At 50.4% G+C, this 255,403-nt stretch overlaps 90 protein-coding genes and 2 non-coding genes across 92 annotated transcripts; 43 read left to right on the forward strand and 49 right to left on the reverse strand.

The window, feature by feature from the left end:
- Window positions 1–126: 126 nt before the first annotated feature.
- VTN77DRAFT_5762 (uncharacterized protein) lies at window positions 127–533 on the reverse strand (the record flags this gene model as incomplete). The annotated part of the gene is made up of 2 exons (XM_069421965.1): window positions 127–435; window positions 492–533. The coding sequence occupies 2 exons, from the start codon at window positions 531–533 to the stop codon at window positions 127–129; spliced, it is 351 nt and encodes a 116-aa protein (XP_069276640.1).
- A 968-nt stretch (window positions 534–1,501) lies between these two features.
- On the forward strand, window positions 1,502–3,266 carry VTN77DRAFT_5763 (uncharacterized protein; the record flags this gene model as incomplete). Its single annotated transcript, XM_069421966.1, has 5 exons — window positions 1,502–1,586; window positions 1,652–1,702; window positions 1,752–1,899; window positions 1,946–2,725; window positions 2,786–3,266. The coding sequence occupies 5 exons, from the start codon at window positions 1,502–1,504 to the stop codon at window positions 3,264–3,266; spliced, it is 1,545 nt and encodes a 514-aa protein (XP_069276641.1).
- An 825-nt stretch (window positions 3,267–4,091) lies between these two features.
- On the reverse strand, window positions 4,092–4,838 carry VTN77DRAFT_5764 (uncharacterized protein; the record flags this gene model as incomplete). The annotated part of the gene is made up of 4 exons (XM_069421967.1): window positions 4,092–4,325; window positions 4,397–4,637; window positions 4,732–4,759; window positions 4,829–4,838. 4 exons carry the CDS (start codon window positions 4,836–4,838, stop codon window positions 4,092–4,094), a joined length of 513 nt encoding a protein of 170 aa, XP_069276642.1.
- Window positions 4,839–6,206: 1,368 nt separating this feature from the next.
- VTN77DRAFT_5765 (uncharacterized protein) lies at window positions 6,207–8,037 on the forward strand (the record flags this gene model as incomplete). The annotated part of the gene is made up of 2 exons (XM_069421968.1): window positions 6,207–6,379; window positions 6,438–8,037. The coding sequence occupies 2 exons, from the start codon at window positions 6,207–6,209 to the stop codon at window positions 8,035–8,037; spliced, it is 1,773 nt and encodes a 590-aa protein (XP_069276643.1).
- A 536-nt stretch (window positions 8,038–8,573) lies between these two features.
- Window positions 8,574–8,928, reverse strand: VTN77DRAFT_5766 (uncharacterized protein; the record flags this gene model as incomplete). The annotated part of the gene is made up of 3 exons (XM_069421969.1): window positions 8,574–8,668; window positions 8,741–8,830; window positions 8,907–8,928. The coding sequence occupies 3 exons, from the start codon at window positions 8,926–8,928 to the stop codon at window positions 8,574–8,576; spliced, it is 207 nt and encodes a 68-aa protein (XP_069276644.1).
- A 557-nt stretch (window positions 8,929–9,485) lies between these two features.
- VTN77DRAFT_5767 (uncharacterized protein) lies at window positions 9,486–12,029 on the forward strand (the record flags this gene model as incomplete). Its single annotated transcript, XM_069421970.1, has 3 exons — window positions 9,486–10,195; window positions 10,249–10,484; window positions 10,534–12,029. 3 exons carry the CDS (start codon window positions 9,486–9,488, stop codon window positions 12,027–12,029), a joined length of 2,442 nt encoding a protein of 813 aa, XP_069276645.1.
- Window positions 12,030–13,851: 1,822 nt separating this feature from the next.
- On the reverse strand, window positions 13,852–14,409 carry VTN77DRAFT_5768 (uncharacterized protein; the record flags this gene model as incomplete). The annotated part of the gene is made up of 1 exon (XM_069421971.1): window positions 13,852–14,409. The coding sequence occupies one exon, from the start codon at window positions 14,407–14,409 to the stop codon at window positions 13,852–13,854; it is 558 nt and encodes a 185-aa protein (XP_069276646.1).
- A 4,788-nt stretch (window positions 14,410–19,197) lies between these two features.
- VTN77DRAFT_5769 (uncharacterized protein) lies at window positions 19,198–19,998 on the forward strand (the record flags this gene model as incomplete). Its single annotated transcript, XM_069421972.1, has 3 exons — window positions 19,198–19,261; window positions 19,470–19,840; window positions 19,963–19,998. The coding sequence occupies 3 exons, from the start codon at window positions 19,198–19,200 to the stop codon at window positions 19,996–19,998; spliced, it is 471 nt and encodes a 156-aa protein (XP_069276647.1).
- Window positions 19,999–20,687: 689 nt separating this feature from the next.
- On the forward strand, window positions 20,688–21,956 carry VTN77DRAFT_5770 (uncharacterized protein; the record flags this gene model as incomplete). Its single annotated transcript, XM_069421974.1, has 2 exons — window positions 20,688–21,273; window positions 21,334–21,956. The coding sequence occupies 2 exons, from the start codon at window positions 20,688–20,690 to the stop codon at window positions 21,954–21,956; spliced, it is 1,209 nt and encodes a 402-aa protein (XP_069276648.1).
- Window positions 21,957–22,617: 661 nt separating this feature from the next.
- On the forward strand, window positions 22,618–23,076 carry VTN77DRAFT_5771 (uncharacterized protein; the record flags this gene model as incomplete). Its single annotated transcript, XM_069421975.1, has 1 exon — window positions 22,618–23,076. The coding sequence occupies one exon, from the start codon at window positions 22,618–22,620 to the stop codon at window positions 23,074–23,076; it is 459 nt and encodes a 152-aa protein (XP_069276649.1).
- A 982-nt stretch (window positions 23,077–24,058) lies between these two features.
- Window positions 24,059–25,078, forward strand: VTN77DRAFT_5772 (uncharacterized protein; the record flags this gene model as incomplete). The annotated part of the gene is made up of 2 exons (XM_069421976.1): window positions 24,059–24,353; window positions 24,426–25,078. 2 exons carry the CDS (start codon window positions 24,059–24,061, stop codon window positions 25,076–25,078), a joined length of 948 nt encoding a protein of 315 aa, XP_069276650.1.
- A 673-nt stretch (window positions 25,079–25,751) lies between these two features.
- VTN77DRAFT_5773 (uncharacterized protein) lies at window positions 25,752–26,929 on the reverse strand (the record flags this gene model as incomplete). Its single annotated transcript, XM_069421977.1, has 4 exons — window positions 25,752–26,127; window positions 26,206–26,357; window positions 26,434–26,621; window positions 26,758–26,929. 4 exons carry the CDS (start codon window positions 26,927–26,929, stop codon window positions 25,752–25,754), a joined length of 888 nt encoding a protein of 295 aa, XP_069276651.1.
- A 4,574-nt stretch (window positions 26,930–31,503) lies between these two features.
- On the reverse strand, window positions 31,504–33,235 carry VTN77DRAFT_5774 (uncharacterized protein; the record flags this gene model as incomplete). Its single annotated transcript, XM_069421978.1, has 2 exons — window positions 31,504–32,538; window positions 32,591–33,235. 2 exons carry the CDS (start codon window positions 33,233–33,235, stop codon window positions 31,504–31,506), a joined length of 1,680 nt encoding a protein of 559 aa, XP_069276652.1.
- A 671-nt stretch (window positions 33,236–33,906) lies between these two features.
- VTN77DRAFT_5775 (uncharacterized protein) lies at window positions 33,907–34,869 on the reverse strand (the record flags this gene model as incomplete). The annotated part of the gene is made up of 1 exon (XM_069421979.1): window positions 33,907–34,869. One exon carries the CDS (start codon window positions 34,867–34,869, stop codon window positions 33,907–33,909), a length of 963 nt encoding a protein of 320 aa, XP_069276653.1.
- A 407-nt stretch (window positions 34,870–35,276) lies between these two features.
- Window positions 35,277–36,387, forward strand: VTN77DRAFT_5776 (uncharacterized protein; the record flags this gene model as incomplete). The annotated part of the gene is made up of 2 exons (XM_069421980.1): window positions 35,277–35,392; window positions 35,463–36,387. The coding sequence occupies 2 exons, from the start codon at window positions 35,277–35,279 to the stop codon at window positions 36,385–36,387; spliced, it is 1,041 nt and encodes a 346-aa protein (XP_069276654.1).
- Window positions 36,388–37,134: 747 nt separating this feature from the next.
- On the reverse strand, window positions 37,135–38,773 carry VTN77DRAFT_5777 (uncharacterized protein; the record flags this gene model as incomplete). Its single annotated transcript, XM_069421981.1, has 4 exons — window positions 37,135–37,329; window positions 37,403–38,504; window positions 38,576–38,624; window positions 38,725–38,773. 4 exons carry the CDS (start codon window positions 38,771–38,773, stop codon window positions 37,135–37,137), a joined length of 1,395 nt encoding a protein of 464 aa, XP_069276655.1.
- A 370-nt stretch (window positions 38,774–39,143) lies between these two features.
- On the forward strand, window positions 39,144–39,962 carry VTN77DRAFT_5778 (uncharacterized protein; the record flags this gene model as incomplete). Its single annotated transcript, XM_069421982.1, has 2 exons — window positions 39,144–39,247; window positions 39,329–39,962. The coding sequence occupies 2 exons, from the start codon at window positions 39,144–39,146 to the stop codon at window positions 39,960–39,962; spliced, it is 738 nt and encodes a 245-aa protein (XP_069276656.1).
- Window positions 39,963–40,332: 370 nt separating this feature from the next.
- Window positions 40,333–41,482, reverse strand: VTN77DRAFT_5779 (uncharacterized protein; the record flags this gene model as incomplete). Its single annotated transcript, XM_069421983.1, has 2 exons — window positions 40,333–41,355; window positions 41,432–41,482. 2 exons carry the CDS (start codon window positions 41,480–41,482, stop codon window positions 40,333–40,335), a joined length of 1,074 nt encoding a protein of 357 aa, XP_069276657.1.
- A 1,262-nt stretch (window positions 41,483–42,744) lies between these two features.
- On the forward strand, window positions 42,745–45,062 carry VTN77DRAFT_5780 (uncharacterized protein; the record flags this gene model as incomplete). Its single annotated transcript, XM_069421985.1, has 2 exons — window positions 42,745–44,146; window positions 44,206–45,062. The coding sequence occupies 2 exons, from the start codon at window positions 42,745–42,747 to the stop codon at window positions 45,060–45,062; spliced, it is 2,259 nt and encodes a 752-aa protein (XP_069276658.1).
- Window positions 45,063–45,738: 676 nt separating this feature from the next.
- VTN77DRAFT_5781 (uncharacterized protein) lies at window positions 45,739–46,380 on the forward strand (the record flags this gene model as incomplete). Its single annotated transcript, XM_069421986.1, has 1 exon — window positions 45,739–46,380. The coding sequence occupies one exon, from the start codon at window positions 45,739–45,741 to the stop codon at window positions 46,378–46,380; it is 642 nt and encodes a 213-aa protein (XP_069276659.1).
- Window positions 46,381–47,232: 852 nt separating this feature from the next.
- On the reverse strand, window positions 47,233–49,354 carry VTN77DRAFT_5782 (uncharacterized protein; the record flags this gene model as incomplete). The annotated part of the gene is made up of 2 exons (XM_069421987.1): window positions 47,233–47,445; window positions 47,585–49,354. The coding sequence occupies 2 exons, from the start codon at window positions 49,352–49,354 to the stop codon at window positions 47,233–47,235; spliced, it is 1,983 nt and encodes a 660-aa protein (XP_069276660.1).
- A 5,286-nt stretch (window positions 49,355–54,640) lies between these two features.
- On the forward strand, window positions 54,641–57,754 carry VTN77DRAFT_5783 (uncharacterized protein; the record flags this gene model as incomplete). The annotated part of the gene is made up of 3 exons (XM_069421988.1): window positions 54,641–55,550; window positions 55,610–55,707; window positions 55,766–57,754. The coding sequence occupies 3 exons, from the start codon at window positions 54,641–54,643 to the stop codon at window positions 57,752–57,754; spliced, it is 2,997 nt and encodes a 998-aa protein (XP_069276661.1).
- A 2,686-nt stretch (window positions 57,755–60,440) lies between these two features.
- VTN77DRAFT_5784 (uncharacterized protein) lies at window positions 60,441–61,979 on the forward strand (the record flags this gene model as incomplete). The annotated part of the gene is made up of 1 exon (XM_069421989.1): window positions 60,441–61,979. The coding sequence occupies one exon, from the start codon at window positions 60,441–60,443 to the stop codon at window positions 61,977–61,979; it is 1,539 nt and encodes a 512-aa protein (XP_069276662.1).
- A 1,621-nt stretch (window positions 61,980–63,600) lies between these two features.
- On the forward strand, window positions 63,601–64,244 carry VTN77DRAFT_5785 (uncharacterized protein; the record flags this gene model as incomplete). Its single annotated transcript, XM_069421990.1, has 3 exons — window positions 63,601–63,631; window positions 63,696–63,792; window positions 63,869–64,244. 3 exons carry the CDS (start codon window positions 63,601–63,603, stop codon window positions 64,242–64,244), a joined length of 504 nt encoding a protein of 167 aa, XP_069276663.1.
- An 818-nt stretch (window positions 64,245–65,062) lies between these two features.
- VTN77DRAFT_5786 (uncharacterized protein) lies at window positions 65,063–65,878 on the forward strand (the record flags this gene model as incomplete). The annotated part of the gene is made up of 1 exon (XM_069421991.1): window positions 65,063–65,878. The coding sequence occupies one exon, from the start codon at window positions 65,063–65,065 to the stop codon at window positions 65,876–65,878; it is 816 nt and encodes a 271-aa protein (XP_069276664.1).
- A 1,377-nt stretch (window positions 65,879–67,255) lies between these two features.
- VTN77DRAFT_5787 (uncharacterized protein) lies at window positions 67,256–69,962 on the forward strand (the record flags this gene model as incomplete). Its single annotated transcript, XM_069421992.1, has 7 exons — window positions 67,256–68,256; window positions 68,323–68,392; window positions 68,459–68,547; window positions 68,618–68,802; window positions 68,873–69,048; window positions 69,123–69,801; window positions 69,895–69,962. The coding sequence occupies 7 exons, from the start codon at window positions 67,256–67,258 to the stop codon at window positions 69,960–69,962; spliced, it is 2,268 nt and encodes a 755-aa protein (XP_069276665.1).
- Window positions 69,963–70,486: 524 nt separating this feature from the next.
- On the reverse strand, window positions 70,487–73,384 carry VTN77DRAFT_5788 (uncharacterized protein; the record flags this gene model as incomplete). The annotated part of the gene is made up of 1 exon (XM_069421993.1): window positions 70,487–73,384. One exon carries the CDS (start codon window positions 73,382–73,384, stop codon window positions 70,487–70,489), a length of 2,898 nt encoding a protein of 965 aa, XP_069276666.1.
- Window positions 73,385–74,408: 1,024 nt separating this feature from the next.
- On the reverse strand, window positions 74,409–76,321 carry VTN77DRAFT_5789 (uncharacterized protein; the record flags this gene model as incomplete). The annotated part of the gene is made up of 3 exons (XM_069421994.1): window positions 74,409–74,771; window positions 74,841–75,527; window positions 75,590–76,321. 3 exons carry the CDS (start codon window positions 76,319–76,321, stop codon window positions 74,409–74,411), a joined length of 1,782 nt encoding a protein of 593 aa, XP_069276667.1.
- Window positions 76,322–77,603: 1,282 nt separating this feature from the next.
- On the reverse strand, window positions 77,604–79,631 carry VTN77DRAFT_5790 (uncharacterized protein; the record flags this gene model as incomplete). Its single annotated transcript, XM_069421996.1, has 5 exons — window positions 77,604–77,920; window positions 77,993–78,622; window positions 78,683–79,129; window positions 79,195–79,390; window positions 79,452–79,631. The coding sequence occupies 5 exons, from the start codon at window positions 79,629–79,631 to the stop codon at window positions 77,604–77,606; spliced, it is 1,770 nt and encodes a 589-aa protein (XP_069276668.1).
- A 971-nt stretch (window positions 79,632–80,602) lies between these two features.
- On the reverse strand, window positions 80,603–81,596 carry VTN77DRAFT_5791 (60S ribosomal protein uL13; the record flags this gene model as incomplete). Its single annotated transcript, XM_069421997.1, has 5 exons — window positions 80,603–80,741; window positions 80,799–81,057; window positions 81,138–81,191; window positions 81,343–81,478; window positions 81,576–81,596. 5 exons carry the CDS (start codon window positions 81,594–81,596, stop codon window positions 80,603–80,605), a joined length of 609 nt encoding a protein of 202 aa, XP_069276669.1.
- A 442-nt stretch (window positions 81,597–82,038) lies between these two features.
- Window positions 82,039–83,083, forward strand: VTN77DRAFT_5792 (uncharacterized protein; the record flags this gene model as incomplete). The annotated part of the gene is made up of 2 exons (XM_069421998.1): window positions 82,039–82,237; window positions 82,326–83,083. 2 exons carry the CDS (start codon window positions 82,039–82,041, stop codon window positions 83,081–83,083), a joined length of 957 nt encoding a protein of 318 aa, XP_069276670.1.
- A 2,792-nt stretch (window positions 83,084–85,875) lies between these two features.
- VTN77DRAFT_5793 (uncharacterized protein) lies at window positions 85,876–86,651 on the forward strand (the record flags this gene model as incomplete). The annotated part of the gene is made up of 3 exons (XM_069421999.1): window positions 85,876–85,900; window positions 85,966–86,193; window positions 86,485–86,651. The coding sequence occupies 3 exons, from the start codon at window positions 85,876–85,878 to the stop codon at window positions 86,649–86,651; spliced, it is 420 nt and encodes a 139-aa protein (XP_069276671.1).
- Window positions 86,652–87,956: 1,305 nt separating this feature from the next.
- VTN77DRAFT_5794 (uncharacterized protein) lies at window positions 87,957–89,720 on the forward strand (the record flags this gene model as incomplete). Its single annotated transcript, XM_069422000.1, has 1 exon — window positions 87,957–89,720. One exon carries the CDS (start codon window positions 87,957–87,959, stop codon window positions 89,718–89,720), a length of 1,764 nt encoding a protein of 587 aa, XP_069276672.1.
- A 285-nt stretch (window positions 89,721–90,005) lies between these two features.
- VTN77DRAFT_5795 (uncharacterized protein) lies at window positions 90,006–90,467 on the forward strand (the record flags this gene model as incomplete). The annotated part of the gene is made up of 1 exon (XM_069422001.1): window positions 90,006–90,467. The coding sequence occupies one exon, from the start codon at window positions 90,006–90,008 to the stop codon at window positions 90,465–90,467; it is 462 nt and encodes a 153-aa protein (XP_069276673.1).
- Window positions 90,468–93,057: 2,590 nt separating this feature from the next.
- VTN77DRAFT_5796 (uncharacterized protein) lies at window positions 93,058–94,152 on the reverse strand (the record flags this gene model as incomplete). Its single annotated transcript, XM_069422002.1, has 1 exon — window positions 93,058–94,152. One exon carries the CDS (start codon window positions 94,150–94,152, stop codon window positions 93,058–93,060), a length of 1,095 nt encoding a protein of 364 aa, XP_069276674.1.
- A 1,606-nt stretch (window positions 94,153–95,758) lies between these two features.
- Window positions 95,759–98,538, reverse strand: VTN77DRAFT_5797 (uncharacterized protein; the record flags this gene model as incomplete). The annotated part of the gene is made up of 5 exons (XM_069422003.1): window positions 95,759–95,854; window positions 95,916–98,046; window positions 98,094–98,282; window positions 98,340–98,463; window positions 98,529–98,538. 5 exons carry the CDS (start codon window positions 98,536–98,538, stop codon window positions 95,759–95,761), a joined length of 2,550 nt encoding a protein of 849 aa, XP_069276675.1.
- Window positions 98,539–98,583: 45 nt separating this feature from the next.
- Window positions 98,584–98,873, reverse strand: VTN77DRAFT_5798 (uncharacterized protein; the record flags this gene model as incomplete). The annotated part of the gene is made up of 2 exons (XM_069422004.1): window positions 98,584–98,685; window positions 98,757–98,873. The coding sequence occupies 2 exons, from the start codon at window positions 98,871–98,873 to the stop codon at window positions 98,584–98,586; spliced, it is 219 nt and encodes a 72-aa protein (XP_069276676.1).
- Window positions 98,874–99,326: 453 nt separating this feature from the next.
- VTN77DRAFT_5799 (uncharacterized protein) lies at window positions 99,327–101,242 on the forward strand (the record flags this gene model as incomplete). Its single annotated transcript, XM_069422005.1, has 6 exons — window positions 99,327–99,439; window positions 99,516–99,959; window positions 100,019–100,720; window positions 100,778–101,033; window positions 101,090–101,131; window positions 101,216–101,242. 6 exons carry the CDS (start codon window positions 99,327–99,329, stop codon window positions 101,240–101,242), a joined length of 1,584 nt encoding a protein of 527 aa, XP_069276677.1.
- A 1,666-nt stretch (window positions 101,243–102,908) lies between these two features.
- VTN77DRAFT_5800 (uncharacterized protein) lies at window positions 102,909–104,463 on the reverse strand (the record flags this gene model as incomplete). The annotated part of the gene is made up of 4 exons (XM_069422008.1): window positions 102,909–103,182; window positions 103,301–104,179; window positions 104,253–104,329; window positions 104,380–104,463. The coding sequence occupies 4 exons, from the start codon at window positions 104,461–104,463 to the stop codon at window positions 102,909–102,911; spliced, it is 1,314 nt and encodes a 437-aa protein (XP_069276678.1).
- A 1,035-nt stretch (window positions 104,464–105,498) lies between these two features.
- Window positions 105,499–110,344, reverse strand: VTN77DRAFT_5801 (uncharacterized protein; the record flags this gene model as incomplete). Its single annotated transcript, XM_069422009.1, has 4 exons — window positions 105,499–106,947; window positions 107,024–109,888; window positions 109,962–110,064; window positions 110,133–110,344. 4 exons carry the CDS (start codon window positions 110,342–110,344, stop codon window positions 105,499–105,501), a joined length of 4,629 nt encoding a protein of 1,542 aa, XP_069276679.1.
- A 2,326-nt stretch (window positions 110,345–112,670) lies between these two features.
- On the forward strand, window positions 112,671–114,815 carry VTN77DRAFT_5802 (uncharacterized protein; the record flags this gene model as incomplete). The annotated part of the gene is made up of 2 exons (XM_069422010.1): window positions 112,671–112,975; window positions 113,048–114,815. 2 exons carry the CDS (start codon window positions 112,671–112,673, stop codon window positions 114,813–114,815), a joined length of 2,073 nt encoding a protein of 690 aa, XP_069276680.1.
- Window positions 114,816–115,444: 629 nt separating this feature from the next.
- VTN77DRAFT_5803 (uncharacterized protein) lies at window positions 115,445–116,659 on the forward strand (the record flags this gene model as incomplete). The annotated part of the gene is made up of 1 exon (XM_069422011.1): window positions 115,445–116,659. The coding sequence occupies one exon, from the start codon at window positions 115,445–115,447 to the stop codon at window positions 116,657–116,659; it is 1,215 nt and encodes a 404-aa protein (XP_069276681.1).
- A 2,902-nt stretch (window positions 116,660–119,561) lies between these two features.
- On the forward strand, window positions 119,562–121,330 carry VTN77DRAFT_5804 (uncharacterized protein; the record flags this gene model as incomplete). Its single annotated transcript, XM_069422012.1, has 3 exons — window positions 119,562–119,654; window positions 119,780–120,446; window positions 120,552–121,330. 3 exons carry the CDS (start codon window positions 119,562–119,564, stop codon window positions 121,328–121,330), a joined length of 1,539 nt encoding a protein of 512 aa, XP_069276682.1.
- A 1,345-nt stretch (window positions 121,331–122,675) lies between these two features.
- On the forward strand, window positions 122,676–123,168 carry VTN77DRAFT_5805 (uncharacterized protein; the record flags this gene model as incomplete). The annotated part of the gene is made up of 3 exons (XM_069422013.1): window positions 122,676–122,727; window positions 122,802–122,900; window positions 123,011–123,168. The coding sequence occupies 3 exons, from the start codon at window positions 122,676–122,678 to the stop codon at window positions 123,166–123,168; spliced, it is 309 nt and encodes a 102-aa protein (XP_069276683.1).
- Window positions 123,169–123,611: 443 nt separating this feature from the next.
- Window positions 123,612–124,922, reverse strand: VTN77DRAFT_5806 (uncharacterized protein; the record flags this gene model as incomplete). Its single annotated transcript, XM_069422014.1, has 1 exon — window positions 123,612–124,922. The coding sequence occupies one exon, from the start codon at window positions 124,920–124,922 to the stop codon at window positions 123,612–123,614; it is 1,311 nt and encodes a 436-aa protein (XP_069276684.1).
- Window positions 124,923–125,516: 594 nt separating this feature from the next.
- VTN77DRAFT_5807 (uncharacterized protein) lies at window positions 125,517–127,091 on the reverse strand (the record flags this gene model as incomplete). The annotated part of the gene is made up of 1 exon (XM_069422015.1): window positions 125,517–127,091. The coding sequence occupies one exon, from the start codon at window positions 127,089–127,091 to the stop codon at window positions 125,517–125,519; it is 1,575 nt and encodes a 524-aa protein (XP_069276685.1).
- A 5,123-nt stretch (window positions 127,092–132,214) lies between these two features.
- VTN77DRAFT_5808 (uncharacterized protein) lies at window positions 132,215–132,973 on the reverse strand (the record flags this gene model as incomplete). The annotated part of the gene is made up of 4 exons (XM_069422016.1): window positions 132,215–132,248; window positions 132,338–132,428; window positions 132,485–132,676; window positions 132,922–132,973. The coding sequence occupies 4 exons, from the start codon at window positions 132,971–132,973 to the stop codon at window positions 132,215–132,217; spliced, it is 369 nt and encodes a 122-aa protein (XP_069276686.1).
- A 1,916-nt stretch (window positions 132,974–134,889) lies between these two features.
- On the reverse strand, window positions 134,890–135,453 carry VTN77DRAFT_5809 (uncharacterized protein; the record flags this gene model as incomplete). Its single annotated transcript, XM_069422017.1, has 1 exon — window positions 134,890–135,453. One exon carries the CDS (start codon window positions 135,451–135,453, stop codon window positions 134,890–134,892), a length of 564 nt encoding a protein of 187 aa, XP_069276687.1.
- Window positions 135,454–136,932: 1,479 nt separating this feature from the next.
- On the reverse strand, window positions 136,933–137,565 carry VTN77DRAFT_5810 (uncharacterized protein; the record flags this gene model as incomplete). The annotated part of the gene is made up of 3 exons (XM_069422019.1): window positions 136,933–137,004; window positions 137,079–137,336; window positions 137,506–137,565. The coding sequence occupies 3 exons, from the start codon at window positions 137,563–137,565 to the stop codon at window positions 136,933–136,935; spliced, it is 390 nt and encodes a 129-aa protein (XP_069276688.1).
- A 540-nt stretch (window positions 137,566–138,105) lies between these two features.
- Window positions 138,106–138,650, reverse strand: VTN77DRAFT_5811 (uncharacterized protein; the record flags this gene model as incomplete). The annotated part of the gene is made up of 4 exons (XM_069422020.1): window positions 138,106–138,141; window positions 138,211–138,305; window positions 138,365–138,574; window positions 138,638–138,650. The coding sequence occupies 4 exons, from the start codon at window positions 138,648–138,650 to the stop codon at window positions 138,106–138,108; spliced, it is 354 nt and encodes a 117-aa protein (XP_069276689.1).
- A 714-nt stretch (window positions 138,651–139,364) lies between these two features.
- Window positions 139,365–140,059, forward strand: VTN77DRAFT_5812 (uncharacterized protein; the record flags this gene model as incomplete). Its single annotated transcript, XM_069422021.1, has 3 exons — window positions 139,365–139,379; window positions 139,442–139,619; window positions 139,731–140,059. 3 exons carry the CDS (start codon window positions 139,365–139,367, stop codon window positions 140,057–140,059), a joined length of 522 nt encoding a protein of 173 aa, XP_069276690.1.
- A 466-nt stretch (window positions 140,060–140,525) lies between these two features.
- On the reverse strand, window positions 140,526–141,931 carry VTN77DRAFT_5813 (uncharacterized protein; the record flags this gene model as incomplete). The annotated part of the gene is made up of 3 exons (XM_069422022.1): window positions 140,526–141,561; window positions 141,696–141,749; window positions 141,825–141,931. The coding sequence occupies 3 exons, from the start codon at window positions 141,929–141,931 to the stop codon at window positions 140,526–140,528; spliced, it is 1,197 nt and encodes a 398-aa protein (XP_069276691.1).
- A 486-nt stretch (window positions 141,932–142,417) lies between these two features.
- Window positions 142,418–144,620, reverse strand: VTN77DRAFT_5814 (uncharacterized protein; the record flags this gene model as incomplete). Its single annotated transcript, XM_069422023.1, has 3 exons — window positions 142,418–143,321; window positions 143,379–143,650; window positions 143,700–144,620. 3 exons carry the CDS (start codon window positions 144,618–144,620, stop codon window positions 142,418–142,420), a joined length of 2,097 nt encoding a protein of 698 aa, XP_069276692.1.
- Window positions 144,621–145,342: 722 nt separating this feature from the next.
- VTN77DRAFT_5815 (uncharacterized protein) lies at window positions 145,343–146,824 on the forward strand (the record flags this gene model as incomplete). Its single annotated transcript, XM_069422024.1, has 4 exons — window positions 145,343–145,621; window positions 145,695–146,061; window positions 146,123–146,322; window positions 146,381–146,824. The coding sequence occupies 4 exons, from the start codon at window positions 145,343–145,345 to the stop codon at window positions 146,822–146,824; spliced, it is 1,290 nt and encodes a 429-aa protein (XP_069276693.1).
- Window positions 146,825–147,146: 322 nt separating this feature from the next.
- Window positions 147,147–147,217, reverse strand: VTN77DRAFT_t95. The gene has a single exon. It is a non-coding gene; the product is annotated as a tRNA-Gly (tRNA).
- A 395-nt stretch (window positions 147,218–147,612) lies between these two features.
- On the forward strand, window positions 147,613–148,796 carry VTN77DRAFT_5816 (uncharacterized protein; the record flags this gene model as incomplete). Its single annotated transcript, XM_069422025.1, has 3 exons — window positions 147,613–147,639; window positions 147,706–148,099; window positions 148,159–148,796. 3 exons carry the CDS (start codon window positions 147,613–147,615, stop codon window positions 148,794–148,796), a joined length of 1,059 nt encoding a protein of 352 aa, XP_069276694.1.
- A 3,551-nt stretch (window positions 148,797–152,347) lies between these two features.
- On the reverse strand, window positions 152,348–152,687 carry VTN77DRAFT_5817 (uncharacterized protein; the record flags this gene model as incomplete). Its single annotated transcript, XM_069422026.1, has 2 exons — window positions 152,348–152,532; window positions 152,585–152,687. The coding sequence occupies 2 exons, from the start codon at window positions 152,685–152,687 to the stop codon at window positions 152,348–152,350; spliced, it is 288 nt and encodes a 95-aa protein (XP_069276695.1).
- A 2,138-nt stretch (window positions 152,688–154,825) lies between these two features.
- On the reverse strand, window positions 154,826–158,537 carry VTN77DRAFT_5818 (uncharacterized protein; the record flags this gene model as incomplete). The annotated part of the gene is made up of 2 exons (XM_069422027.1): window positions 154,826–158,246; window positions 158,323–158,537. The coding sequence occupies 2 exons, from the start codon at window positions 158,535–158,537 to the stop codon at window positions 154,826–154,828; spliced, it is 3,636 nt and encodes a 1,211-aa protein (XP_069276696.1).
- Window positions 158,538–162,917: 4,380 nt separating this feature from the next.
- VTN77DRAFT_5819 (uncharacterized protein) lies at window positions 162,918–164,561 on the forward strand (the record flags this gene model as incomplete). The annotated part of the gene is made up of 4 exons (XM_069422028.1): window positions 162,918–162,945; window positions 163,104–163,336; window positions 163,395–163,773; window positions 163,825–164,561. The coding sequence occupies 4 exons, from the start codon at window positions 162,918–162,920 to the stop codon at window positions 164,559–164,561; spliced, it is 1,377 nt and encodes a 458-aa protein (XP_069276697.1).
- Window positions 164,562–166,564: 2,003 nt separating this feature from the next.
- Window positions 166,565–168,038, forward strand: VTN77DRAFT_5820 (uncharacterized protein; the record flags this gene model as incomplete). Its single annotated transcript, XM_069422030.1, has 2 exons — window positions 166,565–166,954; window positions 167,127–168,038. 2 exons carry the CDS (start codon window positions 166,565–166,567, stop codon window positions 168,036–168,038), a joined length of 1,302 nt encoding a protein of 433 aa, XP_069276698.1.
- A 591-nt stretch (window positions 168,039–168,629) lies between these two features.
- VTN77DRAFT_5821 (uncharacterized protein) lies at window positions 168,630–171,349 on the reverse strand (the record flags this gene model as incomplete). Its single annotated transcript, XM_069422031.1, has 2 exons — window positions 168,630–169,747; window positions 169,798–171,349. The coding sequence occupies 2 exons, from the start codon at window positions 171,347–171,349 to the stop codon at window positions 168,630–168,632; spliced, it is 2,670 nt and encodes an 889-aa protein (XP_069276699.1).
- A 2,649-nt stretch (window positions 171,350–173,998) lies between these two features.
- Window positions 173,999–174,276, reverse strand: VTN77DRAFT_5822 (uncharacterized protein; the record flags this gene model as incomplete). Its single annotated transcript, XM_069422032.1, has 2 exons — window positions 173,999–174,068; window positions 174,131–174,276. The coding sequence occupies 2 exons, from the start codon at window positions 174,274–174,276 to the stop codon at window positions 173,999–174,001; spliced, it is 216 nt and encodes a 71-aa protein (XP_069276700.1).
- A 1,266-nt stretch (window positions 174,277–175,542) lies between these two features.
- VTN77DRAFT_5823 (uncharacterized protein) lies at window positions 175,543–177,294 on the forward strand (the record flags this gene model as incomplete). Its single annotated transcript, XM_069422033.1, has 1 exon — window positions 175,543–177,294. The coding sequence occupies one exon, from the start codon at window positions 175,543–175,545 to the stop codon at window positions 177,292–177,294; it is 1,752 nt and encodes a 583-aa protein (XP_069276701.1).
- A 705-nt stretch (window positions 177,295–177,999) lies between these two features.
- VTN77DRAFT_5824 (uncharacterized protein) lies at window positions 178,000–179,741 on the reverse strand (the record flags this gene model as incomplete). Its single annotated transcript, XM_069422034.1, has 4 exons — window positions 178,000–179,097; window positions 179,170–179,250; window positions 179,304–179,506; window positions 179,570–179,741. The coding sequence occupies 4 exons, from the start codon at window positions 179,739–179,741 to the stop codon at window positions 178,000–178,002; spliced, it is 1,554 nt and encodes a 517-aa protein (XP_069276702.1).
- A 1,128-nt stretch (window positions 179,742–180,869) lies between these two features.
- Window positions 180,870–181,451, reverse strand: VTN77DRAFT_5825 (uncharacterized protein; the record flags this gene model as incomplete). Its single annotated transcript, XM_069422035.1, has 1 exon — window positions 180,870–181,451. The coding sequence occupies one exon, from the start codon at window positions 181,449–181,451 to the stop codon at window positions 180,870–180,872; it is 582 nt and encodes a 193-aa protein (XP_069276703.1).
- Window positions 181,452–181,547: 96 nt separating this feature from the next.
- Window positions 181,548–182,546, reverse strand: VTN77DRAFT_5826 (uncharacterized protein; the record flags this gene model as incomplete). The annotated part of the gene is made up of 3 exons (XM_069422036.1): window positions 181,548–182,102; window positions 182,158–182,234; window positions 182,336–182,546. 3 exons carry the CDS (start codon window positions 182,544–182,546, stop codon window positions 181,548–181,550), a joined length of 843 nt encoding a protein of 280 aa, XP_069276704.1.
- Window positions 182,547–183,394: 848 nt separating this feature from the next.
- VTN77DRAFT_5827 (uncharacterized protein) lies at window positions 183,395–184,077 on the forward strand (the record flags this gene model as incomplete). Its single annotated transcript, XM_069422037.1, has 3 exons — window positions 183,395–183,574; window positions 183,644–183,754; window positions 183,919–184,077. The coding sequence occupies 3 exons, from the start codon at window positions 183,395–183,397 to the stop codon at window positions 184,075–184,077; spliced, it is 450 nt and encodes a 149-aa protein (XP_069276705.1).
- A 2,993-nt stretch (window positions 184,078–187,070) lies between these two features.
- Window positions 187,071–190,404, forward strand: VTN77DRAFT_5828 (uncharacterized protein; the record flags this gene model as incomplete). The annotated part of the gene is made up of 5 exons (XM_069422038.1): window positions 187,071–187,344; window positions 187,405–188,182; window positions 188,257–188,868; window positions 188,943–189,327; window positions 189,379–190,404. The coding sequence occupies 5 exons, from the start codon at window positions 187,071–187,073 to the stop codon at window positions 190,402–190,404; spliced, it is 3,075 nt and encodes a 1,024-aa protein (XP_069276706.1).
- A 798-nt stretch (window positions 190,405–191,202) lies between these two features.
- On the forward strand, window positions 191,203–192,237 carry VTN77DRAFT_5829 (uncharacterized protein; the record flags this gene model as incomplete). The annotated part of the gene is made up of 2 exons (XM_069422039.1): window positions 191,203–191,528; window positions 191,655–192,237. 2 exons carry the CDS (start codon window positions 191,203–191,205, stop codon window positions 192,235–192,237), a joined length of 909 nt encoding a protein of 302 aa, XP_069276707.1.
- A 523-nt stretch (window positions 192,238–192,760) lies between these two features.
- Window positions 192,761–194,304, reverse strand: VTN77DRAFT_5830 (uncharacterized protein; the record flags this gene model as incomplete). Its single annotated transcript, XM_069422041.1, has 2 exons — window positions 192,761–193,108; window positions 193,789–194,304. The coding sequence occupies 2 exons, from the start codon at window positions 194,302–194,304 to the stop codon at window positions 192,761–192,763; spliced, it is 864 nt and encodes a 287-aa protein (XP_069276708.1).
- A 494-nt stretch (window positions 194,305–194,798) lies between these two features.
- On the forward strand, window positions 194,799–197,317 carry VTN77DRAFT_5831 (uncharacterized protein; the record flags this gene model as incomplete). Its single annotated transcript, XM_069422042.1, has 3 exons — window positions 194,799–195,125; window positions 195,421–195,715; window positions 195,810–197,317. The coding sequence occupies 3 exons, from the start codon at window positions 194,799–194,801 to the stop codon at window positions 197,315–197,317; spliced, it is 2,130 nt and encodes a 709-aa protein (XP_069276709.1).
- Window positions 197,318–199,858: 2,541 nt separating this feature from the next.
- On the forward strand, window positions 199,859–202,261 carry VTN77DRAFT_5832 (uncharacterized protein; the record flags this gene model as incomplete). The annotated part of the gene is made up of 4 exons (XM_069422043.1): window positions 199,859–199,972; window positions 200,093–201,133; window positions 201,184–202,106; window positions 202,189–202,261. The coding sequence occupies 4 exons, from the start codon at window positions 199,859–199,861 to the stop codon at window positions 202,259–202,261; spliced, it is 2,151 nt and encodes a 716-aa protein (XP_069276710.1).
- Window positions 202,262–203,837: 1,576 nt separating this feature from the next.
- Window positions 203,838–205,190, reverse strand: VTN77DRAFT_5833 (uncharacterized protein; the record flags this gene model as incomplete). The annotated part of the gene is made up of 5 exons (XM_069422044.1): window positions 203,838–204,718; window positions 204,777–204,818; window positions 204,875–204,934; window positions 205,000–205,027; window positions 205,116–205,190. The coding sequence occupies 5 exons, from the start codon at window positions 205,188–205,190 to the stop codon at window positions 203,838–203,840; spliced, it is 1,086 nt and encodes a 361-aa protein (XP_069276711.1).
- A 962-nt stretch (window positions 205,191–206,152) lies between these two features.
- On the reverse strand, window positions 206,153–207,169 carry VTN77DRAFT_5834 (uncharacterized protein; the record flags this gene model as incomplete). The annotated part of the gene is made up of 1 exon (XM_069422045.1): window positions 206,153–207,169. One exon carries the CDS (start codon window positions 207,167–207,169, stop codon window positions 206,153–206,155), a length of 1,017 nt encoding a protein of 338 aa, XP_069276712.1.
- Window positions 207,170–208,257: 1,088 nt separating this feature from the next.
- On the forward strand, window positions 208,258–209,743 carry VTN77DRAFT_5835 (uncharacterized protein; the record flags this gene model as incomplete). The annotated part of the gene is made up of 5 exons (XM_069422046.1): window positions 208,258–208,281; window positions 208,336–208,498; window positions 208,552–209,250; window positions 209,307–209,400; window positions 209,473–209,743. The coding sequence occupies 5 exons, from the start codon at window positions 208,258–208,260 to the stop codon at window positions 209,741–209,743; spliced, it is 1,251 nt and encodes a 416-aa protein (XP_069276713.1).
- A 1,009-nt stretch (window positions 209,744–210,752) lies between these two features.
- VTN77DRAFT_5836 (uncharacterized protein) lies at window positions 210,753–211,057 on the forward strand (the record flags this gene model as incomplete). Its single annotated transcript, XM_069422047.1, has 2 exons — window positions 210,753–210,942; window positions 211,029–211,057. The coding sequence occupies 2 exons, from the start codon at window positions 210,753–210,755 to the stop codon at window positions 211,055–211,057; spliced, it is 219 nt and encodes a 72-aa protein (XP_069276714.1).
- Window positions 211,058–212,226: 1,169 nt separating this feature from the next.
- VTN77DRAFT_5837 (uncharacterized protein) lies at window positions 212,227–213,832 on the reverse strand (the record flags this gene model as incomplete). The annotated part of the gene is made up of 2 exons (XM_069422048.1): window positions 212,227–213,213; window positions 213,269–213,832. The coding sequence occupies 2 exons, from the start codon at window positions 213,830–213,832 to the stop codon at window positions 212,227–212,229; spliced, it is 1,551 nt and encodes a 516-aa protein (XP_069276715.1).
- Window positions 213,833–214,392: 560 nt separating this feature from the next.
- VTN77DRAFT_5838 (uncharacterized protein) lies at window positions 214,393–216,463 on the reverse strand (the record flags this gene model as incomplete). Its single annotated transcript, XM_069422049.1, has 6 exons — window positions 214,393–214,424; window positions 214,476–215,354; window positions 215,421–215,917; window positions 215,967–216,054; window positions 216,116–216,264; window positions 216,360–216,463. The coding sequence occupies 6 exons, from the start codon at window positions 216,461–216,463 to the stop codon at window positions 214,393–214,395; spliced, it is 1,749 nt and encodes a 582-aa protein (XP_069276716.1).
- A 1,041-nt stretch (window positions 216,464–217,504) lies between these two features.
- VTN77DRAFT_5839 (uncharacterized protein) lies at window positions 217,505–219,763 on the reverse strand (the record flags this gene model as incomplete). The annotated part of the gene is made up of 8 exons (XM_069422050.1): window positions 217,505–217,546; window positions 217,596–218,108; window positions 218,173–218,381; window positions 218,435–218,543; window positions 218,604–218,827; window positions 219,045–219,262; window positions 219,327–219,540; window positions 219,607–219,763. The coding sequence occupies 8 exons, from the start codon at window positions 219,761–219,763 to the stop codon at window positions 217,505–217,507; spliced, it is 1,686 nt and encodes a 561-aa protein (XP_069276717.1).
- Window positions 219,764–220,614: 851 nt separating this feature from the next.
- VTN77DRAFT_5840 (uncharacterized protein) lies at window positions 220,615–221,523 on the reverse strand (the record flags this gene model as incomplete). The annotated part of the gene is made up of 3 exons (XM_069422052.1): window positions 220,615–221,233; window positions 221,295–221,348; window positions 221,435–221,523. The coding sequence occupies 3 exons, from the start codon at window positions 221,521–221,523 to the stop codon at window positions 220,615–220,617; spliced, it is 762 nt and encodes a 253-aa protein (XP_069276718.1).
- Window positions 221,524–222,540: 1,017 nt separating this feature from the next.
- VTN77DRAFT_5841 (uncharacterized protein) lies at window positions 222,541–224,567 on the reverse strand (the record flags this gene model as incomplete). Its single annotated transcript, XM_069422053.1, has 4 exons — window positions 222,541–223,413; window positions 223,469–223,654; window positions 223,706–223,770; window positions 223,841–224,567. The coding sequence occupies 4 exons, from the start codon at window positions 224,565–224,567 to the stop codon at window positions 222,541–222,543; spliced, it is 1,851 nt and encodes a 616-aa protein (XP_069276719.1).
- A 2,092-nt stretch (window positions 224,568–226,659) lies between these two features.
- VTN77DRAFT_5842 (uncharacterized protein) lies at window positions 226,660–229,428 on the reverse strand (the record flags this gene model as incomplete). Its single annotated transcript, XM_069422054.1, has 1 exon — window positions 226,660–229,428. One exon carries the CDS (start codon window positions 229,426–229,428, stop codon window positions 226,660–226,662), a length of 2,769 nt encoding a protein of 922 aa, XP_069276720.1.
- A 965-nt stretch (window positions 229,429–230,393) lies between these two features.
- VTN77DRAFT_5843 (uncharacterized protein) lies at window positions 230,394–234,399 on the reverse strand (the record flags this gene model as incomplete). Its single annotated transcript, XM_069422055.1, has 4 exons — window positions 230,394–233,984; window positions 234,048–234,103; window positions 234,175–234,258; window positions 234,363–234,399. 4 exons carry the CDS (start codon window positions 234,397–234,399, stop codon window positions 230,394–230,396), a joined length of 3,768 nt encoding a protein of 1,255 aa, XP_069276721.1.
- A 1,527-nt stretch (window positions 234,400–235,926) lies between these two features.
- Window positions 235,927–237,609, forward strand: VTN77DRAFT_5844 (uncharacterized protein; the record flags this gene model as incomplete). The annotated part of the gene is made up of 5 exons (XM_069422056.1): window positions 235,927–235,973; window positions 236,039–236,404; window positions 236,466–236,707; window positions 236,764–237,104; window positions 237,166–237,609. 5 exons carry the CDS (start codon window positions 235,927–235,929, stop codon window positions 237,607–237,609), a joined length of 1,440 nt encoding a protein of 479 aa, XP_069276722.1.
- A 340-nt stretch (window positions 237,610–237,949) lies between these two features.
- VTN77DRAFT_5845 (uncharacterized protein) lies at window positions 237,950–239,032 on the forward strand (the record flags this gene model as incomplete). Its single annotated transcript, XM_069422057.1, has 2 exons — window positions 237,950–238,253; window positions 238,311–239,032. The coding sequence occupies 2 exons, from the start codon at window positions 237,950–237,952 to the stop codon at window positions 239,030–239,032; spliced, it is 1,026 nt and encodes a 341-aa protein (XP_069276723.1).
- An 845-nt stretch (window positions 239,033–239,877) lies between these two features.
- Window positions 239,878–240,966, reverse strand: VTN77DRAFT_5846 (uncharacterized protein; the record flags this gene model as incomplete). The annotated part of the gene is made up of 3 exons (XM_069422058.1): window positions 239,878–240,455; window positions 240,517–240,609; window positions 240,711–240,966. 3 exons carry the CDS (start codon window positions 240,964–240,966, stop codon window positions 239,878–239,880), a joined length of 927 nt encoding a protein of 308 aa, XP_069276724.1.
- Window positions 240,967–242,804: 1,838 nt separating this feature from the next.
- VTN77DRAFT_5847 (uncharacterized protein) lies at window positions 242,805–243,897 on the forward strand (the record flags this gene model as incomplete). Its single annotated transcript, XM_069422059.1, has 4 exons — window positions 242,805–242,892; window positions 242,980–243,090; window positions 243,178–243,503; window positions 243,574–243,897. The coding sequence occupies 4 exons, from the start codon at window positions 242,805–242,807 to the stop codon at window positions 243,895–243,897; spliced, it is 849 nt and encodes a 282-aa protein (XP_069276725.1).
- Window positions 243,898–244,794: 897 nt separating this feature from the next.
- On the forward strand, window positions 244,795–246,060 carry VTN77DRAFT_5848 (uncharacterized protein; the record flags this gene model as incomplete). Its single annotated transcript, XM_069422060.1, has 1 exon — window positions 244,795–246,060. One exon carries the CDS (start codon window positions 244,795–244,797, stop codon window positions 246,058–246,060), a length of 1,266 nt encoding a protein of 421 aa, XP_069276726.1.
- Window positions 246,061–249,471: 3,411 nt separating this feature from the next.
- VTN77DRAFT_5849 (uncharacterized protein) lies at window positions 249,472–249,850 on the reverse strand (the record flags this gene model as incomplete). Its single annotated transcript, XM_069422061.1, has 2 exons — window positions 249,472–249,646; window positions 249,693–249,850. The coding sequence occupies 2 exons, from the start codon at window positions 249,848–249,850 to the stop codon at window positions 249,472–249,474; spliced, it is 333 nt and encodes a 110-aa protein (XP_069276727.1).
- Window positions 249,851–249,937: 87 nt separating this feature from the next.
- On the reverse strand, window positions 249,938–250,302 carry VTN77DRAFT_5850 (uncharacterized protein; the record flags this gene model as incomplete). The annotated part of the gene is made up of 2 exons (XM_069422063.1): window positions 249,938–250,068; window positions 250,140–250,302. The coding sequence occupies 2 exons, from the start codon at window positions 250,300–250,302 to the stop codon at window positions 249,938–249,940; spliced, it is 294 nt and encodes a 97-aa protein (XP_069276728.1).
- Window positions 250,303–250,664: 362 nt separating this feature from the next.
- VTN77DRAFT_5851 (uncharacterized protein) lies at window positions 250,665–252,198 on the forward strand (the record flags this gene model as incomplete). The annotated part of the gene is made up of 6 exons (XM_069422064.1): window positions 250,665–251,041; window positions 251,089–251,403; window positions 251,454–251,516; window positions 251,573–251,645; window positions 251,702–252,085; window positions 252,142–252,198. 6 exons carry the CDS (start codon window positions 250,665–250,667, stop codon window positions 252,196–252,198), a joined length of 1,269 nt encoding a protein of 422 aa, XP_069276729.1.
- A 2,566-nt stretch (window positions 252,199–254,764) lies between these two features.
- Window positions 254,765–254,854, reverse strand: VTN77DRAFT_t94. Its single transcript has one exon. It is a non-coding gene; the product is annotated as a tRNA-Arg (tRNA).
- Between the last annotated feature and the right edge of the window lie 549 nt (window positions 254,855–255,403).

Raw genomic sequence — 255,403 nt, forward strand, 5'->3', positions numbered from 1 at the left:
GGTGGGGGGGTTGGGTTTACGCAAGAGGTAGACAAAAAAACAAAAACAAAAAAATTAAAAAAAAATGAAAAATGAAAAGAAAAAAAGAAAAAACAATACAAGTATGAATGATTCTGAACGAATGCTTCACGAGTACAACCGTCGAAGCTGGGCAATGTCGCCGTCCGATGGGACCTTGTTCCCCTTCCACGTATCGCCATCCATCTTCGTCATGACATTCTTTCTGGGTCCAACTTCCAAAAGCCTTTTCCCTCCAAAGTTGCTTCCATACAGCATGATAGAGTCCCAGTCAATGGCGTTCCCATCCGAATCTGTGGGGTAGTCACTGCTCATGGGCAAGAGATCATACGCACTGAGGCCGACGCGACTTGCTTCGGATTTGTCGCTGCACAGTTCGTTCATGTCGTAGACTGGTTCAATGTTGTCATTGTTTTCCTTGGCAAATTTGTCGTAATGGGCGAGATTTTGGCAATTGACTAGGATTTCATCACCCGCGCTCTGCTTCCGATGTTCATGGTAGAGTCCGAGAGCATGGCCGATCTCATCCACAGTCCTGGCTCATTCATTCTCTCGTAGAGATACCGAACGAGACGAGATGTCCGTTGTTTCTTGTTCGTCATTTAAATAATAGACAATATAACATTTTATGAATAAAAAGCTTTACATAAAATTTTACCAACCTTATAGGACTAAAGCTAGTTAAAAATCAATTTAAAAAAAAAGGCCTATAGAAAAAAAGAAAATGTAGTCAATTTTTAAGATAACATTATTTTTCATCGTACCATTACGAAATATATTTTTATCAAGAAATGAAATAATGAACTATGCAGGTTTCGCGGGAAATGGGCTGTAGTTTCAGACTTGCTGACGCTACATATGTCGATCTCCATTACCTATTTAGGTAACTGTCGGTTGTCTAGCGCGACGATCACCCGGCGTGGCTGGCCTGCTAAACCGAGAAGGGCAGTCGAGTCGTCAACGAGATGACTACGGATTTCTGATCAGGACGTAGAAGTACTCCGTACTGTAAATAATTGACTATATAGTCCACATAGTGAGACTGATATACGGTATGGAGTAGGTCCTCTCCTCTCAGCCTGTGTGGGACTCTGGGGAAGTGCCGACGCCAATGATGCCTGCTCATCTCCCCCACTTCTTCAAGATCGCTTTTAGGCTTGGTGCCCTTAGATGATGCCAGCTGAGGATGCATTGCAATGTGATGAGATACTGCAGGAATCAATCAATCTGTCTGTCTGCGTGCTGCAAGGCTGCTTGCTTGGCAGAATGGAGGTCGCTGTTTGCGGTGCAGCAACCTAACTGGCAGAGCGCATCCGTCAATACGTCACTCATCATCATCCCCTTCACCTCTTGCCATTGCATGCCAAAGAATACCTTTTCCACCGCCTCTCCCATCTCATTCCTGCCACTAACCTCTTGACGTCAGTTGCATGATCGATTTTATGAGATCGCTAATCTCTTCGAATAACAAACATCGCCCAGCATGAGATTCCGCTGGGCCACCGGCCTGCTGGTTGCGCTGGCAGCCTCGGAGGCGGTTGGGGCGAGCAACTGGTTCAGTAAAGCAGGTATTTCCACCTGCGATGTGCTGTTTTGACGATGCTACAACCCTAGCAATGCTGATACGAGTTAGTGTACAACAAATGGCATGAGACGGAGTTGGAGCGATGGCTCTCCGATCACGGTAACCAGCTACCTATTCTGCTGAAGTACTTGCTCTGAACGGCCAACAGACATCCCATACCCCACGCCCGCCGACCGTAAAGAACTTGAGAACATCGTCAAGGCCAACTGGGAGTCAAAGGTCCAGATTCCTCTCGCCCATGCTTCCGAGCAAGCTTCGGAGCAACTCAGTAATGTGAAGGACTGGATTTTTGACAGGTAGGCGCGCTTCTGCGCTTGCCTGCTCATTGCTAACTGAGTCTAGCTGGTCGGACTCCCAGCTCAAGGCGTTCCTCGACCGACATGGCATCCCGAATCCCAGCCCACGGAAGCGCGAAACTCTGCTGCGGGCCGCTCGTGACAACTACGAGGCCATCGCGAAGAAACTCGGCGAGACGGCTGCATACCCCGGCAACTGGCTCTACGAACAGTGGTCGGACTCGGATCTGAAGGAGTGGCTCGACGAGCGAGGATGGCCGGTCCCCCAGCCGTCGACCCGCGACAGACTCATTGCGGCCGTGCGACGTCAATCCCGTCTCGCCAGTTTGGCTGCGAGAAACGCTGCCTCATCGGCATCTGCCTCGGCCGCTAGGGCTCAGACGACACTGAGCGACGCCCTCTTCAACGCGTGGTCGGAGTCGGATCTGAAGAAGTTCCTGGACGAGCACGGGATCAAGGTACCCCAGGGCTCCAGACGGAACGAGCTCATCGCGCTGGCACGCAAACATCGCGCTTCACTGCTCAGCGACGCGAAGACGAAGTCCGCCTCGGCCGCGAGCATCATTGGCGCCGCTACCTCGAAGGCCGGTAATGAATGGGCTCGCGCGACGGATGACGCCAAGCTGAGAGCCGAGGAGGCATTCGACACTGCCGTCCAGGCGTGGTCGGATTCCCGCCTCAAGGCATACCTGGATGCGCGGGGGATTCCTGTCCCTCAAGGATCGAAGCGCGATGAGCTGCTTGCCAAGGTCAGACTGTACAAGCACAAGGCTGCAACGGGGAACACGGCCTGGACGTTTGACACCTGGACTACGGAGAACCTGAAGTAAGCAGCAATCCCTGGAGTTTCTGACTCAAGAGCGCCAACACTGACGTCTATCTCTAGGAAATATCTGTCTTCCCTGAATCACAAAGCCGCAGATCGCGTAGGCGCCACCCGCGATGAGCTAGTCAAGCAAGCGCAGGACGCATACACCCGGGCATCCAAAGCCGGCGGCGCAAGCTACGCGTCCGTGACATCGTACCTAGCAAAAGCGACCGAGGCAGCGAAAGACACAACCTTCGAGAGCTGGTCCGAGTCCGATCTGAAGAAGTACCTCGACTCATACGGCCTCCCGACGTACCAGGGCTCCAACATCAACCAGCTTCGCGCAGCGGCGCGGCGCAACGCGCAGTACTTCTACTACGGCACGACGACGCCGCAGGGCACGATCCTGGCGTGGCTCAAGGACAGCGCGGGGTGGCTCCTCGAGCAGTTGCGGATCGGGGCGTCGAGTGGGCGCGCCCGGAAATATGGCCCTGCTGCTGCGGAGAAGGTCAAGGGGAAGGCGGCGCAGATGACGGCGAAGATTCGTGAGGAGCTGTAAAAAGAATCCTCCTCATCATATCTCCTTCTTCAGGCACAGAGTTCATATCAACGGTAATAAGTCATAGTACTTATTACCAACTACAGTATGGTAAATTGTATGATATGGTATGACAGATGGACAGCAAAGATCAATTGAACAAAACGAACAGAACAATATTGATGAAAGAATGGAGGACAGGATGGTATGGATGGATGGATGAGTGTCACGACCTGGTTTGTAGCATTCCTATTGTTTTTTTTTTCTTTTTTTTTCCGGCTTTCTGTAAAGCTTTGTGTCAATATCCACTCTTACTTACGTGTGAGAAAAAGTGAACAGAGAACAGTGTGTGTGTCTAGATATGTGTGTATGTATACTGTACCTATTCCAGCCTTTTTTTATATTATCCCGTCTTGTCGAGCCCTGTCTTGTAACATCGTGAAAGACAAGAGAATTCAATTTTGTAGATTTCATTGCGCTGCATAATGATGACCTAGCTAGCTAGCTGCCCAGATTCCTATCCACCCATTTCAATCATTTCAAGTTCGTCAAGATAAACAAGTTAAGCACGTATGTATGTACAGTACATACACATCAACGCAATAGGTCAATCAATTTTTATATTCATCCATCCATGTGTCTTGTGAGATCGTAAGAAGAATAAAAAAAAATGCTTGGCATGGAAGATAGATGCATGCATTCATTGCATGCTGGACGCCTTTTCGACCTGCAGTCATAGAGTCATGGTCCAGTCCAGTCTCCAATATATCCACGAAAAATATATCACGCACTATATAGCCGAAAATCGCAGTTCCCGTACTGCTTCGTTGTTCAGGGAAAACCTCCTTAAGAAGATTTTGGCGCCTCCGGATCACCCTCCGCAACCAACTTCCCCACCACAAGGTACTTCTCCAGGAATCGCTCTTCCCATCCCTTCAGGTTCTCCCACTGTTCTGGAGTCAGATCCGAGAGGTCATCCAGCGGTCCATGCAGGTCCTTAGTGAGCATCTCCTCGTCGAAGCTCTGGCAGGCCAGACCACGGGAGGCGTCGCGGCCGGCGAAGTTCTCGTATGGTCCGCCCTGTCGTTCGTTAGGTTGTGGTTAGCCAACGACTGGCATTATGACAGCTGACGGAGATTCGTTCAGCATACCGGCCCGTAAAAGTTCTTCCCAGGCGTCACGTCGAATACTTTCCCCCTCACGGCGAGATAGACCGGCGCTCCGCCCGCGCCATTGAAAGGAAGCAAGGTGGAGGGAGTGAAGGTGCGGAAAACGACGGGAGCCGGTCTCTCAGGTAAAGTCACAGGGCGCTTGGGTCGGAGGAACTGGTAGTAGACCAGTACGAGGAACAGGGAGAGCAGGATCAGGTTGATAGGCGATGCGATGGACATCCTAGAGGGAGGCGACGAGAGGTTAGTCAAGGAGAGGCCGACGGTGTTGATATTGCTGAGATCGCATAGTGACTAAATAGTCATGAACTACTCACACCTCGGCAGGTTGTGGAACGGCGTTCTCTGCGGATGAAGACAATCAACCGTCAGCAAAGGACGGATAGCATCAAGTCGACAAAAACGCTGCCATACCTTTCTCCATGGTGAGTTCCAGTGACAGACGAACTGGTAATTATTCCTCTTCCTGGTCTGAGAAGCGGTGTTCGGAAAATGGTATCTAGTATCCTTTTATCCATGCGGAGCTGTCGGAGTGTCTCCACCACGTCGGATGACAATGACGGGATATCCGCACGTGATTCTGCGATCTGGGGGCGGAATTTGCACCGGCGTCGAATCAGGATCATCCTTACATTTCGGAGTACTAGATAGATGGTCCATTCCACACTTGGAATATTCCTCAGCAGGACTGGATATACGGATGTCTTCGTGGTACCTGTTACTCATCTGTGTTGTACGGAGTACAAGGGACAGGAGTTTAATGAGTTCGTTGGATGAATTTCTCTCCTTTATCTCGGAAGCGGAAGGCGATTGGTGTGACGTCCCGATGGTAAATGTTACAGCAGATCAATTCTCGCTTCTACAGTAAAAACGCCGAAAAAAAAAAGCAACTTGATTGTCAAAAATTGATGAATATAATGATATATCCACCAGTACTTGTACTCACATAATAAGATAAGGATAATCTTCAAGCTGTGGAGACCATGACGTTAGTACCTACAGTAGAAATGTGGTAAAGAGCATGCACTATACGCATCCTGTACAGTACATCACAGGCATCCTTATTAAATACTTTTCTATGAAAAGAGGCAACTTCAAAGGCTGAAGGATCTTCTACGTGTGAAGAACAGCTAATAAGTTAAGGACACGTAGGTGAATGAAGATATGCATACAGAATATTAATTTATACTGCTGATCTGACATAATAATTGCTACTGTGTCCAACCAACATCTACCACAGAGTACTCCGTACTCCGTACTCTGTACTGTCAGTAAGCACTGCCGCACAGTTCTCTGCCGATCGGACCAGGGTCCCAGCATATTCTTGGAACAAGGTGAATGAACCTGAAACGTTCATTTAAGATTAATTTCCGCCCAGCCCCATGGTCCCCGATGTGATTGTAATTAAATCTAATTTCACTGAGGGTACGACAAAAGATTCCGCTTTTCCCCGACCCCCCTGTTTGGTTTATGACCTTGTCTCTTGCAGGGTAGTCGTTCTTCAAGTTGCAGATCACTTTTTTCGCTCTCCTGATATCAGTCTTAGTTTTCCTTGGTGTTGGCTCCAGCCCAACCACAGCTGCAACGCGTTGCGTCCGTGGAACCATCCCCCACTCTTCTCGAGGCTCAAATCTGGAGAACCTCTGAGACTCTTGTTTCTCTTCTCTTTTCCCTTATCTTTTGAGATAGGTAGAGGGCCAGTGATGTTTAACCCGCCACTACATGTCCAGCCTACCCCGCATACTGACACGACTCTACAACAGTGAGAGACATAAGATATCCAGCAGACAAGATGTGGAAGAAGGTGCAGATGAGCCGCCTGCGAGAGCCAAAGACCGGGGCCCCTATTCTTGTCGACACGACTCTGGACCGTGCTGTTTTTCAGCCCATTTCAGGCAATCCTGTCGCAAGGGACCAGAATGCAGGTCATGAAGACCTTTCAAAGGATCTGCCAGCTCTGCCAGTGTGAGGATCCTCCACATGATTCAGGGAAATATGACTCATTTCTATTGTCTATATTTAGTGAGGCGGAAGATCCAAACGCACCGCACCCTGGGCGTCGGGTCCCATCTTCCATATACTCCAGCGATCACCCTGATTCAAGCGCCTTTATCCCGCAGCAAACCCCTTCAGTTCGCATAAACGCAGGTTATTCCGAGTATGCAGCACCCGACATTTCTCCTCCAGACTCACCTATTGAGTTCGACGGGACCCATCGTCAGGACAGTCCAGATATATCTCCCATCAGCGATACTCACAAGCAGACGTTCCCTCTGACTCAAAAGAAGACCAGATTCGACAGTCAATTGCCCGTGTTGCGTAAGGACACTCAACTTAGCACTCCGTCCAGGCAAAAGGCAGCTGGCTCCTCATCAGCTCTACAATCGTCGCCAGGCCAGGGAAAGACGAAATGGGATAATGTGTCAGAACCAACTACTACCGACTCTGAGAAGACAAGCCGGGTGATTCCCATTGACTCCCCTTATCAGCGGCAAGTTGAGTCCAGAACATCGGCAAAGCAAGGCTCTGGCCTCCTAGGCGTCGGGAAGGAAAAATTCCAAGCTGGAAGGATATTTTTGAAAGGCCGTGATCAGGACAGCAAAGACAAGAAGGATTCAAAGCAACCTCGTGAGCCGTGGAAAGGCGCCAGTGGCCGTTCTCCCCTTGTCAATCCCATCGAAAGCAAACCAGGAGCCCGGAAATTTACCCAGCGGGCAAGAAGGGATGCCGCGCAGCAGCCATCACCCTCCGACTTGAGCTTTTCAAGGGGCTATACGATAACTACGATTACGACGGGTAATGACAGTGACAGGCAGCCAGCCAAAAAGCGAACGGAAGATAAAAAGAACACAAGGACTCCGCAGTCCTCTGCAGCCCAAATGTCTTCACAGGAAGCTATTGTCAACCCAAGTTCAGTCGGAACGTCAGGAGGAATATTCGGAAACCTGAACAATGCGCGGACTAATCCAGCTCCAGAGTCTCGTTCCAACGAGAGCACGTTGCCGCGACTTGATCCCGTGGAAACTGATCTGGCCTCCGATTTTCAGGACTTGGGTATCTCCAACGAGCCTGGAAGCCGGTTCAGTGCCACGACTTATGCAACTACAGAAGCTGGTCCCTCTCCGCCTGGGAGCTCTGGAGCTGATGCCGACGCCGACGCTCCTCCCGTGCCCACCGTTCCGACATCGATCATGGACAGAAAACGTCCGATTCCCAGTGCGAATGCCTGGGCAAAGAGCACCACTCGAAAGCCGACCCCCTCTGCCACCGCTACTCCCGACGGCGACACATCCAAGGCGTTGCCTCAGAGCCCTCCGGAGGTGCAGGCCCAGAATCGTATCGAGACATTAGAAGCGAGGCAGAAGGAGCTTGCTGTTCGCAAAGCAAACATCAATACCATCATCTATGAGCTAACGCAGGTCATCCAGCCAAGCTCGATTGCTTACGACATGGCCACCAGAGACGAAGTCAAGAGAACGGTCACCAGTCTGAACAATGAGCTGGCCGACATCAAAAAGGAAGAGCATGAAATTGGCTTGAAATTACTCCGCGCCTGGAAGAAACGCGACCAACTGGACGATTATGAAGCGACTACCTTATGGGTCAAGCGAGTTACTAGCTGAATGGCATACTACGAATAAGTTTGGACTTTTTTCAACATCTGCAGTTGGTTTGATGCTATCTAGATGTGTTTCTTGTACATTTTTTTTTCTCTCTTTGGATTTGTATGATTCATAATGACTCCGTCAAGTTTCTTCTTTGGCACTTAATTACCCTGAACGGCTTTTATGCATGAATCCATTTCCGAAAGCGGTCACTGCATTGCGTTTTTGAAACAGTGACGATACCCTTTTCTGGCCCTTCATCATGTGAAATTGACCATATTGCATTGTATGTACTCTGTACTTTGACTGCTTTCCCAATACCAAAATATGCACATTTATCCATCCATCCATACATCCATGAGGTATCGCACGCTAAGTAAAATCAAAAACCCAATCCACCAAGACTCTCAACACGCTCCAGCACGTGTTGGTTCTCATGGCCCATAACTCGTTGAATCGTAAGTCCCCGAACGCCAATGTCTCCAGCCGTCGGAGAATGCAAACCGAATCGCTTTGTTGCAATATCCACCAAAGCCGAACTGGCGCGGAGGAAATCATTTCTTTCCCGACTTCTTGATGCCCTGCTGGCCCGTGTTCAATGGTCCCTTGGCCTTCGCTTTCTCAGCCAGCTCCTTTCTGGCCTTGGCCTCTGACAACCACGCATGTTAGTCGATAGAACTCTGTGCAAATCAACTCGCAGATCTTCAGGTGCAACACTAACCGGCCTTCATCTTCTCCTTGAAGGCAAGATCCTCCTCATCCAGCTCCTTCTTCTCCTTCTTGGGGGCCTTGAGGGGCTTGGCTTTGCCGCCTGCACAGGAACAAAAAAGAATGTGAGCGAAGGTGCTCATGAAAAGACTTTTAAAAGGGTAGCAGAAAAGACTGACCTTCTCTGGAGATACCACCCATTTTGAAGATGTGCGTGCAGAACCCTTGGGTTGCGATCAGCAGAACTGCTTCAGATTCGCTGCAGAGCAAAAAAAAACTGGAGCGGGCTGAATTTAATTAATAACCAAAAATGTTAATTAACTGGGCGCTTATCAGGCATGGAGGAGGCCTCCGCACGTGTTGCTAGGCCCAACAAGGCTTGGCGCTAAATCTTTAATCCGACACCGACACGACGTGACAGCAGTGGGACCTCACTCTCTCTCTTGACCATCGTCACCGTGGAGGATTGCCGTCTGCCAGCGTGGTTGCTGCTTGCTCCCACACGCCTGTTGTCAATTGCATTGTGTTTCTTTGAGTGAGAGACATTCACACATCTCTTCTCACATGAATAGGTGACGTCAAAGACGAGGAGCAGAGGCAGACTTATCTAGCCGGTTGGATTTTCTCAATCTCACCCAGCTCTTGTCTCGTGCAATACATTGCTAACCAGCATATTTTTGACCTTTTAAGCTCCTTCGAAGGATCTTGGATAGGTTCTGCCTGTCAAGGTGATATCATTCAAGCGATAAGCCATCACCATGGCTTCTCGCAGGTCGGGATCTCCATCGACCCCCTCGGAGGGTGAGATCATCGAATCAGGTTCAGAGACGAAGGCAACTACGTCGCAGACTTCTGTTAATGGCACCAATATTGACCGTCGCACCAGAACTAGCCCATCGTTTTCTCCCAGATCTCCCGCCTCGGTGACGAGATCGCCACGCCCACGGAGGTCCAGGTCGAGATCCAGGTCTAGGTCGCGGTCTCGCTCTCCCTACCGAGACTCTCGAGGAGAGAAGCGACGACGCGACGATGACTACGACGACAGACACTTTCGGCACGGCTCGCGGCGCTATGGGTCGAGATACGATGACAGACGTTACGATCGCGGCTATCCGCCGCGGCGGCACAGAGGCTATCATGACTACGATCGAGACGTTGGGTACGGTGGTGGGCTTCGATACAATGACGACTACGATGGACGCCGTGACAAGCGTCCGAGGACGCGCAGCCGTTCTCCTCCGTACCGGGACGTCAGAAAGCCCAAACAGTATAACGTCGACGAATTGGATACGACGAGGCGCAAAGAGTCGGTTGCAGACGACCGAGACAGGAGGGCTTCTACTGAACAGTCAGTGAGCGAACGGGGCAAGACCCCAGTCGTCGCTCAAGATGTGAGACAAGAGGCTGAAACTCGAGAGCATCAGGTGCAGCAGGATTCTAGCAAAAGCGATTCTCGTCCAGTAGTTGAGTAAGTTGGCATTCCCTGAACTTGAAATTGTTGCTAATAGTATCTGTATCCAGGCCGGAAGTCGCAGCGGAAGTTGCAGCCGGCAAGAACGCTGCTCCCGAAGAACAGGAGCCCGCCGAACCTATGGATGAGGCTGCCCGACTCGAAGCGCGACGAAAACGACGCGAGGCTATCAAAGCTAAGTATCGAGGCCAGGCAACACCTCTACGCTTGCAGGCTTTACACCTCGGAGCTGAGAGAGAATCTTCCACTCCTAGTGCTGACACTTCTCACGGAGATGGCGCATCTGGTTAGTACTGTTTCACCTACTGTCGTATCTCGCTGGCTAACTTTGTCAGATTCTGTGTCTCCTCAAGCCCAAGCCCAAGCATCGCCAAACGAAACCCTAGACACCACTGATTTCCAAGTCACAAAGGATGCTGATCTTGCTAATACTGGTGTTGAGCCCATGGAGGGTATCGAGAAAGATGAGCCTTCCGCAGCAGACTACGATCCCACTCAGGACATGAGAGAAGACAGGGCGAGGCATGATAAGAGACGTTTCGGTGATGAGGTATCTGCCACGGCCTATGATGAAACGAAGACGACAAAGCAAGATGTTCTCATACCTGAGTCTGTCGAGCAACCACAACAACAACAACAACCGCCTGCAAAGGCCCCCGCGAAGGATCCTTATGACATGTTTGCCGAAGACGACGACGACATGTTCGCTGAGGAGCCTCCGGAGCCGGCTCAGCGGGCACCTGCGAACGCGAAGGGAGCGATTCCCCAGCCGCAGGAACTCGACATGAGCATGATGGACAATTGGGATGACCCAGAGGGTTATTACAATGTGATGCTGGGTGAGTTGATCAATGGGCGGTATCACGTACAGCAGAATCTGGGCAAGGGGATGTTCTCGTCCGTCGTGCGGGCGACGGATTCCAAGACCGGGAAACTCGTTGCCATCAAGATCATCCGTCGTAATGATACGATGAGAAAGGCAGGCATGAAGGAGATTGAGATTCTGCAGCAGCTCGCGGCCGCCGACCCGGATGATAAGAAGCACGTCATCCGATTCGAACGGTACTTTGATCACAAGGGACACCTCTGCATGGTCTTTGAGAATCTCAGCATGAACCTCCGCGAGGTGTTGAAGAAGTTTGGGCGCGACATCGGCCTCAATTTGCGAGCGATCCGCGCCTATGCGCAGCAGATGTTTCTCGGATTGGCCCTCCTTCGGAAATGTAATATCCTGCACGCGGACCTGAAGCCAGACAACCTGCTGGTGAACGAACAGCGCAACATGCTAAAAATCTGCGATCTCGGATCCGCGTCGCCGGCTTCAGAGAATGAAATCACGCCGTACCTCGTCAGTCGCTTCTACCGGGCTCCCGAGATCATCCTGGGCATCCCGTACGACTACGCGATCGATGTCTGGTCGATCGGCTGCACGCTATACGAGCTGTACACGGGGAAGATCCTGTTCACAGGACGCAACAACAACCAGATGCTGAAATCCATCATGGAATGCCGGGGCAAATTCCCGCCCAAGCTTCTCCGGCGCGGGACGCTGACGCATCTACATTTCGACGAAATGCTCAACTTCCAGAGCACAGAGGAGGACAAGATCACGGGCCGGGTAGTCACGCGCGTTCTGGACTTCAAGAAGCCGACGCGGGATCTGAAGACGCGGCTGATGGGGAAGGGAACGAAGGGTCTCAGCGATGGGGAGGCGAAGGACCTGGCGTTGTTTGTGGATCTGTTAGACCGGTGTCTCAGCTTGAACCCTGAGAAGCGATGCACGCCGATGGAGGCGCTGAAGCATCCGTTTATTGCGAGACCGAAGGCATAAATCATACATAGATGGATACGCATAGCATACACTTGGTACGGTGCAGGATAGGACAGGAGTTCAATTTAATTCAACTTTAGCTTTTTTTTCTTCCAAGTCTCGAGTCTTTTTTCTTCCTTGATCAGCGTGATGGAGTTCAGTTAACCTTACTTATATATCTGTCTCTGTCTGGCGGAAATGAATAAATGAGATAAATAAGGTGTTGATGGCGTTTGTCTTTCTCTTCCTTCATCAGCTTGCTCACTTGATTGATAACTTGGTTGCATGCATGCTTCTTGCTTGCTTCTTATCTTCGCATCGTATCAATCGTGTCATGTCAGTCATATCAGTCAATCATGTCATGTCATAGATGTGGAAATCAATATGAATACAGATACATATATGGAAATAGATGGGCGTCTATCCATCCATCTATCCTCGCAAGGCTTTGAGTCTTAATTCTAATTCTCAATACTCTATTCTTAATGCTCTATTCTTAGTCTCAGTTCTCTCTTATTTCTCTCTTAATTCTCTCTTAATTTTTTTTAAATTCTTCTTAAATTCTTTTTGAATTCTCTCTTAATGCTCTCTCAATTCTCTTGCACTGCTCTGCATGTCCATACATACATTACATAGATAGATAGACAGATAGGAAAAAAAATCATTTCATCAATTATCAATTATCAATGTCTTAGAGTATGACTTCTTCACGACGGACAGACAAAGAGACAGGATGGGTAAAGTCGATTGATCACTTGCATACATATGTATGTACATATATACCAGCTTCGACAATGTCCTCATGTACTGTACATACGTATGTACAGCTCGAGACTATTTTTCTGTACCGTACCCAACGTTGGAACCGGGGGTTGACTCGACTGTGTTTTTGTCTTTGCGACTTTCCCCTCTTCATTCATCGACTTCATCCAGAAGGAAGTCCATAGAATAAATAATATGAAAGGAATCTGTGTCACGTTGACCGCCTACCTACCTACCTACGTTTTTTACCCGTCGTGCAGAACCTAGATAATTTCTCGTATGTTATATAATTTATTATATATACACAAGTAGAAAGGCAGAAATATTCCGTTCAAGTCGTGTCATCCAGAACCAGCCTGGATAGATAGATACCTACCTACGTAGATAAATAGACAGACCCACAGAGTAGACAAAGCATAGTTAGGAAAATCGTCAATCGTCAATCATCACCTATTCCAGCATTCCTTTCTTACTGACCATTTTTTACGTCTTCTCCTTCTTCTTCTCAACAGGATGCTTCTGCAAACTCTCATACCACTGGATCGTCGAGCCGGTCAGGAAAGCCCATGACCCCCAGAAGGTGGCCAGTGTGGACTGGTACTTGACGCCGGGGGTGCTGTTGGTGCCGGGGCCGAGGGCGCCGCAAAGCTGGTGGAAAGTCCAATTTTCAACATTTCGATTAATTAATCAAGATCAAATCAAGGATTTGCTATGTATCAAGCAGGAAATACTGACTGGGTGGGGTGGCAAGCAAGATTTTGGCTTCTGTTGCAACTTGCCCGCAAGGAAGAAAAGAAAAAAGGATAGAAGGGGACAAACCGTAAAGCCGACGCCACCCATCGTATTCCAGAATCCCACATGCCAACCCAAGATATGAGGCGCAGGAATGTACCATTTCGGTTGCGTTTCGATGGTGAACAGCAGTCTGTGATGAAGTATATTCGTGTTGATATTATTGGTTAGTAAAACTCGTGTTGTGTCAGTGGAGTCAGTGGCAAATTTGATCTGTGGGCACTGGGCTGTGCAAACAATGATAACGAACAAGATAACTTAAACTGCGAATCCGAATCCACAAGATAACTTAATTAATGCTGCAACTGCAACTTACCCACTGATGATGAAGCAGGACCATCTGCGGAACCCAATACACCCCATCCGTGAGTCCTTGGCTCATGTGGTTGAGGATGCCTGGCAGGCCCGTAAATCCGCATGTCCAAAACACCGTGGCACCGATCAGCTGGGTCAATGACGCCAGAAACCCCAGTTCGTGGATGTAGTGCGATCGCAGCTCTGCCAACGAGGGGAGCCACTCGAAGGATCTGCCAGCTGCTGGAGAGGTAGCGGCAGCAGGTCTAGAATCTTTCTTCTCATCTTGCCCGACAAACGAACGCGGATCCGCGTGGTGATGGAGGCAGTCAGCCTTGTCGCCCGGCTTCACCTCAACGTTTTTCAGCACCGTTTCCAGGGCCCATCCGAAGCAGCCAATCTGGTTCTCGTTGACGGCCTCCAGCATCAACAGCACGCTGCCGATTTCGAAGAGCGTAGTACCGTCACGCCTCCGCCGGTCGACGTCTCGCCAGGGAATTCCGACTGCGGGTTCTCGAGCGGAAGCCAGACGAAGAAGCCATTGGTCACCCATACGGCCGATCCCAGCGTGAAGACGACCGCCACCAGTAAGACACGTCCCAGTAAGGGCAGGAGGCCCTTGAGCGTGGCCCGCACGGTGGCCGTCTTCTGCGGGAGAACATATCCGGTCTGTTCAGGAGGCGGCGGGCGGTGATATCGAACCTGGAGAGCGTGCCGTCCTTTCCTGTTGTCTCTTGCTCGCCAGAGGTGCTCAATCTGGGCGGCAGGAGCGGATTCATGAAGGAGATGGGGCCCGAGACATGGCTGGGCAGGAGCTGCAGGCCGGGATGATATCGAAGAGGCTGTCTTTCCGGCCGGAATGCCTGTTTTCGAGGCATCTCGTCTTGATGTGTTGACGAAAGCAGATATGAATTCAGATGTTGTATTACTGACAGGCGATCATGTGGAGATAGAGATCGCCAATCATGTGATAAGATAAGCTCACTGCAAAATAATCTGTATGGAGTACACAAAAACATATCAGGTGGAGACAATTTCCATGAGCAAGACATTTCAACTGGTCTTGTTTATTCCCCTCAGCATGATAGTACGCAGGTACGTAAATAAAAAAAAATAAATAAAAAAATAAATAAAAAAATAAATAAAAAATAAATAAAAAATAAATAAAAAATAAATAAAAAATAAATAAAAAATAAATAAAAAATAAATAAAAAATAAATAAAAAATAAATAAAAAATAAATAAAAAATAAATAAAAATAAATAAAAATAAATAAAAATAATAAAATAAAAATAAAAAGAAAGTTCCGATATTTAAAAAGAATTTGTATGGCAAATATGTACACACATACATCTGCGCACTAAATATATAAAACTACACATCCGACGGATTTCATATTTTGGATCAACAGAATACACTCAACTCACCATCACAATCCTAATCTCGACTTATACCAAGCAGGAATAAATACACGTTCAAACCAAGTGAACAAAAAAAAAAGAGAGAGAGAGAGGGAGGGAGGGAGGGAGGGAGATAGAGAGAGAGAACACCGCTGGAACTACGCAATACGTCATACCATGCTCTTCATTTCGACTCCTTGTCTACGGAAATTAAAAAACGAGAAAAAAAAAGATCTACGTAGCTCTCCAGTGACAATAGACCTCATCTCTCATCTCGTCTCATCTCGTCTCATTTTTTTCTTTCCATTTACACTCTACCCACCTATATACACTTACCCAAGCGTCCTCTCTTCGTATACTGTAGACAGAGTCTGGAATCCACGCTCCATGATCCATCCCATGAATGATTACGCTACACGTTCTACTGTCACTAACTAGTCTTGGATGGAGGAAACTTTATGGAGAGAACATTGTTATCTTATAATAATTGCAATTTGCAAAGTTATTCACAGAATCCATATACGGATGGATGGATCGTTTATTTATCTCCTGTAGGTAGATAGGTAATAATTATTTCAACCAGCCAGGCGGGCAGCGAGTCAGTCTTCTGGATATTTTTCTTTTTGTTTTTGTTCCTGGTCCCTACTGTATTTATTCAGTGAATTTATCATAACTCGCAGTGTCGTGACCTGCTTCCTACTGATAATTATCGATGAATGAGGATAATAATTAGATTAGATGATAATTACCTCGGTACCCAACCAAGGCAATCATAACCTTAATCTATTATTATATTATATTTGCTTTCGTTACTAGACAAGTTCAGGAAAGGCCTTATACAGAGTATTATAATTTTATTAATTAATTAATTAATTAAAGTTATGGACATGTTTCACATATTAATACGGACCCAGCTGCGCACAGACGTGATGAGATGAGATGGGATGCCGGAACTGGAGCCGGAACCGGAACCTCGGAGGGGCTGAGACTGAACCTGGTTAGAATTAGATAGATAGTTTAGCTAATAGCTAGCTTTTAAAAGTTAGAGAAGCAAGCGAGTATTATTAATTGTCAACTCTGTACTCCGTACGGGGTACTCTGTAATTAACTTGAGTTATGACTCAAACAAAGCTTGACTTCATGATTTCATGATTTCACTTTCACTACGGAGTAGAGAAAAAAAAAGATAGTCTGGACATGGATGGTGTGCACTCGCATCTGCTGGTTTACTGATCAGGCCGCCCACGCTGCAGCCTGCCGGTCAGCTTACGATCTGACTACAGGGTATTACTCCGTAGCGGGATAGATATCATGATTCCTGAGCAATCAACTTCGCCAGGGAGAATTAGTAAGGATGCATGTGCAAAACTTTTTTGTCCTGGTCAGTTTGGCTGCTGGCAAGGGTGTAAGACTACTCGAGATATCTTGGACTCTTGGCCATCGTGATGAAATCACTCTCCCTTGCAGGAGAAACAGGCTAATTAAGTTCTGGAACAGTGCCGAACTGGAACATTCAATCCAGCCATAATACTGGACAAGGAGTAGTTGGTAGAATTAGATATGTGGCGTCGTAGGAAGACAAGGAATAGGAGGTGATTATCGTAGAAGGGGAAAAATGAATATCCACAACCACACGGAACGTTCATCCCTGTAATCGACAGAAAATAGAAAAGATCGAGCTGAATAATAATAGCGACGGCATATGACATCGGAGTATATCCCTGCTAGGTTGATCCCTTCATGGTTTCGACTTTCGAGTGTCGACTTCCAGTCCGATCGATCAATCTTCCATGCGATTGCGATCAGCGTTGATCAGCGCTCGAACAGGACTGGACGGTTGGACTCCGACGGTGGACCAGAAGCCGACAGGTTCGTGATCACGGTTCAGGAGGTGGACGAAGCGTGAGTTCGACCGGTCATGATGCTATTTTCGACTCCAAGGTTGAAGGTTCTGGTGCGGTACAGAGTAGTTCATTAGAATTCTCACCACCACTGCACCATACTTACTACTCCGTACTCCGTACTCCTACTACTGTATATGTTGTAACCAGCATCATGATCCTGGACTTCAAGTTCATGCTCACCTCAGCATCGGCCCCCGCTGTACTCCATACCTTTCCTGGAGATGTGCAGGTCGAAGGGCGACGCTAAGGAAGCAGCGGCGGGCCTAGGCTCGGTTCGTAACGTCGTCTGTTTCAGACCGCCCAATCAGACTCTTGTTATATGCCTGCTGGTGCTAGGTTCTCGAAGCACAGGCTGTCCCCGTTGATGGTCTTCGCCTCACTTTGATCATAATCAATCAGTCGATAATTCGATATCATTGCTCTTGGTAAGCTTCTCCAGAATCTCTGCCAAACATGGTGCTGACAGCATCTTCGACAAGCTGTACTCCGCACTCCATATCATTGGCAGGCAATCCCCTTCATTGTTCATAGATTAGCAAACTGCACTTATGCAGCAGCAGTTGCCAGACAGGAGACCCTGAGTGGACAAGAGCCATCGACAGATTCGACACTCGTATAATGCGATCAGCGGTGGGACAAGTTTAGACCTTAAAGCCAATAAGATCCGACTCATTATGGAGATCTCTGGCACCAAACCCACACATGAATCATTATGAACAGGATCCTGGACACAATGCACGGCTGAACTACCCTGTCCTAACCATGGCATTCTTCGACTTCATCATTGGCCTGCAGTGGTCAACAATAGACTTGTGTCTTCTGTACAGAGTAGATAGTTCTTGCATAATGAGTCAGCCTTGCCTGCTATAAAAAGACATGAGTCTTAAAAACTGAGTCTAGATGCGCTGATGAGAGAACAGCTCATCCTATCGATGATCAGTCGACGCCCTAGAGCTTGGTTGGCCGTTGGTTCCTCTGGCGGCTGCAAAGTGACAGGTCATGTGGAGGACGGCTTCTGATAGGTGGCTGCCTCAGGCGTCCGAGTCTGCCCACCGCCTTTTCCCCTGCTTGGAGGTTACTCCGTTAGGTACGAAGTATGGAGTACTTTGGTACCTTGTACCTGCTTGGGTACCTATCTGGTACCTGATGGAAGTTGATCCTAGACATTTCTGGCCTAGCTGGGACAATCAGGGTCTGAGTTGTTAGTCCTTCTGATCCCAAGTTGTACTCTGTACGGGGAGTACTCCATACGAAGTACCCCGTACTCGGTACTGGAAGGCTGGAACTGGAAGCTAATAATCTTGAATTCATACTGTACCAGCGCAGTAGAAGTATCAGCAAGCGCTGCCAACCTTGCTGATTCTTATGCAACCCCGTGACCTGCATGTTGATTATCGTGGACAAATCGATTATGGGCAGGGGTGCATACAAGCGTTTGCCTGCCTAACGTTCAGTCACCCGCCACGAGACATTTAGCGGAGGGGCGGCGTGCTTGTAACTCGAATTGCAGCAAATCATGCAACGAGCAGGGGACCGTTCTCCAAATGCAGGGCTGTAGGGTCTCCAGAGCGCACGGTCGACAACCCCTTCCAGCCGCTTGCATGGAGTCATGGAGTCATCGACTCTCGAAAGGTCGTTGTCATTGGCTGGGCATTCTTGCGCGATCGCCAAGTGGCGGAGACTGCAGGAGACGTGAACGGTGAATCGTGGATGGCGCTGGGCCAATGGTTACGACTCCACGCCCTGTCGACTGCCAGACACACTTCCTGGGTCTCTCCACGAGGCTGTACTTGGCCTAAAAAAGCCTGGCGAGGGAAATTAAGAGGATTCTTACGAGGGCCATCAGACGACCATCAAGATTTTCTGTGTAGCACAGGCGGCCAGAAAGTGAGCAGTGAAGTATCGATAGATACCAAGGGTTCATTCAGACCTGTCAAAATTGCCGATAAATGCTCATATTCAGAGATACTGCCCAGCGCTACACCTGGTTACACAATATTTCGTTTGTAGTCTGTACCCCGTACATCCTGTAGTCAAGATGGCAACGGGCATCAGATCTGACTCCCTACTCCATGGGACGGAGACCCCGTCATCTTGGAAAGGTGTGTGTGGATTAAATCACTAAAAATGGATGCACCGTACCATGGACGAGGAGTCTGTCTGCTGGGATGGATGCCTGGAAAACAAGCAGATGAGTAAGGCGCCACTGGTCGGATGATTCGATCAATGAATCATCATCCTAGATTATCGCCAGGTTGTGCTGTGGACGGAGTGGGACGGAATCCCAGCTGCGTGGCTGAATTATCTCAGTCACAGCGTCATCGGTGAGGCGGAGTAGCCAGGAGCCCGATCTTGTGACTGGGTGGCAGCTGCCGTTCGCGGACTGCTGCGACTCGCCACACCGGGAAGGAGCAGGAAGGAGCAGGAAAGAGCAACGGCCTCTGTCCTCCCTCCACGCACCGCACTTGCAACTTGCCTTGCTCCAGGCTGTGTTGGCAGCTTCCTCCCTCTTGGCCTCCACTCGCCGCGCAGCATGGCAGGTACGAATCAAGCCTTGCCTGCCACCCCCGACCCAGCCGTACCAGCATTCCATCTCCTCTTGTCCTCCTGTCTCTCTGAATCCTTATTGTCTGGTCGGTCACTATCTTTGGAGGCTGGGCGATGGCGGAGCCTGCTATCGAGTTAGTGAGGAAACTGGCCAATGCTCACTGACTTCTTCAATGCTCCAATGCTCCCCCCTATTCATCGCTGGTGCTGGCCCTGGTCTAGTCCCCATTCTGTGACTGACTGACTGACTGTTGAGCACTTCCGGTGGAGGCCGCCTGCTCGCCCCCGCTAACGCCCACCTTTCCTAAGTTTCCTCCTATTTGCAGCTTCGCCCTGGCCAGGTGAAGTTAATCGTGCTAATAATGATCAAGAGCTCGGACTCCAGTCTAAACCAGCACGCTTGCCCCGTTCGCGCCGCCTCCATGGCCCGCTGAATCCTGATTCCCGACTCCTCCGCCTCTTTCTCCCATCCCATATCTATCCACCACCGCGGTCCTGCCACCCGATCGCTCTATCTATCTAAATCTCCTCCATCCCTCCCCTTTCCCTTCTCATCCGCCATTCCTCCCCTTCTTTCTTAGCCTTCTCCCTCCTCTCCCATTTCTTTTCGTCCTACCTTTTACCTTATTTTCTCTTCCCGCCATACTGGGTGCGCTTTGTTTAGACTTTGTTTCGGGGAATTCGGGAGGCCATATCCGCAATATCGGAAACAATACCAACAAAACAAAACAACATTTAATATCAACAAACCACGGTCCGCTCCTTTTGACCGTCCTGAAGGAACATTCCTTGGATTTTTGAAGACTTCTGTTTTTTTTTTTGGATCTGCTTGACCCGTCCGTGTGCCATCCAAGGATCGGATTTTGCCAATTCCAAAGAGGCCGCCATTTCGGAAACTTTTTCCAGGATCGCCATTGTGATTTGGGACCAGCTTAACAGCGATCTCGACAACTCCATCCCCATCCCATCATGTATCCCAACATGCTTCCTACTCCCCCTCCATCCCCCTTATCACGTTGCTATGCCCCAGAGGACCGATTAGGACTGCTGCTGGCCAACCGTCTGGAACTCACCAGTATTCTGGGTGTCGGCGCCTATGGAGTTGTATACGCCGCCATCGATATCCACACCAATGTGCCCTACGCGGTCAAGGCGTTGAACAAGACCGGTCTCGACCCCAGGCAGCGGAAATTCCAGCAACGGGAGATCAAACTTCACCATATGGCCAGCCAACATCCCAACGTGGTTTCCCTGGTTCGCATCATGGACTCTGTTGATTGTACTTATGTTGTCATCGAATTTTGCCCCGAGGGAGATCTGTTTACCAGTATTACGGAACGAGGCCACTTCGTGGGCAACGACCCCTTGGCAAAGCGCGCTTTCCTGCAGATCTTGGATGCTGTCCAGTATTGCCATTCCATTGGGATCTATCATCGCGACCTCAAGCCCGAGAATATCCTCGTCACGGACGGAGGAATGACCGTCAAGCTGGCAGACTTTGGCCTTGCGACAACCGACTACTACACGTCGGATTTTGGCTGCGGATCGACCTTTTACATGTCGCCCGGTAAGATTCCAACCCGTCTATCTAGTTCGGTTCAGGGCTGACTGGCTCGCACCACAAAAGAGTGCCAGCAAACGGATCCGAGGCCGTTCTCGTGCTACGCGTCTGGTCCCAATGATGTCTGGAGTCTGGGCGTGATCCTGGTCAACCTGACCTGTGGCCGCAATCCGTGGAAGCGGGCTTCAACCGAGGACACAACCTTCCGTGCCTACCTCAAGGACCCGGAGTTTCTCAGAACGATCCTGCCTGTGTCCCCGGAGCTGAATGCCATCTTGAGGCGCATCTTTGAATGCGACCCTGTCAAGCGCATCACCATTCCGGAGTTGCGCAGATTGATCCTGGATTGCCCAAGGTTTACCACTTCTGGTCCCAGGAAGCCCGGATATGTCGAGGAGGTTATGCCGTACATGAACTACTGCCCATTCCCACCAGCACCTCCGGCTGAGCTTCTCAATGCTCAGTACTCCGACTCGGCTGTGTCGGATACATCCCTTACCACGGACGAGACGATCTCTTCGATCTCGACTGAGTCGGATTACTCCGGAGACAACCAGGCTGACAGCTTCACTTATGTCGACGCTCAAGCGGGCCCCGATTTTTGGGGATCCCCTGTCCATCTCACCGATATCACAGAGAAATCCCTAGTTCCCTCTCAGCCAGAGGACTCATACGTTACTGCGTACTGAAACGCATCGCCACCGATGTCTATTCTTGCGTCGGTTGACATCACGAAAAAAAACTTTTTCGCCCCATTCACATGCGTTACGATAATCACGACCCTTTTTGTTCTTTCGCGATTTACAACATAACTTTTTTTAATCTCGACCTGGAGTACCACTGGACGGGAATTTTTCTTCGCTTGATTCCCTTTTGGATTTCCATGGATACCGGTCTGGAACTTTTCATTCTTTTGGACAAAAGCCCGCTGGAATTTTTTTTCTTGACGACAATACCCCGGATTTTTTTTCCCCGTTGGACATCCTTGGCCGGATCTTTTCCCAATACTTCGGCGGACCATAATACCCCAGCATCCAGGACTTCGCCCGAGGATCTATGAACATATTGTTTAATGCCTTTCTCCTGGCGCGTGCGTGTCTTTCTCGAGCGGACGCTTTTGAGGGCTGCACGTCATCTTTATTGTGTTACTATACATTTTGTTTTTCTTGTCCAGTGGGCTTCTGTGTCTAAAACGTGCTCCTCGGGTGGTTTTGCTTGTTTTGATTAAAAGAAAGAAAAAAAAACGTTAACGGGGAGACGGAGACGGCGTTTGGGTTGTGAAACAGGATTGATTGGAGTTTGACGTTTTGCAGAACCCGACATTTCAAAATACCCTTTCAAAATACCCCCATGCGAAGGAAAGGCTGTTGTCGCATTTGTTTTGGAGTTTGGAGGATTTTTCCAGTGGCAGCGATGGTTGTTGCCTCTTTCTGTTCAACACATATACAACCAGACACTGGCTTGTTGAGAGTCCCTGGAGGCGGTTCTTTTGGAGAATTTCTTTGTTTGTGTACATCTTGGAAGGGAAAAATACACTTACCGGCTCCGTTTTTAAGCAGGGCTGAGACAGTGTCTCGGGTTCTCTCGTCAGATAGATTGCCAAGTTTCCAGGCCATTTATCACGGAGTCCCGGCATACTGTCCGCCCGCCCTCTGGAGCGCAGGATTACCATTCGTGAGATTTCTGCCATTCTTTTTGAAAATCTCCTTGAACTTGCTGGATTGTTCATCAGGCAGATGCAGATGCAGATGTGCAGTGCTGGAAAGTTCGCATGTACATAGGGCGATTTACCACGTCTGCCGAAAATAGAAATCCATCCCCGGGAGGGAATTCATGATTGAAGTCTTGGAGACAGTTTTGTCGTTTTTTCAGTTTATCGTCGATTTAGTCCTGAGAAGGTCAGGATTATCTAGAGATACGTGCAGTGTCGGGCACCTGCGCTGCCTCTAGCGCCATGTCAGACTGACAACTAGTAAGATCCAACTTGGGCACTGATGTAACTCCGCTAGGGTTAGAACGTCGATGTCGGCGCTTAACCTGCCAACGCAATTGCTCAAACCTTTACCTAGGTACGGAGTAGTTTCCTGAGAACGCCTGCATGCGCTACGTTTCACTTAGCGGATATAATTAGCACATCTTGCTGTCCTGCTAATACTAATAATAATTACTACAGAGGTAGAATCTAGTATCGTGCAGGAAACAGGAATTAGGCTACTGCTACATCTGTAGCCTTTTAGGTGTAGGGTATACTCTGTACTGTAGGATTAAGCGCCGATCTCTGTCCCTCCTGCAGGTCCAGCACCCAATCGTCCACTTGCATTGATCAGAGTTTCTTTCCGAGGCGCAAAGAGATTGGATTTGGAAAGACATGGGCGCGTAACCCACATCTCTCAATTCTCCTGGGTTGCGGATTGTTCATGTGCTGTCATGCTATGCTTCCTTCGTCCAGTCGAAGGATTGATGTTATTTCCATTCTTCTCTCCCCCTACCTCTCCCCCTCGCTCACCCTTCCCTCTCCTTTCTAACATTTACGTCTGCGATACTTCTCTTTTTCTCTTGTCTCTTTTTTTTTTTTCGTGAGCTTGATGTGTACATTACATACATATGTACAGCACATGCGTGTTGATTGAAACCCTTTCTCTAATTCCATGAATATGTCTAGTTTCTCGGAAAAGTCTGGAAGAACCGCTTACCTTGATTTCTGACACTGCGAGGCGAAAGTCGAATTCAAAAGGATATCATATCTATCATCTGGATGATGAGCTGCTGAAACACAGTTGACCAAAGTGCCATGAATGAAATGGTCCAATTCTCTACTCGCTTCTTGCTGTTGCTGATTCTGCTACTTTCCCTCTTCCTCTTCTCTCCGACGACACTGGCGCAGACAGCAAACTGCACGTTCCCCAACGGCCAAGTAGCGGAGAACTACGAGCCTTGCAATCCCGACCAGGCGGAGACATCGTGCTGTCTGCGCGGGGAGGCGTGTCTTTCCAGCGGACTGTGTTACGGGGCGCTGGGGCTGGTGTATCGCGGAGGGTGCAGTGGGGGGTGGTTGTCGGCGGCTTGTCCGCGGTATTGTCTCGATAGTACGTGACGACTTTTTCTTTGCACTTTTCTTGGCTATCTTCTTGCTGACTGCGTGTTTTGTTGGCATACAGGCATAGAAGGACATGCCAACTTCTTGACCTGTGGCAGCGACACCAGCTGGTGGTGCGGCAATGGCAACTCGTGTACGACCGACGACGGCACGCTGGTGTCAAACCTCCTGCCGGGCAATGTGATCCGCATCGCTGGAAGCGATACCCTCACGACAGCGGTGACGACGACGAGTACGACGACGGTGATCGCGTCGGTGACGGGGTCCGCTGCATCAGCTACGAAGCAGCAACCTGCGTCTACGCCAACCTTCGAAGCGAATGGCGGCAACTGTTCCGACCAAACAGGCAGTACCAATAACGATAATCATAATAATACAACGGTTGTAGGCGCCGCCGTAGGAGGCTCCCTCGGCGGAGCAGCCTGCATCTGCGGGACGCTAGGCGTATTCTTCTTCCGGGAGAGGAAGAAGCGAAAGGAGATGGAGAGGCAGTTGCAGCAGCAGCAACAGCAGCTACAGCAACAGGCACAGGCGCAGATCTGGGCGTACAACCAACTGCACAACCAACCACCGGGATACCCAGCAGAAGCGGGCGGTCAGCCGCATACCGTGGAGCTCGACACGCAGCGAACGCTGTACGAGCTGGGGAATCGAAAGTCGTCGTATACGTATATGACGGGACAGCGGAATACTACTGCTGGGTCGTTTATATAGAGCTCTACAGCGGTCGAGCTTTAGTTAGCATGGTTCTTTCTTCGAGCGATACAGAAAGGAAAGAGCGACGATGATGACCAGTGTCGATGACGGCTGGGCTGGCGCACAATACAGAGGACATTATCATATCGCTACCTATCCATAACGAATGAGGTGGCTAGTCATTTGTCCATCTCTTCTGTTCTTCGTAGACTAGATTAGATGTTGTTTCTAGCGAGTTGTGTTGATTGGAGAGGAAGGAGTTTGTAGTCTTAAATTTAAGCCAGTACATAGACAAGAACCAATTCCTTTTCACTTGTTTTTTTGTCAGCGCTTAGGAGCTCTACATAGGTGGTAGTGATCTCACGCGCGAACGAAGTAATTACATACCCGAAACAGAGGAAGGAGATGGAAGCTAATGGGCCACCATTGGTTTCTGGGTATAAAAACCAGCATGTCTTTCTCATCTTCTTGATATTTTTCTAATTATTACCTTTTTTTTTTCATGTAATTCTAGGAGTTCTAGTTCTAGTTCTAGTCAAAATTCAATCGTTCTATTTTCTTCGTCGACAGATTTCTTTTTTTTTTGTCCTTGAAATATTCCAATTCGTAGCTATCAAAGATATCAAATACACAGATGCCGGTATCTACAACAAATGAACAGAAAGAGAAAAGGCAGTCAGATTGGGGCTATTTACATATTCCTCCCCCCAGTTACGCGAATCGTCTCCCCATTCACATACGAGAAATAAGGACTCGCCACGCCGACAATCGCTCGAGCTGCTTCCTCAGCACTGCCCGGTCGTCTTAGCGGGATATCCGCGTAGGGCTCCGCAGCGTTCTGGTAGCTGTTGTCCGTTTTGCCCTTCCGGGGAATCCCCAGGGGGACTTTCGTCCCGTCGGGAGTTGTGAAGAAGGCGCCGTCTTCCTTGGCGGCGGTCAGGCGAGTGGTGATGTATCCGAAGGCGATGGTGTTGGCGCGCACGCCGAAGGCTGGACCCCATTCTTTGGCGATGGTTTTGGTGAGGCCGACGACGCCGGCTTTGGCGACGGAGTAGTTGACTTGGCCGCTGTACACAGAAAGTCAGAATAATGGACCCTTCTTCAACTGAGGAGATAGATGGAAAGAAAGTGGGTATACGACGTACGCATTGCCGTGAATTCCACTGGTGCTGCTGATGTTGATGATCACTCGGGGCTCCTTGTCCTTGACTCGGAAGTAGGGAGCCGCAGCTCTGACGAGCCTGAAGGGCGCGGTGTTGTGAACCGCCAGCATGGTCTCCCATTGCTTATCAGTCATCTAGACAGGCAGTCGGTTAGCGGACACGATCTCCAGATCACATTGAAAAAATAAAAAGCGGAAGCAAAATACATACCTTGTGGATGACTCCATCCCACGTAAAACCCGCATTGTTCACAATGATATGGATCTTGCCGTTGCCAAACTCTGCGGCCTTTTTGACCAGCTCCTCGATGTAGTTGGCATCGGTGACATCGCCCACCACGGCAATGGCGCGACCTGGACCAGCGTCGTTGATGGCCTTGACGACGTCGTTGGCTTTCTCTGTCGAGTATATCAGTATACAACTATTGCAGTAAACAGCGCATCATGTGGCGCCAGGCAAGGATCACAAGAAATCGTCAAGCTGAAACCCGGAAATCACAATTCTCTCAGATGAATATAGAGCTATATCACTCACTTTCATCAACATCCGCCACCACCACCTTCGCTCCCTCATTGGCAAATAAACGCGCAGCTTCAGCGCCAATGCCCTGGCCAGCACCGGTGATGATAGCCGTCTGACCCGCAAACAGGCCCTGCGGGTAGTTGAGATGGGCGTTGACCTGCGCCAGACGATCTTGGGGAGCCATATTTAAATAATCTATCTAAAAATGAGAGATAGCTTCTTGCTACTGTCGAAGAAAAGAGAGAGATGATGTGAAATCCTTGGTTGCATGCTATATTCTAGACGGAATGAGACTATCGGCTAAGGTTGTACAGAGTACTTAAGCTTTGCGGGGAATTCGGGGAAGTTTGCGGATATCCATGGATGATGGTAGATGCCGAGGCATGCCGGCAGACCAATTTAGACCCAATATTCTCCGTACGGAGTACTAGACCAACGATCAATGCGGCTACTGGTAGAACTGTTGAGATATCGATTTGTTCTTTTTTTATATGGTCAGGGAAAGTAGAAGCTCTCACATGAGATGGTTTATCAATAAACAATTAATTAATTAAGTTTGTATTCGAGAGACAGCTGCTCAGCTAAATTCAGGGCTTAGGGCACAGGGTTAGGGCTGGCAAACGGGCTCACTTGGCGCGTGGATCTCAGGATCTTTTTTCCTTCCTTCCACAATCCATCCCTATCCTTCTAAATCTTTTATGGTTGATCTCTTTACTAGCATGCTGTGTTGAATGCTAGTGACTGACGTTTGTTTCGAAACATGTCCTTGAAAGACACGACAGTAGGAGAGGCATGGCGCTTGAAAACATCTCACGCTTTATCCTACAGTACACAAGGAAACTGACATGATGTCTCTGGATTATCTAGATACAAATCGATCAAAGACCCATGAGATGTTGACCCCCTCGGGCGAGAAATAGCCCACTAGATCCCGAGTCACCTCCCTCATGAAGGATCTCCACTTCTGATAGTATTGTGCAGTCGTCTCATCTCATCGCCTTCCAGGGACCCAAAATATCCTGGAACCAGCCATTCTCAGGCAAGCTGTCCAAGGTTTGCGCGCATGGTGCCGCTGTGGCTGAGAACTTGGTCGTTGAGATCCAATTTTGGCAGACAGGATCAGATCTATGAGAATGAATTGTGAGAATGAATTGAGACTGGATCAGGTGCATTTCAGTTAATCTAGCTAGGTGTTTAGTATGCACATTAGGATAATTCTGCGCGAATCGACATTAGCATTGTTATCCATCTAAGCTACCTTTTTACTATGTTGCTTCCTGCTAGCTAACTGAGAAATGCCCTATCTCGCATCTTGCAATATATTACTAAGGGATATACAAAGAATAATATGTAGTAAGGAATATAGACAGGGAGCCTGCCTAAAAAGTAGATAATAAAAAAACTACTTATGTAGTAGGTATATATAGTACCTAGGCCTGGGGGCCAAGAGAGTCCCAGGCATATACTCCATAGAACAGGCATTTTTTCTCTTCAAAGTCCAAAACCAGTCGAGTGAAGCGAGACCCGTAAGGCTTGTAGTTTAGATAGAAATCAGACGCTCAGTTTGTTTGACAACTGCTGAGTTACTGTGGATAGATTGATCCGTCGAGAGACATCGGATACACATACGTCGAATGACTCCAGTTGATCGAAGAGCTCTTTCTCATTTCTATCCTCACATTCTCACTTTCATTCTCGTCTCCATCCACTTTCTACCTAGAATGCAGAACATCCGACTGGACTGGCTGGTCAGCGTCTTGACAGGGCTTAGGGCTCAGGGCCAGGGCTGCCTCCAGACCTCGCCTACTTCCTGACTTCCCAACGCACTGCCCTTTCAATCGTTATCAATGTTGTCAACTTCATCATCTTCGTCTTTGTCTAGCTCCATACTCAAATCCAGAACAAGTTGCTGTGGAAAGGGTCTGAAACTTTGCGAACGCATACTACTCTCTCCTTGAACCTCCTAGTTCACATTCACCTTCACCTTGACATTGACCTCCAACTTCACCTCCACACCTGCAAGTCGACTTCACCTGCTTCTCGACTTTACCTACTTCTTGACTTCACCTGCTTGCTGCACCTGCTCTCAACTTCACCAGAGAAGTACCTGACATCAATCAGTTATCTCCGACACGAATCTCACGCATCTCATCCCTGCTTTTTACCTTCTGAACTTCATCCCACCGAGCCTCTACAATGGCACTCCCGACAAACATCCAAACCTTTGACCACCCTCACACCGAAGTTGAAATCACCAAAGACCCTAACCTCACCATACGCGTCTGGTAATACCGGAATGTCTCCACCTCAACCGGCCAGGAACGCCCCGTAAAGAGAACAACAGACTTCCTCGTCAGGAAGGAGATTCTCCGCTCACACTCCACAATCTTCGAGACCATGTTCTTCGAGCCATGGGCAGACTCGAAACGTTCGCTGATCGACCTCAAAGAGGACACACACATCAAAGCGAAAGCGCTGGAGATCTGGTTCCGGCGCATCCATGACACGCTGATGAGTGAATGCTACGATGTCCCGCGCTCCCTGCTCTGGAGCGTCATCGCCGCGGGGGACAAGTACAGCTTCAAGTTCGACTTGCTGACGGCTTGGTTCGATCAGTGGTACGACAGGAACGAGCGCGATCAGGACCTGGCTCGTGACAAAGGTCAACCCGCGCAGGAGCTCCTCTTCCCATGCTGGGGTTTGAACATATCAAGGGCTTCCTCCGGGTGACGAGGTGGCTCGTCTACAATCGCACCACGCACATCGTCGAGAAGAATCCGACTGAGCTGAAGCATATTCATCTCCCGCCTCGAGTCATACGTAAGTCATCCAACCAAGAAAGAAAGAAGGGAAGAAAAAAAAAGAGTTTAGTTCTGACTGACAATGACGTGAAAGAACAGCTAAACAGCGCCCGAGGACGACTAAAAGCCGTTCTCCACGATCAACTCTGGACGCCAATCGAACGACCCCTTCAAAGCGGCACATGCCCCTGCAAAGAGAAAACGCTCTTTGAGTACCAAAAGGCCATGCTCCGCGCCGACGCGTGGCCTCTCGAGCGGACCTTCACGCAGACCAGCGCGGCCAACCTCCTCAACCGGCTTTCGCGGGTGACGTACGCAGGCCAACAAGGGAGCTGTACGGGTTGCCGCATCGACTGCGCCGAGGTCGTCAAGCGCACAATTTGCGAGACAGATCAGTACTTCGACGGGCTCTGTTTGCGGTGCATGTACAAAACAGACCCGTGCCGATCCGCGGACAACTATTGGACTCACCATCAGACGAAGGACTGGGACAAGACCTGTCGCCGGTACGGCATCAGTCATGGCGAGCCGACGTGGTACTACTTGTACATGGGGAGCGAGCCGCACAAGGATGCGCGGGAACGGTGGTATGAGAAGCGCCGACTTGACTCCTGGAACTACTTCTACTAGTAGTCAAAACTCCGAAGAAGGAACATACTGTATGTACAGACATGGACTGTGCTGTGCCTAATTACCTCTGCCTGCTACTAAGATCTCAAATACTGTATGAAAATCAAATCAATTCCGTGATCCTTAGTCTCGGTACTTAATCAAGGCTGGTGTCACTGTCACCTACAGGCCGCAGACAAGACTCCGCAGACCCAGTAAATACTGTGCTGTATGTACACACGTCTGACATCTGTTACTTGACGGCAGACGGGATTACGCGGCAAGTTGAACACAAAGACTTACTCAGACAGAATCAGATCAAGCAAGCCAAGTCAGCTGCTTGCTTGCTTTGTTTCGAGCAGCACAGCACGGAAAACAACCGGAATCAGTTCTATTGGTTGAGAAGGAAAATCATACCCCCCTCCCCCTCTTTGCTTTTTCTTTTTTCCTTTTCTTTGTTCCTCGTTGGTTGTTGGTTAGCTTCGCCAATCCTTGACTATTTTTTTCTTACCTTTCCCCAGCCCAACAGATCATCCATCCATCCATACAGATCCATGCCGGGGTTCCGGGGTTAAGTTCGAAGCTTCAATGAAGTTGAATTCAATGTGATACAAAAACCTAAAACTAAACCCAACCTTCGAAAGCGAGCAAGCGGACAAGCAAGCAAGCATAATTAGATCCTTTTTCGTTTTCTTTTCGTACCACAACGGTATTTGTCAGAGATTTCATACAGATGACCTCTTTTGTGTGACATTGAACTTATGATGTACGTATATACATACGTAATTAACTACTACTATATGTACGTAACTAAGCGAGAGAGCCACTGGGACGATAGAGGGCATTTTCCCGATCAGATCGGATGGGAGAAAGCAAGGGAAGGAAGGAAAAGGCGGTCTACATACGGAGTAAGTACACTGTCTGGGGACGGGCAGATCGGCATAGTTGTGTAGGTAGGTAGGTATATGTACCTGCACAAGATATGGTTTTCTGGGTTTATTTTATTTCATTGCAAGGGACATGTTTGCTCAAAAAGAATATTCTTTCCCCCTCCCCCCCTCAAAAAAATAAAGTTAGCCCAGGGAACTGCAAGGCAGCAAGCCTCGTAAGCACTAATAAATTTAATATTTTCAACAAAACTCACTTCATGTATATCTTCCTAGGTATACCTTAGTTTATCGTGTCGCCTGCGATTGGTGTGTTTTTGATTGATTCATTCATTGACGCCATTCTACCTAATACCCTACCTTACTCCGTACAAAAAGTGCATGCACTAATAACACCCCCCTGCCCATGTCCATGTCCACATCCATGTCACGTTCATGTCATTCATTACATACAAACTCGTTCAACTTCCTGGCGTCGCATAGCGGAATGTAAATGTTCGCAAACCCTCCAGAATCGTCTCACACCGCGCAATGACTTGTCGCAGAAAATTGACGTCCGACGCGCTCAGCCGGTTGTTGATGATAGGTTCGAAAGAAGAAGATAAAGAAGACGTGGTTGTGGTGGAGGAGGACTCGTGAATGCCGTAGTTGTACTGTGTCCAGAGAAATAGTGTCGTCGTCGTCAGATCACCCGCCGTCTCGTCTTCCAGAAGAAAATCATAATTGCTAGCACGTTCTCCTTCCCAAGACTCAATCTGCTGCTGCTGCTGTTGCCCGTCCGGGTTGGCATAATAAGTCTCGACAACTTCCCTCATGGCAGCAAGCATCTCCTTCGATCGATTCAGCATTCTGTGGATGAGAAAGCTGCGCACTAGTGCTCCTTCCTCGCGAGGGACACTATACTGCCCGCAGCGGATGCTGCAACTATCGTCCAAAAAGGGGTCGTCCTGGGAGACATCGCGCGATAATAACTGTCGAAACACGCGGAAGAGCAGATCCAGCGTCGAGATCGAGACCAGCAGATTGGCGCATTCCTTCCGGCAGAGCTGGCAATGGAGAAACTTCTGACAGGCGGCCAGTGACGCGTTCACGGCTTGGATGGACAGGTCGAATCGCCACATGGCCATGTCCCGGTCGAGATTGTATAGCTGGTTCAGACTCGCTGCTTGACTTTCGAAACAATCGCATGACTCTCGCGAGGTCGATGATTCTGTCAGAGAGTTCAAGGAGCTGGCCATATCCTGGGTGGGTGAACACGCATAAAGAGACAGCGACGGAGACGGATGAGGGAGCTCTGTCAATCTGATGAGGGGTTCCGGATCAGTCCTTGTGGCGTCCGACAAGAAAAACTCGTCCGGTCCGGTAGGAAGAGGCGAGCTGTATGGAGAACCTCTGCTGGAGATAATGGGCGTTTGGATAGGCTGAGCTTGGAAATCCAGAGAACCTTGGGAACCCCATTCAACGTCAGAACTTGGAACGAGTCCGTCATAGCTTGTCTGGAAAACTTTCAGCACTCTTGCTTCTTGATAATGCAAAATGATGGGTTACCTGATAGTAGTTGTCCTCCTCTCCGTAGTTCACATAGCTGGAGGTCGAAGCCGAAGGTTTGAAGGAGTGCCAAAACTGCGAGGTCGCTTCTATTGTCGTATTCCTATTCGAATGCATCTTTTGTTGAATCTTTTCCTGGAGCTCTTCTAACTTCTTCAGCGTCGCCTTATTCCTGCTGCCTTTCGGCTTTCCGGCTCGGCTTGCCAGGCTGTATTTACAGGGAACGCCCTGTTTGTTGCAGCGTAAACAGGTCGAGCCTCCCGAGCATTTTACTTTCGATTGTCGGCAGGAGTCGCAAGCTGACCGAAGTCGTGGTTTGTCATGGGCATTTGTCGGTAAGATTGGCGCGCCAGTCATGTTTGCTCCAACGCAGCGTCTAGCTGATGTTGATAGGGATAAGATGTAAGCTGGGAATAGGATTGAATATGGGATAAGATTGAATCTGGAAGAATGTACTGTCCCTGCAGAATGATCACCGCCAAATAAAAAAGAAAAGATAGCCAGACGAAAAAGCAAAACACTGTACGGTAAGTAACTAACGAGCAAATATAAATCGTCGATCCTCGGCGCTTGTGTATATAAATCCCGTTCGGCTTTGACTGCAATCTGATTTACCCAATTGTCGCTGTATTTCAGGCCAGCCATTGTGACACCTTTGTGTTTCAACCAAAAGGTAAGGCGATCGTATCTGCCTGGGTCGTTGGTGAGAGACTCTATCCTGGTTGCCGATGATTTTATGCCTGTCAAGCGGTCAGGACATCAAGACAGTCGAAATAGGAAATTGCCAGAGTGAAGCTCTTTGGGTAGTTGAGAATCGCTTGGTACTATGCGGGTGCTATTCATTGCAAGGTAACACAAGGCACGCGGGTATCCTGTCACGAACATTCAGAAAACCGCAGCAATGGCGATTGACAGGGACCACACACCTTAATCGATATTTGTCATCGAATGTCATTGATCGAACTGTATAAGCGAGGAGGGAAACCCCGAGGTCGATCCCAGCCTGTCTTTGTTCTCCTCTCATCCACTAGACTTTGCCAGATGGAATAGGCAGACCTGGAGTCCCCATGATTCGTTTGTTCATGGAATACTCCTATTACACATAACACAAATCCCGACAACAGACCACATGGGGAAAAACTAAGCGGGAAATTCATGAATATGCAGCAATTGTACTGTACACTGGTCATTTATCGTCTATAAGTACGCCGAATTGTAACGGTTGACAAATTAAACAATGTCTAATTCATAGCAATTCCCGAATGTATATGACGGGTGTATGCACGCAGATTCTAGTTCCGTTCACCAATCAAACGTCAGGTGGGTGAACATAATTCCGCAAGGCCGCTATGCCGATAGTCAAACGCCCTCAACAGACCAGTTAGATGTGCCACCGCGGCGCAGACGACTAGTACGTGGAAGATCTGATGGGAGCTCCCAAGCAGGTCGAATTTGCCCGGCCACAGTCGTTCCGGCACGCGAGCTGCGTAGATGGCAGCCCCTAGGATGTAAAGGAAGCCTTGGAGCAGCAGCCAGTCAAGACCGATCTGGCGCGTCATCTGCTCGACCCCGTACAACGACAGCCCATGCGCGATAGGAAACACCGCCGACAGACCCATGGAGACAAACAGCGCGGCTCGAAATGGCCGCCATTCTGGAGTCCTGAATGGCGGGATCAAACAGACGCAGGTACAACCGATCCCAAGCGTACAGATCATGGTCCAGTAAAGGCGCTGCAAAGAGGGCGCACAGAAAAAGCCATAATAGAGACTAGGTACGAAGCTGCCTGTGATGAGCCCAACAATTCCGACATAATCGAGTGCATTGCCCACCCGGGCGACTAGCGGGGAGTGGTTAGAGATGGTATGGTAAGTTGCCGACATGCCCAGACAAAAGGCAGCTCCAGCGAAGAAGCACGAAAAGGCAACAATATCAGACCTCGAGGCGGTCTCATAGCGGGGAGCAAGAACCTGATAAAGGCGGAGCCCGGCGGGGAGGATAGCTAGTGATGGTAAGAGATGGGTGTAGATATTGACCGTCTCGTTATGGAGATAGGTCAAAGACTGGAAGGAGACGCGGAAGGAAGCGGATACGGGTCGGTAGCCTGTGTGAATATGCTGGTTATCTCGCCGCCATGATGGCAGTTCGTCCCAATGGAGGAGTTTTCTGATGGCCTTCTCAGGTTGCTCGAAAACCATTGCAGGGGTGACTTTGTCATCGTCCTTGCACGGTTCATTCCGCGAGCCCTGCCCGGGCCGGCGTTGGCGAGCGGCGACCATGGTTGAGGTACCTCGGGTAGTAGTACTGTACAGAAGTACGGCTCAATGGATGATGAATAGTATGGTACAAACAGAAAAAAGAGAACAAAAAGAAGAAATTTGTTATCTACATAATGGGACGAAAAAAATTCAAATGAAGGAAAATATACAACAGAGGAAACCCAAGAAAACCGAAAAAAATGTTGGGACTTCAGAGTACAGTCAAACTTACCGTTTTAGTCGGTCGTTTTGAAATCGCCGGAGCAAACAAGGCAAACACTGCTCCACTGTCACCTGTCACGCACGTGCATCGGGCGGAGTGCCGTTGCAAACAGGACAAACACGCGAGACGTTTCTCTCCGCGCGGAGGTTACATGTACGATAACGTTGCAGAAGATACATCTACCATGACACTGCAATAACACCGAATGGAAAATCCAACTCGTCCAAGGCCATTCAAGAAGGCCGAGAGCGGTCCGGGCCGATTGCGGCCGGTTTCCGACCCTCTGGAAAGCGTGGGCTTCCCCTCCAAGGGCGACAAGACGTAGTGTTATCCCGCCACGGACCTTTCTTTGTCTGTCTGGGGCCCTCTGCAGCAACTGACTCTGCTACAGGTTGCTGGACTACAAGGCGCAAGAGGACTATTACAACAAGATCGTCGAACGGTATATGCGGTTTTGTGCTCAGCATTCGCACGACCTCGATGCGGCATGGGCGTCGCTTCCTACAAGCGCTTCGGCCGATGCCACCAGGAATCCGCCCGCAGCTCCCCCTATCAGGCCTGCGCCTGCTTCTACCCCGCCTCCTCCTCATCGTTCTTCGACAGAATCTCAAGGCGCGAAGTCAGTGATCCAGACGCCATCTCCACAAAAGGGGCAGGTTGATGAGGAACAGCGGCCGGTGCGATCGGCGGCAGCAGAACTGTCTACACTTCTTCTCTCGCTTCGCAAACTCCGCGAAGCAATTCTAGCCACGTCCTCCACGACTCCTATCCCCTTTGCACAGCGGGTGCACATATTTTCAATTCGACTCTCCATCCTGGCGCGACATCCCCCGTCATACTTCCCCTCTCTGCGTTATCTGCTCGATAACTTGCACTCCGCTGCCCATCCACTCACAGCCTCCGAGCTCACGGAGTTTACCTCCTATCTGATCCTGGACTATGCTTGCCGGCAGAGCGACATGGCCGCTGCGTATGCGCTGTGGGTCCATGCCAGAACTAAACATGGCTTCCAGTCCGTGTTCGTGGATCGAGCTCTCGCGGCGCTCATGCACGATAACTGGGTCTTATTTTGGCGAACTCGCAAAGCGGTGGACGGGTACATGCGCGCAATCATGAACTGGGCTGCAGACCACGTTAGGAGACGGGCTCTCAAGGCCATCGGAAAGACTTACATGAGCGTGAACGTCCACTGGCTGGTGGAGAACTGCACCGGAGAGGACGATTGGACATGGGAGAAGCTCGTGGAGAAGGAAAAACTTGGATGGCACAAAGAAGGCGATTCCATTCAGATCCGGAAGCCCAAGTGCAAGACTTGAAGAAACCAAATTAAACCTTGGAGGCTAATATCATTGTTTGGAGTCTGGTTGAGGTGCATATATATACAGGCGTTGTCATCTGGATCGGTCGGTATCGGGCGTTTTTGGGGCCATTATTAAAAGGGGCGCGAGGGTTGGTTTTCGAGACTGTTCGTCCAAAAAGTTTCATCACATTCCTTTTGGCATGTTTTTTTCTGGTTTAAGAGAATACAGGTTTGCATTGTTTTCATCCTTAGTCCCCATTGGAAAGAAACCCTGGGAATTGTTCGTTTCACGTTTCATGTTTTCATCACTCATACAATCATATCGGTACGCGAGGCTCGATATCAAGATATCAACATTCCGAGAAAAGGGAAATGACAACAACATCATCACCCCTTCCCCACCCCAAAAGTAAAAAGAATAAAAATAAAATAAATCAATAAATAAAACGCATCTGATAAGGGGTGTCCTCCCTCCCTGAACACCCCCACAAATTCGTTGTTAGGCAGAAACTGGGTTCTCTTTGTGTTGGAACCAGAGGGATTCAACTGGGCTGCTCCCACTTGGGACTTGTGGGGTGCAGTCCTAACCACTGCACCGCAGCCCAGGTTCTGATTGACAGGTAGAAAGACAAAGAAATTATATGTCGCCGGCGTGAAGGTGGGAGGGGGTTGGTCAGGTGACTGAGAGCTGCATTGTCTTAGATCCGGTTTGTGGGAAAACCGTCAACAAAGGCGTCATCAAGTGAGCTCGTTTCTTTTTTCTTCAGAGCTTAAAGTCTGCATTCGACCGATCCAAGTTGGTTTCCCCCGAGTGCGTTTGTTTCGCAACCTCATCGGCAAGGCGCATCTTCAAGTTTCGCGACTTGTCCGAACAGAGCTCGTAGATGGTTGATAGGTTGAAGGTCAGGCTTTGGAAGGAGTGGTTCGCAGAGATGAGGGATTCAAGAAGGGCGCGAGACTGCGTGACGAAGAATTAGCATTTTGAAACCAAGCTGGAAAATAATAGACAGTGATAGGGAGCCTGGAAATACCTCATTCAATTGACCGGTGTATAGTAAACACACGGCCAGATTCTGCGCAATCATGGGTTCGCTCGACTTGTTAGAATTCTTTTCCAATAAAGCCCTCCACTCTACGACGGCGTCATCATAGCGACCCTCCGCCATATTTATCAAAGCCTTCAGGACGCCTTCCTCTAGATGACTGGATTCGTGCAAGATCTCCTTCGCCGCTCCCACATCCCCAATTCGCAAGTATAATAGGATCTTCCTGATCCTCATACTATCGTTGTCAGCACTGTTCCCCTTTAAGGTGTCCAACGATCGTCTCGCAGCGTCCAAATCCCCCATTTCAATCAGCGCGTTGACACTCCGTATCCCCAGATCTGCCAATCTTTCCTTCCAGATCTGCTTTTGGGTACTGTCAATATCAGGCCGCATCAACTCTCTTCGCGCCTCGAGCCCAAGCTCATATAACCCAGCCACACTTCGACGTGCATCTCCAAATCCGATGCTTTGTAACCTGACAGCGAGAACGCGTAGTGGCCACGGTACAATGTGATACGGTTGTCTTCCATTGCTGCGGTTTTGTCCATCTCCAGCAGTCTCCAAATCAGCATCCACATAGTAAAAAGCGGAGCTTAGATCTTCCAAGGCCTTCGACTCCTGTGCGGCGAAGACGGTGTTCCCGGTTAGCTCGAGACATGCCAATCGGGTGTAGAACAGCGTAAAAATCGTCTTGTTATCCGTCGGGGAAATAGCGGGAGACGTCAACAGCGTCCCACACAGATGTGCTGCCAGGAGGAAATGGCCTTGGGCTAACAAACTATTAATGGTGCTTAAGGACGAAGACAGAGGCTCTCCCGGAGGAGGCTGATAAAAAGACGAACGGAAGGCGGGCGGAATATCGAGTTGTGAGAGCGGATGGTACATGTCCGGACGAAGAAGGTATGATAGGTCTTTGGTGAGCGGAGGCAGGTCATGCGTCGCCAGGATGCTATCCAACTCGACGCGGATAGAGTCAAAGTTGTCCAATGGACTGAAGGAGGGTGCAAGGGAAGCATTGCTCGCGTTGACTGGAGATTGAGCTTGTGACGTCTTCGGCGACAAAGGATTCTCTGAAGCAACAGGAAGACTAGCCACATCAGCCACGTTATAAGTTGAGACCCAGCATCGGAGATGCCATTATTCAAGACTTGGACTTACTCCTCAGGCATATCTAACGGCCCTTTTGTTGATGAGCGAGGTCGAGAAGCTGGAATCACGTTAACAATTTCGAATTTAGAGAATAAACAATAATCGCCTCGGGAGCTGATAGATCGCAATTAACAGTGGGTCGCTGGAGGGGAGCTTACATCTGGAAGAAAGATTGCGCCGATGTCTGGGACCTGGAGGGGTGGCCATGATGGTATATGCACAGTCTCAGATACGAGTCGAAGCATTCAGGTTGGTCCGTTAAAGATTCACCTGTCCGATTCCATATGATTTGGAATGGCTGCAGATCAGGGCATGACATGCATGCCGATTATTATCAGTAGTACGGTACTCCGTCGATGTCCCGCGATAGATAACAATCCCGGACTAGGATAGCTTGATTCTGCCAAAGGCGGTGAGGGCGCCTCCTACAACGATCTTGCGACCTGGCCTCCATGCGCCAGACTCACCAGCAACGCGCTCCAGTTCAGTTCTGACCTACCCATTATTCTGATTCAATAGCCCCTCAATTCTAGACCCGTCGATTGCGCTGGGGCTGTCATACAATTGGAGAGCCAACATGGCCACGTCAGAGAACAAGTACTCGGTCATTCTGCCCACGTACAATGAGCGGAGGAACCTGCCAATTATCTGCTGGTTGATTGAGAAGACCTTTAGAGAAAAGTGACCATCCCCCGGCTCATTTTTACCTTTATTTTCTTGTTCCTGGAAAGAATGCTGCTAACACTCGACTTGCAACATTAGTAACCTCGACTGGGAGATTATCATCGTGGACGATGGATCCCCTGACGGCACGCTAGAGGTCGCGAAACAGCTCCAGAAGCTCTGGAGCTCAGAGCACATCGTCCTGAAGCCGCGGTCGGGGAAACTGGGTCTTGGAACCGCCTACGTTCACGGCCTGCAGTTCGCGAAAGGGAACTTTGTCATCATCATGGACGCCGACTTCAGTCACCACCCCAAGTTCATCCCCGAAATGATCAAGATCCAGAAGGAGACCGGCGCCGACATCGTGACGGGAACGCGCTATGCGAAACGTGGGAATTTGAGGGGCGGCGTGTATGGCTGGGACCTGTTCCGCAAGTTCACGTCGCGAACGGCCAATCTCATCGCAGACGTCATGTTGATGCCCGGGGTCAGCGATCTGACGGGGAGCTTCCGTTTGTACAAGAAGAACGTGTTGGAGAAGGTCATTACCAGCACTCAGAGCAAGGGCTATTCGTTCCAGATGGAGATGATGGTCCGCGCTAAGGCGCTCGGTTACAAGGTCGAGGAATGCCCGATCACGTTTGTGGATCGTCTCTACGGAGAGAGCAAGCTCGGCGGTGACGAGATCGTTGAGTACCTCAAGGGCGTTTTCCTTCTCTGGCTGAAGGTCTGAAAGAAATTCTTACAGATTCCGTGGTATATGATAGAGCTGGGGCGGTTTTGTTGCTCTGCAGCGAAAGGGCTGGCCGAGAGCTGGTCACTTGCCAGCTGCCTAATTATCTCCATTTTGCTGAAGGCTTGCTGCTATACCCTTATAATTTCTCTCCTTCAAAACATTTCTTTATAAAGGTTGATGTGAGGTTTGTCAATTCGGGAATTTTTTTTTCTTTTTCCTTTGCTATGTATGTATATTAGGTCGTGATCCTGTTTGGAAACCGTTTGAAGTCTACCCCAGATGGAACATCATCTTCAGGATAGCGGATTCCAGGACAAGCTTCACCAAGCAGCAACAGGCTTTAACTTCCTGTCATGATGAATTGCTTTCAAGATAGCTTCTCAACGTCATTCAGATATCCCATCACTCTGGAGACGAGGTCGCGTCTAGCCTCTGCCTCGCCCTCACCCTCGAGATTGTGGGTGGCCCCTGGAATGACGCCACTATGCTCATCATCCCAGACTTCTCGGATCGTCTTATTAGTCGCCGCTTTCCACCTCCGCAATAACTCCTCCTTGTCGACCTTTTCCGGACAGTATTGGTCATTGCCAGAATATAGCACCAGGAGTTTGGACCTGAGCAGGTCTCGCGTTGCGATCATCCCGAAAGTCTCCTGCAACCGCTTGTCGGGCAAGTCTGAGCTGAACAGGTCGTCCTCCCGCGGGTTCTCTGGACTGTCTGGGCTCGTGAGACTCAGGAATCGCCTTGCGCTGATTGGCACATCTGGCGGATATCCTAATTTCGCGGTCATGTTGAGTGGAAGCAACACATCCATCTTGTTACCATCTGCATACGTCACCCGTCTTGCCATGTCGACAAGTTGTAAGAATGACGTCGCGAATTCGTTACCGCTTAATTTCTCAGTCCCATTTATTTGTCCCTCGGCGACCGCTTCTCGATCCGAGACAGGCGCTTGGAGAATCGCTCCATCCACTGCCGGTCGCGTAATATGGCGCAGGCCATCTTCAAACTCCGGATTGAACGGCAGTGGATTGGGGGAATAAAGATAGTGCAGGACATCCTGGCTTCCTGTTGAGTGACCCATAATAACGATCTTCTTGGGGCCGGATTGTTCTCCCAGCTGCGACTCCTTGTACTTCTGTACGTATTGCACACACTGCGCAATCTCTTCAACGTCTCTGCCCAGACTACCCAATCCCCACGCCGTGTAGGAAGAGGAGAGAAGAACGGAGAAGAGAGACCAGTCGGTGGGCTCTAGCGCTGCGGCCAAGTCCGCAACAAATGGAACGGTGAAAAAGCCATCTCCCAAGCCTCCGATAAACAGAAGACTATGGGGCTTCTTTCTCGTATTCGTCGAAGACGTGTACTCAAAGGCGGCCAGTTTGTTTGTCTACATGCAAAATCGATAACCATTCCATCAGCAAACAGCCGCGATGGTGAGATCATTGGGATGGTAGAGCCCGCACATATTGGTGGAGTATTCCTGGTTGGCCTCCGCCAACGCCAGCTGAACTCATGTTGATATACGAGTGGATTTGTAGAGAGCTGAATTTGACGTGAATAGCGAGGTAGTTAGATGGAAATTTAAAAGCAATTGCCGGAAGACGATCAAGATACGAGTCTGCTATTGACGCAAGCAGATTACTGATTAATGATAACGACCAGGTGGGGGAGCTAAACCGCAAACAGTAATCGATAAGCTCCCGGTCGGGTGGCATGAGAGCTGCTCTACTCCGTACCAAAGTTTCTTCCAGCAACCACCCAGTCGCAATCACCACACAAGAGTGTGCAAGAGAATGCTCTTCAACGCCCTCATCCGCACGCACCACATCACCTCGCGCAAAAAGATCGCAGTCCTGAAGAAAGCGGCAGATGCCCACAACTGCTTCGTCCTACTTCGCACAGGCGGCTCCCCCGGAGTGATGTATGTCGAGGGGCGACGGGAGGAAGACGTAGGGGCGTGGGTGAGCACAGTTCAGCGATTGAGGTATAAGGACTATCAACTAGTCACAAGGCCAGGTCCGCGGGAGGACGAGGGAGATGACGCGCTGGAGCCAGGATTGAGGGAAGTGGACACGGTTAAAGAATTTGGATCGGTGATGAAGGAGCGGGGATGCTGGGAATGGTGGAGGAAGGGCATGGGATATGTGCCACGAGACTGACTGGCTTTCCTTATGCATAGTACATACTTTTCTAACTGTTGAACCTGCCACCTTGATTCTGTTTGCCATGCGATATCATCTGTCAAGCTCTACAAAATCGAGTGAGCTTGAATTGTTCCTGAGTTACGTTGTTTGTTGTATAATAATGACCCGGTTTTGATATCCCAAATATTAAATTCGATCTGTTGAGACAGTTGCACTCCTCTTGATCGCATATACCTGGGTTTTCAGTAAATTACGTTGGGATACGCCGTATCTCACTAATTTGTTACGCAATTTGCTGTAATTTATGTATTGACATGACGCCAAGATATTCTACCGTGACGTGAATGCATCCAATCCAGTATTTCACTGACCTCCAACAAGTCGAAATGCCTACAACATAAAATGATGATTGCGCTATTGCAGGAACACATGTTTGACACTGGTGCTATTATTTCTTTTTCCTTTGAGACGAGGTTTCCACGTTGCTTCTTGTCTTGTTGCCAATGGTACATAACCTGATCTCGAAATTTTGATACCTCTAAGCACTACCCATTCATATACGTACTAATTTCATCGACTCGTTCTCTGCTTGTTGCCTATTTTTAACACTCACCATTCTCTTGTGATCTACAATGGCTCCAGCCCGCAGATCAGGCCGCCTAGATGGCGCCAGACCAAAGTACACAAACGACCCCTTCGAAGCAGCCGGACTCAGTGCAGATTCGGCCTCTGAAGACAACATCTCAGATCGGCCGCGTAAGAGGAAAGGAAAAGGCAGAAAAAGACAAGAGGATTCATCAGACGAAGACTTCGCTGAAGCGGGACTTGAGAACCTGGAGGAAATTCCAGACGATGACGAGGATGCAGCAGGGATTGATGACGAAAGTGAAGTGTTTGAAGACGATGAAGAATCTCTCAATGAGGAGACGGCTTCTGTTATGAAAACACGATACAGTAAGAAGAGACGACCAGATGGCACGGTCGCTTTTCACCGGGAAGAAACCCACAACCGTGGGATCTGGAACCCCATGGAGCATGTCAGCAAGTCTATGCATTTGAAACTGACCTTTGGAACGGACGACCGTGATCTCCTCGCAACGATTTATGGGAGGGATCGGTGGTTCCGGGGCATTGACGCGGCACTCCCAAGCAGGACATCTTTGGACGAGATTGAGTCCATGGCTGACTACGGGCCAGGGAAAACATTTGGAGTGGCAGGGGAAGATATGGAAATGGAAGCGACAACAGGCTGGGATTGGTATTATGACGACAATTCTGGAGGCAGATTTAGGAAGCGACAGCGAATAGAGAGGATCGACGAAGACGAAGCTCGCCAGAGATATCTACCACAGCCGCATAAAACGGAACACACGGTCATTATCGGCCCAGTTGATAATCAGAAAGTCTTCCATTTGCACCAAAATGAGTGCCTGGATTTTGGCGAAGCATGGAGTGAGACCAAACCCCGCAAGAAGAAAGGGAGGAAGCGGCGTGACGAGGATCCTGAGGAAGCTCTCCCTTCCGCTGAAGCAAAAGATGAACCGAGCGAAGAACACCCGGTAGACCAGAAAAGGCCTCGAGAAGGGTGGATCCTGAACATGGGAAACAAAGTCCAGTGTCTGGCTTGGGCTCCCAACCAGGATGGCGTCACTCAGTACTTGGCCATCGCAGTCCCGATCACTGAGCAGCAAAAGAGCGAGCAACCGTTTGAAGGGAAACCCAGCGGTACTCCAGCATTCACGCCGTCTGAACCGTACCCGTCCGCTCTGCAGATCTGGTCGTTTGAGGCCAGCAAAGATGAGGGATTGACGAGGACTCTCGACATGTCGTGCAAGCCAAAACTACGAATGGTCATCTGTACGGATTGGGGTGATATCAGACGGATCGCCTGGTGTCCGATGGCTCGAAGCAGACGGGATGAGGACGATGAGGATGGTTCCCACAGCCTAGGCCTGTTGGCCGGCGTATGGGGAGATGGTGCCGTCAGAGTCATTGATATCAAGCTGGGCAGTGCTTCAGACACACCGGAATTTTGTAAGGATCAGATAAGACGGTCAAAGCATAACAATTACTGACCAAGTGGATTACTACAGATCGACTACAATCTCCGGCATTTTCCTGCAAGCCTCCTTCGACTGTTTCCTCGTGCGTCACCTGGCTCTCCCCAAGTGATATCGCTGTTGGCTGCGCCAATGGCTTCGTTGCGATTTGGAACCTCGCATCGTCTTGCCAAACCGAGCCCGTGCCGGATGCTCCGTCCCCCTACCTGTATTTCCCAGTGCACTCGACATATATCACCGGCATTGCTTCTGCGTATCCGCAGCATCCTCATTTACTAGGTACTACGTCCATGGACGGCCAGACGCGACTCACCTCGATCCTAGACCCGCAGAAGGACGTGGTGGATACAAGTCGGATGCGATTGGGCTCGATGCACATTTGCTATTCCCCTTTCCTCCAGGCTTTTTTGTCTAATGATGAGAACGATTTTATTCGGTCGCTGGCTGTTCGACGCTTCTACACGACTACCACTGTGGGGAGAATGCCAAGCACCGTGACGGCGTTGGCGCCGAGCAGCGTCTGGCATCCCTCTGGCCTGATCGGGTGCACTGGCGGGTCTGTCATCGCCCTCAACCCGCTGCGCCGACTTCTGCATACGAAAGAGAGGCATTGGCACCTAACGTGGTTTACTCATGAATGGACTCGAGGCGCGCAGGCCGGGAGCCCCAATGTGAGCCGGTTCTTGGATGGGTTCCGTGCGGAGAGTGTCAGTCTGCTGCGGACCATGATGGGCGATCGTCGGATCGTCAACGGCGTGATGGCGATCACGATTTTCGACGACGAGAACCACATCACGGCGTTGTCGTGGAATCCCAACCAACGGTGCGCTGGGTGGGCGAGCGCGGGTATGGGAAGTGGACTGGTTAGAGTGGAGGATTTGGCGATCTGATAGGAGACAGAACAAGCCACGCGATTATTTACTCCAGCTGACATATTGTGCTCTCCGCAGGAGCCTAGAACGTGTCTCTGAGATTGCAGCAGGCTTTGTATCATATCCAAATCCTGCCCAATTGTCGATCTGCGATGTGCGTCGTTGCATTGCACCAGGTGTCATTGTTGTTGCTGGGTGTTGACGGTTTCGCACGTCCAATCGGAGCGTGTTGGTAGCCGGTTTCCCAGCCTCCTGAGGTCGTACTCCACCACAACTGCAGCTGGCCGGGATGCCGACCGGGATAAACAATTGGACTAATTAGGTACCACCGTACGGGAGTATACCTGGGCAGTTGTCAGGTGTCTTCGAGCGCCACCCAGCCTTCTTTTTTTTTTATAACAATGGATTTGAGTGCTCTTGCATGGTGGCTTTTTTTTCTCCATGACCATTTCTCTCCTTCCTCGTGTCGTGGACTGTTGACTTGATCCTGACTTGTCCTGACTTCTCTTCCTCATCATCCACATTTCTATCTGTATATCATTTCCTGTCTTATAGGAGTACATAATTTTTCTTCCCTGTATACATCATCTTCTATTGCGAGGAATTTTAGGGAAAAAAAAAGCGAGAAAAAAAATTCAAGTCCGTCAGAATAATATTTCCTCAACTGCTACCTACTTGTTCTCCTGTTGCCAACATGCATTTGAACACTGCTGCTGCTGCTGTCCTCCTTACCTTCTCATTGCTCAGCGCAAGCTGTGCGTTTCCAGTGACGCACCCGCAGAGCAATGCAACAACAATAACAACAATTGGGCACCTCCAACAACAGCAGCACCACCACCGAAGAAAGGCACCTTATTCAGTCGTACCTGTAAATGGAGATGGAAGCTCGCAAAGCAGCACCTTGACGAGCGAAGTGACAACGACTACGACTGAGGTCGAGGTCGAGACCAAAACCAAGATCGAAACCGAAATCAGCACTGAAATCTCAACGCTCCTCGAGTCTACGACTACGACTGTCCCTGCGCCTGCGCCAGTGGTGACGGTGACTGTCACGCCTTCCATGCCTTCAACAACTTCGACGCCTTCTCCCTCCGTGGCGGCCTTGGCGTCCCCATCATCCTCCTCCTCTTCTTCGCATGCCTCGTCGAAGCCTGCATTGACGACACCGACGACTCCGACGACGCCGCCTCCAGCCGTCACGCCATCTGCATCTGCGTCTGCATCTGCAAGATCCATCCCAATTGCTCCATCAGCGAGCATTGTCTCTCCACACAGCTGGACGAACGCGACGAGAATCATCGTCCCCCGGCAGCAGCCATGGCAGCCTGGTCGGTGATGTGACGTGAAAATGAAAGCGAAGTGCCAATAGCACGCACATGCACAACGCTCTTCGAAGTCAAAAGAAAATGGTTTCGAACTTTCGAGATGTCTGTCTGTTATGACCTGTTACGAGAGATAATGATGATGATGCACATGGTGATGTCAATTTCATGAACAAAAGGGTCTTTTTTTAGAATATGTTTATTTTCTTTCTCATTTTTTGTCTTATTACTAGTCAGGAAAGTTGATGAATGTCCATTTTTGAAAAATGACCATATATATTCATTGACGAATATTGCGGTAATTCTGTTATTCAAGTAAAATAGACCGAAGTAAGCTGTAATTACAAAAAAAAAGCAATTGGAAATCCTCCATCTCTACCTCTATGTAGAGTAGGTGAGCCTGGTCCGAGGGAACAGTATGAAACAACAGAAAGGAACAAAACAAACATGACAACATGCAAGCGTGAGGTGGTATCAACCATTAAAGATCGTACAATCATAAAGCAAAGGGGAATCAAATCTGCTATCAACCCTGATAACAGGGTTTAGGGACTTGGGTCATGAACAATCATGCCAGTGTTGTGGATATCAATGCAAAAAGGTGCCCGTTAGACATGCAAGCATACGTAAACTTCATCGCTAATGATTGATATGGGGGATGAAAACATGACACACAGAAGCATATCGTGTATATGACCATGCAAAGTGACAAGTGACAACCAAAAAAGCTGCGCCTATCATGTGCTTTTGAAGAACATCTCGGACGTCGTGAATGGTTCGTAAACATGCAGAGGAAAATGACAACGTTGTTGGTTGATCAGCACACCTTCGGGTTTCGTCTAGTCGGTCGAAAAATTCGATAAGGATCAAATGTAACCGAGATTGCTGAGAAGGGCCTTGCACTCGTTGGCAGGCATACCGGCCACATTCAACTGTCGCACTTGAGACGAGCGTCGGAGGCGCTGTATCCCGTGACCTACCTTCCACCCCTCGCTCTCTTGCAGCACGAAGACATATTTCTTGCCCTCTGGGTCTCGGATGCTGGCCCGGACAACATACAGGCCTCGCTGTTCAGCCGTCTGGATTGAGAAACGGTCTCCATCAATACAACTGCCATTCTGGCCAAGCAAGCAGATGAGGAAGCAAACCGGGACGTGAAGATCCTCGAGAAATGCATCCAGCAAAAGCAACTCGGTTTGAGGGAACGGAACAGCATACCTCAATTAGTTTCATTGTCCACGCTTTCACATCCCATTCACGTTGTGCTACTCCCCGCACGTCATCATCAATAAACAATCCCTCAGTCGTGATACGCAGGACTAGACCATCAGTGACAGAGCCCTGCCCCGACACAAGTTGCGCAATTGGTGTCTTCGTGAAGGCATTATTGAAGGCGTACACGCCATTGATAATAACTTTATCAGGGTCCTTTGTGAAGTATGGGCCCCGAGTGGATGGCGGGGGCGTCGTTCGTGCAGTTGATTGCGAAGATGCGTATGAGGATTCAGAGTAGATGGAAGAGACTGATGTACCAGTACCACTATATGGACGACGTGGTCTGTCATATGGACAAAATGAATAGGTATTGTCCTCGGTGGCAGGGCTTGCGGCAGGCTGTGTAGGTTTCTTGGGAGACGGTGTGGGCGGTGCTTCCGATGGAGTCGAGCTGGTAGGGTTGGGAGATTTTGCAGCAGCTTCTCTGGCGGCAGCTTCTTTTGCAGCAGCCTCTTTGGCAGCAGCCTCTTTAGCCGCAGCAAATCTAGCCAGAGCTTCCTGCCTCGCTGCTTCTCTGGCGGCAGCCGCTTTTTCAGCAGCTTCTTTCTCGGCCTTCTCCTTCGCCTCTCTCTCCCTTTCGGCAGCCTCTTTCGCAGCAGCAAACTTCTTCGCAGCAGCCTCTTTAGCCGCAGCAAATCTGGCGGCAGCTTCCTTCTTTGCTGCTTCTTTAGCGGCAGCCTCCCTTTCAGCAGCTTCTCTCTCGGCTCTCTCCTTTTCCTCTCTTGCTCTTTCAGCAGCCTCCCTTTCGGCCGCTTCCCTCTCAGCCTTCTCCCTTGCCTGTCTTTCTCTTTCAGCTGCTTCTCTTTCTCTTTCGGCGGCCTCCCTGGCGGCTGCTGCTTCCTTCTCGAGTTTCTCCTTCTGTTCTCTGAACTCTCTCTCCAGTTCTTCCCTCTCCCGTTGTCTTTGCCTTTCCATCTCTTCTCTCTCGCGTTGTCTTTGCCTTTCCATCTCTTCCCTCTCACGTTGTCTTTGCCTTTCCATTTCCTCTCTCTCACGTTGTCTTTTCCTTTCCATCTCTTCCGCCTCTCTCTTCTTCTTGTACTCCTCCATCTTCCGTCGAATCTCTTCCTTGCGCTTTGCCTCTTCACGTGCTTTGTCCCCTTCGCTTTCAGCTTTGCTTTCAGCTTTGCTTTCACCTTTGTTTGTTCCCTGATTGTGATTATGTGGTGGTGGAGGTGGTGGAGGTGATTGAGGAGGGGGGTTCCCAGCGTTGTGCTGATTACCAGAATGCTGAGCGCCCGCGGTCGATCCGCCCTGCGCAAAAGGGCCACCGGAATTCTGTCCTGCATTATACTGAGACCCGGACCCAAATCCGCCAGGACGTCTACCACCTCGCCATCCCCAACTCGCGCCTCCTTTAGCTTGTAAAGCGCCAAAAAACCATCCTGCAGCACCCACCACGATGACGAGAACAATCATACCCACTCCGCCTCTAGCCACAGCCGGCGCAAACAAGCTCTTGACAGTGGGAAGTATAGTCATCCATACCACGACCGCAAGCAGTGTGGATAATGAGCCAGCGATGAAACTGTTTCGATGACATTGCAAGGACGGTAGGTAGATGAAGCCGGAGCCAGCAGAGTGGGGAGGAATGATGAAGATGTCATAGTTTCCATCGGGCAGATCTGTCGCTCTCCGATACCTTGTGCTCCCCTGAGTTGTATGTGGATTGGCGCCATGAGGCGGAGGTGGCGGGGGAGGTCCCTCCTTCATTGTAGCAACTTTCGAGCTGTTTGCGCCTTACGGGATTCCACAGAGCGGGTCCCTTGGATGTTTTGGAATGGTTATGGAACTATCCAATTCTGAATTCCACAGAGCCTTCGCCTTGCAAATATTTACGAGTCCTGGCCGTCTCACAGAATCTGAGCATAAAAGGGAAGTGATATTGACTTCATGTTCACAGCGACATGGTTGGCACGGAGGCCGTAACCTCCAGTGCTTGTCCTAGCGTCACTGGGAAGGATACTGTAATCCGGTAACGACGATCGTAGCAGCAAAAAATGCCGAGCGAGTCTGCGGGGACAAGCAACAGGGGAAATATGCAGATGCAGATTGCCGGTTCGGATACGCGTACACACCAATGGGGCAGCCAGCGAGCCTAAAAATGATTGTCACTATCGATTAGAATCAGGTCAAATAATAGTCTGGCGCGAGAATAGGAGCTCTACCTCAGTGGTACATATGCATACGGAGAACAGTGGAATCTCGAGAGGGATGATGCTGGAGGAGAGGTTGAGAGGGTTCGAGTTGACACGTCCGGCTTTGCTTGATTATTGACACCCCTCTAAAATTTTCGCTACACCGCACCTGTCACAGGTCCAGGACGAACAAACGTCAGGATTCAGCACCGCCCAGTTCACTTACTGTACCGGGTTAGGCTCAGCGCTTCCAACCTTAGTTCAATTGCTCAGAAACTCAATGTTCTACTAGATATCACCGTTCTTCCTGTACGACCACTCTCTGGCCTGTGTTCGAACTGAAGCAAACATCCAGGTACTCCGTAATTGTCTGGAGTTCAACGTCCGGAAATATTGTCTACGCGATATATCTCCGCACTTTCTTTTATGTACTCACTACAGCAATACGGGTGGGTTGGGAGTTGAGGCAGCATCTTGCGAGGAGCGGCGTCGTGTTTGTTTTGATTTTCCTCTTTGCGACACCCATCCAGCGAGGCCAACCACTCAGACTTCACCGCGCCTTCCGGACGGCCGTAGCTTGCAACCCAACGGCGTCACCAGACGCGCCATCGCCTTGTGTCATTCGCAAATAAACGTGTTTCACATCGCCGGTTGCTCAGGATCCCGCCCATTGCAGCCTATCGAGAGATGCGAACGTCTTCGAGAGAGGGGTACCGTCGTGAGTGGAGTGGGCAATACAGGACAGTATTAACCTCTCTCTCGCGCGCGCAAATGAGAGCATTCGAATAATACCATGAGTCGTTGACGGAGTACAAGAGTGTACGGAGCACAACATCCAAGACTCGACCAGAGACTGAGGTGCACATCGAACCCGCAGGCAACAATAATGACTCTAGTTGACTAATTGCAACCGAAGACTTGTGGAGTGATTTCCTCTCTTTGGCCCTCCCCAGCAAGGAACTGATCAGATCTGTTGGAACAGAAGCTCACCTCAAACTTCGAAGAATCACGCCAAACCTTAGTCCCGCTGTATTGTTCGAGCCAGCAATAATAGACTTCCCCAGCCTCATTATGGCTATCTCACCAAAGCTACATAATTCAGGCTCTGGAGTCATCATTCGCTGAATACGGAGGAGACATCTACCTGCCACCGTGCCACGTATGTGGAAGTTTGAAGCCAGTAATTAGACCGTGCCTATGGTCAGGTTGCTTCGAGTAGGCGTTCAGCGGCAACGATCCCCCGGACAACATATTTTGCTGGCGGCCCGTTCCCGCCTACGCCATCCCGCCATGCTACAATCTGACCCTGAACTATCAGCAACCAGTGTGGCTGGGAAATTACTCCGTAATGAGTCATTCTGTGGCATGCGAATTGAGTGGCAGGATGAATCAATTCATCGATCAGGTTGGTGCATGAGGGCATGTTGCTTTTTGACTTGCAAGAGTCCATGATGTGCTGTCGTCATTCTACCAGATTTTTATCGCCGTTATCGTAGCTTATCTCGCTGATAAGCATGTGTTGCTGACAACAATGCCATTTATTAGCAACTTACTAATCGTGAGATCATCATCATCACTATATTATAAAAACCTTGACTTCCGTTTTGCACTGTGTCACATCGCTGTAAAAAGCAACATACGATAAGCATATCACACCAAATTGACGAAATCTGCCTAGCTCCTATTAGAAGAGATATAAATTGGCAAAGGGTTTACCTCCATTAGTTGTATATTAGCAAGGGAATGATATGCACCAGTGAGAGAGACAAATTTACTATGAGTAGATAGCCCGCCTGGAAAGTGATAATAAGAGTAATACCTGCTATGGGCATTCCCCAGAGGGGCCCCCGACAGAGACCAAGCATGATTGTCTCAATCGAGCGAAGCGAGACCCTGTAAGGCTTTTTTTCTACTATGAAAATGAAGTTGATTTGATCCAATTAGTTACTTTATATAGTCTTTAAGCTTGACGCTTAATTATCTGAATCCTTTAGTTGGCGGAATATTGGATTCGCTTCAAGCCTTACAGGTCTCGCTCGCTTCGCTTGACTGATTGGAACTTTGAAGAGAAAGTAACTACCTGTTCTATGCCTGGGACTGATTGCCCCCAGGCCTAGATACCTACTATATAAGTTTTTTTTTATCGTCTACTTCGTAGGCGGGCTCCCTGCTCAGATTCCTTACAGTATTCTCTTCACCATATATATTTCCTGTATTAGGTAGTTTATTATCTACTTTCCAGGAGGGCTCCCTACCTATATTCCTTTCTATAGTTCCCGCTATATCCCTTATGATGGCCTAAGATATAATTTCTTACCAACAATAGATGTAATCCTTTGCCAATTTCTATATCTCTTGCTAATAGGAGCTAAGAAGATTTTATGAATGGGGCGTGCTTTGCTTAAAACATCGGCAGATAGTTGTTTTTGATTATTTTACAAGGGTAGATATGGGAGCCCCTCTATGATAGACACCGATTCAGTACATCCAGCCGAGGCCCAGAGCCTTCTTCATCCAGTCTACCATAGCGCCCTTAGGGTAATCATCATAAACCCTTCTCTTTAGGAAAGGAGTTGCCTTTTAGTAGTACTACTCCTACCCTCTTATTGCTCCTCCTTCTCATGTTTTAGGTAAGAGATATTACTTATAGATTTGGTACAACAAAAGGGATGAAAGGTACCTCCTGCGAGCTGGACCGGTTCCATCTTGCCCGAGACGGAGGTCGCTGACCCTTGACCAGATGGTCAGGGCTTGTTGGGGGACGTTCATCACGACGAGGATTGTCAAATATTCAAACGATCTTAGCAAATTCCTGCTCAAGCTTAATAAAAGAATTGACCAATGTGGCAGGTAAGCTGTCTGTAGGATGTATCTTCTATAACTACAGGCATTTAGTTATACATGCATGTAAACGTCTATTCTTTGTTATGTTTGTTTTTATTCACTTGTAAGCTGGGTTGCAAGCCAATTTGCAATTGATATCTTTGTTTGACATGAAATTGTAGTGAATATATACAGCCCTACATTCGACATGATTGGCCACTGGGTTTAGTATTCACCTACCCACCTAGGTAGGTAGGTATGATATACCTAAGCAGGTCCATACAGGATACCCGGGGGTTTAAAAAAGACTGTTGATCAACAGTTGTGAATGTTTTATGACCGTCTTAACTATGTCAACCCTATAAAATGGTCATCTAATGGTTATTTAACAGATCTATACCAATAAACTATCAGATTTAGGAAACAGTATTAGATTTTCCAAAATATAGCCTTTACATTATCTCTCCACCACGGCCTCAAATGATAGATAGTTTAGATAGTGTGTAGTGGTCGAATTAGATAAAAAACCGCCATTTTCTTCCTAAAATATAATATGATCTCACAGCAGAGCATAGTAGATCCAAGCCTCAAGTGGGGGGAAAAAAAGGTAGGTAGTTAGTAAAATGAAGTGGCTAGTTTCTATTTCTTTTCTTCTTTTTTCTGTTACTGTTTCTATTATTTTTTTCTATTACTTTTTCTATTATTTTTTTCTGATACTTTTTCTGTTTTTAAAGCAGTTGCTTTTTTATAGATATTGAAATTTCTATTAGGGAGGAGAGACTATTTTTAATTTGCGGAATATTGGATTTGCTTCTATGATTTATTATTGATGTCAAGATCTCTATAAAAAGTGATGTGTCATCATCGCGGCCTGTGAAAGGTTGTTTTCTTGCTTATGTAGCAAATCTTCTTAAATCCCAACATTCATTATTCCTCAGCCGCTTTCGTCTCTCTGTCTTCACTTCTCAGTTCTGCAGGCAGCCATCTTGTCTCTCCCACACCCTTTTCGCCGCGCAGCCCTTTTCTTATTTAGCACTGCTCTCCTTCAGACTTTTTTTTTCCCCTCTATCTCAGATAGTTTCTCTCTTGGACCTCAACTCGCATCACTTCTCTCTCATCTCTTTTCTTGCCGACTTCAAGTCATTTCCCACAATGGGTTCTACGTCCGAAGGAGTCCTCAGAGTACAAGATCAGAACTTCTGACTCTCGGAGCAGATTGCATGTTGGTGATAGTAAAGGGGACAAATATTAGTCAGCGATATGTGAGAATTATGGCAAAGGATATGACTAGGAAGCCCGCCTGCAAAGTAGATAACAAAAACTATATATAGTAGATAGTCCTGGGGGCCAAACTCCCTGGCATGGACCAGGGAGTCGAGCAAAGCAGGGCCCGTGAGGCTCATATAACGTAACATAAGGCGTACAGTAAGGGGTCAGGAATAGAGCCTCAGCCTCGGGTACCTGCCTAAAATGGCTGTCACGGGTAAAGACAGGCGGTGAGTCGTGACACACCTCTGGTCACATGATCTCCTCCGCTCATTTCCCCCATTTACTTTGGGAAGACTGCCCGATAATATTGTACTTTCCAGTTCTGATGTAGTAGTAGTAAGACTGTACTCTGTACAGTCCTGTAAACCATTTTGGCCCGTATTTGTTGGAAAGACAGCTGTTGGGGTCACAACACAAATGCAGGCGCAGGCGCAGCAGCCGCAACGATTGGGCGGTGTGACAGCCGCCAGTCAGACCAAAGGGAACATCGGCCTTCGACATCACAGACCTCGATCATTTGAGACTGTAATCACAAGCTGCACACGCATTGTTGTCGCCTTTGCGGCGACCCTGTCTCTCTTCTGGCCCTCTTCCTCCCTGCCAGGCTGTAAATTACATTGTCGTCCATTGTTGACAGCTGTTCTTTCCCTTCTTTTCCTTGGAGATACTCCCTCTCGCCGTTGAAGCGAATCCCCCCCTCTATGCTGTCACGATAACCTCCGAGCCCGCTATCTCACGGTACCCTGTGAGGGCGTTCAGCAACAACACTATGTCCTCCTACCATGCTCAAGCACATGCCCAGCCGTCCTATCCTCCCCGCCATGCTGCCCCGTACAATCCCGCAGCGCCAATGGGCTCCGCTCCGCCGCCAGCTGGCACGTTCATGCCGGGCACCAAGGTACAGGTCGGCAACCATCGCGTCGTCGTAGAGAGGTACCTTTCCGAAGGCGGATTTGCCCATGTCTATGTCGTCCGGCTCCCCACGATTGTCGATGGCTCAGATATAGCCGTCCTGAAGCGGGTGGCGGTCCCCGACAAGGCCGCGCTGGCCAACATGCGGACGGAGGTGGAAACAATGAAGAAGCTGAAGGGCCATCGGCACATCGTCACCTACATCGACTCTCATGCGTCCCAGCTTAAAGGAGGGGGCTATGAGGTCTTCCTCCTCATGGAATACTGCGCGGGAGGTGGTCTCATCGACTTCATGAACACGCGGCTGCAGAACCGGTTGACGGAGCCGGAGATCGTGAAGATCTTCTCGGATGTCGCCGAAGGTGTGGCTTGCATGCACTATCTGAAGCCGCCACTGTTGCATCGAGACCTCAAGGTCGAAAATGTCTTGATCTCTTTGTCCGGGAGTTCACCCGTCTACAAACTGTGCGATTTTGGATCCGCGGCGCCCCCACGGCCGCCAGCCACGTCGGCTGCTGAGGGCCGGCTCATCGAGGATGACATCCAAAGGCATACGACTCTGCAGTATCGAAGTCCCGAGATGATCGACGTCTATCGAAAGCAGCCGATCGATGAGAAAAGTGATATTTGGGCATTAGGGGTGTTGCTCTACAAGCTATGCTACTACACAACCCCGTTCGAAGAAGTCGGCCAGATGGCGATCCTCAATGCGAGCTACAAATTTCCTGCCTACCCACCGTTTTCTGATCGGTTAAAGAGGCTGATCGGTGCGGACAATCCTTATCTTTGCGGCTGTTTTCCTTGACTGACTGATATCTATCGGCAGCGTCCATGTTGCGAGAACATCCACAGAAGCGACCCACGATTTATGAAGTCTTACAGGAAGCTTGCAGCATGCAGGGCAAGGAGTGCCCAATCCACGATGTATGTGACACCGTCTGGTCTGTGGCATGTTGCGGATGCACAAACTAACGCGTTTCAGATTTACTCCCAACGCACTCAATCGGAAACTCGTTACCAGGAACTTCCTCCGGCCACCACAGAACCGCCAAAGGTGGGCGCGATCTTCTCACCTCCGATGCAAGAGACTCAGATCATCCCCGATATCGCTCCGATGCGACGGGGTCGTCCGTCGAAGCCAACGTCGCAGCACAATTCTGCAAAGCCCAGCCCGTCACCATTCCGGGGAGGAGGAACTTCCAACGATCCTTTCGCAGCTCTTGATGGCGCAAAGCCCAAACTCGAAGGTGGTGACGAGCTGTCAGCCCGGTTTCCGACGCTTGACCAGTTCTCGCTGCTGCATGAGAAGAGCGGTAAATTCGATTTCGAGCCTACAGTCACCGAAATGAAGGCCGAGGCCGAGGACCTTTCGCAAAGGATCGCGAACGCGTTGGCTGACGACGCCTTTGTAAAACCTTCCTCTCCGGCAATGATACCGAGCAAGGAGACACCCGCTGAGAATCACCGGTCTGAGTCGTCGTCCGCCGAGAAGAGGCATAGCGGTTCTCCCAATCTCCACGGAGAGTCGGCGAGAAATCAGACACCGCTGTATCAGCCCGTGCCACAGAAGCCCAAGATGGTTTCCACTGGTACCATGACGGACCCCCCTCCGGGACCGGAGACTAATCCCTATGCAAACCGCCCTATCTATCGATTTCCACCATCTGGACATGAACGGCGACCTTCGAGTCAACCGTGGTCTGTTGAATTGGAGAGATCACACTCTGGTCTAGGCAGCAGCGTCCCTTCACAGACGACGACTATCCCCAAAGTGGAACCAAAGCCAAAATCATCATCCGAGAAGATTACGAACTTACCAACCTCTTCGCGACCGTCGCTGGAAGTCACAAGACCTGCACTCCGCGATCTGGACGATGCAGTGGCTCGACCCAAGTCTGCCAATTCCCGGTCTCGTCCTGCAAGTGTTTACGCGGGTTCGAAAGTCGATCATACGAAAGAGCCCGACGTTCGACTCCAGTACGAGGATGGCGAGCCGCTCCGGCACATGCGGACCGATGGTGATCGGGACCTGGACCGTACGAACATCACGTCGGACGTCGACTTCCTGCGCGCACGAGAGGAGGAAGAGATGAATCGGAAGAGGGAAAAACGGCACAGCAGCGGTTCCAAGCATGTCAAACGGTCCAGCCTGTCCTTTCTGTCTGGCCGGTTTGGGGAAGCGTTCCGCCGTTTCGAGCAGAATGCTCAAGACACCAACAGCCGGACACCATCCCCGGATGACGCGAATAAGCCTCTGACTCCAATTGCTGGCGGCTCTGAACTGACGGACACCAGTGACGACAGCTCTGGCGAGAACGATCGCACCGACATTTCGCCGGAGACGCGACGCGAGCTGGAGAGAAGGCGACTATCTCAGGAAGAGAAACGCGTGGCGAACGCAGCTGCTGAGTATCGACTTCGTGTGGCTGGACAAGGGGTAGGGGCAGGCGCTCGGATTCGTGATGGCACGAAATCACCTGCCATCCAAAGCAAAGTGCAGTCACTTCTCCAGAACAGCAACAACAACCAGCCTCCCCCCAAGACGGCCTCTGGTTATGGCCGGTATACCGATATGAACCCTCCCTTGTCAGCAAGGCCGTCGGATTCACAAGCGGAAAAGGAGTACGTTCCACCGCTGCCTGTGCGGCCGAAACCACCACCGAAGGAATCAATCAAGGGTTCTTCTTCCTCGGCGGCCTCCGACGCGGGGAATAATCCGTCGCAGCAGCGTACAGTTCAACGGCCCGCGGCGCCTCCGAAACCGAAGAACCTGCGAACGGACGGGACGAACGAGGCACCCATGAATATGAATAATACCGCGTCGCCGTCGCAAGGGGCGCCAATCAGTCCGACGTCCGACGACTGGGAGGCCAATTTCAGCCGACGCTATCCGAGTCTGTCTGGCCTGGAGCTGGTAGAAACGGAGATTGATGTGCCGAAGCTGTCGACGATTCGGACGCGGGAGGTGTAGGTGTAGATCAGCTGGCAAGATGGTATTGACTTACCATGTTTGTGTCATTGTTTGTTTTCGCTGCTACATACATGGATATGTAGTATTTTCTACGGCGCATTCGATTCGATTCGATTCGATGATCGGTTCCATTCAATGCCATGCAATGCGATGCAATTCGATGCATATATCCATCCAATTCCGATTCTCTGCTGGACGGGCTTTGCCGTTGTCGTTGCCGTTGCTGCTGTTGTTGTTGTTGTGGAATGATGATGATGTACAAGCCATTTTCAAAACTAACACCACTATATTATATTACATTAAGCTTTGCTTTGTTACCTACCTACTCATCAAAGATGCAGACAGAGTCAGACACGGTGGGTGCACCAGTGCACCAGTGCTTGAAAACGAAGGATTGATTGATTAATTCTTGGGATAATAATTTTTATTTATAGACAGAAAGAAAGAGAAAGAGAAACAGAAAGAGATATTTTATTGAGCCTGCATAACAATAACAATAACAATAATAATAATAATTCTTACGTCTGGAGTAGTCACTGTAAAGAATCCAGCAGCTTCCAACTGGGGGAGTTGACTGACGTATGGAGCCTACCTAGGTACCTAGGTATGTAATGTACTGTACCTAATTGAAGTATTAGGGGTCACCTGGTCCAGACGCCCCCGCTGATTCTTTCATTAGTACCTAATTTTCGGTGGTAATATGACAATCTTGTTTGTGTTGTACTCTGCACAGTAGTCATCAAGTGCATTCACTCGCACCAACTGCTGCAGCATGGTACCTGTACCTAGGACACCAAAGACTCCAGTAGACATTCCCCGCGGACGTGAACTGCGTGGCCTCGACCAGCGTCTTCAAATCAGGCGAGATGTCCGTCCTCTTCTCGACCTCTCGCAGGGTGCGGATGTAGTCGGCCTCGTATTCGCGGATCAGCGTCTTGCAGCGCTGCCGGGCCTCGTCGACGCCGATGTGGTGCTGCCGCATTAACACGTCGATGGCGTTGGGGATGGACTCGTGCCCGTAGCGTCGAGCGGCTTCGCACTCTTTCTCCCACGAGAACGTCGTTATGCAGCCCGAAGATGATATAGGCGCTACGACAGAGTGAGTGGCACTCTTCCCTTTCTTCGTCGGGGATTGTGAGGCCCATTCCAAAGGTCATTAACCCGAACCAGAACCTGAAGTGAAGCAAGACTTATTGTTAATCATGTACATACGTAGCTTAGTTTGTTCGTGAAGGTATGAATAAGACTCACATTTCACCAACGTCCAGAATCCGGTACGGAATGTACTCTTCCAAGGTCGAGAATCCTTCAAAGGCCCGCCTGCCGGACGCGCGCTGGAGGAATTGTGCCCAGGCTTTGGCTGTCACGACTGCGCGTGGGGCGTCGATCGCCATCATCTCTTGGAACATTTTCTTCTGCATATACCTTTTCCCAGAGTCACCGGGCTGGATGGTGCCGGTTTGCGCGCCCTCTAAGAACGCTTCTAACATCTGGTCATTCTCGAAGTCGATCTTTGCAATCGTCGTTAATAGGTAAACAGCTGCTTGAGGAAAAGCAATCAGGGTAAGTAAATAGGAAAGCTGGCAAACCTCTTCTTTACTAGAGATATCCGTCACATCTGTAGGATGGGGTCTATCAGCACACAATAACATATATAGATGTGTTCACAGGTTGAGCTTTACCATCGTGGAGAAACGCAAACTCATTCGCATAAGACACAATCTCCAGCCTCTCGGGGATGCATTCCGGAATGGTGATAGCCATGAAGCCGCCACGAGGACTCAGCCCGCCTCGATAGGGCTCTTCATTCAATGGCCCGACATACTTCTTCCAGTCCTGTTGAGCCGGGAGGGAGCCAATCTCCTCAAAGTGAGGATAGTTGTGTCGTCGCATGCTCAGGCATGGATCGGAGAAGCCCTCGAGGTCGTACTCGGTTGGATCGACCAGGGTAGAATACTTGAACTTCATCGGGAAGAAATGAGCAGAAGCTGGTGTACAGTACAGTACAGGGTCGAAGAGGCAAGAACGACGGGATCACTTTGCAGCTCGCATCCTTATCATAGCTTGCGAACGAAGAATCATCGTCGCACACATACGTAACCTTCCTTATCTTTGAATGATCTCCATGTCAATGATAGCTTTCAATATCAAATCCCGCCGCGACGACGTGGACTCGCATTCGGGGCATCGGCGATTTTCGGTGCAAAACAAAAAAAAATATTATCCAGGAAATGTCAAGTTATCTGTGGGATGAGAAGTTGTGTGTGGGACATGGAGTCGCTGGGAGGGAGAATCTTACTGGCAACCCCCCCACTATCCCTACCCCTTCACTATCCCTATCCTTCGGTAGTGATCTTCCGACCCTTGATTCGGAGTTACACAGCAGGATGGAGACCTCTTCTGAGCACGATTCTCCGGCTGCGCTCTGGGGCGCATTGGATTCGTCTTCCTGGGTCACTGCTGGCGAGGAAGCTGACCAATCACACCAAGTGTGTGCTTGATTTTGTATCATTCTATCTGGTAGGTATATGTGAATGGTCAGCCGGGTAATTCTATCATCCGTCTTCTGAAGATAAATGGATCGATACGATGAGCCACGGCTTTATGCGGAATTATATTCCACGTGCCAGGCGGGATTGATATATGTCTGTGTCCATGCCATGGCCTTGGAGATGCATTCTTTTTCATGCAAGATACATCCATGTTCGGTCCAGTTCAGAATCTCTCCATGTCTCTGGAAAATCATCCGTCTTTTCGATTGGCTTGTGATCGCTGCCACTTTCATAAACTAAAATGCCCCCGGAACAAGACCTTATCAAACAGGGGTGCTTGTGAAAGATGCATCCGAGCCAAAGTCCCATGCACCTTCAGTCTCAGAGCCCATACTGGAAGGAGTCCAGCAGGCAAGACATCAACATCAACATCAGCTAAGACTGACCGCACCGCTCAGAGACATCGGAGGCAAAACAACCTCAACCCTCCGCTGACTCGACATGGGCGATGTGCTGGCTCGGAATGCTTTGGCGAAGAGGAAGATGATAATATGCATGGCTTGCCTCTGCCAATAACGGGGGGTGATCTCAATAACCAGATCCCAATCGATAATGCGTCACACTCCAGATGGGATCAATGGGCAAATGTCCATGAACAGAACACAAACTCAACGGTCGATTTCCTCGGTCCTCTCTCATACACTGAGGAGCGTTTCGTCGAGCACGCCATTGAGATGCCGTTTCCTGACTTTGGAGCCGAGTTACGTTCCTGGGACGTGTCGGAGAAAGTCAATCTGGCGCCTAGAGGACCGAACAATTTCGACAGAAATATGAAGTCGTCGATCGCTCGCTATGGCAAAATATCGCTGCACAAGGCCAATGCCAGTCACTGCAACGAAAGGCTGTCCGTTCTTGCGGCGAACCTCCATCGGCATCTGGAAATGATCGATGGCTTACGGTTGCAGCAGGTCGACAACAGTGGCCATTTTCCTCTCCGAAACTATCAGATCGGAGATCTTCTGCAACTCTCCCAAGTGTTGACCGATGTTCTCCAATCCATTTCTTCCCGTGCCTGTTTCAGGTCAGCGCCGGACATGTTGCAACTCCAACAGGCCCCAGAACAAATAGCGGAGGAGAACGAGCCCATTGAGACGTCCTCGGATGTGAACGTCGATACCCCAACGGCTTTGCTTATCTTAAACTGCTACGTATGCTTGATACGGATATACAGTGTTGTATTCATGCAACTCCACCAGTACATTCGGTCTTTGCCAGACGCCCAGTCAGCTCGTCGAGAATTCGGTGGTTTTCAATTTGACGAGCTTCCGCCGTTGAATGAGGCGCATATGCGGACTCACGCAGCCTTCCGAATGCTCCTAGAGAGCTTGGGCCGTAATGAGGAGATGTTGGGTCTCCCAACAGATTTCCGGTGCGCGAAGATTCGAGGCGACGGGACTATCGGGTTGCAACAGGATCAGATACCTACCGGAAATAAGAGTGTCTCGGGTCATGACGAAGAGAGCGCCACCAGCACCTGCACCTGCGGTAGCGTCAACGCCAGTCACATAAAGCCCCGGTCTTCAGCCACGGGATTGGTCAGCTTCGAATTGGTCGAGGCTGTGCTGAGGCAAGAAGCTTGGACTAGCGTAGACAACGATGGAGGAGGCCTGGCTTTACTCCGAAAGGACATGAAGGGAGTGAGGAATAGCTTGCGGTATAAGATGGGATTGTAGAATAGGGAGTCAAGCGACCGGAAAGAACGCCAATGGGCGCTAGGCTAGGCGAGGTAGAATACATATACCTAATGTATATGCATACCTGTGTTGGACACCGGTCGGGTATATAATCCAGACTAGATCAGCTGATTTCCCGGTAAGTTCGGTTCTGATATAGTAGGGCTAATGCTAGAAATAGTGGACAGAACAATCTTCGACTAGAAGCACGACTGCGGTGAGTCATGGAAATCATACCACTCAGGAGGGCTGCCAAGTGGCTATGTCTGCCGATTTCCATCTATGGCTTCTACTAAGGGAAAGATTCGGTGAGATGACGAAATTCGGTGATCTTCGGTCAGTTAACTCATTTCAGGAATGTGAGCATGGCGGAGAATTGGTCCAAATGGGTAGGCCAGTGGCGGCCGTGCGCGTGTTTGATAAACCTGGTGACGTCCATGTTGGCCATCCTGCGCTCTCGTGGGTAATGCGAATTAATCTATAGGTCAGATTCTGGCGATAACTGTTCATGAATAGGCACCGGCATTTTGCCTCCAGAATCGTGTTTACCCGGCTGTTCCGTGATTGAATCGACTAACTTCCCATGCAGTGCGATCCTGGACTTCTTCAACAGTTCCAGTGTTTCAATATTGGATCAGATCAGGCGGCTATCCTCCGATGACCCCAGTAAATCTGCGCATTCAGACGCGTGATAATCTGAAATGAAAACCTCTGATTTCACTGTGTCCATGAGAAACACAAACACAGTGCGACCGACAGTACATAGAAAGGTGAGTCCTTCACAGCCCCCTGTAAACCCGGCCCTTCAGAGAGCCACTTGCCTTCGTAGTGTCATATCACCACCGGGGATATAATATAAGAACAGCATGGCACGAAAAGTCTGAGGATTGGGTCTTAAACCCGAAGAATTGAAATCAGATTTTCTAAGACGAAGGGAGGAAGGAAAGGCCTGTAGGTGAGGTAGCAGCCCTGTCGAGACACGTGACAGGGCAGGTGATCTGGTCCTTTGGATTTCTCTTCTAAAATGGAAGGGGGCCTGCACAGGTAGCACTGCTTTTTCTAGATAAGGTCCTCACATCGGTTGGGACAGATTCGACGAACTCCGCAACAGTCTCAATGACGCACTTCTTGCTATCAACCCAGTTCCACTCAGGACAAAGGAGCAGGTAATCGATCCTCGAGTTACGCGCATAGGCGTAGAAGCAGATCGCGTCACAGTTTCTGGTGATCTTATACGTTGTCGTATGATATCATTTTGGGAATAGTGACAGTGATATATATAAAAATCACAATGTCCGTAATAAACGAGATGGATCAGTTTTTTGAATTTGCAACAGATTCTGTCCTCAGAAAGGTCTGTCTGACGAGTCCTATTAATATTATCATTGTACGGAGTACGGAGTACTGGAGTGCCGAGAACGACGCAATGATATCGATCCTGATAAGCATATGTTCTAACCCGGATAGGCTAGCGCCGATCCCTTTAAGCAACAGGTCACTCCACGCGCAGTGACCGGTCCAAGCTACCTAACAGACCATGGATAACGGCATATAACCAGATATGTCTCATTTGCCATCTTCTGACTCCCAATTCAGCCATTCATAGACTGTGAGAGTCGGAATGGCGCCCATTACGTTAAGCACAGTCGATAGTGAGTGATCAAGCCTTGCGGAGAATCTCATTTGCATCTACTGACGTTTTCTGATTCTGTGCAGACGACCTGAAAGAGGTCATTCAACACCTTTTCGAGATTCAGTCGGCTGTCCATGGCTACCTTGGTCCCGAGACCCAGACGGAGCTGGTCAGGAAGATGTATGTCTGCCATCCATATCTCTATTCATTCTCCGAAGTGGAGCTTTCTCTGTCTAACCTGTCTTGCATTGTCCAGAAAAAATCTCACTCTCGCATTATCTACACTTTCTACGCATACTCGACCCGACCCGAACCACGGCTACTCTCTGCCTGACCGCGACTCCTTTTCTCGTGATGACCCTCCACTCGCCAGCATCCAGCTACCGCCCGAGATCATCGATTACGTCGATGCTGCGCGCAACCCAGACATCTACACCCGCGAGTTCGTGGAACTGGTACAGCGTGGCAATCAGGATCTCAAGGGCAAGAAGGAGGCCTTTGCCGGGTTCCGGGACGTGCTGGCCCGGGAGATGAGGAGCGCGATGCCCGAATGTCGTCGCGAGGTAGATCGCGCTGTCGTGGCAACAGGAGGGACAATACCGCCAGAGGAGGAGAGGGAGGGAAAGTCATGATGGATCTGATTCTGATATACGCTTTTATTTTAAACCGGGTGGGGGCGTTTATCTGACTTTATTCATCTCATGATACCGAATAAGGAGGTGTTTTTCTTTTTTTTTTCTTGTTGGAGGGCGGGAACTGCGGTTCATTGACGAGATTTGTCCAAGGCGTTTTGGGAAAGGATAGATGGCAAATACCTTGCATAGTCAGGTCACATTTTTCAAATACTCATGGTAGTTAAAAGGGTTTGCATTGGATCAGTTGAAGAAGTTGAATGCCATGCCATCACAGAGTGACTGGCTATCCGTTGCTACATCTAATGAAAGAATTCATCCCTGATTTTAATTTTCTCCCCTGAATAACAGCCTGGTATGATGTAATTGTACCGTGTGCCTGCGTACATTGTGCCTCAACATTGAACGCACTGGTTCTTGCCAATAAGTGACAATGAAGAATATGCGGGAACCACATAGCTGCTATTCATTGATGATATAATTCCGGATCTACGTGTGGGCGATAGTTTTCACACCAGGATGACTTCTAGCGCGGCCGCCTCACCTAGTGATGGTATCTCCGGTGGTTACACAGGACACAGTTTGAGGCTCAAGATCGCAATGGCCGTGTTCATTGGAATCGGCTGGTACAACGCCCTCGAACTCATCGTCCTCATCTTCGAGACATTCAGGCAATTCCGGGGACTCTATTTTTGGTGTTTGCTGGTCTCCACTGCTGTCGGGGTCATCCCATATGGGCTGGGCTTCTTCCTCAAGTACTCCAGCTAACATCGGCCACCTGGCTCTCTGTCACGTTGCTGACCATTGGCTGGTATACGATGGTCACCGGGCAGTCGATGGTCCTCTTCTCACGCCTGCATCTCGTCGTGCAGAACCCCAAGGTCCTCCGGCGGGTGCTCTACATGATCGTGGTCGACGCCGTGCTGCTGCACGTCCCGACGACCGTCTTGACCTACGGGTCGAACTTTGACCCTGACAATGTCCACATCATCAACGGCTATAATATCATGGAGAGGATCCAGATGACCGCATTCTGTCTGCAGGAGTTTATCATCTCCGGGATCTACATCTACGAGACCGTTGGCCTGTTGAAGGCGGATCCGGAACCGGGCAGCCGCAGGCTCATGTACCGACTTGTCACTATCAATCTTCTGATCATCTTGATGGACATCGGCCTTCTCGTGACCGAGTACTTGAACTTCTACATCATCGAAACGACGCTCAAAGCTACGGTATATAGCGTCAAGCTGAAGCTGGAGTTTGCAGTGCTTGGGAAACTGGTCAATCTCGTGCGCACCCATAGCTGGAAGTCGGAGTCGGTCAACAAGGGCAATTGTCCCAGCGGGCTTCCTGATTTCGTGGATGCCTCCCGAGTCACGTCCGATGTGACGCATGCCACTTCCTCCTCGCCAAGCCGACCTCGACCGCATCCCAGGATGGATCCATATGAGGTTTTAATTGCCATGTTTGAACATTCGAATTGGAGTTCTTCGGATCAGGAGCGGCAGAGCATGCCGGGCAGAGATACCCATACAACTCGCCCAGATGCGGAGCACGGAGTGGAAGGAAAAGAGTCCACCATGAGGCGTGCCGTGAGTTTCAGTCCGACCAATAATGCGGATCACCCGGGGTGACTACTGGAGATTCATAATTTCATACAATCTTGAAGACCTTCTCCGTTCAAAGGTCCTGCAAGACGATGCAGCGACTCTGACAAGAGGCCGGCCGGCTGAGGATATGTGCTCATGAAGCATCTCCTCCAATCGGCCAAAAACGGCCGTTGGGCTGTTCGACCCGCCATCAGAAGACGTCCAGCTTCGTCTGCTAGAAGTCGAACATGATCGACATGGGGCAGAAGACGAGGGCACCGCTACTCAACTACGAGAAACGAAATTCTCCATTGTTCAGTTTGACTGTTGAGATTGAAGACGATCTCAGGAGGCTCTTAACCGGACGTTATCATCCTGCGACAGTCGATAAGACTGCAGGCTGTACTTGCGCTTGACAGGTCTTGAGAAATTCATTCTAGATGAATATCTAGAAGAGAACCAGACGATTTTTCGTGTATTAAATAAATGGACTGGGTACCAAAATCCACGATCTGGTGTTAGGACAAGACCTCCTCTATTGGAGAATGAGATCGAATGTGATGACCTAGAATCAACCGCATCGTGGCCATGTTCATACAGTACAGTACAGTACCTTTTCACCATTAAATGGTCAAACCCTCTCAGTGGAAAAAAAAAAGGTTGTTTTTCATCCGAACCAGCACACTTGTAGAATGTTCTCTGGAGTCGTCATTTAAGTATTAACAGGTAAAATTCTCCGCTCATTTCTCCGCGGGGTCCCCCACACTGCCTAACCTAAACAAAACAAGCAGGTCCCTTCTCCACAACGAAAGGCTTCGGGTACTTTACCCGTGACCCGTCCATGAATGAAATCCCGATCCCCGATTCCCCGGATCCCGAGGTCATCAGTCATGGTATTATTTCGCCGTGAAACTGCCGACTACTCCGTACTCCGTAGACAGATTCTAGCTCGGGGACGGGATTAGTTATTATTATATCATTATTTAATTATAATTACTCCAATTGATTGGGATTGGGTTAATAATTAATTAATTACGTCATACATCCTATGGAAATGCAATTGAAGAAGCTCTGGAGTCTGGATCCTGGCTATCTACGGAGTACTCTGTACATACCTAAGGTCCAAGGTAGAGGTCCATGCTCGAAGCTATACGTAATGCATACAACTCTTTGAGGAGATGATGATCGCTCCCGGGTGTGCCTAGGATATTCGTTCTTCTTCCACGAGGGATAAAAAGAATACACCTTCCTGTTTGGGGACTCTGTTTTTCGACAAAATGTGGGGAGCTCATTCACTCCGTAGTTGCCCCCGTCTAATATAATATTTCTCTCTCTTTCTCTCCCTCTCCCTCTCGCCAATTCCCTTTCTTCATCCTGTGGGATGACATTCGTTCGTTAGATTCTTTCTTTCAGCACTTGACAATGACCCGGTGGTATAATCTCCTCCTGGGCCTGGGATTACTGAGCCTCTGCCCAGGCTCAGCAGCAGCGAGTGCTGCCGCAGCTCCAGCATGCTCCTCTGAGCCCGCCACGCTGCATCTTCCAGACCCGCCGTATGACAACTTCTTCTACTCGGACTGCAATGTCGCGGCCCAGGTTGTCGTGACGAGTCCGCTGCCGGACAGCAATCTGACCCTCATCGGCCCCCGGCTTATCGTCGCGTGGCCGGCCGGAAACAGCGGCGTGTGCGCGTTCTTTGCGCCGCAGAACGGCATCAATGGCACGTTGGGCATCGAGGTCGTCAATTCGACGGTGGGCAGTCCGCTGGCAGCGACGTACAGGCCTGCTGCCACGAACGGGTCTTCGCCCAGCGTGGGCGTCACGGGCGTCATCCGCTTCAACTCGTCTGCCGTCCTGACGATCCCTATCCTGGGGAGCATCCGGACCATTCGCGATTTCACCGAGGGACCCAGTATTCTGCAGCCTGAGATCCAGGATGCCATCCAGTTCATCTCCACGCCGGGAGGGGGTGCCTCGCTGCAGCGGCTGTGGCTGGACAATGTGACGACGACGCATCTGAACTTCACGCCGGTGTCCAACAGCAGCAGCAGTGGCAGTCCCGTCGAGATCGACGGCCGGACGCTGAAGTTCGAAGCGGGCGACTACATCTTCGCGGCGGATCTCAACTACCCGCAACTGGCGCAGCTGCAGCCGGCGCAGGTGCTGAACGCCAACTCGACTGCGTTGATTCAGCAGGATGCGGGCGACACGACGGCTCTGTCGTTCCTGTCGTACTCGAACAAGCTGCTTGCCGGGGCATGGCGGTTCCTGACGTACTTTGGCCGCGACTCGATGATTTCCGCTCTTCTGCTGGAGCCGGTGCTCAGCTTGGGAGAGAACAGTGCCATGGAAGCTGTCATTGGGGCGGTGCTGGAACGGTTGAACAGGACGGATGGCAGTGTCTGCCATGAGGAAGTCATTGGGTAAGCACCCATGAAGATAGATACAATAGATACAATCAATCGGTAGTACCCAGCTGACGGTCGAAGTGACTATGCCACGTTTTTGAACGAGCAAGACAACATTACGAGTACCGAGTCGTCCTGCACATATCAGATGGTGAGCTGCATGTTGCATTCTCTTTGCTTTTCCTTTTTTTAAAAAAAAATCCACTAACGATTGTAGATCGACTCCGACTACTACCTCCCGATCCTGATGAAGAAGTACTTCGTCGAGAATTCCGTCGGTCGTTCCCGAACCTCCTCTTTCCTGAAGTATGCAGCATTCTCGTTCTCCTTTCTTTCTGCATTGTTTCCAAGCATGCATCCAGCTAACAACGCCCAGCATCTCCGCAGGATCCTTCAGCTCCGCAAACAAAGGCCTGACCTACGGCCAGCTGGCGGTCATCAACGCCGAGCGGATCCTACGGCTCGCCGGGCCTTTCGCCGGGAAGAACAACCAGACGAAGGAGAATCTCGTGCACCTGAAGCCGGGGCAACCTGTTGGGCAGTGGAGAGATAGTACATACGGTAGGTAAACCCCTATCCCATGGAATCTACAGAATTGGAAACTCGAGCATGCTGATACTGATCATGTCAGGCATCGGCGGCGGGCGAATCCCCTATGATGTGAACACGGCCCTGATGCCGGCAGCGTTGCGCTCGATCGCATCTTTGTCTCGTCAGGGGTTCTATGGAAGAAACCACACCGAATGGGGGACTCTTGCGGATCAGTATGCGCAGGTGTGGGAGGACGAAACGCTGCAGTTCTTCGAGGTAGGCTTGTTGCACACACAAAATACCACAAGATAAAGACATACTTGTGAACTTAATATTGACGAATCAACCAGGTGACGGTTCCGCAAAAGCAAGCCCAGCAACTGGTCTCCTCCTACGCCAACACAATCGGCTTCTCGGGGCCAAATCAGACAGACACAATCGACGGGGACGTCCACTTCCACGCGCTCTCGCTGGACGGGTACAACAACCTCAGCCAAGTCGCCGTCATGAACACAGACGACTGCTTCCGCCACTTCCTGCTCAACACGACGGGACGACAGGACCAGTTGACGGCATTCGTCAACCAGACGGCGAACAACATCCGGCGGACCTTTCCAGCGGGACTGATGTCGTCCGCGGGGATGCTGATCTCCAACCCGGCGTATGGCGGGAATCCGGTGTATGCGCAGAACTGGACGAGTGGCGCGTACCACGGCACGGTGATCTGGTCGTGGCCCATGGCGATGATGGCGAAGGGGTTGGAGCAGCAGTTGGGGAGGTGCCAGCCGCAAAATCATAGCCTCTCCTCTGTGTCCTCTATCTCGAAGGCAGGATCTGTCCCGGAATTCTGCAACGACCCCTCCGTGTACGACAACGTCAAACAGGCCTACAACATCCTCTGGGACAGCATCGAGGCCAACACGGCGCAGCTCTCGCAGGAGGTGTGGTCGTGGGTGTACAGTAACGACACCTTCGAGGTGATGCCGCTGGGCGTGATGCCGCCGCCACCGGGGCAGGCGAGTCAGACTGGTACGTATCAACCACTCGAAAGACTCAGGACTCCTGAGTTTTAGAATGAAGGGCATGAATGAGAGGTCACTGACTAGGATGATTTGTACACAGAATCCGATATCCGACAGCTATGGTCATTGACCTTTTTGGCTGTGAAGAGGAATCTCTCTTTTAAATGAAAGAACAAAAGAAACAAAAATATGGGGAAGGAAAATGGGGAAATATGAATATGAACATGAATGTGAAAATATGATTGAGAGTTATGGCTTTTGATCTGACCTGACTGACAGCCTCTCGATCGAAGTATACATACATATATATATATATACTTACGTACATACTGAACTCAGCGTTTGAAAAAAAAATTTGGAATTTCAGCAGACAGGATCATACAATACAGTACAGTGCAGACAGGACAGGAAAAAGGATAGTAGTACATACACATCAATTGCAGCGTTATGAGTATAGTAGGTAGGTAGGTACATAGGTGTATGTCATGCATATAAGATATAAGACCCGTCACCATATTTGTCGTTTCATTGTATTGGAGTGTACTGGATGGACATAAATGAAAAACGGAACCGGAACCAGAACCAGAACCAGGAAAGTGAAGAGAAAAAAAAAAAAGAAAGGAAAAGGGAAAAAATGAAGAAAGAAAACATGGGGTCATATCGAACATGTACCAGCTTCAGCTCTCAGCTAGCTAGCTAATCCTGAACGATCGACTCCCTTCTACCAACCCACTAGCCAGCTTCGTCACAGCCACCCAGTCTGGACTGTACTGGCGGATCTCGTCCAAGGCAGGGATCACGCCGCGCGAGTTGCTGTCGCTCCAGAGGCAGGTCGCCTTGCCGCTGAGCTCGCTGCCCTCGCTGCCCTCGCGACGCTCCCACTCGACATCAACAGTCCATGTATTCTCCCACGTGCGGCTCCACAGTCGGATCTCTCTGGTCCCCGCAGGAAAGGTAGTCGGGAACCGCTGCTCGTCGACCGCCGATCCGGCGACACGGAATCGCGAGATGGGCGAATCGAACGACAGAACACATGCGCGCGTGTTCAGGCCCGTAATCTGGAATCGAGCCTGATGACGGTGCTTATTGCTGCCATCGTCCGTGCGAGTCACGTTGTACGACACCCAGTCTTGCAATGGTGGTTCTTCGCTCGCACTTCCAACAACATGCGGCGCGAGACCGTCCCAGGAGCATTTGACGCGGTCTGCCTGCCATGCGCAGGTCACGTTTTGGTCCGCCGCACTGGGGATCCATTTGATGGCGTCGCTCACATAAGGAGGAACGCCCGTCAGCGAAGCACGATTGACGCCCGTGTCGAGGTCCACCTCCTGCAGGAAGAACAGCTTGAGTCGGTTGCTAGACGAGAACGGGAAGGCGACCAGGTTGTAGATCAGCGTCCCGATGAAGACAAGAAACAGGAATGTCGGAATGTGGTACGTGTATCGATGGATGAACGGTATAAGAGGTGTGAACAGCAACGTTGTGAAACCGGCAATGACCAGGTAGACCGTCAACACCGGACTGCCGTCCTGACTGGTCTGATGGAGAGCAGCCGTGGCAGTCAATGCCAGTTGTCCGATGAGAATAATAACGATCGGAGCGATCAGTAGGAGCTGCAGCAACCATGTCCACTTAGGCAATCTGGCACTCCACGGCTGCTCGTAGCCGTATACGTTGGGATCCCGACGCTCCTGACTGGGGTAACCACCCTCAGTGATATTGTCATCCAGGTCGTCGACCCGGGTGTAGTTTGCAAAAGTAGTTCGCTGCCCGCCTCGCAACAGAGACGTCGATTCCGATGGCTCTTCTTCCTCATTCGGGACAGAACCCCCGATCTCGTCGGCAGAAGGCGTCAAGAGACGGCTGCCGTAACTGCTGGCTCGTCTGGACCCCCGCCGGAACCGGCTGGCATACTCGCTTTTCCGTGGCAGCGCAAACAGCTCAAGATACGAGATCCATGTCGCCAGGAATGTCCCGAATGTGTAAAAGAGGATAAAGTAACCAGCAGCTAACCCATCCCGGTTCTCGTATACGGTCGCGACGACAAGAAGAACCCACGTCAGCACAAACATCCAGGTCAGCGTGTAGATGCGATGCAGAGCCGACGGTCTGGCAAAATTCGCAACGCGGGATAGAAACCATGCGATGAAGACCCAGGCCGAGATCATCATAGTCCACACCGCATACTCGCTGCTGTGGACAATCTGAGGGTTGATCTTGGTCAACAGAAAAGCGAGCGCAACGGTGGCCGCAGCAGAGCAACCGAACAGAAAAGGGAATCGAAAGAACCCCCTCACGCCACGCAGTGAGACCTTCTCGTCGCCCTCGTCGATCCAAACCGATATGCTAAACAGATACATGCGGTCCACATTGGACAGGACAATGCTGGTGATGAGCAACGTGAGCGGGGCCACGATCAGCAGAGTCACTGAAAGGGCAAAGAGAGTATGAAGCTCGAAGACAGCAAAGGTACTACCAAACAGGTCGAACCAGACGGCCCGTGTACCTTTCCCACTGGGCACTTTACCTGGCCCTTGAGGTTCGCCCTCGAAGTCATCGCTGGAATCAGAGACCAGCCCCTCCGTCGTGGCCACTGCAGCGGACAACATATGCCACAGAGAGTCTCTGTTCGTGTGTCTTGTGTCGTCCTGGTCGGTGTGGTACCGGGCTCGAGGTTCCATGAATGCGACATCCAACCCCCGTAGACCGAGATTGCCCTCGAAAACAATATAGTCTGTCTGGCTGCGGATCAGGCCTGCCTGAAATCCAGCGTCGGATAGCACCGAGCCAAACGGATGCTCGGATCTCTCGTAGAATCGAGTCACCTCGAGGTCAGAACTGCGGAACAACGTCGCTCGTCCGCCGGCACCGGCGCCCTCCAGGTTCAGAAAGGTATGAGGGAACTTCGATATGGGATGCTGACTATACACACGCGCTCCATTGAGGAAGTCCTCCTCGCCATTGTTGAGCAGGACGACCAGTCCCTTCCGCGGTGCGTGCCCAGGAGAGGTGAAATACCTGATCAGCTGCAGACAAGTGACCACCCCGACTCCATCGTCGGTAGCACCGTAACCTGTAGAGACACTATCGTAGTGCGCACTGACGAGCACGCCTCCCTTGCCAGAGGGCCGGCCATCTGGTCGCTCCCACCAGTTGGTCTTATCATCCTCCGAACCTCGAATGTAGACGATGATATTCGTGCCTTCAAAGTAGACGCCCAGATCCGATTGCGAGAACGTCAGATTCGACTGCACATCGTCGAAGACAAAAACCTCTGGCTGGCTCTCGTCCATCACTCCTTCTCGACTACTCTCCAATACGATCTCATCTATCCGTCTCAGCAGCCAACTCCGCACCTCATCGTTCCGGCGAGAATTGTACGGATGGAAGCCGCCAGTGAGATGCTGCAGGTCACGCCACGCTTCATCGATATCGAGGCCGTCGGGCGCGGTCTCTGGTGCGGCAGGGAGGACGTGTTCGATGACGATTAGCGGGGCGAGCAAGGCGACGTAGACGAGGGTCGTGATAACGGTCACCGGCCACCGGTTGAAGGCGAAGGGGCTGCACCGCCGTGCCTTCGTGGGAGCCATTGAGATTGTCCTCTCACACGCAAGCTGTTCGGATGGTCGTCATTAAAAATGTACGAGAGAGATGCAGGCAGGCAATGGTGCCTGCTACAGAGTACATCAATTGCAAACGAGGGGTTGATGGGATATATCGCTTGCAAGCAAAGGCGGAAGGCGAGGGCAGTATTCTGCATTCGCCGAGCTGCATGCACAGTGGGGCAGTGAGTGCTAGCTTTGCTACGACGAAAACAGTTCGATCCACGTGGGAGGAGAGCTAGCTGCCATTTGGGCCTATATTTGAATAGCAGGAAGCTAATCGCCTTCCTGAAGAGTTCCCAGCTCGAATAAAAGAAAACGAAAAGCTCAGATAACTACTAGTTTAAATGCAACAGATCTGTCGCATTTCTAATTGGCGAAATCAGCTGCAAATGGATCTTTGTCTGTCATACACGGAACCAATACAGGCCCCAAATATACCAATACCATCTGGTCAATGCGCTTTGTATGTAGATAGCTATGCACAGTCGGATCGCGGAAGAGGTATCATGTCATATTCTCCAGTCATGATCAATACAAAAAACAGCATAGAAAAGGAATACAATCGAAAAATGCCGGAAGAATGCAGATAAGACATATATCTGTACAGTTCAATCGCAGCTCGACCTTGCCACCTCCGCATCCCCAGGAAAGCCCTCCCCAGCCCCACCATAACTAATGGTCTATGGCTTCACCATAAACTCGACATGGGGCGTCGACGGAAGAGCGGACGTTTGCAAGACCATCGCGATAACACTTCCCAGCGCCGACAGGCAGCTGTAAAGAACGGCGTAGAAATAGCGTCGTTAATGGTAGACTTGCGTATGCTCTCCTAACGTCATTGAAGGAGGAGTCGACAGGTGAGCGTTGCAGCCCGCTTGAGCTGGCCCATAATATAAAATAAATACCCTTTCCCTAAGAACAGGCCGGTATCATGGGAATTATACAAAGACGTGCACAGACCACGGAAGAAAACACAACGCTGAATCAAATCAACTTAAACAATGGGGTATCAACCATGAGGATGTCCTACATCAACGCCACCATCCCCCATTTCGTCATCCTCTTCGTCATGGATGGCCGTAGCATTCATCAGGCCAGTTACCTGGCCCTCGTCTTCATCGAGCTCTTCGTCATCATCATACATTGTCGCCTCGGTCTCCTCGTGGAAAGGGACCATGTTCCGATTGAGAAACTCACGCAGCCGTACGACACCCTCGCCGCTGAACACGCAGAAGACTTCCCGCTGTTGCTGCGTGAACTCCGGCGGAGCCTCTCGGCAGAACGCGGTGAGGTCTTCTCGCAAGAAGGCTTGTACTCCAGTCAGGCTGAGATGAGTAAGCCGGGGACAGTGATTCAGGAGGGCATGAATTCCCTAAAAGAGATGAATGTTAGCAGTCGAATTCTATGGCGGGGTCTCTTCTGCACGAAAGTGAAAACTTACCTCCATAGTCAAATTCACACAGTAGCTGAGGTGCACCCGCTCCAGACAGCTTACGCCCAGTGGGTCAGGGGACGCTCTTGACCGCGCCAAAGCCAGGATGCTACGATCCGTTATTGACTGGCATTTAACCAACCCGATCCTCCTCAGTTTCGGCAACGTTGCAAGCTGCATAACGCTGGCGTCGGTTAAGAGATTGCAGCACGCCAGATCGATGTATCGAATGCGATTGCAGGACTTGATGAGTTGAGACACCGCAGAATCGGTGATGTTGGAGCAATGCCCCAGATGCACATAATGCAGGTTCTTTCCCAGTTTGCAAATGGCCAACACGGCACGGTCGGTGATGAATTTGCATTTGGCGAGAACAAGGTTCCTCAGGCGTGGAGCTGAATTGATGATCCGCTCGACAGCATCGTCCTTGACGTGTTCGCAGGCCGTCAGGTCCAAAATGCGCAGGCTATCAAAGATCAAACCCTCCGGAAGTTTTAAGAAAGCAGAGTCATCGATTTCCACGCAGTGTGCAAGACGTAATTCTCGAAGGTTCCGGAGCGTCGCGAGGAGCGATGTGACCGAAGAGCTTGTAACCTGCTTGCAGTCATGTAGATCGATTTCGAGAATGGCCGGGCAGTTCTCTGCAAAGGAGAGAATGGACTTGTCCGTGACTTGAACCACACCGTTCAGTTTCAACTGACGGAACATTAGTAAATCCATTGTAGCAAAAAAAATAGGAAGCAAGAGAAAATACTCACCCTCTTCAGCTGCCGACAATTCTCCGACACGACGATCAATGACTCATCAGTCACTTTGACACAGTTAGTGATGTTCAGCCCTTGCAACCGCGGACAGTTCTTGGCCAGTGTGAACAAGGTATGGTCTGTCAGTGATCGAAGTTCCGATACGTCCAGAGCCTGAAGATGTCGATTGCCCTCCACCAGGTCTGACACGCCCTTGTCTGTCAGTTTCGAGCAGTTGGTCAACGTCAATCGCTCGATCCGTTTGCACTGGGTAAACGGTAACACCGTTCCATCGCTGACTTTATCGGCCAATGCCGAGAGATTCAGCCGTTTAATAAGCTCTGCATATGGGAAAAGCCCGTCCGGCTTCCCTACCGACGTCACCACACTCCGCAGATTCTCGAACCGATTGCACGAGGGTCGATGCCATAGAATCCCCACGCAATTTGCCGCCCATTTCTGGCATACCAACATGCAATTCAACAAATCAGCCGGCGAGCTGAGTTTCGAGAAGATCGAGATCAGGATCTCTGGCGGGAGACGTCCGATAGGAGGGACGACCTCGTTCTGACCATTGCTCACGTTGAGATCGCGGAAGGTTGCCACCCCCACCGAGGACTGAGAGTCGTTGGCTTGGGCCATGAAGAAGTCCGTATCATCGTCCGCAGCACGTTCGGGAGAGGTCGAGGTCGAGGACTCGGAGGGGGCCTCGCTCGAGAATCGAGCGGCAGGCCGTGAGCGGAGCATTCTCGCGGTGACTGCCAACCAGGCGAGTAAATACGTCCTCTTATATACCTAAGACGGTCTGTTTACATCAACGAGAGATTCTCCCTGTCCAGGTGTAGTCTCCTTTCTCCGACTGAAAGATCCTTTTCAGGCGCTGAGTTGTTTTCGTCCTCCACGGTTTAAGGGTTCCTAAGCGGTTCGTCGTTCGTAGGTAGGAGCAGATCGAGTGTCGAGAGGTAGTGGTCACAGGGCAAGACCAGTCACGGATGTGTGGGCGTGATCGAGGTCGTACAGCGTTGTTTGGGCTCTATCAAGGGAGGAACCAGGCCAGGCTGAAGGGGTGGATGCAGCACAAGTCTCTCCCTAGGTCAGAGACGGACAGCGACAAATGCTGATAGACGGAAACATATATTAATTAGCAGCAGTCTGATCCAGGACAAGAGACCTGAGCTGCGGGTCAACAATCGAGAACAATGGACAAGGTTCGGTGCGGTACTGCCGTTAGGCGTAAGTCAGTTGAGTTGGTTAGCATACAGCGAGGCAGGCGGAACGAACACAAAGTGGGATGCGGCAGGATGCTTGCTTGCCCAAGGAACCAACCAGGCTTGCTTTAACTTACAGTGGCTGCTCAACAGTTCAGTTGCTTGGTAATTTGAAATTGCAGCCACGACTGAGAGACTGGTTGGCCGCCAAGGCTTTAATTAATAATTATCGATTGCAAAGGAGGGGATAAATACGGAGTACTGAAGCAGTGCTGCCAGTTCCTAAATTGGTCCTGTCCGATCTTTGGCGGGTCGATTGACGACATCACAGACTATTAGTCTATAGTCACAGCCTTAAATTTAATAATATCTTTAGGGGCCTGCCAGTCCGCCCCATTCAGCCTTAGGCTCGGAGCTTCACGAGACCATCACTGTCACACACTACACCATCACGAGACGTGTGGACTGAAGGTGACATTTCACAATAACATCTATTCACTATAACATCATCCTGGAATGTCTCGATAACACGTGCTCTCTGTGCTAATCTGATACATCGCTAACGTCAAGATAGCCAAGTCGCATCACACTCTGTGAGAGGCTCTACACACTACCTCGGGCGACGCTGCGGATTGTTGAAACTCCCCATCATGCTTTTCTCTCCATATAAATGAGAGTATCCCTTGCTCCACACTTTCTCACGAGCCTGTATTCTCTACAATAATGCCTGTACATGGACAAGAAATCTATACCGTTCGGCTCGAACCCACTTACCCGTTCTATGAACAAAAAAAAACTTGCTGAACGTCAAGACCACAGTTTCATTTCACAACATTCCGATCCGCCCCTTTCGCCCACTCTCGCAAGACGTTCTTCTTGATCTTCCCCGTGCTCGTCTTGGGCAGCTCCGGGACGACCTCGACCTCGCGAGGGATCATGAATCTGCTGATGCCGCTGACGTTTCTCGCCCATTCGATGATGTCTTTGCCCTCGACCTGTTTGCCGGGTTTGACCGTGACGAACGCTTTCGGCCGTTCGCCCCAGTGGGCGTCTGGGACGGCCACCACGCCGGCTTCGAGGATGTCGGGATGCGTGACTAGCATGGACTCCAGTGCCAACGAGGAGATGTTCTCGCCGCCTACCAAGTGTCTTGCGTTAGTACACGACTTATATGGTTGTACAATGTCAAGACAGAGTGGACTAGGCTCACCGCTGATAATGATATCCTTGGCGCGATCCAAGATCTGAATGGCCCCGTCGGGGTGCCAGACCGCCAGATCTCCCGAATGCAGCACACCACCAGCAAAGAGCTTCCGCGTGGCTTCGGGATCCTTATAGTAACCTTTGGCGCAGATGTTGCCCACAAAAACAATCTCTCCCAACTCCAAACCATTGCGTTCCACGTCGATGATCGTTCCCTCCGGGACATCGGTCTTGATGACGCGGACAGGGAGACTGGTGACGAACCCATGGCCTTGTCTCGCCATCTTCTGATACTTCTCCTTCGCAGGCAGCGTCTCCCATTCGGGCATATGGTAACCCTTGGTGATGGGTCCGTATGTCTCCGTCATGCCATACACATGGACCGGATGCAGGTTCAGATTCGTCATTTGTTCAAAGAGATGGGGCGTGGGTGGACTGGCTGCCACCGTCACCCGGACAGGGTCAGGCAGCCTCTCAGCCTCCTTGGCGGCGCACAATAGAGTGTTGACCGTCGGGGCCGCGTTGAAATGCGTTATGCGTTCATTCTTGAGCAGATGCCAGATGAACGGGTAGTCGATCTTCCGTAGACAGTAGTGGGTGCCTCGAACAGCCGTGACCGCCCAGGGGAATGTCCAGCCTGAAGACTTTAAATCAGTTGCACTGTGTCAGATAAGCAAAGCATTGGTGAGACACCAACCCATGGCATGAAACATCGGCAACGTCCAGAGATATCGGCAGCGACCGGTATGGAAATTCAACCCCGACTCAATCACATTTCCCAGCGCCGCTAGATAGCACCCACGATGCGTGTACTCGACACCCTTCGGCCGGGCCGTCGTCCCGCTCGTATACGCGAGCGCAATGACAGCATCTTCGTCGGGAGCGAGGGCTTCGAGCCCTTCCCAGCCTTTCCCACCGGTCTCGGTGTCATATTTCAAGCCCTCCAGGACGGCATCATCAAATGGACCACTCAACTCGCCCTCCGTGGCATCTGTATCGGTATCCACGATGAACGGCACGTCCGGATGGTCGCGCTTGAACGAATCGAGGAGATGCACGAACTCGTGATCGACGATGATGACGTCCGCTTCGGAGTGAGTAAAGATGTAGGCGACGTCGTCCGGTTTCAGTCGGTAGTTCACCGCTGCGATAGTTAAATTATCGATAAGTTCATGTGGTCAAAATCAACCGGGTTGATGGCTCTCTTACCAATATTGACGGCCCCAGCAGCAGCAATGCCAAAGATCGACTCCAGAAACGCCGGCGTATTAGGCGCGAGGATTCCGACTCGCTTGAAACCGTGCTTTTTGAGATAGTACGCCAGGCCGCGGGCACGATCGGCCGTCTCGAGATAGGACCGTCGAAGCACTTTCTTGTTTGCCGTCACATGGTAGATTGCTTCTGCCTGTAACCCATTTAGAAATAACGATAGAAACAAAATATACAAACAGTATATATATATGTACCTCCGGTTCAATTGCTGCGGCACGTGGGAGGAAGAATGTTGGAGACAGGGTGTGACGGTTTACAGGTTGCGTCGGAGAGTCTGAAGAAGCAGCAGCAGTAGTGGTAGTAGGTTGTTGTGACTGCGATGAAGGGAGGAAATGGCCCAACAGGCCCGCAAGACGGGTCTTTGGAGCAGACATCAGGTTGTCTCGTTCGTCTTGCGCAAGTCTTGTTTGTAGGAGCAACAGTATATATGATAACCCTTCAAGCTTCAAGATAATAATGACGCTAGGTAGCTAGGTGTAGCTGATGTGATAATTCGTTTAAATGCACCTGATCTAACAGACTAACACTACATGTACTCCGTACTAGGGGCTCCTGGGGCTGCCTCGGACCGGGGAATATGGGGACAATAATGCGGGGGAGAAGGAAGCTATCCCCGAACCCGAAAGTTAGCCTGATGATCCATTCAAGTTGGGGGAGGAAAGAAAGCCGGGTAGCCTCGGGTGGGGAGAGGCTGGATTCCAAGGTTAACTTGTTATTTATTGCCGAGTGCGAGCGGACGGGACAGGACCCTAAAGTACGGAGTAAGGGATATCGTCATCTGTCTCGTTATACTATACATATGTCATGTCTCTCTTGTTCAGGAGAACAGTAGATCTATGTACATACATACAAAGACTGTAAGGGCCATAGTGGTATTGAGACCAGGGAATTGGTCCGAGCAAGTCAGTTACTAAACCGGCTGGTTTCATGCCAAGAAATACTCCATACTGTATACATTCGACAGGTGCATTGCAATCTACAACATTAAAGAATCGCATTCAGAAATACTTGGATTATTGATTGATTGCGCCACGGTGCGAAAATAACGGCTCAGGCAGCATGCCATATTGTAACCACCATTGTTTTTTTTTTCGTCCCAAGCGACTCCGTGCAGAAATCAGTTTTGTTTCTCGGGCCCTCCCATGTTCCATTTCAGCATATCATTTGATACTTTTTTTAATTTTTGCTTTTTGTTTCATGATCAGGCAGGAACCGTGAAATGATCTGATCAGTGACGGGTAGAGGTTGACGGGCGCGCCGTTCAGTTTTGCTGACAGACAACCGTTCCGCGATCCTATCCCTCCCATCTCTCTAAATACAACCAAACCAAGTCAACACCAGGTATCTAGTATCCGTACTCAGCCAGCTGGTTCTTGATGCTCTCATCCACATTTGCCGTCCTCTGGGCCTGTGCGAGCTGTCGTCGAAGGGCCTTCTTGCGCTCGTAGTATGCGGCACTCTTAACCTTCCTCCTCTCCTCCAGTCTGTTGTAATTAGAGTCAGCAACCATCCCCAAAATAGCAGTGAACAAGATGGCATACCTAGCAACAACGTCCTGGTATTTCCAGCCGACCTCGTGGCTCAGACGGCCAACGGTGCAGTACTTGCGACCGGGCCGGAGACGGAGAATACGCAGGGCCTGGGGAACAACAACACGCTTCTTCTTGTCATATGGCGGAGGAATACCCTCGAACACCTTCAACCGCTCCAGGGCAGCGGCACCACGAGCCGTCTTGTGGGGGATCATACCCCGGACGGCCTTGTAGAAGATACGAGAGGGAGCACGGAAGTGGAAAGGACCTGCAAGAAGTCAGTAAGCCGAGCCAAAAGAACCTCAACTAGCCGTCTCGGCAGAATTGAGTCAGCCGAGACGTTCTCACCACCTCTTGTCGGGTTGTAACGAGTGGCCTTGCGCAGGTAGGCATGGTACTTCACTGTATCGCAGAGTTCAGTCAGCGTCTGATTGTACGGAGTACTACTTGTGAATCCCCCTCAATCACTTGTATTCGCGTTCGTCTTGCTCTCGCTTCTTCTCCCGTCCTTTCTCCACAAACAAGAAATAAAGACATCATCGGATTGACGTACACTTCGCGCGGAAGAACTCGCCGGAGATGTTGAGAGCTTCACATCGCACGACGACGATCTTCTGACCGTTGAGCAGCTGCTTTGCCACAATGCTGGCCAGGCGACCCAAGAGGTGTCCCTTGCCGTCGATGACGACCTGTAAAGAGATCCAAGCATGTCAGCCATGTATTCCATAGACCGACTAAGGAGACGAAGTCGATGTCGTCGAAACGAGAGACTCAGGGAACACGCACAACTGGCTCGAAGGTGGACATCCTGCTCTTGTCACCGGTTCTACAAGGAGAAAATATCCAGCAAGACAAAGAGCTGGTTGCTCTGGTGGTAGGTTGTCGACGGGTTGTTGTCGTTCGTTTGTGGTCAGGTTCGACGCACACCACGAAGTCGGGATGGTTGGCAGCGAGGGCTAAGCGAGCTAATTGTGCGAGGGTCTTTGCCCTAACCGGGCCACCGCCAGTGGTCAGGTCACATGCTGTGGGTCCCGCGGGAGACCTGACATCACGTGACTATATTGTCACCTTATCATCTTCCATCTCCGCCTACCAATAAAGTAACAACCCAGGCCAATATGAGTCAATCTGCAGATCTTGGCAGATGAGAATATCTCGTCTACTCAGCTAACCATGATGATCACGCAATTCAGAAAGTTGTGTTCTCTAGAATTGCGTCCTGCTTAGCAAGCTGGAGGAAGAATCGCCGATGACCTATCGAAAAACACGCTTCGTATGCGTTTCCGACACACATGGCTACACGCCCATGCAGGCGGGATTCCGATTACCGCCCGGAGACGTCTTGATCCACGCCGGGGATCTCACGAAGCAGGGCAGTAAATCGGAGCTGCAGCGGACCATGCAGTGGATCCAGGATGCAGATTATGAGGTCAAGATCGTGGTTGCTGGTTAGTCAGGCCATTGAACCTTATAAAAGCCTCTAATAATAATAATGTCTGTGTATGTCGACTGATGAATGATTGTAAACCGGCTCAGGCAACCATGATGTCACGCTGGACGCACCGTTTTATGTCGAACACGGTTCTCGTTTCCACAATCAGAAATTGGAGAATCCCGAGGAATGCATGGAACTTGTCAAGGGAGGATCGTCGGTCATCTTTCTCGATCATGCTTCCACGCTGGTCAAATTGACCCGTCCAGGCGGACCCCGGACCATGTTCAAGGTCTTTGGCTCTCCATATTCCCGATTCCAGGGACTCTGGGCCTTTGGATATGACTCTGCGGAAGAAGCGCAGCGTCTGTGGGACCAGATTCCACTGGACGTGGATGTCGTCGTGACGCATACGCCTGCCTTGTCGCATTGTGATCGTCGTGAGGCAAGATCGCTTGGTTGTGACGGTCTCCGTCAGGCATTGAACAGAGTCCGACCGATGCTTGCGGTTTGTGGTCATGTACATGAGGGTCGTGGCTATGAGAGAGTGCGATGGGATGACGATGACGGCGCCTCGAGGTGGGTACCGGATGCTCTGCCCCCTATCGGGAGTAAGAAGCAGAGTCTGGTCGATTTGACAGGCAGGAAACAGAAACGCCTGGATAATATTAGTTATACTGGGGCAGGAAACCTACCATTGTCAGAGGCCTTTCAAGGAGCAAGAAAAGAGACCTGTATCGTCAACGCAGCGATAATGGCCACAAGCTGGCCACACAAAGGAGGCAAACGATTCCACACTCCGGTCGTTGTTGACCTGGACCTTCCTGTCTGGGATGATGATGACATCAACGGACGTGACTGAATGAAGATCAGATCGTCTTCCTCGTCGCAGAGACATCCATCTTCTCTGGACCCATTGTATGCATACTGTAGGTACAGTTGTCATGAGTCCATGACATGCATAGCTTCATACCCAGAGAGGGAATATTTCCGAAAGTACCTGTTCCATCCAGGCTTTCAGCCATACGTGGTTGGCTATCGTGGAATGCATAGATGCCTTGCCTGGGGAAGTATATCCATATATTCCATTTGTTCCACAGGGTTCCATGTCAAACTCCTTCGTGCCACATCTGAGGTATATGCATGGAAAGTTCTGTTCTATCGTTGGAACTTACCCAGGTGATTATATCATAGCATCGAATTAAGAAGACAGTATCAATATACTCTGTGATACTTCTAGTGATGAAATAGATACCTAGGTGGTATCATAGGCTGTGCCGTAGCTGTCTCATACCTAATATTAGCTGCTAACTACGGAGTACATAGATGGAAGTCATCAGCTGGAGTGATAACAGATGTAAGTAAACATCGATGTGATGCACTGCCATGTTAGGAACCAGCTTGGGGTGCTTATAAACACTGTACAGTACTTGGAATTTCTGGCCTGAGAATAATAATATTCATGACTACACATGACCTGTGCAATTGCGACCAGTAAGTGACACATGATACCTATACCTGTTATTCTAATCATTATACTCCGTATTCAGTGATAATAAATTCGAAGTACGTGTATGACTCAGATGAGTACGGGGTTGTAGTATAATCTTAGCTGTATGGAGTACCTATATGTCCATATGACCATCTACAGTACTCCGTACAGTATACCCATCGCCAATCGCGGAAAGGTGACTGACTGACCCAGCAAGGTTCCTAGTTCTCCACGGCGCTTGGGGGAAAAAAAAAGACAACACTTTAGTGGATGGGATGGCAGGGACCCGTCGCGCATCACACTGTATGTAATAATGTAACCATGTTGCAGAAGGTACCGAGTACAGTACCAACTACTTAACCGAGTCTTCTCCCCATTTGGTATCATATCCATGTGCCCAGCCCGGCTGTGCAACCAGTTTCTTTCCTACGGTTAGGTACCAGGTGTGTCTCCGTACTCCGTAGGTATGTACTCTGTACGGAGTAATGTATGTACCTAGGTACTGTACTGTAGGTACCTCAATTTAACCCGTTCTGGAATGAGGAGAACAGATTGGAACCAACCCAGACCAGACCAGGCCAGATACTCTGCGGATGGATAATGAGGCAAGGCACTAAGCAACCCAAGGCAACAAAGTTGACCAATAATAAAATTTAAAACAAATCGGAAAATCCGATGGTATATCCATCATCTCCATTATTTGGACCATATAGGTATAGGTAGGCAGGCAGCAGATAACAGAGAGGCGGGCTGGATGCTGGGCAATGACTGGACAACTGGACGAACGGACTCGACAATTTGGGACTCATGCATGACTTGACTGCATGAGCAGCATGACTGTACTGTATGAACTCGTTAGTACGGAGTAAGTTACGGAGTACGGAGTACTTGGCCATTGGATTGTGGACGTAATTAGACCTGTGTGTGATGGCCCGGGATACCGGATACATCCCGGATACGTATCGGTGGGTGGGTTGCCTAAATCAAACACCTAACCTGATGGCGGGGCAGGTGGCCCCTCCCAATCCCAATCGATAAGAGAGAGCTTCGACTAACTTAGTCGATCGGTGTGCACTGCTGTACTATTACTAAAACTAATACCTACAGTACGTATTTTGACGAAGTGTAAGCTGGCGTATATCGTATTCTCCGTGCTCTATACGGAGTACGCAAGACAAAGCTCGTCCATAGTCGCTGGATACGCTATTATCGAATGGAAACTGTTTCGTCTGGAAAATGATGACGATTAGGATAACAGTGCGTTTCCACTAGAAATTACGAATTACGATGAAGCATCTCTAGTCGTGTGGTTCTGTTCTGTCCCCGTGGATCGATCTGGTGGCTTCTCTGTGTTGCTCCAGCCACATGGTGAAACAGCTCGATAGATTTCCCGGCTTCAGGTTTATTAGGTTTATGACCTGGCACGCGTTTTTCCTCATGGAGAGAAAGCCTGGAGAAATTAATGGGGTCTGCAGAAGAGCAGCTGCTAGCTTCGCGACAGCTGATGACCTGCCAGGAGATACTCCGTAGAATCAGATAGCACCATTTTTCTTGCGCAGTTACCGCCGCAGGAAGTCGGCTGGACAGTTGGAAACGATTCTGATTAGTACAACGCAGTGAGTGGGCTGGGCTTGTCCCGCCTGCAGAGATCTCCACGTTGAAACACCCGCCAGCCACCTTTGGACCCCTCAAACAGGAGTTCGAGAAGGAGAGCAGAACGCCCTCGAAAAAGCCTGGCAACAAGAGGCATATAAATGGCTGAGAAATTGCTTGTTCTCTGCCTTCCAGGTACGAACGAGTACGAGGACGACGTACCTGGGCGGTCTCAGACACTGGGTGAAAACACCCCAAGCATTTGCCATGGAGGCTGGAGCAACCTCGTGGTTTATCCCAAGGCTTTAAGCCGCTCTAGCAGCTTTCCAGATAGGGACAGACGAGGCCAGCTGGCCTGAAGACGCGGTGGCCCTGGAGCGGACATGGAGACTCAGGCCCTCTCGGCATACTAACCATACTCCGTACTGTATATCCGTATCCGGATCAAGTGGACTGCAGTCGTCTTTTAACGTTAAGCCATGGCAGAGTAGTCCCCCAACGGCGATGCGCCTGCCTATCAAGCGCTCTGCCGATAGACGCTATCAAACCGGATCGTCAAGTTGTGGAAAATGGTCCCTCCAAAACAAGTACTCCGTATGTAGGTACGGTCCGGGATCCGGATAGTGGACCAGGACCGGTACGGTACGATCGATGTGCAGGATCCGGGAGACTGGCTGCAGAGAAGGTTGTCGTCAGACTCCTGTCTGAGCCTCTCGAAGGCAGGGAAGAAGATCTGGAGGCAGCTGCTTCAGTTGGCCATCTCGAGGTCGGATTGGAACGAGGGGAACGAGGAGTGACAGGCGAGGGGCAGCGGCGAGAGTCGATGGCTGATTGGATTGCCATGTGGTGGAGGCTGCGCCAACGCTGTCGAATCACTGCTCCATCGAGTATGATTTGTGAATCTGGAAGGTGATGCAGGAGAGTTTCTTTGGTCAGTGAAGTGGATTTGTGGATAAGAGGCCGGCCTTCTGCATACAGCACGGACCTAGAAAACAAGGCAAGCGGGTCGTGGATCCTGGCGCATCATTGACTGCCCCGTGCGGGCTGAACTGCCTTGTTGGAGTCTCCATACGTCAGCAGAGCCACTACCTAGGTAACTACTAACTGGAGCAGGCATGGAAGACTTGGAGAAGAGTGTTAGTCCAGCCTTGAAGCGGACCTGACGAGTCGTTATTCAGCACACCCCCTGCCTGGGGATTGTGACCCGGGTGTGACTATGGCTAAACTAGGCGTCAAACAGGAGGAGTGTGGCCTCAGAGGCTCATCTACGGTGATGACCGGGTTCCCTGACCGGCTAGCAATAGGAGTTATGGGTGAAGCGCTGTGGAGATTCTTCAAAGGTTGATAGTAGGTATTATTCCACCAACTATGAGATCAACCGAATGATCAGAAGATGGCCTTGCGGCTGTGATAGTTGTCTTACTCGCAGTTATTAATTGTATCAATCGCCCTGCCAGAAGCGCTTCTGCGCGTTTGGGGCGATGATCTTATCCCCCAGCTTGTATAAAAATCGACCCTTCAGGAATTATTCATTGTATCACTTCTCCGACTTTGTTCCTGATATTACCCCGCCAACAATCACAGTTGAAACTGATCAACTGCGTCTCCGGAACCCCCGTCTTCCAGCGGGGCCTTCTACCGAATCGCGAGCATTATTATTGCCCTGATTGACCGCTTCTCGCGGAGGAATCATTGATTTGAAGAACTCACCCGTGGAGTGTTGGGTTACTTGGGCAGCCTTCACCGCTGCTCTAGGATTACGCTCTCCGGTCGAAAAGAGAGACATCATCTGTGACGAGACAGATTCTTACTCAAAGGATCCTTTGATTCATCGCCTGTCATCGCGCGTTGTCATCTCCGGGTTGACACGTCCCTGATAAGGGAGCCCCTTCGCGTCCTCCCTCTCTCTCTCTCCAACATTCTATACTCTACTGGGATCTTCCCTTGCCATCGCTAATCATCACCACCATCCAACAGCCAGAAAGATCTTCAACTATCAGCTTGACTAAGCATCAGGACGATCTGTCTGCTATTAATATTCAGCTCAGCGAACCAGATCTCAGCCCGGTGCCGAGCTGGGTGGCGCAGCATCGCGGTCGGCCTTTCGCTTCCTTGTCCTTCCGCCCACGCACCGGAACCCAGGTTCCTTGCGTACGTTCATACACACGGTTACAGTGCCTGGATTGGGATTTGGATCAGTGGATCTTCCCGTCCGAGGTACCAGCGCTCTTCCGGCCCCATCGACAAGTCCTCCGTACGGAGTACTACCGCTAGCCAACGAACTGCCAACTCGCCGTTTGCCCTCGGTCGCCGTCTCATAAACACACCGCACCACACCACCGCCCCTGCCGACATTGCGTTCCCTTCCGTCTGTGCCATCTTACACAGGTCAACAAGGGTGCATGGGTTCCTTCCATTCGTTTCTTCCGGACACTCTTTGAATTGTCAGCGGGAATTTTCCGGAGAGTTCACAATGTTCACATGTTGTTGAATCCAACCAACGCCAGCATCGACAGAATCTATCCGACTTATCCACACTACTTCTTCGCCTTCTACATCGATCGATTGATATTATTCCTGCCATCTTCTCCTATTCTGATCAGATTCATGCTCCGCTGTCTGGCGCCTCTTAATATATGAGACTCCCAATATGTCCAGATCTCCTCCCAGATTTGACCCGTACCTCGTTCTCGGAGTTGATAAAGATGCTAGTCTTGCCGAGATCAAGGCTGCCCACCGAAAACTCGTGCTCAAGTGCCATCCGGACAAGGTAAAGGATGAGTCGTTGCGGGATCTGGCCCGCGACAAGTTCCAGCGCGTCCAGGAGGCCTACGAGCTCCTCTCGGACGAGAATCGCCGCACCAGATATGACCAACAGGTTCGTCTGGAGGCACTGAAAAAGGAGGCGATGGAACGGGCGGCCGCAAGTGGTGAGCCATCGTCCTACTCGTCCTCGAGAGGGACTGCAGGTCGAGAATATCGCGATGGACGCATCTACGAAGAGCGCACCCCAGCAGGGGCCAGCTCCGATGATGATGATGACGACGACGAAATACGGTTCTCGGAAGAACCGCGAGCCCCCCCTCAGAAACATGACGACCACGCAAAGCGACCGACTTCGAAAGACACGGAGGAGAAGAAGAAGAAAAAGTCAAAATCGGTTCCTGTTTCCACCTCCCGCACGGCCAAGGAGAGCGGGCGCGAGCATGGGAAAGCGAGCCACCACTCCCGCGCCAAACGTCGGACTAAGGGACGGCGACGAGAGTTCAAGGAAAAGCACGAGCAGCCGACGGCCGCCTACGTCGTGAGCGATAGCGAGTATGACTCCTCAGCGTCGGATGCATCCGCCACCATCTACATCCAGATCAAACGCTCGTCGAGGTCACGCCAGTCCCGCGATCCTAGTCCGCGGCGCAGCAAAACCGAGCCCGAGCCATCTCGACAATCCGAGGCCCGGCGCCATCATCGGGATCGCAAAAATGAGGATGGGGGTGAATCTTCTGATGAGTGGGAATCGAAATTCAACTACCTGCAGAGCTCTGTAAAGGAGTATATTCAACGGTCCAAAACCGATCCACCGGTCGAAGTCGATCGGCGGCCCCAGTTCTCGCATTCTCCGCACACCTACGGCGGGTACGAATCGAGTGATTGGTATGAGCGAGAGGGACTACGGCATTCGAGTTGGACGCACAGAACGGAGAGTGCCCGAGTTGCTACCTCCTCGCCGCCGCCGTCGCCCCGAAGTCAGCGGAAATCACACGAACGCCTAGACTCTACACCTCGGACTTACGAGCGCACAGTGCCCAGCATGCCCACCGCGACGTCTTCTCCCAAAGTCTCTTCTTCTTCCTCGAGACCTCCTCCCCAGCCTACTCGATCCTCTACGGCACCTTACCCTCGATCTCGACGCGAGAGCCGTTCCGAGGCGAACCCGCTCTTCAACATGGTCTCGGACTTGACTGATACCCCGTCCCCACGGACCAAGTTGAGAGGCACCGACCGAAACGACTCGGGCTATTCCAGTCCGGGAACGCCTGAGATGCCGCAAAGTAGCAGCAGTCCTCCGAAGGTGAACCGGTACAAGATCGTTGATCCGCCGGAAACGATCACGGTGGAGCCGCAGGACTCGCATCGGTATCAGCGGAGTTCCTCGCCGCCGCGAGCGGAGCGTCCGTCGGTCACGACCCGGGCGCCCTCGAAACCCACGCGGACGGCGACGTATAGTTATCCTGAGCCGACACAAGTGCGGTATGAGACGGCTCGGCCGTCGACGACGTCGACGTCAACGTCGAGAGCGCCTCCGGTGCGAGTACTCTATGGGGAGGTTCGGTATGCACGGGAGATCAAGCCCGAACATATCCAATACATGTATCCTCGGTATGAGGAGCGCGCTCGTCGCCAGCCAGCCTACTAGACGAAATGTGATCGTTTACGACAGCACCGATGTCGCGGAACCATACTTCTTTCTCCTACTGTCAGAGTACTTGTGTCGATTATTCACGTTATACTTATTTTCACTCACGAGCTGCACACGTTTCAGCTTCGACGCGTTTCACTGGTTTGACTTTGCCTGCCGTTTTGATATTTCACGTGGTCGTCATTTTCATGCATGGTTTGATTGAAACCAGTAAATACAATTGATGCATTCTGTCCTTCATCGCGACTTTCATCGGGGGTGAGGAGATTGATTCGGTCATTTATGCGGCGTTTATTTTCTCGGGCGGGTTCCTTTTCTTTTCTTCTCTCTCTCTTTTTTTTTCCTCTCCTCTCTCGCGAGAGTCAGAGTCACGAGTATGAGTATGCTGGGCAGAATGGGATGATATATAATCTGATATATCTCCTTACCGTCTCTCTCGCTCTTTTCCACATACATAAACATGCTAGTCATGCGGTTTTTTGGGTTTCGGGTAGTATGGTATGGTTCCTGGCAGCAACAGTTGACTTTGGCATTGGGATTGAATTGAATCGGATGAACGAGTCAGATGAACGAGTCAGTCGTACGGTACAGGCACAGGTTTGTCTGGTTTGGTTTTCATTTATCTTTTTACTGGAGATTATTTTCTCTTTTCTCTTTTCTCTTTTCTTTTCTTTTCTTTTCATCTCTTTTTTCCATTTTTTTTTCTTTTTCTTCTTCTCCTATTTTATTTTTGTTTTATTTTGACTGCATGAACCTGATTTTCACGACTGACTATTATGAATAAGTATTTATTTATATTTTTGACTAACAGAACAGCTTGGCAATGATAATGAATGACATGGCATACATGATCCGAGGGATCACTTACTCCTTTCGTACTCATTTTTTGTTATTTTTTTTTTGTCCTCTAATTAATTGGTTAATTAATTAACATGTCGTATCTGTAAGGACAGGCTGGACGATCAGTCTGGTTGTCTGTTAGCCTCAATCTCCAAGACTGTATGTGTTGTATATATTGCGATGCAATGCAAGATGTAGGTTATGTCGGCAGTGTTGTAACTAGGTGATTCTGTAAAAAGAAGAATATTATGTTGCGGACTACCTGATACCTAGTTCAGATTCACCAAGAAGCTGGTGCCATGTTTGGCCGAGTCTGCAACATATTAATTATTTAGCAGATGAGAGGTATAATTATGTTTTTTTTTTTCTTTCTGTAGCGGTCGGTGGTCGATTGACTCGGAAGACACTTGAATAAAATAAAATAAATAACTAATCAACCTACCCTAGCCACCTCATCTCTATCATTTTTGACCCTCTCTTTAAGAACTGAAGACACTTTCAAGTTTGGTCAATTAGCACCAACCTTGAATATAAAAAAATAAAAAAACACATTAAACAATGTCTCCTTGTATACTTACATAGGTAATGTACATGTACCTATACTCTATAGCGATGAGTTTACTCTAGCTAGCCAAAGAGACCCAAAAAGAATCAAACCAGAAAATCTTAAGTGTTTGAGCGCGACAGACAGCAGGCACATTATTTATTTGGGTATTTATATTTATACTGTACTCCGTACTCTTTCACTCTTACAAAAAACCACCGACCGAGCCGGACAGTTCATTCATTATTACGATGGAGGGAGGGTGAGAGCGAGGGACATGAGTATTTGCATGTATATATACATACACAGGAAATAGATAATTTTTTCTCCTTTTTTTTTTGAGGAGACCCGTCCGCGTTGTCGCCGTCCAAGCTCTCGCGACTCTGGCCCTTGCTCCTCTAAGAACAGCAAGCAAGACAGCAGGGGCAGCTATTAATACACCACCTCCTCGACTAGGTACATGTATGTACATACATATGTACTCTCCCCACTATGTATGTACAGAACTCGACTTCCACTCCACTGCTGTTGCGCAGTCCCAGGTCCCAGGTCCCAGCTGGATGGATGGATGGATGGATGCATACTTCGGGCAGTTAATAGGTATGCCTACAATACAAAATCACCATCGGCTTTCCCTACCTAGGTTAGGTATGCAACGGAATGCTCATTCAAGTGCAGTTCAGAGGGAATGGTCTCTAATATCAATATCCTGCCTGACGGCATCAAGTCTACCTATGTATGTACTTTACATACTCGACGGCAGAAGAGAAGGCATACATGATATATCCATCAATGCCATCTGTGCTGTCTGTCTCTAGAGCGAGCCATCGATTAATCACGCCTACCTGACAACGTACTGTACAGTAGTAGATTATCAACGACATTATTCGTCTCCGTTCGTCAGAGACCAAGCAACTTAATTTCATTCACTTAAATGCAATCGATTAATTTACTTTGACCAGATTCAGTTCAATTCACTTGACAATCATTAATCAGGATGAGGTTTATGCTTCACTGTACATGTACAGTACCTGCATTTTATTACCAAACCCTAAGTGAAGACAGTCGTGTCCTCTGAGGATGATGACAGTGATTACAGATATTACTATTTATTATACACTGCAGTAGTGAGTCAGTTACTAAGTCACTTGGCCTGCACAGACATATGTATGGAACATTTGTGATGTGTGATTGATGGAGTGACAGACATCCATTCCATAAAGCATGCATATATTCATGCGTGCATGCAAGTAACTAAAAGTACAGGACCATCCACCCAAATTCAACTTTGTACATGACATGATTATTTATAGCCTCCCCCAGTGAGGCTCTTATTATTGTCTGTCTGTCTGTATGTAGACAGACAGACGTACATGAATATATATATATATGTATGAATGAAGGCGGAGTTCAGTCTGATGTTTTTGAACTCTGATGATGCATCGATTTTTTTTTGATGCATGCGGATGTTTTTTGTGATGATGATGATGAACGCCTTCATGTGGAGTCGATTCACTGACTCCACGAGAAAAGAAAAGAAATGAAAAGAGAAACACAGGTCAGTCTCGTCACTGAATACATGATTCCCTTGAACACCAGATACATGATTTCTTTCCCTGAACACCGAGTACATGCTTCCTGTTCCAAACGCCTGAATAAATGCTTGCTGGCATGGTGCAGGTGTGAGAAGTTTTGTCTTCCCAGACTTACCTGCACCATGCCATGCCTTTCTTCTTCTTCTTCTTTCCCGAAGTCAACTAAATAAATCCTTCCCGGGTGGCATGGCGCAGGTCCGTAAAAAAAATGTGTGTCTTCCCAGACTTGCCTGCACCATGCCATTTTTCATCCGTTCAATTTGTTTCGGAATTTCCGTTTTTTCTTTCCACCATTCCCTCCTTTTTCTTTTATGTTGAACAATGATGATGGTCTTAAACGTCTACCATCACCACGTCAACGGAGGGAATGTCGACCTTGATTCGAGGAGGGTTTTTTCCTCGATGAGGGTGATGAGGAGGGTGAGGATGAGGGTGAGGGTCGGTGATGAGGATGATACCTCCCAGCCTCCGACTGGCCCTTCCTAGACATCCGAGGGGCACCATTTCGATGCTTTCCCCGTGATGACGGTTGGGATGAGGCTGGGGGTGAGGGGTGAGTAGGTGAAGGTCGGGGTGTTGGTGGAGGTGTGGGGTACGGATTCCGAGCCGGCCTGTTCTTATGTCCGGCAGTCGTCATCCTATCCTGATGATGTTGATGAGGATGACGACGAGGAGGACGAGCGGCTCTTGGCCTTTGGTTGTTGAAGTTGGTACCCGTCATGACAGTATCGTTGTCTCTGTCAAGACCGTGCCTGTTTGGCGGTGCCACTTGTCGGTGATGATTTGATGATGTTTGCTGCTGCGACGGCTGTTGCCGCTTCACGAACCGGTTGTTGTTGTTGGTTCTGAAGGGTGGTTGTCTTCCAGCCGGAGCAGCAAACGATGGAGCATCCGTCATGAGAGTATCGTTGTCTCTGTCGAGACGGTGCTTGTTTGGCCGAGCAACTTGTCGGCGATTGTTTTGTGATTGCTGCTGCTTCGGCTGCGGCCGCCTCATGAGCTGGGTGTTGTTAGGTGCTCTGAGCGCGGCTGTTGGGTTCGCAGCTCGAGGAGCAGCAGCAGCAGGAGGAAGTGAAGGAGTCTCCTTCACGACGATGTCGTTGTCTCGATCATTGTCAGGAGGTAGAGGAGGGGCCTCAGACATGATGACGTCTGGGTCGTCAATATCCATCTCGTCTTTGAAGACTTGATGGATATGGAGGTTGGAGGAGGAGGAGGAGGAGGAGGAGGAGGAGGTAGAGGCGGTAGAGGTGGAGGGGGTAAAGGTAGAGGTGTTAGTGCTGAGGTTGTTCCATGCTTGGAAACAACCTGCAGCCGGAACATCTGGCATCGTCAGGGAAGTAGTAGCATTCCCTGCACGATGGATGTGAGAGTCGAAATTGAACAAGGAGGCCATATCAAACGGATAGCCCTTGATAAGTTGAGCGCGATTGGCAGTAAAGGATGCCATTCCAAGCGTATGGCCCTTTATAACTGGAACGCGATTGAAAGAAAAGGTTGCCATTTCGAAACGTATGGGACCTTTGTATTTGAAAATTGACTTGAACTCAAGAATTTTTGAGTGTCTGGTATGAGATCTGCTGTTCGCAGATCTGAGAAGAGAGATCTGAAGTACTTAGATCTGAAGAAAGTGTGTGCGTTTGTAAAAAGTTCAAATGCGTGTAAAATTAAATGCAGTGCGTTAAAAGACTTTGTTTGCAGAAATTCAATTCAGAGTGTGTTTGTTTGAGGAGGTTTGGCGTGGGGAGAAAAAAGAAGAAAGAAGAAAATCCTCCCGGGGGAGGACAGGACGGTTTCTTATAGACGAATTCCTGGCTCGAGATCAGCTCAAGATCACGAGGGTTGATTCTGGTTGATCCGGGTTGATTCCATGTGAAGAGGCATCTGCCTGGCATGATGGACATGTTGGAGCCTGTAATGGACCCAGGTTGATGAATAGAGGAGGGTTGCTTGGAGATTTTTGGTGTACATGTTGAAGTATGTAGTTTTATGCGGAGTATCAAGTATCTGGGGATGGCGAATCTGGGAAAATCCGGGGTAACCAGGGGTAAATCCCAAGTCCATGGAGCTGGGACACACAATCCTGGACTGAGCGATGGTGCCTGTCGGTGCGTGACAGAATGTAGACGTCATGAGTCGAAATAAGGGGGTTTTATAGACACTGTCTAAAAATAGAAATACAGTCAGTGTGGCATGCAAAAGCTGGGGAAAACCGGGGTATATCCCGATTCCATGGATCTGGGACCCGGTACCTGGATTGAACGATGTTGCCTGTCGGTGCCTGTCGGTGGCAGAATGCAGACATCGTGGTTTCAAATAAGGGATTTGATAGGACTTTTATGGATATTGCCTAAAAATAGACCGCAGGATTGTGAATAGTAAGTGTGTCTATTCTTAGGAGATGATGCAACCTTTCCAGTCTTTTTCTAACCCTAACCGCGGGTGAAGAGTCCGAACCACACATTGGACAACATGGAGGAGGGAGAACAGCAGGAGGCAGACGACCAAGAGGAGAGAATCAGCAGGAAGAAGGGCAGGAGGGAGAAAAGCATGGCGAGAAGCAGGAGGGCGAAAGGCAGTACAGGAGGGAGAAAGCAGGAGGTAAAACAAGCGAAGGAAAAGCAGGAGAGTCGAAAATCGACCCTTATTCACCATTGCTAGAACTGGTCGAGAGTGAGAAAAGTCGTTTGATTGCTGTGACATTGAAAAGAAATATCTCGAAGCTCGCTGTTTAATGAGTCATGCAAAACCAAGTGGTGAATTTGTGTGGTGAATTTGTGCGGTGAATTTGTGTGGTGAATTTCTGTGGTGAATTTCTCTGATGAATTCAAAATCTACGTCTCCTCCCCAAACGAGAAGATAGTCATGAAGTATTTACATGGCTGGGAAGACTTCGATCGATGCAGAAATTTTCAAGGGTATGGATGTCTCCAAATATATCGTTCCAGCCTGGGCAATGAAGTTGTTAGAAAAGAAAGAAAAACGAACTTGCTGGATTACTTTTACGTCTAGTATTGATCATCAATATCATGCCCGCACACAGTTCTGCTTCATCGTCATGGCTCCGTCCAATCCACCTGCTCCGTGACAGGAGCAGCTCCGTCTTTTGAGTAAGTGATGCGGAGACGCAGACGAAGTTTGGGTGGGAGCGACTATAGAAAGAATGTTAGCAAACAGCAACGACGGTAGCAATCGAAGTGGATAACTACTCACCCCATTGTTGGCAGCCACCTTCATTCCCTGAGTGCCCTCCTCTCCCCCATCGAGATCCGCCTTGGTGATCGCACTCAGTTGTAACCGCTGGCTCTTGGGAACGGCCGCCTGCAGTCCAACGCCAGTGAACCGGTTGAAGTTGGAGGCGTTGCGGAACCGAGCGAGAACCTGCGCGCCGGTACCGCTGGAATTGCGCTGCACCTGCAGCGTGAGGACGAGATCGTCTTTGCTGAATGCCGTGTGCGCCGTTGGGCCGGCAGAAGGCGAAACGACCGGGGCAGGAGACGGGGCGCCGCCCAAACCGCCCAAGAGATCTTGAGATGCGGATGCGGGGGCAGGGGACGGAGGTTGAGGACGCGCGGATGCTGCCGTCCCATTTGAACCCAATAAATCCATTATATTGGACGAAGGTGCCGGCTGCGAAGGAGCTGGCGACGAGACCGAAGTGTCTCCGCCGCCGAGAATATCGGCCAAGAGATCTGCCGTATTTTGGGAAGTGCCGTTGACGGCAGCCGTTGTCGTGGCAGCGGCGTCGGATCCGCCCATGAGGTCGAGCAGCATGTCCTGCTCCGTCTGCTTTGGAGGCTTTTTCGACTTGTCCTTGAGCAGCCGGCTCTGCCGCTTGTTCGTCGGCTCCCCGAGCACTCTCTGCTCCTCTCGGATTTCCGGCGGCGGCATTCGCTCCAGAACACCCCGTCGGATCTGATCGTACCCAAAAAGATTGGTGTACTCGACCGCCCTCTGCTGCACCTCGACGTTAAGATCGGCCGTGCGGCTGGAGAGGAAACGGCGGATTCGCTCTATTTGCGCCGGATCCGACATCCGAACTGAGAGCTTCATGACCGCGGTAGTGATATATTCCGTGACAATCTGCGTCGCATAGGTGCTGTTGAGGATGTTCATGAACAGGTCGATGATGTCGCTTTCCCGGACCTCCTTGACCAGCTCTTCTTCCTCATATTGGCCGCCACGGAGAAGGGCATCTCCATATTCTCCGATGACCCAGGTGGCGGCAAGCGTGAGACCCTCTTGGGTGATATCCTCCTTGAGACTGGCATAGAGCTTCTGCACAGCATACGTCTGCAGCTCGGGCGTCGTGGCAATGAGACGTACGAAAGACGACAGGATCTGCTCCTTGACGTAGCTACCAGCTAGTTTCAAGACCCGCAGCATCGTATCGACATGCCACCGCTTGTTGGGCGCAAACCGATCCGCCGCAATGCCGATCTGCGTCGTCATGACCGGCTTAAACTCATTATCAGCAACCTCCAGGAACGCCAGCAGTTCCCGCACCAGAACCCGGACGTTGCTCTCGTTAATCAGAGTAAAGCTCAGATCGAGAGCCCGTCGGCGGATGCTGATGTCCGGATCGCGCAGGCATTCCAGGATGGTGTTGCGGTGACGCTGAACGGCGTTGGGCTCGACGGCGACCACCTTGATCAGCGTGTTCAGGGCAACGTATCGGATGTTGTTGTCCTTATTGGCCAGGAATTTGCCCAGGATGTTGACTCCCAGGACGCGGAGGCCAGAATCAGCCTCGATGTCGAGGATGGTGAGGACGGCTTCATACAGGATGGCGTTGCCAACGTTCTTGGACGACTCCGTGTTTGTCGCAACCTGGGCGAGAATGTCGTTGATGAGCTCACTCGTGGCTGCGTCCCCCCTTCCTAGCACTCGAAGGAAGCGCAGAATCTTGACCTGGAGGAATGGATCGGTGATGCCGGAGACATCGTGCTCGGGTGCATATCCAGAGGTCGTCAAACTCTTCAGGGTGCGGACAAGCCCGCCCGCCAGCGGCCGGAATGTCTCAATCACACCTTCTTGGCCTTCCTCAGACTCCTCCGCGTGCTCGCAGAGGTCGATGGCCAAGGTCAACCCACAGAGCAAAACGCCATGGTTCCGATCCGAGAGGAGCATCTTGGCTTTCTCTATGAAGTGTTCCCGCAAATCGGGAACCTTGCGGCAGATGCGCATGGCGCACAAGGCGGCCTTCCGTCGGATATAAGGATTGGCGGTGCTGATGAGGCTTTCGACTTCGGTGAAGAGGTCTCGGGACATTTCGACGGAGGCAATGTTGCCCAAGGCGCAGAGGGCGAGGCCGACGATGTACTGGTTGGAATGATTCAGGTCACTGAGTTGTCAGCATATGTTTTTATATACGTATATGAAGAGACTCACTTTTTCAGCGAATTGGTGACCAAGGTCAGAACCTCTTGGTTCTCATCCAAGAGCAGCATAGTCCCCAGATACCCCAACCGCTTGTCCGCAAAACGCGGGGATGCTAGTAACTTCAGACATTCGATCTGGCCGAAATGTGTCCGCTCCCCCAAGGTGAAGAGATATAGCAGCTTGGCGACATTGTTTCTCCTGTCCAAGAACATATGTCAGCAAGGATGAATTCCCGACCCCAGGACGCATACTGACCGGACGCTGGAATCATGGCTCTCCTCCCGAAAGGACGCGCGGATGGCAGCACTTTCCTTCTGGATGACCGCCCGTTCGTCAGCAATCGTCTTGGCGGATCGGACGTTGCGGATGAACTGCTTGACTGGAACGAGTTTGTCAGTCCGGTGGGCAGATAAGTTGACATTCCTCATTGTGGGGAAATCTTACGGGAGGTCATCGCGGTCGCTGGGACCCCCGACGGGGTGAGGGCAGCACGGAGCAGTCACTGGGGATGTAGGCTGAGAAAGAATGGAGAGACCAGGAGAAGAGGCCGTTTGTGCTCTGTGCAGACGGGGGATGCCCCAAGGCTGATGCTGGCTGGTATCTGATCTGATCTGAGCTGATCTGATCCTGATCTCTCCTGACGCCAAGGGTCATTTAGTTATCTGGCGGCACGAGGAGGCACAAGGCCCGCGTGTGTGGCTTCTTAAGGCTTGCGGTGGCTTGACCGGTGGCTGAATCGAGGCTTGACAACGTGTGGCTCGAGTGCAGAATGTGGCTAGTGTCGTGCATTCGGGTAATCCCGTTTTGGAAGAGTCACATGAAAGCTATCTAATCTGATTCCGGTTAGCCGATCTACCCCTCGTATCTCGTACTTGCAGCCGTAACTGGCGCAGCAATTAATTAGTTATTATTATTCTATTCGTTAGGAGACTCAGTCAGGGAGATATTTTAAGGAATCGTTGATTCAGCCGCATGGGGCCAAACAGCAATTGATTGTACGGAGTAGGGAGGCTTGATGGAGGCAGCCTTACCCACCGGGCCGTGGCTTGGGGCGTTCCAGGTTGACGTAGTGGTTCGATAGTTAGTTGGAGCTCTTTTACAGGGACAGATCCTCAAACTCCCTATGCATCCGCCTCCTTTTCTCCGTTGTTCGTATATCAGGAGATATGTAACTGTGGATTTCTCGTATGTACATCTGGTGATCAAGTAATCGATCCAGCAGCGAGCATGTCGACAACTTCCATGTCCAATGGGACAACCTCCGCCCAGGTCCTCCGGGCACGTCCGGTCAGGCCCGTGACGGAGGCGGAAGATCGGAACCTCACTCCTGAGAAAATTCCAACAGAGGCGTCGAGGTACGATTGAGTAGATGAAGTTCTATGATTTATGACCTCTCTTTCCTATATTGCTTCCTGCTAACCGTTCCTGCAGCGGCACGTCGACACCCGTCCCCGACGATGCGCCACCGTCCGTCCGGTCCATCTCCTCGGCGCGCAAGCAGGTTCGAGCGCGCCATCGACTCTTCCATACGATCGACTATGTTCCCCGAGTCTCCCACTTCGATCCTCAAAGCGACTATCACAACTTCCGGGGGTTCTTCACCCTGTTCTGGATTGGCCTCTTCATCATGGTCGTCACCACCGTGCTCCGCAACATCAAGGATACCGGTTATCCGTTGCGGGTGAAGGTCTGGAGTTTGCTGACGGCCAATGTCTGGCAATTGGCTTTGAGTGATCTGGCCATGGTCGTTAGCACGGTGTTAGTGTTACCTTTCCAGCGCCTGGTGCGGACTAGCAAAGGATGGCTGCGGTGGTCCCAAGGAGGCATGGTGATTCAGAGCCTCTTCCAATTGGCGTGGTTGGCTCTGTGGGTTAAGTGAGTTGGCCAAACGAACCGTTGAGAAGGACGGATCTTGCTGATAGTTAATTGGCTAGATGGCCCTTCATGCTGCATTGGACCTGGACGGCCCAGGTGTTCTTCACGCTGCATACGCTGACCATGCTGATGAAGATGCATTCGTATGCATTCTACAATGGACACCTGAGCGAGACAGAACGGCGCCTCAACGAACTGGATCAGCCTGACTCGGCGTCGATGGCGGAAGCGGTGCGGTATCCCAGCTCGCCAATTCGGGAGAGAAGCATGGATGACGTCTTCGAGATAAAAGATCAGGAGCCGCTCAACAGACTCCGGGAAGATCTAGCCACCGAACTCACCTCTCCTCTGGGGCATGTGACATATCCGCAGAATCTCACGCTAGGCAACTTTGTGGACTACTTGTTCTGCCCCACCCTGTGCTATGAGCTCGAGTATCCGAGAACGAAAGAAATCCGCTGGTCGGAGGTCTTCCTCAAGACGTTGGCAGTGTTTGGGTGCATCTTCTTGTTGACGCTCACCAGCGAGGAGTTCATTGTACCGGTCTTGAACGACGCCAGTCTGAGGCTGACGGAAGTCGGAAGCGTCTCGGAGAAGCTGTTGATCCTGGCCGAGACGACCAGTATGCTCCTGTTCCCGTTCATGATCACCTTTTTGCTGGTCTTTCTGGTGATCTTCGAGTACGTGCTGGGTGCGTTCGCGGAGATCACCCGCTTTGCAGACCGCCACTTTTACTCGGACTGGTGGAACTCGTGTGACTGGTATGTTGTCTGTGTGGAAGGATGAATGCTAAAGCAGGTGGCTGATTGATTGTGTAGGCTCGAGTTCTCTCGCGAATGGAACATCCCCGTTCACCACTTCCTTCGCCGGCACGTGTACTTCTCGTCCAAGGCGTATTTCTCGCCTCCCGTGGCCATGTTCATCACATTCCTCGTGAGCGCACTGGCCCACGAGCTGGTGATGAGCTGCATCACGAAGAAGTTGCGCGGATACGGGTTCCTGTTGATGATGCTGCAACTACCCATCATTGCTGTGCAGAGGTCCCCGTTTGTCCGGCAGCAGAGGACCTGGAATGTGAGTGTATTACTTGCGTGGTGATGATGAATGAATGCTAATCATGTCTTTACCAGAACATCTTCTTCTGGTTTTCGATGATATTGGGCCTTTCAATGGTAAGCCAGTCTGACTACAGACGACATCAATATTGATATTGATCTGGAACTCCAACTAACTAACATCTTCCTTCCTTCAACCAGATGTGCGCGCTGTACGTGCTGGTGTAAGAGTCGAAACTTGCCGCAAGACTTAATTCTTTTCTCCCGCCGACTAGATCTCCTTTGCTTCTGCAAGAACACTACTATATATCCCGCTCTGAAGTTCACTGTACCATCATCCATCCCTTTATTTATCATTTACCTCCATTGTCTTATCTATCTAACCTTTTTTTCCCCCTTTCTGTTCTGAGTCCCCTGGCGTCCAGTGGAGGAAGCATTGAAGAAGACATTGATATTGCTTACTTAGCACTTTCGCTGCTTTGTACTATTATACCCTGATTTTTGTACTGTACAATAAACACATATACCTATACACTTTATACACCTGCTGAAAAAGTGGTGGCACTGCATAGAGAGATCTCTCCTTACTTTATCTATCGAAACGGGCGTTTGTTGTTGTTGTATTTTTTTATATCAACTAGTACTACCTAGGTAGTTTACTGGTGTGCGAAATGAACTTTGCTTGCATTTCTCGCATCAATAAAAAAAAACTGCCTGCAGGCAGCAGCGCACGGTAGGTACCAACAGGCCTCACTTCCCTTGCTTGGGTCTCCTCCTGACTCCTGATCAGGTTGATATTGCGTAGTGGAACTGAACCTGAACTGTCTTAAGACCTTGCACATAAGAAAGACATCTGCATTTCGCTTGACCGCCCTAAAGGGGAAGAACTATCAACCTGCTGCAATCGGCAAAGGAGACTCTGATTTGTGACAGTGACTGACCTGATACAGATTCAGATCACGCAAGGATGTGGCAGTTCCAATATCACAAGGGAAGATTTTGTTTACTACCATTATTGATTGCCAGTCTTTGTTTTCATAATATTACCACTGGCTCTAATGAACTTAGGTGTCGAAATTCCTTCTCCAAGGGCTATTATTACTCTACAAGAAAAGTATTGTATCTTCTGAAGCATTTGTATAAAGTTCTCGGTATTGTATACTGCTGCATGCGAGGCAAGGTTGATGTCTAACTGGCATACGTCCCAGGCAGAAATGGTCCTTTTTCGCATCATCATCATCATACCAATTAATCTCCCCTTCACGAGAGGATTAGCAACGAAATGGTAGAAAGCATAGACAGAACAGCTTGGCCATGAGATTCGAGACTCGAATGCCCGGAAACTTTGACCTGGGTGTTACCGCGCATTTGAGCAGGACAGAAGCGGAAAGATTTCTTCAATTATCTCATGGCTTAAAGCCTTGAAAGAAGGCAGCTATTGCTAAAAAAAAAAAAGTAGTATGCAGGGTAAGATGTATCAGTCAAAACGAACAGTTATAATGGCTACCTCGGAAACTATTGACCCTAAGACACCCATGGATTTCAAGCGAAAGCATCGCAACAGTAAAAACGCCCAACTCCCGTCGTATCTGGAACACCAGACATTACGAGAAAAGCAAGAGTGCTCCTATCAATACGCCTCATGCCGGAACGAAGTGAGTCAGTCCCAAAGAAATTTCCCCGATGTTCAAAGTACAGTAAACTTATTGATCCGGTATTTTCCCAGTCTCCAGAATCTGGGGAACTCTCGTGGCCGTCTAGGTCACTATAATGGGTTCACACGTCTTTTGTTGTTGGGATGAGGTTCATAGATACGCGCTCACGGTACGGTTAAAAAAACTGATGTCAGTGCAATAACGGACAAGCCGTGGCAGGAGTCCCTTGCGAGACTTGACTACCAGTGCTCGATCGGCTCTTCGGGTAGTAGTTCCTCCCTCTCACGTTGCGTCTTTGGCAGGCATGCCTTGAGCGGAGGCCGAACGATGTCGTTGAATAAAAAGGTGCCGTAAACGAGCAATGCAAACCCCACGACCTGCAGCCACTTGAAGGTTTCCCACCCGAGGGCAAGGGACACCAGCCAGATGAACAAGGTACGGCAGGTATCAATGGTGCTGCGGGAGGTCGCAGAAACTGATCGAGTGACAGAGAGACCAAAATAGTTAAAGCCACTATCCGTCAAACAGTTAGCCAATCAAGCTGAAGCTCAAGACAGACGGAAGCCATTATCGATAGGGAAAGGGCCAAGAAAAGAAATGAAAACGGCAAGAGAAAAAAAAGTCAACATACCCGATGCTAATCATGATCAGGATGCTCGACACAGCAACAGCTCGGTTGGTAGTTATCTGCCGCCACCCTTCCTTAGCATCAAAGTATCCATATCTGCCAGCTTCGGTCCGTCCTATGGCTAAGTGCAAGATAATCATCGCAATAATCGTCACTGAAAAACCAAATACCCCCTCCCACCCCACAACGTTCAACGGGGCCATTGAATAGTGCTCAAGGATCCACTCCTCCAGGACAAATTGGGACGCTGTGAAGATCTGCGCAGCTGCAATGAGCAAGACACCGATGATAGCTCGGACCGCCTCTGGCGTCCGTGCAGTCGTATGGATATCGCGGGCAAGTTGAGAGACGACTTTGATGCCATCTTCAGGGTCAGGTACAACCCCGTCATCTTTACCCCCAAAGAGCGCACCAGAAAGACCGACCAACCCAACGCCCAGGACAACCACCACCAGAGCAAACCACTGGTACAAATATAGTTTCCGACGGAGGAAGAGAACGCTGAAGAGCCCCACAAAGAGGACGAGTGCGCCACGGGTCATCTGGTAGATGCTGGCTGCCACGAAAAGCAAGCCCACATTCATGAGTGTCGTGCCGGTGATATCGCAGCACGCCGGGGCGGCCAGCAGAAGAATCTTCCATCCTTGAAGCTTCACGCGTCCCTCGTCAGCTGCCACCAGAGGTTTCGCAGCAGGGTCGACCGGGTCGGTGAGGGCCCGATCTTCTTCCTCGTCATTATCGATATCATCATTGCGGACAGGCCGGTAGCCACCAGCGAGAAGAGGAGCGGATGAAGAAGAGCGAGAAGAGACAAAACGGGTGTAGAGATGGGACCCAAGCACAACAAGCCAGCATCCCATCTCACCGACAAACATCTGGGCACTATGATAAAGCTGGCCATCAGCTTATACTCTCGCACCCACTTGCCATAGCTCGCTGGATGAGGAGTACATACGTCTGTATTACTGGCTGTTCAAAGAGCTTCCGCTGAGAAGGATCAGGGGAATCGCAATTTCGGACGCATTGCATATCCTTCCAGCACGTCAACTGGCATCCAAACGACGAATTGCGGGACCGCAAACCTGGTATTTATTGAGGATGGTATTGCAGACACCTGTCACCAACATCATGGTGACAAGGAAGGGGATAATTGCTCGAGCAGTCATCTTGGACACCTGCACGAGTTCCGAAAACCAGATCAGGTCAGCTTGGAAGACTTCTGAGACAATCCAATTCGAGACCAGGCTTTGAAAAGTGGTATATAAGATGATGGACAGAACCTCCTGAAAGGTTCGGATGATGGGAAGTTGATGTTCGGAGCTTGAGGTTCCTCCCAGGCAGTCACGCGCGGCTTATCGGGATCGGCTGACTAATTCTTATCAAAGCTCCACTCCATTCCGCCCGGCGGGAAGACGGCCCGAAGCCGGAATATTCCAGCCAATGAAATCATACTTAATTACTATATTTATTGATGCCCAATCTTAACACCCAGGTACCTCCATATATAGAGGACAGATCGGACTAATTACTAAATCTGTGATCGGTTTGATCTCTCAGAAAAATTTATCTATATATATGGAAATCTACTCCGTGGACTGTTCACACTTCCTCCTATAAGACTGTACATGTACATACAGTACGGAGTACATACATAGTCCGATGCCATGACGTATAACCTATTGTCAAGTTGTAGATTGATCATAAAGGGTACGTTAAATGGCAGAAGAATCAAGTCTGAATCACAGTGCAAAAAAAAATTGGTCTGATCCAACTCGGATCGTTACCTCTGTAGCATCAATGGTATCCTATGAGACATGACGCAGGCAAAAACATCACAAATCACAACAGCATAAACGTTCATCCATCCTTCACACAGTCGAGGCATCCAGAAAGAGAAGACACGCCATAACCGACTCTTTCCACCCCGTTCAACGCCTGGGCTCGTCCACAAAACATTCACAGGAAGATAATAATAATAATAATAATAATGAGACATTAGAGGGAAATTAGAAAGGCGGGGGAAAGACGTAGGAAGAAGTAAAAGCAGAAAAAAGAAACCCAACTGCACAAACCCCCTAGTCCTGACGAAATACCTAATGTACAGCAACCAGCCATAGGCGCGCCCAGAACGCAAACGGAGTCCATGCAAGTGAGATCGCCGGGATCATAAGAACATTACCTGAAGCGGGAAAGAACATACACTAGCTCGAGAAAAAGGTCAGGCCACCATCGTCGCCAATGATTGGATCGGCCTCTTTACGCTCAAGAGCTTCCCAGTCAATGTCAACCCACGGGTTATCTATGAACATTCGATCACCGAGCGGGCCAGGGTGACAGAACCAATCGGCGGGAATCCAGTTGTCATCCTCAGGCCCGCCGATCTTGATGACCGCGTCCTCCTTGGACAAGTCCCCATCCTTCGGGGTCTGCGTGACGGGGCAGCCGCTATCAACCGAATCGGGAGTATCTTCGGCCTGGGCCAGAGTGAACATGTCCGCATTCAGAAATTCATCAAACGGATCGCCGCGGAGCCCGTGGTAGTTCTCGTTCCGAGCAGAATCGAATACTTCACTAATCAGGTCGAGAGATACGGCACTGTCCGCCCACCCATCCCTCAACTGGGCATCCTCCGGGGTGACAGCCTGATCGGTAGCCTTTCCAGATTCTTTCTTGCCGTCTTTGCTCGGAGTGGGTCTCAGGTTCGAAGAAGCAGGAGCTTTGCCGGCAGGCATCCGCGGTGTTGGAAGCTGGTTCGATGCCGGCGACACCGATTTGGGGCCCACCTGACTGGATACACGTCCCATCGGTGTAGTTCCGGCAGCGGCAGGGGTAGCGCCCTCAGCCTTGACCTCTTGCTTGACGCTAGGGCCGGTCGCAGGCTTGGTCGCGGCAGCACGCTGCACGTCAGCGCCTGCCGGAGGCTGTTTCGTGGCTTTCGTTTCGGACTTTTCCTTGTCTTTAACAGGGTCGACTAGGGCGGCTTTGAAACTGTCCAGTGCATATTGGAGCGGGTCCTCAATGTGTTCCTCGGCTTTGTGACTTTCCTCAGTGTGCTTTTCCAATGCTGCCTGAGTCGAAAAACCTTTGTGGTGATGCTCGCACTCCGGAACAGGACATGTAAAGGATTTGGCCTCCACAGCCGATGGCTTCGAAGCCTCAGTTTTCGCTTGAGTGGCGAGCCCGGGTCCGGGGGTGGTTGGTGTGGTGGTGGTGCCTCCTGCATGACTCTGCTTCCGTCTCTTAGAAGGAGGAATCTTCAACTTGTCGGGAGAAAATCCTCCAGGCCCATAAGCGTGAGGGACGCCCTGCGGGGAGGGTGCGCCCAAGGGGAATGGAGGTTGCGCAACCGTAGGTGCCGCTGGGACAGCTTGGTTCTGTGCTCTGCGAATACGCTGAATCGCTTCCTCCTGTTGTTGAAGCGCCTGCAGGTTGCTTGCATTGAGAGGAGCCATGGTGGACTGGCCACTCGGCGGCTGCGAAGCCGCTCCTGGGGGCCTCTGACTCTGCTGCTGATTCTGTACTCCCTTGATCATTGCAGCAAATAAACCTTTGATATATGCGATGGATCTTCTCAAGTATTCGGGCGCAATGGAGAATTGGTCATTGAGCGACCAATCCGTGCCCTTGAACTGCCTCATCAGTTGTATTCGCTGTCCCCGAGAGAGATAACAGTCAGCAGGTGATCATACAAAAGTCATCTGTAGATTGATCTAGGGGACCGCTTACCATGCCAAACAAGACCTTGACGTTCTTCTCTTGCCCAGGAATTTTTGCAAGCCACTGAACCAGTGTATCCATCCTCCCAAGCATATCGGTGGATTCCCGGAGCTGCCGAGCCATTATGGCCTTGTCCTCCGGCGACACATTCAGCGGCTCGGGCGCAGGGGCGTTCTTGGCCATCTCCGTGTACAGATACTTGAGTTTATCTGGGAGATGACTCCAGGCTTCCTCCGCCGCAGCTTTCGTGATTTGCGGCCGCTGCTGACGTCTCAATTGGGCCTCAAGCTGAGCGCGTTGCTGAGGAGTCATGGCAGCCACCTGTTCCCGGGTAAATGGTAGCGGCGGTCGTGCAGGAGCAGCAGCAGTCGTGCTCGCTTGGGTCGTGGGCGCCTGCGACGCTGGCTGGGTCGTAGAATTCTGGACTTCGACTACCTCATCTCCATGCGGCCTCTTTTTGGAAGTCGACTTCGCCGCTGTTGTCTTGGCGTTCTTGCCAGCTGCCATCGCACCCTGAGCTTGAGCTTGAGCTTGAGCTTGAGCACCACTTGCCTGGGCCGTCTGCGCCTGTTGGTTCGACTGCGGAGTTTGTTGTGGTGGTTGTGATGGCGGCGGCTGTTTGGGTTGTGCAGGATTCTGAGGAGCGGCAGGCTGCTGTGGGTGGGACGGTTGCTGCGACGGTTGGGTTTGGGTCATCGCTTGAGCTGCCGTGGCCTGGGATGCGGCTCGATTAATGAGCTGCCTCTGGCGACTCTTCTGGATCAGCTCCCGAATCTGCTCATCAGTGAAATTCTGCCCCTGCTGCCCCAATCGCTGACGAGCCATCTGAATATCATTTGCCGTGATCGGTAGATTAAGAAGATTAATTGGTGGGTGCTGCTGTTGTTGTTGCTGCGGCTGGCCAGGCTGGAAATTCTGCGGAGCCATGAACGGTTGTGTCGGGCCAGCCCAGTTCAATGGTCCAGTCTGGTCGGAATTTCGGCCAGCCTCCCGTCCTTGAGCCATCATCTGAGCGAGATGCAGCCGTTGGAGATGCAGTAATTTGGGCAGATCGACGTTTCCGAGAACCTGGGGGTTCTGGGCCACCCACTGCTTCAGCTGACCCCAGGTTTTGACTGTCTTCGGCACTGGTGGATTCATATTCGCGTTGGAATTGAGTATTTGAGGGGGGAATGGTAACCGATCCATCTCCCGGGTCTGCTCAGGAGTCATCTCGATCAGACCATTCTGCGACCGCATCATCTGCTGCTTGAGAAATTCATTGTGTTGCTGCTGTGGTCGCTGGGGTTGCCGCTGCTGCTGCTGTGGCATCGGTTGACCTTGAAGCAGCGGGTTGTGTGATTGCGCACCACCCATTCCGGAAAGCGACTGCTGAAGCCCCAAGGATGCCAGCTGTGCATTCTGTCCCGGTTGGGACATGTTGGGTTGCATGGGTATGGACTGCTGACCGTTGACTCTGGCCATGGCTTGATTGTTCGCCATGGCACGACGCTGGTAGTTCAAAAAGGCAGTGATCTGCTCCGGGGTCATCTGCGCCAAGCGTTGCTGGAGAGCGGGGGGGAGATTGGCGGGAATCGGTGGTCGAGACTGCATCGTAGATGGTTGACTACCTGGCTGCTGGCCAGCCATGCCGGGAGGTCGGGAAGGCGGCCGGCCTTGGGACGCGGCCTGTGCTGGAGACATCTGCGGGCCCATCGGGCGATTTAACATCGGCATCGCAGGACTGTGCTGGGGAAGCGGCTGGGGCACATGAGAACCGGCTTGACCACCGGCCTGCGTCGACATGGCCATCTTCGCATTATGGGCGGCTTGGGCGCGTGCCTGAGCCTGAGCCTGAGCTTGGGCCTGGGCCTGGGCCTCCTGAAATTGGGCAGCCTGTTGGATGCGTTCCTGCTGGACATTTTGTGCATTTTGGAGGTGCTGCTGAGTGAGAAATTGTTGCGGGTTGACACCAGGCCGATTGGAGTTCGACTGGCCGTTCTGTCCTAGCTGCTGTTGTGCGCCACCCTGAAACATTCCATGAGGGTTGGCAAACTGCTGAGGATTCATCTGCGAGTTGCTTGCCGGGACCACCAGTTGGCCAGCTTCCTGAGAGCGGAGCCCGTCCGCCTGTTGACCTTGGATATTTTCGACATTGCCCATGAAAGAGGCCGGATCGAGGTTCTGCTGCCCGTTCATCGGGAGGGCTGAGTTGCGCTGCAAACCCATCATGTTCGGTACCATCTGCCGCTGGGCCGAGTTCATCATGGGGTCACCACCCATCATGGCGTTGCTCGGATCCAGACCCTGAGCGCGAGCCATCTCCATCCGGTTACGCCGCATCCGCAGCTGCTTCAGAGCCTGGGTGCGAAGGACCCAGGTCAAGGGGTCCATATTTTTCTGGGCAAGCATCTGCTTCTGTTCGGGTGTGAGATTCCGTTGGACGTTCATCTTAATCTTCTCGAGGTCTTCCGGGGATGTCTTCATCAGGATCTGGTTGGCCATTCGAGACACCTGTTCGAACTCCTGCGGAGTCAGCATGCTCAAATCATCCCCTGCCGGCATCCCAGCCGCGGGCCGATGTTGTTGTTGTTGATGCTGGGGGGGCATCGGCTGCTGCGGCTGCCGTTGCTGCTGTGGTTGCATCGTCGCTTGCTGACTGGGATCATTCATCCCCATGGTCATGGGCGGCTGCACAGGAATGGGAGACGTCTGCATGGGTCGGTTCATCTGCGGTGCAAATGACGCTGGAATTTGATTCGGCCGGACTCCCGGCATGCCCCCGGCAGCACCTGCTTGTTGCATCATTCCACTCTGCATGACTGCGGCCTGCCGTCGACGCCTGGTGTCTTGAATGGCCATCAGTTTTGCTGTACACTCTTTTTCATAATCCTCCTGCAGACCGGTAGGTTAGCACTCGATCACATCGGATCACAGTAGCAGTGTTTATTGTTGGGGGGGAACGAACCTTTTGGTTCGCCTCACGGAACGCTTTCTCCTCGAAGGCGAGAGCGGCCTGAACGGCATTTTGGAGCTCAACGCGAGGCTGGATCAGCCGGAGAGAGCTTATCCTGCACCAAGAACCGTCAGTCTCGAGCGAGTGAGAGGTAGAAGACTTAAGACCTGATAGCCTCCATACATTTGACAGACCTTCAGGGCCCTGTCATGAACGGGCACTTCAGCGCGCCATCCGGTGAACGGGCCTTGCGACTGTAGGGCTTGGCCGACATGTTTCCAGAGTAGCTGATTATTCATGCTGTCACTCTTCTGAGGGAGCTGCATTTGGCCATGGGGATTGGGACCACCGGGAATGCCTCCGCCGCCCACATTGGAAAAATTTGCTGGATTCATGTCAGAAGCCCTGGAGACGGGCAACTGTAGAAGATCCGCGATGGTCTTCGCCTGACGTCAGCATTCGCCGAATGCCACTCCCAGAAATCAGGTAGGAAGTTCGTGACGGAGGCTTTGGAGAACGGGAGTCAAGATGGTTTCGGAAGCGGGATGCGCGGGAGCGAGTATTCCTGTGGTATCTGTAGGGCAGCACAGCTAGAGCGTGAGTGATCTCGATCTTCGGTGTGGGAAGGTCCGGTCGGTGGTGGAGTAAGGGCCTGGGCTCGTATTCTCGTGCCGTCACTAAGGCTTTGTCACGGTCACACACAACACGCGGGCACCACTGGCGGGGGTGGATGAGGACAGATTCCGTATGCTGTCACAGGCAGTAGTTGTGGTGGTGCAAAGGAAGAGAGGCTTCTTGGGCACGAGTCAGTCTGGGAAAGAAAGGTCGGGCAAGCTGGTCCAGGGCGGGTGACGGGAGGCAGCGGTGGCGGCCTTGATAGGCGGAGCGGTGTTGGCGGGTCCTTGGGGGAAAAGAGAGCAAAATTGCCAGGCGGACAAACCTTGAAGACTGCGGTTACTCGAACGAGAAACCCAAACACACGCGCAGTCTGCAGGAGATCAGTCGGCTGCGCTGGCCAAGAGATGGGAATCCTCAATGTCTGTCTGACAGGCTGCAGAATCGGAATCTCTTCAGACGTGGAGGCGGAGGGGGACAATGGCGTCGTTTCAGTTTTGGGAGATCGGGATCGGGCCGTAGGTCAGATGCGCATGGGTCACAGGAACGGTAGAACAGAGAAGAGACGAGAAACCCAACACAGAGAGCCTTGGAAGAAGAAGAAAGGCGGTTCCCACAGGACGTCTTCTGCAGAACTGCGCAAGAAGGAAAAGAGAAGAAGCTGAACGAGAGGGAAGGTGTGTTGGGCGAGAGAAGAAGAGAGACGTACGAGGTGTCTGGATGGAGCCAGGCAGGACAATTGGGAGGCGCAGGTGTAGGTAATCAGTGAATGAAGGAGAGGGAAAGCACACGCACCTAAGCAAATCAATGGACCTCAGGCGATGACGGAGCCCCAGCTGGGGATGGGAGGGATGGCAGCAATCAATGGACGAGGATGATAGGCCGAGACAAAATGGGGGACAGGAGCCAGTCGGCTCTGGAAGATCGGTTTGGCGTGGAATTAGTTGCTTGGTCCCTGCCCGTTAAGACAGCTTATAGTCCTTAGACCACGGGAGCGATGGGGCGGTGGGACAGCTCTGGCTTGACTGTCCAACTGACAGACCCTGTTGCCCAGCACCAGAGCAGAAGAATCGCAATGATTCTCGATGGTCGTTATGAATCCCTGGACGGCGGAGGGGGATCGAGTTCGGATGCATGGCTGATGCAGACTCAGATGGATGATCTGACAAGGCCCGAGAACGGCATGAATGGGCTGGAGGTGCTCTGGCCTTGCTAGTCAATCGCCTAACTTAGTGAATCCCGGCCTACGATCCCAGGCCCCAGGGGGACCACCCACGAGGCCAAGGCCCTGCCTAGGTCCCCTCGAGGGAATGGATGGTAAAACACTCCATTATCAATGTTATTCCAATTCAGCTCAACAATCATGTCCAATATCCTACATGACTATTCCCCATTGATGGCAGTAAATACGGAGTACCCTATTGATGTTGTCTTGGTTCACCGTCTGTCATTCACGACCTCACAGCCATGCCAGCCCCTTCAGACAGGCTTACTATAATTACCCGAGTCCAAGGAACGCCAGGCAAGTCTACCCGCTCGCACTAAGCTTAGTTAGGGACCATGCCCACCGTCAGAGGGTACGCCATTATTAAACACCTTCACAGCCAGGGAGGTACTCAACAACCACAATAGTAACGATAGAATAATCATGATTGTACGGAGTAATCCTAATACTCAACTGGTGGCAGCCTGGTCCCATGATGCGACCCATTGGGCTGACAGACGCCATTGGCCTGTGTTGCGGACAATCAGCCCGATCCAGCCTTGCTGTCCACTGCCCAGGTGGCATGGGGCTTAGCTGTATCTGGAAGGCGGTGGAAGATTCTCACGTGAGAGCCGCTTTCATCATCATCGCCTGAATACTCCGTACTCCATACTCCGTACTCCGTACTGTACTTATCGACGCTATCCGACCATCAATCAGCCTTTGTTCCCCGACCAGTCTTCCGCCCTCCTTACTACCTAGGTACTCTCTGTCATTCTCCGTCGTGCATGCTGAACTGCAGAAAGCAGTGATGGCTCCTATGTATCAACAATAATGCGTTAATAGGCCGGGTATCTTACAGCACTACTGGCCTCCGGATAGTTTCTCTCCCTTAGCGCAGCATGGCCGTTGCATCATCGCCGGCGCCAGTCGGCTCTGGCATCTTTCTCTCCGGTTCCTTTCTCATCATCTGTCTTCTCGTCCTCCTGCTCCTGCGACGGTTCTTGACGCTTCGTGCGACGCCTGCCTACATTGTTGTCCCCGTCTTTCTGGCCTTGGTGCTGCCTGCCAGCGTGGTGTTGCTCGTGCCCGTCGACCTAGCATCGAGCTCACGGGCCGGAGGTGCCCCCAAGGGTATTTGGCTACCCGACCGCGCGGTCCTGGTCTTGTGGCGGATCACATACTGGCTAATCTTTGTCTTGACCTGGTTAGTGTCTGGCCGTACTCGGTCTTCTTCCTAGTTGTCTACAGGACACTCATAGAAGTTTCAATCTCACAGGGTGATTCTGCCACTCTTGGGTGATTTCGTCGATTCGGGATACCGGGAACCCAAAGATCGTTTCCTATACTCTCTGCGCTCCAATGTCCGCTACCAGTTGACCGTCCTCGCTTGCGGTGTTGTCGGCCTCATCTACATCTCAATCCAGAATGGATTTGATTTCACCTCCATCAAGACCCTTGTGATGGCGCTGGCCTATGTGTGGGGTCTGATCCTGGCCATTTACCTCATGGGTCATGGTCTGGTCTCCATTCCACGTTCGTTTCTTCGGAAAGCCAACAATGCTGGCACCCTGCGGAGGCTTCAGGCGCATGCTCCGAAGGTGTACGACCGCCTGACGGATGCCATCACCGAGCTCGAGGAGTTGGAGGCGCAAGTCGCCCAACTCCAGAAGCGCAAGACAGGTACCGCTCGAGAATTCGAGGACTGGATCGAGGAATTAGCCGAGTATTCGAGTCTGCCGGAGTCTCGCCCCGTGGCCCTTCAATCCATCATCAATGAGTCGTCTGCGGCGGTGCCAGCGGTCATCACGGAGCGGTACATGGCAGACCTGTCGCGACGTCTCCAGCGTGCTCGGCATCAGAAGGCACGGTTTGTCGATGAGTGGGACCGGCTGGTACAGTCGGCCGCGGACTACCAGGCGATCGTAAATTCGTCCGCTTCCAAGAAGCTCGACTTTGGTCGGCCTGCGTCGCACGCCGCATTCCTGTCTCGAGTGGGCTTTCTAACCCCGACCTTGCGGTACCATGTCTACGTGCATCTGCTCCCCGGCGTCCGGCTCATCCTGGCAGCGGCTTTCTCCGCCGCTTCCGCGTGCGTTGTCTGGTCTGAGCTTATCAAGACCTTTGCCCCGCGATTCTCAATTATCAGCCTCAGCCTGATCCCGCGCCCAGACAACGCCGGTCAGATCGGCTTTGGAGGCCAGGTGGTGGCGTCCCTCTGGCTTTTGTACATGTGCGCCGCGGCCCTGAAGGGCGTCAATGACGCCAAGGTCTGGGGCAATCGAGCTCTAGTCCGCCGAAATACCTACGGTGAAAGCGCGTGTTGGTACGCGGGACAGATTGCCCGTCTCACGGTGCCCCTGTCCTACAACTTCCTCACTTTCCTTCCGGAGGACGTGCGGCGCGATACCACGTTTTACCGATTCCTCGGTCAGTATATCGATCTGACCCCATTGGGGAAAGGCTTTGATTATTTCTTCCCGATCTTTGTCCTTCTTCCGGTGGGTGCTACGCTGTTCAACCTGTACGGTCGCATCCAGAAAGTGTTCGGATTTGGTCTTGTGGAGGACGACGATGACGATGCCGAGAACAACAGCGGATTAAGGACCGGTGGCTGGCGGGAAGGACGGGAGCTTATTGAGCGGGAGTTGAGCGGCCTGGGATCCTTGAGGCTCACATCGAGAACCCACAACCCCGTCAGGAACGGGGCTCCTAGCGCTGGAAACGCCGCTCGCCGTGCAGCGCCGACCATCTGGGTTCCGCCAGCGGAAAGATCCTCTCGAGTCCCTCGCTCCGGCCCAGCCTCATCGCAGCCTGTCCTCGACGATGAGGGCGAGGAGAATTTCTTCCAGTCCTTTGCCCACCGGGTCCGGAACACCATCGAGACCGCTTCCACTCCGGAGTGGCTGGAAGAAACCCTGGCGGGTTTGCGGCGGCCGAGATGGATGGCTGGCGACGGCAATGAGCCGGGTGACAGTGGTCAGGCTGGTGGGCTCTTCGGAAGATTGTTTGGGGGACGTTTGGCGGGAGGACAGGTGAGGCTGTAGAGTATAATTCTCAGGATGTGTTTATCCATTACTCGAGCATGGTGAGGGCGTTTGGGTAGGTTCTTGCTTTTCCCACATATGTAGAGACGGGGTATACACAGCGTACTTTACTGTACTGTACATATACATAGAGACATTGGTTATTATTCTTTTATTGAATTAATCTTTTTTTGGGGGGGGACACAAAATCTTCGGACTTCCAACACATGCTACGAGTCCGACTCTGTCCATGAGAGTACGGCTTCACAAACTAACTAACCTGTTGGGACAAAGTCCAGGACAATCCAAAAACAAAAACAAAGAGCAAAAGGTGTTCCCAAATCTAGTTACAGTCGCGAGCACCCCAAGGTATGCTTCTTTCGTCTGCCATTTCCCCTCCACATTCCTCGGATAGTCTTAATGGCATTAACCTTGTGGAGCCTCGTCTAGCCGCTTGCGGCGCTTGCGGCGTCTGGCGACAAAGGGCGCCACGGTTCCCTGCGGTAGCCTAACTACCTCCCTTAGGTAAGTTGTTCTTTTCTGCCTGCCGTGAACGGCGAGATGACCGCCCGGGACGAGGTTGACTTTGGCGATGATGTAGCTCACCCCGTCTCCGCCCTGACAACCCTCCACTGCCTGGCATAGGATCCATGACTTTTTCATCGTCCTCACCCGTGTCTCTGTCCTCCCTGGGTGAGGTCTCGATTTCTTACCTGGACTGGCTGGCCCCCGGCCTCTCCGTTTCGGTGCATCATCTCATCCACCACTTCACCACTGTCGGATCCTCCCTCGTCCAACAGCTCGCACCACTCCAGCAGCCCAGCGGTGGTCTGCCTGCTCTCGAACACCTGTCCGCATCCTCACTCGCCGCTCTTGTTCTTACCGTCTTTGCTGGTGCGCTGGCTGTGGTCGCCATGAGCTGGCGCGGGCCTTTCAGTTTCTGGAGGCGCGGGCCACCCGTCCCGCCGCAAGTGAGCGACAACGACTTTTCCTACCTCACCAGCGACGACATTGTCGATCCGCCCCGCGCTCACGAACAACCCCAGTATATTCAGCGCCACCATGCGGGGTCCATTGATCCGTCCGACGAAGAGGGACCGGATATCTTACTGCTCAAACACCGCGGGGTTACCTACCCGCTCCATTTCCCTCCCTATGCCATCGATGATGGTGCACTCACCGTGGGTGAGGTGAGGCGGCGTGCCGCGGAGAAGACGAGGACATCAGATCCCCGGCGAATCAAGATGCTCTACAAGGGGAGGCTGTTGAAGGATGACGCAGTGCCCTGCAAGGACGAAGGCCTCAAACAAGAGTCCGAGATTATGTGCGTAGTCACCGAGGTGCGGCCCGGGGAGAGCACCAGCGATCTCTCCGGCAGTGACGATGATAGGCTGAGTGAGACGATAAGTCACGACAGCTCTGACCACTACGCACGACATGGAAAGAACAAAAAGAACAAGAAAAAGAAGCCGAAACGCAACCAGCGACCTGCTGCGGATCCCAGCAGCTTGGCTCCACCGATGGACCAACGACCCTCGTCTTCTGGCCGCTCATCGGCCGCTCCTTCTCCGGCACCCAGCCTGCAGAACTTGCGGACAGCGCAGGAGCAAGTGGAAGCTCTTGCAGGGTACTTCCGCTCATCTCTGGTCCCCTTGTGCGAGGAGTACATCGCCCACCCACCCGAGGACCTCAAGGCGCGAGATTTTGAGCATAAACGGCTCAGCGAGACCATTTTGGCCCAGGTGATACTCAAGGCTGATGGGATCGAGTCTGGGGACGCTCGGGATGCGCGACGGGCTCTGATCAAGGAGGCACAGGCGATGCTGGCGAGACTAGACCAGGCTGCGCCGGAGCAAAATTCTTAGTGTCTTCTTTTACCCAGTTGACTTTGCTTGCTTGCATTTCGTTTTTTTTTCCTCTTTTCCGATCCATGCGATGAAGATTCATTCTGTTGGAGTTCCATGGTAGACCGTCATGACTGGGACACGGGTCAGCGATGAACTGGGCATGATCTTTGGATTTGAGACAGCCTCTCTTACCTTTACCTCTTTGCTTGTCCTCAGCTTCGAAACGGGAAAGGATGGTCTCGACTTATCTGTCTATACTCATGACTCATGAGAGAAGGGACACCGAGGGTGATATCAGCCTTATGCTTTCTCTTTTACTCTTCCGAACATGACATATTCATTATCCTTTTTCTATCTGCCCTATCCTTTTACTAGAGTGGGATTGACCACTGGCTGGTGGGTAGTGGATTGTTTTTATACTTTTTTATTTTCGATTTGCATGGGAAAGACGGCGTTGTGTGTCTGTCATACGGATGTTATGTTGTCATCTTCGGCAGCGTATATACCTTTGATGGACTTATCTTGCTTCGGAATGATACTGAATATAAGATCCTGGAGATGCTGAGTCATCGGAGTACGGCCTACTCCGTACGGAGTGTTCAGGGCTATATATAACTGCTGAGGGACCCACCTGTCAGCCTCCATCTACTCCATACAATCGCAATGGTCGCTGATTATACCCAATGGTAATACTGTACAACCATGGTGTGGTAATGCTCGACGAGGGAAAAAGGCAAAGAGAAAGAAAAAAGAGAGTGAGAGTGAGAGAGGACAAAAATGCAGCGAAAGACTAGATGAAACAAAATAGAGATGTGATAATAATGCAGTGAGGAAAATTTTAAGGTTTGGACCGTATACTTGGGAGTAACAGTAGATCCGAGAATATATATTTTCTCTCAGTGTTGCCGTACGGGAGGTACACGGGTATCCATAAGGATAGAAAGAGTGTGTTTCTTGGCATTTGTCTACAGCAACATTTCCTCTTCTATGCTCGAAAGGGTATGATTATCTGAAATTGACTACGAGATGGTCGTCTGATCTACCGATTGGTGATGAATGGGTGGATAATTTATGGAGTACTTTGTAGATCCTACTCCGTAGGTACCTGCGTGCTGGGTATTCCGTAGCAGATGGCACTGACTAGCCGTCTTAGTCAAACCCGAGAGAATGGTTCTGTGCAAGTCATACAGAACTCTGTACGGAGTATGGAGTACTAGTAGCATTAGTTGACATCTATTAATTTTTTTTTACGGAGACTTCCGTTCTATATCGATAAAAAATGGAAACAAACGACTCGATGCGATGTGATTGCTCAGACCCTTAATCGTGGCTGTCCACTAATGCCGTGGCCTGGCAGTGTGGCTGAGGCAATCACCGACCAAACGGCCAAATTACGGAGTATGTGGCTGCTGAGATCGCCCGTACAGAACGATCTCTGCTGGCGAGCCATAGGTTATTAATCAGGCCCGTGGAGTCGTGGACACAGCCAGGAAGATCATTCTTTGTTCCGCAGTGACATTTGGAGAGGTTTTGCCCACAGGGGCAGTCCCCCATACTCCGTAATTATATGATGGATCCCTGGGCCATCCGCCAATAACCTGCATAGTCGAGTCGATTCTAGACTGTAAACGGCGTGCTAAGTTGAGCTAGTTATCGCGCTTAGATCCTACGGGCATGGCTAGCTTGTCCCCTGGGGCTGTTCAGCCTGTTCCAGAGAGACCTGATGCCGTTCTGGCCTGCGATTTGTCTCTCGACCTTTCCTTCCCTGATCCTGCTCCTCGCCCTCTGTCTCTGCCCTGCCTTCGATCCTCTGCACTGCATGTTCTTCCCCCCCTCTCCGCCTCCTCTTGCCAATAGTAATAATTATGATTGAAGATTGAATAGACCTGTCACGAAACAAAAAAGCAGGGTTCCCTTTCTCTACTCCTCTCCCTCCCATATCCTTCTCCTCCTTCTCTCCACGCCATCATTCCTGCCTATCCGGTGTTCTTCCTCTGCATCACTCCTGACCGGTCCGGTTGTTCTGCAGCTTGCGCCCGCACCTTGCATTACCCCATTCTCGCCTGCACTCGTTCAAAGCGACCTTTCTCAGCGGTGGGGGTTTGACACGTACACACCCCCTCTTTAAACCTCTCCATTACTGTCCCTCGTTTTCCCTCTCTTTGTCTTACATCCTCTCCGACACAGACACGCAAGTCCCGCTCCCGCTTTAATCCCACCGACCCCCCTAAAGCCATCTACCGACCTTCGATCTGCCTGCCATACCGACAGAGGAAATTCGAGAGAAGGATACTGGCACAAGACCGTTGTTGAAAAAAAAGGTCTTGCTCACCACTCTACTGTCCATGTTGGACATCTTCCCTTTCAGACACCGCCTTTCTTATCTCGTTGACAGTGTCTTCGTCCCGCGCAGCAGTCTATCCTGAAACACCTGCCTCCACCAAGAGTTCTGGCTTGGTTCGAGATCAACAACGGTCCTCCCCGACCCAGATCCATTCAGAGGGCTAGTCTGGTTTGGCTCCACTCCTGCCGCCTTTTTCCCTCGAGGCAACGAACGAGTCGATTTGAAACATTGCCGGCCCTCTTCATTGTCTGTCTGTCTCTGTGAAACGACACTCTCGTCCTTTCTAAGAGTCTGCATATCCCAGGGACCACCGCCGTTTATCCTCTCCGCGTGGGACCGCACCGATCCTTCTTCCCATCGATTCCAGTGGTAAGGCTCGGAGTGTTTAGGGGTAAAGTGGGGCTTGACGTTGCGGACCGATTTTCTGTGATCGCAATGTCCGGATAAGCAGGAGGGCATTGAGAAGGAAAAGAACTGCAGCTATCTTGTTTCTTTCCATCGTTACAAGGTTCTTCTTGTTGAGCTGGTTTTCTGCTTGCCGGGGCTGTTCCCGCTGTCACTGTTCTTGCCGCTGGGATGGCTGGAACAGCCGCTGCAGTTTACTCCGCAGATGCTCTGACATCGTCCACTAACAATGCTTGGGACTTTGCGGTACCAGTTGGATCGGAGGTTTGTTACATTACCTCTCCTCTCAATCCCTTCTCATCGCTTATGTCTTGTGGCTGCATTTGAGTCTCTATGTGATCACAAAAAAGGAGGATGGCACACTGATAGCTTTTCCTGTCATACAACAGTTCAACGATGGCACTTCTTCCAAACGAGCTTCCAACGATTCGACCTCCGCCTATCCGAAATCCTCCTCCCATCGACACCGTACCCCCAACGGAATGCCGCGATCTCGCACCTCATCGCAGTCTGGTTCCAGACGGGATAGCAGCGCGGGGCGCGAAATAGGCCCGCCGACAGCGGCAGATCGAAAGGGCGATGGTCCCGGCAAGTTCTACAGCTCTACAGATCCCGAAGTCGACGACGACAACTGGATCCATCGAGACAAGCTGGCCCGCATTGAGAGTGAGGAGCTTCAGCAGGCGGCGATGCGCATCCAGCGTCAGGTCCGTGCAGGAAGCAAATCCAGTAGTCTGCGCGGCCGGAGCTACGACACGCACAGTCTCAACGGCACAGTCGTCACGTCGCCCTCGACGGAATACACCGAACCGTGGCCCAGTCTTCAGCGGCAGCAGCTTGATTCGCCTATTCCCCTTGAGGATCTCGAACAGGAGGCGCCGTCAGAAGCCGAGCGGATGAATTGGGATCTGCGTCGGCCGGAGGAGATCGCGGCAGAATCGCAGGACGACAGTGCATCCGCCAAATTGTACAAGAATACCGGACTGAAGAAGAGTTCGTCACGGATCCCGGTTCTGACGACCAGTCCCCATCCGATATCACCGGACCAAGTTGAACGTGAGTTTCCTATCATACAACGCGCTCGTACTCGCACGCTGGGAAGCGGAGACGAAGACAGTGTATCCCGTATAGCCAGTGAATCGGTAGTTGACAATCCTGAAGCGTCTCCTTTCCCTGTGGGAAACTCAACCCCTCCAATGACCTCCAGCCGACCCGGCAGCCGAGCAGGTCCGCAATCGCAGTCGCAGTCACAAGCTCAGGCGTCCCCGGCGAAGAAGACACCCGCGAAGGGCACTCCGTCCTCGACCGGCCGAAAGTCCTCCGCCCCGTCGGGCAACCGAAAAACGTCAGCGACGCAGAAACAGCGAGCCGCGTCGGGCAGCAACGCCAAAGACCGCCCCGGCACGCGAGCAGGTGAAACCCGGCCGACGACCGCCGTGAACCGTCCTGAAGGTGATCCCCCGTGGCTGGCCACCATGTATAAGCCGGACCCGCGACTGCCGCCGGAACAGCAGATGTTGCCGACGCATGCGAAGCGGCTGCAGCAAGAGCTGTGGGAGAAGGAGGGCAAGACGCCGTCCGTATACGACCGCGAATTCGCGCCGCTGGCAGTTCGCCCGGATGATGAACCGCCGCGTGTGAATCCGGAGCCGGCCAAGGCAGAGCCGGAATCTCAGGCAGAAGAGGCACAAGCAGAAGAGGCAGAGGCCACATCTGCAGAACCGCCCGCAGACTCGTCATCGTGGCCGCTGAAGTCTCCCAAGAGCCCCGAGCCTTCGAACCGTCCTGGAACGAGTGGCACGAATTACAGCACCATGCCCAAGGTGCAAACCACACCTCCGGTTGGGCTGCCGGTGCCGCAAAAGGCGCAGCCGCCTCCTGCCGCCGTACCAGAGCCGGAAAAAGAAGAGAAGGGGTGTGGATGCTGTATCGTCATGTGACAGGCGTCAGTCTGTTTGCCTTGACAATACTATTTCTTTTTTTTTTCTCTTTTTCTTCCGGATTTGTTTAATACCCGAGTTTTCATTGCTGCCGTCTGTTAATATTGATTGTTCGACTAGTGCGAGGTTGTTATTTATTCAGCGAGCCAGGGCTGGTATTTTGCTTGTTCATATATCGGATTCAGCAGTTGATTTTCACATCTCACCGGCGTGTCGAAATTTCCTTGCTTAACCCTAACCAAATCTGTCCATTCCTTAGATTCTGATTCCCTTTGACTTTCTGTGTGGGTGTTGATCTATTTAATCATGGGGCTTGATATCTCACTTGTTGACTTTACCTTCGCGGCAGCCGCGGGAGCAGAATACCAACTTTGCTGTTTGACGGCAAGAGAAGTCGACTCGGCGAAGCTGTGGTCTGTTCTCTTGCATTTGTACATTAGACCTTGCTTCTATTATGACGACTTTGACGAGACATATTTTTCTGTCTTCTTGTTCAGACACCTTCCGGGTTTTGTTGATAGCGTTGACTTCTTCCCTACATGCTTCAGCTTTCACTGTTGATGTTGTGGTTGGTTGTCCTGTGGGGGGTTAGAGGTGTGAGCTTGCTTGCCGGGAATATTGATATACATCGCTAGTAATCAGATAATCATTCAGGCTGATTTGGTCAGAGAATTTCGTCTCCACTTAAGTATCAGTATCAGTATTGGTATCAGTAATCAGTAATCAGTAATCAGTAATCAGTAGAGTTAGATAAATACTGATGATTGGCAATTGCATATTCTACATTTCTGTAAGACTGTGGCAATCAATCGGATGGATAGGATCCGCGGAAATCGATTCCATCAGTTCCAGCCCTGTGAGTGTGAGGTTAGCTTAGATAATCCGATGTCGGCTGCCATTGCCGCTATTAACCCCGCTGACATCGCCGTCTCTAGCAGAGGTAATACTTAGTAACCTGCAATATTATATTGCGCATCATCCCGCCCGTCGCACGCCATCATCATACTCCTACTGCTTAATAACCTGCTGATTAGCTGGGTTGCTTACTTATCATTGTCCTTTTTTTTTCACACCAGTACTGTACAGCATATAAGGTATCGACCATCCTTCTCTTCCTTACCATCCATCTACCAACACCTCCCTCCCCTCCCATGCGACCATCTATCTATCTATCTATCTATCTACGACCGTGCCGAACACTCAGATATCTAACCGATATCTATTCCACTCATCCAGGGAATCACCAGGTTCCCTTTCTTTAGATCTTTCGCCCACCATTTCGTCCCTATTCAGCCGTCTCTTCGGCACTTTTGCCGCCGCTTCCCGACCCGCTTCGCCAGGCACCATGTCCGCTGCTAAGGTCAAGGCGCAGAATCTGATTAATGAGAACCCTGTTGGTGAGCAGCCATCTCTCTCGCCGGGCGCGATTAATCGCGGGCATCGTCTTTTCTTAGCTGACAATGATGGATAGTGGTGTTCTCCAAATCCTACTGCCCCTACTGCAAAGCCACCAAGGCGACGCTGAGCGGCCTGGGCGCGAAATACCACGTGCTGGAGCTGGATGAGATTGGTGCGTACATGCATACATACATACCCCTCCCAACCCGAACCCGAACCCGTCAATTGGAAGAATCCCCTGGATATATGCGAAGCTAATACACCCTGGTTGTGGATGTATAGAGGACGGCGCCGCGATCCAAGACGCCCTCGAGGAACTCACCTCCCAGCGCTCGGTGCCCAACATCTTCATTAACAAGAAGCATATTGGCGGGAATTCGGATTTGCAGGCTAGGAAGGCGGAGTTGCCGGAGTTGTTGAGGGAGGCGGGTGCGCTGTGAACTAACAAAAACACACGAAACTTGTTGACAAATACGGAGTACTTCGTAAGAGGAAAGGGAGGAAAGGAAGGGAGGAAATGATTGATTAATCGATTAATGAACTATTATGAATGTGAAGGGACGAGAAAGGAAGAAATGCAATGCAGTATAGTATTGTACACTGGTATTATTGTTGATTAATTAATTACGAATGTGAAAAGAAAGGATCTAAGGAAGGAAGAAATGAAGTGCAGTACAGTATAGTACACCAGTACTTTACAGGCTTTGCCATCGATAACACACCGGACAAGTGTCCTGATTTTGTTCTCGATATTCATCGCTATCATCTCCATATACTACTACCTACGTAAGGACCTGAAGGCAACTAGAGAAGCAGGAATGGACGCTATATTGAACAAGAAATAAGTACTGTACATATATACATCATAGCTGGATTCAGCTAGCTAGATCACCCTCTGAACAACCGTCCCAACCGGCCTCTCCACAATCCCCATGACCCCCTCCACAATACTCTCGCGCGCTGGCTCGCTGGCCACCGTCTTGCCAGCCAGATAGTTCAACCACACCAGCCGACTGACCCTCTCGTCGGGGACGCGTCCCAGCCAGAGCAGCGGCTGCTTCGGATCAGACTGGAACAGCGCGTCGAGCGCACCCTGCTGGTCGCGCAGCAGGAGCAGCACCTGGCCCTTGGGGATGTTCTTGCGCGTGCCGCGGCCGAAGAGCGCTTTGAATTCGTTGACTGCCTGGCCAAAGGTGTCGTCTTCGAACTCGCTGAGACGAGGTGCACCTGCTGCAGCAAGTTCCTTGGCTTTGGCGTTGGCCCGCTGCGCCCGCGTCGTCATCCCCCGCACCCAGGCATCGCGCATGTGCATGAAATCAGTGTTGCGAACCGGGACGATCCGGATCGCTGTTCGCAGGTTCCCTTCCTTCAGGATTTGCCCCCATGTTTCTTCACCCTTCTCCGGATCGAGGAGGAGCTTCTTCAGCACCTCCCGCTCTGACGACACGAGCGATGTCGCCGCTACCGCGCCGCTCTGCGCTGCTTCTTCCGTCGGAGGCTGTACGGCCGTGCGGACCAGTCGCTGCTGCAGCGTCGCGATATCCGACTTGGCGATGTACAACCCGACGACGTAGACCTGGATGGAGAGGAACGAGACAGTGCGGATCCCGAGCCCGAGAAGCTGGTATTCCTCCTGCTCCGGCGAAACGGGCAGCTCCTGACCGGGCTGGAGAGACGAGACATCGATCGACTTCGGCAGTTTGATCGTCGACGGGAAGTGCGGAACGGTGCTGTTGCCTGTCTCGACCTGCTCGACGCCGTCTTGGCCCTTAATGGGGATTATGGACGGACTGCTGGGGAAGTCGGCGGGTGGTCCGTCTAGCTTGACACTGCCGTTGCTCGTCTGTGCTTCCACCTGATTCTGTTTCTCCTGCTGTTCTTTTTCATCTGGTAATCCGAACACATTCAGCTTGATGACGCCGTACATGGCGAGGGCGCATACGGCGATTCCAGCGGCCGAGCGCACCATATTGCGCTTGTATTGCGAATACTGCTCATCTTTCGCGGCTGACGTTCCTGATGACTTCGATGCCCGCAGAGGGTTATTGCTGCTCGCCCATGTTGCAGATCGGAGCGTGCCCGTCGTCGAGAGGGAGCGGGTATGCCGGTATAGCGGGGCAAGGCGGGTCTGCTGCTGTCGCAGGCACCGCGAGCAGGTCCGCAACCCGCTGCGGGATGCCGGTGGTATATTCATCTTCGTTCGTGATCCAATTGCACGACAAACAAATGCGAGGGTCAATGACGGAGGAAGAGGATCATGGAGCTTCAATGTGCCAAGCCGAGTCGAAGCAAGCGGAAGCCGAAGCGGAAGCGGAATCCTCAGAACCATGCACGTGACATGTGAGCCCTGAGAATGACATAAACAGTAGTCAGTCGATTCTCGAGGATGGGTTCGAAGAATGTGAAAATCGCGTCTGGACGACTTCGACTAGCATCAATACAGATTACGATGGATTCACAGCACATGTGGCATATACACCGTATCAAAGGTGTCCATTCCTGGCAGACTTTATTCAGACCATCTTGTAAACGCTGTCGTGAGTATCATCCAGTTGAGCCTTTTTTTTTTCTTTTTTCTTTTTTTACTTTTTTCAGATGTCGAACCTTTATTGAATCCAGAAAACCCTCTTATCATGGTCTACTAACGTTGAGACAGGACTAATGTCTGAGATCATTCCAATAAATGCCAACCAAGGTGGCAACACAGTCGCAAGAGAAACGAAACCAAGAAATAAAGATTACATATTTACACGAAAAAGCACTCCAAAATCCAGCACCCAAATCATAGCTACTGCCGTCGTTGGCGTCTGTCCAATTCCCGACAGTCCTCGCAGAGAGTCATTCCACAGCGATGGCACAGGTTGATAAACGCGTCCGAACCGCCGCCCAAAGCAGCCGTCTTGGGCTTCTGGGTAAAAGATCCCGTCTCCAACAGCTCCTTCATCCCCAGATACGTATACCCTTTCGGGCGAGGGACGAGCGTGCGCCAGCACCGGGCACACTCGTAGTCGATCTCTTCGTCCATCTCCTCTACCTCGACAGCATCCCACGTGTGGTCGCAGTCAAAGGGATCCATTTCGTCGATGTTGGGCTCGCTGCCAAAGTCTTCTTCGGCGTCTTCCCAGTGCCGGCCTGCGTCTAGGTTGATGAGATGACGTTCGGGAGCTGGAACCGGTGCACCAGGTTGCTGCTCTCCTTCATCGTCACCCTGTTGAAGAACGATAGATATCTCAGTCTCCGTCTCGGCATCTACTACCCGTCTCTGATCGTCCTCCTCGTGCCACTCGTCGGCCGCGCCGTGGATCTCATCTTCGAATGCCGCCGCCTCCCGTTCGGCCGGACATGGCCGCGCTCGACACACCCGGATCGGCCCTGTGCACCACCAGCACCACTGCGCACCGCAGCGGCATTGCATGTGGCTGCAGCCGTACATGCGTCGCACCGCCGCGCGGCACTTTGGGCAGCGTTTGATGCCCCACCGGCGGAGGAGATCCGCCATGTCAGGGTCGATGTCTGGGGTGTCGGAGCAAGGCGTCCCGGGGTGGGCGAGTTGTTTGCAGGAGCAACAGATGAGAACCTCACATTTGGGACAGGGGATCGAAGGAGCAGCCACCTCGGGGGTGGAGTGTGGAGGCGTCGGAGGCGGGGTTTGGATGCCGGGGACGAATGCTACAGTATGATTGGGATTGCTCTGAGCGTAACCTCCAGCAGACGTGGGAAACAGACGGTATGGAATAAATGCCGAGCAGGTGGGAATAGGGCAATAGACGCGATTGGGAGTGCTCCATTCCTCGTACTTCTCCTTGAAATGGGCCACTTCTTCCGACGACAGGACGAACCGAGCATATGTGACGGGGATCGGGGCGCAGCAACGGGGAGGCATGCTGGCCTCATTCTTGCAGGCATTGACGAACATCCTCCGAACGCAGCTGTTGCAGACGGGGAGAGAACACTTCTTGCATGGTCGAAGTGGAAGCGGAAGCACTCTATCTTTCCTCTGGACGATCGCTTCACAGCAGTAAGAGCATCTCACGTCTGGAGCCGGCGGAGTTGGAAGCGACGCCACGATGCTGTTGTCACCGTCTCCTAGGTTGGCTACAGGGTTCTCTGTCGTACCATCCATATGGCCTTGCGCGGTGGCAGTATTATCCCGATTGCGGTGTTCAACAGAGATGGTACCCGTGCGAGTCTGTTCAGTCCTTTCTGAATCACGAATGGGTACGTTGACAATGTATTCGGGTCCATTTCTGAGAGACGGAGCAGATCCAGCATGCTCTTGTGCCCGCTGCGCTACGTCCAACATCTTCACCTCCACATTGGAGACGGGCGTCTCCTCTTCTTGTCGAGAGTTGCAGCAGCCCATTGTCGTCGCGGAATCGGAAGAAGGCAATTAGAAGGGCAGGATGAGGATGAGCTGTCGTTCAAGGCAGAAATTCTTCTCATGGCATGGGTCTGGTGGAGAAAGAAAGCTAGATAGATCGACCATACAGGGGAAGCAAATTCTGCCTTGTGGCAGAAGGTTAGAGAATCCCTGGGAGTGAGCAGACAAGTGAATATATATGGCTGTCTCTGTGGATAGCCTTGACTGCAGAGTTTCCGCATCGACGGGCGAGCCAGTGTCGGGCAGCGGTTAACTCGAGAAGAGGCCGTCTACTATTGGGAGATAATGTCAGACAGGAGTCCAACCAGACCGTGTGATAGACCATGAAGGATTGCAGGTCGGCCATGCGTTGAGTCACCTTGCCGACGGTCGCGAAGAAGGTCAGCCTGCAGCCTTGTCGTGCTGCTCCACCTGCACGCAGCATTGTTCTCGAAGCCATAATGGCCGGTGTTCTGTAGTGCAAGCTGCAGTGCAGTCGTGCAGAGATAGGGCCCGCTGCCTGAGTGCCACTGCCACGGTGCTCCAGTCACCGAGCCTCCAACAATAACAACCCACCCAACCAGCAGTCGAGTCGAGTCACACAAACCACCCGCAGGCAGAACCGTGCAAAAGTGCTGAATACTAACGATTGATTTTTGGCTGCATGAATCCGTACCCCGCCTAAGTACCTAAGTGAATTCCTTCCTTTTCTGGTAATCCCGACGACGTCATTATTATCCGCACTTTGTTTGTCACAAATTACCTAGGTACATCTGTAAAGGAACTTTATCAGACCTGGGTCGCGATGAAATTGGTCAATGCAGCGTGTGGATCGACCGATCTGGTTTGATGAATCCGTGGTTTGAGTGAGTCACTAAGCCTCAGCTTGTAATATCGACTACCAGCGAAAAACAAGTCTCAGCTGGCAGTCTAGATCTCGGTTTTTATCCAGTAATTCTGAAGGTAAATTTGATGCCGATAAATTCTGCCTTTTGCTCTCTTGACTTTTCGGATTAAGCTCCTGATGTGATTAAAGGCCCAGCACGGGAAGAGAAGCTGCTCTTGGATGGTGGGCTTGCCGTACTTGTTCCTGTTGCACTGAACATACCACTTGTCGAACAAACCTGTCAGTAAGTAGGTCGAACTTGAAGTTGTAATGTACTTGTCACCCACATGTGGTGATAAGCGCGATGTGTTGTAAAACTTCCATGTAAATTGAAAAACTGGTCAATTTTTCTAAAGTCTTTCTGGCTGAATTGAAGAAAATATTCGGCGCCTTGGCGAAATTTCATTGTCCGAGAAAATGGCATGATATTTCTCTTTCTCTTTCTCTTTTTCTTTTTATCACGAGCCGGAAAATTGATCACTTCCCTTCCCCAGCGATGATGCTCCAGGGCAAGGAGAGCAGAACGTCGTAGCATTATTCGCTCATCATCAGAATCATATCATGGATCCGCCTGAATTAGATCTCCAGCGCTGTGGCTTTGATATGTGTATCTTCCTTGAATATTGATGAGGGAGCGTTTCGAGTCCGCCCATGGCTCGAAGAACATGGTATTGAATATTGTAGAATGGAGCGGAGAAGCTCTTTCCTGATTCGGAAGTCTGTTGTCCTCTTCACAGGCCATTCCTCACCAGACGAGGTGTAGACATTCCGATATTCTCCCAGACATATATAGTGAGATTGGGCTCTTTTGTTACTTCAACCTCAGTATGAGGATGGTCGAAGGCATGCAATCTCGAGATGCGTCGAGACTCTGTGATGGCTCTGAAGTCTTGACAATGTTTCTGCAATTGCAAATTCCGACAATTGGAGGATTCTTCATTATCCTTGACTTCATGAGGTGTTTCCGCAATTGCAGTTTCCAATAATTAATGTGGGAGCTTCAAAAGAAGCAATACGATCGGATGTATTTTTCTTGTCATACTCGACTTAGAGGACGCGAGCATATGGGAAGAGATCAACATCGATAACTTCCAAAGCTAGAAGATTTCTGTTCCAGACAAGCATGTCAAGCAGGTAATTAATAGTTGGCCAGAAGTCGACCTCTTGGAGTGTTTGGGTACGGGTTTCTTGGTTGTAACTTGGATTCTCGTCATTTGGATCCTGGTCGTCTTCTCTGGCTTTCTCTGGCTGCACGAGCTTTGTCCTCTCTGCACCCGGCTTCCTAGCCACCACGTGTGCAGGCAGTACCAATAGGTCTGCTTGGCCTTAGATGCCGTAGAGTTGGCGAACCCATGTTGTTGTCGCGTTCGTTTTGTTGCTGGTAGAACGGTTTCGTGGAGTGTTGCGCCTCGTGGTTTTCTCGTTGTCTGGGCCGCTGTCAAAGGGATTGAACTTGTATTTCGGAAGCAATTTGTCACGCTCGAATCGTAGCATATCTGACTCAGGCTTTTTCCGTGGCGTCTTTGGCATCTTGGAGCGTGTAAAGACGATCAAGTAGGGACGGTCGTGGGAGACATGGAAGAAGACGAGAGATTATTAGAAAGAGAAACGAGAGAAAGGTTGCAGGAACTAAGGTCACGACAACAAAGAAAGCCACTAGCGTAGGATGCCTGGATATGAGTCTCCATGTCTGATGCCATATTGGCGGCAGGTCTTGTCCCAGCCTTTGATTTGATGGTAAAGCAGGCGTTGCATTTTCATGCAAGCTGAGGAAGATGAGGAGGAAGAAGAGTAGAATTGATTAAAAAAAAAAGAAGGTAAAGAAAAGAAGGATAACGGTAATGTATCCTTGAAATCCGTAAAATTTCATTTTTCGAGGGAATGGCGTGAAATTTCATTTTTTTTTTATAATTTCGAGCCGGAACATTCCCCATCCCTAGCGATGATGCTCCAGAGCAGGGAGCGTGGAACGTCGTAGTACCCTCTCGTCATCATAACCGTGAAAAGAAAAAGAGGCGATAAAGTAAAGGGAAATTCGATCACTTTCGTCCATGATGTTTCGATGAAAACTTCGATTTCTGTCAGAGATGATTTGGTATCCATCCCTCGGGGTGGACAACACGTATATCATCCCTGGCAGAGAAGAAGGGAACGTCAGCAGATGCTGGTCGCCAAAGAGTTCCTCAGTGGTTGTAGTCTCTGATTTACCTGGGGTGGATAACACGTATGTAGAAGGGAACGGCAACTTTCACAGCGTGTCCGAGGACTAGAACATCGATTCTTGCAGGTTGTATTCGATAAAATGGCACAAAATTTCATCTTTTGAGAAGATTTGTCGAAACTTTGCTTCTTTTATTTCAATGTTGTAGACCAGCCATCTTGTCACCCGCAGAAAGAAGCCCCTGATGTGTTCGAAGGTCCAGCATCGTTCTGTTCATTGTGTTCGATAGTGTTTGGTTCGGCATGTTGCTCGTTATCCTGCTCAGTGTAGGTATTGTTCGTCTGAAGTCGACGAACCAGGGACAATACGTAGCGGATTGGAGTCGTCATCTCTCACATACGGTGATGTCGGACGTTCCATGATGCGGCGGACAAGTCTGTTGTACTGTAGTACATAGCACTTGGCGAACCAACCTTCCAGTAGTAGGTCGAACTTGAAGTTGTATGTATGTACATGTACATACTTGTTGCCCGCATCGATGACAAGCGATGTGCTGTAAGCTTCGATGGAAATTGAAAATTGGTCAATTTTCTGGAAGTCTTTGGGCTGAATTGAAGGAAGTATTCAGCGCCTTGGCGAAATTTCATTTTTTATGTAAATTTCAAACCGGAAAATTGACCATTTTCCATCCCTAGCGATGGCGCTCCAGAGCAGGGAGCGCGAAATTCGCTCGGTATCGTATCGTGGATCCGGTGGAATCAGATCTCCAGCGCTGTGGTTTTGATGTGCGTGAAGGAGAATCAGAAAACAAACCAAACACTCCATTCTCGTATCGCTCTTCCGCCCTTTTGATGGTCAACAAAGATGGTTACTGATAGGATGGAACCAAGATACACTAATGTTGACGACCCGAACGTTTGCATCCACAGCCAGACAGCTTTGCCATCGTACAAGATGGCAAACGCCATGCTAGGATTCTTCATGATAATTAACTTCATAAAGTATTTCTGCCGAGTCTCGACCAAGAATCCTCGATATTGTCCAGTCCACCAGACGGTCATAGTTTGTCGATGATTAGAACAAAAGTCTCTAATGTCAGCGTGATGTCTGGGAGGTTCACCTTCTCTATGTTTTTCGGTGCTTTCTTCTGATGTTTTGTCCGTTTATGACTTTCGCCCATCATGTTTCTGATGAAAATATCTATCAGACATGCTTTCCACAGCATATCCAAATACTGGTACATCAAATCTTGCAGGTCGTCCCCGTAGCTAAAACATTCGAATGTAAGCGAGTTACACGTACACATTATCAAAGGTAGATGTTACATCTCTTTGATGTCTTTCCCGGTATCTATGCAGTGTTCCCACATGAAGCCTGCTCTTTGTTCTTGGAACGATGAACAGCAGGAAGCGGCTTTATTGGCGACCATTTCGATGTCATCCTGGGAGGCGTCTCATCCACCCGCGATGCCGGATAGGATCAATATTCGACAAGGTTCACATCGGTGTGACGATAGTTTGTCAGGTCAATTGATCAAACCATCTTCCTCGAGAACATCTGTTCCACCGCCGTTTGCCTAACTATCCAGCAAAGTTCTCGTTCCCAACTTCTCACTCTGCAAATTGATATCCCAGGCTTTTCGAAGAGAACTAGAGCAACACTCACGTCTCAAATAGCCCATATATGAGAGCCTTTTGCCGCTGTTATCTGAGACGCAGATTGATGAAGGACGCAGGTTCGTTGGCGTCGGCATGCAGATCATATCTTCGTTGGATAAAAGAATCAACTGCGGCTGGGAGAGGTGTAGACGTTTCAATATTCCCTGACACGTATGGTGAGATTAGGCTATTTTGTGACTTCAACCTTGGCATGAGGATGCTCGAAGGCTAGGATGTTAGTCAAAACTGCTATCGTGGAGAGGCTCAGTACGATGAAGTTTAGGAAGTCAAAAGTAGGGATGGCGGATTTGTGCCAGGGATGATCGATTGATTGATATCAGGTACTTCTCCGATGAAGTCGAATTAAATAGCAGGTGAAATCGAGGAGCAGATGAAACCGAGTACTCGCGGGTATCAACGCTCACGTCTCAAACAGGGTTCCATGAATAGTCTGCCTAGGATCAGCTCCAGCATCAGTATATCAGAATAGTATTGAGCGAGATAGTAGACAAGATATTGGCCTCATCCCAAGGATGTGACTTACAAGGTATGTAATAGCGGCCAAGTGTACCATGGCTTCCCATCAAATGGAGACCGAGATCCACGAAACTGGCAGCCTTCATGGAGAATACTTTCTAGGGACAAGTCAGCATCCATACCTTTTTTTATCTTGTTTCTAGGCCTTATTTACCAACGATGTGAGATGGCAGACGCGTATATTGACGCGTATGTTTGGGCTTGGCTGGGGTGGGGGGTTTCTCCAGATGGCTGCGAGAGTCTACCGTGAAGGCTGGATACCTCTCGTGATGTTCACTGCCCAGCACCACATTGGCCGTCCATGTCTGATCGCTGACATGGTGAGTCCAATAGTCGTCGTCGGACGCTGAGGACTCAGAGTCATACCGATAAGCAAAGAGACATGAGGACGGTGAATAGTAGGCAAGAAATTTGCAATCACGTCACTCCACGACATGGTCTCTGCAGTCAGAAGAAGAAGAAGAAGAAGAAGAAGAAGCTTAGATCGTGGGAGGAGATGGGCGAGCGAGGTGCCTATATGGCTGGCAAGCGAGTCAGGCAGCCCTAGCCCCGGGCCCTATGCCCTAGGTCTAGGTCAAGGTGTTGACTCACCATCATGTACAAACGGCTCCTCATCGAAATTCGAGTGCTCGCAGTGCTTCATTGGTGTTTGCGGTTCGAATGCAGATTCTCCGGCTTCTGGTGGCCAACAACCTCAGGGTCAGGAGGTGTTGCAGCCCGGTCCACTGCATCACTGACGAAGACATATGTTGCCGTGATGCATTGTCAGCATCACAATTTAAGTCACCTTGCCGGTAAATGGAGGACTTCTAGCGCGCTGGCTAACTGGCTGATCGACTTACCATTATGTAGCCGGTAACAGACTTATTGTAAGAAACTTTCTTCTTGGGAAAAGGCAAGGGTGGTCGCTGTATGTACGTCGATGAATGAGGGGCCATGAGGTGCAAAATTCAGACATCTGTAAAGTATTGGTGCTCTCTCCAGGGCCATATCCGATCTAGAATTCTTCAAGATATACTCGATTCATAAACCCAGAGATAATGGCGGAGAGGATCCGAACAAAACATCACTGAGCACGAGGACAACCAAGATAACATATTCTCATCGACGTGGGCGAGCATCAAGCTGTCCTGCATAAAGATACGGCATAGCATAGATTGCTCGGGTGCAGGCCATACAAAGCAGGTTATGTATGTATGTACAGTACATGGTGGGTGTCTGCTGTTTTCGAAAGGTAGTTGAAAGCTTAAGAGATATTACCAATCTCAATATTAGCTGTAACAATTGGATGATAAATGTAATGTCAGCTATCAGAGGTAAATCTGATTTTTTTTTTAAATTAGGTCTAGCTAGAAAAGGTAAGAAGACTACGGTAAGTGTACGTGAGTTCAGAGACAGCTTTTATAATGAAATATTCTATGCTAATGGCCCGGAGTGTACCGGATCTCTCTCACTATTATTATTATCAATAACATTCTTTTTCTTTTCTTTTTTCTTCTTTCCCCATCAGAGCAGATAGACCATTATCATTCATTCTGAATACATGTACTGTACATAACATATGCTAGTCGTCTAGCCTAGACAACAAAAACACGACCACTTTGATTAACGCGATAAAGGCACACACAGACAGCTTCATTTCAAAACTTCTTGCCAATCATTATTCATTCATCAAAACCGGCTCGAGCTGGATGTACATATGACTGTAGTGTAGTGTGGTGGCTTAGAATGCCTCCAGCAAAGCACCGGCAGCATCCATCCCAGCCCGGCCTCGTGGCCTCGTGACCTCGTTCGTAGACGAAGACGAAGATTAAAAATATTTCATCGAAGTGAGCGAGGGAGCGAGCGAGCAAGAGCGCTGGATACATATTTCTTTCTTTCAGTCTTGTCCAACTACCTAGGTAGGTAGGAGTTTCTAGTTTAGTTTCTAGTCTCTAGTCAGAATAGATTGATTGCTTGTCTTCATCGTTTTTTTTTTGTTTTTATTGCGCTGACCAATCCAAACGAAAGACGTATACGGAGTATACGGGTGCAATGAGTAGCTGATAGCCGATGGAGAGAGTGGCGGATGAAGAAGGGAGTATAATATTATCATTCGCAACACCACAGGAATCTAGTGAATTTCCTATCCGGGAATATATATAGACAGACCTCTTGGTTCTCTGCACTGCTTTTTCTTCAACCATACGTAATGAGATATGCTTTCCTTTCTTCGTCTCTTTCTTCTTCTTTCTTCCTCTCTCTCGCTCTCTCTTTTTTCGGAATATAGGTGGAATCTGCGTAGCGACGATGTACGTAGTACAGAAAACCTGATCGATCTACAACCAGTCATCTACCATGAGATCTACTTTACTTCGTACTGTCTACTTGCACGTTAATTGTTGAAGTCTACAACGTACACCGTACTATGAAGCTGGGTCATCAAGTTCTTTATTGATTAAAAAACCATCAAGATGCGAGTCTAATTTATATTCGCATGGCTTTTTACCATCATTCACTCATGTCCCATCCCAATGTCCATATCATTGTCCCATGGCCTCCCGGCCCTCAATATCCAGTTTATTTCTTGGCGGTGGCCTTCTGAGCAGCCTTGGTCACCTTACCAGCACCACCCTTGGACTTCTCAACGGACTTGACGACACCGACGGCGACGGTCTGACGCATGTCACGGACGGCGAAACGACCCAGAGGCGGGTAGTCGGTGAAGGCCTCGACACACATGGGCTTGGAGGGAATCATCTTGACGATGGCAGCGTCACCGGACTTGATGAACTTGGGGTTGGCCTCGACCGACTTGCCGGTACGGCGGTCGATCTTCTCGAGCAGCTCAGCGAACTTGCAGGCAATGTGAGCGGTGTGGCAGTCCAGGACAGGAGCGTAACCAGCACCGATCTGACCGGGGTGGTTGAGAACGATGACCTGGGCGTTGAAGGAGTCGACGCCCGACGGCGGGTCGTTCTTGGAGTCACCGCAGACGTTACCACGGCGAATTTCCTTGACGGAAACGTTCTTCACGTTGAAACCAACGTTGTCACCAGGGAGACCCTCCTTGAGCTGCTGGTGGTGCATCTCAACGGACTTGACTTCAGTGGTGACGTTGTTAGGAGCGAAGGTGACGACCATGCCGGGAGCGATGACACCAGTCTCGACACGGCCGACGGGGACAGTTCCAATACCACCAATCTTGTACACATCCTGGAGGGGCAGACGGAGGGGCTGGAAGCGAAAGAACGTCAGCAAGGCAGGTCAAGTAGTTGGGGGATGGACGAGGGGAGTGATTTGGGGAGATATCAGAACGGCCCCGCCTTCCAGCTTAGCCAGCAGACCCCGCCAGATGGCAGCTATATAGAGGCTTGCATGATGACTATGCTGGAATGCAAGGCCGTTCCAACAGCTCTTTCCTTTGAAGAACAAGGGCTTCGTGAATTGCAAGGCAAGGGCGGCATTAATTCGAGGTGGAGAGACTTCAAAACTAACCTTGTTCGCAGGACGAACCGGGGGCTCAATGGCGTCGATGGCCTCGAGCAGAGTCTTACCGGTGACCTTGCCGTTCTTGGTCTCCTTCTCCCAACCCTTGTACCACGGGCAGTTGGTAGAGGGCTCCAGCATGTTGTCACCGTTGAAGCCGGAGATCGGGACGAAAGGAACGGCCTTGGGGTTGTAGCCGACCTTCTTGATGAAGTTGGAGGTCTCCTTGACGATTTCGTTGTAACGGTCCTCAGACCACTTGCAGGTGTCCATCTTGTTGAGAGCGACGATGAGCTGCCTGACACCAAGGGTGAAGGCAAGCAGAGCGTGCTCACGAGTCTGGCCATCCTTGGAGATACCAGCCTCGAACTCACCAGTACCGGAGGCAATGATGAGGATAGCGCAGTCAGCCTGGGAGGTACCAGTGATCATGTTCTTGATGAAGTCACGGTGACCAGGGGCGTCTATAAGATCGTTAGAATAAGCTTGAGACAAAATGACCACGCTAAAAGGTTACTGACCAATGACGGTGACCTCATACTTGGGGGTCTGGAACTTCCAGAGGGCGATATCGATGGTGATACCACGCTCACGCTCAGCCTTCAGCTTGTCCAAGACCCAAGCGTACTTGAAGGAACCCTTTCCCATTTCACTGGCTTCCTACAGGGGTGTTAGCTGAGTCCTACGAAAGTCGCCTTGGGAGAAAGAGGCTATCGGACAGAGACCACGCTCTTGACACCCGCTAGTCAAACAAGCAGGACGTCAAGAACCTCTCTTCCCCGGCGTGTGCGGTGTGAAAATTCTTACCTTCTCGAACTTCTCAATGGTACGAGAGTCAATACCACCGCACTTGTAGATCAAGTGACCTATTATCCTTGTATAAGCATCGAGGCTGGATGGCTAGATGGATGGCAGGCGTCTTACCGGTGGTGGTCGACTTGCCAGAGTCGACGTGGCCGATGACCACAATGTTGATATGAGTCTTCTCCTCCTTACTGTGGAGGCAATACAGTCAGCTCTTGCCCACTGTCCATCGATTCCGACGATCAAAACGTGATGAAAAAAATTTTTTTTTCCTCGAGCGCAGGTAGCTTACCCCATGGTGACGGTTGTGTGAAGAGATTTTTGAACTTTTTAGTGTCTTTGTAAGATACTAGAGAAGTTCAAGAAAGGGTGCTCAGGTACTACGGCCAATGCGTAGAGGTGCTGAGAGAGCAAAACAGTCAGTAAGAAGATGGAAAACAGATGGAAGGGCACAGGGAGGGAGGGTTTATACGTACTGAAGCAGACGGGGAGAGGAAAGGAAAGAAAAAATTTGTGGGAGGGAAGGAGGGGAAATTCTTATATGGAGGGGCAAGCGAGGAGGCGACTAGCCGGCAGGCTGAGTGTGTGGGCTGTCTGTGGACATGCAGGGAGCCAACCGTGGGCCCGTCCTTATTATTGGGCATGGAGGGGGAGCGCCCCACTTCCGTTGTACGGCACCAGCGCAGAATCGTCACTGGAGCGGCCGTCGGCCCCTCTGAACCCCTCTGGGTCTTCTACGCTGCCCGGTTATTGCTGTGATTTCTTACTTACAGGACACACTCAGCAGAAGAAGAAATGGAAAGGAAAAAGAAAAAAATTTTTACAACTGGCTGCTAACCCTGGAAACTGCTTGTGGTCCATCAACAACACCCCTTCTGTACCCACTATTGTGACTCCTCCTACCCCTCCAAAATCGGGTTCTGGTGCAGGAAAACTGGGCAGCAACGTCAACGGAGCCCACATCGGTCCCTCTGGCGACGCTGATTACTCAGGCAGAGATGACCACTATCAGGTTGCCTGTAAATTGTAAATCCTCTAGCGGAGAAAAAACCTTCTGGATGCTGTTGTCAAAGAAACCTGTGGCGGCTAGGGTTCCACTGGGGCCAGCCCGATCTTCGCTAATACAATGCCGCGATAGAGGGGTAACAAAGAAAACTTTTTTTCCCTTCCCACTTTGATTGCCACGGGTGGGAAAGTAATCTTTTGATATTGATGGTATTGGTTGTTATTGTTTGAAAGGTACTCGATTTATTGATTCTAGACTGGTCAACCATAAAAATTTTTCTCAAGATGGCTCATATATACATGGCGCGACTGCGGGGTATCTCAAATGCATCCATCCATCTCCAACGATGACTCCATCCAGTAGGAACGCCGTCTGATGCAGGTCTTGAACCTTAAACTTTTATTCTGATATGCGAAAAAAAAAATCTGTTCCTCGAGGGGAAAAAAAAAGAGAGAGAAAAGAGAAAAAGGACTGCTTTTCACGTAAAAAGTCGAAATTTAGTTCTCTCTCCAGCGGGTACCGCAAGTGGTGCACTAAGATCTCGTCAGCAAATACGAAGAATTTCATAGCAAATTTCATAGCAACGAGCATAACCTTCGTACCTTTAAGAATGTAGTCATCGGCTCATCCGCACTGCGAATCTGAAGCTGAAAGAAGTAGGCGCGCTCGCCATTGCAACCTTCTGCAGGACATTGAGCTGGCACGAACAGTCAGTCCCTGGTACGCCAACCAAGGCAGAAAACGAGGGTGACTCACCGGCCATGCTGTCCGCATTCTTGAACTCCTCTTTGCCACCAAACACGTCTTCCACCTCCTTCTGTTTCATGGGTGTCTTTTCGAAGTAAGCGCGATCCAGCACGTATTGATATGGACAAGTCCGACACTCGAAGCGGTTGATGCCAAGAGGATATTGAGACGAAGGTTCCGCTCGAGAGACGGTGAGCGCATTGCTGCAATTTGGACAGACTAGGTCATCGTCAGCTTCATGTTCTTGTTCTTGGCAGTACACAACCGCGCTCAGAGACGTACAAGTCAACGGCATTTTGAAACTGAGCCTGCTTAATCTGACAGAGACCCGTATCCAAAATACATGTACATGTTCTGGCCAGCAAAAGACGGGAGTTGTAGCTTTTTGGGATCCACAAGGAAGGAGTGGTTGCCCTCGAGTTTCTATTTATGCTCCTTCTGCCGGAACCCTATCACCAGCTGCCGGGCTCCAAGTTTGCATTCACTGCTGCCGTACTCTTATTCTTAGCTTGCCGCGCGGCAAATGCAAGGCATGCCAGTTGACAGCTTGACGCCACAGACGCGGGGGACAGCAGTCAAATAGAGGGACCGCCTCGGATTAACCTATTCTCCGGCGGTTATCCACACGACGGCAGTGCATCCCGCCTGGCATTGTTGTGGATGTAGTTTGAACAAGCCGACAAAGGAGTCGACGTCTATCTGTCCAGGTGGTGGTCTCGTCCACCTGACAGCTACGATCTCTGCGAGACGGGCCTCTCGCTTCTGTGTACATATACCTGTCAACTCAATTCTGTTCTTTTTGGTTGAATTTTTGACGCCTCTAAACACGCTCCTCCCGCTCTGCCAACCCCTCCTCCCACTTTCGACATCTGCCATCTACGGCCGTTTTTCTGGAGTTAACTCGATAGCGACGCTTTTAAACAGACCTGAATTGCACGAATATACCCGAGTCTTTGTTTGGAACTGTTTCTTTTCTGGTACCCCCTAGGAACGTGGATTCTAGGCAACAATGGCCGATGATGAGGTACATTCCCGTGTCTAGGCTCCTGCAGTATCTTTCACTCATAGAGTACTTCTTTAATTCAGGGTGCAACTCCTCGCGAGCTGGTCGTCGAAGCATGTCGCCGCGACCAACCTCATCTGATCGAGCAGGTCCTAGAGAGCATGTCCGAGAAGTCCAACGAGGAGGTGGCCGAGTTTTTCAACAATGTCAAGGACGCATTGGGCAACTACGCACTCCACATCTGTGCCATGTACGGTAGCTGTAAGTACTTGTGAGGTTTTGGCAGTTATCGGGGAGATTATCGCGAAAAATAAGAGCTATTGTGCTCCGATCTGTTACCTACTTGCCACTAACGTGCAATGCTCCCGCCAGACGACGTCATGGACGCTCTGTTTGACATTCAATACTTCGAATGTGATCCTCTTACCCGCGTCGACCAAGAAACCCCATTACATCTGGCGGTCCGGTTCGCCAACGAGAAAGACGCCGATTTGGGTTTGGAGATGATCAAGATGATGTGTGAGGCCGGCTGCGACCCTCGGGTGCGAAATAAACACGGGCAGAAACCGGCGGACTTGGTCTATGCAGAACACAAAGAGATCAAGCTGGCTCTCCAGAAGGCAGAATACATCTTGACTGAGGGGGTTCAACAAGGCGATGAGGAGGAGGAGGCCGCAGGCAGCGCCAGTGATAGCGAGTGAGGAAGGTTACAGCGAGCAGTCTACCACCGTATTTCATGTCCGATGTGATGGATGTTTCGGACCTGATGAGACGGTAACCAGCCGCTGGACATCTAGCAAATCTGGCTACTGATGACGTTCTACGACTTTACTACATTCTGCTCTTCTCCTGGTCTTCGACGTTGCTGTGATCGAGTTTACTCTGTTTGATGAATAAGACCTGGTAGATACTATTACGATCCTCTTGGCTAGAATATCCCATTGTGTGTATAAATTTAAGATCAGAATCCATGATCAGAATCTATTCAAAAAGAGCTGCATGGACAGTGTAGATGTGACATTTCCTGAGGATTGAAGGAATGAGAACTGAGTCTAGTTCGTAAAGACGTTTCTTCGTTCATAATCTATCAGTCCTTTGCTCCTTCCTGATTTTGATAACTACTGCAACTACTGCCGCCCGTCTAACAAGAGAAACAGAAAAGGTTATTTATTTTGTAGCGTCGGTGGAGTCCTCCATTCGAGGAACGTTGTCCCATCCATACTTGAGCCGGTGCCGGTACTCGGCCAAGATCTCCGGCGAGATAATGTTCCCTCCACAGACGATCACGACAACGCGAGTATTGGGGTTCACGTCTTTAACGGCCTCCCTGAGTCGCACACCGGTCGCCACGTCGACCGACACACCGCACGCCAACTCGACCAGCAGTCGCGACTCGTCTGCTAATTGCACCACGCCCCGCGCCGCTTCGGCGTCGGAGGCGACGACACTGGTGACATCGATCCCGGTCGGGGGCGAGCGCGCGTTCTGGAAGGTCTTCTCAGCCACGCGCAGCGCACCCAGCGACGTCGCCATCGATGTAATGGCCGAGAGGGACGTGAGCGTGCCCTTCTTCAGGGAGTACGCGAGCGAATCGGCTCCCTTGGTCTCGACGGCCAGGACGTGCACGTTGCCCGTGCCCTCGTGGCGTTGTTGCTTGCGAAGATGCTCTTCCAAGCCGCGGATGACGCCGTTGAAGAGGCCGCCTCCGCCCACGCTGCAGACGATCACATCGGCGGGGAATTTCGACGCATCACCGTCCTCGCGCGGAGGCAGTTGCCTGACCAGCTCCGGGACCAAGGTCGAATTGCCTTCCCAGATGTGCGGGTGATCGAAGGGGGGAACATAGACATTCTTGACCCGCTCATTTTCCGTGAAGGACACGTCGGGAGTCCCTCGTTGATCGCCCTTCGAATTCACCTGCTGCTGTCCGGGGACCTCAATGAAGTTCTCGCGGAGGTACGTGTCGGCCTCGAACCAGCTGGCGCCGTGTTGGATAACGTCGGTCGCGCCGGCATCGCGCAGCTTCTGGACCATCATCGGCTTCGTGCTCAGCGGGACGACCACCGTACACGGACAGCCCAGATCGCGCGCGGCAATCACGGCGGCCAGGCCTGCATTTCCTCCGGAGGAGCTGTAGAAGTGCAGCTTTTTTCCCTGGCTGGAGGGGTCGGACAGATGGGCGAGGATCAAGTTGCCGATGCCTCTAAGACAGAGTCAGTATATCAAAACTGAGGAGCGCAGCGCAGCAATTGAATCCAGAAGAAAACATCTCTCTAAATAAATAAAACGAGAAGGAAGAAAAGAACTAAATTCACGCTGCATGTGCTACCTACTTACCGTGACTTGAAACTTCCCCCCGGCTGCAGCAGCTCCAATTTCAAAAATACTCTACTACAAGAACGAACTATGAGAAAAGGCCCAAAACATCCCTTTCTACCAGAAAGAAAGATAGTTATCGGCACTCACCATCCAGCCAATTTCGAAAGTGCAGCCGACTCGACCAAGGGAGTCTCTATCCATGGCTTTTTGCTCTGCGAGGGGGATGGTGTTGGTTGATCTGCGACTGAAGGCATGTGTACGTACGATTGATTTCGATTAAAGCTGCGAGGTGGAGTGGTAAAGTATCCGAAAAAAATAGTAATTGATGATGGATGGCTAACCGTAGGTACAGTACTGTGCCGTGCTGTACAAATATATACGAGGTGTATATATCATCCACACAAATTATAGCGAACGATAGAAATCTCCAGATACTGACTGACTGGCTTACTGAGGTAGTTATTAGTATTGTATACTTGATGGTTTGCCTTGAAGATGAAGTGTTAGCGGGTAATGACGCGCTCGGACCATCACTCCGCTCCGCCTTCGCGCCCTTCCAATGATCACGGCGCCAGACGTAACCAACCTTGTTCTGTTCCATGGTTCCGAGGTCGAGATCCGGAGGGTGACGCCGATGGAACTTGACCAGTTTAATATTTACTAGTACTTCCATGCACAGCAATTGATCACTGCATCATGCCTAGGCATATATACTAATGTTACTGCTAATCCGCTTCAGGTTACTCCGCACTAACAGCTATCTGATACTTCCCCCCGCTTGTTATCGGGATGGTCCCCGTATTCTTCCCACTGTCCACACTCATGGCACTGTTTACAGCCTTCCCGTTCAATGTCACCGACGGCTCTTTCTGTCCCGTTGGCAGAGGAAGGACGACGTCCCCTTTCGTCCCCGCAGGCACTTCGAAGGCCAAGACATAGCCGCCGTTGGCGCTCCTCTGCCACGAAGCTTGGAACTTGCCCAGGGCCGTGGTGAAGCCGCCCTCGACAAACTGCAGATCCCCGAGTTGCGGCGCCAGCTTCCAGGTCGACCCCAGCGGTGCCGTGACGGACAACCCCAGCACGTAGTTGGTCAATGCGGACGTGGGACCAGATGACCACCCGTGTGAATGCGAGACATACGACGCATCGTAGTCGTATCCGCGGTTGCTGCGGTATCCAAAGGTCGCGTTCTGCAGGTATCCCTCGATGACGGTGCTTTCCGTTCCGTTGGGGTTGTTGATGTACCAGCCCCAGCTGCGCCGGATGAGGTCCAGCGCTCGGTCGGCTCGGCCGGCCACAAAGTGTGCCTGGATTTCGAACGACGAGATGAATGGGGAGATGTTCTCCGGCAGCTCTGGCGTGACTGCCCCGATGGGCGTCCAGTTCTCCGTCAGCTTGTCGGAGATGCTGGCGACGCGGTCTTCGTCTGCCACGCCAAACATGACCGCCATGCTGTTCGCGTCTTGCGGATGCAAGGTCGTGTTAGTCGCGTTGTCCTTGAAGGCGCCGTACGAGTCATCGAAGCAGTACGCATTGACTGCCTTTTGGAGATTTGCTGCCCTCGTGGTCCAGGTGGTCGTCAATCCTGCGGTATCGCCTGCCCATTCAGCCAGTTGGGCTCCCGTTATCAAGGTATGATACAGACTGTTGTAACCTCGTCAGTTCTCCCATCCTCGCCAGCTGCAGAATTATAGGGCATACATCATCTGAGCCTCCGAGTTATTGAATCCTTGCTGCCACCTCCCCCAGTCTCGTGTACCTGTGACATTCAGCAACCCGCTGTCAGGGTCCACCTTGCCATAGATGTAATCCATCGCCTTTTGATATCCGTTCCAGTTTTGAAGGAGGAACCCCGTGTCGTTGGTGAAAAGAACATAATTATAGGTGCCGATCATCGTCCACATGTGGTAAGTATCAGAGCCTTTTTGACTCAGAGGCGGACCGGATTCGTCGAAAGCACCAGTTGTTGGGTCCTAGTCCATTGTCAGCTTTGTTTTCGACATGTGGCTGCATGATGCTTGCCTGCGTGTTGTACATGACCTGAAGAGCATTCTTCACGCTCTCCAGATCCCCTATGCTAACAAACGTCGAGGGGACGGCAATCCCCATGTCTCCCGGCCACACAGCACGATCCCGTTTCGCTCCGTCCACGATGATCGTGTCTCCCGGTCCCAGGAGGCCGTCGTTCTCCCAGCCGTAGGTCACAAATGGGACCCGACGACCTGTGTTCGACGGAACCGCGTCCGTCTGGACGGTGTACGCACCGCTGTACCAGATCCGGTTGATCAATTCATCGTTCGAGTGGAAATATCCCTGGTAGGCCTGCAAGTTGGACCAGGTTGGCTGGAATCCGATTTCGAGAGAAACGTCGGTGATATCGATGCTGGTAGAGCTGTTGGTAGTAGTAGTAGTAGTAGTAGTAGTCATGAGAAACACAGTCAGATATCGAAATCCGCCGCGCAGTTTGTCGTCCGGCATTGTGTATGTCCCTTTCCCTGGCCCGGTGATGTTCTGGGAGAGATAGCCGTCCCCTTGTGCGAACGCGCCATTGGACGAGTCGGACCATTCTCCGATCCAGTTCTTGGCCTCTGTAAATGCCAGCCCGAAAGTGCCAGGGCCTGAAGCTGTATAGTCCACAGTAACGATGCCGCCGACCTCCAGGCCAAAGTCGAAGACGATTTGAGAGCCATTGCCTTGCAGGACGTATTTTCCAGCACCACCTTGTTGATAGGGAGATTCATCTGAGCCATGAAGAAGGATCTTTTGCGGACGGACTGTCCGTGATGCCGGCGCGTAGATATTGTTCTCCCATGGGCCTGGAAATGCCGTGTCAGCTGGGCCGGTGCACGTGGTGTTCCTCCAGCAGTTCTGCGCGCTCGACAGGCAGGAGAAGATCAACAACCACAACTGCAGCAAGGATAGCAACCTCTGTGTCAGAACCATTGCCTCGACAAGCGTCGCATGTTACAAGAGCACTGGCCTCGATTCTTCTCTCAGAATTCGCATGGGATCCACCCTCATTTATGAGCGTCCTCACACGCCATCAACTTCAAGACTCGTGCAGCAGCATTATTATCCCGAGAAGCTACTGCTTCTGCATCAATGCATCGAATTAATAAAATCCCGATTATCCGACCGCCTCCAAAGATATTACAGTATTACTCCGTTTCTAGTGAAAAGGCGTCAAACGTGGAGAAGTATATACAGTACAGTCCAAAGGATTCCACGACTATTGGTGGGATTATTACTGCCATGCCAATGAAGGGACCAAAATACTCTAATTTCGCTAGACAGACGCCTTAGTCCTGACTCCTCCACGCAATGCAGCATCGGATCGGCGGAATTATGGCCTTTTTTGAAGACACCAGTACAATCCCCATCGGATTAACTCCAGACTTCCCCGCAGTCCCAGCCATCTCCTGTGGAGGATAACCAACAACGTCTCCATACAATCGTCGACGAGTCAACATGCCTCGGTGCAAAGTGGACCGAAATGAGGACGAACGAAGGACCTTGACAGGGTCTACCGTTCCGATAATGGACACTAGGGAAAATGTGATGCCGTAATGATCAGGCAAATACATGAAATAAAATGCGACGCGCCTGGTTGGTATTGCAACCAGTATAACGAACGGCTCTGCCTGCAGAAACGACTGAACAACAACATGCGTTTGCTCAAGAGCTTTCTGGCAATCGTACCTGTCTCGGTGGCACTTGCAAGCCCCAGCCCCAGCCCCAATACAGCAGTGACTGTCGATGGCAACGTCTGCACGGTACGAGCATTGGGTAACAAGAGGGATGACGTGCCTAACATCCTGGAGGCTTTTCGACGCTGTGGGAATGGTGGAACAGTAGTTTTCCCCGAAGACCAGAACTACTGGATCGCGACGAAGCTGAACCCGGTCATAAACAATGTAGTGATTCAATGGCATGGCATATGGACGGTAAGCGTCACATCTTCTGTCGTGAAGAATTTTTTTTTAAAAAAAAGCTTAAGCATACTGATCATATTCTAAGTTCTCCGATGACCTCAACTACTGGCGCAACAACTCCTATCCAATCGCGTTCCAGAACCACCACGCCGGCTTCATCATCACCGGGCAGAACATCACCATCGAAGGATACGGCACGGGAGGCATCAACGGCAATGGCAACGCCTGGTACTCGGTCGAAAAGGGCAACACGCAACCGGGCCGGCCGATGCCCTTCGTCTTCTGGAACGTGTCCGATGTCGTGGTTGAGGACTTCTTCGTCAAGGACCCTCCGCTGTGGAGTTTGAATATCATGAACGGGACCAATATGCGCTTTAACAATATCCACAATAATGCTACTGCGGTGGATGCGCCGTATGGGGAGAACTGGGTTCAGAATACGGATGGATTTGGTAAGCATCTCAGACTTAGTTATTCAAATATATATGCAGCTGCTAACATTATTTATAATAGATACGATGGACGTTTATAACGTTGAGCTCACCAACCTCGTCTATCAAGGCGGTGATGACTGCATTGCCATCAAGCCACGGTCATACAACGTCTACGCACGCAACATAACCTGTGTGGGCGGAAACGGTATTGCCATCGGCAGTCTGGGACAGTACCTGGAGGATTCGTCTGTTTCGAATGTTGTAGTGGACAATGTGACGGTAAGCCATCACTTTCTCCTCACTGTCATCTCTATATATTTACTTACCTGACGTCCAGGTCATCCGCCACAACAACGACCTGACAAACAGCGCCTACATCAAGACCTGGACCGGGGTCCTCACACCGCAGAGCTCCTACGAGAGCGCCGGCCTCCCCCGCGGCGGCGGCTGGGGCAGCGTCACCAACATCCTCTTCTCCAACTTCAACGTACAGGGCGCCGACTCAGGGCCCGCCATCTCCGAAGACAGCGGCGACAACGGCACCTCGCCGGGGACCAGCCTGATGCTGATCTCGAACATCGCCTTCGTCAACTTTACGGGTTACACCAACAGCGCAAAGTCGAATGTGACGTCGACGATTTCGTGCTCCAACGTGCATCCGTGCTACAACATCGAGTTCCAGAATGTGGACATCACGCCGGGGCCGAACGGGACTGCTCCTGGCACGGGCGAGTGCAAGTATACTGCTCCGGGAGGCGTTCATGGGTTGAAAGGATGCTAGACGATGCAAATGAAGTGCGTTGTAATGAAGAAATTAGTCCAGCTGCCTATGCTATGGATGCTAATGCCAATAAGGACACGGCCAGACAGCCTCATTTCCTCCAGAATAAATAATCCTGATCGTGTATGTATTTCTGAATCAAAAGCCCAAGGGGTGAAAAAAAACCCTATCACAGACCCAAACGACTCAGACACCCCCGTACTTCATACACTTTTTTAACTCATGAGATTGAAATACATACGTAAATGTAACAAACACAATCCCAAAAAAAAAACCGGAGAAAGAGGCAGGGAGTAAAAAAGGATTTAAATTGACCAAGCACTGCATCATCCGCGAATCGAACGCGGGCCTCATCGATGGCAACGATGAATTCTACCACTAGACCAATGATGCTTGTTGCTTGGTGTTTCTTGGAGGGATAGAGCGATCGTGTGACCTATATCCCTTTTTTTTTGTGGCCGAAATCGGGAGCCCGTAACCTGTGCGGGTTGTGCGGGGTGGGGTGCCTTTTCCTGATTGGATATCGTTATTATCTAACCTGATCCGGTTGGCTGGTGGTCTGTGCATAGAACGTGTCTAGCCGTTTGTGTTAATTATAATTAACTTGGGGCGCGTCAACGCGTCGGACGGCGGACGGCGGACGGCAGACGGCGGAGCAAGGAAGGGAAGGTGATTACGGAGTAATTAGATTTGGGAACTACAACGAAGGAGAAGAAGAAGCTTTCACTTGTCTGAGAATTGTTTGATATTCAAATCTTGATAACGAGTCGAAAACGCGCTGCTGAAATATGCCGCTTGTACGCAAACGTCGTGCGGTATGTTTTCTTGCTCACTGGTTAATTAATCGTCCGACTGTGTCATGCTAATACAGATCATAACAGCCAGAGCCGCAAGAGAGTGACGACCCTTCCAGATCCTCCTCTGAAGCCGAAGACGTCGATCGTCGCCGTCGCCGGCGTACAGACAATGGAGAAGACGACGATGATGACGAAGAACAAGACTCCGCAGCGTCATCGGACAGCGAGAGCAGGGAAACACACACCCCCAGCAGTATCGACGTGATGGTGAAGAAGCTGGTGCGACTGGCGTTGGCGAGCGAGTATTCGCGACTACCCATCCGACGGACCGACATCAGCGCCAAAGTCCTCGGCGAACAGGGCTCGCGGCAGTTCAAGACGGTCTTTGACCAGGCGCAGAGGGTGTTGAGGAGTCGTTTTGGGATGCAGATGGTCGAGTTGCCTGGGAAGGAAAAGGTGACTATTAGTCAGAGGAGAGGTCAGTCCGATTCGATTCGTCGTCATTGTCATTATATCTCTTGACTGACTCGCCTGTAGCCGCCCAACGCGTCGAGAAGTCATCCGCCTCCTCCAACAAATCGTGGATACTAACCAGCACCCTTCCCGCACCCTATCGAAGTCCGGCGATATTACCCCCGACCAAGGCTCCATCGTCTTTCAGCGACAGCACCTACACGGCGCTGTACACATTCCTGATATCCGTCATCACCCTCTCCGGCGGCTCGATCGCCGAGCAGAAGTTGGAGCGATATCTGAAACGCACCAACATCGACACATACACGCCCATTGACCGGACAGACCGGCTAATACAGCGCCTCTGCAAGGACGGGTATCTCGTCCGCAATCGGGAGACGGACGGAGGGGAGGAGGTGATCGAATACATGGTCGGGCCGAGGGGGAAAGTCGAGGTGGGCGAGAGCGGCGTGGCTGGGCTGGTCAGGGAGGTATATGGGCGTGCAGACCCGACGGTTGAAGCGCGAAACGGCGAGAATCAGGAGGAGGAGGATGACTTTGAAACGCGACTAGAAAGAAGTCTTGCGGCCAGTCGGCGGGACTGGGCTCGAGAAGTTGACGCTGGGGATGGCAATGAGCAGGAGGAGAGAGCGAGTAGGAGAAATCAACCCAATCGACGAAATACGAGGAGTCGGCGGGACGACTCGGATGAAGATGAATGATGCCTGCATATCGTCGCTGTTCCTATACTAGCTCTTAATTACCTTCTAAGAATCAACGACAGAACTGATGTACTTTACTTTACTGTACATGTATGTATGTATGTATGTACCTAACGGATGTAAATATCATACACTAACGAATGCTTGAGTCTATTAATACATCTTTTCAATCCAAACCAAATCACAACTGGCACTCTTCCAATAGGTTCCCAAAAGAGTTGACTCGACATGTATTTTCGAAACTCAGCCAGGTCGTGCACAAAGCCGGACGCCGATATTATTACACCTCTTCATATTAAAAATGAAGCGGTTGTTCACAACACAACCGTGACGAGGCACTTTGATCAAGATGTGAGTGGTATTGGTCGAGTATTCCTTTGCAACGTGTCTCTGGAACTGGAGATTTGCTGCTCTTCTTCCCGAAAGCAAATCCTCCTTTTCTCGTTCAGGGTTTCCGTCCGTTTCGCATTCTCTGCACACCTGCGGTAACCGAAGATAGTGATTGATTGCGTAGAGCTTGTGAAACAAGTGTTGTTCGAGCAGTGTTCGAAAGTGCTTTTGATTCAGACGACTTCAGGTTTTCTTGGGACCACACCCGGCCACTCGTGAGGTCGAGGGCACTAGGTAATATACATATCCTTCGGAATCCGCACAGTCCGAGTGGCGGGAGGTTCGCTGAATTGACCGACATTGTTGACACCGGAATGACTCGGTTGCGGAAGAAAGATTGACTGACTGAATATGCTGATACCATTTGAGGCGCCCGATGCTGCTGATCAAGCCACGGATGGGATGGGAATCCACCTAGGTTGAGGCACATGAAACTGATGCACAATGGAGTCTGCATTGCAAAGGCGATTGGAGTATGCAACATTGGAGACTAGACCACAGACATCGGGTTATACGCAATGCTGCTCGTCAAGCATCACGGACAGGAATCCACTCAGCTTAAGACGTGCGGAGAGTGGTACTCGGCTCGATCGGTAATCCAACATCAGATCAACAACGACGACTGCCCGTTCTCCACCTTGAAACACGTTGACCGTCGACTTTGCGAACATCAATCTTGCGAGTATCAACGCCGGGATGAGCTTCCTGGAAACGCATCACTGTGGCGATATAATACCGAAGATACTGGCTGTGGTATGGGACCAGAATTGCCAGTTCTTCTAGTTTGATATACTGTCTGACTAGCACATCATGCACAAGATTCATAACTAGAGCAGGATTCGGGAGGTTCTCTCAGGAATGGCAAGGACCATTAATGTTAGCCTTGCTCTCATTGAGGTCAAGAAGCAATGGTCTTCTGATGTCGAAATGTGCAATGTTGAACTTGGGTATGGCCTCTGTAACGGCATAATCTGTCATCACCGAATCTGCGTTTCGAAAACGATTGGCGTATGCAAAGTTCGAAACTAAACCGCAGATGTCGGGGTGCATTCAGTGTTGTTGATCCAATATCGTGGATGGAAATCCACTCAATTTCAGCCGTGCAAATAAGGAGAGACAAAGTTGTTCGGCGAACTGATTGGTCCTGCTATCGGACATCACAGTTGGTCTGAGTGACCACAGATATCAGGGTGTATGCAGTGTTATCTATCCAGCATAACAGATTGAAATCCGCTCAGCTCAAGGCGTGCGAAGAGGGAGACCCGCAGTTGCTCAGCAAACAGATTCATACTACTATCGGACATCATAGTAGGTTGGAGTATCTGGTGATCACCAACAAGGAACCAAGCTCGGGGCTTGTATCCAGCCAGGACATTCCACACCTCTGGTTCATTCGCCTTGGCCGCCTCATCGACCGCTATAACATGCAGTTGAAAAACTAGACTAACAGCCCCTTCACCATCAAGAGACAATATCATGAAGCAGAACATCGGCTTGACCGAGAACAAAGTCTTAAAGTGCCTTGGTCTCAGTTCGGAATTGTTCAAGGCGAGGCTTCTTGAATTGCCTTTGCCGCCTCATCGACAGCCAGAACGTCTGGTTTGAATACTAGACGGACAGCCTCTTCGCTAACAAGGGACAATGTGATGGAGTATGTCTGCCTGGCTGAGAACAAAGTCACGAAGCACCCTTCTTTCAGCCCAAAATTGTTTGAGGTCAGGCTTCTTAAATACTCTCCTCGACGCCACTGTCCAAAGTAGTCGATCAAATTCGCGAACATATGCGGTTCAGCGAAAGGTAATGAATCTGTTCAGTTCACTAGTCTTCGCTGCCTCATCGACTGCAAGAACATGTGGTTGAAAAACCAAATGAACAGGTTCCTCCCCATCAAGAGACAAGGTTGTAAACAGAACATCAGCCCGATTGAGAACACAGTCATGAAGTGCCTTGGTTTCGGCTCAAAACTGTTCAGGGTCAGGCTTCTTGAAGTCCTCCCCTCGACCCCATTGTCCAAAGTACTGGCGAAAGTTTGCAAACTCCTGAGGCTGAGCAAAGGATGACTCCACTAGCGCAGCAAATCGAAGCATCCATGCACCGAAACTAAGGTCGAGGTTTCAGCCCTTCAGACCAATGTAGAACAAAAAGTCTGAAAAGTCGGTATATCTTCCCCAGTCGAGTGCCTCATCAACCAGTGTTGTAAACACTGGGGAATTTGAAAAAAAAAAAAAGGTATAGAAACAGGCCTCAAAGGCGATTTTCCCCTACGGCAGTGCTCTGATTGGTTCTCCGGTGATGCCTTGGATGGTGCATAGAGCGTCTTGCTCACAGTTAGTAAAAGACTTTCAGTGAGCTGGAAATTGAATGTGGACCGATACTTACTCATTGGTAGCGTTCATTGTCAAGCAACGGCAAAGGGTAAAAAAAAATGTTGAGTCCGCTGCACTAATTCATCATCTGCAATCCGTAACGTATATGCCGACCTCGTTGAGCACAGGAGCCACAAAAGTGCCCCCCTTTTTCCATGAAGTTGTCGATCTGATTCCCTTGATCTCAACACCCTGGCGATTGCATGTTTGTATGTAAACTGTTGATTGATTTCAAAGGTGCAGGCATGGGTAACACTGGACATTGGACATTGGACATCAAACCGCAGATGTCTGGATGCATTCGGTGCTGCTCTTCAAGCATCACTGGTGGGAATCCGCTTAGCTTGAGTTGTGCAAATAGCGAGACACGGAGCTGCTCCGCAAAACGATTGGTCTTTCTGCAGAATCAATGATGCTTCTGACTTCCGTGGCGCTTGTACATTACATCCATACCACTAGCTTTGCTGGTTGTAATGTATATGGTGGCTGAAAGCGATCAGTTGCTGTAAGCTGTTCTGAAAGGTTTCAATGTCGATCTCCGTTGTCATTTCTGCGGTATCTGCATAGTGATTGGACTTCCGTCTTGCATAATATAATACCACATTGAACATGTTTGTTGGGCAAGGTTTGTACCTGTGCCTGGGGGACAGTCAGGCACTGTCCGTAGAGTTGCGGTGCTGTGGTTGTACTCCACGAATTCTGCGTATCTCCCGACCGCTATGTATTATGCCATACATGCGGTGGTGATGGCTGCGCGCGCCTCTCGAATTTGTATGTGACCGGTCATCGAGTACCTCAGTGATCACGGATGACCTTTCTTTCCTTCATGGAGAGTGCGACGATTAGATAGATGGTCGGGATTAAAGCATCTGCGGACGTCACACACAAGTGTGAGATGTGTCGGTTCGTTTGGTCGCGCCACGAAAAGAGATGGTATGTAGAAGAAACCCGGTCTGGTCTGGTACGTTCTTCATATAGACCTGCTATCTGATTAGCAGACTCAGGCTGATCGTCCTGGGATTGATTCCTTACCTATCCCAATTCGACTCCGTAATCCATTCGCGGCATTTTGGTCTTTGGCCAAAGATCGAGAAGAATCCAATGATGTCGCGGTCAGGTCAGTCTTCGATACCATACGGACGGGAGGCTACGTCGCAAAAACGCTTCTACGTAAGGAAAGCCTCCATGGACTGGACCTCGATTGGAATTTCATCGTCGCGTATTATCGCAGGCCAGGTAGACCCATCTCTTGGTCGATGTTTTTTGGGCCGGGAGTCAAGCAACCGCCGATTCAGTTGTCAACGCACGACAACGAATGACGATGACATGTTTTTCGGGAAATCGACTCGCCATGAGTCGAAGAAACAGTCAGCGGCCTCAGTAACAGAGTTGTTGACTGGGCGTCCTGGGTAAGGGGCCCAAAATGTTATGATCCATTGATGTGATATGTCTCAAGATATCTGACCGTAGAAGAGTTGACAATGCATAGATTCATGCAAACTCAGAGCTGTCGGCTGAGTAGATGACGACAAGGTCTTGTCGTAAGGCCTGCTGGCAAAATCGAGTGCTGCATATTCCATAGTATGAACTGAGCCGGATCTGGATCTGACTCCCGCCGCGAATGGAATCATAGATTTCTGCTTCCCTCCTAAACAACTCCATCAAGGACGCGTGATTTCCTCTCTCTCGGTCGAGAGGTGTACTTGATGTCGTGGTATGATGAATGATGGGTGATCTCTCGAAGGTCCAAGCACCGGTCCTTTGCATGAATATGGTTAGAAGATACCTCAAAACATGAAGTCATTGGTAGACAGAGAATGGAAGTTGTTATGGGAACTCACCGGACAACTTGCTTTGATGTTCTGTGAACCCGGGGTCATTCAACAGGAAAGAAATCCTAACCCTAACCTGGGCTGGTCATAAAGGTTCCGGCCATCCGTCGAAAGCAGAAATCGAATCATCAACGCTAACACAAGTTTCCTCGTCAGTTAGCGGTGCCTCGCATTGTAACAATCGTAGAGGGAGGGTACATACATTCGAGCCACTTTTGTGCAGACTTCTTTCCATAAACCATTGTCGAGCCACACACATGCAACTTGTGGCAGGCGACATGTTGCGGAACTTGACGCCCCAGTGAGTGATGAATTGCCATGCATGGTGCTGATTGGGACCAAAAAGAATTGCCAGTCGATCCTTGTTCTTTAACTCTGCGTGGAAAATCCGAGCATCAATATAGGCTGAAGAGTCTATGCCAAGGGTGTGCACAGCAAGATCAATATATGAAATAAAATATATAAAGCACATCTCCTATACATGATGAAGAACAAAGCAGACTGAGTGGACTGGTGATGTGCCTTAGACTAGGTTGAAGAGGCGGTAAATGGAAGAAAGGAAGGACGGCTGGGGGGAGAGAAGGGGGTATTTATCATCCTCCAGGTGCATAGGGTGCAGGTGACTGAATCAACAGGCAAGACGGCTCTAAGCGAATCAATTCACTGAGGAATGATTCACATAGACATTCACTGCTTTGGGCTCCAGGGCTGTGTATGATTCGCAAATTGCAGCAGGAGTGGAAAGTAAAAGAGGTAAGGTGCTTAATTATTCAATTGCTTTTGGTAGGCATGTTCCAGGCATATGTGAAGATGACTTGCAAAATCACCGGGTTCTCCCGTGGAGGAAGTGTGTGGTGAAGGAACTGGCCGAGACATTTGTTTCAAAGCATCACTGGATGAGTACAGTACCGAAGTGGAATGGAAGGAGTGAAGTCAGAGGTTGGAACTACTACTACGTGGCAGGATGCCCAGAACCCCAATTATACAGCGCAGCAGCTACTCGAATTATCCTTATTGATATTGACCCGCTAATTAACAAATCTAAACAAATCTACAGCTTGATGCAACCAATATGCTCAGCAAGATATCAGAATGAAAAACAGAAGGGAAAAAGAAACACCGACAGGATGGATGCGCTTGCTCGCTTGCTTGAAGAAGACACTCAAACAAATGGAACCTGGAAAGATGGCATGGCAAGGACCAGAAGGAAAAGAAAAAGAAGACATCGAATGCCGAGTAGATACGATATCAATGTGAAGACAAGACAGACAATTAACACACACATTGAAAAAAAAAAGGATAGAAGGACAGGATTACAACATGACAGACGAGGAGAAAAAAAAGTGTAACGAGAAGAGAAAGATGTAAAAAGAGAAGAAGAATATGTACAGTACAGTATAATGTCCGATAGGACATGGAAAGTAAACTGAAAAGACAAGACTTAGTAAGGAGGTCGCCCGATACCACCGGCGAATCCTCTCCGCTCGCTGGCCCTTCTCGGTTCTGTCGTCTCCGTCGATGGCTTGCCGGAACCATCACCAGCAGGACCACGCGAGACAATACCATCCAGCAGCTTTTCAATCTCAACCCGCTGACTGGTTCTGCCGTCTCCCATATCCCCTTGACTATCGACTCGGTGGCCATAATCGTCAGATACGGACAGACCAACACCTTTCCTCAGACTTGCACCTCCAAGGTTGGTACTGGAGCGACTCTTCCGCGCAGTCATCGATCTACTACTCTGACGTGGCGCGGATGAACTGTCTGTCTTGCCCTTGACGGAAGCGGCTTTTCGAGGGCCTGGTGCCGTCAAAGGGCGATCAGAGACTGGAGATACCGACGACGGCCGAGACAAACTGGTGGTCGAGTCAGAAGGATAACCACCAGGGATGAGGCCAGGAGGCAATGGCGGAACCGGTGGGATGTCATCCGAGTCGGCTTTGGTCAATAGAGCAGACTCCTCTTCATTCGAGAGATGCACCACAGAACCCCTAGGAGTCTCGGAGCCGTCTCTGCCCCCGGCTTCTCTGAGGGATTGTGGTCTGCTCGAGGCATTCTCATAATCGGACGCCGAGAAGGTCCCGCTGATCATGCTCTCACTGCTCGAACTCGTGACACTACCAGCTGTAGCATCTAAACGACCCCTTAGCGGGCTGGACCGCCGCACATTGGTATTGTCAGACACCGTAAGCATCCGTTTCAAGTCATTCACACGGATGGTTGAATCTCTACTGGAGCTCGTAAGGGGTGTATGAGAACCTTCAGGTCCACTGGAATGACGATATCCGTGAAGGCTCCCATAGCTACCAAATCCGTGGGCTCCGGAGAGGTGATGCTCATGGCGATGTGCAGTAGCCGGCGAACCTGCACTGGTCGGGGAGCCGTTTCCAGCTCCGTTGAGCTGGCTATAATTTCGCCTCACCGAAGCGGCGGTTCTTGATCCATTCAATGACGATGCCTTCGTATTCTCCCTTTCCAAAGCTGCCACGCAGGCTTCCTTAGACCAGGCCGAGAGCATCTGCTCCCTGATCTCCGCTGGCAAGGTTCCTTGCTGCGATGAAGCTGTAACAGGACCTTGACCAGAACCGAGAACGCCCGATGATCGTCCTGGGGAACTGGGTGGGCTGGTCTGTGGAGCAGTTACAAACGACGCAGCATAGGCGTTCTCAACTTGACGGACAAGCTCCTCCTTGGCAGTAAAGGGACTAAGGGCACCCTGGAGTTCAGTCCTCTGGCTGACATCTCCTGTCAAGACGATCTGGTTCAAGGCGAGCGGTGGAAGCTGGATCTTCTCGAGCCAAAGACCAGAATTCTTTCGCCTCAGCATCTCTCCCTGAATATCGCTGCCAACATTGGACGTCTCAAAGTCGAACTTCTCACTCAATGCAGCAAGATAACCATAGACCAGACTGCCAATGTTGACTTGAGCATCAGGGGAGCTCAAGAATTCATTAGTAGCCAAGTCGTCCTGAAGTTTCAGAATCATAGGAACCCCATATCGTGCGGCGTTGACACCGAGATACTCGATCGAGTTGACAAGGATCAGATGAATGAGAAGGATATCAGACTCCACTGTCGGAGACTCGATTGCGTTCTCGTAAAGCGCCAGGTGTAGCCACTGGAGAAAGTTCGACGCTACTTCGGTGGACGTCTTCTCTACGGGGGGGCCGGATGTTGAGACGTTCCACCTTGCCGATTTCTCCAAATTCTCCGCCACTTCTCGCCTCGACATCGATCTGGACATCTTTCTTGGAGTACCTTTAACCTTGAGATCGCTCTTGGTCGTCTCAAGCTGTAGCCAAGAAAGAAAGGCGTCGGCGTACGCGTGACGCACCCGGCGGTCCGGATCGCGCAGTAGCCACTGTGTCCCTTCCCAAACTTCAATGCCGACTTTGTTTCGCGATTCAACGCCGGCTCCCGTCGTGGCTTTCCTCAGGTTCGCAACCACCAGAATGTTCTTGACCGCTTCTAAAGCAGTGATTCTTGCAGCTGCCGAACAGAAGAATGAATCGGTAAGACGTTCGCCGGCCAAATTAGCAACGTTTGTCGTAGAGGCAAGCCCTCCCGAAAGAGTTCTAACTACCGTCTCTGGGGACATATCAGAAGGTGTCGAAGGTCTGATCCGTTTGAGGATCGTTCTAATCATGTCCGCGATTTGATCGCCATAATAGATGTGCGTTGCAAGATCACCGATACATTGTTGAAGCAATTTAACTAATTTTTCGCGGGTAGCAGACGGGGCGGCAGTGAGACCATGATCTGCGGCATGTGGCTTTTCAGGAGCGGCATCTGCAGGTTTTGTGGGCAGTTCTGTGGAGGTAGGCTGAGTCGGGGATTGGGTTGGAGAATTGGCGGCTGACGGTTGAAGCAGGCGCAGTATGCGTTGCACAAATCCAAGCAGCACATCGATCACGCTGAGACCAATCATATTTATCGGTGATTTTAGCAGCGAGTCGATCAAGGATGCCAGGATGACGTGTTGCTGTAGTCTTTCTTCCTCGACAGGGGTGTCCAGTAAGTTTTCCAAGGCCGTGAACAGAACAATGAATCGATCCTGAACGGGACACCACTTGGCAATGAGCTCCATCAAGGATGTCGCCCAGTGGCCGCTTTCCACGGAATCCTTTTCGCTGCCGCGGATCTGATGTTTGCTCACGACAAACTGCAGCACATGGCCCGCAGCGATCCGAATCTGAGCCCGGTTGCTCCCTACGACAAAAATGCGCTCCAGGCACCTCAATGCCAGGAGGCGGACTTCCAGCTCTGCAGCCTTATCCGCATCAGCCGCGGAACCAGAAGCATCAGCGACGTTGCCCTCGACAGTATCCACAGTCTGGACCGTCACGGTGCTAGTCCGGCGTCGTCGGACGTGCTCCCGCTCAGCCTTCTCGGTGCTCTCCGCCTTCATCTGCAATGTCACAAGGACATCTTCATCACCAGCATAGAGATTCTCCAGGATGACCGGCACGACAATGCTGAGTTGTTTCCCGCCGTCTGTCCCCAGCGCCTCAGAACCAACCACACTCCGGATAGCCTTGAGGCCCGCATCCCTCCATCGCAGGGCCGTCGGAGGACTCAGGGTGGCTTTGGGAGGGACTTCCGATGTTGGGGATGCAAATGCCGCATATAACTGAATGATGCTTTGATACTGACTAGCACATTGTTGTTCAGCCGCCAGCACCGCCAGGTCCTGATTGCTGCAGAAAGTTTCGAAAGTCGAGATGCTCTCTTCCACCATGGAAATGTCATTGGAGCGGAGAACCGTCTCAATCACGGCCAGGACGGAGTGCGCGTAGAGAGGCAAGTCGCGTGGCAGCTTCTCGATGAGCGCTGTGAGGATTTTGAGTGTCACCTGGACATTCCTGCAGAGGGCACAAGGATGTGGTTAGTCCAGATGAAACCACCACCGACAGCAAGGAGCACATAAACTAAACTCACCCTAGCCTGCTTCTCCAGACATCCCTGGCAGCCCTCTTCTCCAAAAACGCCCCGACCTTCTGTAGCTTGGTGCGACGCGTACTGGCATAGTATAACAGATAGGAGAGCTCACTCGAGTTCGGTTTGACATCCTGCACGCCCTTCTGAAAGCGCGGGTAGCATTTCAGGATGAGGACCTGGTGCTTAGGTCGACATGACTGGCGAACGGAATTCATTGGAGCCGCAAGGTCAGCGCCGCTCCGTGATGCTGAAACGTAAAAGGAGAAGCCGTCCCAGGACGGACTGTTCTAATGTGTAATAGCCAGAATGAGGAGGAAGTAGTTGGAATGAAATGAGCGGGTTCGAAGCAGATTCTCAGAGGCAGGATGACTGATTAATTCAACAGATGATAGCGATCGGCATGAAGGGGGCGAAATGAGTGAGGGAGGACGACGTATGTGGTCAGTCGGAACCGTTGGGCGTTGCGAACAAATGGGCGGGGCAGTGTCTGCAGCGTACACTCATCGTCAGATCAAGCCTGGAGGAGTAGACCAATCCATCAGAGATGCGGAGCAGCGTGGGAGCAGAGGAGGCCCTTGCCAGGGTTGAGAGAACAAGTAGTAGTAATGGCGGATGGCGGCGGAGCGCGTACTCCGTAAGGGATTCCGCCAGCTTGGGATCTCGTGGAGCGGCCTGTGGATATTATTTAATTAGAGCTGCCTCCCTGCTGCCTGATTGGCAGGCCGCTACCCAGCTGCTTCTACTGAACAAGCAGCCGTTTGACTCCGTTTCAACCATGGACTAGGGGATCTACTCGCGTGCGCAGGAACAAAAGAATGCACATTGTTGGGAATATTTCTATCAAGAAAATTCGAACAATATGTTGCTCAGTGGGCAGAAGCAAGATCACCGCGGACTCATTTAATGACTCGCTGATGACTGACAAGATATCGAAAAAAAAAAAAACTCATACACTGGCTCTGCTGTTACACAAAGGTGCAGAAAGGTTTCTAGTAAATATTATTTAAACCAAGTCGCTGTTAGTACGATACGTATCGGCATGATCTTTGTGCTTAATGACGTCTTTCGTGTCTCTAGATGACTACCTAGGTACTTGTATTTTGACGATCAGCTGTGCGACCAACTCTCAGCAGCAACTGAGTCCCTTCAAAGTTCTTCCAGCCAGAACTAGCAAATCTGATCATTGACATCCCATGGCCCCGCGATCTCCCTCTCCAAACCAACACTAAGCCAGATTGCTGAGTCTGACCGCTCATAGGAGATCTTATGGCGGAGATCTTCGAGACTAGGTATTCCCTCGGTGACACGTGCCGTTGAATTCGACCGCATTCCCAGAAAAAACCGTGGTTCGTCCTCGGGGGAAAAGAGGATCGTTAACTGAAGTTCTGAAGCGGGACACCTTCCATGCTCATCAGGAAAATCGGATATCCCTGCGCGCTGTTCAGTCCCGTGCTTGTTCGGTGTCGACGCAGATGCGGAGATCAGCTGCGCAAGAGGAGGAAACAGGAAAATAGACGCCGTCTGCCAACCTCATGGCGGATGTCTTGGCCCCATTCCTCTCCTCAGCTGGTTTCTCTGGATTGTGTCTCTGCCGCAGTTGCTCCCGCAGTCTCTCCCTCTCCCACACCCAGCAAGCTCTCGATGACCTGAGGCCGAATAATGTCCCGTCGAAACGTTTCCTCCTGCAGCAGTCGTAGTGCGCGTAAGGTCGCTCCGGGATGCGTCAGGAATTGCGCGTATTCCGGTGTCTTCCAGTAAGAATAGAGATAGGCGAGGTAGGCCGCGAACGCCTGCGCGTCGCGAGAAGACGATGCGGTGCCTTCGCTGTCATCGTTGGTCTCGTCGTTGGTGGAAGAGGTACCGAGTAGATTCGGGAAGTTCATCGCCAGATGCGAAAGGTAGTAGGGGTTTGCAAGGGACAGGACAAATTCGAGTTCCATTGTGAAGCGGGGATTCGTGAGTGTTGGTGGAGGTGGCTGATGCGGATGCTCGTCCATGGTGAGTCAGACCAGACAAATATCAAAAGAAGAAAAAGAGAAGAGAGACGGAATTTTCAGAGACAAAGTTGTAATTTGGGTGGGATCAAAAAGGGATCAAGAGGTGGTCTGCATGAGAGGTTCAATTTCCAAGGTTCGTAGTTGAATCTTCCCGTTCGGTGGTTGCAGGCGGGTAGTTCAGTTAGCAACCACCACCAGTAAAAAGGTCCAGAAAGCAGAACGAACAGAACGCCCTGCTGTTGAAAACGCAGCATCTTTCTTTGGTTGTGTATTCATTGATATGGGCTGGATTCTTGATTGTCGAATAGCCATTGTCAATGATTATTATTGCCTATTCAAGCAGTAGCTAGCTAAGTGACGCAAGCTCCTGCTGAAGAAATTATAGCAGGTTTTGTTCTCATGAAGTTCCTCCAAATTAATCTTGCACGTGAAAATCAGTTTCCTATCGGCAATCTTCCTGTACCGTACGACAGGTGGATATACGAGTCGAAATGCCTGAAATAGTATTCTCTTTATTACCAGTCCGAGCCTGAATCCGCATCGCACCTACGAAAACGGTCCAACCAGATGGTCGTACAACTTGTCCTGCAAGGAACTCACACCAGCTCGTCGATCCCCTCTTGATGTCAGCATCTGAGAATGGGGATGACGTCAGACGAGTTAAGCATCTCTATCTAGGTATCACAGGGCCAAGTCTTGAGGAGCTTTGAAGGGAATGCAGCGATACTGGGCAGTTCTTAAACGCTTTGTAAGAATGGAAAGTCGTCAGGTGACCAGCCAACCTGCCAGAGGGCGCACACGCACCACAGGCGCCTGGACCTGTCAGCTGGATAAACCATCATCATGAAGAAGATAGCAGCACGAGTCATGGCAGCGATCAAGAAAGGCTTGCAGGGTGGGCCAGTTTTTCCTACATGAAACGAAGTGTCGGAAGTGGCTGCTGGCTTTGTCAGCCACAGTGGATGAGCCAGGTGAGCAAGAATCTCGACTCCAGACTGAGCACGAGCACGAGTACAGGTAAACAGCCTGAATATGTTTATCCAGAGCTTCAGTATCTTCATCATGTGTATCCGTACGGAGTAATCTTTCCAACCCCGGCTCCAGGGGTCAACGCTTTCTTCGGCTCTCAGCAGCCGGGATGGCATGCGCACTAATAATAATATTAATAATGCCCCGCCCTTCACGTCCAAAACAGTACCTACTCAAAAAGGAAAACAAAGAAAGTGGAATAAATTAATATTGACTGGGAGGAGCGGTTGTGGGTTGTACTGCTCTTTCACAAACAGGGCACACTAGGAATGGGGCCTTATTTTGCGAGGTCTCGTGTCCCCCACGAGGCTGGGCAGTAAGACTGTAAGCATGGTTTGATCACGGGTTTAGAAACAGGACACGTGGATTGATTATAAGACAGAGCAGCGTCCCAAGTGAAGGCATTTTCGTAGAGGACAAAAGTTGTTTGCCTTTGAGGTCATCCATCCTGACCCCTGAAGGATACTAACTAAATTCTGGAGTGCATCGGTCCCTGACTCCTGAGTTGTACGGAAGGATAGCCGGCAACGGGCCCATCGAGTCCGCTCGACAAACCACAATCAGAAGATCCCGAGGTTTGCCTCTTCAGTCTCAATCGGACTCCACGAACCCCTCTTCCCGCAGTGCCTGAACCAAAGGAAAGCGCCTTCCCCTGCCTAAGTCCGGAGTGCCTCGTCGTTCCTGCTCGGTACTAGACGGCAATTCCCTAAATTACTGGCTACCACTGGCTACCGCCGAGACAGGCGCCTTTGTCGTGCAGCCTGTCCCCCTTTCCCCACTAGGAAGCCGCATCGCCATCCCTGCGCCCGCCTTTCCTCACCCATCCTGGCGTGGAGAATTAGTGTCCTAGGCTGTTCCTCCTCCTGACTATCTGCCTCCCTGTCTGCTCCCGTCCTCTGTGCTTCTCTTCCCATCGCGACCTTTTTTTATCGGACACTCACACTGCGATTATCGAAAGCCAGCCATCTCTTCGTGTGCTGTCCGCTTTCGAGGGAATTCTGCCGCGCAACATTGCGGATCCACCTTATCGATTGGCGCTTTGGAAGACCTGCTGCATACCTAGCAACCGCGCGGCGATCCTATCTGCTCCTTGGGAACCCACTTATTCTGTTTCGTCCAGGGGACCTACAAGATCTTTTATTCTCGTCCCTGTCGTCGCTTGCCACTCAAGAATAAAGCCTACGTCGACGTCTCCATTGCCCGCGTTTCACAGAACGACAATCACAGCGCTGTGGTGAAACCTTTCGGGCGCCAGAACCATCGCTGTTTCAAAAGAGTTCCCACACTTGCGAGCCTGTAATCTTGTTCGACGGTCGCCTGCCATTGAGATCATCAGGTTATCCTACCAACCGCCACCGTATTATTGTTAGTCTTATCGCCATAATTCGTGGGCGCTTGCGCAACCTGTGACGGTGATACACCGAACTACGAATGATCCCAGCTCCGGAGTAGTGATCGAATCGCACGTCCAACTTGAGTCCCAGCTGGATTCCACCCGGCTCTGCTGCCCATCTGCTTGTCAGAGTTGACGCAATTCACCAACTCCCAAACCACCCATATCCGCCCATCATGTCGCTCGCCCCGCTGTCTGCGCCAGGTTGGTGACCCTTCATTTCACATTCAATTCACTTCCCCTTACCCACGCAGATCGGTAACGAATTTCAACGTCCCACTGCGGCGTTTCCTGTCGGCTTTTTTCTTCCCTCTTTCTGCCAGACCCTGAAGGGAAAGACTACTAACCCGACAATTCTGTAGAGCGCAAACAATCTCTCAACATCAGCCTGGGTTCCAACAATCCTTTTCGAAATCGTGCCGTCTCTCCTAGCTCTCCAGCTTCCCCGGGACCCAACGGTCGTCCTGAGAGGCCACGGTCTACGAATCCATTCTTAGATGATACAGAGTTGTTCTCACCCCAGTCTGCACCAGAAGGAACAAGATCCTCCATGGGTAACGACCATCCTTTCACCGGCAACACTGCCGAGCTTTTCGTAAGTTGATCCTATCGAAATGATCTGGCTATTATCATGATAGTTAACATCTTTCCAGGAGAACCTCTCACTTGATCCCAAACCGAAAGAACGCAGACCAGCCCCTCCCCGTCCAGACAAACCATACCATGCGAGGGAACGTTCTGAACCCAAGGAAAAGGACCCGTTCGACATTTTCGCAGACCCCCCGGATACAAAGGGTCGCTCCTCGTCCAGACCTCGGGAAGGACGTCCGCGCCCCCGTCGAAACTCAGAATCGTCGGTGATGGAGAAGCCAAAACTTCTCGATCTGGAAGATGAGAAACGACGACGGGAGAGAAGACATCGCGACGGAGACGGCAAGCATCGCGATGGGAAGCATCGCTCACGACGATCACCGAACTACAAACTCGACGTGATCGACAAGCTAGATGTAACCAGTATATATGGTACTGGCCGTAAGTCTGCAGCGTAGTAGGTTATTCACGTTTAATACTAACGCTTTTCAGTGTTCCATCATGACGGACCCTTCGATGCATGCAACCCCCACCGTAATCGTAAAGGTTCCAAGACGGCACCGATGCAGGCGTTTCCGAAAGATTCCAAGAACATGGCCCTCGGCGGCGCCGGGCCCAACAACTCCGACATCGATCTGGCCTTATTTCATGGCCACACGTCCGAAGGCTACTTGGATTACTCGGCAAGTGGGAAGAGCCAAGCCGTGGCGTTTGACCCGACCGCGCGAGTTGAACCTATTCACGGTGCGGAAAGTATGGGTCTCGGCACCAGTACGTTCCTGGAGGGCACCCCCGCCAGTCGCGCGGCCATCGAGCGACGTCAGAGCGAGAACGAGGAGGCCCAGAACGGGCTGCAACGCAAGAAGAGTCTTGCGCAGAAGATCAGAGGCATCAACCGGACTGCGTCTGCCAGAGTGGTGTCCCCCGAACCAGTCCGGAGCAGTCCTGGCAGCTCTGGTCTGCCCAGCAGCTCCTACAAAAGCAACGAAAGGAACCCCTTCTTCCAGGACTACGACGAGGCGTACGACAAGAAGGGTGCCAAGATCGAAGAGGCCGGACGGAGCCGAGCTTCCAGTAGCCCCAAGCGAACGGCTGGACTGGAAAGGAGGATCACCGATGACCGGCCCAGCGGGTCGGGTGGTGGAGAGGAGAGCAGGACTAATGGAGGTGGCCTCATCAACCGGATGAAGAGCTTGAGAAAGACCCGCCCTGACAGGCGGACTGATTAAGCAGGGTTTCTATCTGCTGTACGATCAGATGCTCTAGACTCCGTATGCTGTATCAGTCCATACGATGTCTTTCTTTGCTACCGACTTTGCGATTTTGTTTTCACAATTTGGGCACTATCCGCCGGTGGTTAATATGGTTCTCTTTTCTTTTTATTTTTTTTTCTCTTTTTTTCTCCCCTCTGGCGCATGGATCTACAGCGACTTCGCTTGATGCGAGAATGGTCGAGACTCGAGGCACCAAAAGAGGATCTTCTGTTGGATCGGGATTCTGCAAGTCAATCAGCGATGGCATGCATTTGTATCAGTTGGTCGTCTTATGATCCCTTTCTGATTGTGCATCTTTCTGATTCCCAGTCGCGATTTCCGTAGCTCAGTAGTTTGTTTGTTTTATTTCGTGCATGTGTTTTATTTTAGCTGGATTGGAACTTGGTAGGATTTTAATCATTTTGACTCAGCAGCGAATATAGTAATGCACCGGTAGTAAGGCAGGCACTAGATAATCATACGACGCAACACAATCCAATCCAATCCACTGGTTTAATGTCCAATTTCGCAGGAAGAAACTGTCAATATTATTAATGCCCGTTGAGATATAACTGATTCGACATCTTTCCAGCCCGAAATCTGCTTCAGGCCCTTTTTAGGGCAATGTCTGTGCTGATTTATCCTAATAATCCTCTTTAGTGTGTGAGGAATCAACTTTCTTTTTTTTTTTTTAAAAAAAAAAGAATTTCCTAGAACAGAACATAGAGATAGTGGCCTTGATTGATTGAGGCAGTAAAATTAATCCCGTTCAATAAATGTTCCCCCTCCTGCAGTACTCCAAATAAATTAACACAACAGTCTCCTCCCACCACCGCCAAATTTTTCGTGATGAAATTTATTATATCTACTTCCATGTTTTATTTCAACTATCGAGAACAGAACTTAATAATATTCTAAATCTACAGTAACACTAAATAAAAATTAATATAATAGATAGGTAATAAACGGCTACTAATTACCAAAATTAAAACAAAAAAAAAGTGAAATAAAATAAAATACAAATAAAAAAAATAACTAGTCAAGTAGATATTCTATTCTCCTATAATAGTTTAAATAAAGAGGGTGAAATTCTAGTTATAATGCATGAATATTATCTAGGGATTTGGATCTAAAAAAAATATCAAAAAAAGCCTTCACATTAGATTTCTATGGATTTATAAGGATGATAATGATAATAGTTGAGGAGTCACGGTACATACAATACAAGAGAGGAAATCCCCAAAATATATACATATTTTTAGGTTTTTCTCTTATAATTGGGGGTTTTTTTTTTTGAGATGCTTTGATTTTCTTTTTTTTTTACCGCAAAAATTCTCTATAACCAAGCAGAAATTTTATATATATAATAAATCTCCATATTTCCTTAATATAACTTTTAAAATGGGTAAATTTGTTGAGCAATAATAATTAATTATCGGCCAGGTTCAACTTTTGCGGGAAAGCTATATAAATGGCTCCCGCTCAGTGGCGGAAACTTTTGTGGTCCAGAATTTTGCTAACAATATGTCTGAGGAATCGACTTATTTTTTCTTTAAAGAAAATTCCTAGACTGTGACCTTGAGGCAGTAATTGGATGCCGTTACTCCTCCACCCAGTTGCTTGGCTCCCGGCGAGTCCCGTTCCAGGCTCTCCCAATCGCCGGCAGCGACCAGAGGCCATATATATATGACTTCCTCAGGATCATCATCAAGCTCTTGCAGAAACCAAATGAGATGAGAAAAATCTAATCTCCCGTTCATTATTGAGATCGAGGATGAGTCTGGCTTCCACAGTTTCCACAGAATTGGACGGACATTGATTGATACTTGTACAGTACATTCATCACTGAGTACTCCCTACTCGCCATGGAATGAATCGTTGAGACTCTCGTGACATGACATGACATGACATGACGCACCAACATACCCTGCTCTAAAAGATACATGAAAAAAGGGAGGGAAAAAGAAGGGGTAATTAATATGTCCTCTTCACAAATCCCTGCAGCAGCAGCTCCTGTTACTACTACCTCAGGCGGAGTCTACTCTGCTCAACCCGCCTTTCCACTACTTGCGTCGTCTTTACTATCACCTCGTTATCAACAACGAAATGGCGATGATCATGCCGCTGCTACAGCTACAGCTACAACTACAGCTACAGCTACTGACGACAGAAACCCAACAACAACGACATGGAATCTAAAGGCTGATTTCGAAAAGGGTCTGAGGACCCGGACTGAAGAAGATAGCTACAGGCATGTCTTTCGCTGCGGCGTCACGATTGGATTTTCCTGGCTGAAGGAGGGGAATTCACGTCTTCGATCAGCGGTGGACCAGGACTGGGAGGAGAAGAGCAGGGAGCGGCTTGGTGAGGTGAGTGTGTACAGTACATATATACCTAACGATTGATTGCATTGCATTACCTTTACATTGTTTGGTGTCTTCATCTCTTTTTCATGCGACGATATTATTTGATTGATATTTGATGATGGTTTATTTATCGTCAAGTGCATGCAGAACTGATCTGCTGACGACATGCATCTAGCTGCCCCGAAGACTACTTGCATCTCTCCTCTCGAGGAGTAGAAATGAGAGTAATATTTTTTCTGGCTTGTCTTCACATTCATTGCAATCGTCTCCCCAGCCAAAAGCATTCATCATCCACCCTAGCAATTCCCGGACTTTTGCTCCGGAGGCGTTACTGCAGTCTATTCTGAGTCTGGACCGTCATCTCAATTCCAGACACGAACGGGCTTTGCTATCTCGCGACGAGGCCATCACCCTCCTAGATGCCGTGCAGCTCCTCGCCGTGTATGACTTTCCCAGCGCTGTGCAGGCTATCAGCCAGGTGTCCGATGCGCTGCACAGACTGCAGCAGGAACGACGGCAGCAGCAGCAGCAGCGACAGCAGGAGCAGCAAGGAGAAGTTCTTGAAGAAGACGCTGCCCGCTCCTCTAAAGAAAGAGGTGACGGACCCATCCTCCTCATCGTCGAGGGCCTAGACACCCTAACAGAGAGCGTAATCCGCACATCGAATCCCCTCCGCGGCAGCGCGCTCTTGATGCCTGCACTTCGCACCCTGACGCATCTGTCGCGGACGTATGCGTCGTTTCTTTCCGTGATGCTTGTTAATACTCTCGGACTGGGCGGGGCAGCAGCACACTCGAAAGGACCTTCTACTGATTCAGCAGGTGGATCCCTTGCTGGACCATTACCATCAGCTGGACCATCACCATCAGCTGACGGCGGGTTATATTCTATTTTCTCTCGCTCGTCAGGCCCGTCAGGTTCTTTGGCTTCTTCATCGTCATCACTCCTCCCAACCCTCCTCTCGCGAACCCTCGACCAAGGCATCGATACGCATCTCCTCCTTTCGTCAGTGAAGGGGAGGCCCGTGGTCGAGGTGATCAAGGACCGGACGGGGGATAGTGTTGGGAAGTGGTGCGTTTGGGAGTGACATTAAACATTAACATGCCACACATCAGAGCCAGGGCAAGAGCTAGAGCCAGAGCGAGAACCCTGCATATAAGGGAATTTGAATTTAAAGGGTAGTAAGTTGGTTCAGGTGTTATTATAAAGGATGTTGTTGTTGTTGTTGTTGTTGTACGGTAGAGTAGATACATGGCTAGTAGGTATGCTATACATGCTAGAAGCTCTCAATAGAGGAGACATTATCGATAGATAGGTACGTACGGGCATCGATGGTAACGATGCCGATGGGGTAGACTAAACGTATCGTATCCTGTCCTATGTATGCACTGATGACAAGCCCAAACAAGGCTATATCCACAGATCTAGACGATCGATCTATCTAGATAGATTTATTTCGAATGATATCTACTGTACCTACATTAATTCTATGAATTACATGCATGCATGATTCATTCCGACCTAACCTGCCCAAAGCCGTTCCAAGTTCAACCGAAACAAACCGAACCCGAAATGCACCAACTCCGTGATAATAGAAATAAAATAAATAGATAGGTAATAGAGACAAGGGTAGAAAAAAAATACAGCTCAGGAAAGAAAAAAAAAGAATACAACTAACTCAACTCCCTCCCTCCAGGTCAGCCTTCTCAGCCCACATCCGCAGCACAGCCCGCTCAACAACAGCTTCGGCCTCGCGCTCGCACTTCTGCAAATCCTGCTGGAGCATGTTCTGCTCGAAGAGGACGTCCTGCTGATGGACTTTCACCCACTGCTTGTGGCGCTCGCAGCGTTTCTTGAGACAGACTCCCCGCGCGAAGGCGTCGAAGGCGTCGTCCTTGTCGCCTTTCTCGTCATCGTCGCCATCGGCAGCGGCAGCGGCAGCGGCATCCGCGTCGACCATCTGGTGATCGCCGTCGGCGTCAGTCGCAGCAGCAAGCTCCGGCGCTTCGAGGTTCCCCTCCTGCAGCGCCTTCTGTCCCGTCTCCGACAGCCGCCACTCGTCGAACTCGTCGTCGTTCCACGACAGGCGCGAGTCGAACCCGCAGATGTCCTTCCACCCGCCCTTGGGGTCCTTCTGCTTCAGCCGCTCCAGCACGTTCTTCGCCCGCTGGCGGACCAGGCCGATGAACTGGTTCCGCGCGCGAAGCACCTCGCGGCGATAGAGCAGGTCGTCGCGCTGCTTGCGGAGTTTCTGCAGCTTCGCCTCCTCGTCGAGGGAGTATGTCACGTTCGGAGGGTGCACGTCCAGCCCCATTTTATTGCTGTGAGCATTGTTCTGGCCGTTGGCCTCCTCTGGTGGTGGTGGCGGAGGAGGAGTCACCAGCCGATCTCCCAGCCGGCGGAATTCCTCTGCGGAAGAGACGCCCATAATGGCGGCCTTCAAGTCCCCGGCAGTCAAAACACCGCCTCGGCTCCCAAGGTCGTCGTTGAAATCGTCTTCCTCGTCGTTGGTGGCTACTCCATCCTCCATATTAGAATCAACATCGCCCTCGACGCTGTGGCTATCCCTGACGTTCTTCGTTCCACGGCCCCGACCATTAGGACCTAGATGGGCAGACGAAGATGTCTTCAAATTCAGATGCTGCGTCATGCGACGCATGAATTCCCGGCCGTGTTCGTCCGAACAGTACTTGCTCCGGTTTTTTTTTGTGATGCGGGCGGGTTTCCTGCAGCCTTTTAATCGACACATTGGTTTCCAGGTTGTGCTACCCTTTCCTGCCTCGTGGCAGTTTGGACCTAGACATTGTCAGTTTTCAAACAGACGGACGTAGAAATTGTATACTTACAAATATACTTGTCGATCAAGTCCGCGTCGTTCGGGTCAATATTCACACATTTCCCGTGGAACCAATCCTCACAACCTCCATCACACCCGATCATCCACGTATGGTTGTCGGGCTTGCGACAGATGCAGAAAACCTCGTCGGCGTTCTCGACGTCACTATCCTCCGCTGCCTCTGGCTCTTGCTCTGTCTCCTCTGGCGCGTTTTTGGCAGTCTTCTTCTTACTGCCCTTCTTATTATCGGGGGCTGGGGACCCTGCCGCAGAGGCAGATCCCTGCTTCTTGACTGCCGGGTCCTTGCTCGCTCGAGACGACGGTGTATTAGAGCGACGGCTATTGACGCTCTCAGCATCGAGGTTATCCAGCTTCCGTTTCTTCGGCACTGATTTCTTGGTTGCAGTGCCTTTCTTCGTCGACGCTGACGAGGACTTCCTGCCAGCCGGTCCGAGCTTCGATGGAGCTGATGGCGACGACCTCTCAGAGGATGACGCCCGCGACATCGATCCCCGCTTAAGGTCGCTGATTTTTTTCGGCGTTGGGTGTTCATCAGGAAGGTCAGTCCCGTCCAGCTGGCCCATGGTAGAGCTCATGGGAACTTTATCTAGGCTAGTCGCTGATGGTTCAGTTTTCACCTTCGGTCCGGAGTCTTCTTGACCGTTCGCTGTCATAGGCTCTCTGATGCTTTCTAGTTGTGCGTCATAAAGATCAGCCCATGCCTTCTCTTCCGCCGATTCCTCCCCGAGAGTCGTTAGGTAGGAACGTGCAGGTGTTCGCAGTTGACGATGGACCTGTCTTGCTCTGTCATGCCCAAAGAAACCGCTTTGACGCCAGCCAATGATCCCCACGATACGGCCGTTGTTGACTATAATATTGGATCGGGTCATATCATTGTGCACCAAACACAGATCCTCCCCCTCTCCTTTTGGCGCAAAGAGGATCTCCCGTTCGAGGTCTTGCATATCCGGTTGCGAGATTGTGTTGAGAGCTCGGCAGACGTATGAAGGGGCGTCGGGCGATGTACCGGCGGATGCAAGACGTTGTAGGATCTGGCGACACTGCAGCTTGAGATTCTGCCTCTCCTTCTCTGGTAGATACCTCCATGCAACCTCCAGGGACACCCCTGGTATTCGAGTTTCCACCGTCACATTTTTCCCGTCGATAGTCCCGCAGAAGAGTATCGTCGGCACCGCAACATTCAGGCCTTTCAGGGCCTCTTCGGCTTTCCTCGCTGCACATAGTTCGTTCGCATTCAGACAAGAGTATCTCTCCGCAGCTGGCCCGTCCGCGTTCTCTTGGTCTACCCGGATGATGACTTTGCCTGCAGCGAAGGCGGCCCTTGACCCGAACTCGTTCAGGGAATTCTCGGGCGTACAGTACCGCTCCAACACCTCCTTCCAGTAAGGTATTGCCTCCGGCTCAGATCCGTACCAGTAATTGTAGCGAGGGGTGAAGTCGTCGGCTCGGGGAGCGTAGCGACCGTAGTGCGGACTGCGCGCGAGGTAGGGGTCATCCTGCAGCACCCTTTTCGGGTCTGCTTCGTAGGGATTGACTGCCATCGTCGTAAGGCTGATTGATCGCGAGATCAGCGTCAATCTCACTGGAAGAAGAATCAAGGTCCTGTCAGCTTGTCGTCCTGCCGGTCTGCCACTCAAAACTAAGAAAATACCAGGATTCAAAAGACGAACCGACAGCTAGCCTCGAAGATTATAAGGGTTTCTCTGACGCGGTGTTGGATCGATGAAGGAGCATGATGGAAGTGTTTGGAAGTTTCACTCGCGATTCATAGGTGAGGAGCAGTATCGACGCAAGAGACGAACCAGCCCTGCCTATCGCGTCTCAGAGCGAAATTGCTTCAATGCTCTTCCCGCCCATAAGGTGCCACGAGTATTGAGGTTGGAGGACGATGATACCGCGTGGACAGTTGATGCGCAAGGAAGCAGTCTCGGTGGGTATGTATCCAGCCAGAGACTTTTCGTCGAAACGCTCTGGTTTGCTGAGAATTCTGCGTGCCCAACTAGTCCTGAGGTGTTTTGAAATGGTTGTAAAGAGTATAAAAAAGTGTTGTGCAATTCAATGGTCAAGCAATCTGTCTGTCGCGTGCAGCTGGAAAAAAGAGAGGCCGCGGAGTTCTGCCGCGGCGGCGTGTCAGCAACCGCGGGGAGCATTGACGTTAATCGAATCGCAGCAATCCTAATTATAAATTACTTCTTTCAATATTGACATCGCCCTGCACCGCTTGAAGGTTGCTTCCCTGTTAATCATTTCTAAATATATATTGAGCAGCATAAGCATCGAATTTAATGCGGTTTTGAGATCTGAATCCGCCAACCATCGACAGAGCTCTCCATTATTTAGATAGTAATACCACGATATTCGATATGTCGTGTAACCAATATCCTAGTAGCGAAAGGGAAGGAAGATATTACAAGACTGAGCCATACAAATTCCATCTGGGAGGACCTTTGGAATCTCTCTACCTCAATAAAAGCATTGACATCACTGCTGAACCATCTGCGGCACTCCGTACACTTCACATTTCAAATGGCAGTCAACAAAGTACCAAAAAAGTTGAGGTCTGGATTGATGAGATAGAAGGTAATCTATCTATACATATACCCGACCTAGCCTTTATAGTAATCCTATCCAATAAAAAAATTAAAAAAGAAAGAGAGAGAGATAGAGAGAGATTGTATTCTTTGTCGCTTTGTCGCTTTTCCTTTCTCATTTATCCTTCAGGACTCGGAGATTATCGTCCGCTCTGTATGTCCATACAAGCCTTACGACGTCTACTCCATAGAGTGCGAGGACTGCTACTTTGCTGCCCATCCATCTCGCCTGTCTATATCCCATTGGACAGACAGGGATAATTAAAAGAGATTTAGAGTTAGAACAATTTATTCGTCGTTGAATAATAATTCGGCGACGCTCGTTTAGAATTCGTCATTGTTTATAGATGGCAGGGGTTATAAGCCACCCTACTGCAATTTCGTGGGATAAAGAGCTACTGAACTCAGACAGATTGTGGTTGACGAGTTCAACTAAACTATAGAAGGATCCGGAGTCCCAGGCTAATCATGAATTGATGGCCTGGAGATCCGGTCAATTTAATCCTGTGAGGAGGCAGGTAGGAGGTAGATAGAAATGGACTAAGTGATAGGTCTGTATGATATGACATATGCTGTCAACCCCTGTTCGTATGTAGTTCCTAGGAGCCAACTCATCTTTCTTTCTTTCTTCTTTTCTTGCCCTGTTAAACTCAAGAAATATGACGTGGACTTGCTGGCGTTGCGTAAACTGAGATTCTGAAGATGAAGATACTGTCGTAGAAGCGTCCGGGGTATGTTCCTCTGTACTTCGAGTACTTCGAGTACATCACGAAGCAGGTGTATGTAGCACCGGCATAGCAGATATGCATCATGCAAGCAAAGTCTCATGTATGCAAGTTGACACTTAGTTCATCAAGTGGAATCGTGGCTCCAGTCTCCGTTTTCATTGTAGTTCCAGACTTGCAGGACCTCTTGTCATATGCTCCGATTTTCATTCCGTCCGGAGTGGCTCGAGTCGGTAACGGACCGCCACCGGGCTGCAGACTGCAATGCAGCACGGCACAGCCAGCAGCCCTGCTCTCAATCCATGATGCAACCGCACATCACTCTTTCTCCCCCCATCCACCACACGAGTAGCGTTCTCTTCGGATTCGACTCGATTAGCGCGGCTAATTTATTTATTCTGTCATGTAACTTGTCGTCAGACTATGTAGGGTTGACTTTTCCGGTAAGAGCGTTGCTAAGGATGATTCGTTGCAAAGTTGACCAGCAGCCTGCATCCCTGCTAAACGCTTGACACCAGCTTAAACTTCTTCGTCAGTTGTTATCTAACGAGTGTGGTTTTTTTCCGTTGATCCGAAATACTAGGCCTTCCAGGATCAATTATATGCTGTGTTTGAAAACGTGTCGACAGAACCTGACCTCATATTCCCAGTCTTTGCAGACAAAGAAAGCTCACGAGGCTCCATCAACAGTGTACTAGCGGCAATGTCAGTATGCATACGGAGTAATTCTAACTGATAGCCGAACCACTCCTTACCAGAAAGAGGAACATAATGCAGGTCTGCGACCAGCGCTTCCAAACTTCCTTCTCATACGCCACACTGGACGTCAATATATGCTCTGATGAACTGTGGGCGAATCGGGATCCGTGACTGGTTATATGGGCAACGATGTATGACAAGTTGCGTATATGGAGTATAATATCAGTTTCGACTTATCGATGCCACTGCCGTTAGAATCAGCTCTGAGACGTATCATCATCAGTTAGTGGTCCAGATCAAGACGGACTGTCCATAAAATCGTGTCCTCGCTTCCAACGTAGACTGGTTCCGTTTGTTTCTATGCACGGAGATAGCTGCTGTATAAAGATCTAATTCCCGCCTCCGCGAGGTATATACCGGTGCCGTGCCACTCAGGGGGATGAATCTAATCATCAACGTTCTCTGTCAAACAACGAGAGTGGCCTGTAGCGGCTCCACTGACTGGCGGGTAGCTCTTCGAATTTATTTGATTGTTGGTGCTAATTCAACTGAACATTGATTTGGTGGTATCATCATTCTCGATTGATAAAGTCATAAACCCCCTAGCCCGGACCAGGATATGTTGAAACTTACACGTATCCAAGAAAATGGATGATTGTCCAAAGAGCACGGCTTCTCCCCATGAATTGGGAATGCGCTTTGCTTCTCTCGACAAGATCTGTGCCATGCCACAGAAAATTCAGAGGTGCCGTGAGACTCATAGAAAGAGTCAAGACACTCCTCCACCTCTCGCTTATTCAACTCGATCGGTGCCAAACTGGCAGAAAGGTTCCAGTTGATGTTGGACATGGTCCGCTAGACTGGATTCTTGGCAACCTTTCAGGGAGTGATAAATTGGATTCACGAGCTGGAAGTCTTACCTAATTTGCTTACAAAGTCTTAATGCTTACCTACCTCGTGGCAGTCTGCATGAATTAGTAGATCGAGGGGACGTTCCATCGATCCTAGTCGCACGGGACTCTCCACGATGCCGTCATACGGGCTGATCTTTGAATCCAGGTTGACATAAGATCTTGGCTTCTGTGACAATCGAATTCGAACTGATTCACGGCGACACCATCGCCATCCAGGGCTATTGTTAATTCGTATTTATTTGTCTGCTCCAGAGTCAGTCTGCTGAATCGGTGTTTTTCGCAGATTATTGCATTTAATTTCAACCCACCATTCTTATTCTTATTATTATTTGCTCTTGGATACTTTCGCTATCTTCACCGCTTAAGCAGGCTAGTCTCGTCGCCTCGTAGTGTCAGCCCAAAGCCGCCCCCGTCCTTCTCATTGGCCATCAGGTGTCAGAAAAAGCGGCCTCCCAACTAGGAGGCTTGCGGGATATGCAGGGTGTTGGGCCATCTGGCGTGGCGTCCGGTGTGAATTAGTAGGCGTATAGTAGGGACCCGTGTCCCTGGCCTAGATCTGTGGGGCTGTCAACCCCAGAGAACACCATTCTCCAGGGTATGATTATCAACAGCTGGCTGATCATTCTTTCCTCGACGTCAGAAGTGTAAGAGTAGAGACTGTGTCACTGTGTCTGTCAACCCTCTGGTGTTCTAACCGGTTCATCTTGGTCAGCAGGCTCAGGCAGTCTCCGCTCGGGTTGCCTCAATGCAAACGGTCAATGGCGCCACGGCATAGCGTGTAGAGGCGTAGAAAAGATCCAGCAACATGTCGAACCCGTCGGGCCAGCAATCAGCCAAGCCTGGACAGATGCGGTGGCGGTTCATCGACTTTTCGAAGGATAATGCGGACAATTTAACCCAGGTCAAGCGCCATGTCATGCAGGAGTATATGCGTCAGAAGCGTCTCGAAAACCAACGGCGAGAGGGCACGGCAGAGAGCAGTGGAAGTGATGAGCGGAAACCACAGACCAAGAAACGCCAAAGAGCAAGGAGAACGAAGACGTCGGGCGGGGAAACCAGCAGACGAAGGGAAGGCACGGACGAGGAGATCGACGAAGTCATTCGGCTGTCCAAGGCAGTGTCTCCTCCTCTCAAGACGGTGCTCAGTGCCGCTCGAACTGATCCCTTTGACACGTTGCCGTTGCAGCTGAGCCTGGAAGACCAGCATCTTTTTGATTTCTATGTGAACGAGATGCCAGCGTGCTCCTATGGAAGCCACTTTCGGACGAAAAAGGCGCACAACTGGTACGCGGAGGTCTTTGTGCCCGAGGCGATGAAAGGCGCCGTCACGTTCGTCAACACGGTTCTCGTGCATGCTGCAAACACGTGGGCCTGGGTTCACAACGAGACGGAGACCAGGAGCACTCTTTTGCATCGACAGCGGGCCATCTCCATGCTCAAGGACCATATGAGTAAATTCCCCGACGATGTCTCGGACAACGCCATCACGGCCTGCATGAGTGCCGCCGCGCTGGAGGACTTTGACCCTCGTCCAGGACGCAAAGAGATCAGCTGGATACACATGCGACAGGCTCGACGGATGATTCGCGATCGAGGGGGACCAGCAGCGTTCGAGAACACCAAGCTGGCGATGCTGATCAACTGGCAGGACTACATCCTGGCGGGCTACGAGACCGACGGACCCAGCTTTTATTTTGAGCATAACCCATCCTTCTCCGAGCTGGCTGCCCATGTCTTTCCCGCCCTCTCTTCGGCCGCCCCGTTTATCTCTTCCTTGCCGTCTCCTCCAAGTTCGACCTCCTCTGCCTCTCCTGGTCGCACTCCATCACCATGCTCGCGATCCGCTGTCCGCCATGGCCGTTTCCCACTCTCGCCCAGGCAGGAAGTCAGACTGCAGTGCGAAGAATTCATCGACTTCCTTAACCGCTGCGAACAGCTCGCGCACCGTCAAAGACTGTCTCTTCCGAAGAGCAGTGCACCCACGCGTCACTCGGCTTTTCAGGATGGCAACATCCTGCACCAGATCCTCGCGGCTCCTCCTGGGCAACGTTTTACCGCGTCAGGGAATCGCAAACAGTTTATCTCACGCCTCGCGTCGACGATGATGCTGAATGCGGCCCTCTGGGATTACCGATCGTCGATCCCACGGACAGAGGCATTTTTGAAGAGTCTGGTCCGGAAAGTCTTGGATAGCGAGGTTGACATGAGCGGATCTGTCGAGGCCCTTCTTCAGATCCTTCTCGCGTGCAAAGACGGCTTCGACGATGATGAATCATCTGAACATCGTCACTTCTTGCCTGGACTTCAAGACACTCCTGATTTCTCGCAGTACTCTCCGACGGCCACCTCACCATTCGCGCGGCCTTGGTTCGTGGGTCGAATGCTGAAGATTGCGAAGCGGCTCAGCCTGGATTCCTGGCTGCGTGTGAATGGTCTTCTCTTTTCTTGCCTGACGCTCCAAGTCCAGGACCTTGTCATGCCCTCCTGGGAGAGTGAGCTGCGACACGAAATTCTCAAGGCTCCGTTGACGAGCTATGTGATGCCTGCGTTGCAGTAGCTGGCAGGTTTGTTTTCTTCTATGTTTGTCTATTTCATCCTTCCATCCGTATAACCTTCGTTTGTATTGTAGATACCACTATATATCCTTTTTTCCCCCCTTTCTTCCTTTGCATATCGAGCTCACGTACAGCAGGTCCTGTATTGACAATTGCTTTTCCTTTCCTTTCTTTTCTTTTCCTTTCTGATCCGATCCATTTTTTAGCCATTATTATGATTACGATAGGGTCTGCTAGGGTACGGATGGGAATTGAGTACTGAGGTGTAAGGTGTGAGGTGTGAGGGCGTACCTAAATGCAATGCTGCTTTTTCTGATTGATGGGATTTTTTTTCATCGTATGTACTGCAGTACACATCATATACTTTGGTTTCTTTCTTTCTTTCTTTTCTTTTCTCCTTTTCAGTAACTCTGCCCCTACATCCTAGGTACATACATACGTTGTTAATTATTATTACTAGATTAAGCCAAAACCTGCCCTTATAACATTGACAAGCTGGTTAAGCTTTCTGTGTGTTGCAGACGGGGCATGTTTGCTTCATTCATCCATCCATTTATCCATTCATTATATAAGGAAAGAAAACAGAGAAATAGACAAACAAATAAGATAGAATCTTAAATTAAAGGTTGAGATTTTTCGATCGAGGGATCGACTAATTGCTCACTCACACATCATTTATTAAATTACTTCATGGCTGAATTCTACATCTACATATCGACCGTCCTGTTCTTCCCATCGTCTGTGGGTGGCCAGGACATTTTCTCTGTGGTGACGCGAACGGTCCTGCTCGGGTCGTCACCGCCATCACCACCACCATCGTCATTATCGTCGCCGTCGTCGTCGTTGTTGTTGCTGTTGTCATCGCGAAGGGTATGGATATCGCCGAAAATCTCACCTACGTCTTCCAGCGATCGGCCCACCGTTTCCGGGTAGCACAGCCACACGATGGCCGCACCAGCCCAGTTGAAGGCCGTGAAGCAGTAGAAAAACCGATAGCCCAGCTGGCTGAGGCCGATGGGGCCGCATTGCGCGAAGACGAGGTTGAGACTCCAGTTCGTCAGGGTCGAGAGACTGGTGCCGCGGGCCCGGATCGCCGTCGGGAAGATCTCGGACGGATACACCCAGGAGATCAGCCCCAAGGCCGTGAAGAACAGCGTGAACACGAAAAACATGCTGATGGCGGCGCGGAGGGCCGCGTCGTTGGTGGCCGAGTCCGGGTCGAAGTAGTGGGCCAGCGTGGCTTCGACGCAGAGCGTCGCGCCCATGCCCAACATCGACGGGATCAGGAGCTTCCGCCGTCCGACCCGGTCGATAAACGACATGAAGACCGTGTTCCAGAACACTGCCAGGGCGCCCCAGATGCCGATGATCATCAGCGAGGTGGACGTCGACAGGCCCAGGGTAGCGTAAATGCGCGGCCCGTAGTACTGGATGACGTTGGTGCCGGAGCACTGCGTGAAAGCCTGGATCCCGCATGCAAGCAGAACCCGTCGACGCGACTGGGGATGCATTAAAAGCTGTCTCCAGGATCGGACAACTGTACGTCGTTCGACAGCGATGGTCTCACGGATCCGTTGGAATTCGTGCTCCACGAGATCCCTGTTCGACCCTGCACGGTTCAGGTGCAATCGAGTGAGAACAGCGCGGGCTGTCTCCTCTTTGCAGTGCTCGATAAGCCAGCGAGGCGTCTCAGGAACGAAAAGAGTTCCGCACGAGATCAGAAGGGCGGGGATGACTTGGAAGGACAGCGGGAAGCGCCAGGAGAAAGAGTCTGTATAGAGCGAGCACCCGTATCCAACCCATTGCTAGTATGGAGAATGAATCAGCTTGGCTCAACATGGAGAGTAAGACCGCTTGAATTGTCGATGTAAACTTACAGCCACCATGATCCCAACCCCGACCATCCACTGCTGCATCCCTGCCAATAACCCTCGAATGCGTGGGGGAGCTACTTCGGACTGAGACACAACTTTCAGCCCAATGGCATGAACCGTGCACGGGTCCAACTTACACAATACACTGGAATTGTCGCGGACATCATGCCAACCGCCACGCCCGCAATGAAACGGCCAGCTATGAGCATGGCCAGGGTGACACAACCTCCTTGCAGAGCTCCACCGAGAGTTGCCAAAAGGCCACCCAGGAAGACGACGATCCGTCTTCCATAGGTGTCAGATATGAATGAAACTATAGCCGAACCGACAATTGCTCCGCCTGTGAAGTGTTAGCAGCATGAAGAGAGGGAGATGTTCTCGTTTTGTAGGAAAAAAAGCAGACCTGTATAAGATGAGACAATTCCTCCGGTGACAGCATCAGTCAAAGCCCCTCCAAACTCTGCAACGAAAGGAGGCTGGGCGATGCTGGACGAGATCACGCCGGAGTCATAGCCAAACAGAAACGAACCCAGAGCCACAAATGCACAGCAGAAACTGACAAGGAGGTATGCCATTTGCGAGGCTATTGTTGGACTTGGACACAGCACTGATGATCAGATCAATCGATGGTGGCATCGTCAATATCCCGGGTCAATCTGAGATTATATCACCACCTTCGACGGTAGCTGCAGAGAGACCAGGAAGGGACAAATGCACTTGCGACAACAGAGGACTTGCCGAAGTCGAGGCACGGCAAAAAAAGATGAATGGCCAGAAAAGACGGATTCACATCGATCCCTACACCAAAAGAGGAGATCTTCACACTATGGAAGTCGGCTGAACAGGGATGGGTATGCAGGCTGCTCTAATAGGTACTGCACGATGTGACCCAAGGAGATCGAGATACAACAGGAACAACGTCCCCGGTCGAGAAGGGAATATGCGGCTCAGCCATCGTACAGTCGAGGGAGAAAGTGATTCAGCTCTGCAGCTTCAGGGAGGAGTCGGGTGTACTCCGTACTCCGTAACTTAACTAAAGCTTGCTTCCCTGAATTAAGGATCCGCGGCAGTTGGTAATAGTGGGGAAGATCCTGCCGGCTGGATTCGAGCTTAACTAAAAACAACAGACCATTGAATTAGATTGAATTTCTGAAATTCTGATTAAGAAATCTGGCCCCTTTTTTTGCCAGACAGGATGTCTTCAGCTGCTCCACACTCAACAAGGATAATGACTGGCGAATTAATTTTAGACGATTGGTGAAGAGCATTAGGTAAGAGGCTGACGAGATTATCTAATCATACGAGCTGAGGTTTAGTTAACTAACTAGTTACAAGGTTTCCTCTGATGTAATCTGCAGGGTCAACCCTACAGTCCTTGAATGCAGCCTGGTGGCCTTAATTTTTTATTTTTTTTATTTTTTTTATTTTTTTGGCATCCTAGACTACGGAGTAAGGCTGGCGATCTTGGCTGGAGCTCAATTGGTGACCTTGGCTCACTGCATTTCCAGCACAATTGCCAGATGATTGTTAACCCTTCTCTGAGGATGGCTTTTTTTTCCTTGGATGTGCAAGTTAGTCAGACATCAAATACAGTTCTCAAGTGCATAAATTTGTGTGTCATGAATGGGCGATAGGTAAAGAGACGTGGTACTTTTCACTCTTCGTGTTCTTTGTCATAACCAACTCTTTCAGAGTGCTTGCAACTACCACAGCATCCATCCCACTAGCTTCATATATGAATCATCACTATGCTCATCTGCAGTTTCTCTTCCATAAATCTTATCTCTTTCTACCTTGGCCATCCCCCTGAGTTCTTTGGCGCGTCCAACATCACCAATCCTGGCTTCGACCGCAGCCCAAAACCACAATGCTCGGGCGAGATACCCTTTCATCTCCGGCATACCCCGGCTCATCTCGACGATACTACTGAGGAGCTTTGCCGCTAGCACGTCTTCACCCTCAGCTTCCAACATACGAGCGACAAGGAACATAGAGTCTGCAACGCGAGGCACGTTGTCCCCGAAAAGACCCCTGCGGATAGAAATCGTACGCGACGCTGGTTGTTGCGCCTCGTTCTTCTGTCCCTGGGCATGTCGTATCCGGGCCAAGAGTACAATGTCGCCACTATGCTTTGGATACTTGGACTCGGTGACCTGTTCTCCGGTGAGATTCTGTAATCGCCAGCATTCTTTCAACGCCGCGAGAGCCTCGTAAAGACTTTCCCGTGGTGTTGAGCCAGTCTCGGACTTTCTGAATAGAGTGGCAGTCGTCTTCGTTGCCCTCATCCTTCTGCAAACCGAGCTTCACCGCAAAAGCCGACAGCGCCTGCGTAAGTTTAATCTGAGTCTCCGCGGGGACCCATATAATCGCGTCTTACAGCTTCATGGACGTATTGGCGTAGTGCAGAGCAAGCTGTGTCTTTCAAGCCCATAGATCGCCATGACTCTCAAATTCCCGGACTCATTCTGCGGCTCGAGGCCACTTTTCAGCGTTTGAATTTCAGACTCTCTGCCAAAGAACCTCAGGTTGAGACCGTATGGTATCATATAGCACGGAAGACTTAGATCTGTTACGCTAAGGGCTTGCAGGCCCTTAATCGCTTGTATCGTTTCGGCCGTATGGGTCTCCCTGGAGAAACGAATCATATCAGCCGTCTCATCAACCACCCTGGAGTAGCTGCGGAGATTTGCGATGGCTTTCGAAAAGTCACTGCTGAACTGGGACCATGCATGACGGCTCCTGGCGATATTAGGGTTGTTGCGACAGAATGTGATTGAATGAGCGCAAAAGACAATTATTTCCGTATACACGTCCGACAGGGCGTTTTCAAGAGTGTTCGTCATAGGCAGCTCCTGTTCGTACTTGCGGAACCTGGGTAATGCACGCCCCAGTTCTTCAAACATATCAAGAAGCTCTGGAAGAACCGGCTGGGCGAACTTGATGCGGTCAATAATGAGAATGCGATGCCAGAAGTTGCAGAGGTAGGCCTACCTTCAGAATAAGTCTTATAGAACCCCATATTACGGCAGCAACCTGACCATTCATACCCAATACTATCGTATTGACGGCTGCGAAGTCATTCAGACTTAGAAGGATAGGCTCAAGTCTACGGAGTACTCTCATCCAGGTCGCCGAAGCGCGAGGGCTTGGATCTGCTCAGGCAGGTCACTGGGACTCTTGATATTCCAGAGATCCTGGTCAATGGCGGGTCCCTTGATTCCCCCTTTCCTCAACTCTTCGTAATCCCTGTCGATGGCTGCTTTCCATATCGGGCTAGGGCACTGTGGTTCGCTGCGGTCAGTCGGTATGGGATCTTCGAAGCCCTGGGTTAATACGTGCGAGAGAATGAGGGCGCCTCCATCGACGAAGTGGTGGAGCATCTTCGAAAAACACAGATGGTGGAGTGTACAAGCGAGTCTTTCGCCGCTCAGAGGCTGCTCGTGTTTGCTATACTTGGTTGGCGATCGATGCTTTACCTGACAGCTTTCAACGGATCGTCTATGCAGGAACTTGCGATCCACCAAGATCCTGCTCAACCCAATTCGGGACTGATCTTCGACACATACAAGGTGTCTGCTGACCTGGCCGACCGCCCTTTATATGTTCTATTGAAAGCATTCGGTAACCTATTACCTGCCCGCTCCACTACAGAGCGAGAGCAGCAAGGTGGCCTCGTCTTGGATGCCATTATATCCTACGGAGACCAATGCATACCTTTTACACAACTTGCTTCGCGTTCAGATTCGCTGGGTCGACACACTCGCATCACACCTTGACTATGACAAATCAAGTAGGACTTTATCACTGTTCAGCTGTCCGTCGTTCTGTATTGCGATGCTCCGTTCCAAAGGCACAATCTATTCCTTTTCAAGTACGGAAGACTCTGTAATCGACCCTCGTGCCAACGAGGAAGACATCTCGCAGTTTCTTCAAGAGGTTCTCCTGTCCTTTCGCTTCGTTCAGGCTGTTTTGCAAGCCGTCCAGGTGGTGCAAGCCTCAAGATCCTGAAGTTAAAGTCCTGAACAGCGTAGCAGTTGTTTCTAACACAATATGTTTCACCATCTGTAGCATTCCTTAGGAAGGAGAGATGTGGCGATGTAGTACAATAATGTAATTTCTGTCTTGACATGACGCCACTTGAAAGGGTGAATCTGGACTCCACCCTTTATCAGGTATTATTTAATACCCCGCATCCGCAGACCACCCCCGATTTCTCTTTTTAACTAACATGTCTCCAAGACGAGTCGTAGCGGCTGCAATTCTCACTTTCTTGACACTCTTTGGCCTCTACTGGCTTTTCAGTCCTATTACTGATACATTCCTTCCACGACAACCGTCCGAAATGGGAGTTACCCATATTGTCCTATTTCAATTCAAACCCGGCGTTAGCGCAGAAACCATCAAAGATGTGCGTTTATTATTATTCAACAGTGGAATCTAAAGCAAACCAATATTGACCGGAAGTCTCTCTCGCAAGGTCTGCGCACGCATGCTTGCGCTGAAGGATAATTGCATCCACCCAACGTCTCAAAAACCGTATATCAAATCCTCCAGTGGCGGCATAGACAACTCGATTGAAGGAATACAGGTATTGCAGTAGACGTTCCTGTTCCTGGAAGAAAGCACATAACACATTCATTCATTCCCTTCTCCTTCCTTCCTACCTAAGTTAACTGTCTTTGTCTTATTGGTACCGCTGGCTTGGTTATGGTCTTGCTAACTTATACCCCCTTGAATTGGAAAAAAAAAAAGCACGGCATTACGCATGCCTTTGTCGTGGAATTTGAAAGTGTTGAGGATCGAGATTATTATGTCCGGAAGGATCCTGCGCATCTGGCTTTTGTGGAGAGCGTTGGAAGCGTCATTGAAAAAGCCCAGGTCGTGGATTTCACTGCAGGTGTGTTTGAATGAAACGTACGATTTGGTAATAAAGAAAGATATAGGCAGGAACTCTATCTATCTAGAAGATAGAAATGAAAGATTGAATTCAGAATTGAGCAGAAAACCCACTGTTGTAGATTAGAGAAAGTACAGTATGTACCTCGATATACTTGAAAGATGAGGCCGTGCTCTGGGCCAGGAGGGAATCTTCTCCGCAACCTGTCTCGATTGCTAAAGGGGTACGCTGCTAATTATTCAATTTGGTATGACATGCACGTGACGGACTACAGCCTTGCTGGTAGACACAGGTCAGCGTCGAATTTTTGGATTCATGGAATGGCCCTTCCGGACTGACTCGAGTTTGATGCAAATCGGTCAACTGACCGTACGTCGGGGATTTTTTTTTAAAAAAAAACAAGAAAATTGTTGTCAGTGTCTAGAAACGAAGTGAGTCCTGGCATGTTAGACATAGTCAGATGGGTTTGAACAGAAACGCGCTTGAATCCTTCAACGCCAGGTCTAAGAGTTTGATGGCCCCAAGTCGTATCATGTTCAATGTCTCGAGTACACTGCGCTCTTCTTGTTTCCCATATCTTCCCTACAAGTGGTCGACCTTGACCTTCCTGCCGTTGCAAAAGACAGTATGGAAGACATACGCTGTGAAACACTTCTCTGCAGATCCTGCCCGTTTCGAGTTAGTCTCTCACTATCATCTGCACTATCTGCATTGCTAATCACACAGCATTCTTCTTCCTATCCAGTCTCTGCGTCCGGATTTAGTTGACCAGGGGACCAGTACGGAGTAGTGATTTTCTTTGGGTTTTTCTGCTTGGTCACCGTGGATTAATAATACTCGATTCCACAGAGTCCCTTGTCCTGCAGCCAATAATGCCCCATGCTTTGAAAATGCCAGCGTTACGTGTGAAAGCGTTTTTGTAGACCCAACAAGTCAATGCTCCGTACGCTACCTTCCCGTGACAGAATTTTCATTAGCGCGCCCCACACGAGCCACTGCTACTCCGTAGTATGATATCAGCCCTTCGAACGGAGGATTTTATATTTTATTTGACTGCTCAGCTACTTCACGATGAATTGATTCGTAATCAAGGCTAGAAGGTGCTTATATTGTATTAGCACTAACAACCGTGCCGATCTTCCAAACGTTGGACTAGAGTGTTCGATGTCGTGTCAACTTATCCATGTGCGTTCTGTGGAACTTGCAGACAGCGGGCCCGGACTTAAGCTTCTCGTGACGAGCCAGTCAGAAGCATCGCAAGGAATTGATCAGATAAGCCCCCGACTCTGACACGCGCTTCTCTCCGAGCAACGCGACATTCTGATTCGTGAAGTTTGTTACAGCATACGGAGTATATACGATCCTGCAGAGTACCTAGGTAAGCATCGAGTAAACCTTTCCTTGGTAAGCCACCGGTCAAGCAATGGATGATATTATTTGACGACACATGCAGTTGAATTTCTGAGCATCAGCCAAATTGCAAACTGGCCCGTTGCTCGCTGTGGAAAAATCGCAAGAAAAGCTTGTTTTCCAGTGCAGTGCTTGTATCCAGACAACTGAAAACTCCGTCGGGTTGCTCGACAGTCCTCCATGCTTTAGAATAGGGCTGTATTATTCTCTATATCTGTACCCCAGATTGTTGTGTTCTTGGCAGCGCCATGGCTTTCTACAATCATTGCAGTTACATTGATGGTCGCTGGTGGCGTTGGGCCGCGGCCGGGCGCTTGTCCACCCCTGGAACCTCGCTCTTGTCGCCGTGTTTAGCCTGTCCCCTCCCCCTCCCTGCTTGGCGTCGGAGTTAACCCTGCTGAATTAATAATGACTCAAGATTTTGTGACTTCAAGGACAGGGCCTCGCTTGGAGTCCTTCTCGCAGAGTTGATCCCAGTCCGACTTGATTGGAAATTTTATTGATTGGTCTATAGAGTACGATGCCCTCGGTAGTTATTCCGAGCACTTGCCGTGTTGTTATAATAGAGTCAGAGCAATCCGTACAAGTCGGAGTTAATTCAGAGAATCTACTCCGTCCGCTGCAGCTTATCTCCCCGCCTTCCCAAGGATTTGTCCCCGTGTATCCGCCACACACGACGGCGCAACGCTCTGGAAGATCGCCTGTATTGTCCGCGCCTGTTCTTACCTCGACTATCGCTTCTTCCTCGTCGCTGTTAAGCTTCAACCAGATCTCGTCTCCTCCGATCTTTACGCGGACCACTGCTGTAGTCTTCGCCCTGGCGGCAAGTTCCTTCCAACTTCGGAACGGAGCCCTCTCCACCTGCCTGCTGGGCCCTGCTGGGCCGAACCGACCAACGAGGAACTCGCCCAGAACGCCCTTTCTGGTTCGCTCCTTCGCTACCTCTCCAGAAACCTGACTCTTACTCCCAATCGAGCCCTTTCCCTTTTTCTCTCCTTCCCTTTTCTTCTCTCTCCTTCTCTTTGCCCCCGCAAGATATTATTCTTCTTGAGTCTTGTCTCGACAGATCCTTTCTGTATCTGTTTCTTTCCCCTTTGTGGCGCAGTTCTGACATCACTTCTCCGAGCGCAATCGCTCTCACCGCTTTGGCCGCTCGCCTGAATGGACTTTCTCCTGCGGTCCCACTGGTTCGGATCGTGACACCTCGACCTTTTTTCCCGATTTGAGTTTCTTTCGATCGTTTTGTAGATCTCCTGATATCTTTTCAGACCGCTTGAAATTCCCCTCGACGCTTTATCTACGTTGTGTCGTGATCGCCGCTAGATTTTACCCAAGAGAGAACGACAAAAGAAGACTGCGACTCCGAACTGCGCGCTCATATCGCGTCCACAATTAATTCAAATTTCTCCTGTTATCAAACCACAATCCAATCGTATCAGACTATCCTATACAAGTGATAGTTTCCCGCTGTCTCAAGAGTTCCATGATTTGAAACGTTCCACTGAGAGATGATACTACCATTCTGATCTACGCCCTGCACTGGTCATCTGTATTTCTTCCATGACTGTCTCTGGACCCCGTTGTACTCTACTCCGCAATGACTTCGCAGTCCAGCCCGATGCATTCGTCGCCCGGCGAGAACAATGAAGATGATCCGACCGCTTTATCGGAATCGCACTATCATACCCAAGAAGATGTGAGCACTGCGGAGAACCACGAAGACACTCCAGTGTCGGGATCTCAGCAAGCGAAACAGCCCCCTCCGATGCAAAAGAGGAGAAGAGTCACTCGCGCGTGTGATGAATGTCGTCGCAAGAAGATTAAATGTGACGGGAAGCAACCGTGTACCCATTGCACGGTGTATAGCTATGGTAAGAATGTCTTCTCGTGGAGCGTGCATCCATCTCTCTCCCTAACACATTTGGTTGCAGAGTGTACATATGACCAGCCTTCCAATCGTCGGCGCAACCCGGCCCCCCAATATATTGAAGCCTTGGAGAATCGACTTCACAAGGCCGAGGCAGTTCTTCGAGTTCTGGCTCCTGATCTTAACCTGGATGACCCTCGTTTGGACCCGACCAACCCCGAGCAGTTCCTTGCGACACTCAGGAGAGACAAACCTCAGGAATCATTAGCCTCCAAACCCGCGACAGGTAGTTCACAGCCCGAGTCTAGTGCTGAAGGCGGGGATGAATCCTTGTTGGAGACCATGATGGAGAATTCCGGATCCCTGGACCTCGATGACCAGGGGCACTGGGATTACCACGGGCACTCGTCGGGCATAATATTCATGCAGAGGCTGCGAAAGCAGTTTGGAAATATGGTCATCCCACTTCGTCCTTCGCCACGATCGCGGCCGATTTCGCACGTCCTGGAGAGTCCCAAGTCCCAGTCGGAATCGCCGCAAGACTCGCACTCTAACTCGAACTCGACCCTTCCCCCGACTCACGATCTGCCTTCAAAAGAGGTTGCCAGGACCCTCTGTCGCAACACCTTCGATCATGCCTGTGTGTTGATGCGCTTTGTTCACGAGCCCTCGTTTTTTGCTATGTTTGACCGTATATACGATACCCCCTGGGAGCAATTTACCAATGAAGAACATACTTTCTTACCTCTTCTTTATGTTGTCATTGCTGTTGGATGCCTCTTTTCAGATGACGTTGAGAGCACGCTCGACGTGGAAGGTTATGAAGGCGCTATAGGACAAGGGTGAGTTCTCTCTCTTTCACTCCCTCCACCAACAAAAATGCCCTATGTGTACGTGTATATTGATGCTTTGGCAGGTTTCAATACTTCAGGGCGGGGCGACACTTGCTCGATATTACCGACTGCCGTGACTTGACTTCTTTGCAAGCGATCTGCTTCATGGTTCTGTTCCTTCAGTCATCTGCAAAACTGAGCACCTGCTATTCGTATGTTGGCATTGCGCAGCGCGCAGCATTACGGCTGGGCCTACACCGCTCTGTCACCGCAAACTTCAACCCCATCGAACGTGAACTGCGAAAGCGGATCTTTTGGGTTATTCGGAAAATGGATGTCTATGTCAGCACTCTCTTGGGACTGCCGCAGATGGTGAACGATGAAGATATCGACCAGGAATATCCATTGGAGATCGACGATGAGTTCATCACCCCGGCAGGGATTTTACCTATGCCACCTGATCGGATCTCCTTGATGGCGGGTGCGAATGCACACGCTCGCCTGGTCGACATCATTGTAAAAGTGGTCAAATACATTTATCCTGTCAAAAATGCAAAACACAGGTCCAAGGGTGATCACACCTACATGGTGAGCCATTCAAAAATCCGGGAGATCGAACGGGATCTCCAAGCCTGGATGGAGGCGCTGCCTCCCGCCCTGCGGCACGGTGACGAGGTGTCCACCGAAATGGAACGGTAAGTTGTTCGATCATAACTGCACCAACGGTCAATCTGTACACGATACGGGATTATTCTGACTGTCCTATCAGTATGCGACAACTGCTCCGTATCAGCTACGCGCATGTCCAGATGTCCATGTATCGACCCTTTTTACATTATGTGTCCAACGGCTTTCAAGCGCAGGGGATTGATAAGCGGTCATATGCATGTGCAGCAGCTTGCGTGAGCGTTGCCCGCAATGTCGTCCATATCACAGCCGGGATGTACAAGAAAGGTCTTTTGAACGGTTCCTACTGGTTTACCATGTATACGACTTACTTTGCCATCTTGTCTCTCGTGTTCTTTGTTCTCGAGAACCCGGATTCGCCATCAGCCAAGGACAGCGTACTCAAGGACGCCTTGGAGGGCAAGAATACATTAAATGGATTGGCCAAGAAGAGCATGGCTGCAGATCGATGCGCTCAGAGTCTTAACGTAAGTTGCCATTTTCTTTACTCGACCGTGATGGTGGGCTAACCCGTGTAGTCTCTTTTCAAGCATCTCCCCGAAAAATTAAGAAGCCGCCAGAGCTCTTCCGCTCAACCCGTGAGTCTGAAGAGACCGACTCCTTCGAGTTCTGTCTCCAAGCCAAAGCCGCAGCGGACGCCTTCCACCGGCTCACAATTTAGTCTGCCACAGCGTGCAAACACTTTCCCAGCGCAGTTGGCCTCCATGCAGTCGAGGACAACGGCAGAATCGGCTAACACGTCAGCCGCTGTCGATGACAGCTGGACGTTCGATCCTCGATCCTTTGTATCGAAGGAAACCTCGACCGGAATGTCGAGAGAACCTCTTTCATCTCCGTCCCCAGCATTTGTGAGCGATCAGGTCAACCAATCTTCAGGCTCTTCGTTGACGGCATCACCTGCGCAGAATCTACCGGATCTGATGCCTATCATGTTTCCGTCTGGCGATCCTTTCGCATACCCGACACAGCCTATGTCCACCTTGGAAGATGGTCATTTCAAAAATGAGCGTTCGGGGCCGTCGGCGCAATTTAATACGACTACGCAAGGCGGAACGGCGTCGTCGGCATCAGGTAATGCAGCGCTTCGGTCCTCAACGCCAGGTGTCGATACTTTCGCAAATCTCCGTGGTTTCCCCAACGGAACCACTGGAAGGATTCCAACGACGCTGCCTCCCCACTTTCAACATCTGGGTCTGCAATCTCAAGTGCAGTCACCGGCTTCGCATTCTTCGACCCCAGGCAGCAATGAGATGGTCCAAAGTCCCGATCTGGTATCTCTTCCCAATCAGAATTTTATGTGGCAGGGCCTAGGGTTCGCGGCCCAGAATATGATGGCAGATCAAGCGCCGTCTCAACAACAGCAACAACAAACATCGGGCACGAATGACGTGCGATTCGACGGTATGAACGGCTTCAGCCCCATGGGAATGGCCATGGACATGAATGTGAACTTCGACGAGGTTTTTGGCAATGTTGGTATGAATTCTGGCAATGGATACCCAGGGAACGATGACTGGAGTCAGTGGATGAATGTTGGAGTTTGAGGGTTCTGGTTTCATGCAGGCCTCCACATTGTCGCTGGCTTATGACATCCGAATTTCTAGTATCTATTCTTTTCCCCTTCCCCTGTTTTCCTCTGCTTTTTTTTCTTTGTTCTGCTAATGCTATGGAATGTGAAATGAACTTGGAAGGGACCTTGACGTTATACATTATCGCATGGAAAGCATATATTGTCCTACTTTTTTTTTGCCTTTTTTCCTCTGTGACTTAGTGACCATGGTGTTACTTGTTTTACGGGCGTTTTGAGATGGGCACAAAAGCTGCAGAGATTGCTTTTGTTGTTTTTTTTTTTTTGACATGGGAGAGTGGAAAGGGGAAACGGCGGTTTTTTGTGTATTTTTGTTGTTTCCGACAGTATAGGAGTTGATACCAGCAGGATACATGATTAATGAGGGCTGCAGGTTATGCATTGTATGTAGCTACTTCTACTGGCAATAATATGGTTAGATTGGACAGCGATCTTCCATAGGATAAATTTACGTTGTACTCCGTATCTCCTGACCAACATTGTTGACTGCCGTGGGAGGTCTCCACTCGGAGGGTAGCTCTCCCGTCCCTTCCGCGGAGTACGGAGTAGATCCGAGCGATTAGGTGCTTCTAGAATCTTGCAGAGATCCGTCGGTCAGTGCGGACTGCTCACAGCAGTCTTTGAAGAATTGCACATTCTATATCAATTGAATGAAAGCCTTGTGATGCAATTATAGATTTACCGGAGTAAAAAAAATTCCTTGCTTTTGTCTCGTGGGCCGCACCCTGCAAGCACTCGAGGGCCGAGGCAAGCCATGCCAACCACTCCGAGGGTATCCTCGATCCTCTCATGGATCTTTTACCTGGTCCCGCTTTACATCTTCGTCATCGTACCAGCATTGCGCATGCTCTTTCCATCTAAGCAGGCCGATGGTTTGCTAGGTGACGGTGACTACGATAACGGCCAAGTCTTGCCGGCGCTGAACATCAGTGACGACCGCTTTATCAGTCCCGAAGGCGATGCGCCGCTTAATTGCCCTGCGGACGACTACCGCGTGCATATATTCTCCCGAACGCCGCTGGTGATTTATATTGAGAATTTCTTGAGCGAGAAGGAGGCGGATCACTTGGTTGCTGTCAGGTATGTTGGGGTCACCTTCATGGAGGAGCCACTCGCGAAGGGAGGATACCTTGACTCGGACAATGATATACTATGCCACCTACAGCTGTTCTAAGCTTGAATCACTGACAAGCCTCCTGCTTTTAGTGAAGGGAAATATGAACCCTCGACCGTCTACGATGGCGTCTCCCAACGCGTCGACCTTTCCGCACGGCGCTCCGACCGTGCGTTACTCGAGCGCGACGATATTGTGCGTTGTCTGGAGGAACGTGCTCGCTCTTTCCAAGGCTGGCGGCCCTCCCTGTACATTGAGCGCATGTGGGTTCAGCGATACAACGTCTCTGGTTACTACCGGCATCACTACGACTGGACAGGCGCGTCTCAACGAGCAGACCGCGTGAGCACGTTCATGGTGTATGTCAACGCGGACTGCACGGGAGGTGGCACGAATTTCCCCCGACTCCCCAAGCCCAAGTCCCAGAAGTGGTGTCGGTTTATCGAGTGTGATAGCGAGGACGAGCGGACGGAAGGAGCACAGTCGAAGCCGGAAGGCGTCACCTTTAAGCCGATCAAGGGGAATGCCATCTTCTGGGAGAATTTGCGCCCTGACGGGACTGGGTACCCGGAGACGTGGCACGCGGCCTTACCGGTGCTTTCGGGGACAAAGGTTGGCTTGAACATCTGGAGTTGGTATCAACAGCCGGTTCGCAGCCAGAGGGGACATGATTGATGGAGCGGCCCCCTCAGCGAGCCTGCGAGACGGGCGATGAGCTGCAGAAACTTAGCATTTTGCCGGTTGCTTTTTTTTTTCTGCTTTTTTACCCCGCTGGATGGAACAAGAGTTCCGTATCTTTTGGACTCCTGCTTGCCGAGTGAGCAGCATCGCACTCTACTGAACCAGAATGGAAGGCGACAGGGTATTCTCAGTCCTATTTGTGATCCCCAGACCTTGAGGGCAACGAATCACTGAGATCTGCCGGAGGATCGACTCATCCCGATCTATGTCTCCACGACAGACGATCAGGATTGGCCATATATCCTTATATATCTATATATTTTAATTTAGGTATATGTGTACATAGTGTATAAAGTAGAAAGGCGCGGGCAAAGGGGCTACTAGAGGGCGACTATTGTTGCGTGGAAAGAGAACGACAAGAAAGTCACAACGGCATTGCATACATAACAAAGCAGAGACCCTCCTGCTGGAAGCAATTTGTATTCTGATAGCTATCATTGTCTTCATGGCTATATAATTATGGCGCTTGTCGTGGGTTCGTCGTGTTGTCAAAACGCCGCCAGGTCGGCGGCCATTCTGTTGCAACATCTTTCACCCATTCATTCTCTCCTCTCTTATCATCCTCGTCGTGCCCGTCCTTCTCCCGTCCTTCTCCCGTCCTTTCCTCTCCTTTCCTCTTCAACGGCTCCGGCCGACCAGTTTGGTGCCCGCCGGTCGCCAAGAGATCCTGCGATATGGGATTTCTTGGATGGCTTGGCCGCCCGATTCCGCTGGCCAAGATCGACGCAGAGAGGGGCCAAGAACGAGCACCGCGGGCAGAAAGCCAGAAGTCAGAACAAGCTCTTTCTCGGCAAAGCCCAAGCAACTGCCAAGTTAGCACGAGGGAGGAAGCAGCTGCCAAACTAGCCATATTACTTGGCCTGAGGAAGAGGAAGAAGAGGGAGAAAATTAATATTATGACCATGAACAAGTTGCGACCGTCGGCCCTTGGAAGCGTCGTCATGTCTCACTCAGCCTCTCAACTAATAATTAATTAGTGTTTAGACCCGTCAATCATCTCGGTCCGAGTCAACCATACCAGTCACTCTGGTCTAATAATAATGACTGCGGAAATCATGGTTGATTCTGCAATTTTCTCCTCTACCAGAGCAGATAGATAAGATTATCTGTCCTGCAATGCCATGTGCAGGAGGATTGAATCATGCCTCTCTCTGTGTGATTTCATTGGTATGGACTCTCAAAGTTTCCCACTCTTTTTTTTATTCTTCTTTTCTGTCTTTCTTACCTCGGAGGTAAGGAAGTTACATTATTACATCCTCTAATTTAATAATCATCATTCTGTCCCATATGATTATTACAGCGTAACTTTCTGCACTGTCATCAACCCGGTCATATTATATTTTCTGGCTTCGTTAACTCTTTCCTGCAGGGTGCATAAACTTAAATTAATTCCCAAAACCTGCTCGTCCCGCCGGCTTTTTCTAAATAAAAACTCTTTTTCTGGGTCAGCGCCACCGCGGTCCCAACTCTAATTAATATTAATACCTCCCTATAGGTAGGCAGGTTCTCAGGCCGGTACTGGTAGCAGTTCCTCGCATCTGTCGAGTCGTCAACCGATTCGAAGCAATCCCCGTGGTGCGACCCACGCCCGCACCGGTGCATCCACTGCATCCTTGGCTGGCGACCCATCCATCGGAGCAGCCTCTCATCGTAGTTGCTGAGACTTAGTAATGGGTTAATCGGATCCCGGATCCCAGCTGCTGTGTCCACTGTCGAGTCGACTTCCCCCTGGTCAGTGGCGCCCCTTGCAACAAGGCCCCCGGCCAGGGCCGCCCAGCCAAACGCACACACCCCACCATCTCGTCGGACCTCACGGTCTTGGTCTCTTGGCCCGGTCTTGTCATCCTCCGCGGTCTGGGCTTTGCTGCGGCTGCGTGCCAACCCTTTCCTTTCCTCCCTTCTGATTCCCCGGCCGCTCCTTTGTATGTAAAAAGAACCCAAGAATTTCCCATCCCATTCCCCTCCTCCCGCGGCCCCCCTTTCTTGTCCCTCTCCCTGCATCTTTCTTCCTGCTGGATGGTCACCGGTCTGGCTAATCCGGTGTCCTCTGTATTTGCCCTACACAACTGTGTCGTGTCGGTCCTGTTCCTCTCGCCGAGCTTTTGGGAGTGACTTTATTGGGAGCCGTTCACAGGCTTCTTGCGTGCACTGCTGTTGCCGTCACGATCCTGTGACTCTGGTCCCTATCCGCACAGCAACCGTAGAAGCGGCTTTGTTGTCGTTGTTGTCGTTGCTGTCACTGTTGACTCCCAACGGTACGCGATTTTTCCCTTTAGCCCCTCCGCTTCTTCTTCTTCCCTTGCCTCACGCCTCACGTCTCCCTCTCTCTCCTTCATCTCTTTCACCCACCCACTACCCCTTCATTCCCATCTGCATTTCCATCAAGAACCGCATAGATCTTGCATTTTCCATCTCCGTGCATCTATCCGGGAGGCTTGCTGGGAGGCTCTTGTCTTTTCCGCCGGAGACCAAGAAACAGCAGTTGTCTTGGCACCATGACGGAACCTCTCAACGCGTCTCCGGCGCCGGCCACGGCCACCTCCGCTCCTCAAACCCAGAGCCAGGTTCAGGCTCAGCAGGGTCAGCAGTCTGTTTTGCAGAATAACCAGCAGTTCCAGGTTCAGAATCAGGCCTCAGACCAGAATGCGCAGGTTACCACGACCACTGCTGCTCAGGCGGCGGCCGCTGCTGCTGCTGCTGCTGCTGTAGCCGCGGTCGGGAACCAAAATGGCCACGGCCTGGCGAACCCGACCACAACTGAAGAGTTGGCCTGCATGTGGCAGGGTTGTACCGAGCGTTTCTCGAGTGCCGAAGCTCTTTATGTAAGGTTTTTTTTTTCTTTTAATTCTCTTTTAATTTTTCCTCTTCGAATGTTGTTATGGCTTCAGCCTTGTTGTCGTGTCCAGCGCCCTCCTCGACGCGAAGCTCCACGTCTCACAAGAAGTACATCACTTCTACCAGCATGGCTGCATCTGCTCCTTACTGGTTTACCGCCAGTGGAGATTTCGTTGAGCTTCATCTAAACGCTGGTCAATGATAAGGTTGAAACGGATGGGGGCGGCTTCTCGAGTACCAGTGTAAAATCATCCAAGTTATCGAGATACTGACAACATCCAGGAGCACGTGTGCGAACGCCATGTCGGCCGCAAGAGCACGAATAACCTGAACTTGACCTGCCAGTGGGGAACCTGTCGCACGACTACCGTCAAGAGAGACCACATAACCTCTCACATTCGTGTCCACGTGCCCCTCAAGCCACATAAATGCGATCTCTGTGGAAAGGCCTTCAAGAGACCTCAGGATCTCAAAAAACACGTCAAAACCCATGCTGATGATTCGGTGCTGATGCGCTCGCCGGAGCCGGGTGCGAGAAATCAGGATGTGCAGTTTGGTGGGATGGTGAACAATAAGGGTGAGTGGGTAGTCGAGTGACCTAGCCTCTCCTTGACTATTTTGTTTTTTTTTTTCACGTCGTTCTTGACTGTTGCTGACTTATCGGTCTCAAGGCTTCTCCACTGGAACCCACTACTTCGAATCGCTGAACACCGTCCATGCTGGACAAGGCTATCACCAAGGCCCGCCTCAGTACTACCAGGGCGGCCAGCAGCAGCAACCTACTAACCCGTCCTACGGGAATGTGTTCTACACTCTGAACCAGGGCGACAGCCACACCTCTTATGAATCGCGTAAGCGCGCATATGAATCGGTGAACGAGTTCTTTGGCGATACCAAGCGTCGTCAGTTTGACCCCACGTCGTATGCGGCCATCGGACAGCGTCTGGCTAGTCTGCAAGGTCTCCAGCTCCCGCTGAGTGGAGGACCTTCACCCGACTTTCCCGGTCTTCAGAGCGCAGTTGGCGTGAGTTCTGCAGGTGGTTATGGTCCTACCGCGTTGGCCGCTCCGGCTTACCATCTTCCGCCGATGTCGAATGCGCGCACCAAGAGCGATTTGATTGATCTTGATCGTATGTTGGATACCATCCACACTACCGTCTATGAGAATGACGACCATGTTGCTGCCGCCGGCGTTGCTCAGCCTGGTGCCACTTATATCCCTCAGCGGGTTGTCTACGGAGCGACGCAGTCGCCTCCAATGCAGATGCCGTCGAGCCATGCGACGGCCACGACCATGGCAACGACCATGGCAACGACCACCACCGCGAGCAGTGCGTCAGTGATGGCTCCAAGCACCGCGCACTCTCCTGCAAGTGCTACTCCTGCTCTGACGCCTCCGTCGAGCGCGCAGTCCTACACCTCTGGACGGTCGCCAGGGTCGTACTCACACCGTGTGTCTCCGCCGCAGCATGAAGCGAGTACTCCCATGTACCCCAGACTTCCTTCAACCACGATGCAAGAGAACATTAGCAATGGCTATCCTACTACATCGGGTGCTGCCCCGCCGTCCACCCTCAGCGGGAGCTTCGAATACGATGACCATCGTCGCCGCTACACGGGTGGCAGCCTTACGCGCGCACGTGCCGACGACTACTCTTCCCGCATGCCGATTGACAGCACCACTGGCGATGAGGAGCAGGCAAAGGACCGTGTGGCAGAGACGACTTCGAATGACATTTCGAACAGTCTTATTGACCCCGCGCTTCACCGTGGCAACTCCCCTGACCCTGAGGAAGCTCAGCGCACCGCTCAAGCCGCCACCGAGGCCGCCAAGAGGGCTGAAGAACAATGGCTCGAGAACGTACGGATTCTGGAGCAGTTGCGTGCCTACATCAAGGATCGTCTCGCCCGTGGTGACTATGAAGAAGATGACGAGCCACAAGCCGCGGTGTCGAACGAGCAGCACGAGCACCGCATGGAGAGTGTTGAGGCTACTTCTACTACGGTTACTACCGGTGGCGAGCATCAGTCGACCCCAACTCCCGCCAAAGCGGAGGAGCAGGCGGCTGAGAACAAGGCCGAAACCCACGTGGAAGGCAACAAGCCGGAGGAGTCTGGATCCGGTCTGTATCCGACCCTGAAGGGTGTCGAGGATGAGGCGGAGTCCAAGAGCGGATAACTTGTTTATCACTGACTTGACTGGCCTGTCGCTCAGTGGAAATTCACTTTCACCTTACTCTTTACCCGACTCTAAAGTTCCGTCTCGTCACGCTGAGGATGACCATCTTGTGACTTTGTCACTGACTGCTCTTCTCTTCTTTTTATCTCCTTTTTCCCCTTTACTCACTTTCCTGACTTGAATGAATGGCTTTGAACGGCTATTACGGCTTTCGATTCGACTCGATCGGTCAGTGGAATATTTACTTCTACTCTTTACTGAGTTTACTCTTCTCTCATCTGAGTTTACTCTCATCTTATCGGGTGTTGTACCAGTTACAGTTATTCGGTGGTTATGTTCAGGGATCATGATTCAATTCAATTCAATTCAATTCGAGTTTTGAGCTGGAATGGAGCTTTGGGCGGCATGCAATTATGGGAAACCCTTTTTTTCATTTCTTGTCTGTTTATTTTTACTTTTTTTTTCTACGGATTTTCGAGTTCTACTCACGGGGCGGGCCATCAACAGCGAACAATCATGGTTTTTACGGACTATTGATTGATTGGTTGATTGATTTCCCTTGTACGAGTGTGACGTCGGGAAAGCACAAAAATCAACCAAAAAAAAAGGACAAAAAAAGGGAAAAATAGAGAATTAACCCCCCTGACCACTCTTCTCTTACTTAGGCTTAGATCTTACTTGGGCTAGGCTAATGAACTAACGGAATGAACATTATGAATTGAAGGCTTTTTAATCCTGCTCGTCTATCTATCTCCTTCAGTATACAGTACACCGCATATTGTATGCGGTCTAGGCCATGTACTGTACCTACAGAGGTAAGTAGGTAAGTTATGGGGCGATGGGGCTATACGGAGTACTCCGTCCTGGTTACTTTCTTTTTTTCGCTGTCTCTGTACCTACATGTACAGTACATACGGAGTACTGCACAGAGTACCTAGGTACAGTACGATTATCACTACACCTCTGTATGTACTCTGTACTCCGTAGATAACTCCCGGATGACGGTGATGATTATCGATAAGCTATCTACTATCTCCTCTGTATCTACCTACTCCGCACCTAATCTAAGAATAATACGAGCATTCCACAGTTGCAACTTGCAACTTGCATCACGTCACCGCCTGTAGCGCTACGGGCCTATGGCTGCGCAAGGCTCCGTTCCCTCACTTCGGCGGTACTGCGGTGGCACTGTGGGGGCAGGGGCAGCCGATCAGGCCGATCTAGTACTGTACGGAGTACTCTATACCTGGGGCTTACCGTAGGTATTATTTTCTTATCAGAAAGAAAGGGTACTAGATCAGCCCTGTACTGAGGAATGGATCTGGTAGTTGAAAGAATTCCATTATTATTGTTTAGGTACATACTATCATTACTGTTATACTATAGGTTCTGTACTGTCCAGTGCATCGCCGGGATAGGCTTAGTCCGTCCCAACACGCACACGCGACCAGACCAGACTCCGATCTCTGGGCAAGCAGATCCACCTCAATCCGATCGATCTGGCCGGATGCATATCATAGCATTCTTAGGAAGCGGTAATACCTATTCCTACTTACTGTACTCCGTGTTAGTAGCATTCACTGAAGCTCTGGTAGTCACTATCAGGTAGATGTATGTACTGTACAGTACATGTACTGGTGTAGCATATTACTTCACGTGCCACCGTTTCCGGCGCTGGAGTGATTACTTCAGTAAAGTAATCGAATTGTAGGGATCTGCCGCCTGCGGAACTCGACTCTCCCTGTTGACTTGACGGTATGCGCTCGTCGAGTTGGGTTAGTAATAGTTACTCGCTTTGTCGCCGTCTTGCCGGAATTGATGACCTCAGGTGAATAAGCAGAGAAAAAGGAAAGGCGTTTCTTGTTGCCATCTGATTATTCCGTTCCTTTTTCTTCGAGAAGATCTCGCTTCCTTCCTTATCTTCTTCTCCTCTTTATTCTCTTGTTTCCTCCCTTCTTTTACCCTGTCTTTCATCAAGCCTCCCCTCCTGCCTCCTCGACTCGATTGGCGGAACCAGAAGTCATCAACCCCCGATGCCAGGTTGAGCTGCGCCGGCGGTGGCGAGTCGTCTGACAAAGTACCAAACCAAGTACATCATCCGGTTGATTCGCATCTGACTGGCTCCGAAGATTGGTTCTGGCTGAGCCTCATCCTTGGCTCGGATTTTGGTCTGGTCCACGAAGACTTTTCCTTCTCTCCTCCCTCGTCAAGTCAACAAAGTGAGTATCGTCAGCTGTGGAGTTGCAAGGTTGATTGTTTGGTTGATTGTGGAGAGAAAAAAAATATAGATTACTTCCTGCGGATCCTCCTAGAGGAGTCTGAGGAGTCTACGGAGTCGGACTAAGTTAGCTGACTGCACGTCAATCTTCCCGCCCGCAACGAAAACGCTCTCGAGATCCCTCCACAACAACAACGTCCTGCACGTCAACTCATTCCACATCCACTAGACGGACAATCCTGAGTCAGAGAATCGACCGGAGAAAGCGAAAATAGCGCATTCGACTGTCCCGCTGCTGGACGCATCACCGTCACCGCGACAACATGCCGCCGACAAGCAGGCGTCGCACGCGCCGCAGGGAGATCCAGCTGCAAGAGACTTCCGACGCGGAGGGCCCGGATTCCTCGCCCAGCCGCCCGTCCACCAAGAAGCGCAAGGTGTGTTGATCGTGTTCATCGTTCTTCACGACTTCTGATTACGTCGTTACGTCGTTACGCGGCTTGCACCACGGTTTGCAACGCGGCTTGATTGATCGAGGTTTCACTGACACTCGACAGGTCGAGCATCGTCCATCCCCACCACGACAGGTCAAGACCCCCGATCCCGCCTCGGACGATGAGGCCGATGACTCCTCCCCCGATAACGAACTATCGGAGAACCAGGATCTGGTCGACTCGGTCATCGCATCGCTGAACGTGTCGCGCGAGGAAGTCAACGTGATGCGCGATCACTCCAACGCAAAGTCCGAGAACAAACAGAGCGTGCGCGCATATGCCAAAATTGCCGGCCGAGACTGGACCTACTACGTCAAGACGCTGCACGTGAACATTGGGCGACCCCCCGATCGCGACCAGAAACTCGACGAGCAGTCGAGTCCCGTCACCATCGCCGCGCGCGCCCTGCCGGAGATCCACGTCGATTTGGGCCCCAGCAAGTTCGTGTCGAGGCTGCATGCCGAGATCTTTTACGACGGGGAGGGGTCGGCCTCGTGGCGCATCCGCGTCAACGGCCGCAATGGGGTGCGAATAAACAATGTCATGCTGAAACGGGGGTCCGACGCCGTGCTCAACTGCGGCGACATCATCGAGATCGCCAACACGCAGATGATGTTTGTCACCCCGGGCGATAAGGCCACGATCCATCCCAGTTTCATTGAACGCGCGCAGCGACTCGCTGCGGGGGAGGAGCTGTCGTGGGACGGCACCCATCACGCCCATCCATCGTCTTACGATTCACAGCCCGCTCAGAACAGCAACGGCGATGCTGCTACAACCACCGCCTCCAGTGGGAAGCCGTCTTTAGCGCCTGCACCGCAGTTCCTGAAGCGCCAGGTGACTCCGCCGCCACGGTCTCCCGAGAGGACAGGAGGACAGGCGAAGCAGTCGCCGTTGTATAACCGCGGGATGATGATGGAGAGCACGGAGGAAATCGACTACAGCCAGGATTCGGCCAAAGATCTGAAACCACCGTACAGCTACGCAACGATGATTGCGCAGGCCATCTTCTCGAGCGAGGAGGAGAAGCTCACGCTGAACAGCATCTACCAGTGGATCATGGACAAATATGCATTCTACCGTCATTCCAACAGCGGTTGGCAGGTATGCTCTCCTCATTTTTTTTTGTGGAGATAAAGATACTGACTGATTAGAACTCTATCCGACATAATCTGTCTCTCAACAAAGCGTTCCAAAAAGTCCCCCGTCGTACGGACGAGCCCGGCAAGGGAATGAAGTGGCAGATAGCTCCCGAGCACCGACAGGAGTATTGGAAGAAGCATCTTCGTAAAACCAACCAGTCGTCGGCGCCGTCTTCGCCTGCGACCAAGGAGGGTGCTGCGTCAACCTCTCGAGGCGCCAATGGGCAGACGAGCACGAGCACCAGCTCCAGCTATGAAGGTGTCTTCTCTGCGTCTGGACCGGCCAACAATAACAAGACCTCTCCACAAGCGCCGTCTCCGGGATTCAGTTCCTTCTCGGTAGCTCCGGTTGAGGCATACACCCCGGAGAGAGGCTCGCGAGCCAGTCGGGCCGGCCAAGATCTGCCCCGCAACAACAATGCCGACTACGACGAGCAGTCTCCTCTGCCGAGTCGTTCGCAGAACAATAATAACGGGACCGGTCGCGCGTACGGCCTGTCCGACAACGCAGCCGGCTCGCCGCCGGTGCTCTCGTCCTCGTACTATGATGATGGTCCCTCGTCGATGATCACTCCGGCGCCTCAGCGGCAGCAGCCGCGTCTGCCGCCACCGAGTACAGCGCAGATCCCGTCCAAGTTTATGCCGATGAGCTCTCCGGCGCAGTTCTGGAAATTCGCCGATATTGGCAGCACCCCGGCGCGTCCGGTTCCGGACATGAGTCCGCTGAAGGGCGTGGGAGCGGATGGCGATGGCCTGATGCCAAGCAGCAGTCCTCCGCCGCCGAACTTCGCCAGTCCTAGTAAGCCTGGCACGTCGAGTGCCAGGACGCTGGGCCCGATCAAGCGGGAGGACGATGCGGACAGCCGTGCAGCGAACGGTTCCAATCGAGGGTTGGATGATGACGATGACGAGGAGGAGGGATTCGATTTAGCGAGGTAAGCAGCCAGAAGCAGCCTTCCCGAAGCACCCTTTCGAATTTAAATCCTCGAGAGAGACTGGATGACTAACTCATGACAGGGGCTTCCAACCGATCGGGTCGTACCATCGCCAGCTGAGCAACGCAGCGCGAGCGAGTGCGAGCGCCACCTAAATGAATGTTTCATTATGATTGATTATTCTTGTTTCATTTTTTTTTTCGCTTGATTGACTGATTGACTGATCAATTGCGCTGCGCTAGCGGGGCAACAGGGGCAACAGGAGCAAAGGAGCAAACGGAGTCCAAGGAGTAAAATTGTTCGAGTAGGTACAGTACAGTACATACGGTGGCTGTCTGATTGTTACTTTTGCTTTTGCTTTTGCTTTTTTTTTCCGGGGTTTTCGATTTTGTCTTTTTTCTTTCAACTTTCGGGTTTGTTGCAGGCATATCATATATCATTCCGTTTTTATCATCTTATCATGTTATCTTATTGATCGATCAGATTGACGATCTCCCTCGGCGACTGGGGACTGGCAACTCAACTGGCAATGGCAATGGCAATGGCAATGGCAATGGCGTTTTTGACGGGCTTGCTGGCTGCATGTATGATGTATATATGTATGTATGTACATTATACATGTATGTACACATGCATGCATTCAAGCAAGCATTCCTTCCTTCCTGTGTGATTGTGACTGAGACTGTCTGCAAGTGTGTACGAATGAATGTATGTACGTATACGAAGAATACTTGGGAAGGGAATCCAATCCGGGTGTTTTGCTTGTTCTTATCTTTTTTTTTCCCCACATTCTGACATTGTGACATTCTGAATGTACACGTTATGTATGTATGTTACGTTATGTATCTATCTATCTACATGGATGTACATCATTATCATCATTGACGTAACATTCTTGACATTATCATTATCGTTATCACGTTCTCGTTCTCCTCCTTCTCCTTCTTGTTGTTGTCCTTGTAAGAACTCCAGGGTAAGATGGACAACTCTGTATACAGTTTTGATTTCGTAAATTCCAGTAAAGTAAATTCCAGTTCTGAGTTCAATTCAATTCATTTCGCTACTTGTTGGCTATTTTTTTTCTCTTCTTGCTTTTTTTCCCTTCCTTTTTTTTTCGATTTTTTTTTCCAACTTAATACTTTCAGGGTTATCCATTTCCACTTGTGATAACTATAATTACTTACGTAGGTAGGCAGGTTCATTGATTTAAGTTAATTCGGTTAATTGATTGATAACCGTTGTCAGAGCCGTAATTTAGGACACGGACTATAATATACTTACTTCCCTACTTACTAGGCATCTAGTTGAAATAAGCACAGAATTGTATAGTTCCATACGCTTTCTCTTGTATTTTTTTTAAAAAAATTCCTTTAGGAGCCATTGCATTGGTTGAGAAGCTGGCCGCTTTCTTGTGCGGTCGTCCTGGTCACGGGTCTTTCTCCTGGATTATGCTCTCTTCCCCTCCCATCTCTGACTCTCCTCATCCTTTAATTTATCTATCTGCCCTTTTCTTGTTGTCATCTTCAGCATCGACTTTGGCAAAGTCTACCCGAGTTCATACCTTGTTTTTACTGGCTGTCAGTTTATTGTGGAATCTATCAGATATTGTCTACTCTTCCTGTCAGTGTGTCCTCCTTGTTAATCTCTGCAGGCCATGTGATGAGAAATCTTATTAGCTGGTCTCAGTTGATTTCTTTTTCCCTGAAATTCTATTGTCTATTTATTTACTGTCTAATTTCCAAACGCCTTGTCGAAACCAGTCAGCGTGAATCGGTAGCGGACATCACCCTTCTTCATCCGGGTGACAGCCTCCTTGAGGTTTTCCTCATTGATTTCGACCTCCTCGACCCACGTGGCAAGACCCTTGTCAGCCGCGAGCTGCAGCATCTCAAGCATCTCCCGCCGACTGCCCAGATGGCTGGCGCCGATCAAGACCCCATTGGCAATCAGGTTCTGCGCCTTGATCACCTGTCCTTCCTCCTCCGGCAGACCCACGCTGACCCATCGGCCATGCACGTCCATCATCGACAGGTACTTGCCAAGATCGAAGTTCTTGGACGAATTGGCGCAGTTGACGATCAGATCGAAGGAGAAGCGGTGCGGTTTCTCCCAGCCATCCTCGCTGGTGGCGATGAAGCCGTCCGCGCCCAGCTTTCGCGCATCGGCCTCTTTCGCCCGAGTGCGTGAGATCGCCCAGGTCTCAGAACCCAATGCCTTAGCGAACATGATGGCCAGATGGCCGATGCCACCCATGCCAACGACTCCGACTTTCTTGCCCGGTCCCGCGCCATGTCGGACCAGGGGGGAGTATGCCGTGATACCGGCGCAGAGCAGCGGCGCCGCGATCTTGGAGTCCAGCTTGTCCGGGATGGGGAAGACCCAGTACTCGTGGGCGCGGACGTGGGACGAGTAACCGCCCTGGCTGATGACGCCGCTGTCGGGCCACTTGGAGCCGTACGTGTCGATCATCGCGACGGGGCAGTAGGTCTCGTTGTCGTTCTTGCATTGCTTGCATTCACCGCAGGAATACACCTGCGCGCCGATTCCGACGCGCTGGCCCTCCTTGACGAGGGTGACTTTGGGACCGACTCTGATGGCTGTGCCGACGATTTCTACGAACATCAGAAGCCGATCGGGAGTATTCCAGCAGATCCGTGGGCATCTACTTACCATGACCGACGCAGAGAGGGAAATCCTTCTTTCCCCAACCACCTGACCCAGTCGTTAGTTTATATTCCCTTCCGTTTCTCAGTAGAATGACTTCTTACCGCTAATCGTGTGAATGTCGCTACCGCAAATACCACATGCTTCGACCTTGACGTCGACATCTGACAGCAGTCAGCATGAGCCAGTCGTCTCGAATATTTTCGTCTCGTCAACTGCAAGAACTCACCATAGTCACCAAAGGGCTTCAGAGCGAACTACACAGCAGAAACGGATTAGCAAGCCATCCGCAAGCCGTTGGAACGAGTTGAGCATCTACTCAAAATAATGGGTAGACAAACATACAGAGCGCTTGTGGAAGGTGGTCCAGGTCTCTGGACCATCGACCATGAAACCCTGCGCTTCCTCTGGGTACGGCATTTCTTGTCTCAAAAGAAAGCAGGTTATCTAGTCAATTGCTTTTGCAGGCCTTTTATTTGAAAGTGTTGGTATCTCCGTCCAGCTTTTTATAGGTATGTTCCTGTCTGCAAGGGAACTCCACGGGCTTTAATAGAATCCAGTACTTACTTCCCCGCAGATAGGCGCACCTCTCAAGAAATATTAACCTGGGCAGGGATAGGCAAGGCGATTGGAAGAGAAGCGGGGCAAACAAAGAGGAAGTTCTAATCGAGGGGCAGACAGAGACAAGACAAGACAAGACAAGACAAGACAGCAAGTGAGGCCTGGCCTCAGCCTGTGCCGGTTAGGTTAGTGAGTTAGGAGTGCTCTGCTCCGGCGCTTATACAACTACAGTTATTTACTTGCCCTGTGGGTGCAAAGAGAGATCAATACCCCGCCTAACCTGCCCCGTGCTCCATGCGCTGTCCCAGGCACCCCACCAGAGGAACTTTTTTTTTTCCTTGATGGCCCGTCACGGAGCGAATCCCGATACGATACGGGGAAATTTGTTTCTACGGAATACTTGCCGTGCTTGCCATACTGTCTGCTGGTGCATACTACGACTGCTTTCTTGGGCGAGATGGAAAAATACAATACAGTAGAGATGGAGTGAGGCGGGGCACCCGCTACACAAACTGATAAGCTATTTGTACGGAGAAAGCTGGCAGGCTGCAGTTCAGATCTAGTAAATGTGCCTTTTCTTTCCCTGCTGGCTACGGGGCCAGCTCTAGACTAAGGCTGATGTATTACTCCGTACTGAAGTAAACAGCTCGACTGCTACTTCGGTCTGCCTTCCTTTTTTGTCTCTTCTTTCGACTGTGTCGTGGCTTCAACTACAACAGAAGTAGCGATATTACTTATCAGTGGTATTCTCGTACATATATACTTATGAAAGATTTGCATACTCGTGCAAGTCCAGTTTAAAAAGATAGTGGTCAGCAACTTCAAGCAAAATCCGGCAAACTGCGCTCCACCTCCATCACCTCCTTCAACTGCTCTTCAATCGCTTTCACGCTGGCCTCGCTCAGCCGGCGCAGCGGACGCCGCGGATACCCTCCGTACCCGTAAAAGCTCTGGAGTGCACTCTTCGTCCCCGGAATGGCTGCCTTGGTCAGCACCCAGTCGCCCGCGCTGAGCACCTTCTGCAGCTCATACGCCTCCTCCAGACGACCAGCGCTCCACAGGTTGAAGATCTGCACACACGTGCGCGGCAGCACGTTGGCGCCACCGGCGATAATGGCCGATCCGCCTGAGATGAGCGTCTGAAGGGTGAAGTCTGCGATACCCCCGAAAGCGACGTACGGGTGATTTTCAACCGTCTTGGTCGATGTCGACAGAGTTTTTGTAGCATTCTCGAACGGCGACGGCGGCGTGATAGCGTTCAACGCGCGCGCAACGCGGGTCAGCTTCCCCGTGTTGGCGCAGGTGAACTTTGTGCCGACGATATTGGGATGCTGCGAGATGCGGATGATCAGGTCGGAGTCCATATCGATGCCGGCGACGGCACCGGGGTAGTTGTACAGGATAACAGGCACGGGCGACTCGTCAGCGACGCTGGTGAAGAACTCGTACAGCGACTCGTCGTTGCCGACGGCGTAGCGGTAGTAGCTGGGCGGGACGATGAGGACGTACTCAGCGCCGGCCTCGGAAGCTTCTTTCGCCAGCTCGATCGTGCCGCGGATGCTCTGCTCGCTGGCGCCGGCGATGACGGGGACGTTGTGGTAGCCGGCATCGTCGAGGGCGGCGCGGGTCTCGCGCGTCACGACCTTGCGTTCTTCGCGCGTCAGGTGCACTGCTTCTCCATTCGAGCCCATGGTCACCAGGCCGACGAGACCGGCCTTGGCCAGGCGGACGGCGTGTTTGCGAATCGTGGGGATGTCGAGGTCTTCAGTGTCGGGGTGGAAGAAGGTCATGGTAGGGGCGTAGACCCCTGGACGGAGGGGGGTGCGCGGTGTCGACATGTTGGAGGTAACCGATTTGTACTCTTTTGTATAGACTGATATATACAGTTATGTAGTGAAGAGCTTCAATTAGTAGAAATGCGCAGGTATATCGAAATAAAGAAAAGGAAATAAAGAAAAGAAATGAGATTCCTCTAGGAAACAAATATCTACATATAGCAAGAGAGTTTCATAAATAATAAATAAATCATAAAGTAATAATACTTCAAGGAAGTCTCCCCTCATCATGTGCCTGCCTCCAGGGTATTTCTCGGCGGGGAATGACCTGATAAGGATTGTACGGGCTGATAATGTTCTTATCCTCTGTGATTTGATTGGCGGAATATCTATTTTCCACCAATAATAGTGACGTTTATAATACCGTACCTGGCGGTACCTGTTAGGTAATCATGGGTCCAGTCAGGCTAGTGTCCTGGCGCGGGGTAATAGCATCGTGGATGGAGGGATAGAAGAAATAAAAAGATCACCAGGAGAAAGACACGACTGAGTTAACGATATAAGGAGAAAATACTTTGAATATAAAGATAAAAATTTATTATTGTTATTAGTATCTGAGATAGATAGAAATTAAATGGAATGTTGTGTAGAGAGAACCTGTGGTAAACAATGAATCGTGCGCAGGTTCAAAAGCCGACGACAGACAGGCAAGCTAGCTTATACGTCAGTTAGTCAGTACTAACCCATTCAATTGAGCTCTAAGAAACAAATAATAAGCAAATAAATAATAAAAAAAATCATATATTGATATTCATAAATTTCGAGTATGAATTCATTTTATCGCACTTGCTTCTATTGTCGCTGGATTGATGTTTGTCCGAGATTGTATACTATCGGCTATTGATCATTGGCTCCAACGGCAATATTAATTCTTCCGCCGGTCACGTTCAAGCACAAGCAAGCAAGCACCCTTGTCTGTCCAATTCATTCTCTGATAGTTTAAACGACTTCTTCTCTTCTTTCTTTCATCTTTCTTTCTCTTTATTATTATTCTGCTCTACAGCCATTGAATAGCAAGGGCTGAAGACTACACGGCCAGGAGCTACTAGTCTACCAGCAGAGCTATCACTACCTCAGTATCAACCCTCAAAATGGCTCCTCCTAACGTTCTTATGGTGAGTACATTATTTTGACTGACGTCTGATTGAACGCCACTGACTTCTGACTAGGTCGGCACTGGAGAATACACCACCGGCTTCGTCGGCGGTGGTGCTTCAGCCTCAGACAAGAAGGTAGGCGTCGTGGGACTGACGCTCTTCGACCTGCGACGACGAGGCAAGGTCGGCAAGTTGAGCATGGTCGGCGTGTCTGGCCGGAAGTTTCCTGCCATTAGTGAGTTGTCAACAAACTGCTGAATATACCTCAGAGCTAAGCTGGTATATCAGGACAACACCTCAAAAAGAACATCTCCGACGTCTACAACGGCCTCGACGTCTCCTTCGAGTCGTTCCCCGCTGACGACCAGACTGACCCCGAGGCGTATAAGACGGCCATCGACGCCCTCGAGCCCGGCTCGGCCATCACCATCTTCACGCCCGACACGACGCACTACCCCATCGCGCTGTACGCCATCCAGCGCAAGATCCATGTGCTGATCACCAAGCCGGCGACCAAGCTGCTGGCAGACCACCTGCACCTGCTGGAGGAGGCGCGCAAGCACGGCGTCTTCGTCTACGTCGAGCACCACAAGCGCTTCGACCCGGCGTACGCAGACGCGCGGGCCAAGGCGCGCACGCTCGGCGACTTCAACTACTTCTACAGCTACATGAGCCAGCCGAAGTTCCAGCTGGAGACGTTCCGCGCGTGGGCGGGCAAGGACAGCGACATTTCCTACTACTTGAACTCGCACCACGTCGACATCTGCGAGAGCATGGTGCCGGACTACACTCCCGTCAAAGTCACGGCGTCGGCGTCCAAAGGTACCGCCGTCGATCTGGGCTGTGTGCCTGAGACGGAGGACACGATCACATTGCTGGTCGAGTGGCGGAAGAAGACGGATCCGTCGAGGGTTGCGACGGGCGTGTATACGGCAAGTTGGACGGCGCCGCAGAAGGCGGGCGTGCATTCAAACCAGTACTTTCACTGTACATACCCTTCCATGTACATACATGATGGACGACCTGCTAACATGACAAAACAGACATGGGCTCCAAAGGCGAAATCCGCATCAACCAAGCAAAGCGAGGCTACGACCTGACGGACGATGACCAGGGACAAGTCGTCTGGTTGAATCCGTACGTTACAATAATCCAAAAACAATCCCCATTCCACATTCCATTCATAGCTGTACTTACTAATTTCTTCAGTTTCTACATGCGCTACACCCCCGACGAAGAAGGCAACTTCGCCGGCCAGACCGGCTACGGCTACATCAGCTTCGAGAAGTTCATCGACGCGGTGACGGCGCTGAACGAGGGGCGCGTGACCCTCGACGAGCTCGACCGGCGCGGCCTGCCGACGCTGCGCAATACTATTGCTACCACGGCCATCCTGCACGCAGGCCGCATCTCGCTGGATGAGCGGCGGACGGTGGAGATTGTCCATGAGGAGGGGAGCGAGCGGTGGGAGTTGAAGTAGGTAGTTGATTGAGATGAAATCATTTCCATGAATGTCCATATTATGTGTGTATGTACATACCTAGGTAATGAATGAGATGCAAGTACCCTCTATACATAATATAATACTTTTGAATAAACCGGGTCCAAATCGAAAAAAAAAATATGCAGATTTTGCAGAAAATAGGCCCGGCCCGATACCGGAAACTTTTGGCAAGTCACTGTAATAGATATTAGTATCGTAGATATTGGTATCACCAAGCCATTTAAATATTAGGGAATTAGGGTTATTATTACATGGTTGCTACATAACTTGCTAGGTATACTAAATAATAATAACTACTAGCTAATAATAGTATGTACAGTTCAGTAGTACATGCAATAATTAACTATACTATAACCTAGCTAGCTAGCTATGTAGTAGGTAGAAGGAGGAGTACTTTATAATATTATTGCAAGCCTTACAGGTCTCGCTTTGCTCGATTGAGAAAAATATTTGGTCTATGGATTCCAGGACTTCTGCCCCCCGGGGCGACAGTACATACCTGTAGTAGGTATGGTTATGATGTTTATTATCTACTTTCCGGACGGGCTCCCTGCTCATATTCCTTGCTGTAGTTCTTGCTATATATATATATCCCTTAGTTATATTTGTCTCCCTTCCCTCACTGATATATATCCCTTGCTATTGTAATAGCCTAATAATAGCCTAGTAGAGATAGATAAGATCTCTCTTGCTAATAGGGGCTAGGCAGATGTTCATGAATTTGATGTGGTATGCTTATATACCTAGGTATATTATCACAGTCCAGCCGAATACATGCGCTGGTGTGGGGTTGAGGGGACCAAGAAGGACTACATACTCCGGGATCCAGTGAACATTGTCGAGCTCCGGGATATAATCGACCAGGCTATCCAGCGCCAACTAACAAGAAGACAAAAAAAAAAGGGGGTTCCATTTGTCTTTGATGAGGAAAATTAGGTATTTAGGACCACAGAGTGTTATTCCATTTGATATCCAATACATCATCATGGAAGCTCTGGATAATAATGCGAAGGACATCCTGAACATGCTGGATGCATCCCAGTGGCAGATCCCCGACTCATACTGGCATGCTCGATTTCCCAAAGAGGTCATCCTTGAATTCGAAGACCTTCTCTCTATTGATCTTGACTGGCAATACCTCTGTCTACGAGCAGAAGATCTCTTCAAAACATCACGTGTGTTCTGGAATCGACAGAGGATCATTCGGATCTTAAAAGACACAAGAGCCCTCTTCTTTCGCCTGATTGATGACCGGGGTCAGGGAAAGATGGACCAGCAAAGCGTCAGTAGTGGGTTCGTCAACTCCGAAAAAGAAAGGATCTCGGAGCAACGAAGGATTAGACTGTCGACTTTAGACAAATATTAGTAGGAAGGGATATGGTAAGAACTACCCATAGCAAGGAATAGAGCCCACCTGGAAAATAGATAATAAATACTATATACCTTAAGATATTTCTATAAAGATGGTGATGAGAATTTGGCAAGGAATATAATATGGGTAGGGAGCCCGCCTAGGAAGTAGATGATAAAAAATTACTTATATATAGTCGGTAGTCTAGAACAGGTATTTTCTTCTTCAAAGTTTGAACCAGTCGAGCAAAGCGAGACCTGCAAGGCTTGTATATTATATAATAGTTAATCAGATGTTAGGTAACGACTGAAGAACTTAGTCTCTCACTGACTATGGACCATTCAATTTCCTACTAAACCCTATAGACGTGGAAGCTATAAAGCTTTAGGTCCACACGACTAAGCTATCTACATTCTGTCTGCAGCATGTAACAGCGGGTTAGATGGTTATTATTACTAGTACAACCCTATCCGGCAGGTTTGAACCAGTTAACTTAGCTAGGGGATAATAATGTGAACTTTCCAAAACGTGCCAACAACCAGATAACTCCATACCTCCATAGATAATACTCCAAAAAAAAAATTGACAACCCACAAAAATGACCACCCAGACAAGCCCATTTATGTCGAACTTTAAAAACTGCAATTCAATAAAAAGGAGAGGATGGAACACAGTTTTCTCCAACAGGCAGACAAGCCTTGGAATTCACAATGCCGGGGACTGCTCCTCGATGCGCGCGTCATAGGATCAACAAACAGTATATATATAGTGAAAAAAGGACATATCATACTGTAGAGGTATCACCGAATCATGCAAGAGAAATAAAATGAAATGAGACGAGATGAAACTAGATAAGATGAGACAAGAGGAGCCATGAAGAAGGTGAAAAAAAAAGGATGAAGAAGAGAAAAAGAGGATATCCTGCATGTCTATATCTCCCATGGAACTTCTAATACATACCAGCAAACCAACAAATGCACTCACTCACTCACTCAGTCAGTCAGTCAACGAGACATATTCCAAAGAAAGAGAGAAAGCAAGCTTTTGGCATATGATCATGCAGGATAATGCAGTATGCTATGCGCAACCAAGCAATTCATTCACAGATTCATGCGTTTTTAGCCGAGGCTTCATTTTCAGAAGCATGGCCATTGATGACAGGTTTGCTGCCATCTGAGCCAGAGCCATCTTCCCCAGATGACACCGCTGACACCGCTGCAAGCATAGAAAACTGCCCTCCCGCACCAGCCCAACAGAGCTTCTTCTCCCTCACAGCAGAATTATTGATCAGCGTTGCGATGGGGACATCATCGCTCGAGCCCTGACCGCACTGGTAATTGGCGTTGAAACCCCAGGAATAGGCCTTCCCTTCTGCCGTAACGAGGATATTGTGATCCGACCCCGCGGCCGCATAGACGCATCCCGCGATAGGGAGAGCCGTTGGCTCGAGAAGAATCCGTGGCTTGCCGTTTTCGGAAGAGATGACCTTCTTCGGGTCGTCGATGGGAAGCTGGCTTGTGTCGAGACCCATTTGCGCGCCGTCAATGCGGCCCCAGACGAGGCATTCGCCGGTCTGAGTAATGCCGATCGAGTGATGGCTTCCGCCCTGAATCATTTTCATCTTCTTCCCCAGGAGAGAGGGCACCCTTTGCGGGGTGATAATGGTGCTGCCGCTCTTACCGGCCCCTTCAGCAATGCCGGTCTGCCCGAAGTTATTCAGACCCCAGGCCCAGGTATTGCCATCTACATCGATGGCAAAGGCATGGTCACTACCAGCGTGGATGGAAACAATCTTCTTCCTCTTCGGCAGGGCGACAGGACCTGGAACCAGACCGGCATTGTTGCGCAGCTCATCGACACCATCTGCATGCTTCGTGATATGACCACGATCAACAACAACGCGACGACCAAGCTGGTTTTGCTCCCCCCGGCCCCAGGAGAAAATAGTTCCTTTCGAATCCAGCGCAAGGCAGAAGTTGTTTCCGGCGCTGAGCTGGACAATGTCTTTGAGGCCGGGGATCAGCATGGGCTCGCTCTGCTTTTTGATGAGTTCGTTGTTGGGCTTGAGGTAGAAGCCTTCTCTTCCCTCATTGCTCTAGATAAGAAGATTATTAGCTTATCCTTTTGACCTTAAAGAAAAGGCAACTTACAACAAACGTCCCCCAACCATACACCAAGCCGTCTTCCGTGTAAACAAAGGTCGCGCTATCGCCAGCCGCCACACCGGCAATTCTCGTCCCCGGAGGAAATTTGTTGGCCGGAATAGCCGTAGGAGTCGATTCCAGCGGATTGAGCTCCAGATCACTGGCATCGGAAGCATCGTCATCAACATCTTTCAATCCCCCACTCCAGGTAGTATCCCGTCCAAGCGCGCAGTTGTCATTCACACCCCAGGTCAGGACTTTGTTATCGTGGGTCAGCGCGACAGCGTGCATGCCACCAGTCGCGATGCTGACCACGCCGACCGTCTTCGCGTCCAGTTTCGCGTTCAATCGCGGCCGGGTCACATCAATCGCATTCTTGGGTCCGAGGCCGAGCTCGCCGGCACTGCCTTCGCCAAATACGAAGACGTCAAGGCGCGACGTTGGCGCCGCATTGAGAGCAGCCCTTGGCGCTTGACTCGCTTGAGCTTCCTTTGCTACAGCCTTGACTCGTTTCGGTGGAGGCTGCGCAACGTCGGCGGCGCCTCGCTTTCTCGAGGTCTTAGGGGGCATTGCGTAGTCTGAGCTGGTATAGTAGAAGCACAGCAGGCGCGATATCTTCAGTTCAAGGTTGTAGAAAAGCTCAATGGATGGTAGAAGAGAAGATCAGAATATCGAGCTGAGATTTAAAAAAAAATTATTGCTGACGCGACAACACAAATGTGGCCTGTGCGCGATGCACCAACGCACGTGGAGGATCACATGGACGACCAAAATAGTCGACTCACACTACGTGTGTCTTGGCAATTAGCGATGCAGTCCTTGGTCATAAATAAACAAGTCCAGAACAGAAAGTTGAGCGAGTAGTGGTGTAGATATTTGTTGCACTGCGACACGCCTGCACGTGATTCTGAAGTATGCATGTCTGTCAGTATTTCGTTACGCATTCAATTCAACGCTTTGCGCTCCAGTCGCTCCGAGTATAATATATAAAGAAAAGATGCTTTGCCCGCAATTAAGTGTATGTTATGTAGGCAGGGCCTGTGCTATATACAGGTCTAAGCTTCTATATATATATATCCCGCACCGCATTTGGCGAGGCTCGTCACTTCGCTCCTTATTCATCCTCCCTGTTAATAAAAGTGAGCTCTATCGTTCCGAGTACCTATTCAACAGGTCAGTACCAGCCATCTTTACGTCTGAGATGCTGACATACTGGCCGTGCTTCTCCTTCTCACCGACGGTCTGGACTGCAGCTCGTAAAGCTCTCCTCTCTCGAGTTCGTCCTCGACGACAGATTCCGACGACGTGGGCGATCGATCCCCCGACCCTGAAGACTCCCCTTCCAAGACACCTCCATCGTTGTTTCTTCTGGTCTGTTCAGCGGCTGGCTCCGCTACGTCAACGCCGTAGGTGCCGCCCACGCTTTCCATCGTAAAAGGGCTCGCTGTTGGCGCATCCAACGTCGACAGTTCCTCTGGCCTGAACCAATACGGCAACAGGAAGGAACGGACAGGAATAAGGAGCAGAATAATCACAGGAAAGCCTATGGCCGCAATGGTCTGTGTTATCGCAAAGGTGGCCCCAAAGCCAACAAGTTCGAGGATGACAAAGGCCCAGACGGCGCTGCGGCGTTTCAGCCTCTTCAGCGGGTTGGAAGGCGGAGTCAAATGCTTGTCTTGTGCCAGAAAGATGAGTTTCTGTGTAATGCCATTCGCCTGAAGTGCTTGGACTCCCATGATGAAGAACAGCCCAGCCAAGACTCCCTGTGGGATGAGGTGGAGCACGACCAGCAGCGGACCACTCATCGTCCCAAGAGTGAGGAGGCCTTGTGCCAGGTTACTCACGCGTTGTTCGACAACGTGGTCAGTGACACGGATGGTCTTGCCCTTGTTCGTCTCGTCCTCGTCTGCGATCTGGCGTGTGACGCAGAGCGCGGTTGTATGGAATGGTGCTTGCGGGATCAGACCGTTCGGGAAGGGGATCCCCAGAAGTCCAGCAACACCAGTCGTCAGGCCCAGGAGGAAAAAGTCCCAATGGAAGCCGGCAGGTTTTCGAAGAGGAAATTCGGTGCCTTGAGCAATCAAGGAGGAGACTATTCAGGATTAGCAAGAGCCAAAGACCAGGAGCCAAAGAGCCAGTGAGAAAACAGAATAATCACCATTGTGGTCAAAATAGAAAAGAATTGTCAGCAAAATGGCAAACGGAATTGCAAGAAACACCTCGCCAACACTGATGTTCCACAAGTCCACGAGCCAGCCTCGATCTGCCGTTGGGAAGAAAGCTCTCGACGTGGGAAGGGTCTCGACATGCACGTCCTTCATGTGGCCATAATGGACGAAACCGGTGAAGAAGACGATGGTCAATGGCGTGCCGTAATCCTCAATGAATTTCCGCACGTTTCGCTGGAACAAAGTGCTTTCGCCGAGCATGCCGCAGACATAACCGCTCATCAAGACGAGAAGGGCGACCATGACGCTCAGATACGCCGAGGTGTCGCCCGCCAAACCCCATTGTCGGGTCAGGACCTGGATTCCTTTTTGGAGGTAGATAAAGGCGACGTAAAATCCGAAAATATCACATGAGAATCGAGTCACATAGGTGAGGCCGTTGCACGCATTGGTAATGGCCAGGAACCAGTGGAAAATCAGAGACCAACTTCAGAGGCAGTTAGTAGTGCGCCAGGGAACTGGAAAAGCTACCATACAGTCCAATCCAGAACATAAATGCAAGATAATTAGTGCCTCTAGGTGCCATGATATCGTAGACGGTATAGTTGAAAACAGTAATAGGACCTAAAACGTATTAGCTTGGGGTTCTTCTCAAGGACTAGAATGAAGCAGGAAATCAACTCACCAGTCACGCCGACAATGACCAGCGGCTGTGCAGCAAAAAAGGAAAACACGACAGATCCCAAGACGGAGGCAAGGAGGACTTCATTGACTCCATAGCTGTGATTCGTCTTGTCGAACATATCCAAAGAGAAAGCCAGAGCAGGAAGGATACTGCGGACGCCCAGTCAGTACTGCCGTACTCACACGATAAATTCAGACATAGTATATAAAAACGGTGAAAGAAAGAATGAAATAGATTGCCATACTTCGCAAAATACATATAAACCGTCGCCGGCACAACCCGATAATCCCACGCATCCGTCCAATCGCTCCAGTAGTAGGGCGCCCTCCGCTTGATATCATTGATCATGCCACGAAAGGGCCGCACCTTCCACCATCGTGACGTCTTTGCTGTCGCATTACTACTGGCATGAGTGGCCCGGCTCTGCTCTGGCGATAGCGGCTGATGTTCCTGCTCCTGCTGGTGCTGGTGCTGCTGTTGCTCGTCCGGAGACTGACGACTGCTATTACTGGACCGCGAGGACTGAAAAGAGGAGATCCGCGGCGCCTGCCAGCGCTTTCGGGACGGTCCCGACGAGGACGTGGACGTGGCAGTGTGGAAGCTGGTGACGGGGTTCAATGCAAAGTCCGCGTGGGAAGGGGACTTGTGCGATTCGGCCAGGTGCGCTGCCATGGCAGGCTGTCAAGTAATTGGAAAGGTGTGTATGACACAAGTGACACAACCTCAGAACAGCCCAATGAAACGAACACAAGAAACAAGATCAATGGCGCAAAACGTAGAGAGATCTTCGAAAATGCATTGCGTTCTAGTTCTACCGGTGAGTTTTTGATAAGAGCTGCAATGTAAAAAAGACAAACGCAAATGACGCAACGATCTTTATTATCAATCAGTTTTGCGAGATAACTAACCTACGGAGTTCCTAAGTTAACGCGCTGGCCACTGGCCAATGCCAAGCTTTCAGCTTTCGGACCTTTCACCGCGGGAACGGGCGCCACGGGCGATCATCATTAGCGCCTTGCCCCCAGAGTCCAGACGCGGGGATTATCAATAGACGTTACATATAATAATGGCTACACATTGGTCGCTAGGAAGTAGGACTACATGGCGAAACGATCCGTCAATAATATCCGCACGGTCTACAAAGCACATACTTCAAGCCGATTTGTTCATTGAGAGCAATTCAAAGCTAAATTACACAAACGAATAAACTGGAATGAACTGGAATAATGGGACGATTGGTATCCATGGCAAAGTTTTGCTTTTCTTTTCTTGGAACAGTCACAACCAAAGAGAAGGGGAAAAAAAGGTATTGAAACTCCCACAGACAGCAATATCCGACCCTGAGTATATCAATTTTATGTCCATAAAACCGCCAGACAGACGAACAAATCACGCCGGAGGAGGAGGTGGCGGAGGCTGGTCGCTTGGAGGCTGCGCAACGTTAGCAGGGACCTGCAAACCAAGATCCAGATGTACTTACAGGAGGCGGGGGACCTTCGCCAGGTGGCGGAGGTGGAGGGCTTCCGGCAGCACCGTAGTACAGAGATCCCAGACCTGGAGGAGCTGGCGCGGGAGGCATGCCAGGAGGAGCACCTGGCATATTCGGAGGAGGCGGCGGGAATCCAGGATACCCTCCGTAGCCATAGCCAGGGTGGCCACCAGGAGGAGGTGGGGGTGGGGGAGCCTGTTGCTGATGCCAGGGAGCAGCTCCGGGAGCAGCTCCGGGAGCCCCATAGACACCGCCATGAGATCCGTACCCGTAGTCGCCACCACGGTTTTGAGCCCACGGAGGTGCAGATCCGTGATCCCGGGAGCCATAGTCATCGCGAGGTCGGTTTTCACGACCACGCTGCTGCCAGGGAGCCACATCCGAAGGGGGTGGCGGGGGACGCTGCCACGGTTTGACGTCGCTGTCGTGATCCGGTCCTCCTTCGATACGTCGAGGAGCTTCGCCGTTAGCTGGGGCGCCGCCAGAAAGCTCTTGCATGAGTTGCTAGAGAAAACAAGTCAGTGTAAGGTTCCATATGACCAGATCAAGAGAGAAGGTGAGAACATACCTCCATTTCGCGGTCCACGGCATCTCCACCACCGATGGCCCGGTTACCTCCACGACCACCGTATCCGTTGTTGCGCCAATCGGTGCCTCGCTGCCTATCGGGACAGTCGCGAGCCATATGCCCAGCGTTCCCACAGACGCGGCAAATAATATTGGCCGTGAAATTCTGCCGTTCGGGACAGTCATACTTGCGATGTCCGATTTGACCGCCTGTAAATTGTTAGAAAGAGCTCGCAGTGAGAAAAAGAAAGGATCCGACTTACAGTTCTGACAAGCCTGGTTCTCATCATCACGCAGAGTACCGTTAAGGGCGGCAAGCTCACGGAGCTGATTCCGCTTCAGTTCGTTTTGGCCCTCGGGAATCGAAGCAGCCTAAGAAGCAACTTGTCAGTCCGAGTCTGTGAAGGGAGATCAAGCAGGCAGAAAACGTACCGTTTCGATGACGTTGTGAATCAGCTTCTTCGCCTTGTTGACTTTCTCTTCTGTATCTGCCATGATCAAACAGTGGAGATCCTCTTCCTGGTTGCTAGAGTGAGCGGCGTCAGATCGACCTTTTCCTTCCTTGACGGAGCCTTTGCCTCGGATGGCAATTTTGGCTCCAGACTCGGCCTCCATTTTCTTGAGGGTATTTCCACGAGGTCCGATCAGTAAGCCAACTTTTAGCAAGGAGAGAAGAAAGAGCTAAGTGTTAGTATCTGTCAACCTTCAAAAGTAGAGTAACATGGGTGAGCCAAGGAGATTTGGGTTAGCGAGAAACGAGCAGAAACATCATCGTCATTCCGATGTTTCTCAAGCTCGAATCGAGCGAGGACAGACAAGGAAGAAGAAAAAGCAATGATTCAAAGAACATGGTTAGAGGGTTAGTTATCATACTGAAGTTAATCTCTGGATAGTCATTCACTGGAACATAGACCTTCTCCTGGGTCTTAGTAGGGCGCCTGTAGTCAGAAGGCGGGCGGTAGTTAGGAATGATCTTCATGGCTTTCTCGACGAGCTTGTGGCGCTCATCTTCCAGGCGCTTGCGATAACGGTATTCCCTAGTGTTTACACGTCTTCCGAAGTTATCGTACTGCGGGGGAGGTGACGGGGATCTGTAGGCAGTCAGTATAATCAAGAACATGTTGGACGATGAGCGTAAATGGCGAGGGGACCAACCTGTCACCATCAGCCGGAACAACATCGTTGATACGGAGCTTCTGGCTAATCTCCTCAATCCGAAGATGCAGAGTGTAAGCCTCGAGCTGCTCACTGGTGAAGTTGGCCATGATCATGGTCGGAAGGCCCATGAGACCAGCAGCCTTGTTCTCTTGAACATCTCCCCACCGGTTACGCTTCTTGCGCTTCTTCACGCCGTCCGGAGGTGGATCTGCTGCGGAGATGGTTAGTCAAGTTGAACAATGAAATATCAAATCGCAAAGACGAGTTATGCACATACCTCGAACAGGGCTTCGGCCTCGCACGGCGCCATTATCAGAAGGAGCGAGCGTCGGCGTGGAAGCGTTGCTCGCGGCCTCGTCGTCGGCCCCGAATCGCCTCTTGCCCAGAGGGACATTGTTCGAGCCGGTCACTCCCTGATTATTGCGCCAAGACATGGTGTGCCTTTCTCCTTGAGCAAGGCAACCTTGCAGGTGGTTAGTTGAGAAACAGGTTGTAAGTAACAAAGTAGTCAGGTAAGTGACCTGGGCAAGGAGAGAAGTTGAAGTTGCGAAGTGGCAAAGCCTTTGAATCAATCACGTGGCGCCGATTGCTGACTAACCACGGTTGGCTGGTGGATGGCGCTATCCCATATTAGGTGGGACCGAGTCGGCCTGCAGAAGTGCAGATGGCACGTCACTATTCGACTTCGAATCCTTAGGGAAGTGCTATATGATTATTGTTCCAGGTGAATTCATGCGCAATAAAATATTACTTTTCTCTCAGAATGAATCGTTTTCTGCCATCATTTTGGTTAAAGAAATCATTTTCCAGCATGAATTCATACTACATGTACGGAGGTGTGGACCAAAAAAAACAACGTGCGCTAAAATTAATATGGATTAGTGTGTATTTTAAATGGAATTGGTCCTGTTATGATGTTAATAATAGTGTATCTTTTTGTACCTTTTATTGGCTCGCATTTTACTAGTGTCACCGATATCCAGCATATAATTGGTGGCGTTCTTATTTCCCAATCATAGTCTGTATAGTAGATTACAGTTATTCCTAAAATGGTTAGTTGATATCATTACATAATACCAAATCTTTCAATCCGAAAACAACTAATAATTACAAGCTAATTTAGCGTTCCTCGTTTCTTTTGGTCCACACCTCCGTACTGAACTGCACATTATATATGTGCCTATTCACTTGCATCTCGCCAAAGAGAATCAGGGAATCAATCAACAGAGCTTGTGGCCACCTGTAGCATGTACAACTGGAAATGAATGAATGATCGATAGGATCCTCATTTCTGCGCGTCAGCCGCCATCCCCCTCTGAACCCAAGACCTGCCCTCCGCAGCATGCTTCTCCAACTCTTCCTTATTCTGGAGGATTTCCTTGATGGTATGCCGGTCCGGCACATGCCGTCCCCTCTCGACACCCGGCCGACTCAGCATGCGCTCCTCCCACGCCTTGAGATGCGGGAATTCGTCGATATCGACGCCCGCCCAGCCGGCGTGGGCGATCCACCCCCAGTGCGCAATGTCCGCGATGGAGACGTGGTCGCCGACGAGATAGCCGGACTTGGACGTGGCGAGGTGCTTGTCGAGGACGCCGTAGAGGCGTCTCGTCTCGTTGACGTAGCGGTTGATGCCGTACTCGATGCGCTCGGGCGCGTAGCGGTTGAAGTGGTTCGCCTGTCCTTGCATGGGGCCCACGCCGGCGTTCTGGAAGAACAGCCAGTTGTTCATCTCGTAGTACTCGCGCGTGCCTCGCGGGTAGGAGATCTTGTAGTCCTTGTCGTACTGATCGACCAGGTATTGCAGGATGCTTCCGGACTCGAACAGCCGGATTTGTCGGCCGTCCTCGAACGTGTCCGTAATAGCGGGGATCCGTCCGTTGGGATTGATTTCAAGGAACCAGCTAGAGCAATCAATGCTATTAGTAGCTTATCTCTTTCCCACAAGGTAAACATAATACGTACGGCTCCTTCTGAACGTTCTTGCTAAGCTCAATCTTATGAACTTTATACGGAATCCTGGAAGAAACACGCAAAAGGCAATTGTCAGTCTACACAGTTGCGGCTCCAAGGCGATAATGACTGCAGATAACGAGCTCACTCACCCTAGTTCCTCCAGCGCAATCGAGATCTTGATCCCATTAGGAGTCTGGGCCGTATACAGGGTAATATCCGGGGTCTTGGTGCCGCTCATGGTGATTGTATTGAGACTTATGACTGGGAGAAGGAAGATAGAAAGAAGAAATTGCCGTGGAAGATAGCGACTGTGCTGTTGAAGAATGAAGAGCAGCTAAACAATTAATGCACAGCTAGGTATATGTATATGGTGTATGTCCCCAGAGGTACCTAGTTGAGGGAAAAGTGACCGTAGCTGACAAATCCACAAAGGTTCCAATTAGGTTGTATCCAAGAGAGAGAACACGGAGTAAAAAAAAGCCAGGTACCCGACTAGTTCCTACGTATGTACAGTACAATAAACTCCTCGAACTGACGAGACTGGTTTGTCGAGTCGAGTCAATGACAAGAAAATAAAATCGGAGGTGAAATTGATGGCAGAAATGAACGGGGCTTCTTACACTTGATGTCTATATATTATGCACGTGTCTAATACAATGAGGTCATACTTTTGACTGCCCCAAGAACTTGCCGTGGGCAGGTGGGGTTCGGGATCCCCTCATATCCCGAGGCCCATATAAATTTGCTTTCGGGTATTAATAATAATCACGGGTAAGTTCTACGGGCCTGATATGATTACAAATCTCATATTCTATGGTTCTTTGGGGGTAGCTGTTAAATGCGGTTCTAGCGAATGGATTTGATGGATGGCCAAAGTGAAGTGAATCTCGGCTGACTGATAGGTAGAAACCAGATTGTATTTTGTGTTGCTGCTTTTCAAAAGATCCGAGCGTCTGCGTCAGAGCGCACTTTCAAGGTCACTCAAACTGCCAGAGATCTTGATCGCTGGTTCGAGAATTTCATATGTACACACCATATTCCCAAGTAAATAAAGAGAGCCATTTCAGTATGAAGAAGAATAGAGTCCAAATCAAAAAAAAATTCAAAACGAAGAGCAACCTGAATCATACCACGGGAGATAATGGGACCAGGGGTTTCCATTCGTTTGAAATTTATTCACGCCGTCTGTCACGACAACAGGAGGGGAAATCCAATAATCCAAGCAGACAGGTACGCGTAAGTCGCAGGAGCATGTCTACCAGGAGAAGCTCTCTTCGATAAAATCGATATTGCTGATCGTCTGGCGCTTGCGACATGCACGTCGCACATCGTCGCTAAGACTGCCAGTGCCACAGACCATGACCCCCATGGCGCCGACCTGGTGTTCGATTTCCATGTCGATCAACGTGTCGATATTGGGTCGGCCAGGGAACATCTGCACCGTGGCACTCGGACTGTGAATCTCCTTGGTGTTCCGTGGTCGGGTGATGAAGAGCATGATGCGCAGAACCTCGCGACGACGCTCCATACCGAGGATGGTCGTCATCCAGGGGCGAATCCACTCGAGGTGTTCAGGGAACTGGATGATCCACACGAGGGTGACGCGACGAGCCGCAACCGTGCCATCAGCGAAACCGGCAACGAGATGGCGTACAAACGGCACATGGTGGGTGATGCCCACACCCCCCGCAAACAGCAGAAGCGTTCCGTAGGAATCAAGATTGTGAATACCTCCATATGGTCCTTCAGCGAATGCCGGCAGTGAGATTCGCCCACCAACGCTTTCCTCGGCGCGTTTGTAAAGCTTGTTAGTAAATCCGGTCCGGCGACGAACAAGAAGAGAGATGGTGTTCTTCTGCAAAGCCACAAGATCTTGTTGGGACATGACCAGGCCCTTCTCGTCGGTGATCAGCTCTTCCGGTTGACTCCACGCCACACTGAACGGGTGCGAGGTCCACAGTCCGACTGATGGGATATACAAGTACATGTGCTGGCCTGGCTTGAACTCCCACGGCCGTGCCATCTTCAAGGTGATCCGCATCGCATCGCCGGGCAGGGCTTCAACTGTGGCAGTGGTCCGTCCCTTGCCAAAATTCCGGACGACGATGATGGCGAGGCGTGTGAATCGCTTGAGGAGAGTCAGATCCGCGCTGAGTCTCGCTTGGACCAAAGAAAGAACTTACCTCGAGACCCCACATAACCAGCGCACCAAGCAGATAACTTTGCTGTGGTTTGTCAACCAAGTGGTACCAGAGACCGATAAAAGCAACCAGTACAAAGGCGATGTGGAGATGGAGAAACGTTTCGTAGAAGGCATGTCTCAAGGCGGAGAAAGAGTGAAGGGCCAGAGCAGTAAAGCCACAGATAGCCTAATAGCAATTAGAGAGCAGATCCAGATTTCTTCCTGCAATGATACGTACCACCAAACCGGTAATTATCATGTAACTTTCTCGGAATTCAGTCAGAACAGTGGGCCAGCCACCGTCTGTCGCAAGAAAACGGAAAGACATATTAGCGTGTTTGCACCGGTACGTACCCTGGGGGCCAGGACTTACCGAGCTGAACCTTGGGGATCATCCAGGCCAAGGTATGGGTGACAGACTCCAGAACTACAATTCGCGCGAGCCAACGATGAAAGAAATTCCAGGTGTCAAATGACAACCCTAGGAGAGGAATCAGGGGGTTGTTTCGACCCGCCAAGATCACGAGCGGAATCAAGTTGACGGTAGCCAAGGTGCCGGTTCGATTCCTGAGGATTTCGCCTGCGGTACTTTCAGATTGACCGAAGGGGGTTTTAATGACGCAGAGAGTGACATTCAGGGCCACCAGGGCCGCGAGACAGATGGACTGAAAACGACTCGGAAGGGTGCCCATGCTGATGGCACGGGACAACTGGAATTCGCGGTTGTGTCGAGTCCGGAACAGAGGGGCGTAGATGACGTGCTCCTTCAGCAATGCCATTCGGGAATCCCCTCGAGCAAAGTACCGCTGAGTGTCATTGTTGAGACTGGTGAGGCGTCTGAGGTGGGCAGAGATCCGAATCGATGTCTGCCACAGGAAGAAAAGAGCGGCTGCAGCGGCCATCACCGCCAGGGTGAGACGAGCGTAGTCGAGTTGGAGTCGGTCGTAGAATGCTTGATCATTGTTACTTCCTCCGCTACCGGCAGTCGTCGACGCAGTACTCTTTCCAGATCCCGCACTGCCACTGCTACCACTCCCTTTCTCTGCTGGGGCTGCGACCGCCAGACCGGCAAGAGGGATCAAGAGATAAAAGGCACTCATGGTGCCAGACTGTTCTTGCTGCAGGATTCGAAAAGAAGGGGAAAAGGTTCAACCGGGATGAGACCAGCTCTTTTGACAACGAAGGTAAAGCCGAGGACAAGCACGGCTGAAGAAAGGTCGATGTGATTGTATTGCTTGCAACGTGATATGGGTGGTCCTGTAGGTGATGTTCTAGTGAAGGACTGGTTGCAAGTCAGACAACCAAAAACCAGCGTTATGACATTCAACGAAGACCCAAACTAGGGGCTGTCTTTTCCTTATTTTTGTGGAAGTAAAGGGATGTGCCAGTTCGTTAGGGCAACGAAAGGAATGTAGGTAAATGGAACCCAGCCACTTGAGAAACAGGCCAAAAGCGGCCAAAAAGGGAAGGAAGAATGAAGATGAAATAAGACGAAAAAGGACGGTAGTTGTCGTCCAAAAGAAAGAAAAAGAAACTGTCACCTACCAGCGAAGAATAGAAAAGAGCGACGAGAAGAAAAAAAGAGGAGAGAGAGAGGGCAGTGAGTGAAGGGCTGGGGGATAAGACTGATTGATTAGCAGCATCGACAACGCATGATGGTGATACAGTGGAGACCGCTTATCTCCATCGCGGTCTCTGCTACGCCAGTCATCGTGGGAAGAAACAAGAAACAATGATCAATTTGAAACTGCGACCAGTCACCCGGTAGCCACGACAGTGACTGCACAGGTCACGCCAGCAGTGGATCGATCTTTTATGATGGAGACAGAGACAGTCCTCGGGCAGCAGTGGAGAAGGCATTGGACCAGTCACCTGTACCTAACAGGTAGGCGAAACACAGATGCACTTCTGCAAGGGCGCCTGGGACTTTGGGAGGGAGATCAGTGGCGGAGCTGAAACCGCCAGCGATGCTCAGGAACCGTCAGAGTCCAACGGCAGGCGCGCAACCCCTCGAGGCTGTTACCAATCATCCTCCCTAATTAAACCCTGTTTGGCATGCCGCTGCCCGATGGATCCCCGCCAGCAAGGTCATCCAGAGACTGGATATCGATACCATAATACTCCGTACAGAGTGCTCCATATAGCCATCAGATATATAGGGATGGATCGTTTTCTGGCCTAAGCTTCTCTACCGATAACGATTATGCAAATGGGAATACGTGCACATTAAGTACTCTGTACCTACAGTGCATAAACTAATAACTATTCCTCAATAATAATGCAAGAATAATAACTAATCACTGCCAATGTCACCCTGCCATCTCGATAAGATACTTGCCACCGTTAGATTCCCTGGCAGTCTACTCTAGAGTAGTATCCATCTGATGTCGATGGTACGCGCCAAAACTATCCCAGGAAAAATCGATATTTCTTCACGGGGGAAAAAAAAAAGAAAAGAAAAGAAAAGAAAGAAAAAGAAAAAGAAAAAGAAAAAGAAAGAAAGACTAAAACACAAGGCCCTTGTAATCAACAGACTTCGTCATCCCGTTCGAAATTTCGTGTGCCCCAGCCACCAGAACCACCGCCAGCGAATAATCAATGATCCGCCGCCTTACGTGGACACAAACTGTCGGGGAGGCTTACGTTGTCGCGGAAGCAGCAAGTAGCATCATGACGCCATCAGAACAGTTTCCTACTGCCAATCGAGAACCAGCTCAGTTTGTTCGAAATTTGTATGCCAGGATCTTCGTCATCAGGACAGATATTATTTCTAGAGAAGCCAAGCAGAGTCTACCCAAAGCGCCAATCGCTTGCACAAAGATCCAATTCGAACAGCAATAAACAAAGTCCTTCGGGGTATCATGACTCTGTCACCCAATGCCCTGTTTTGAAACTCGTACCCAAAAGACGTCAAGAAAAATGATGCGAACTCCGCTTGTGGTTTCCAGCACTGAATGCTGTAAGGATCACCAAGAGAAATTTCCAAATAATAAAAGAAAAAGGAAAAGCAAGACCAGAAACCAAACAAAAGCCTCGTCATAAACTGTGCTCTACCCATGACGGGACAATAATATAACCTGTAACACCTAAAATGGTCATCGGCACCTAGTGGATGCAGTCGCACCCAAAAGTGCCTACAGGCAGTCAAAGACCCCGTTAGTGAGACCAATCAGCGCCGCAGGTGAATATCCGTCAGAGAAAACTGAGTTCGTCATCACTCTCTTCGTCTTCAGAGCAGGGGATGACGAGATGTCTTCGCTGAGATGGACATGATAACCGGGGTGCCGGTTTGACAGGCGCCTGTCGACGAGGGAGACAACGCCCACCACGATCTATTACTGGGGCCGGTGCCAAGTCAGGCCCTCTGCGGTTGAAGATCACCACTTCAATGTTTGAACTCCCATGCGAGTCCGGTTCTCGAGCCAGAAACATGTCGGACGTCTTTCCGTCTGACGATATCTTGGGAGAACTTGTCAACAAGATATCTGAAGAATCATCGCTGCACACCGACTCCGGCACACGAGGTTTACGTCTTGCATTATTGCCAGGAAAACCCGGTACGCAGCCACGCTCCCTTGCCAACTGAGGGCATTGTTGGGATCGCGCATCGTACATGCTTCGAGCCCTTTTCTTTATTGGACTGGACATGTCGCAATCCCGCTCAGTCCTCTTTAAAGATGAAGAAGGGACGGACGAAGTGATGCTGGAGGCCTGGTCTTCGGAGGAGAAAGACCCTTCGCTGTTGGTGGACAGCTGATCAGAAGACGGCGGTCGCTTGGGGATTACGATCATTGGCTTCAATGGAACGTTCGACTGCACAACCTTTGTTCTGCCGACAGGCGTACTCGCAACCCATTCGCCAATGCTTTCTTCCCATCTAAACGGCAGCATAGCCCGATCCGTAGGGTGCGGATTGGAGTTGTCGCTGCCACAGAACTTGGAACGACGCTGGGCAGCGGCGAACGTTTCCTGTATGTCCGCGGCCCATGCATGATCATCAGGGTCTTGGCTCAATTGTGCAAAATCCATCGCAACTTCCACCGCAATCTTACCCAGGAACAACGAGAGATTGCCCTTGCCATGTGGCTCGAACTGCAGAAACCTCGCGCAAAACTGTCGAGCTCTACGGCTTCGCTCTCGTTCGCCCCCTCTTTCACAGCAGCATACAACCTGGCCGACCAAGGCCGATAGTTCCTTGATTATTTCCCGCTGGCCGCACAGGGACCAGAGGAAAGATCCCAGGCGCTCTGTGAGAATGGCGTCCGAACTCTGAGGGCCGGATTGCTGGGAGCTACAGAGTAACAGATAGTTGCCCAGAAGAACATAGCCTCTTCGAAGAGAGTGGAATACCGGAATATCGTCTTTGCGGCCAGGAGGTTGAAGTTCAATTTCACGCTCAACCACAAGAGCCAATCCTTTAAGCAGGTTCCCCATTCTCACATCATCATCAGCCCGAACAAAGTGCATTCCACAAACGGCGGTGATAAGACTGGCAATCAGATTACTAAGAGCGTCCTGTATATATATGGGGCATGGCACACGGCCAACTTGAGGATCATGCCCTGTTGGTGCGGCAGAACGAGTGTCTCGCTGGGCGACATGCCAAAGAGAACGTCGGCGCGTCCCAATCATTGAAGTACCCATGTTTGGGTAAATGCCACTCGCAGAAAGAATGACCGCCTCGATCAACCGTGTGGCTGCCGCAGAGTCATGATCGTTTAGGGACAGGGAGCTGGTCGCAGAAGCCATGCAACTCTTCCAAGGGGTCGTCACCATCCACTCCGGAGGGATCGCTCCACGAAGCAGCAGTTTCTCCAGCTCGCCGAAAACATAAGAGTTATGTCGAGATGATACCCAATAGTTATGCAAGATCTTCACTGGATCGCGGCCCAACTCAACTGATCTCCAAGGATCGAATGCATCCGGATAATCGTAGTGATTGATCGCAAGTAGCTGATTTGACAGGAGTGTCTCGACAGCGTCATACTCCCCAGCGTGTATGCATTTTTCGATAAGACTTAGTGCTGTAAGATAAGTGACCCAGCTTTCCTTGATCATGTTGGAGACCAGGTAGATCCCTTGGGCGCGCACGGCTTCGCGAAGTGGCAGCCATCCCTTGGTACTGGAGCCGTAGGCCGCCTCCAGCTCCGTGAAGTATGCGTCCGCCATGTCTACATCCTCCTCGTCATCCGATTCATCATGCAGCCTCTGCTCCTCGGCTATGAATTCTGGAAGACGGCGCATCACCATCGACAAAAGAGACCGACATCTGCCGCTGGCACGATGAGAATCCACAATACGCGTCTTTTCCAAAAAGTTGAGAAACAAGCGGTCTAGATGGCGAACAATGTCGATGTAATTAGCATCGTTGGATGAGTCCAATGATGCCTTCCACAGACTGTCGTGTTGAAAGAACCTAGACTGTTTGAGTAGCCTCGTCCTCTTCTCTAATACTTTCTGTTGCTGTGATCTGTCAGGAGAATGAGACAGAGTCCTCCTTTTTGCTGCTAGTTCACAATGTGCAGACCCAACCTCTTCTTCCCTTATTTGCGCCAGCTTGTCTGTTGACTTTCCGGTGATCAATGGCGTAGCGATCTCGATCGCACCGGGCAATGTTCTTTGCACTTCGGGGCTGCGCAGAACCGACCTGATGCGGCGTCTGCCTCGAGCTTTCTCTCCTCGGACAGCATACTTGTGTTTGATGCGCCTTTTGTCCGTTTTTCCCGGCACCCACGACGGATCGTCGCCGCCGCATTCAGAATCAGAGAAACCGTCGCGATTATCCGCTCTCCTAGGAAACGTGCGAACATGCGCCGTATGCAAATCGAGGTCGTCAACCGATTTCTGCCGTGATACATCGAGTGACTGGATCTCCCTATATTTTCCGAGACGGTGGTAGAGTGAGGTCAAAGGGCGTAACACCCGATTGCCCCATCTTGCTGTCGCATAAACATCATCCATGGCAGGAGCGCGTAACCAGGAAAGGAAGTGGTGTCACCTGTTAAGAAAAAGAAACAAAAGAAGATGAATCAGCATCTCAATGTCTGTAGATCAGCAAAAATGATAGGTCATACCCGACAATTCAGGTTCAAAAGCGGTCCATCATTCAAAAACCGCTTCCAGGCGCGAGGGAAGGAATTCGTGGTTGGGAATTATATGCGAGTAGTATCTTTATCGTCAATAAATTATACTAATTCGAATATGGCCCAAAGAAGTATAAATGCTTGGGTTGAGATACAAGCTGAGGGTTGTATGTGCTGTTCGAATAATAATGGCGGAGGGGAGAATGCAAACCTTTGGAAATGTAAACATGCGACAGGAACCAAAGCTTCTCCGGGGGGATCGCGCCTGCCGACTGGTTGATGCGCCACAGGGTTCCAGGTACCTTACCTAAAGGAGCAAGCGTGCTTCCCAGCCCTGGAACTAGAAGTTCTGGAGCTAGTGTGTGGCGCAGCAGTCACCCAACTTAAAATGACACGAAAAATTCATAACAGTTTGGGCTATATTAGATGATGCTCTTGTCTATACGGGTCACATTGTATCCTCGTGAAGATCAATTCGATCAATTCCGCATGTTGAATCAAGAAAACACGTGACAATAATAATACATACAGGACGTGCTTTAGACACAGCCTTCTCTGTATACGTCGTTCTCTAGCCTCATCGTGAAAGGGGACATAAACATAAGGCATAACCGTTGCTGATGCAGATCTCCACAAATGGTAGAGAGGACAAAACTTCCCAGAAGAAGAAAGGAGTAGAGATGCTTCCAATATAGTATACATTCCCCGCGTCCAGCCGACCGTGGTCATCTACCTCATAGGAATCACATCACGCCATGCATATAAGATTTCACTGGTAACAAAGATTGAAAATCAACGGAAAACAAAGATCTTTTTATATGATACAGGCTGGAAAGAAGACGCTCACTTAGATGACCGCTTGGAGCCCCTGAGCTTCGGGTTTGGAGTGCCACGTTTCTTTTGTTGCCGTGAAGTGCTGGAGTCTCCTCCCTCAATGAACTTCAACAGTTCGTCGATGCTTCGGGTATCGATTTTGTTGTTTGTCTCCTTCCCATTGGCAGCTTCTGGTGCCGACTGGCCAACCTGGGGCTGAGGCTTAGTTCCCAGCGAAACACGCGTGCTCAGATTGGCCCTGCGAAGCCTGCGAGCCTGGATGTCCTTGGCGTGCTTCGCGATAGAGACGGCATTCTGGGTGAGCTGCTCGAGCCAGCTTTCCGCTTCCTTGGTGTTGCGGTCATTCGGTCCAAGTTCGTTCAGGAAGATGTTGTAGGCATCACGCATGCGGTTCACAGCGCCCTTGGAGTCCTGGTCCAGAGCCAGCGCTTGGGCAAGTTGGAACAAGATCGTGGCCGTGTTGACGGACTGCCTGCCAAAGAGATCCTCGCAGACGGTAAGAGAGGCCTCGAACCACTTGCGAGAGTCCGGATACTGCTTGAGGTGTTGCAGCATGACAGCAGCGTTGTTCATGGTGGTGATGGAATCAGGATGGTTAGGCCCATAGATGATCTTCCAGAGATCCATGGCATGCTTGACGTACACCAAGGCCGTCTTGGTATTTCCTGTAGCATGCTCGAAGAGGCTGAGATTGAGATAGCTCAGGATAGTGTCTGCCGAGTCAACGCCCAATGTGCGTTCGGTGACAATAACCGCCTTACGGGCCAGCTCCACGGCGGCATCCTTCTCATCCGTTTGATAGTACAACATGGAGAGTTGGTGGTACAGCTTGGCGACTTCCGGATGGAGAATGCCGTAGATCTGCTCGTGCAAAGACAGAGACTCCAAGATAAGCTCTTGGCCAAGCTGCTTCTGGCCCTGCATCAAAGAGATACGTCCCGCTTCCAGAGCCTCCTCAGCGAGAGCGCTTCTGGGAGCAGCATCCTTGACCAGGGGAACGATGTTCACAATATCATCCGGCACAAATGTGGTGATGGGTTTAGCAGCCGCCGTACGAGCCGGCGAAACGTTATCTCCCGACTTCTTCTTCTTCTTCTTGCTTGTCTCCTCATGGCCAGTCCCGTTGACGCCATTCTCAGTAGCAGGGGGTTCCTGGGTTTGAAGCTGGGATTTGGTGAACACAAAGTCCCGAGCAGCCAGCTGAAGGCCCAGTTTGATGGCGATGTCACGGAGCAGCTGCAAATGCCTCAAGGAGCTGCTCCAGTCAGAGTCGAGCGTGAATCGGTATCTGATCTTGACCTGTTTCTCAATCTCTGCCTTGAGAGTTTCCGGATCAACAGTTTCAAAGGAGAAATCGCCTTCAGGATAGATCTTCCGAAGAGATTCATCGATATCTGGCTGAGGCTTTGGATTAACGTCCGTTCCAAGCAGACAATTCAGCAGGTGGGTAATGCAGGAGGCCGCAAATGGAGGAGGCAAATGACGAAGGTAACGGTTCGCAATATGCTTGAAGGCACGAGCAATCATTTCCTGGATCACGAGAACCGTTAAAGCGTGCAGCCGGTGACCCTTCTCCCGGGACATCTCAGCCAATCTGCCCAGGTATCGGATGTTAATACCACGCTTGTGAAGGAGCTGGCTGAGAGACTGTCCATCCATCGGGAAGCCGACATCTCCATCATGGAGGTCTTGAATCAACTCGGGAAGGACCTTGGACCTCAGATAGTCACAAGCACTGCGAACTTCCTTCTCGTCTTGTGCCCACTCCTCCTTTTCTTCCTCGGTCTGGGGAACCTGGCCACTGAAAACATCGGGGTTGAGCGCGAGGTTGAATCCAGAGATATCAACTCTCTCCGGTTCAAGCGCCTCCTCGCTCTTCTCGGCAGCCTCGCCTTTCGACTCGCCAGCTTCCGGCTTGTCCTCGTTCGCCGCGGCTTTCTCTTCAGCCTTCTTCTTTCGACGGCGCTCGACTTCCTCCCTGACATACTGGGTCATCTTGTACCTCCAGTACGATTCAACCAGCTCGAGGCGAAGGACGGACATGCGATGAGGGTAGTTTTCATTCCCCTCATCTTCTGCCCACAACACATCGAGAGGAGTGATACGGTACAAGTCCAGGACATATTTCCGTCCGTCCGTACCTAGCAACCCTTTCGTCTCGACACTGCCCTCGAGATCATGGCGTTTACCGTCTTTATCCCAGACAGGGTGCTTCTTCACTCGCAGAGCCTTGGAAAGCTTCTCAAATACAGGGACGAAATCAGGATGCTCCGCCACGACCTCCTTGCCTTCCACACCACCGTAGTCAATCTGGTGCTCCCCAGGTTCTCGTTGCTTGAAGATACCAGGCACAATACTCTGACCCACTATGCGCTTCCCAAGGTAGTCGACCACAACAGTTCCTGGGGTAAAGAGGCCTGGGATATCCAGTTGATTCACTGCCTTGATACCCAGAACATCCTTCCCAACAGCCACGCGTGCAGCTTCGTCACCGCCTTCCGAAGCGAACGTTCCCACACCATCCGCGCCGAAGGAGTAGAAGATGTTATTATACACAAAAATCTGGGCGTCCCTGCCCTCGGTGGGGTTCAACGGGGCAACCTCACCCCTCGCCACCAACACAGCGCCCCGCGCAGCAGCATCATTATAATCGGCAAATAATTTCGATGTCAGCCGCTCCCGGAAAACTCGGTCCTGAACATTTTCGCGCGGCAGCTCCCTGGTGGTTTGGAACTCCTCGTTCCAGTCACGGAGGGTCTCCGAGTTATCCACGCCTGATATTAAGAAATTCTCTTGAGATCGGGTGACATCTGGCTGATGAGCCTGCAGCGCAGCTGCAGTCGGTGATACCAACCAGGGGCTGTTAGGTATAGCATTTTGGAAAGGGAATGTCGTCAGGAGATCTCGCTTGTTGTTTGACTCCTGCAATGCCCGGAATGCGCTGTTAAACGAGGGCGACAGCTGAGAGATCAAGGTGAGCAGGGAATGAGCGCTGTAGTTCTTGGGCGGGGGACGGGGGAAAGGATCGAATTTGCTGTTCGAGCACTTATTTACGTAGAAGCCCGAAACATGGGAGGTGATGTGGTGTTGCTCCCCTTCGTTCGTGGTCACCTGCAGATACAGGAGATGGCCTTTCTGGCGGAGGTGGTACGGTGGGGGGTTCCAAGGAGAAAGAGAGATGGACTTGACTGTCTTCGGAGGAGGATTCTGGGCACGAGGCAGGATGGTGTTGAGAGTGCCAGGAGCGTTCGGGTCATAGCCGGCAAGAGGATGCGCCTTACCCGTGGCTTCCTCTTCGCTCGCCACCGAGTCATGGAGAGACAAACCAGCGGAGATGCCCTGCAGGTTGTCCACGCGGTCGCCGGCCGCACCTATCAGCTCTCTGATGCGAATAACGTGCATCCGAGCCTCCTTTTCGGTATATGGATCCTCCACCAACACTATCTCCGAGTCTGCCTTAAGACCCTTCACCTCGGACAACTCAACGTAGTCGTTGATACGTTGCCCGTTGAACTCCAGATGGAAGCAGGTGTATTGGAACGTGCCGGGCAACTCGACAATGGATTGCCGGACGTCCTGAACCTGCTCCTGGCTTGATACCTGGACACAAAATACAAATTAGAAGATCTTTTGCAGGAATCGCAATTGGGAGCCAAAATTTACCATCACCTGGATCTTGTAAGGCTCGTGAGGGAGCTTCACGGAAATCTGAAACACCCCTTCGGAGAGCACATCCGTTAGTAAAAGGACGCAATGGAATAACATGCTAGGGAGAACAATGTTAAGATACCTCCTCCGTTTTGGTCCTCCTCACGCCCTTCCTCAGCATGGTCTCCATTCGTGAGCTTCTCCTCTGGCTGAGATTGGGGAGCCTCTGCAAAGTCGAAAGAAATTCTTAGCAAGCCGGATATACAACTGACGACACTGGCGTTTGCCGCAAGGGTTGCAGTAAAAAAAGCCGAAGAACCAACGACGAACCTTTCGAGTGCTCCAATTCTCCATTGCGTGACTCCATTATAGCTGGGGTAGCAATCCGGAGGAAGCGAACCAGAATATGGAAGGAATGACAGCTGGTCGATGACGAACGGACGACAGGAGGAATGCAGAACAAGGTTGGGCAATCAAAAGGAAATCAATCCCCCGATCCCCAGGAAATAATTGACAGAAGACGAGAAAGAAGGAAAAGAATAAAAGACAGGGACGATGTTCTGCAAGATGGCAACCAGATTCCAGAGAAAAATTTCGCGGGCGCGGGGACCGGGAGAAAGGCATCGGAAGTGCTCGGGCGGCTACCACTGCTACTGGTCGGGGCAGAGGGATCTCCACATGACGTCCTCCGACTGCCATGCATTATTGCCAACACCAAGCCTTGTCTGGCACGGCATGTGTGCCGAGAATATTATGATCTACTACTGTATCTAGATCTAAGATTATCGCTACCTTATCAAGAATGGTATGGTTTGTTAATAATTTACAGGAGGAATACAGAAGGCATGGCAAAGAATATGGTATAAAAAGACAAGGACTACTGTACAGCAAAAATACTGGGGAAAAATCAGACTTGTCAACCAGCTAATCAAATCAGGGCTAATCGTCCAAGCTTCAAGGTTCTTATGTGGAGGATTCACATTGGAGGCTGGTTTTCGAAGAACTTTATCTGCAACTAACTTCTTCGGTATTTTATTCACCCTTTTCTTTGTGCCTTCTCTCCCTGCCAAAATATGACTTTGTCAATCTCAAGGGTCTGGGGTAGGAACGTTGCATTCTTTTTTTTTTGGTATCGACAGATCCTAGTTCGACCAGCTGCATAGAAATGCTCGTGTTACGACCATTATAAGATCAATCCAGCACTGGCGTTGGAAGATTGTTGTGTCGTGTGCGCATAACGGTCTCGGCAGGGCTTGAGCGTCCCGTGCCTTGTTTTTGCCTGCAAGAACGCCAAGGCTCAACCTCCGAGCCAAGGACCACCGCCAGTTGGTCAAGCTCCAGCAGACAGCTGGTTTGGGAGTTCGAACCATTCATGGATATCTCGCTTTTCTACTCCGTACACTCCTTACCTTCTGTAATAATCAAATAATTAAATTAATTAATTAATTTATTTAATTCAAGTCATTCATTAAATCCTTTTTCATGATTTTCATACTACGACGCAACCAGCGGGCAGTCGTCATCACCAAGTCTCCAAGCTGGGGATTTTCAAATCCCAAACAACCGCCGTCTCTCTTTCACTGGTTATTTGTTTCATATTTCTTCAATATTTGAATTCATGCTTGCGTTCAGCCAGGGACGCACCACTTGAAGCACTCCAAATTGCAGTAGCTTCAACAAGATGCATTCGAAGCTTATTATCCGGAAGTCGCTAGTTTTCGACTTGAGGAGAAATGTGGGCACATGGCGTTGCCCCAGATCAGTCCCATTTTACAGCGTAAGACGTGCCTCGACTGGCCCTCAAGACATAGTCAACCAAGATGGCGCAGAAGAGGAGGGAGGGAAAGGCCAAAATCGCGACTCGGGACCGAACTTGAAATCGACAATGCTGAAAATGCTCGAGACAGCCGCGACCACATGTGCCTCCATCAGTGTTCTAGGGTGCGGAATACAGCCGTTTCGTGTTCTTCATAGTTTGATGAATCTAGATGCTAACCTCGGGGCAGGATTGCGGGATATTCGTACCATCAGTACTATAAGTATCTCATCTTAGAGAAAATAGACAATGCCTTCAAGCCGGGAGATCCTGCCCTCGAGGTTGCCGGTGTCAGCCCTGAGGAGGAGGAGCGCAGGTATACGGAACATTGGGTCCTGCGAGACGAGCAAGAAAAGATCGACCGCATCGTGGACGGAAGCACCAGAGGGCATTATTACCTCCTGATCGGCGAGAAGGGCACGGGCAAGACGTCTATTCTTTTGAACGCTATGCGCAAGATCAACGGAGAGAGAATTGCCATGGTCGAAGCCCATGCCGATTTGGAAATTTTTCGAATACGATTAGGAAAGGCGTTGGACTTTGAGTTTCATGAAGAGTATGTGATCTCGTGATCGTCAGACAGAGGTTTGAAGGTCAGCTTCCTCACACTTTTACAGTTACATCGGTAGCCTTTTCAGCATCAAGGGACCCCGCGACACCACAGCTCTGCTCGACATCGAGCGGGCGTTCAACAAGCTTGAAAAGGTGGCTCTCCGGAGACGGAGGAAAGGCGAGCCTCCGTTGATCCTCATTATTAACAGCACTCATTTGGTGAGGGATGACGAGGACGGCCGAGATCTTCTCGAAATGATGCAGCAAAGAGCGGAGCAATGGGCAGCCAGCAATCTTGTCACGATGAGTAAGATATGGCTTCAAACCAGTCTGGCTTATTTTACGGAAACTAAATGATATCAGTCTTCAATAGTGACGATTACTGGGTCTATGAGCGGCTGAAGAGATATGCGACACGGATGGAAGTCATACCCATTCTCGATCTCCCCAAACAGAGAGCAATGGCAGCTCTTCAACAGTTTCGGAAACAATATCGCGGGGAGGACGCTCCACGGGACATCCTGGAGAAGGTCTACGATCAAGTCGGTGGGCGGCTGTCGTTTCTGAATCGAGTCGCAAAGTCGGAAGATATGATGAAGGCGTGTCAGCATATCTACGAGACTGAGAAGACTTGGTTTCTCAACCGTTGCTGGATTCTAGGAGCAGAGATGGATGACGATGTGATGGACGAGCAGAAATACTCTGTACGCTATTCCCTCGCATGCTAGAAAGTTATGTGGCCGTCAGGGGCTGATATCGTCACAGTCTGCAGCTATGGTTCTCGCAAAGGCTCTTGTTGATCGCGAGAAACAGATGGAAAATACGTACGATGCGGAACATGGCCACATTCTGCCCCAGATGCCGCTTCATGAGGCACGACAGGTGATGACGAGAGCCGACTTCATCCAAAGCTACGACCACGATAACCTCTTTGCGATCGACTCCAAGGCCATGGTTCGGGCTCACTCAGTTCCCATGCAAAGAGCCTTTCGGGAGATCTGCTCGCAGCCCGGGTTTGACGAGCATCTCAAAAAGACCCTGGATCGCATTGCAGAAATTGAGAGCTTGGGAAGGACTCGGGAGGTCACGATCAAGGACCTCTGGAACCAGGGTAAGTACCGGATTGTGGTGCGCGATGCTCGAGGCCGGGAATCTGGGACTGTCGAATTCGCTGTTGCAGAGAAAGACAAAGACAAGGATAATAGTTAATACCCCTGTATAGAGCTTATTAGTAGTATAAACGCTCTGTCTATGTACATGTACCTCAGTAAGATCTCGGAGATTGTTTCCAACTATCCATGGGGTTAGCGCTGGACGGAGCTTTCCACTTTCGGCGCGGCTTCAGTGACATCATCCAACCATCAACAGACGCCCCAAATGGCAAAAAACACACGCGATGCACCTCGCAACTTGCGATCTGATCCACGAACGACCCTGTCTCCTCTCCTCATCATTTTTTCACCGTATTACGTACATCGCACAGACCCACGATTCAGCTCCTTACTCGGATAAAACTTGAAAGAAAATCAGGAGATAGTTTCGGCCAGCAATGTCGAGTCGTAAAACAACAACGGGTAGTCCCCGCCGACCGAGTCGCAAAGCCCCCAGCGTCTCAGATGCAGCGTCACAGTTAGGCTGTTCACGCTTGGAAAAGATCCCTTCACCGGCAAGATTTGGCCTTTTGGTTCTGAGCAGCCTCGTCTTGAGTTCGGCTCTTTTCACGGCCACCTCCGCAATCACCGTCGGCGATCTGTCGTCCGTGAGCAAGCACCTAGAGAACTGGTGGGAAGTGGGCGGCCTGATAGCATGGAGGGCAGTTGAGCTGGGCCTGGCATGGATTGCGGGATTTGATGGTGAGATCTGGACTGGTTGGGTTAAACCGTGCTTTCACTGACGCTGCTGCTGGGAAGGACGAGACGTGGCCTTCTTTACTCTGATCACCCACGTGCCAACCTCCTTCTTGCTGCTTCACTTCTATGGAGTCCGGCCGACAACTATCGTGACATCCTTCTTGATCGACATCACAGCCATGACTGTCCCGTTCGTGCTCCTCCGCCGGCCCAGCTCGGTACACGCCCGGTCCGAATCCGTCGCAAATCACAGCATTCTCCAAGATCGTCTCACAACTATCTACACTACTGTCGCGGCATCTGCAATATTCTCGGTGTTTATCTATCTCAGCTTCTCCACGTGGTTGCCTGCGTTCCTAGTCACGCATTTTGAGGACATCCCTGACATCCGCGCGGTGCATGCTGGGCCTGCAGGGCTCCCCGGTTTGTTTGTGAGTCTCCTAGTCGAGGGTTATGCTGCGCGTGATCTCCTTTTTGTTAGCTCGGCTGGATGGTCCGCAGAGGAAACTCCTGAGAAGCAGTCTCCCGACCGCCAAGGCGAATATCTCATCACGTCGGTATACAATCGGACGTGGGGAACGCTGTCACCGAAGGCGAGGATCCTCATCAGTCGCACAGTGCTTCTGGCAGCCATTACTTTGCTGAACACGATTGTTCAGGTATCCGGGACGATAAAAGGGGTTGATGTGCAGGGTTCTGCAGGATGGGGCGCAATCTGGGCCGCGGCAGTGCTGACTATCGGGTTAACCTTTGGCTGGATCGAGGCTGTGCCTGGAGTATGAGCAGATGGCTGGTAGTATGCCATTGAATATATCGATATTTAGGGTCATGAAGAGGTGGTTTCGGGCATACCAATTAGTGACCTCCTGAGTCCTGTAAGGGGCCGCCAATCTTCAGACAGGCCTATATATTCCGATTATAGGGAATAGCGGGATGATGAAGACCAGAATGCTTGAAGAAGCAAAAAGAATTCCTTGATTTTCCTTTTTTTTTTAGCAGGCAGAAAGATATCACTTCTTCTTCTTCTCCAGTCCACTTCATTTCTTCGGCTCTTCGGTCCTTCGGTCCTTGTGAATACTTTTTTATTCTTTTATCGTTATTTTTTTATCGTTATTTTTATTTTTATTTTTTGGCCTTTCTACCTATTTTATGTATGTACATACTCAGGTTTCTTCTGACCCCTTTTTTTCTTACCATCGTACCGTCGCTCCGATGGCCCACCTCAATCTTTACACCTGAGTTCTGAGTTCTGGAATTATTATTTCTTATTATCGTTTTTTTTTTTTGATTGGTGCTTGTTTTCAATATTGAGTCTAGCAAGGACTTCGAACTTACAAAAATAACTCTTGGGTAGGAATCTGATCTGATCTGATCCGATCCGATCTGATCTGGTCTGATCTGGAATCGAAGATGATGTTGAAGAAAATAAGATTTTTCTTGTTGTTCTATAGGTGTTCTAGGTATATATATCGACATGATGGTTCAAAAATCGTATACAGACATGTCATCAACAGGTCCAAACAAACAAAAAAAAAATCGGATAGGATGGGAAACGAGAAAGGGCAAAGAGTGACTAACAACAGGATATCCATATATATATATATATACGTCTATATATTAGGGGTATCTATGCACCCTTCTCTGCCGAATTCTCCTGTTGCAAGTCGATCTCTTTCTTCCGCGGCATGAACCAGCCCGGGTGGATGAAGTTGAACACGGACACAGCCAGCACCATCATGGAGCCGTCGAGGGCAATAAAGTACCGCTGCGTGGAGATGAGGTAGCCGGACCAGCCCTGCAGCAGCTCGATGGTCCGGTAGATGCTGCGGATGTAGATGCAGATGACGGAGAAGATCATGGCGTACAGCAGCGGCAACATCGTGCCGCGCATTGTGTGCAGCAGGTTCTGCCGCATCACGCGCCGCAGGAAGTCCGCCGCGCACAGCACGAAGATGGTGATCGAGCCCATCTGGAATACGATACCGGCTACCATGACGTCCGTGCCGGGCTTCGTGTTGCCGCCGATCTTGCCTGCTGCTGACGAGGCCATACCACCGCCGATGGCTTGGACAACCAGCGAGATGATATCGCAGGTGCAGAAGATCCACAGGTAGAGCGGCGGACTGAGGATGGACGACTTGCGTCCGAGGAGGACGATGAATCGGCCGAGCAGGACATAGATGCCGGCTGTAAAGAATGTTGGGGCTGAAGAAGTCAGCCCAGAGTCCACAAACAGAATACGATCGAGACCGATTGCAGTTCTTACCGATGATGAGAGTGGAAATCTGCATGAGGAACGCTGTTATTCTGTATGGGCATTGAGAAGACCATGCCCGGGCCGCCCATCCTAGAACTTCCACTATAACAGCAATCGCCATTGTTAGTGGAATGATAAGAGTACGAAAATTTCCACTATCACCGAGAACAAAAAACAAGAAGAAGAAAAGAAAAGAAACTCACCCACACATCCAATCGTGAAGAGCACACACCACCAGTTCTTCTTCCAGACGAACTGCACCACATGCACGATTCCTGATAAGCCAAACAGCACGCAGAAGACAATGCCAGCAGCCAGCGATGGAACATAGTTGTAGGGAGGGTTGACGCCCTCGATGTAAGGGTGGCAGGTCGTGCTCAGCTGGTGTTTGAGCAGCGTGATGTTGGTGGCTGCCGACATGTCTGGATGGCTGGCAAGATCAGATACGTTATGCGACATATTATTGCCGGTAATCGTAACCCGGACAGAGAATTGATATACAGGATAAAGAAAAAAAAGATGAGCGAGTGACAGGGGAGAGAGTATGTATATACTGCAGAAATAAGGAAATATGAACAATTTGAATTGAATTAAATATCCATCTGTCAGACTCGACAGACTTCAAGTTTGTTTATTTAACGATTGACTAGCGATAGATAGGTCTACAGTACAATCGCTATAAATTCCAAGCATAGCATGTCTGCTATACGGACCGGCAATTCATTTTCAGTCCGATCCGCTCGCAACTCGGGAATCGGATCTCGGAGGCGGAGTCATTTTTCTTCAACTCACAAACTTTCAGCCAGAATCATCTTCAAAAATAGTTAGTTAGTAGGCATTGCCCCGTAGTTACCAATCTTTGTTGACGTCGTGATTGAATGAATGGACGCGGGGCAGTGTGGCTCAGCTCCACGAATCGAGTCAATTGACTCGTTGAAAGTGCTGATGATGTGGAAGACTGAAGCGATCCAGGAAACCGAGCAAAATTGTCCCGACTCCGACTCGGAGAGAGTTAAGAGGAGCCAACAGCGTTTACCGTGCCGAGTTGAATAACAATAGGAGATGCCGATAAGAAGCTTAGCTAAGCAAAGGGCAAGCAAGCTGCTTCGCCATTCGCAAGGTCTGCCCGACTTGGGTTAGCGTCCTCGCTCAGCCTTCTCCGTTGTCGTCATCATCGCAATTTATATTACGAGAACGGCGCTCTATCTCGCTTGCAATGGGCTCAGCCTGAATCTTGTCCTGTCGCGCCTGCAGTGACAGCCAGTTCTAGGCCTGATAAATGTTGTTGCCTGCGATAGCTAACCAGGTGTCAACCAGCGGCCATCAAATCATTCGGCACGTCTCTGCATACGATTAATAATCTGACAGGACTGACTGCTGTCAGCTACAGATACGTGTGCTGTCATGTGCATGCAGAACTCATCTCTTTTACCCAATTTGGATTCGCTCGCTTCAGCAGATGGCATGCGAAGGCTGACTTGATAATCTGTCGTGAGCTAAATAAGCCCCTGCACGGGCCGTCGAACAACATCCTCGTCGATCATTGGACAACTTCAAGCAACTCATACAGCTCTCTGATTCTGCGACAGCCAGTGCCTGAGCTCGGATTTTGGCCTCAGAATCGCCGTGTTTCCAATGTCTTGGCTAAGATACTCATCGAATTCGACGTCTTGCTGCGATAACAAGAAAAAGCAATAAAAATCGTGATGATACACATGCTTCCTTTGTAGGACGGAAATAGTGAATCCTAATGGAAATTGCGAATTTGCGACCATTCAGCCAAAAGAGATATCGTCTACGGCTTTGTCACCGATGTCTATTAATTGGAGACTTACAGGGCGACAAATTATCCAGCGATATATTTCACAGCAGTCTGAGACTATCTGTCCACGTCTAGGAAGTTGATCGGGAGAGTTTGCTTCCGGACCATATCTCTACTCGGCTTTCTGACCGAAGTAGAAAATGACTGGCCAATTTTACACCAGACTGGCCATCGTTCGCCCGCGGGGTATGTATGTATGTACATACTTGACTTGGACAAGACTTCCACAAACATCGTGACACGAATCTGGGAGATGCAGTCGATTCAACAACGGTCACATCCTTATCGCGCTTCCCTGACTTGAGGCAGGGAACGGGTTTAAATCTCTTGGAGATGCTCTTTGGACCTTGGATTCCACGGACATCTTCCAACGAAGCCAAAGTGGGTTCTGGTTGAAGCACATCCTTTGGAGACATTGCAGTGTCGACTCTTCTGCTCTCTTCTGCAAACATAAACAAGCGCAGAGACTTGACAGATGGACAATCGAGAGACTAAACCGCGCGTTGGGGGTCCTGACGTGTCGACTCGGGATCTCTTCCGACTCGATGAACGGACTATCCTGAGTGAGCATTGATCCATCTATAAATTCATACAGGCCCCTAGTCGGAAGGTTCAAAGCATCTAGTCTGATCGTTGTTCTCTCCACACAGTTACGGGAGGCGGAGGTGCTCTAGGCCTCGAAGTCGCCGGTTCAGTACTGGAAAGTGGAGGGGATGTTATCTGCCTTGACATTCAGGAACACCCACCAGAGATTGGATGGGGTATGTGACTTTTCCTTAACCGCATCCAGAGAATCCTCATTCTACGATGCTCTGGGCACTCGAGCACTAACAATCCATCCCACCCAGCCAAAGTCCAAGCCATTGCTGAACGCCATGGCACAAAGATCACATACTACAGAGCCGACGTGACCAATGCCGACGAGATACGTGATGTCTTCGACAAAGCCATGCCGACGTTACGGTATCCCTTGCGGGGAGTCGTGACCTGTGCGGGGATCTCGAGAGCTGTCTCTGCCGTGGATTACTCTATCGACGCATTTCGCCGGGTCGTCGACATCAACCTGACTGGTACCTTCATCGTTGCCCAGGCTGCTGCGCGAGAGATGACCAAACAAGGTGTCTCCGGGAGCATGGTCCTGGTAGCCAGTATGAGCGGCTCGATCACTAACAGAGTACGTGGATTCGTTTGAGTTCCGAGCGTGGGAAACTATTTTGATTTCTTCGTTCTGAAAAACGTTGTAGGGCGTCGATAACTCCGCGTATAACTCCTCCAAATCAGCTGTTCTGCAGCTGGGTCGCTCCCTCGCCGCAGAATGGGGCAGCCGACCTGGACATCCTCTGATCAGGGTAAACACGATCAGCCCCGGCTACATCAGGACCGCGATGACTGCCAAGTCGCTGGCAGCCAAGCCGAGTCGGGAGCAAGAATGGTCCGCTGGCAACATGCTCAATCGTCTGTCGACGACTGATGAATATCGGGCGCCGATAATCTTCCTTCTGAGCGACGGCAGTAGCTTCATGACCGGGGCGGACCTGAGAGTGGACGGGGGGCACACGGCTTGGTAATGTAGCCTGCATTCCGTGCTTAAGTTCAGCCACTTCTGTTATATAGCTTATCAGAACACTATTCAATTATATGATCAACTTTTTGGATTGTTTGAATCGACTTCAGGACTCTTCGCAGGTGCTTATCTAAGCCACTGTTGTCGGACGCAGCGTCAACTACGCCCACCTACTCAACCCTGAGAGCCCCTACAGTGTGCAGAAAGACCTCTTTTGCCTAGAAGAATAATTTCACTAATTCAGGTATAGTTCTGTTGCTGGCTAATGAAAACTGCAGAGAATCCAGTTACAGTCGGCCGGAAATGGAAATATTGAGGTGAGAAGTAACTGCCGAATCAGGTTTAAGAGGACTCTTGTTTTTCTCTTTTAGCCTTCTGTCCCTTAACAAATTTCTTCATCATTGGTCGGAGGATCCTGCAACCCTGGCGGATTCCTCCTTGCGTCAAAGAAAGCTTCGCGCTATCTGGATCTGGATCCGCATTCCAGTCGCGCCGACACCTTACTTCATGCAGCCTTCCAAGCCCTCCCCAGCCCTGATCAGGGAAATGATTTTCAGGCTTATCAGCGGGATTCTTTAAAGCCTTTTCTTTGTTCTACAGGGAGAAGCTCCGCTTGCAGCCAAAAGAGTACAGCACCACTCGCGCAAAGACACTCTGCATCAGACTACAAGATGACATGCATTCTTGGCGTTCTTAACAGTAAACGGAGACCCCTCCTCTAATTCATTTCCACTACAATGTTCATTCCAGTTTGCCCGTGACATCTTCGTTTACTCGTCCTTTGTTCGAGTGTCTGCACATCCAACCTCTTTGAGGTGTCCAGCCCACAGTGCTGGCATCTCTGTCTTTCTTCTTCGTTCAACAAGCTTTACTGGATGCTCCCGAACTTATGCCGAGCAAAATGTCTTGGACTCCTAAAATCGCCATCATTGGCGCGGGTCCAGCCGGTCTTATGCTCGCACGGCTGCTGCTCCAGAAGTCAATTCCCGTGACGATATTCGAAAGAGAACAATCTGCGACCTTCCGCAGCCAAGGAGGGACCCTGGACCTGCATAAGAACAGTGGGCTGTATGCCATGAAAGAGGCCGGCCTGTTCGCTCAGTTTCTCAAGCATGCGCGATATGAGGGAGACGACCTGATCATGGCAGACAAGACGGCCGTGCCCGTGTTGGACTTTCGGAAGGACGGTTACATGGGAGGAGAGCGCCGTCCGGAGATCGACCGCGAGGTTCTGCGGAGGATGTTGCTGGAATCGATCCCTGCAGAGTGCATCCAATGGGACCATTGTCTGATCGCCGCCGACCCGGACGGGTGTCTCGAATTCCAGTCGGGGAAGATCCAGGGTCCGTTCGATCTCGTCATCGGGGCGGACGGCGGTCGCAGCCGGGTCCGTCCGCTTCTCACCGACGTGAGGCCGTTATACTCGGGGATTGCAGGTTTCGAGTTCAAGATTGCCGATGTCGAGTCCCGGTTCCCGCATATTGCGAAGTTCGTGGGCAGAGGCAGCTATTTCTGCTGGTCAGACGGGAAAGCGATCCAGGCACAGCGTCTGGGAGACAAAGGGATGAGGGTGTATGCATGGAGCAAGAAACCCGAGACGTGGGCGATCGATCTGCACGCCCGATATCCCTCCACCGCGGAGCTGAAGAAGGTTTTCCTCCAGGAATACCCAGATTGGTCGCCCATCCTTCGCGAATGGATCGAAGTGGCTGACGAGGACCGCCGGCCCTGGACGCTCTACATGATGCCCACGGACTTCCAGTGGGCGCACCGCCCGGGGTTCACCCTCATCGGGGACGCCGCGCACCTGATGACGCCTTTCTCAGGCGAAGGCGTCAACGCCGCCTTCCTGGATGCAGTGGAACTCGCCAACCGGATTGCATCGTCGCTGGGGAGCGGAAGGGGAGGGTCGCGGGAGAAGCTGGATGCGGCGGTGGCTGCGTACGAGGCGGCATTGTTTCCGCGCGCCCAGGCGACGATGGAAGACACGGCCGATAACATGCGACTGTTCTTCCGCGCGGATGCCCCGTTGGGATTCGTGGTGAAGTGTCAGCAGGTGATGCAGAAACGGAAGCAGACGACGACATCGAAAAAGCAACAACCACAGCTGCATCAGCGGGAGATACAGCAGCGAGAGATACAGCAGCGAGAGCTCAACGGTCATTGAAATATTGAATATAATGTTTTTCTTTTTTTTTTCTCCTCGTCCTTCCTCTCTGTTTCTCCCTTTTTTTTCTGGGCCCTTTTCTGTCCTCTCTCCAGCGGGAATAAATAATAGACGGCGTAAGGGAACAGCCATGCTCGGGAGGATATCTATCTATCCATCATCAACGCCAATAGATTTAACTAACTCTAACTACCCAACTAATCTTATATAGATACAACAGATAGACCTCAACGAAGGAAGGATATTATCAGAAAAATCATAGATCCTCGAGTCGATCGATCGATCGATCAATCAATCAATCAAAGCGAGATTTTTTTTCCTCCCCCGGGGGTTATTTCATTTCATTTCATTTTATTTTACTTATTGATATATAACATACAAGCCTTACGGAGTCTCGCTTTGCTCGACTGATTTTGGACTTTGAAGAGAAAAAAATACCTGTTCTATAGAGTATTCTCTTTACCATATTCTTTTTATATTAAGTAGTCTTTATTATCTACTTTTCAGATGGGCTCCCTGCCTATATTCCTTACTATATATTATTCTTGCCATATCCCTTAGTAATATATTTGCCTCTATTTACTAATATATATAGGGGCTAGGCAGATTTTATGAATAAATTTAGTGCGGGATGCTTATGTATACAGAGTATGTTGCTTTTTTATAGAACATGTGAGTGTGCAAAAAACGGATTTTAATGTTTTATAGTATATATAGGGGATAGATATTCTTACCAGCACTATGAGTTCTACCATGGAATCAAAGTGATTCTTCTCACCTGAGAAGTGAAGTGAAGCAAACGACCATTCTGAGTCTTCGACTCACAATTGGAAGAACAGGTTAGAACCTTTTGATCGGGTCGACCCTCCCGGGACTTTCTCTTTTTGGGTTTATAAGTTACAATTAGCATATGATTCTCATGATTCTGATGATCTTTAGCCATTATCTTTTTTACATAGTCAAAAATAGATCATCTTCACTGTTCCATTTTGAGAAATTTAGTTAATCAGTTATATTAATTTATTATTTATTACATTAACTTAACTAGGTAGGATCGATCCTAGTCCGCATAAAATAAAAAAAATAGGGATAGGTTCTACGCTTTATCATCTCATATTATCTCACCACATGTCAATCTTATATCTATCTATCTATTGTACTGTTGTAATTTTTCTCTTTGTCCAGTTCAGATTAGATCCAGATCCCCCTTCAAGGGCAAGGAATGAAGCAAGCATGCTATTTATTTAAATATTTTCCTCCTCCTCCCCCCCCCCCCCCCCCCCCCCTCTTTTCTCTCTCCGACCAAGTCCGATTTTAGCCCATCTATCCACTGGCTTCCTCGTTATTCATCATCCATCTTGTGTACATCTCCTCGCTAGGTAAATGTAGGCATCAAGTACATGTCGTCCGGGTCTAGAATTCCGTCAGCTGAGCTCCTCTTCCACAGCCAAACCAGGTCGAGGGGGCAGAAAAAATCAGGACGATGAGTCTGCATGTCAAACGGCTTACCCTTCTTATGGTCGATGATATACCGCCTCGTCTCGACGATATTATGGTCCAGCTCCGACAGCAGCTCCTGCTGACGAATACGCACATTTTCGTTGCGCTTCGCGGCCCCTCGGACCGCTGCCTTGGCGACGTGGAAGCGCGACACCTGGTTCACGAGCATCATGTCGAACGGTGTCGTCGTGCTGCCTTCCTCCATGTAGCCTGCGATGGTGGCGCGTTCGAGGTTGGGCCGTCCGAACAGCAGGCCCTGCAGCTCGGTCGAGTAGCCATGGTAGTTGAAGTGGATGGGGATGTCGGGCGTGAACAGCGCGTCGAAGCTGTCGTCCGCTAGGGCGTGAGGGTGCGAGCCCTCCGTTTCCAGGATCATGATGTCCGTCACGTTGATGACACGCACGCGCAGCTCTGGGATGCGTTTGCGCAGGATGGCCGCGGCGTAGATGACTTCGAACATGAGCTCGGTGCCAATGCCTACGAGGACGACGTCCGGGTTCAGGCCCTCGTCCGTGCTGGCGAATTTCCAGACTGACGCTCCCGCTCGGCAGTGATTCTCTGCTTCTTGGGCACTGAGGAACACCGTCGTCGGCTGCTTGGCGCCCACCATCAGGTTGATGTAGTTCCTGGATCGGAGACAGTGGGCAACCGTGCAGAGGAACGTGTTGGCGTCCGCGGGCAGATAGACCCGGGCCGCAGAGGGCTTGAGCTTGAGCACCGCCCCGATGAAGGAGGGATTCTGGTGCGAGAAGCCGTTGTGCTCCTGGCGAGTCCACGTACTCGTTTCGATGTAGTTGAGGCTGGGGACGTCGCCGTGCCAGCCTGTCTCTCGCGCCTGTGGAAGTCAGCTAGAGGCACGACGCAGTGACAGCGGAGAGAAGAGATTCTCAGAGTATATACCATCTTGTTGAATTTGCTATACTGCACCATCATAGTATGCACGATCCCCAGGAAACTCTCATAAGACGGAAAGATCCCTGTGCGACCGGTCAACGTGTAGCCCTGCATGAAACCCTGGCACATGTGCTCGCTCAGGACTTCGATGACGCGGCCATCCTGATCCTTCGTGAATTGGTCCCATTGGAAGTTTCGGCCTGTGTGGTTGAGAGATGCATCCAGCTTGTTGCTCTCCAGTTCATCCGGGCTGAAGAGCCGCACCGTATGCGGGTTGCGAAGGAAGACCTGGTCGATGAACTTCCCAGTCACCTTCATCGTACTCTCCTGCGATCCCTTCTCGGCCGTGAAGTCCATCCAATTGGGAAGATCGAGGGGATAGTAAGTGCAATACGCTTCCTCTCGCTGGCCCAGTTTCTTTTTGTCATCCTTCGGGATGATCGACGTTACTGCATCGACTACATATCCTGATTCGGTGAAAAGCTCCTCTGGCCCATATGAAGAAAGCCACTCCTGAAGGGCTTGTAATTCCTCCTTGTCTTTCTTCGCTTTTGGAAGGGGCACCTGGTGTGAATTGAAAGATCCTTCCACGATTTTGCCATGGATCTTCTTGGGCCCAGACCATCCCTGCGGGGATATTAACCATATTGATCAGACAGACTTGGGTTCTACGCACCTTTGGTGTTCGCAATATCAGGATCGGCCATCTAGGTTTCGTAATTGGTTTCCCCTCACGGGCTGCTTTCTGGATCTTATGGATCTCTCCAATGGCCCACACCATCGAGTGGTGAAGGTCTGTATCAATATCATTGAGGTCCGTAACAAAGCGAGGTTGGTATCCGTACCCCGAGAACAAAGCTGTGAGTTCCCTGTCGTCCATACATCCGAAGATCGTCCGTTCGCTGATCTTGAACCCATTCAGATGTAAGATCGGTAGAACAGCCCCCGACTCTTTCGGGTCGAGATACTTGTATGCATGCCAGCTCCTGAGAACGGATCAACCTCGTTTGAAATAGATTACTTGGCTGAGAAGACATACGTCGCTGTCGGGCCGGTTTCAGCCTCACCATCTCCTACCACGCATGCAACAATAAGATTTGGATTATCCATCGCTGCTCCAAATGAGACAGCAAGGGCGTATCCAAGCTCGCCTCCCTCGTGGATGGCGCCGGGGGTTTCTGAATTGATGTGGCTGGATGATATTAATGAATGAACGTCATACTTGAGCAGACGCATACCTAGGAAGACCAGCAGTCGTGCTAAAGGTCGAAATCAGCCGGTGCAGGCCTTTGGTATCGCGGGAATAGTGAGGAAAGAACTTCTGGAGAGAGCCCTCGAGCCAGAGACAAGCCAGGATGGCTGGTGCACCGTGACCAGGGCCGACGACATACAGCATGTCGAGGCCATATTCCTTGATCAGATAGTTCAGATGAGAGTAGACAAGGATAAGCCCGGGACAGGTTCCCCAATGACCTTTTCTACGTTAGAAAATAGAAAATGTCGACTGGGGTCGGTTATGGAGGTTGGGCTCAGACTTGCCAAGTAATCGAGGCTTGATGTCCTCTGGTTTGAGCTCTCGCTCGAGATACACATTGTCTTGCAGGAAGATCATTGCTGTGACGCGTTAGAAACACGCGACTTTATTTTCAATTGACAGGGTTATAATGGAAGTGATTCAAGCTCACCCGCGGCAATGTAGCAGGCCGCCCGGCGGAATTTGAGCAACGCATCGCAGGCACTCTGTTCGAGGGCCACGAGGTCCAGCTTGACCTTCAGCTCATCGAGAATCTCAGGGAGATGCGATGGCAATGGTTCGGGATTTGGTTTGTCGATGATCTCTCCTGGCATGGCGGTGGTGGATATGGTACAGTATATAGTTCAGACAAGTACCTACCTAGGTAGGTAATGATGAGCAAGACAGCTGACGAAGTACACCCAACAAATTTAGGAAACTATACATCAAAATAGCCAGAGAATACTGAGAACTGCAGAATCTATTTCCACGTTGAAGTACCTTGTTGTCGGTTTCAATCACATCCGGAGCTTCCTGGCAGAGTTCGTTCTACGTCACCATGTCGTTGAGCTGGTCGCTTTGACAAGGTTCAATGTTTATCGGCAACACATGGCATGTCATGCGATATTGATATGATGGATTTGATTCTGGATTTTGTCTAAATTTCGTCTATTTTTTTTTCAAGCGTTGATTCAACATGACTAAAACAATCCTGTCCGTCAACGCAGGCTCGTCCTCGGTGAAGATCAACTTCTACGCCATGGAGAAGCCTCCCCGAGCAATTGCAGACGCCGAAGTCTCCGGAATTACTGCCCCGCCGCAGAAGTTCAAGTACCGGACGAGGACGAGCGAGAGGAAAGAAACGCTGAAGGAGAGTCTGAGCACGCCGCCGGACGCCTTCAAGTTCCTGCTGCAGCGCTGCTTGTCCGATCCAGAGCTGTCGGAGGTGGCCAGCGTCGAGGATCTCGCGTATATCTGCCACCGGGTGGTGCATGGGGGAGACTATCCCGATGCGATCGAAATCAACGAGGAGACGTATTATCATCTGAAGAAAATTGAGGATCTTGCTCCGCTGTATGTGTATACCCCTACAATTGATCGAGTAGATCTGACAACTGCAGACATAACTTTTCCGCCCTCGAGATCATTCGCACGTGCATGCACGAGCTCCTCAACGTGAGGAACATCGCGTATTTTGACTCGGCGTTCCACAAAACCTTACCGAAACATGTCAGGACGTACCCGATCAACCAGGAAATTGCTGTCAGATGTGGATTGCGCAAGTATGGGTTCCACGGGATCAGCTATTCGTTCATCCTCCGCTCAGTGGCAGAGTACCTGGGCAAGCCCCAGGAGAAGACCAGTCTGATCGTGTTGCATCTTGGAAGCGGCGCTTCCATGTGCGTCATCCAAGATGGAAAGTCGATAGACACTTCGTAAGTCATGTCAGCTGTCTATGTCGTCTTATTTCTGACCTATGATCGAGGATGGGCCTTACGCCTCTTGCTGGATTACCGGGTGCGACGCGCACCGGCGACATCGATCCGAGGTAGACACCTGTCAGAACTTTATAGAATCCAAATATGTCTGACGCTGTCATTCCAGTCTTGTGTTCCACTATACCAGCAATGCGAGCAGTTTGAGCCCGTCGAGCACCCGAGAAATGCACATCAGCACTGTAGGTAGAAAGAAAATCAATAACCACTACTATTACCGTTCGTTAACAGATCGCAGGCAGAAGAGATCCTCAACAAACAATCCGGCTGGAAAGGCCTCACCGGCACAACCGACTTCTCCCAGATAGCAGTCGAAAACCCCCCGTCGGAAGCCCACAAACTAGCCTTCGACATCTTCGTCGACCGCATCGCGGGCTTCGTGGGCAACTACTTCGTGAAAGTAGACGGCCAGGTCGACGCGATCGTGTTTTCCGGCGGCATAGGCGAGCGGAGCGCCCTGCTGCGGCAGGCCGTGGTGCAGCAATGTCGCTGTCTGGGGTTTGCGATCGATCCGACCAAGAATGGCCAGGGCGCGACGGACGATACGGCGACAACGGTGACGGAGATCTCGAAGGAGATGGGGAAGAGTCCGCGGGTGTTGATATGTCAGACGAATGAGCAGGTGAGTGTCATCTCAGCGGACTGACTGACTGGTCTGGTAGCTGATAATGGATATAGTTCGAAATGGCCTATCATACGATCAACAAGACCACCAAACAGGATTCTGCTTTTTAATATTACAGTATCATATCGAGACTTAACATTCAGTTGAGCAGTAGTATTTTTCAATTTTTCGTTCTATTTGCGCCACATCGTATAGACCATAGTCAGTAGTCACTAGTACTATCCCAAACAGGAAATGGACTGTATATTCTTAGATCAAAGAAAGAAACACAGAAAACTAAATCGGGAGCATCCTGTGAATGAGCTTTTTTTTCCCCCCCTTATCCTTCCGCTCCTACCGCGGGACAAAAAAATAAAGAAAAAAAGGAGTTAGATCTTGACAGCTACCTAGATGCCTACCTCTCCCCATTTATGGTTGCTGTCAGCGCCTGGGGGTCCCCGTGAAGCAAGCAGGTACCCGAAACAAAGAAGGAGGTGGCAACTGGTCGACCACCATGGTTTTTTGGCATAAGAATCATCACTATTTTTTTTTTCATATTATACATATATTACTAGGAGTTCTAGCGTTCTAAGTAGTCAAAATTCAGTCATTATCTTATCGTTTCTGTTGACACTTAATTCCCTGCTATTGGTTTCTCACCATTACTCCCTGATCTTCTATCATTGCCAAGTTTACACTATCATCAGTCTGGGATTTTCCTTTCTTTTACTATTTTTGCTCTCTTTTTTTTTTTCCCTGTTTCTTCCTTTATTAGCTCTAACTATTATAAAAAGTAGTCTACTAGTCACAAGGCTTTTCTATTAATCTACTACTATTTTCTCTTTTTACTAGACCTCGCCTATAACAAGAAACGATTGGGGAAAGCATATTGAATTAGTAAATGCTGCCAATGATAGTGAAGGAAAAGGGATTAAGAAGGGTGTGAAATGGCTCCAAGAGAGGTTCAACACCACAAACGCCCTAGATTCTAGTAGACAAGGAGATGAGTAGGGAGGGGAAGAGGCTTATCAATAAGACAATATAAATACCTCGTGGATGTTTTTGGCTATGTATACTGTACATGTTAATTTGTTGTAATGCATTCGATTATCCTGTTGGTAATCCCATCCTTCCTGAGTAAAAGCATGACATAGTTGTTTAAAGGTAGTACACAACATAAATCTCTTACAGAATTGACCATCACTTATTCAATAATTAGGCAGAGAAGAGTCTGCTAAAAAGAAACTACAGACGCTAGCATTCTAGGTATAAAATTTCGGTTCTACTGCTGTGTCATAAGTCCCTAACATGATTAACCCCTGCTGAGATTGCTACCAAAAATGAACAAAGCCATACTGATGTGACTCTATTGACAATACCTTTCATAGTCAGAATTTCTTTCTATAATCTTCCGACCTTCCTCATACTTGATATTCTTTCCCCTCTATATCTTCTGTCAGGCCGTGTCTGTGTTTGAGCCAGTACCAAAGCCAGATAGGCCCTTGGCTGCTGCAACCGCTGCAAGGTCTGTCTCAAGATTGTGCACTTCTTTGAAGTAAGCCCGGATTTCTCTAATCGAATGAATGCGATCATTGACTATATCCTGGTAACGCTTTGTATCTGGTAAGTCCTCAGCATGAGGAATGCACTTATCAGAACAAATGGGCAAATTTGAAAATGACCAGCCATATGCATATAAAGACTGACAAATCCCGCATCTGATCTCCAGGTTCTGAATTCGAAATTTGACAACCGGCAGATATGGTGATTCACCCTTTCCCTTTCTAGAAGCATAAGCAACCATATGACATTTTTTTTACAGAGCCGCTCCTCAAGACTCGTGGTCCAAACTCTCTCATGTTCAACTAATTGTTCTTCACCCACCAGCAAGTCTTGCGGTTCCTGAGCTCCCTTAACTGATTCTTATGGCCATAATACTTTTGAGTCGAACAAAGATTTCATCCTGTGGGCGGTCTTTGAAGTGATGTTTCCAATATAAATAGCAATCATGGCAGACGAATTTATCTGGGTCTGTTGGACTTTTGTTCCATGATGGTGGATCAGTTTCGAGGCATTGAGGATTGGAGCAGACCCTACCAGGGAAATCCCAGAGTCTCTTAGGACGGTCTGCGTTATGAATCAATCGATAACAATAACAGGTTTTGCATATGACTCCTGCAAGGTAGTCCTCCTTTGAGGCAAGGTACCAATGCTGTCTTGTGTGTCTTGAGTGACAGTTTTGACACTTCCGGCCCGTTATGATTGCAGAAAAACCCTGCCTTACAGGCAATGCTCGGTTGAGGCCTGCCCAGGAAGTTTGATAAAAGTCATACTTCGTCATAATATTGTTGTATCTCTCTGTGACTATGGAGTTAGCCCATGCCTCTTCTACACCTATTGGTTCGGTGTAGGTATCCAGGGCAAATATGAAGACAGTCTCAAAAAAGAGGACGAACCAATTGGCATTAGGCGTAACAGTCCCAGGCAGTTGTGAAGGAAATTCTGCAATCCAACAGAAGATTGGCGACTGTCTTCCTTTGCAGATATGCTTATAATGAAAGGGAATCTTCTTCTTTCTCCCTGTCGCTTCTTCATGGCTTGGAGTAAGATCCTCGGTCTTGTTCCTAGTATTTAATGTTAAAGCCAGTAAGGCTCACGACATTGAGCAAGGGGAGAAAAAAGAAAAAATTTCCCTACCGACTCTGCCCGGACTCGAACCGGGAATCTTCTTATTATCAATCTGACCTGAATAGAAGTAAGACGCCTTAACCATTAGGCCACAGAGCCATTCCACTTGATATAGTTCTTATCAGTAGTATAAATTTTTTATATATTTTTAACATTCTTTACTTCCTAATTAAGGCATGCTTAAATAGAATGCAATTTATACCTCCTCTATAGAATAATATAGATAACATATATTTCTTTAATATATTATTCCTTTAATGTTTAGAAAGCTAGTAAAGTAACTATTAGAGAAGGATAAAGAGTATCTTCTAGGCCTTATTATAAGGTACTCTAGCCTATTATTAGAGATAACGTATACCATCCAATCGAACCCGAAACATCCACACACATGTATGGAGTACACACATACACATACACGCTATAGCAACTACAGTAACTGGACAGCTGTAACAACCTACTTAAGTAGCTGATGGAATGTAGATACCTAATAGACCTGTTACGAACCAACAAAATAGGAGGCTGTCCAACACAGCAGCGCATGATGAAACATGACCCCGCAAGGCAGACAGGGCTAAAGGAAACCAGGTCACGTGATTGGGACGCAGTTACTGATAAGATAAGGGACCAAGGACGCAGTAGGACGTCAAG

The sequence above is a fragment of the Rasamsonia byssochlamydoides genome, assembly GCF_041956645.1.
Source record: "Rasamsonia byssochlamydoides strain NRRL 3658 unplaced genomic scaffold VTN77scaffold_42, whole genome shotgun sequence".
In the NCBI taxonomy this organism is placed as follows: Eukaryota; Fungi; Ascomycota; class Eurotiomycetes; order Eurotiales; family Trichocomaceae; genus Rasamsonia; species Rasamsonia byssochlamydoides.